The 288,358-nt window shown below is 43.8% G+C and overlaps 1 protein-coding gene across 1 annotated transcript; it reads left to right on the top strand.

The window, feature by feature from the left end:
- Positions 1-82,017: 82,017 nt before the first annotated feature.
- Positions 82,018-235,641, top strand: NEK7 (NIMA related kinase 7). The gene is made up of 10 exons (XM_077276154.1): positions 82,018-82,296; positions 144,656-144,738; positions 153,347-153,487; positions 158,833-158,895; positions 165,042-165,152; positions 189,204-189,312; positions 191,848-191,955; positions 199,371-199,465; positions 225,135-225,248; positions 230,871-235,641. Exons 2-10 carry the CDS (start codon positions 144,682-144,684, stop codon positions 230,979-230,981), a joined length of 909 nt encoding a protein of 302 aa, XP_077132269.1. The 5' UTR covers positions 82,018-82,296; positions 144,656-144,681; the 3' UTR covers positions 230,982-235,641.
- Positions 235,642-288,358: the final 52,717 nt, after the last annotated feature.

The following is a 288,358-nucleotide window of genomic DNA, read 5'->3' on the forward strand; positions in this document are numbered from 1 at the left end:
CCATCCAATCTTGAACAGAGAAGTGCTGAAGCTGTCAGTACTTTGATTCACAGCTCAGTCGTCCAGTCTGCTGCAGGAGTGTTCCGAGCTGTCAGTGTTTTGATTGAGACTGGGAGGTGCTGGCTGTCTCCAAGTGTTCATTGTGTCAGGTGACTGCTAGGCTACTTAATTGGGCTGTTAGTCACAGACTTCTGCCAGACATACTTTCAGCTTTTGGGTGGTTTGTCTCTTTGTGCCTTGTGTTCTGTTTTTTGATCTTTCTTGCCTGACCTTGGACCTTGTTCTGACCATCCGTCTGTTTAACTCCTTTGCTCTGATCTGCTATCCTCCTGTATTTTTACCTGGGACTCTTACCTGACTACGCTTTTGTCTCTTCCTTCTGTTTATGATGTACCCTCCTGGCTTTGACTTCAGACTCTTGATTATCCCAACTCATGGCTTGTCTGTGAGAAGTGACTCAGCGTCACACTATGTATACACACTTACGAACAGAGTTATATGGATTAAGTCCTATTTCTCCATCAGGTTGTTAAATGAAGCTCACGAAATTTAAGCTTGTTTTAAGAGAGAACACATGTTACACCTGAAGGCAAAACATTTAAATCAATGCAAAGGTGTAAATTTATAGGGTTGCAATCATTACAGACTAAATCGTCTGTTGTTGGACTGCTGGCACACTTCCTGATGAAAAAAAGAAGGTTGTATCCTGTAGTAAAACTATGCATTTAAGTATCTAGATTTTGGGGAATCAGAAGATTTATTTACAAGATAAACTATTACAATTGTTTCTTGCTGTAAAGGCTCATGATGATAATAACGATTGGAGCCTAAATGAACTGAGAAATGCAAAATAAAAAACTAATTAAAAGCTAAGTGGCTACATTCACTAAAGTTAAGCTGACCATACACTCGAAATGGCTGTTGGCTGAATAATGCTTCAGTTGATACTTCGGTCAGCAACCATCTCTGCCTCCTCTCCCATACACAGGAACACTCGTTCGGCCAAGCTCTCCAGTATTCTGATGAAAGAGTTTTTGCCAGCTAATCTTCGGGAGAAACAAAAAAAACAGTACGCAACTGGACTTGCCAAATTAACATCTAACCCCAAAACAAATTGTGCGGAGCTCCCATGCATACTAGAGTGTTGGCCAAACCAATCAATATTCGCGGGTTTAGGGTGACATTAGTTAAATGAGTAAGGGGACCTTCAGACCTTGTGCTGACCCACTGCAAACTGAAAATGGACCTTCCTTGTCATAATGTAGTACAAACACTGCAAATCTGTGGTGCACTTATTGACTTGTAGATTCCACCTAATTAGCAAGATCATTTTACTGGTAAAAATTCTGTACTGGATGATAAATTTGGTTTATTTTTAGACTGTTTAGTTTAAGATTATACAACCTTTTTATTAGCTTAGTTTGTGAAAAAACTTTTATGCAAACTTTTGCTGCTCGGTGTCGCATTTCAAGTCATGCAGCATTTCTGTTGCGTTGGTCACTTGCATGCCGACTAAGCGCATCCCCAACTCATAGTGTGTTTTGCTCTGCTCCATCCAGTACCTGACCATCATCCTGTGTTGCATTGTGCTGGCTGTGAATCATAGGGGGGCACAACTGAGCGTACAGGAATTTATAACCACCCTGACCTGCAGAGATTTGCTTTCCAAGGCTATCACCTGCTATATATCAGGCGACTCCACTCTCCATTCTTCACCTGAACATTGGTTCCTAGCCTGCTAGCACCTTGTTTATGCATTGCTACATAATCTGTCTCCCATTATCAACCGCGGCTTGTTTACCAGTCCTGTCTGACCTCTATGATCCTGACATCGGCTACATGTACAGAATCTGTGATGCCTACCCTGACCTCGGATTGTCTGACTATGACATTGCCCTCCTATACCTTGTACCTGCACCTCTGACCCTCTGGCCAGCTGCTGCAGTCCCAAGGATTGCCCTGGAGTAGTACCTAGTGTCTACCGACAGCCCAGCCTATCCTTACCATCAGAGCCTCTAGTGAAGACCAGTAGACACTTAGTTACGTCATTCCAAGGTGAGCCCGGCCCATGGCGCAGCGAATCCACAATCACCAGAATTACACTTTCACATAAAACCATGCAACACCCAAAACTAACAAAACTTTTTGTCTGGTAAGTCTTTGCCCCATTGTTGAACAAAGTAACTTAAAGGTTTTTGACTTTTAGAAGGAATGACCTGTTTTATTTGCATTAGTCTGTGCTGATTTTTCAGAATTTGTATTTTGTAATTTTTTGGGGCTTCAGATCGTGATTTGCATACAATTAGAGTCTCAACAATATTTTTAACTTAAAGAGGTAGTCCTGGAACACATTTATACTGTAAATTGAAGATCCACTATACATGCACTGAATGTCTTATTAATAAGTTAAAAAATCTACACATCAATGTGTGACCAGTAGAGGTCCACCAGCTGAAATTCATTGTGTATGGATAGTAAATGACAAAATGAAACTCATCTGTACTTTTCCACTATGAGAGGCTCGCACTTCTTAGGCATACACTTCTAGAACTACATCAGTCTTGAAGAGAAGATGTGCTGGAGTCTGATGCTACGAACTCATGAATCAGGAGCGACAGTCAAGCAGCATATACCTTAGTATGCATCTCGCCACAAATCCTATTCCAGCGACTTGTGGTGTAGCGGTGGTTGTCACACACCATCCTTCAACAGCTCCACCTTCTTTGTCGGAGGTGGGTGAAAATGATGTGGGAACGTCAAAACGTGACATTTTAGTGCAAAATCAAGTAGTGCCAAAATGTATCACTTTTGAAAGCATTTAAGCCAGAATACTGGCTTAAAACCTGTGTTAAATCAGGCCCCATTTTGTTGGATTGTAGACTTTTTCTACAGTAGTCCCTAATGTAAAGTGAGCTTCAAGTCATCATGGGACTGGGGTGTCTGGGGCCCACAGGAGGAATTGACCCTAGAGCTATATGCAAATCCCTGTTAGCTGCAATCACCTTGATAGTAGAGCATCAGCTGTAAAACTCAGGAGGCTCATGCACATCTACTGTGTGTCACCATAACTGGGATGTATAATTATGGTAGTTTGCGTTAAAGGCGTTCTTTGGTTAAAACACACCAATCCATGGGCTCCACAGGATAGGCGATAACTTATTGACACTTTGGACCCAACCATTAGAAACCGCAACGATTGGAAGAATTTGGAACTTTTTTCCTGACAGGACACTTTTATTCCCATTTTAAAATGGAGCAGTAGGTGGGATGCCAGCTCCGTTCATTCTTTTTGAGGCTTCCTGTTACGGAACTGCAACACAGAACTAGGATAGAAGGGGGAAAACCGACCCTGCACTGAGACTAGGCTGATACCCTACGATGGACTGGGCGACCCATTTCTTGCGAATAGACCCACCGACGATCCTAGGTTAAACTCAAGCGAAGACCTATATATAGGGGGAAGGAGGTCCTGGCACCTAGCCAGAACTCTAGCGGATTAACACTATTGTCCATCAAGGACTGGGAGGCAGGTGCTGGGTAATAAAGGGTGATACAATCACCTGACCTAAGACAACCCAGCACCAGGGGAAAAAAACCAGCAGCCAGAAAACCACAACAAGATGGCAGATGGTCAAAAAGAAAACAGATTCTAACACTTCCAGTAAAAAACAAGCACAGCACTCACAGCCACTGAGGGAATGAATGGATCAGTGGTCAAGTCGCACATATCGCTCCAGTCTAATGGGGAAAAAAGCTTCACATTCTGCTCATCAGTGCGGGTCCCAGCAGTCAGACCCCCCACCAATTAATAGTTATCACTTATCCTGTGGATAAGTGATTACTTGAACCCCTGTAAGAGCATCTTGTTCCAAGTGTTTAATCAATAATGGAAATAAAGAATCTTCTCCTAATTAATATCAGAGAGAACATTTGACTGCCATACACAACACAATCCACTATTCCAAGACCAATAACACCACAAACAAGGGAGAAATACCACCACACCATGACCAGACCACATTATTACCAGCATAAAGTGACCAAGTAATTCCACATACAAGAGAGAAATACCTGCCCACCGTGAACATACCACATATTATCACCACATAATGATTGAAGAATTCCACATCCTGTACAAGGGAGAAATATCGCCACACTGTGATCTATACCACCTATTAACGATTGTGGTGCAGAACTTCTGCACCATGGCACAGACTTTCTGCACTGCAATATATTCAGTTGAAACCAGCGGGCCCCCTCTATGCTCTGCTCTGGGGCATGCCAAGGACCCAGGGCCAGCGGAGAATGATCCGGTGTCCCTGTGCTCCAGTCTGACCCTGCTTGAAGGTATTCCATAGATTATATTCCTTTGTATAAATAGGCATGTTCACCATTTCTTTTTGGCAGAATGTTTAACAAGATCCAGTCAGTTTTCTTATGTGTCCATATTAGTACATACATGTATTCTTCCTGACATTACAATTTAGGAGCATACGTTTGATCACTGCATTGTGCTATAATTCTTCTTAGAAAATGAAGATTACATTGAACAGGCGTTACTGGTTAGGGATGTGATCGTACATACTATCATCTCCTCAGCATCAATGAATGCAAACATAGGAGATACTTCCGAAATCTCTGGTATTGAAAAGTACTTGGACAAGATGAGTAGGTGCTCAAATGAGGATGCTTGCTACTTGAGTATGCATAGAGAGCGTATATACGGCACTCCTGAATATGAGGTGCCCAAGTAGGGTTCCAACCTGTGAATCATCTTTAGAAATACCCTGGTTTAGGGAAAAAGGGAAAAAAAGAGACAAGTTCGGCGCTTCCTCTGAGCGTAATACGTTTTTACCAACAGTAAAAAAAAAAAATTATTTTAGTTGTGGTTATGCTCACCTTCTATCGGTAAGAAATGCACGCTGAGATTCTCAAGGAATCAATTCTTTAGGCAACTCTTCTCCGTATGTTGTATAATCCAATAAGGTGTGCAGCTCACTTTGGAGAACTATGTGTTGATCCTGCTTCGGGTCCACATAGGTGGCGAATTCAAAGGGAAAATAAACTCCAAGCAAATGTGGCGCTAAGCACCTACGGACTTTTTGAATGCATCCACTTCCAGTGAAAAATGTTAATAAAAATTCATTTATTTTCTCAAAATAAAAAAAATATATATATATATTTGTAAAATATTTTTAAAATACAGTACAACGCGTTTCGGCTGCTATTTTTACAGTGCAGCCTTCATCAGGTAGCAAAAAAAACAAAAAGAACAGACATACAATAAGCACTATAAAGTGATGTTACAACCTCCAAGTTTTCTTATTTATGAGGGTTCCTAGAAGGGATTAGCAGGGCGGGACCGGGGATCAGGTTCTCCTTTCCTGACGAATATCTACATGGTAGCCTCTAAAGAGACTCATTTTTCTTATATATGTATATATAAAAGAGCAATTTAGTACTTCTATTCTATCCAAAATAAGCTTTTAAATACATGGTGTTACATTGTTACGAACAAACATAACATTATAAGTATAGGTATACACATAATTATAGTGCTTTGGAACAAAGCACTATACTGTTATTCCATCGTGGATAACTTCTTCTTATTATAGTGCTTTGGAACAAAGCACTATACTGTTATTCCACCGTGGTAAACTTCTTCTTATTCTTATTATAGTGCTTTGGAACAAAGCACTATACTGTTATTCCATCGTGGTAAACTTATTATTATTATGGTGCTTGAACCCTCCTAGGTTCAAGCAACATATTGTAATCCGATTTCTTATATTTTATTATTATTCTTCTCCGCGTTTTCCGCAATTAATGCGGCCCGAACCGCTCGGCGCAGAGACCCCGTTCAGGCGGCGTTTCGAAGGCCTCGGTGGGGACAGGTGTGCTATGACTTTTATAGTCGATCCGATATGTAGATTTTATTTAAATCGCATTTAAAAAAAAAAATTTCCCATAGGAAATAATGGCGAACTTTCCATTACCCCGAACTTGACCTTCCAAAGATGGCAGCTATGCAAATGTACGGTGTCCATTTTAGGACATGATCATTTATCAAAGTCAAACATCAGAATAAAGTGACTATGACACCCTCTCGTCCCGTGTGTGAAAAGTAAGTGCCCCCCCGGCCCCGTGTGTGAAAAGTAAGTGCCCCCCGGCCCCGTGTGTGAAAAGTAAGTGCCCCCCCCCTTCCGGCCCCGTGTGTGAAAAGTAAGTGCCCCCCCGGCCCCGTGTGTGAAAAGTAAGTGCCCCCCGGCCCCGTGTGTGAAAAGTAAGTGCCCCCCGGCCCCGTGTGTGAAAAGTAAGTGCCCCCCGGCCCCGTGTGTGAAAAGTAAGTGCCCCCCCGGCCCCGTGTGTGAAAAGTAAGTGCCCCCCCCGGCCCCGTGTGTGAAAAGTAAGTGCCCCCCCGGCCCCGTGTGTGAAAAGTAAGTGCCCCCCCCGGCCCCGTGTGTGAAAAGTAAGTGCCCCCCGGCCCCGTGTGTGAAAAGTAAGTGCCCCCCCGGCCCCGTGTGTGAAAAGTAAGTGCCCCCCCGGCCCCGTGTGTGAAAAGTAAGTGCCCCCCGGCCCCGTGTGTCAAAAGTAAGTGCCCCCTCGGCCCCGTGTGCAAAAGTAAGTGCGCCCCCGGCCCCGTGTGCAAAAGTAAGTGCGCCCCCGGCCCCGTGTGCAAAAGTAAGTGCGCCCCCGGCCCCGTGTGCAAAAGTAAGTGCGCCCCCGGCCCCGTGTGCAAAAGTAAGTGCGCCCCCGGCCCCGTGTGCAAAAGTAAGTGCGCCCCCGGCCCCGTGTGCAAAAGTAAGTGCGCCCCCGGCCCCGTGTGCAAAAGTAAGTGCGCCCCCGGCCCCGTGTGCAAAAGTAAGTGCGCCCCCGGCCCCGTGTGCAAAAGTAAGTGCGCCCCCGGCCCCGTGTGCAAAAGTGCGCCCCCGGCCCCGTGTGCAAAAGTAAGTGCGCCCCCGGCCCCGTGTGCAAAAGTAAGTGCGCCCCCGGCCCCGTGTGCAAAAGTAAGTGCGCCCCCGGCCCCGTGTGCAAAAGTAAGTGCGCCTCGGTCCCGGGTGTGGAAAAGTAAGTGCGCCCCGGTCCCGAGTGTGGAAAAGTAAGTGCTCCCCTGGTCCCGGGTGTGGAAAAGTAAGTGGCCTCCCTGGTCCCATGTGTGAAAAGTGCTGCTGTAAAGCTGGCAGCGCTGTTCAAGCACCATGTATTTCCTTCAGGAAATGCCCATCTAGTTCTTCTTATTATTCAGTCCGCACTTAATGCGGCCCGAACCGCTTCACTCACGGACTCCAGTGAGGTGTCATTTCGAAGCCAGCGTTCCTGAGAGGTGTGCTAAGTATTTTTCGTGTCGATCGGATTTGTAGTTTTGGCGCAATTTGCGTTTGAAAAAAGGGTCTCAATGCGTTTCAATAGGGAAATTTCCCCATACGTTTATAATGGGGCTGGTTTCTGAGGCAATTTCTAAAAATAACTGCCAACTGCCAGCTGGCTGATTTCGCTCATTGATATGCGCAGTCAGACACAGTTACTATGCCAACGCCTATCAACTCTACATCAGCCCACCAGGTCACAAGTTTTGTCAGATAATATCAGCTCTTAAAGTGACAGTACAGCACAATTCCAAAGCACTATCTGTAGTCTTATTATTATTATTACCAGATGGTGGCCCGATTCTAAAGCATCGGGTATTCTAGAATATGTATGTCCACGAAGTATATTGCACGGCCGCACAGTATACAGCGCAGAGCCGCGCAGTCTCCAGCGCAGAGCCGCGCAGTCTCCAGCGCAGAGCCGCGCAGTCTACAGCGCAGAGCCGCGCAGTCTACAGCGCAGAGCCGCGCAGTCTACAGCGCAGAGCCGCGCAGTCTACAGCGCAGAGCCGCGCAGTATACAGCGCAGAGCCGCGCAGTATACAGCGCAGAGCCCCGCAGTATACAGCGCAGAGCCCCGCAGTATACAGCGCAGAGCCGCGCAGTATACAGCGCAGAGCCGCGCAGTATACAGCGCAGAGCCGCGCAGTATACAGCGCAGAGTGGCCCCGCCCACCGAATCGGACCCTGAGGGGCCCCGCCCACCAAATCGGACCCAGAGTGACCCCGCCCACCAAATCGGACCCAGAGTGACCCGGCCCACGAAATCGGACCCAGAGTGACCCGGCCCACCCAATCGGACCCAGAGTGACCCGGCCCACCAAATCTGACCCAGAGTGACCCGGGCCACCAAATCGGACCCAGAGTGACCCAGCCCACCAAATCGGACCCAGAGTGACCCGGGCCACCAAATCGGACCCAGAGTGACCCGGGCCACCAAATCGGACCCAGAGTGACCCGGGCCACCAAATCGGACCCAGAGTGACCCGGCCCACCAAATCGGACCCAGAGTGACCCGGGCCACCAAATCGGATCCAGAGTGACCCGGGCCACCAAATCGGACCCAGAGTGGTGCCGCCCGCCAAATCGGACCCAGAGTGACCCGGGCCACCAAATCGGACCCAGAGTGACCCGGGCCACCAAATCGGACCCAGAGTGACTCGGCCCACCAAATCGGACCCAGAGTGACCCGGGCCACCAAATCGGACCCAGAGTGACCCGGGCCACCAAATCGGACCCAGAGTGACCCGGGCCACCAAATCGGACCCAGAGTGACCCGGGCCACCAAATCGGACCCAGAGTGACCCGGGCCACCAAATCGGACCCAGAGTGACCCGGGCCACCAAATCAGACCCAGAGTGGCCTCAACCCTGAGGGGCTACAACTACCAAACCAGCGCCTGAGGGGCACCCAAGTGTGAAAGTCTTGCAGGGGCAGCCCGGGCACCATTCCAAAGCACTATCTGTAGTTCCTTCAGGAAATACCCATCTAGTTATAGTGCTTTGGAACAAAGCACTATACTGTTATTCCATCGTGGATAACTTCTTCTTATTCTTATTATTATAGTGCTTTGGAACAAAGCACTATACTGTTATTCCATCGTGGATAACTTCTTCTTATTCTTATTATTATAGTGCTTTGGAACAAAGCACTATACTGTTATTCCATCGTGGTAAACTTCTTCTTCTTATTATTATTATTATTATTAGGCTTTTTTTCGCAGTTAATGCGGCCCGAACCGCTGAACGCACAGACTCCAGTGAGGTGTCATTTCGAAGCCAGCGTCCACAAGAGGTGTGCTAAGTTATTTTCATGTCGATCGGATTTGTAGTTTTGGTGCAATTTGCATTTGAAAATTGTTTCCCCCTCATTGGAAAGCATTATTTCAATGCATTTCAATAGGGACATTTTCCTATACGTTTAAAATGGGCTGGTTTCTGAGGCAATTTCTAAAAATAACTTAACTGCCAAATGCCACCTGGCTGATTAGCTCATTGATATGCGCAGTCAGACACAGTTACTATGCCAACGCCTGCCAACTCCACCAGGTCACAGTTTTGTCAGATAATATCAGCTCTTAAAGTGACAGCACAGCACAATTTCAAAGCACTATCTGTAGTCTTATTATTATTACAGTATACAGCGCAGAGCCCCGCAGCATACAGCGCAGAGCCGCGCAGTATACAGCGCAGAGCCGTGCATTATACAGCTCGGAGCCGCGCAGCATACAGCGCGGAGCCGCGCAGCATACAGCGCGGAGCCACGCAGCATACAGCGCAGAGCCGCGCATTATACAGCGCAGAGCCACGCAGCATACAGCGCGGAGCCGCGCAGCTTACAGCGCAGAGCCCCGCAGCATACAGCGCCCCACAGTATACAGCGCAGAGCCGCGCAGCATACAGCGCAGAGCCCCGCAGCATACAGCGCAGAGCCGCGCAGTATACAGTGCGGAGCCGCGCAGCATACAGCGCAGAGCCGCGCAGCATACAGTGCAGAGCCGCGCAGCATACAGCTCAGAGCCCCGCAGCATACAGCTCAGAGCCCCGCAGTATAAAGCGCAGAGCCGCGCAGTATACAGCGCAGAGCCGCGCAGTATACAGCGCCCACCAATTCAGCCCCTGAGGGGACCCACCCACCATTCCAAAGCACTATCTGTAGTTCCTTCAGGAAATACCCATCTATTTCTCTCTGTTATCAGCCATTCCCCGTACTGCTGTCAGTCTATTTCTCTCTGTTATCAGCCATTCCCCTGTCCTGCTGTCAGTCTATTCTCTCTGTTATCAGCCATTCCCCGTCCTGCTGTCAGTCTATTTCTCTCTGTTATCAGCCATTCCCCGTACTGCTGTCAGTCTATTTCTCTCTGTTATCAGCCATTCCCTTGTCCTGCTGTCAGTCTATTCTCTGTTATCAGCCATTCCCTTATCCTGCTGTCAGTCAGAGTGACCCGGCCCACCAAATCGGACCCAGAGTGACCCGGCCCACCAAACCGGACCCAGAGTGACCCGGCCCACCAAATCGGACCCAGAGTGACCCGGCCCACCAAATCGGACCCAGAGTGACCCGGCCCACCAAATCGGACCCAGAGTGACCCGGGCCACCAAATCGGACCCAGAGTGACCCGGGCCACCAAATCGGACCCAGAGTGACCCGGGCCACCAAATCGGACCCAGAGTGACCCGGGCCACCAAATCGGACCCAGAGTGACCCGGGCCACCAAATCGGACCCAGAGTGACCCGGGCCACCAAATCGGACCCAGAGTGACCCGGGCCACCAAATCGGACCCAGAATGACCCGGGCAACCAAATCGGACCCAGAATGACCCGGCCCACCAAATCGGACCCAGAGTGACCCGGGCCACCAAATCGGACCCAGAGTGACCCGGGCCACCAAATCAAACCCAGAGTGACCCGGGCCACCAAATCGGACCCAGAGTGACCCGGGCCACCAAATCGGACCCAGAGTGACCTGGGCCACCAAATCGGACCCAGAGTGACCCGGGCCACCAAATCGGACCCAGAGTGACCCGGGCCACCAAATCGGACCCAGAGTGACCCGGGCCACCAAATCGGACCCAGAGTGACCCGGCCCACCAAATCGGACCCAGAGTGACCCGGGCCACCAAATCGGACCCAGAGTGACCCGGGCCACCAAATCGGACCCAGAGTGACCCGGGCCACCAAATCGGACCCAGAGTGACCCGGCCCACCAAATCGGACCCAGAGTGACCCGGCCCACCAAATCGGACCCAGAGTGACCCGGCCCACCAAATCGGACCCAGAGTGACCCGGGCCACCAAATCGGACCCAAAGTGACCCGGGCCACCAAATCGGACCCAAAGTGACCCGGGCCACCAAATCGGACCCAGAGTGACCCGGCTGTTATGGTTTCCAATGGCAAGGAAACATCAGAAGCATAGAATAAACGGACAAGCTCTCGGGTGATGGAAACTAGAGCTGACCGCGATGCTAAACCTACACACCACACTAGAAGTAGCCAGGGGGCATTCCTGCGTTGTCTCTAGATGCCGCGCGCCAGCCGGAGAACTAACTACCCCTGATAGAAGAAAACACAGTCCTGGCTTGCCTCCAGAGAATGTCCCCACAGGAGATAGCAGCCCCCCACATATAATAACGGTGAGAGCAGATGAAAAGACACACGTAGTATGAAAGCAGATTTAGCACAGAGAGGCCCGCTAACTAAATAGCAGAAAGATACAACAGAGGACTTCGCGGTCAGCTGCAAAACCCTTCAAAACACCATCCTGAAATTACCTTAACTCATGTGACAACTCATGACACCGGAGTGGTAATTTCAGCCCAACAAGAGCTTCCAGCTGCAGAGATTCACATAAGTGCAAACTGGACAAAACATACAAAAATAGACTTAAGGACTAAAGTGTCCAACTTAGCTGAGCAGAAAACTGGGAGCAGGAACATGCAACAGAATCACTCTGGATACATTGATGGCCAGCATTAGAATGACTGAGGAGCAAGGTTAAATAGGATACTCCCACATCCTGATAGGAACAGGTGAACTGAGAAGGCAAAGCTTGCAGGACACCAGTACCACAAGAGACCACCGGGGGAGCCCACGAACCGAATCACAACAGTACCCCCCCCTTAAGGAGGGGGCACCGAACCCTCACAAGAACCACCAGGGCGATCTGGATGAGCCCTATGAAAGGCACAGACCAAATCAGAAGCATGAACATCAGAAGCTGTAACCCAAGAATTATCCTCTTGACCGTAGCCCTTCCATTTCACCAGATATTGAAGTCTCCGTCTGGAAACACGGGAGTCCAAGATTTTCTCCACCACGTACTCCAATTCACCCTCAACCAGCACAGGAGCAGGAGGCTCAACAGAAGGCACAAGTGGTACCTCATACCTCCGCAATAATGACCGATGGAAGACATTATGGATAGCAAAGGATGCTGGGAGGTCCAAACGAAAAGACACAGGGTTAAGAATTTCCAAAATCTTATAAGGACCGATGAACCGAGGCTTAAACTTAGGAGAAGAGACCCTCATAGGGACAAAACGGGAGGACAACCACACCAAGTCCCCAACACGAAGACGAGGACCAACACGACGATGGCGATTAGCAAAACGTTGAGTCCTCTCCTGTGACAACTCCAAATTGTCCACCACCTGCCCCCAAATACGATGCAACCTATCCACCATGGTATCCACTCCAGGACAATCCGAAGACTCCACCTGACCAGATGAAAAACGAGGATGGAACCCTGAATTGCAAAAGAAAGGGGAGACCAAAGTGGCAGAACTGGCCCGATTATTAAGGGCAAACTCAGCCAACGGCAAAAAGGAGACCCAGTCATCCTGATCAGCAGACACGAAACACCTCAAATAAGTCTCCAAGGTCTGATTAGTACGTTCTGTCTGGCCATTTGTCTGGGGATGAAATGCAGACGAAAAAGACAAATCAATGCCCATCCTGGCACAAAACGCCTGCCAAAATCTGGACACAAACTGGGATCCCCTGTCGGAAACGATATTCTCCGGAATACCATGCAGCCGAACCACATTCTGAAAAAACAGGGGCACCAACTCAGATGAGGAAGGCAGCTTGGGCAAGGGCACCAAATGAACCATCTTAGAAAAGCGGTCACACACCACCCAAATGACGGACATCTTCTGAGAAACAGGGAGATCAGAAATAAAATCCATAGAGATGTGTGTCCAAGGCCTCTTAGGAACAGGCAAGGGCAACAACAACCCACTAGCCCGAGAACAACAAGGCTTGGCCCGAGCACAAACATCGCAAGACTGCACAAAAGTACGCACGTCCCGAGACAGGGAAGGCCACCAGAAGGACCTAGCCACCAAATCTCTGGTACCAAAAATTCCCGGATGACCTGCCAACGCAGAAGAATGAACCTCCGAGATGACTCTATTGGTCCACTCATCCGGCACAAACAATCTACCAGGCGGACAACGATCAGGCCGATCCGCCTGAAACTCTTGTAAAGCACGTCGCAGGTCTGGGAAGACAGCAGACAATATCACCCCATCCTTAAGTATACCCGTAGGTTTAGAATCACCAGGGGAATCAGGTTCAAAACTCCTAGAAAGGGCATCCGCCTTCACATTCTTAGTACCTGGCAGATACGAAACCACAAAATTAAACCGGGAGAAAAACAACGACCAGCGCGCCTGTCTAGGATTCAGACGTCTGGCCGACTCAAGATAAATCAAATTTTTGTGATCAGTCAAGACCACCACCTGATGTTTAGCACCCTCAAGCCAATGACGCCACTCCTCGAATGCCCACTTCATCGCCAAAAGCTCCCGATTACCGACGTCATAATTTCGCTCGGCGGGCGAAAATTTTCGAGAAAAGAACGCACAAGGTCTCATCACTGAACAATCTGAACTTTTCTGCGACAAAACCGCCCCCGCTCCGATCTCGGAAGCATCAACTTCCACCTGAAAAGGAAGAGAAACATCAGGCTGGCACAACACCGGAGCAGAAGAAAAACGGCGCTTAAGCTCCCGAAAGGCCTCCACAGCAGCAGGAGACCAATCTGCAACATCAGCACCCTTTTTAGTCAAATCAGTCAAAGGCCTGACAACGCTAGAAAAACCAGTTATGAATCGACGATAAAAGTTAGCAAAGCCCAAAAATTTCTGAAGGCCCCTAAGAGAAGTCGGTTGCGTCCAGTCACAAATAGCCCGAACCTTCACAGGATCCATCTCAATAGAAGAGGGGGAAAAAATGTACCCCAAAAAAGAAATCTTCTGAACCCCAAAAACACACTTTGAACCTTTAACAAACAGAGAATTGGACCGCAAAACCTGAAAAACCCTCCTAACTTGTTAAACATGAGATTCCCAGTCATCCGAAAAAATCAAGATATCGTCCAAATACACAATCATAAATTTATCCAGATATTCACGGAAAATATTGTGCATAAAAGACTGAAAGACCGAAGGGGCATTTGACAGACCAAAAGGCATCACCAAATACTCAAAATGGCCCTCGGGCGTATTAAATGCGGTTTTCCACTCATCCCCCTGCTTAATTCGCACCAAATTATACGCACCGCGAAGATCAATCCTAGAGAACCACTTCGCCCCCTCAATGCGAGCAAATAAATCTGTCAGCAATGGCAAAGGATACTGATACTTGACTGTGATCTTATTCAAGAGTCTATAATCAATACAAGGTCTCAAAGAACCATCGCTTTTAGCTACGAAAAAGAACCCCGCTCCAAGAGGAGACGAAGAAGGACGAATATGTCCCTTTTCCAAGGACTCCCTAATGTACTCTCGCATGGCAGCATGTTCAGGTACAGACAGATTGAATAGACGACCCTTAGGAAATTTACTGCCAGGGATCAAATCTATGGCGCAATCGCAATCTCTGTGAGGAGGAAGAGAATTAAGAGTAGATTCCTCAAAAACCTCACGATAATCAGACAAAAACTCAGGAATTTCAGAGGGAATAGATGAAGCAATGGAGACCAAAGATGTGTCCCCATGATTTCCCTGACATCCCCAGCTTAGTACAGACATTGTTTTCCAGTCAAGGACTGGGTTATGAGTTTGCAACCATGGCAATCCCAGCACCAACACATCATGTAGATTATACAGTACAAGGAAGCGAATCACCTCTTGATGGTCTGGAGTCATACGCATAGTCACTTGTGTCCAGTATTGTGGTTTATTACTAGCCAATGGTGTAGAATCAATACCCTTTAAAGGTATAGGAACTTCCAGAGGCTCTAGATCAAACCCACAGCGCCTGGCAAAGGACCAATCCATAAGACTCAAAGCGGCACCAGAATCCACATACGCATCCGCAACAATAGAAGATAACGAACAAATTAGAGTTACAGACAAAATAAACTTGGACTGCAAAGTGCCAATAGCAGAGGATTTATCAACTTTCTTTGTTCGTTTAGAGCATGCTGATATAACATGAGTAGAATTTCCACAATAGAAGCACAAATGATTTTTGCGCCTATAAATCTGTCGTTCGCTTCTGGACAGAAAGCTATCACATTGCATACTCTGTGGTGCCTCTTCAGAAGACACCGCCAACTGGTGCACAGGTTTGCGTTCCCGTAAACGCCGATCAATCTGAATTGCCATTGTCATGGACTCATTCAGACCAGTAGGAGCAGGAAACCCCACCATGACGTCTTTTACAGCATCAGAGAGACCTTCTCTGAAAATTGCCGCCAGAGCGCACTCATTCCACTGAGTAAGCACAGACCATTTTCGAAATTTTTGGCAATATATTTCGGCTTCATCTTGCCCCTGAGAGAGGGCTATTAGGGCTTTCTCAGCCTGAATCTCCAAATTTGGTTCCTCATAAAGCAACCCCAAAGCCAGAAAAAACGCATCCACATTGAGCAACGCAGGATCCCCTGGTGCCAATGAAAATGCCCAATTTTGGGGGTCACCCCGCAGTAAAGAAATAACAATTTTTACTTGCTGGGCAGGATCTCCAGCAGAATGAGATCTCAGCGAAAGAAACAATTTACAATTGTATTTAATATTTAGAAAACAAGATCGATCTCCAGAAAAAAACTCCGGTATAGGAATTTTAGGTTCAGACCGAGGAGCATGTAACAAAAAATCTTGTATATTCTGAACTTTAGAGGCAAGATTATTCAAATTGGTAGCCAGACTCTGGGGATCCATATTTCAACAGATAAAGTCTGAGCCATTCAGGGGTTAAGAGGAGAGGAAAACAGGAGACTGCAATTAGAGCTGGAGTGCAACTTCAGAGGAAGGAAAAAAAAAAAAAAAAAAAAAAAGGTTTCACACAGTTCCTTTTCTCTCCTGCTTCAGCCTATAGATTAAACATTTAGGCTGGCCATACTGTTATGGTTTCCAATGGCAAGGAAACATCAGAAGCATAGAATAAACGGACAAGCTCTCGGGTGATGGAAACTAGAGCTGACCGCGATGCTAAACCTACACACCACACTAGAAGTAGCCAGGGGGCATTCCTGCGTTGTCTCTAGATGCCGCGCGCCAGCCGGAGAACTAACTACCCCTGGTAGAAGAAAACACAGTCCTGGCTTGCCTCCAGAGAATGTCCCCACAGGAGATAGCAGCCCCCCACATATAATAACGGTGAGAGCAGATGAAAAGACACACGTAGTATGAAAGCAGATTTAGCACAGAGAGGCCCGCTAACTAAATAGCAGAAAGATACAACAGAGGACTTCGCGGTCAGCTGCAAAACCCTTCAAAACACCATCCTGAAATTACCTTAACTCATGTGACAACTCATGACACCGGAGTGGTAATTTCAGCCCAACAAGAGCTTCCAGCTGCAGAGATTCACATAAGTGCAAACTGGACAAAACATACAAAAATAGACTTAAGGACTAAAGTGTCCAACTTAGCTGAGCAGAAAACTGGGAGCAGGAACATGCAACAGAATCACTCTGGATACATTGATGGCCAGCATTAGAATGACTGAGGAGCAAGGTTAAATAGGATACTCCCACATCCTGATAGGAACAGGTGAACTGAGAAGGCAAAGCTTGCAGGACACCAGTACCACAAGAGACCACCGGGGGAGCCCACGAACCGAATCACAACACCCGGCCCACCAAATCGGACCCAGAGTGACCCGGGCCACCAAATCGGACCCAGAGTGACCCGGGCCACCAAATCGGACCAAGAGTGACCCGGGCCACCAAATCGGACCCAGAGTGACCCGGGCCACCAAATCGGACCCAGAGTGACCCGGGCCACCAAATCGGACCCAGAGTGACCCGGGCCACCAAATCGGACCCAGAGTGGCCCGGGCCACCAAATCGGACCCAGAGTGGCCCGGGCCACCAAATCGGACCCAGAGTGGCCCGGGCCACCAAATCGGACCCAGAGTGGCCCGGGCCACCAAATCGGACCCAGAGTGGCCCGGGCCACCAAATCGGACCCAGAGTGGCCCGGCCCATAAAATCGGCCCCTGAGGGGCCCCGCCCACCAAATCGGACCCAGAGTGACCCGGGCCACCAAATCGGACCCAGAGTGACGCGGCCCACCAAATCGGACCCAGAGTGACCCGGCCCACCAAATCGGACCCAGAGTGGCCCGGCCCACCAAATCGGACCCATAGTGGCCCGGCCCACCAAATCGGACCCAGAGTGACCCAGCCCACCAAATCGGACCCAGAGTGGCTCCACCCCCCAAATCGGACCCAGAGTGGCCCCGCCCACCAAATCCTCAACCCTGAGGGGCTACAACTACCAAACCAGCATCTGAGGGGCACCCAAGTGTGAAAGTCTTGCAGGGGCAGCCCAGGCACCATTCCAAAGCACTATCTGTAGTTCCTTCAGGAAATACCCATCTAGTTCTTATTATTATTCAATCCGCACGTAATGCGGCCCGAACCGCTTCACTCACAGACTCCAGTGAGGTGTCATTTCGAAGCCAGCGTCCCCAAGAGGTGTGCTAAGTATTTTTCGTGTCAATCGGATTTGTAGTTTTGGCGCAATTTGCGTTTGAAAATGTTTTTTCCCCTCATTGTAATGCATTTCAATAGGGAAATTTTCCCATAGGTTATAATGGCCGGGTTTCTGAGGCAATTTGAAATGTACCTGCCACCTGGCTGATTAGCTCATTGATATGTGCAGTCAGGCCCAGTTACTATGCCAACGCCTGCGAACTGTACATGACCCCAGCACAGTTTTGCCAGATAATATCAGCTCTTAAAGTGATAGCACAGCACAATTTCAAAGCACTATCTGTAGTCTTATTATAATTATTGCCCCGCTCACCAAATCGGAACCAGAGTGGCGCCGCCCGCCAAATCGGACCCAGAGTGGGCCGCCCGCCAAATCGGACCCAGAGTGGCGCCGCCCGCCAAATCGGACCCAGAGTGGCGCCGCCCGCCAAATAAGACCCAGAGTGGCGCCGCCCGCCAAATCGGACCCAGAGTGGCGCCGCCCGCCAAATCGGACCCAGAGTGGCGACGCCCGCCAAATCGGACCCAGAGTGGCGCCGCCCGCCAAATCGGACCCAGAGTGGCGCCGCCCGCCAAATCGGACCCAGAGTGGCGCCGCCCGCCAAGTCGGACCCAGAGTGGCGCCGCCCGCCAAATCGGACTCGGAGTGGCGCCGCCCGCCAAATCGGACCTGGAGTGGCGCCGCCCGCCAGAGTGGCGCCGCCCGCCAAATCGGACCCAGAGTGGCGCCGCCCGCCAAATCGGACCCGGAGTGGCGCCGCCCGCCAAATCGGACCCGGAGTGGCGCCGCTCACCAAATCGGACCCGGAGTAGAGTATCATCTCTACATGAATCAATTCATCCCATAAAAAATACGGGCCAGCAAGCAATGAGGAGAATAAGAGAAATCTTTGGAAGTTTAATTTTATAACAACTTATAATAAAGAGAATGTATTGATAAGGAGAATTTTAAAAAAATATTGGTATATTTTAAAAAAAGATGTGATTCTTGGGAAAATGCTTCCAAGGGAACCGGGAGTAACTTTTAGGAGAGGGGCGACAGTGAAAAATATTGTAGCTCAGAGTAAATTAAGAGAGGTTCCAAAAATAGAAAATATGATAGGAAACAATACCAATGTGAATGGAGGGAAGGTAAATACAGGAGTATATAGATGCTCTTCAAATAAATGTAAATGTTGTAAGATCATTAACCATGGAGCTAGGAGTATTCGATCTAATACTACTGGGGAAACAATTAAGATTAAGCAGAGACTCACATGTAGAACGGATTTTGTCATCTACGTAGTGACTTGCAAATGCGGGCTCCAATACGTGGGACGAACTTCCCAGGAATTGAGCGCCCGGATGAATAATCACCGCTATAATGCAAAGAACGGGCAGATTAAACATAGTCTGTCCCGTCACCTCCTGCTGAAGCACAATAAATGCTTCTGCATCACGGTCACACCGTTGGAGCATATACCAAAAGGGGCTAATAACAGGAACAAATTATTAAACCGTAAGGAGTCAAATTGGATATATAGGTTACAAAGCCTTTATCCAAATGGACTTGATGATGTAGTAGAGAATGTGTAAAGGTTTGTCATAAATAGCTCAGTCAATTGCACATGGGTTAATATAACAACAAAATCCTTTTTTTTTCTATTAATTTTTTTTGGGGGGCTATTTTTTTAAAGGACTTTTTTGTTGTGTTTTTTTTTAATGTATTTTTTTAATGTATTTTTTATGGGATGAATTGATTCATGTAGAGATGATAGTAGTAAAATTGATAAAGTATTAGAGCGAATCATATTTATAATTATGTGTATACCTATACTTATAATGTTATGTTTGTTTGTAACAATGTAACACCATGTATTTAAAAGCTCATTTTGGATAGAAGTACTAAATTGCTCTTTTATATATACATATATAAGAAAAATGAGTTTCTTTAGAGGCTACCATGTAGATATTCGTCAGGAAAGGAGAACCTGATCCCCGGTCCCGCCCTGCTAATCCCTTCTAGGAACCCTCATAAATAAGAAAACTTGGAGGTTGTAACATCACTTTATAGTGCTTATTGTATGTCTGTTCTTTTTGTTTTTTTGCTACCTGATGAAGGCTGCACTGTAAAAATAGCAGCCGAAATGCGTTGTACTGTATTTTAAAAATATTTTACAAATATATATATATTTTTTTATCTTGAGAAAATAAGTGCATTTTTATTAACATTTTTCACTGGAAGTGGATGCATTCAAAAAATCCGTAGGTGCTTAGCGCCACATTTGTTTTCGTTCACTGCAACTTCCTGAGTGCTAAGTGTTTCTATTTCATGCTACATGAGACTCACAAATGTCCAAAAAAGTCATCAGAGACTGGCACTTCAAGCAATAGTTAAACACCATATACGGACTTACATAACATAGCCGAACAAAGAGATCCAGAATAAAGTCAAAAACTTCAGTTGCTTTATTAAAAAAAATTGTTTAAATAACAACAACCAAACAAGAGCGCCCTAACCAAGGGGGACGCTAGGTTATAGCACATAGGAAGCACATATACACATACCCCACAAGGTGCACATAATGTGCATAAGGATCTATATTCCAGTCTAATAGAGGCTACCAAATATGCACATGTAATAGACAAAATACTTTACCAAAGGCAGTGATGAAAATAAAGCTAGCCTTGTGCTGACCACCGCGTCCCTCCTCACCCCAACGCACGTTTCGCAATAAGCTTCTTCCGGGGGCGTCACGCCTCTATTAGGCTATGTGCACACGTAGGAAATGTGGTGCAGAATTTTCTGCACTAAATCTGCATCTCCTGGCAGAAAACGCAGGTGCAGATTTGATGCAGTTTTTGTGCGTTTTTGTTGCGGTTTTTGTGTAGTTTTTGTGCAGATTTTGCCACTGCAGATTTTTATCATGAAGGGGTGCAGAAACGCTGCAGAACTGCACAAAAGAAGTGACATGCAGTTCTTTGATATCTGCAGCGTTTCTGTGCGGATTTTTCTGCACCATGTGCACAGCTTTTTTTTTTCACATTGATTTACATTGTACTGTAAATCACAGTGCAGATCTGCAGCGCTTCTGCAGCAGAAAAAAACGCTGCAGATATGCACTAAATCTGCATTGTGTGCACAGGCCCTTAGACTGGAATATAGATCCTTATGCACATTATGTGCACCTTGTGGGGTATGTGTATATGTGCTTCCTATGTGCTATAACCTAGCATCCCCCTTGGTTAGGGCGCTCTTGTTTGGTTGTTATTTAAACAATTTTTATTAATAAAGCAACTGGTGTTTTTGACTTTATTCTGGATCTCTTTGTTTGGCTATGTTATGTAAGTCCGTATATGGTGTTTAACTTCATGCTACATGAGTAAGAACTGGATTCATAGGAACTTCATTCTATTATTCCTATATGTCTAATTGAGTAACAGATGCACTTCACTCACGTGAAGACATATTTTACATTAAAGAACTATGACCATGTCAGAGATGAACAATGTTGGCATAAAATGTACGGCACACTGTAGTCGGGTGCCAATCCCAGGTCACAACAATGTAATTGAAACATGGACATAGGGCCAAATTACATTTAATTTTTAACAGCAATTTCAATTTGTCACAGAATTGAAACCCCAAATTATTGTATGCACAAAGCACCAAAACTCTAATTTCAGATTTTGAAGTTCACTCTGCTGATGACAAGACAGACAGAAACCAATGATATTGAAAGCATTTGAGTAGGGTTAGGTTAAGTAAAACAACCAGAGAGAAATGTTTATTACAAACTCTCTTTCCCAATTAAGAGTTGCGTACATCAGAGCAACAAAGAAACATTTTAGTATTACTCAGATCTGTGTATATGTATCATTTACACACTGCTATTAAATCTTTTTAGTACAATTAAACATTCCTAATTAAATTAGACATGCATCTCACACCCAGGAGAGCCCTGCTTCATCCTCCTAACACTGCCAAATTATCAACTTTAAATGTAAATGTACCAGATTAATCATCAGCTTCTAAAAGCATTAACTTCTATGTTAATTACATATTAATCCTGTTTTGAAACATAAATGTTCCCAAAAGAGTATTGATTTAAATGTTTTAAAAAAAGACATAAGGGTCAACTGCAGTGGGTAGTGATGGGGGTGTAGACATCATCTAGGACCTTAGGGTATTTGCATAAGGCTCTTTAACCCCTTAGTGACGGGCCACATTTTTCAAATCTGACCAGTGTCACTTTATGTGTCAATGTTTCAACATATCCCAGTGATTATGAGACTGTTAGCTTTTTCGTGACACATTATATTTTATGATAATGGTAAGTTTAGTTTGATATGTTTTGTGTTTATGTATAAAAATATAGAAATTTGATAAAAATTTCTAAAAGTTAGCAATTTTCAAACTTTTATTAAATTGGTAGAAAATAAATTGGTCGAGTAGTTCAAATACAAGACTCAATACATTCAGCAGAGCCAAAGAAACATTCTATGGTATATTCACATTAGAGAGGCAGTGCACCTTTATACTCTTTCACTTGACACGTTTCCCCTCCTATAGAGGTTCATCAGGAGTGAGTGTAAAGAATAAAGACTTACATGGCAGAAGATATTGAGATGAGTGGCATAGGGTCCATATGATGCTGAACCTCCAAGGTCAATCCCCTCTGGTAAAGAGGCACTGCCACATTATGGGTGTCAGGTCTGAGAATTCCTACATGAAGTTTCCTGGAAAGTGGATTGGTAGTTGTGGGCCAGTTGAATGGCCACCAAGGTCTCCCGATCTGACCCCCTTAGACTTTTATCTTTGGGGTCATCTGAAGTCAATTGTCTATGCTGTGAAGATACGAGATGTGCTGTGCAGCATCTGAAACAACAGATACTGGAAGCCTGTGCTAGCATTTCTTCTGCAATGTTGCTATCAGTGTGTCAAGAGTGGGATAAGAGGGTTGCATTGACAATCCAACACAATGGGCAGCATTGTGAACACATTTTATAAGTGTCATAAACATGTAAATAACTCATGAAAGAATATTCAAATGAAAGAAAGTTATGTTGAAACCAAGCACACCATTGTTTTTCTTGTGAAATTCTCAATACGTTTGATGTGTCACACGACCCTCTTCCCATTGGAAAAATAAAGTTGGGTCCAAAATGGCCAACTTCAAAATGGCCGCCATGGTCACCACCCATCTTGAAAATCTTTCCCCCTCCCATATACTAATGTGTCACAAGCAGGAAGTTGATATCACCAACCATTACCATTTTATTTAGGTGTGTCCATATAAACGGTCCCTCCTGTATTTTAAACACAGCACTTGTCAACATATTCAACACTGCTTTCAGATAGTTTATTAATTCATAAGGTGCTTTTCAGGAGTTAATGCAAAGTGGCATGACTGGAATGGAATCTGTTATTTTTATCACCTAAATGTCACTAACTTCTGAACAAGTCACTTCAGCTGGCAGACTCTAAGGCCTTTATTTGGCCAAGAATTGCCGTGGCTACCATCTGGACACAATCATGATCTCAGGGTGCCGATGGGGTTAAAGAGGGAGCCCCCCAGACACTATGAACCATCTAGATGCTGTAGTCACTATTGACAGCAGCATCTAAGGGGTTAAACGTCCATGGTCGGTGTCAACAATGGTTGTGACTGACTCAGCAGGTTGTCATCTAGTGTGTACACGGCTGCTGCATTTTCAGCCATCGCAGGATGCTATTCACTTATACTCAGGTCAGTTTTAAGTCGTATTGGCGGTCACTAAGTTATCAACTTATGTGAAAGGTGTTTTTTCCCTTTGTTTTTGCTTATATGTAAAATAAGTTTAAAAAAATGATTTGAAGGGGAAGTCTAAGGCTGGTTTCACATTGGCATCTGTGAACGTAGCAATTCATTCGCATACATCTGCGTGCGTTCAGTGTACATATCTTTAACATTGTGTACGCAGTGGCATGCGTTTGCGTACACATGTGTCATTTCGCGGTTTGCGTCGTAGCGCGGCTAACGCAACATGTTGCATTTTTTGAGGCGGCAAATTTCCGCCGCCATATGCATGCGGAAGCTTGCAGACGGAATGCGTTACAGTCTATGGTAACGCATAGGTACGCAAGGACATGCGTACGATTAAGTTTGCGTACGCATGCGTTTTTATGAGTAAGCATGTCCAGGAACTGATTTTAAGCCACCCCCCAATCAAACCTTTTAAAAGAGCAAATGTATCCCTTATTTCGGCAACTTCCCTTGTTGTCCTCAGAGGGTGATGATGGTAATCTAGCAATGGGTTAGAAACAGGTTCACCAAGTTCTACGTTGGGTCTCTGTTTAGCCATGAAGTAGTTGTGCAGAACCACACAAGCTTTCACAACATCATCGATTGTATCAATTTTGAGATTAATGGCTGTGCCCAAATTGCGCCATTTCTATACCAGCAAACCAAAGGCACACTCAACCGTTCTGCATGCCCTTATCAGTCGGTAGTTAAAAATTATTTTTGTGTGGTTCAAGTTCCGACTGGAGTATGGTTTAAGGAGGTTTCCACACATCTGAAAGGCCTCATGCCCAACCACAACAAATTGCATTGGCGGGCCTTCACTATTGGGAAGAGGTTGTGGCAGTGGGAAATTAAAATTGTTGCCATACAAGCGTTTACCCATGTCCGAGTTTTTAAATGTCTGTGAGTCATTACCTCATCCAAAAGATCCAATATCGACGGCGACAAATCTACAGTCCGCAGCTGCAATCGCCATGAGCACTATAAAAAAATATTTTTTATAATTAAAGTATTCTGATCCAGTTCCAGCCGGTTTGGTAATTCTAAAAAGTTTTCCATCCACAGCTCCTAAACAGTTTGGGAAATTACAAATTTGCAAGTATTTTTCTGCATTTTCCTGCCAGATTTCAGGGCTGGGTAGGGGGATAAATTCCTCACGAAGAATGTCCCACAAAGCCCGGCAGGTGTCAGAAAGTGTTGAAATTCCAATCCGGAATTGGAAATGGAGCGATGATAGCCAGGAATCTGCTGAAAAGAGAAAGGAAAAAAAAACATTAAAGGGAACGTGTCACCCCCCCTGGCATTTTTAACTACGAGAGCTACCTTGTGCAGCACGAAGGCTGCATTCTGTCAAGGTGGCTCTTTTATTTGGGGTCCCTTCCAACGCTGAAATATTCATTTTTACAATTAGCCCGCCATACCTGTAGTCTGTCCGGGGGGCATGTCTTTTCCCCCTGGACACAAATGCCTCCCAGCCAACCCTCAGCCCCTCCGTGCGGCGCCTCCTCTGCATTCATTTACGTCCCCGGCGCCTGTGCTGTAAGTTCCCATCATGTGATGGGAGTCGAAGGGCAGCGCAAACTGCACATGCCCGAAAAAAAAACTTATAGCGCAGGCGCCGGGGATGTAAATTAATGCAGAGGAGGCGGCGCCCGGTGCATGGAGGGGCTGAGGGATGGCTGGGAGGCGTTTGTGTCCAGGGGGAAAAGACATGCCCTCCTGGACAGACAACAGGTATGGCGGGCTAATTATAAAAACGAATAGTTGAGCGTTGGAAGGGACCCCAAATAAAAGAGCCACCTTGACAGAATGCAGCCTTCGTGCTGCACAAGGTAGCTCTTGTAGTTAAAAATGCCAGGGGGGTGACAGGTTCCCTTTAATGTTTTTTTTCCTTTCTCTTTTCAGCAGATTCCTGGCTATCATCGCTCCATTTCCAATTCCGGATTGGAATTTCAACACTTTCTGACACCTGCCGGGCTTTGTGGGACATTCTTCGTGAGGAATTTATCCCCCTACCGAGCCCTGAAATCTGGCAGGAAAATGCAGAAAAATATTAGTGCTGCACAAGGTGGCACTTTTAGTTAAAAATGCCAGGGGGGGGTGACAGGTTCCCTTTAAGTTCATGGCAGAACAATAATATTTATGACAGACATTTCTTTTGAAATATTACGTACCTTAGTGTCACCAGCAGACGTTCCTCAGCAGGAATTGCTCAACGTAGCTGTGTGCCCTGTCTGCTGATGGCCCCTTGTACGTGAAGCAGCAAATCCCTGAAGCTCTCTTGAGACATCCTTGTGTACTCACAATATGTCTCCGGGTTTTCACGGAGCTCACTGAATAAGGAGTGGTAGGCTCCATGGCTCTCTCTAACTTCAACAATGGGGTGCTGCCAAAATCTATGAGGACGTCTTCTCCCTCTTTGTCTTTTCCTTTCTTGTTCACAAGCTAATGCAAAGGCTAATGCTAATGCAAAGGCAAGAAACACGTCCAAATCCAGATTCAGATAGAAAGTCTCCATGTGAAGATTCATCTTTACGCTGGATACAGCAAAAGATGAGGATTTCATCTGTACAAGGGTCTATACACAGAATTTCCATGAGACATTGGGCATGGCTTGTGTCAAGGAAATTCTCCTAGAAAAGCAGTTTTCAATCAAACGTATGCACATAAAAAGCGCAAACGCATGCAAACGCTGCGTTTTTTTGCCGTATTGCGTAAGCTGATGCAGATAAAAAATGCTGATTTTGCATGCGTTTTATCATTCATTTGCTTTTGCGGATGATACGCTGCACATAGATGCAAATGTGAAACTAGCCTAACCAACATGGCTACACTGAGAAATACAAATATGGCAGTCAGGGAGTCTTGGATCATTTTGAAAATTTACAGGGTTTTCTGTTATTTGTATGAATTGACCTTCTAGTCTTTGGGTTTTTATTTCTGTAGAATTCCTACCATCTGCCATAGCGAGAGCAATATTAAAATTTCCTCACCTGAAGTTTTTTAAGATAGTTAGCAGGGAGGTTGTTCTAAACATTTTGGAAAACTAACCACAGATCTTCTTCATTGATTCCATGGTGCTGTACATGAGAAGGGGTTACATACAATATACAGATATCACTTACAGTAAACAAACTAATAATGATAGACTGGTACAGAGGAAGAGGACCCTGCCCTTGCGAGCTTATATTCTACAGGATGATAGGAAAGGAGACAGTAGTTTGAGGGGCTGCAGTAGCGCCAGTGGTGTTGAGGTGGCAGCATGGTCACTGTAGGTTGTAAGCTTTCTTGATGATGTGTTTTCAGGTTCTGTTTGAAGGATCCAAATGTGGTGGATAATCGGATGTGTTGGGGCACAGAATTCCAGAGGATGGGAGATATTCAAGAGAAGTCTTGGAGGCGATTGGGTGAGGAATGAATACGTGTGGAGAGAAGGGCCGGAGATTACATGAGGGAAGATAACGGGAGATTAGTGCGGAGATGTATGGAGGAGAAAGGTTATGGATGGCTTTGTAGGTCAATGTTAACAGTTTGAACTTGATATGCTGGAGAATTGGGAGCCAATGAAGGGATTTGCAAAGGGGGAAGCAGAGGAGTAGCGAGGAGAGATGAACTAGTTATGCAAGCAGAGTCAATGACGGACTGGAGAGGTAAGACATTGTTAGCAGGTAGGTCACAGCGGAGGATGTTGCAGTAGTCAAGGAGGGAGATGATGAGGACATGCACAAGCATTTTAATAGATTGAAGGTTGAGTAAAGGACTGATTTTGGAAATATTTTGAAGCTGGAGGCAACAGGAGGTGGTGAGAGCTTGAGCACAGTCAAGGGTTACTCCGAGGCAGCGAATTTCCAGTACAAGTGAATGTGTGATGTCATTTATTGTGATAGATAGATCAGGTAGGGAGGATATGTGAGATGGAGGAAAGATAATGAGTTAATATTTCACGGAGGAGTAAAGAGGCACCAACTTTTTGATCTACAAATATTGGTATATATGGCTGTCCTTATACAACTTCTTATAGGATATATCTGGGTAGTGCATAGCTCAAAGTATAGCATAAATTTAAGAAGTAGGAATAAAAATGCAGCACTCACCCATATCCTTTGAATTAAAAATCCTTTATTCCACACACATGGACATCATTCTTCGCAACAAGCAGGTAAAAATAGGGGTTAAAGCAGGGGAAAAGGAGAAACGGACTACGGCTGTTTTACATCTTAACTGACGCTTCTATGGGTCCATTCTGTCTGGTAGATTGTGAAAAACTGATGTGACGGATCTGGTTTTTGAACGGATCTGACTAGTGGATCCTGCGAAAAAACGGATCCGTCGCATCAGTTTTTCATCCTTTCTATGACGGATCCGGTTTTTAAAAATGCCCAATGGGAAGCTCCCAAACGTTATTGGCTAATGAAAACCTATATATACAGTGTTTCTACAGCCCATCTTTGACAGGTTGTAGAGCAAGTGGCAAAAATGGAAGCTGTGATTGCAAACATTGTGAAGATCTATGTGGCTTTTACTTTTGAGGCGAATCGTTTGGAAGCGATCCTTCTTCAAAAGAAGCGAGAAAGACAATGTGATTTTCTGTTTTTAATTTTTAAATTCTGTCTCTCACAGTTGAAGTGTACCTATGATAAAAATTACAGACCTCTCCATTCTTCGTAGGTGTGAAAACTTGCAAAATCGGCAGTGTATCAAATACCTATTTTTCCCACTGTATGTTTGAACTGAACAGAGTTTTATATATTCTAGAAAGATTTTAGTGGGCAAAATTACAAATTGGTGTTACAAAAGGAAATGTAATTTGCCGGATTGGAAAGAGTAGGAAAGGCCCCACATCAAACTCATGATTTGAATCACCTAAGATGGCTCTTTAAAAAAAAAAAGGCCTGAGTGGACATTTTTAGCTCCCAGTTTTGTGAATAATAATCCCAAGATTGAAGTGATAAGCAGGTGCCGGACCTGAATAGTCAGTGTGACTGGTTATTTATTAATCTGTGATGTACCACAGCACCGTATCAATAACCCTTTTTATTCTTGTTAGTGCTAGTTTGGCTATTAAACCTAAATTCTGAAACCAAGGCTTGTGTGGTACAGAAAAGGTCCTTCCTACATTATGATCAAAATTGGTAATTACGGCACTCCTGTGAAAGGAACCCAAGTAGGATTCTATCCCACGTAAATATTGTAGAAAACTTGGCACTCAGGTAAATGTTGTAAGAAGATAATTGTATAATTGTTTTATGTGCAGGCAATCCAAAAATAGAGAAGATGTTTTGGTTTTACAATGACCTTCATCAGTAAGACAGATTGCAGTGTACACAGGGTTACAGGCAATAAGGAACGCTCATGATCAGCAGCAGGTGCTGCAGCATTGTGTGGCGTTTTGGATTGCCTGGTATGGCTGGTGTTTACCAATGATTACCATCCATTTTTCCAGCCAGGGAGATTGAAGTCACTAGGACATTACCTGTATTTGCATTAAAAGAACTTACAACAGGTTTAATACCCTCCTAGCAGACCTCAAAATCTTTACCTCTATTTTCCGGGCAATTTGAAAATTTTCAGTATTGTGATTTAAGGTAAATCAAATTTTAGGGGAAAATTGTTGAAGCTAGCAAATTTGGATTGAAAACGATCCACCCAACTCTAGTATCAAGCTTTAGCATGCCCCTACCCTTAATTCCTACTTGCACCCATTTGACCCCCACTCAAATTCACCTTCAAATGTACTTTAACAATGTTTTCCAATGTGACAGCAATACTTTTTATATCGAAGCACGTATAACACAAGAATACAAAAAGAAGTCTATTCTGTGTATTTCAAAGTAAAAAAAAAGGTTGTCTCATAGTACGAAACGGAGACAAATATGTATTATGCTGCTCACTTCCCCTGGGTGTGACAATACTGATCTACGTATAATGTATATAGAGCAGGGGTTAGACAAAGCAAGACTACAGAGTCTTTTAGAAGGTGTTGATGTCAGTACTGATGTGAAAGCTGCTCTCTGGCCCTATTATTGGGACATTCACAGCAATAAACACACATTACGTGTCTGGGACCTGATGCCTGATTTGCTCCACTGAGCAACTGGCAGGAGCGAGGCGAGAGCACGGCGCTGGAGACCTCATCACACAGAGTGGGCATGTAACTTTCATGATGTGATCAGTAGTGCGGAGAGAGACATGAAGGAGACACACTGAAACTTGGTCATTCTGGAAGAAACCAATGAAATTCCCCCTCCCATTTTTTTCCTTTCAACCAACTTGCATTACAATATTTTTTCAGAGGGTGATGACAAGAGGATAAAAGAAAAAACAAAACAAAAAACATTTTGTTTCTATTCTTGACACTTGTCCACTCACATATTTGTATTAACCTTTTACATGAATTGTAAGAACTACATAAAATGATACAAGGATTGAGAACAACTATTTTAATTTATGGAATTTATTTTTTTAAATTTATGTTACTCATTTATATAGTGCCATTAATCCCACAGCGCTTTACAAACATTATTTGCACTGCTCCCATTGGGGCTCACAATCTACGTTCCCTATCAGTATGTCCTTGGAATGTGGGAGGAAACCGGAGAACCAAGAAAAAAAACATCCAAACACTGGGAGAACATACAAACTCCTTGCAGATGCTGTCCTTGGTGGGATTTGAACCGATGACCCCAGCACTGCAAAAGAACAGTGCTAACCACTGAGCCACCGTGCTGCCCACATCTGTGTGATCCTGGAGATTGCAACAGGACCCACTAGTTATCCCCTAATCAGAGGGGTATCTAGGGGTGGCAGCTGGGGCATGTGCCCTGGGCGCAGCCAGCAGGGGGGTACAGTTGGGCTGTCCGAAGTGGCTCCCCCGGTGGCTGTACTTTGCAGGAAATCGGCAGCTCTCTTAGCCGGCTGTTAAGCTGACAGCTGCCTCAGAGAATCTGCAGTGGGCTAGCTCCCAGTGATCAATTGTATTCGAGTATAAAAGATTCGAGTACAATTGAAGCTCAAACCGCCTGGTCAGAGCAACGTCAGCAGCGTGATCAGGTCATGCGATCAAGCTGCTGATGTCACTCACCGGAGCCCAGAGGCACACATTGCTGGTAACTGATCCAGACCAGTGGAGCTGAAGACACCAAAGATTGAATCTAATGGAAGGGGGAGATAATTTAGTGTGGGGGTATTTACTGTGTGTGTGTGTGTGGAGATTTCCTCTAACAGGGATGGGGAAGATTTACTGTGTGGGGATTTATGTAACGGGGCTGGGGGAGATTTACTGTGTGTGGGGGCATTTACTATGTGGGGGAGATTTAGTGTAACGGGGCTGGGGGAAATTTACGGTGACTGGGGGCATTTACTATGTGGGGGAGATTTAGTGCAATGGGGCTTGGGGGGATTTCCTGTGTGTGTGGGTATTTACTGTGTATGGAGGTATTTACTGTGTGGGGGAGATTTAGTGTAACAGAACTGGGGTAGATTTACTGTGTGTAGGGGTATTTACTGTGTGTGGGGGTATTTACTGTGTGTGGAAGATTTAGTGTAACAGGGCTTGAGATTTAACACGTCTGACTATCCACCACCCTCGGCTCCTTCAGATGGAACCTGAAAACTCATCTCTTCAAGAAAGCCTACAGCCTGCAACAACCATTGTGCCGCCTCGACATCGCCAGAGCCGCCACCTCGCCCCTACCTTCTGTCTCTTCCCCACTACCCCATAGAATGTAAGTCCGCAAGGACAGGGTCCTCTCCCCTCTGTACAAGTCTGTCACTGTAAACTTGTTTACTGTAAACGATATTTATAACTCTGTATGTAACCCCTTTCTCATGTACAGCACCATGGAATTAATGGTGCTATATAAATAAATAATAATAATAATTTAATGTATTTACTCTGTGGGGGTAAATATTCTGTGTGTGGGGTTATTTACTGTGTGTAGAGGGAGATTTACTGTGTGTATGGGTATTTACTGTGTGGGGGAGATTTACTGTGCTGTGGGAGATTTAGTGTGTGGGGGAGATTTAGATTTAGTATAATGGGGGGATGAATTTGAGGACACAAGTTTGTGGAGCAAGAAAGGGACAGGTGCCGACACAATATGGGGAGCGGTAGAGATTTAAAGACACAATATGAGGAGCAAGAGGGGAGATGGGGGCATGTATGAGGAAACAGTATGGGAGATGGGTGCAGACACAGTATGAGGAGAGAAGATAAAATGTATGCAGACACATTATGGGGAGGGTGATGGTATGGGTGCGGACACAATATGGGGAGTTGGAGGATGTGTGAGGAGGCAGTATAGAGTGAGAGGGTAAATGTGTGAGGAGACTATTGAGGGAATAGTGTGAGGAGACAGTATTGGGGGAGAAAAGTTTGAGTGGGCACAGAATAAAGACTTGAGTACTGTGGGGGGGGGCAGCATGGGGGAACAGAGTAAGGTCACAGCCAGAAGGGATAGTAAGCAAAGGAGGGGGAGTGTGGTGAGGGGGCATAGTATAGAGACTGGGAAGTATAGGGGGACAAGAGGACAGTGGGAAGAGGGGACCCAGTATGGAAAGGAGGGCATGTGTCGCCGCCGCTGTGCTTGCCTGTTGGTCACTTACCTGGTTCGCCGTGGCCCCCCTTCCACTGAGGGTTTCGGCCCCTCCGGCCTTTCTCCTGGGTCCCGGCACGCTGTCTCTGCTCGGTTCCGCAGTGTCTCTCCTCAGCTTGAGCTCATGGGCTCTTCCCAGCGTCTGCGCATGCGCCGGTCCCTTAAAGGGCACCCATGCATTTTCTCTGTAATTTATGCTTTTGGTTGTCTCAGCTCAGTAATCCCCGGTAACCAATACGGGTGATTCATTGGGTATTTCTGGACACCTCCTCTAAGGGGAGATGCTTGGTTATTCACTTGCTACCCGCTCTGTAACCCTGGCCTGTGCCTGCTGCCCTCACTGCTATCCGTGTACTTTTGCGCCGCCCTGCCTGCAACCGCACGCTCATGTCTTAGTATCCTCACCTGTCCTCTACAGTATATACCGGTACTCCAGTACACAGCCCTGGTAGCATAATCCCCTTCCCGTGTTACGCCTTTTCTTTTCAGTTGCCTCCACTTCTGTCTTCCCATGGTCCCATCCTGATGTCTGCTCTTTGTGTCCATCCCACTCCAGTCTGTGTCCTAGTATCTGCGTTCCTGGCTCCTGTCCCTCTGGATCCTCCACTCTCCCGTGGCTCCATTCAGTCCTGGTTCCTGTTCAGTGCCTGAGCCATCCCTCTTGGTATCGGCTACCATGGTTGTAGTGATCTCTGGGCTTGCTCCTGACAATCCCTGTTTTGGGAGTCGGTCTCCACTAGGCCAGCTTGCCCAGGGATAGGTCTGTTACATGGTCCAGAGGGTCCACTCTTAGCACTCGCCTCCCTGCGGCGTCACAGCATGTACCATAAGAGGGGTCGAATTTTGTTCAGGGAATATATTGAGGGGAAATTACTTATTCAGGGGCTCAGCTTAGGGCTGATATTTTTATTCAGGAGCATTATAATGACACTATTTTTAAGGGTGTCGTGTGGGGATGTGCTGCAGAAGATCGGAGAAGATGGAAGTCTGCAGAGAAGAGCTGTGACTGTGAAAAGTCATCATGGAGTCTGGACAAGATGAAGAAAAAAAAGAAAGAGAACGACTCCAGAGACGTCATCTATCGGGTACCTAGATGCACATTTTTTTGTGATATTGACTCTCATATTTTTATTTATGTTAGGAGAATTGAAGGGGTTGTCCAAGTTTGTGATGAGTCTGCAGTCATTCTATGTGACTGCAGACTTCTGAATTCTCACATTGCGTACTGCAGTTGTCAGGATTCTCTCGTGCCGCCGCTTTCCATACATGCGGTCATGTGCCGATTAGACATGCATGGCCTCAGTCAATTAAAATGAATTGAGGGAGGCTGGACAAGTCTTGTTGGAATGTGGACAGAAGTATACAAATCACATACTTGTGCAAGGGAGAATCTTAAAAGTGTGCAGTGCATGCACTTTGAGAATTCTGAAGCCTGCAGTCACTTATAGTGACTGAAGACTTTTATCTCAAACATGGATGCACCCTGTAATTATAAAATGAAGCCCTGTAGTATGCCAATCCTAACAGAGTGAATTAATCTGTCAGGATTCAGCTCTGCTTGCAGGTTCCAGCAATCATCACATGGCAACTTCACTCACTTAAACTCTAAAGTGCTATGGAATATGTTGGCGCTATATAAAGATTATTATATGTGATTTTAGAATCATAGTATGTTAGAGTTAGAAGGAATCTCCAGGGTCATCATGTCCAACCCCCTGCTTAATGCATTGCAGGATTCACTAAACCATCTAGACAGATGTCTGTCCAACCTCCGTTTGAATACTTCCATTGAAGGAGAACTCACCACTAGAGATAGGCGGACCCGTGGATGTTCGGGTCAGGCGCAGTTTGGCTGAACAAAGGTTTCCCCTTTACACACAAGACAAGTGGCCACTATTATATATATACTAGATGGTGGCCCGATTCTAATGCATCGGGTATTCTAGAATATGCATGTCCACGTAGTATATTGCACAGCCCACGTAGTATATTGCCCAGCCACGTAGTATATTGCCCAGTCACGTAGTATATTGCCCAGTCACGTAGTATATTGCCCAGTCACGTAGTATATTGCCCAGTCACGTAGTATATTGCCCAGTTACGTAGTATAATGCCCAGCCACGTAGTATATTGCCCAGTGACATAGTATACACAGATCCACGTAGTATATTGCACAGCGATGTAGTATACAGCACAGAGCCACATAGTATATTGCCCAGCCACGTAGTATATTGGCCAGTCATGTAGTATATTGCCCAGCTACATAGTATATTGCCCAGCCACGTATGTCACAGGTTAAAAAATAAACATATACTCACCTTCCGAGGGCCCCTTGTAGTCCTGTCGCCTGTGTGCTGTGCACGCGGCAGCTTCCGGTCCCAGAGTTGGTATGAGCGCAGGACCTGTGATGACGTCGCGGTCACTTGACCGTGACGTCATGGCAGGTCCTTCTCGCGCAGGACCTGTGATGACGTCTCGGTCACATGACGGTGACGTCATGGCAGGTCCTTCTCGCATACCATCCTTGCCACCGGAACCTGCTGTTTGCATGGAGTGGTCACCGGAGCGTCGCGAGGAGCGGGAAAGGTGAGTATTAGGGTTGAGCGAAACGGGTCGATCATTTTCAAAAGTCGCCGACTTTTGGCTAAGTCGGCGTCTCATGAAACCCGATCCGACCCCTGTGCTTGTCGGCCATGCGGTACGCAACTTTCGCGCCAAAGTCGCGTTTCAATGACGCGAAAAGCGCCATTTCTCAGCCAATGAAGGTGAACGCAGAGTGTGGGCAGCGTGATGACATAGATCCTGGCCCCCACCATCTTAGAGAAGGGCATTGCAGTGATTGGCTTGCTGTCTGCGGCGTCACAGGGGCTATAAAGGGGCGTTCCCGCCGACCGCCATCTTACTGCTGCTGATCTGAGCTTAGGGAGAGGTTGCTGCCGCTTCGTCAGAAGCAGGGAGAGCGTTAGGCAGGGTCCACTAACCACCAAACCGCTTGTGCTGTAGCGATTTCCACTGTCCAACACCACCTTCGGTGTGCAGGAACAGTGGAAGCTATTTTTTTTTTTTTTCCTCAGCGCTGTAGCTCATTGGGCTGCCCTAGAAGGCTCCGTGATAGCTGTATTGCTGTGTGTACGCCACTGTGGAAACCAACTGCTTTTTTCAAAGCACATATCCTCTTGTTCCTTTCTGCACAGCTATCTTTTTTGTTTGTCCACACTTTTTATTTAATTTGTGCATCAGTCCACTCCTATTGCTGCCTGCCATACCTGGCTTAGATTACTGCAGGGAGATAGTAATTGTAGGACAGTCCCTGTTTTTTTTTTTTTTTTGTGGGAGATTAAGATTGGCATTTCTGCTACAGTGCCATCCCTGTGTGTGCCATCTCTCACTGAGTGGGCCATAGAAAGCCTATTTATTTTTTCCGTGATTTGTGTTCTAAATTCTACCTCAACACAAAAACACTACATCAATCAGTGGTAGAAAAATATTGGCCTCAGTCAGGGCTTGTGTGCCACTGCTGTGTGTGCTATCTCTTATTCAGTGGGCTATAGAAAGCCTATTTATTTATTTTTTTTTTTCTTATTATTTGGTTTCTAAAGTCTCCCTGAAAAAAAAATAAATAAATAAAAAAACAGTGGGAGAGTAATATTGCCCTTTCAGCTTGTGTGCCAGTCTTGACTCCTGGGTGTGCCACCTCTCTCTCTCATTCAGTGGGCCATAGAAAGGCTTTTTTTTAAAAAAAATATTATTGGGTTTCTAAAGTCTCCCTTAAAAAACAAAAAATACATAAAAAAACAGTGGGAGAGTAATATTGCCCTTTCAGCTTGTGTGCCAGTCTTGACTCCTGGGTGTGCCACCTCTCTCTCTCTAATTGTGGGCCATAGAAAGGCTATTTATTTTTTTGGTTTTTTTAATATTATTTGGTTTCTAAAGTCTCCCTGAAAAAAAAAAAAAACTTAAAAAAACAGTGGGAGAGTAATATTGCCCTTTCAGCTTGTGCGCCAGTCTTGACTCCTGGGTGTGCCACCTCTCTCTCTCTAATTGTGGGCCATAGAAAGCCTTTTTTTTTTTGTTTTTTTTTAAATATTATTTGGTTTCCAAAGTCTCCCTTAAAAAACAAAAAATACATAAAAAAACAGTGGGAGAGTAATATTGCCCTTTCAGCTTGTGTGCCAGTCTTGACTCCTGGGTGTGCCACCTCTCTCTCTCATTCAGTGGGCCATAGAAAGGCTATTTATTTTTTTGGTTTTTTTAATATTATTTGGTTTCTAAAGTCTCCCTGAAAATAAAATAAAAAAAACTTAAAAAAACAGTGGGAGAGTAATATTGCCCTTTCAGCTTGTGTGCCAGTCTTGACTCCTGGGTGTGCCACCTCTCTCTCTCTAATTGTGGGCCATAGAAAGCCTTTTTTTTTTTTTTTTTTTTTTAAATATTATTGGGTTTCTAAAGTCTCCCTTAAAAAACAAAAAATACATAAAAAAACAGTGGGAGAGTAATATTGCCCTTTCAGCTTGTGTGCCAGTCTTGACTCCTGGGTGTGCCACCTCTCTCTCTCTAATTGTGGGCCATAGAAAGGCTATTTATTTTTTTGGTTTTTTTAATATTATTTGGTTTCTAAAGTCTCCCTGAAAAAAAAAAAAAACTTAAAAAAACAGTGGGAGAGTAATATTGCCCTTTCAGCTTGTGCGCCAGTCTTGACTCCTGGGTGTGCCACCTCTCTCTCTCTAATTGTGGGCCATAGAAAGCCTTTTTTTTTTGGTTTTTTTAAAAATATTATTTGGTTTCCAAAGTCTCCCTTAAAAAACAAAAAATACATAAAAAAACAGTGGGAGAGTAATATTGCCCTTTCAGCTTGTGTGCCAGTCTTGACTCCTGGGTGTGCCACCTCTCTCTCTCATTCAGTGGGCCATAGAAAGGCTATTTATTTTTTTGGTTTTTTTAATATTATTTGGTTTCTAAAGTCTCCCTGAAAATAAAATAAAAAAAACTTAAAAAAACAGTGGGAGAGTAATATTGCCCTTTCAGCTTGTGTGCCAGTCTTGACTCCTGGGTGTGCCACCTCTCTCTCTCTAATTGTGGGCCATAGAAAGCCTTTTTTTTTTTTTTTTTTTTTTTAAATATTATTGGGTTTCTAAAGTCTCCCTTAAAAAACAAAAAATACATAAAAAAACAGTGGGAGAGTAATATTGCCCTTTCAGCTTGTGTGCCAGTCTTGACTCCTGGGTGTGCCACCTCTCTCTCTCTAATTGTGGGCCATAGAAAGGCTATTTATTTTTTTGGTTTTTTTAATATTATTTGGTTTCTAAAGTCTCCCTGAAAAAAAAAAAAACTTAAAAAAACAGTGGGAGAGTAATATTGCCCTTTCAGCTTGTGCGCCAGTCTTGACTCCTGGGTGTGCCACCTCTCTCTCTCTAATTGTGGGCCATAGAAAGCCTTTTTTTTTTGTTTTTTTTAATATTATTTGGTTTCCAAAGTCTCCCTTAAAAAACAAAAAATACATAAAAAAACAGTGGGAGAGTAATATTGCCCTTTCAGCTTGTGTGCCAGTCTTGACTCCTGGGTGTGCCACCTCTCTCTCTCATTCAGTGGGCCATAGAAAGGCTATTTATTTTTTTGGTTTTTTTAATATTATTTGGTTTCTAAAGTCTCCCTGAAAATAAAATAAAAAAAACTTAAAAAAACAGTGGGAGAGTAATATTGCCCTTTCAGCTTGTGCGCCAGTCTTGACTCCTGGGTGTGCCACCTCTCTCTCTCTAATTGTGGGCCATAGAAAGCCTTTTTTTTTTGTTTTTTTTTTAATATTATTTGGTTTCTAAAGTCTCCCTGAGAAAAAAATAAAAATAAATTAGGTGGGAGATTAATATTGACATTAGTGCTTGAGTGACAGTCCTGCGTGTGTGTCATCTCTGTGATTTTGTGCCACAGAAAACAGAGTGTGTAACATTGTGCCTGATTTTCCTTGTGGTCTCACCAACCTGTTAAGGGATATTGAAATCATACTGAAGTTATAGCTCACCGTGTAAGTTGTTTGACAGCAACAAATAAAGTTACTTTGGTTAAGATTTTAAAACAATGAGGAAGTCTGGTGCAAGAGGTCGTCGTGGGCGTTCATTGTCAGCTGGTAATGATGGTAGTGGTAGTGGAGCATCAGGTGGTCGTGGGGATAAAAATATTCCACCTAAGTCTGGAGCTGTGGAGCCAGTTTCGTCGTCAGGCTACACAAGGCCTCGAACGCTCTCTTTTCTGGGAGTAGGAAAACCGCTTTTAAAGGCGGAGCAGCAACAGCAAGTTTTGGCTTACATTGCAGACTCAGCCTCTAGCTCTTTTGCCTCCTCTTCCGAAACTGGTAAATGTAAAAGCAGCGCGTCGCTTGTGGATGTTCACGGTCAGGGACAAGTCGCTTCCTTGTCCTCCTCAGCAAAAACTACAACAAGAGAGAAGGATGCAGCAGGCGACACAACGGTTCACTCCATGGAGCTCTTTACACATACCGTCCCTGGCTTAGAAAGTGAAACATTTAACAGGCCATGCCCATTACAAGTAGATTCTGACATGGAGTGCACTGATGCACAGCCACAGCCAGAGTACTATGCTGCTCCTTTGACTCAGACCACCACATTGCCCTCTCAGGGTACAGATCCACAATCAGACCCTGATGAGACTATGTTGCCCCGCCACGAACGCTATACCACCGACCGACACAGTGACACAGACGAAGTTGCACACGAGCTCGAAGAGGAGGTAATAGATGACCCAGTTATTGACCCCGATTGGCAGCCATTGGGGGAACAGGGTGCAGGCGGCAGTAGTTCAAAAGCGGAGGTGGAGGAGGGGCCGCAGCAGGCATCAACATCGCAACAGGTTCCATCTGCCGGGCCCGTATCTGGCCCAAAACGCGTGTCAAAGCCAAAACCTGTTGGAGGACAGCGTGGCCATCCGGTTAAAGCTCAGTCTGCAATCCCTGAAAAGGGATCCGAGTCTAGGAAGAGTGCAGTCTGGCATTTTTTTAAACAACATCCAACTGATCAGCGCAAAGTCATCTGTCAAAAATGTTCAACTAGCTTAAGCAGAGGTCAGAATCTGAAAAGTCTAAATACTAGTTGCATGCATAGACACTTAACCACCATGCATTTTCAAGCCTGGACTAACTACCAAACGTCCCTTAAGGTTGTAGCACCCTCGGCCAATGAAGCTAGTCAGCAACGCAACATCCCTTCCGTCACTGTAAGGCCACCATTTTCCGCACCACCGGCAGTATCTGTGCAGGTTTCTTTGCCAGCCAAAAGCAGTCAGGGTCAGGGAACCACCAGTTTTGTAGGAGGAAATATTGCATCTAGGGCACCGGCGGAAACAATACCGTCTCCAACCGTCTCTCAGTCTGCCATGTACACCGGCACACCCGAAAGTTCCACGATCTCCAGCTCTCCAGTCCAGCTCACCCTACATGAGACTCTGGTTAGAAAAAGGAAGTACTTATCCTCGCATCCGCGTACACAGGGTTTTAACGCCCACATAGCTAGACTAATCTCGTTAGAGATGATGCCCTACCGGTTAGTTGAAAGCGAAGCTTTCAAAGCCCTGATGGAGTACGCTGAACCACGATACGAGCTACCCAGTCGACACTTTTTTTCCAGAAAAGCCATCCCAGCCCTGCACCAGCATGTTAAACAGCGCATCGTCCATGCACTCAGGCAATCTGTGAGTACAAAGGTGCACCTGACTACAGATGCATGGACCAGTAGGCATGGCCAGGGACGTTATGTGTCCATCACGGCACACTGGGTGAATGTGGTGGATGCAGGGTCCACAGGCGACATCAATTTAGGGACAGTTGTGCCTAGCCCACGGTCTAGGAAACAGTTGGCTGTAGGCGTTCGCACCCCCTCCTCCTCCTCCTCCTCGTCCTCCTGCAGAAGCTACAGCTCTTCCACAGAACGCAGTCTGCCAACCACTCCATCGGCAGATGACACTGTTGCACACCAGTTGTCCCATTATGGGCCAGCTACTGCCAAGCGTCAGCAGGCTGTATTGGCTATGAAGTGTTTGGGCGACAACAGACACACCGCGGAAGTTCTGTCCGAGTTCTTGCAACAAGAAACGCAGTCGTGGCTGGGCACAGTAGATCTTGAGGCAGGCAAGGTAGTGAGTGATAACGGAAGGAATTTCATGGCTGCCATCTCCCTTTCCCAACTGAAACACATTCCTTGCCTGGCTCACACCTTAAACCTGGTGGTGCAGTGCTTATTGAAAACTTATCCTGGGTTCTCCGACCTGCTCCTCAAAGTGCGTGCACTTTGCTCACATATCCGACGTTCGCCTGTACACGCCAGCCGTATGCAGACCTATCAGCGGTCTTTGAACCTTCCCCAGCATCGCCTCATCATAGACGTTGCAACAAGGTGGAACTCAACACTGCACATGCTTCAGAGACTGTGCGAACAGAGGCGTGCTGTTATTTATTTGTGGGAGGATACACGGGCAGGCAGTAGGATGGCAGACATGGAGTTGTCAGGTGTGCAGTGGTCTAAGATACAAGACATGTGTCAAGTCCTTCAGTGTTTTGAGGAATGCACACGGCTGGTTAGTGCAGACAACGCCGTAATAAGCATGAGCATCCCCCTAATGCGTCTGCTGATGCAAAGTTTGACGCACATAAAGGAGCAGGCGTCTGCACCAGAGGAAGAGGAAAGCCTTGATGACAGTCAGCCATTGTCTGGTCAGGGCAGTGTACAGGACGAGGTAGCGGGCGAAGAGGAGGTGGAGGACGAGGAGGATGATGGGGATGAGTATATTTTTAATGCCGAACCTTTCCCGGGGGCACAGGAAATTGGTTGCGTGTCACGGCCGGGTTCTGGTTTTTTGAGGGACACAAGTGACGTAGATTTGCCTGCAACTGCCCCTCAACCAATCACAACCGGAGATTTGACAACTGGAACTTTGGCCCACATGGCGGATTATGCCTTACGTATCCTAAAAAGGGACACACGCATTACGAAAATGATGAACGATGACGATTACTGGTTGGCCTGCCTCCTTGATCCACGCTATAAAGGCAAATTGCAAAATATTATGCCACATGAGAACTTGGAACTAATATTAGCAACCAAACAATCAACTCTTGTTGACCGTTTGCTTCAGGCATTCCCAGCACACAGTGCACGTGATCGTTCTCACACGAGCTCCAGGGGGCAGCAGACTAGGAGTGTTAGGGGTGCACACATCAGAAGTGGCGTTGGACAGAGGGGTTTTCTGACCAGGTTGTGGAGTGATTTTGCTATGACCGCAGACAGGACAGGTACTGCTGCATCAATTGAAAGTGACAGGAGACAACATTTGTCCAGTATGGTTACTAACTATTTTTCATCCCTTATCGATGTTCTCCCTCAACCGTCATTCCCATTTGATTACTGGGCCTCCAAATTAGACACCTGGCCAGAATTGGCAGAATATGCATTGCAGGAGCTTGCTTGCCCGGCAGCAAGTGTCCTATCAGAAAGAGTATTCAGTGCTGCAGGTTCAATATTAACCGAAAAAAGGACTCATCTGGCTACCCAAAATGTTGACGATCTAACATTCATTAAAATGAACCACAACTGGATTTCGAAATCTTTTGCCCCACCTTGCCCGGCCGACACCTAGCTTTCCTATGAAAAGCTCTTGCCTGTGAATTACTTTTCTAATGTCTAATTTGCTGCAGCTGATTGTACAGCATACGACATGTTTACACCTCCCTAAATGGCAAAACTCCCCACACGGGGCCGTGATATCGCGACTTGGCGCAAGCACCCGTGAGACTGCTGTTTGTCTGAAGAGGTGGGTGTGCTCGCTTTTGGTTGACGGCATTGCTACTGGGTCCCTCATAGTACAATGTAGTGTCTCTGGCGGTGGCGGTGCGCACCCAACGTCAGACACACCGTTGTAACATGAGGGGCCCTGGGGCGGTCCCGCCGGCCTCAAGAGAGTTCCCCCCTACCCCAGCTCAAAATGTGCTCTACCACGTGCAAAATTATGTCGCACAGCTCCACCAATCTTTAGTCTATTCGCTGACATCATTCAATGTCTGGCACTGACAATACAAATTTGTAGACATCTATGATGCAACTTAAAGTAGTCTGTGTCTGTGTCCTATATTGGCACCATTAAATAGTTACTGCCAAATTACTATGTCAGAAACTCAGTAGATGAGCCCACCCCTGTACCTAAGTATGCCACCTTTTTTTTTGTTTTGGTTGTTTTGCGAGACATTAACATCTATTTATATTTTGGGAGTACTGGGACAGACACTCCTTGCACTACTCCTCCACTCACCACCAAGCTGCCTGTGTATCCATGTAACCGCTGTAAAACTGCCATGAGCCTATTGTTTGTTATTTTAGGCCTTTGATAGCCTGTCTGCGGTCCCTACTTTAAATACTCCTCCACTCATCACCAGCTGCCTGCCCGTGTATCCATGTAACCGCTGTAAAACTGCCATGAGCCTATTGTTTGTTATTTTAGGCCTTTGATAGCCTGTCTGCGGTCCCTACTTTAAATACTCCTCCACTCACCACCAAGCTGCCTGTGTATCCATGTAACCGCTGTAAAGCTGCCATGAGCCTATTGTTTGTTATTTTAGGCCTTTGATAGCCTGTCTGCGGTCCCTACTTTAAATACTCCTCCACTCATCACCAGCTGCCTGCCCGTGTATCCATGTAACCGCTGTAAAACTGCCATGAGCCTATTGTTTGTTATTTTAGGCCTTTGATAGCCTGTCTGCGGTCCCTACTTTAAATACTCCTCCACTCATCACCAGCTGCCTGCCCGTGTATCCATGTAACCGCTGTAAAACTGCCATGAGCCTATTGTTTGTTATTTTAGGCCTTTGATAGCCTGTCTGCGGTCCCTACTTTAAATACTCCTCCACTCATCACCAGCTGCCTGCCCGTGTATCCATGTAACCGCTGTAAAACTGCCATGAGCCTATTGTTTGTTATTTTAGGCCTTTGATAGCCTGTCTGCGGTCCCTACTTTAAATACTCCTCCACTCATCACCAGCTGCCTGCCCGTGTATCCATGTAACCGCTGTAAAACTGCCATGAGCCTATTGTTTGTTATTTTAGGCCTTTGATAGCCTGTCTGCGGTCCCTACTTTAAATACTCCTCCACTCATCACCAGCTGCCTGCCCGTGTATCCATGTAACCGCTGTAAAGCTGCCATGAGCCTATTGTTTGTTATTTTAGGCCTTTGATAGCCTGTCTGCGGTCCCTACTTTAAATACTCCTCCACTCATCACCAGCTGCCTGCCCGTGTATCCATGTAACCGCTGTAAAACTGCCATGAGCCTATTGTTTGTTATTTTAGGCCTTTGATAGCCTGTCTGCGGTCCCTACTTTAAATACTCCTCCACTCATCACCAGCTGCCTGCCCGTGTATCCATGTAACCGCTGTAAAACTGCCATGAGCCTATTGTTTGTTATTTTAGGCCTTTGATAGCCTGTCTGCGGTCCCTACTTTAAATACTCCTCCACTCATCACCAGCTGCCTGCCCGTGTATCCATGTAACCGCTGTAAAACTGCCATGAGCCTATTGTTTGTTATTTTAGGCCTTTGATAGCCTGTCTGCGGTCCCTACTTTAAATACTCCTCCACTCATCACCAGCTGCCTGCCCGTGTATCCATGTAACCGCTGTAAAACTGCCATGAGCCTATTGTTTGTTATTTTAGGCCTTTGATAGCCTGTCTGCGGTCCCTACTTTAAATACTCCTCCACTCATCACCAGCTGCCTGCCCGTGTATCCATGTAACCGCTGTAAAACTGCCCTGAGCCTATTGTTTGTTATTTTAGGCCTTTGATAGCCTGTCTGCGGTCCCTACTTTAAATACTCCTCCACTCATCACCAGCTGCCTGCCCGTGTATCCATGTAACCGCTGTAAAACTGCCATGAGCCTATTGTTTGTTATTTTAGGCCTTTGATAGCCTGTCTGCGGTCCCTACTTTAAATACTCCTCCACTCATCACCAGCTGCCTGCCCGTGTATCCATGTAACCGCTGTAAAACTGCCATGAGCCTATTGTTTGTTATTTTAGGCCTTTGATAGCCTGTCTGCGGTCCCTACTTTAAATACTCCTCCACTCACCACCAAGCTGCCTGCCCGTGTATCCATGTAACCGCTGTAAAACTGCCATGAGCCTATTGTTTGTTATTTTAGGCCTTCGAAGCCTGTCTGCGGTCCCTCCTTCCACTAGGCCTCCACTGACCAGACCACTGCTGCCCGTGTACCCCTGGAACCAATTTTAAAGTGCCTACAGCCAGCCCATTTTATTGTGTTAGGCCTTCGAAGCCTGTCTGCGGTCCCTCCTTCCACTAGGCCTCCACTGACCAGACCACTGCTGCCCGTGTACCCCTGGAACCAATTTTAAAGTGCCTACAGCCAGCCCATTTTATTGTGTTAGGCCTTCGAAGCCTGTCTTCGGTCCCTCCTTCCAATAGGCCTACACTGACAAAGGTACACCTGACAACAGACACATGGACCTGTAGGCATGGCCACGGAAGGTTACGTGTCCTTTGTGGCTCAATGGGTTAATGTATTGGATGCATGGTCCACACAGGGGACAGCCTGCTAAGTCTGTATGCAGTCCCTAATTCAAGTTGTCCTCAACTGAATAAAGCTGAGCTTCTACCTTCTGGCTCTCATTAAGTGTTTTTTAAAAAACAAAATGGTGGTTCCGGCCTACTAACGGTGTCTGCCCCTGCCTGGTGTTGCCCTCAACTGAATAAAGCTGAGCTTCAACCTTCTGGCTCTCATTAAGTGTTTTTTAAAAAACAAAATGGTGGTTAGGGCCTACTAACGGCTTCTGCCCCTCCCTGGTGTTGCCCTCAACTGAATAAAGCTGAGCTTCTACCTTCCGGCTCTGATTAACTGCTGTTTTTAAACACATTGCTGGTTCCGGCCTACTAACGGCTTCTGCCCCTCCCTGGTGTTGCCCTCAACTGAATAAAGCTGAGCTTCTACCTTCCGGCTCTGATTAACTGCTGTTTTTAAACACATTGCTGGTTCCGGCCTACTAACGGTGTCTGCCCCTGCCTGGTGTTGCCCTCAACTGAATAAAGCTGAGCTTCAACCTTCTGGCTCTCATTAAGTGTTTTTTAAAAAACAAAATGGTGGTTAGGGCCTACTAACGGCTTCTGCCCCTCCCTGGTGTTGCCCTCAACTGAATAAAGCTGAGCTTCTACCTTCCGGCTCTGATTAACTGCTGTTTTTAAACACATTGCTGGTTCCGGCCTACTAACGGTGTCTGCCCCTGCCTGGTGTTGCCCTCAACTGAATAAAGCTGAGCTTCAACCTTCTGGCTCTCATTAAGTGTTTTTTAAAAAACAAAATGGTGGTTCCGGCCTACTAACGGTGTCTGCCCCTGCCTGGTGTTGCCCTCAACTGAATAAAGCTGAGCTTCAACCTTCTGGCTCTCATTAAGTGTTTTTTAAAAAACAAAATGGTGGTTAGGGCCTACTAAAGGCTTCTGCCCCTCCCTGGTGTTGCCCTCAACTGAATAAAGCTGAGCTTCTACCTTCCGGCTCTGATTAACTGCTGTTTTTAAACACATTGCTGGTTCCGGCCTACTAACGGCTTCTGCCCCTCCCTGGTGTTGCCCTCAACTGAATAAAGCTGAGCTTCTACCTTCCGGCTCTGATTAACTGCTGTTTTTAAACACATTGCTGGTTCCGGCCTACTAACGGCTTCTGCCCCTCCCTGGTGTTGCCCTCAACTGAATAAAGCTGAGCTTCTACCTTCCGGCTCTGATTAACTGCTGTTTTTAAACACATTGCTGGTTCCGGCCTACTAACGGTGTCTGCCCCTGCCTGGTGTTGCCCTCAACTGAATAAAGCTGAGCTTCAACCTTCTGGCTCTCATTAAGTGTTTTTTAAAAAACAAAATGGTGGTTCCGGCCTACTAACGGTGTCTGCCCCTGCCTGGTGTTGCCCTCAACTGAATAAAGCTGAGCTTCAACCTTCTGGCTCTCATTAAGTGTTTTTTAAAAAACAAAATGGTGGTTAGGGCCTACTAACGGCTTCTGCCCCTCCCTGGTGTTGCCCTCAACTGAATAAAGCTGAGCTTCTACCTTCCGGCTCTGATTAACTGCTGTTTTTAAACACATTGCTGGTTCCGGCCTACTAACGGCTTCTGCCCCTCCCTGGTGTTGCCCTCAACTGAATAAAGCTGAGCTTCTACCTTCCGGCTCTGATTAACTGCTGTTTTTAAACACATTGCTGGTTCCGGCCTACTAACGGTGTCTGCCCCTGCCTGGTGTTGCCCTCAACTGAATAAAGCTGAGCTTCAACCTTCTGGCTCTCATTAAGTGTTTTTTAAAAAACAAAATGGTGGTTCCGGCCTACTAACGGTGTCTGCCCCTGCCTGGTGTTGCCCTCAACTGAATAAAGCTGAGCTTCAACCTTCTGGCTCTCATTAAGTGTTTTTTTAAAAAACAAAATGGTGGTTAGGGCCTACTAACGGCTTCTGCCCCTCCTTGGTGTTGCCCTCAACTGAATAAAGCTGAGCTTCTACCTTCCGGCTCTGATTAACTGCTGTTTTTAAACACATTGCTGGTTCCGGCCTACTAACGGCTTCTGCCCCTCCCTGGTGTTGCCCTCAACTGAATAAAGCTGAGCTTCTACCTTCCGGCTCTGATTAACTGCTGTTTTTAAACACATTGCTGGTTCCGGCCTACTAACGGCTTCTGCCCCTCCCTGGTGTTGCCCTCAACTGAATAAAGCTGAGCTTCTACCTTCCGGCTCTGATTAACTGCTGTTTTTAAACACATTGCTGGTTCCGGCCTACTAACGGTGTCTGCCCCTGCCTGGTGTTGCCCTCAACTGAATAAAGCTGAGCTTCAACCTTCTGGCTCTCATTAAGTGTTTTTTAAAAAACAAAATGGTGGTTCCGGCCTACTAACGGTGTCTGCCCCTGCCTGGTGTTGCCCTCAACTGAATAAAGCTGAGCTTCAACCTTCTGGCTTTCATTAAGTGTTTTTTAAAAAACAAAATGGTGGTTAGGGCCTACTAACGGCTTCTGCCCCTCCCTGGTGTTGCCCTCAACTGAATAAAGCTGAGCTTCTACCTTCCGGCTCTGATTAACTGCTGTTTTTAAACACATTGCTGGTTCCGGCCTACTAACGGTGTCTGCCCCTGCCTGGTGTTGCCCTCAACTGAATAAAGCTGAGCTTCAACCTTCTGGCTCTCATTAAGTGTTTTTTAAAAAACAAAATGGTGGTTCCGGCCTACTAACGGTGTCTGCCCCTGCCTGGTGTTGCCCTCAACTGAATAAAGCTGAGCTTCAACCTTCTGGCTTTCATTAAGTGTTTTTTAAAAAACAAAATGGTGGTTAGGGCCTACTAACGGCTTCTGCCCCTCCCTGGTGTTGCCCTCAACTGAATAAAGCTGAGCTTCTACCTTCCGGCTCTGATTAACTGCTGTTTTTAAACACATTGCTGGTTCCGGCCTACTAACGGCTTCTGCCCCTCCCTGGTGTTGCCCTCAACTGAATAAAGCTGAGCTTCTACCTTCCGGCTCTGATTAACTGCTGTTTTTAAACACATTGCTGGTTCCGGCCTACTAACGGTGTCTGCCCCTGCCTGGTGTTGCCCTCAACTGAATAAAGCTGAGCTTCAACCTTCTGGCTCTCATTAAGTGTTTTTTAAAAAACAAAATGGTGGTTCCGGCCTACTAACGGTGTCTGCCCCTGCCTGGTGTTGCCCTCAACTGAATAAAGCTGAGCTTCAACCTTCTGGCTCTCATTTAGTGTTTTTTAAAAAACAAAATGGTGTTTAGGGCCTACTAACGGTGTCTGCCCCTCCCTGGTGTTGCCCTCAACTGAATAAAGCTGAGCTTCAACCTTCTGGCTCTCATTAAGTGTTTTTTAAAAAACAAAATGGTGGTTAGGGCCTACTAACGGTGTCTGCCCCTCCCTGGTGTTGCCCTCAACTGAATAAAGCTGAGCTTCAACCTTCTGGCTCTCATTAAGTGTTTTTTAAAAAACAAAATGGTGGTTAGGGCCTACTAACGGTGTCTGCCCCTCCCTGGTGTTGTCCTCAACTGAACAAAGCTGAGCTTCCACATTCTGGCTTTCGGCCTATACTATCAGATATTAAACTGCATTTGGCCTACTAGTGTGGTTAGGCCCTTGAAACAGTGTCTGCTGCTCTTGGGTTTGCTACTCCACTGAACAAAGCAATGCCGCCTGTTTAGTCCTGTTACCAATTTTGATCTGCATTTAGCCTACTTTATTCTTTGGCCCTATATCTGTTTCCTCATCATCCTGCCCATTGCCCAGCCACTGCTAGATGAGTCTGCTGGTACATTGACCTAGACCACTACATTCCCCTTGTACTCTACACAGCCAGAATCTGACCCTGCTGAAAGTAAGGTTCCCCTTCCCGCATATTATACCACCTTACACAGGGACAAAGAGGAAGGTGCAGATGAAAGTGCAGGTTCCTTCATCAGGTGGGGGGGCATACTCGTTGGCGACGTCACTGGCACAGGGCCACTCAGAGTACGCAAAAGTGTCGCTGCTGGTGGGAGGCGCCCCCGCCATGCAAACACACCGCCGTACTTTGAGGGGCCCTGTGCCAGTGCCAATGCGAACGAGTGGGCCCCCCCTGCTTGCTCAGGATCACAGCACTTGCAACGTTGAAATACTTACCTCTCCCTGCTCCACCGCCATGACGTAGTCCATGTTTCCTGGGCCCACTAAAACCTTGAACCAGCCCTACCCCCACAACTTTTGCCAAATGACCCCCAATTTCCAGTGCCCAACTATTATTATAAAGTTAATTAAGATTGACAAGCTTCAGAAAACAAGAATGGATGTTTTTGGCAGTAAAATGTGCACTGTAGGTGTTTTCCTGGCCTCCACTCACTGCCGGCTATGCTTCCCCATTGACTTGCATTGGGTTTCGTGTTTCGGTCGATCCCCGACTTTTAGCGATAATCGGCCGACTTCACTCGACTCGACTCTGGACTAAATCGGGTTTCACAAAACCAGACTCGATCTTAAAAAAATGAAAGTCGCTCAACCCTAGTGAGTATATAATGATTTTTTATTTTTTTTATTATTTTTAACATTAGATCTTTTCACTATTGACGCTGCATAGGCAGCATCAATAGTAAAAACTTGGTGACACAGGGTTAATAGCGGCGGTAACAGAGTGAGTTACCAGCGGCATAACGCGGTCCATTACCGCTGGCATTAACCCTGTGTGAGCGGTGACTGCGGGGAGTATGGAGCGGGCACTGACTGAGGGAAGTATGGAGCGGGCGCCGGGCACTGACTGCAGGGGAGTAGGGAGGGACTAATCAGACTGTGGCCGTCGCTGATTGATCGCGGCAGCCATGACAGGCAGCTGGCGAGACCAATCAGCGACTCGGATTCCATGACAGACAGAGGCCGCGACCAATGAATATCCGTGACAGACAGACGGAAGTGACCCTTAGACAATTATATAGTAGACTATTATATTCTCAGGGGCAGAGGGAAGCACAGACCCTGCAGCAGCTCACAGGATTTTTAGGGTATGTGCACACGTATTGTGGAGGACTGCGGATTTTGGAAAACCGCAGGGCAAAACCGCTGCGGTTTTTCCTGTGGATTTATCGGGGTTTGTATTGCGGATTCCGCTGCGGGTTTACACCTGCAGTTTTCTATTGGAGCAGGTGTAAACCCGCAGCGGAATCCGCACAAAGAATTGACATGCTGCGGAATGTAAACCGCTGCGTTTCCGCGCGGTTTTTTCCGCAGCATGTGTACTGCGGATTTAGTTTCCCATAGGTTTACATTATAAATCCGCAGCGTGTGTACATACCCTTATAGTTCCTGACACCAATAAGTAAAATGCTCTACTTTAGAACCCTCATATTATTTTAGATATTAGCATGTAAATATAATAGTGGCCACTTGGATTGTATGTAAGGGGGAAACCTTTAACTTTATGCAATTACACGCTTATATGGAAATATCGGATTTTTGATATTCAAAATATGCATATTTAACCCCTTCATGACCTTGGGATTATCCGTTTTTCCGTGTTCGTTTTTCGCTCCCCTCCTTCCCAGAGCCATAACTTCTTTATTTTTCCGTCAATATGGCCATGTGAGGGCTTATTGTTTGCGAAACAAGTTGTACTTTTGAACGACATCATTGGTTTTAGCATGTCGTGTACTAGAAAACGGGAAAACAATTCCAAGTGCGGTGAAATTGCAAAAAAAGTGCAATCCCACACTTGTTTTTTGTTTGGCTTTTTTGCTAGGTTCACTAAATGCTAAAACTGACCTGCCATTATGATTCTCCAGGTCATTACGAGTTCATAGACACCTAACATGACTAGGTTATTTTTTATCTAAGTGGTGAAAAAAAATTCCAAACTTTGCTAAAAAAAAAAAAAAAAAAAATTGCGCCATTTTCCGATACCCGTAGCGTCTCTATTTTTCATGATCTGGGGTTGGGTGAGGACTTATTTTTTGTGTGCTGAGCTGGCGTTTTTAATGATACCATTTCGGTGCAGACACGTTCTTTTTATCGCCCGCTATTGCATTTTAATGCAATGTCGCGGTGACCAAAAAACCGTAATTCTGGCGTTTCAAATTTTTTTCTCGCTACACTGTTTAGCGATCAGGTTAATGCTTTTTTTTATTGAAAGAGAATGGGACAAAAGGGGGGTGATTTAAACTTTTATATTTTTTTAACATTTTTTTTTACTTTTGCCATGCTTCAATAGCCTCCATAGGAGGCTAGAAGCTGGCACAACTCGATCGCCTCTGCTACATAGCAGCGATCATCAGGTCGCTGCTATGCAGCAGAAATGCAGGTGTGCTATGAGCGCCGACCACAGGGTGGCGCTCACAGCTACTGGGGATCAGTAACCATAGAGGTCTCAAGGACCTCTATGGTTACTATACAGAAGCATCGCTGACCCCGATCATGTGACGGGGGTCAGCGATGCGCTCATTTCCTGCCGCCCAGAAGCGCCGGTTAAATGCTGCTGTCTGCGTTTGACAGCGGCATTTAACTAGTTAATAGCGGCGGGTGAATCGCTATTTCACCCGCCGCTATTGCGGGCACATGTCAGCTGTTCAAAACAGCTGACATGTCCTGGCTTTGGTGCAGGCTCACCGCCGGGGCCCTGCATCAAAGTGGATTATCTGACCTCGGACGTACTATCCCGTCCGAGGTCAGAAAGGGGTTAATATCTGAATAGATAATTGATTATGTACATCTACTATATAATTGTCTAAGAGGAACTTCCGTCTGTCTGTCCCGGACATCCCGCATCGCTGATTGGTCGTGGCTGCCAGGCCGCGACCAATCAGCGATGGGCACAGTCCAGCCGAGAATTAGTCCCTCTAGTCAGTGCCCGGCGCCAGCTCCATACTCCCCTCCAGTCAGCGCTGACACAGGGTTAATGGCAGCGTTAACGGCCCGCATTATGCCGCGGTGTAACGCAGTCCGTTAACGCTGCTATTAACCCTGTGTGACCAACTTTTTACTATTGATGCTGCCTATGCAGCATCAATAGTAAAAAGATCCAATGTTAAAAATAATAAAAAAACAAAAAAACCTGCTATTCTCACCTTCCGTCGTCCGCCGATGCTGGCGGCAGCAGCGCGCGCATCGTGACAGCTTCGCTGGACACCGGTGGGTGAGTATATAACTATTTTTTATTTTATTTTAAAAGGGATATGGTGCCCACACCGCTATATACTACGTGGGCATTGTTATATACTGCATGGCTGCTATATACTGCGTGGGCTGTTATATACTATGTGGCCTGTGTGATATATTGCGTGGGCTGTTATATATTACGTGGGCAGTGTTATATACTGCGTGGGCTGTGCTATATCTTACGTGGGCAGTGTTATAAACTGCATGGCCTGTGTTATATACTACGTGGGCAGTGTTATATACTGCGTGGCTGCTATATACTACGTGGGCTGTTATATACTACATGGGCAGTGTTATATACTGCGTGGCTGCTATATACTACGTGGGCTGTTATATACTACATGGGCAGTGTTATATACTGCGTGGCTGTGTTATAGACTGCGTGGGCTGTGTTATATACTATGGGGATGCTATATACTATGTGGCTGCTATATACATACATACGCTAGAATACCCGATGCGTTAGAATCGGGCCACCATCTAGTAACTTTATTAGTATCCTATTTATAGTCTGTTGAGACTTAAAAACTTTCCGGTCTGATTTCTTCATAAGCTGATGAACTAAATCATTATATATATATGCAAGGATCATCTGCTGTGCAGCCCCTCACACAAGAGGCCCCTTCTGTTTTATTATAAATCAGTTGTTTTGTTTGTTTTAATATTTTAACAAATAAAGTATATAGTTTTAAATACAGCTTCGCTGAAGTGGTGTTCTATGTATGCCTTTCCACCTTTAAGTTGACGGGAGACACGTCTTGGGACTCTACAAGCCATAATAGCTCATTTAGTTCAGACAAGCTGAATGCAGTAGCATGAGCGACATGCAGCCTGGCGTTGTTATGATGAAAAGCGGCTCTGGGTACACTTGGGAGAAATGAACCTACCACCGGTATTACCACATAATTAATGTAATGTTGAGCTGTTAGTGTACCTGGAATGAGGACTAGAGCAGTGCGGCTACCATACATTATGCCACCTAACACTATCATCCCTGGAGTAGGACAAGTGAGAGGTTCCCTCAAAAATGCTTTATCATGGTAATGTCCATTTGGTCTCCAGATGAAGACTGAAGAATGGAATAGAAAAATAGAGACTGGAATAGAAATCTATCTTCTTCTGCAATATGTCCAGCTTTTGTCTTAGATGCATTGATAGCCGTAAATTGCATTGTAGACGTGGGCAATGCCATGAAAAGGTCTTCAAGAGAAAATGTCACACTGGTTCTATTCATGGGATTATCTTTGCTATAGGAAACACCTTTTTATATTGGGTATACCTGTGTACAAAATTTGACACAATCAAATGTAGTATGTGTGTGAGGGAGCGCCAGAGCCATAATCGTGGCTGAGCATATCAGGTCTTGCGTGCTCTGGTCTTCCTTCACATGAAAAGACCGTCCTTTAGTCAGTGTGCTGGCCCCTCTGTTCTCTACCTCTTCAGGATCTCCTCCGAGTTGCTGAAGGCCTTCTCCATACTTTTGCACACAGAGACACAGTCCAGTTGTAACTTAACATGCAAAACTTTACTTGTTTCTCTTCACAGGACATCCTTATTTGATACAACAGCATAGGGTTCAATACAGTCCTCATTCTCCACTTTCCCTGCACCTCTTTCTATGGTCTTCAGTACGTGCCTGGGTCCTACCATCTCTTGCGGTAATGCAGCATCCTCTCTGTTCAGACTCACTATGCTCAGGAGTTCCCTCATTCATTTCGCTCTGGATCTGAGGGCATCTGCCCATGTAGTTAGCTGCCACATTATAGAGCCACCTGCATCCCCGTCCTGTTATGACCGCCGCTGTAGCCTCTTCTCCACCACTGCTGTCACACTGCTGCTCAAGATGTACTTCTGGCCCACTGGGCCCTGGATGGCTGGGCTTCTCTCTTCTAACGTTATGGAGCTACTGGGTAGCTCGGGTTCTAAGGCCCACCCAAGCTCTCTGGGCTCCTTAGCCCCTTTGACTCTAACCAGGAAACTATTTCTGCCTTACCCCAGTAAACTCCTCCTATAATTTAACTATTTATAGTACCAAGGTTGTAATGTAGCCATCTAGTGGCCCAACTGAGGTACTACACTGTCCCTAGACAACTATGGAAAATATACACAGTAATACAAAACATTTACATAGCAGCAAATGGTTAGAAGACACTACACTGTGTGCAGAATTATTAGGCAAGTGGTATTTTAGAGGATTATTTTTATTATTGATCAACAACTATGTTCTCAATCAACCCAAAAGACTCATAAATATCAAAGCTTAATATTTTTGGAAGTTCGAGTGGGGTATTTTTAGATTTGGCTATCTTAGGAGGATATCGGTTTGTGCAGGTAATAATAATAATAATAATCATTTTATTTATATAGCGCCAACATATTCCGCAGCGCTTTACAACTTATAGAGGGGACTTATACAGACAACAGACATTACAGCATAACAGAAATCACAGTTCAAAACAGATACCAGGAGGAATGAGGGCCCTGCTGCTCGCAAGCTTACAATCTATGAGGAAAAGGGGAGACACAAGAGGTGCAGGTAACTTATACTGTGCAGAATTATTAGGCAACTTAATAAAAACCAAATATATTCCCATCTCACTTGTTTATTTTCACCAGGTGAACCAATATCACTGCACAAAATTTAGAAATAAACATTTCTGACATGCAAAAACAAAACCCCCAAAAAATTAGTGACCAATATAGCCACCTTTCTTTATGATGACACTCAACAGCCTTCCATCCATAGATTCTGTCAGTTGCTTGATCTGTTTACGATCAACATTGCGTCCAGCAGCCACCACAGTCTCCCAGACACTATTCCGAGAGGTGTACTGTTTTCCCTCCCTGTAGATCTCACATTTTATGAGGGACCACAGGTTCTCTATGGGGTTCAGATCAGGTAAACAAGGGGGCCATGTCATTATACACTGTGTGCAGAATTATTAGGCAAGCAGTATTTTGATCACATGATACTTTTTATACATGTTGTCCTACTCCAAGCTGTTCAGGCTTGAGAGCCAACTACCAATTAAGTAAATCAGGTGATGTGCATATCTGTAATGAGGAGGGGTGTTGTCTAATGACATCAAAACCCTGTATAAGGTGTGCTTAATTATTAGGCAACTTCCTTTCCTTTGGCAAAATGGGTCAGAAGAGAGATTTGATGAGCTCTGAAAAGTCCAAAATTGTGAGATGTCTTGCAGATGGATGCAGCAGTTTTGAAATTGCCAAACTTTTGAAGAGTGATCACCGAACAATCAAGCGTTTCATGGCAAATAGTCAACAGGGTCGCAAGAAGCGTGTTGGGCAAAAAAGGTGCAAAATAACTGCCCGTGAATTGAGGAAAATCAAGCGTGAAACTGCCAAGATGCCATTTGCCACCAGTTTTGCCATATTTCAGAGCTGCAATGTTACTGGAGTAACAAAAAGCACAAGATGTGCGATACTCAAGGACATGGCCAAGGTAAGGAAAGCTGAAAAACGGCCAAGAAATACCTTGAGACTGACTTTTCAAAAGTTTTATGGACTGATGAAATGAGAGTGACTCTTGATGGGCCACAGGCTGGATCAGTAAAGGACAGGGAGCTCCACTCTGACTCAGATGCCAGCAAGGTGGAGGTGGGGTACTGGTATGGGCTGCTATCAACAAAGATGAACTTGTGGGACCTTTTCTGGTGGAGGATGGAGTGAAGTTCAACTCCCAGACCTACTGCAAGTTTCTGGAAGACAACTTCTTCAAGTAGTGGTACAGGAAGAAGTTGGTATCGTTCAAGAAAAACATGATTTTCATGCAGGACAATGCTCCATCACATGCCTCCAACTTCTTCACAGCGTGGTTGGCCAGTAAACGTCTCAAAGAAGAAAAAATAATGACATGGCCCCCCTTGTTCACCTGATCTGAACCCCATAGAGAACCTGTGGTCCCTCATAAAATGTGAGATCTACAGGGAGGGAAAACAGTACACCTGTCGGAACAGTCTCTGGGAGGCTGTGGTGGCTGCTGCATGCAATGTTGATCGTAAACAGATCAAGCAACGGACAATCTATGGATGGAAGGCTGTTCGAGTGTCATCATAAAGAAAGGTGGCTATATTGGTCACTAATTTTTTGGGGCTTTTTTTTTGCATGTCAGAAATGTTTATTTCTAAATTTTGTGCAGTTATATTGGTTTACCTGGTGAAAATAAACAAGTGAGATGGGAATATATTTGGTTTTTATTAAGCTATCTAATAATTCTGAACAGTAATAGTTACCTGCACAGATATCCTCCTAAGATAGCCAAATCTAAAAAAAACCCACTCCAACTTCCAAAAATATTAAGCTTTGATATTTATGAGTCTTTTGGGTTGATTGAGAACATAGTTGTTGATCAATAATAAAAATAATCCTCTAAAATACAACTTGCCTAATAATTCTGCACACATTGTATTTTCTTCTTTGAGACCTTTACTGGCCAGCCACGCTGTGGAGTAGTTGGAGGCATGTGATGGAGCATTGTCCAGCATGAAAATCATGTTTTTCTTGAACGATACCGACTTCTTCCTGTACCACTGCTTGAAGAAGTTGTCTTCCAGAAACTGGCAGTAGGTCTGGGAGTTGAGCTTCACTCCATCGTCAACCCGAAAAGGTCCCACAAGTCCATCTTTGATGATACCAGCCCATAACAGTACCCCACCTTGCTGGCGTCTGAGTCAGAGTGGAGCTCTCTGCCCTTTACTGATCCAGCCTCTGGCCCATCCATCTGGCCCATCAAGAGTCAAGACTCTCATTTCATCAGTCCAAAAACCTTTGAAAAGTCAGTCTTAAGATATTTCTTGGCCCAGTCGATGTTTTATCTTATGTTTCTTGTTCAAAGGTGGTCGTTTTTCAGCTTTCCTTACCTGGGCCATGTCCCTGATGTGGTGCGGTGACCCACGTTACAGCCAGGGGGCGCTGTGTGTGTGCTTCAAGATGCGCTTGGAGGCATAAATGTGATGAGACAAAGTCCGGCAGGAGTGTTAATGGCCGGTGTGTGTGTTGCAGAGGAAGACACTCTGTGCTGTCAATCTGAAGTTTGGTTGGTGTGCTGGGACCTGTAGTCCCACAAATAGTTGTGTAATGCAAATGGGAGATTGGCAGGGCTAGTTATGAGAGATGGGAGGGTCAGACTAGCCACACACACCCACACTCCCACCCAGGGGAGTGGTTACAGGTATGTAATGTGACCAGGGTGTGGGTCACATGTGCCTGTGTGGTTCCTGTGTATGAATCCGTTTGGTCCATGTGCAAGGTCCTGAATGGTCGGGGTTGGAGACTCCTGGTATTGGAGAAGTCTTGCAAGCACCTGAGACCGTGGACCTGATGTACGGTCAGTGTTGGATTGTCCTGGTATGGGCTGGAGTCCAGAGGCACTGAGACTGTGAGTCCTGCAATAGCCCGTGTTGGATTGTCCTGGGATGGACTGGAGTCCTGGAAGCACTGCTGAGGCTATGGACTGAATGCTTGAGGTGTTGGATTGTCCTGGTATGGGCTGGAGTCCTGCAAGCACCTGGTAAGAGTGTGAGTCCTGGAATGGTCAGAGTGTTGGATTGTCCGCGGATGGACTGGAGTCCTGTAAGCACTTGGGTAGATCATGGACTGATGGCCTGTGTGTTGGAAGTGCCTGTGATTGGTCTTCCTGGAAGCGCATGGAAAGGCTGCATTTACAGAGCCTGAGACGGTTTCTGTGTTGGGGAAGCTACAGTTCCTACTGTGGGTCTGGACTATCCAAGGTGCGCTGGTCACAAGGACGGTGATCCCAGTGAGGCAGTTTCCCTGTGAACCAGCACTGGCAGGAGTCAGTGTGTGGAGCCAAAGTTCCTGTGAGGTAATCCCTGGTATGGGAAAAACCTGTGATATACGGCAGAGACGTATCTGCCATTGGAACAGACTGTCGGGGTTTAATATGTTCCGTTGATGCATGTAATGAACTGGAATGGAGAGAGATACCAGTGTGACCACTGAAGGCAATGTAAAACCGTATGTGATATGCTGATATGGCGGTATAATGAACGGTTTGTGTTATGGTTTATGACGTTTAATAAACCGGAATAGACTGTTTAAGTGGAGAAATCGTGCCTGAGTGCTTAAATCCCATGCTAAGCGAGTGTCCCCCAACACACTCACGTAGCGTTTCACCACACTGAGTATCGCACACCTTGTGCTTTTTGTTACTCCAGTAACGTTGCAGCTCTGAAATATAGCAAAACTGGTGTCAAATGGCATCTTGGCAGCTTCACGCTTGATTTTCCTCAATTCATGGGCAGTTATTTTGTGCTTTTTTGCCCAACACGCTTCTTGCGACCCTGTTGGCTATTTGCCATGAAACGCTTGATTGTGCGGTGATCACGCTTCAAATGTTTGGCAATTTCAAGACTGCTGCATCCCTCTGCAAGACATCTCACAATTTTGGACTTTTCAGAGCCCGTCAAATCTCTCTTCTGACCCATTTTTCCAAAGGAAAGGAAGTTGCCTAATTATGCACACCTTATATAGGGTTTTTATGTCATTAGACAACACCCCTCCTCATTACAGAGATGCAAATCACCTGATTTACTTAATTGGTAGTTGGCTCTCAAGCCTGAACAGCTTGGAGTAGGACAACATGCATAAAAAGTATCATGTGATCAAAATACAACTTGCCTAATAATTCTGCACACAGTGTATATACATGGCAGAATGACATTACATTTACATAGTGCAGTAACCGGGATGTACTTAAAGGGGTAGGGGCTTGCACCAGTCTTTGTAACTCCTTACATGTGCATCATGCATGGCACCTGCATTACTTTACCCAAACAAAATGCAGCCAAAATATTTCTAACACCGTTACTTACTATAATGCCCAATTGTAGTTCACAAGGAGCCATCCAGCAGCATATTTTCTGCTTGATGCAGAGGAGCAACTATTCCACTGCATGGTATTTACAAGACAGCTTTGCAGCTTTTGAGCTTACGAGAACAAAAAAATTGAGAGCAGAGAGTGGATGCAAGTGCAACATTCTTTCCTTTTAAGGATGGGGAGATGTTTATAGCAGACAATGTATAGGTGGATAAATACTGCCAGGTGTTGAAACCAAATCTACTGCCCAATCGTGAAAGTGTTACCACCTGTCCTGTTTACTGTGATAAATTGCTGACCCTCCAAACATTGACCAAGTTAGCTGTGAAAGACATCTATTGTCACTATCAGTAATTTATGTTCCATGTGTCAGCAGTGCAGTATTCTTGAGTGCAAATACAAGTACAAGAAGTACCCATGTTCTCTTTCACATGAGAGCACAGAGAGGGGAACCTTTTCTGCAAGAAATAATGGTGGCTAGGTATTCTGCATTGAGGCTCAGCGTATACCATTATTTCTTGAAAGGCAGTGTAAACACTATTATGACAGTGAATGCACTACCAGCGAGTGTTGAGCGATACCGTCCGATACTTGAAAGTATCGGAAAGTATCGGCCGATACCGGCAAAGTATCGGATCCAATCCGATACCCGATACCAATACAAGTCAATGGGACTCATGTATCGGACGGTATTCCTGATGGTTCCCAGGGTCTGAAGGAGAGGAAACTCTCCTTCAGGCCCTGGGAACCATATTAATGTGTAAAATAAAGAATTAAAATAAAAAATATTGCTATACTCACCTCTCCGACGCAGCCTGGACCTCAGCGAGGGAACCGGCAGCGTTGTTTGCTTAAAATTCGCGCGTTTATTTCCTTACTTGAAGTCCCGGCTTGTGATTGGTCGCGTGCCGCCCATGTGGCCACGACGCGACCAATCACAGCAAGCCGTGACGTAATTTTAGGTCCTTCAGTATTTTAAAATTACGTTCCGGCTTTGTGATTGGTCGCGTCGCGATCACATGGGTGACGCGACCAATCACAAGCCGTGACGTCACGGGAGGAAAATGCGCGCTTGTCCTGCCTCCCGTGACGTCCCGGCTTGTGATTGGTCGCGTCGCCCATGTGGCCGTGACGCGACCAATCACAGCAAGCCGTGACATAATTTTAGGTCCTTCAGGATTTTAAAATTACGTTCTGGCTTGTGATTGGTCGCGACGCGATGCGACCAATCACAAGCCGTGACGTCACGGGAGGCAGGACAAGCGCGCATTTTAAAATGCACGCGTGTCCAGCCTCCCGTGACGTCACGGCTTGTGATTGGTCGCGTCGCCCATGTGACCGCGACGCGACCAATCACAAGCCAGAACGTAATTTTAAAATCCTGAAGGACCTAAAATTACGTCACGGCTTGCTGTGATTGGTCGCGTCGCGGCCACATGGGCGACGCGACCAATCACAAGCCGGGACGTCACGGGAGGCAGGACAAGCGCGCATTTTAAAATGCGCGCGTGTCCAGCCTCCCGTGACGTCACGGCTTGTGATTGGTCGCGTCACCCATGTGATCGCGACGCGACCAATCACAAAGCCAGAACGTAATTTTAAAATACTGAAGGACCTAAAATTACGTCACGGCTTGCTGTGATTGGTCGCGTCGCGGCCACATGGGCGGCACGCGACCAATCACAAGCCGGGACTTCAAGTAAGGAAATAAACGCGCGAATTTTAAGCAAACAACGCTGCCGGTTCCCTCGCTGAGGTCCAGGCTGCGTCGGAGAGGTGAGTATAGCAATATTTTTTATTTGAATTCTTTATTTTACACATTATTACATTAATGTTGTTTCGATACCGATACCCGATACCACAAAAGTATCGGATCTCGGTATCGGAATTCCGATACCCGCAAGTATCGGCCGATACCCGATACTTGCGGTATCGGAATGCTCAACACTACCAGCGACCTAACCAGGTGGCATTTTAGTTGGCACACAAGATGACAGTGCGCATATTGTGGATTCCTGGCTACACTATCATGTATGGGTAACTAAAGCTGCATCGGAGGACGAGTATTCACAGTCTCTCAAGCAGCAAATGATGACACTATACAAGTACTACTTGAGGATGCAGTCTGGCTAACAAAAAGACACTATCACAAGAGAGAAATGCTCAAATTGCTTGTTAGTTTACTTTTCTCACGTGAACAGATGATGCTGTTTCATGTGCTGATGGAGATCCATAGTTCCTAGTCAATTTGTGATGGGACACACGCATGTTTTGTTTCTCCTGGAGAGCCTGCACACCTCAAAAGATCAGTCGCAAAAGATGACCACACATGACTGGCCACCACCATTGTCCATGACCAGAACCTTCAGGCACTGTTGAGCATTTTGCACCAACAGTAGCTGTGGCATCACCTGTTCCCGAGCTGACCACAGAAGAAGCAGGAAGGTCTTTTGATCAGAAATCGTCTCTGCTCTTTCTTGCCAACACCACCACCCTCCTCCACTGATGATATCACCTTTTTGTGACCTTAATTGTGTTCGCTTGTCTCTTACACCACAAAAACCATCATAATCTGTGACTTGACTCACAATTGTCTTTGTCATAGAGGAAAATTAAAATCCATAAGACATCTCCAGGGATGGGACATACCCTCCGGCATACTGAACATATGGGGAAAAGGGAAAAAGTAACATGAAAGAAAACACGCACTTCTGGAAGCACAGGTGCACAAGTAGGATCCCAATCCGTCAGTTGTACTGTAAAAGATACTTGGCAATCATTCAGTGTGCTCAATAGGATTTTTTAATAAATGTGGGATATCCAGAAAAAAAACATATAGGGCCTTTTCTGTCAATACAAGACCTTCATCAGTCTTAAAAAAAGGTTAAAGGGAATCTGTCATCCCAAAATTCACCTATAAGCTAAGGCCACCGGCATCAGGGGCTTATCTACAGCATTCTTTAATGCTGTAGATAAGCCCCCGATGTAACCTAAAAGATAAGAAAAACAGCGGTCCGGCGCCTCCTATCTTCATACGATGACGTCCTCTTCTTTGCTTCCTGTTGAGGCTCCTGCGCAGGTGTACTTTATCTGCCCTGTTGAAGGCAGTGTAAAGTACTGCAGTGCGCCGGCCCCCTCTGACCTTTCCCGGCGCCTGCGCACTGCAGTACTTTGCTCTGCAGAATGCTGTAGATAAGCCCCTGATGCCGGTGGCCAAAGCTTATAGGCGAATTTTGGGGTGACAGATTCCCTTTAAGCAAATATACAACACAAAACAGAAAAGGACAACATATATATAAGTCATGAAATGAAATTTACAACAGAAGATATACATGTGACTACAGGTCCTTCTCAAAAAATTAGCATATAGTGTTAAATTTCATTATTTACCATAATGTAATGATTACAATTAAACTTTCATATATTATAGATTCATTATCCACCAACTGAAATTTGTCAGGTCTTTTATTGTTTTAATACTGATGATTTTGGCATACAACTCCTGATAACCCAAAAAACCTGTCTCAATAAATTAGCATATTTCACCTGTCCAATCAAATAAAAGTGTTTTTTAATAACAAACCAAAAAACAATCAAATAATAATGTTCAGTTATGCACTCAATACTTGGTCGGGAATCCTTTGGCAGAAATGACTGCTTCAATGCGGCGTGGCATGGAGGCAATCAGCCTGTGACACTGCTGAGATGTTATGGAGGCCCAGGATGCTTCAATAGCGGCCTTAAGCTCATCCAGAGTGTTGGGTCTGGCGTCTCTCAACTTTCTCTTCACAATATCCCACAGATTCTCTATGGGGTTCAGGTCAGGAGAGTTGGCAGGCCAATTGAGCACAGTAATACCATGGTCAGTAAACCATTTACCAGTGGTTTTGGCACTGTGAGCAGGTGCCAGGTCGTGCTGAAAAATGAAATCTTCATCTCCATAAAGCATTTCAGCCGATGGAAGCATGAAGTGCTCCAAAATCTCCTGATAGCTAGCTGCATTGACCCTGCCCTTGATGAAACACAGTGGACCAACACCAGCAGCTGACATGGCACCCCACACCATCACTGACTGTGGGTACTTGACACTGGACTTCAGGCATTTTGGCATTTCCTTCTCCAAAGTCTTCCTCCAGACTCTGGCACCTTGATTTCCGAATGACATGCAAAATTTGCTTTCATCAGAAAAAAGTACTTGGGACCACTTAGCAACAGTCCATTGCCGCTGTTTATGGTTCAAAAGTGGCTTTACCTGGGGAATGCGGCACCTGTAGCCCATTTCCTGCACACGCCTGTGCACGGTGGCTCTGGATGTTTCCACACCAGACTCAGTCCACTGCTTTCTCAGGTTCCCCAAGGTCTGGAATCGGTCCTTCTCCACAATCTTCCTCAGGGTCCGGTCACCTCTTCTCGTTGTACAGCGTTTTCTGCCACATTGTTTCCTTCCAACAGACTTACCATTGAGGTGCCTTGATACAGCACTCTGGGAACAGCCTATTTGTTGAGAAATTTCTTTTTGGGTCTTACCCTCTTGCTTGAGGGTGTCAATGATGGCCTTCTTGACATCTGTCAGGTCGCTAGTCTTACCCATGATGGGGGTTTTGAGTAATGAACCAGGCAGGGAGTTTTTAAAAGCCTCAGGTATCTTTTGCATGTGTTTAGAGTTAATTAGTCGATTCAGAAGATTAGGGTAATAGGTCGTTTAGAGGACCTTTTCTTGATATGCTAATTTATTGAGACAGGTTTTTTGGGTTATCAGGAGTTGTATGCCAAAATCATCAGTATTAAAACAATAAAAGACCTGACAAATTTCAGTTGGTGGATAATGAATCTATAATATATGAAAGTTTAATTGTAATCATTACATTATGGTAAATAATGAAATTTAACACTATATGCTAATTTTTTGGGAGGACCTGTATATAATATGGAAACCAGAAAAAAAAATCTAACATCTTATGATGTTAAGCTCAATCTCAATAAATCAATCGTAGAAAAGGGAGAAAAAAAAATGTTTAAGGTAGCAAAACCAAGATTCATGGAAACAAATGCGTGCGAACACTGCAACTCGATGCTGGTAAATTATTAGATAGATAAAAGTGTTATCATGTGGTATATTCTACATATTAACCCCGTGGTAGAAGAAGCTATATCAAGTTGGACAAAACTAGCATACACCTAGAAAATAGAATACGCATGTCATATTTCATATCTAATCGAAAGATCGCGATGTGAAACATGACGACAATATCTACCACCGGCGACCTTCAGGGGCGAAGAAAACCTAAGTTGGGGATCTCATAAAATTCTAACAGATCCAGCATATCCCACAATTCGCATGAGCTCATCAAAGGGAGGTGTGTGGGAATAATTGTCAGCTAATAAAAGAATTATTTGGGTCTGGGTCATTTGTCAGTCCATTTTCCCAATCGGAGTGCTTCCCTCCATTAAACTCTGAGCCATATCCATGACCAGGTTTAGTAATTCTCTTTCGTTATTCCTTTTTATTTTATGGAATTGTATATATTATATTGTTTGTTTCCATTTTGGATTATCTTGTATATTTTTTTATAAACATGGTCTATCTTTCTGGATTATATATATAAAAGTAATGGTTCTGTTCCTCTTGCTCTGTAAATGACACCACTGAAGCCATACACTACCTATAACAGGTGTTCAATCGGCCTGTGTAAACGATTGGTGGTGGCAGATAGTAGCTCTTTTGTTATTGGGGAGCTGGCAGTGACCGTATTGGAGGTATATACATATATTCCAATGCAGAGGAATCGGAAGTGTATACAGTATACCATATGCTCACTGTTCCCTAATAACCATCCTAGGAGTGGAAGCAGCAGCGGTCTCGTCCATTACTCGTCAGCCAATTGCATAATTGTCCTGACGATTGGAGGCAGCAGAGTTGCGATCCCTTGACGACTGATGGCAGCAGTGAGATATGGGTGAAGTGTCCGGTATCATCTGTGACAAAGTGGTCATCCACCTCCTCCAACTATAACTGGTTCTCATCCAACTGGCAGAAGACATTATGTATTTTCTTTCTGAGCACCTGTAGCTCTGTGGCTTTGGGGACAATATACTTCACTTGGAAACAGAGAAGACAAAAATGGAAATGATGCACCTGAAAGTCAGCAATCAAAAAGATTAGCTGCTATGGCAACAGAGTTGCATAATATGTGAAAATATGAATTTGTTTACATGAAAATTTGTCAGTTCAGTAATTGGTAGCAAAGGTATAAAATCTAGAAAAAGCTAATTACTTTTCAACTAAACACAAATTAGCGTCATCATTAAGCTATGTGACAGATCGGGTCTTATTTTCTGCAGGTAAAATGTATGAAGATATTTCTGGCAGATGAACTAATTATGGAAAAGTAGGTTTTGTCCTTAAAAGACAAAAATCAATAGCAGTAGGGAGTGTGAGATACTTCCGTGTTTGAGACTACACTGCTTTAATATGTATTTGCTATTCTAGTCTTGGCAATGACGGGACAGATTGAGCCCCTGAAATATGTGACTTGGCATGAGTCTACGTCTGAGATCTATATTTAACTTGTAGTGTACAATCGGTATTTCTCTGTAGTATTTTAGTCATCCACTGACCAACTTGTTGCATGTGGAAAATGGATACCTCCCAGTCTCTGGCATGTCCCCACTCTGCACTTTTGACTTTTAAACCAGACTAAACACTATTCAGTCATTCAAGAGGTCACAATTAGAAGAGCTTTAAGAGGCTGGGACTCTCAGAGACACAAACAGAATGTTCTGATCTTTACACTGAATACACTAATGGAAGTTGAATACTTACAGTTCCAGGTTCACACTGGATGAACAAGCGGACATCTTCTACATAGAAATCCTCTAAAGATGCTTAATGATGCAGCATTACTAACTAACTCCAAAATGGGTGACTACTTCTTTTGCCTATCAAAGTTTGAATTGTATTGTAAAGTCAAACAATTCACAGCATGAGTACATACCAACAGAATATTTGACAACAGCTGTATTACAGTTTTAAATATGTATTAAAAGAATATTACACTTTTAATAATTGCAACTCATGTTGGAAATCCAAAAGAATACCTATGTAAAAATGTACAAGGCTCAAAATCAATACAAATATTTTCTTCATTGGATAACATTAACATAATAATTAGTAACATAAAAGTAGACACACAGAACTCAGACATAAAATTCTAAAGGAAAGTAAGTGATAATAACAAACCCCCCTTGTATTAATGATACAAACAGGGCTGTGGAGTCGGAGCCCATTTTGGTGGAGTCGGAGTCGTGGACATGAGGAGTTGGAGGTTTGGCTTACTGACGCCACAGCCCTGACTACAAATCAATACAGGTGTATATTATACCCCCGGAAGACACTTGATGCAAAACGAGAGTCAGGCGCGTTTTCTTTTATAGGCAGTATACTTCATGACACTGTGCATTATTATTATTATGTGAACGTTCATGTGCCATCACTCTCTCCTTGTTTATTTGTATGAACCTAAAATGCCTTAACTTACATAGCACTGGCTATTTTGGCTTACACCTATGGAGTATCACTGTGAATGCATATAATTTAACCCTGTATCAATTTGTAGTATTCACACAAGGGAGTTTTGTCATTATCACTTACAGTGGCATATAAAAGTTTGAGCACCTCTGGTCAAAATTATTGTTATTGTTAAGAGTTAAGCATGATCATCATTCCTGAACCATCTATATGGGCATGTAGGTCATAGAAAGCGGAATAAAGTGATAAATATTATGAGTGTAACACACACTCACTGGTAACGGAAAAAGGGAAGCCTTCCTATGGGGACCCAGACGTACAACTCAAAAACACCACCTTGGACCTGTCTCTCTAAAAGGCCAACAAGGGGTTTCTCATTTCTCCTGAGGAAGGCCGGAACACACTGCCAATAAAGCCCCCGTCTCACTAAGCGAGATCGCTAGCGAGATCGCTGCTGAGTCACATGTTTTGTGACGCAACAGCGACCTCAGTAGCGATCTCGCTATGTGTGACACGTAGCAGCGACCAGGCCCCTGCTGTTTGATCGCTGGTCGTGTCGGAATGGCCTGGGCCGTTTTTTGATCGTTGAGGTCCCGCTGGGTAGCACACATCGCTGTGTTTGACACCTTACCAACGACCTCGTTGACGACTCAGACACTGAATCGTCATAATAGCTCCCATGTGACATCGTTGTACAGGTCGCTACAGGTCGCTGGTGAGATGTCAAACAATGAGATCGCAGCAGCGATCGTTGGAAGATCCCACTGTTTGACATCTCACCAGCGACCACATAGCGACGCAGCAACGATCCCTGACAGGTCGTATCGTTGTCGGGATCGCTTTAGCGTCGCTAAGTGTGACGGGGCCTTAAGAGGGGAGAGAAAATTAAAACACCTTCATAAAATTTGGAGAGGGAAAGCTAAGGAGAGCCAAAAGTAAATGGAACAACTAAAACCTAATAGAAACCTGAAGAGGTGAAAGGAAGAGGAACTGGGAATGAAAACAAACAGACTCACTGCAGGAATTCAACTGGTGTTTACCAAGTAAAGGTACCTTCACATGAAGCGACGCTGCAGCGATAGCGACAACGATGCTGATCGCTGCAGCGTCGCTGTTTGATCGCTGGAGAGCTGTCACACAGACCGCTCTCCAGCGACCAACGATGCCGAGGTCCCCGGGTAACCAGGGTAAACATCGGGTTGCTAAGCGCAGGGCCGCGCTTAGTAACCCGATGTTTACCCTGGTTACCAGCGTAAAATGTAAAAAAAACAAACAGTACATACTTACATGCGTCCCCCGGCATCCGCTTCCTGCACTGACTGAGCGCCGGCAGTAGCAGGGCACAGCGGTGACGTCACCGCTGTGCTGTGCTTTCACTTTCACTTTGCGGCGCTCAGTCAGTGTGGGAATCGGACGCCGGGGGATGCGAATGTAAGTATGTACTGTTTCTTTTTTTTACATTTTACGCTGGTAACCAGGGTAAACATCGGGTTACTAAGCGCGGCCCTGCGCTTAGTAACCCGATGTTTACCCTGGTTACCAGTGTAAAATATCGCTGGTATTGTTGCTTTTGCTGTCAAACACAACGATACACGGCGATCGGACGACCAAATAAAGTTCTGAACTTTATTCAGCGACCAGCGACATCACAGCAGGATCCTGATCGCTGCTGCGTGTCAAACTAAACGATATCGCTATCCAGGACGCTGCAACGTCACGGATCGCTAGCGATATCGTTACAAAGTCGTTTCGTGTGAAGGTACCTTAAGGTAATCCCCTTACCTGAAGGGCTGGAACTCCTAAACCCAAGTACACCTAGAGGTATAGCCAGCAAGTGCATTAAAGAGTGAACATATAAAATCAAACCCAGAATGTGACAGGGAAGACCAAAACAAGAAAATGGAAAACACCTGGAAAGGAGCACACAAGAAAGGGGGAATAAAGACAATTGGAACCATCAGCATTTGGACAGGGAAGAAAAGGCAATAGCCCAGCAGGGGGAATCGAGCAATGAGCAACAGGTCACCGGATGGAATCCCCAAATTGAGTCATGACAATACTTTTATATCTGCGATCCAATGTCTTTCCAAAGAAATACATTTTTTATATACAGCTCAGGCAAAAAATTAAAAGACCACTGCAAAATGTTCAGTTTGTCTGATTTTTCTCTTTATAGGTATAGTTGTGAGTAAAATGTAAATTGTTCTTTTATTTTATAAACTTCTGACAACATGTCTCCGAATTTCCAAGCAATAAATTTTATATTTTTTTTATGAAAAGGAGACATGTCAAAATTTAAAAAACAAACAAACAACAGTGCTTTCAGACCTCAAATAATGCAAATAAAAGAGGAGCGCTTTTTCTTTTGTTTGCTGCGAGCTGTGCCTCAGACCCACAGCGGCACAGCTCGCAGCAAACAAAAGCCCTGACTCCTCCTACCGGACACACAGTACAGAACCCGGGCTAACATACCATGTGGACACTCAGTTCCCATATGCATCTAACCCAGGCTACAGGCACTTTTTAGCTCCCACTGAGACAATATAATTAAGGAGATATCCACACCGCTGAAATAGTTTGTTCTGAAGAAGGTCCAAGTAAGGACCGAAAACGTTCAACTATTATTGACTGGATGCATAACACAGGTCAACAAAAAAAAATTTTTTTCTGGTGTCCAAAATATTTTAATGAATTTAGGGTATTTTTGGGGTGCTGATTCTGAATATGCTATCAGTTTTGCCAGATTGGCTCAAGTTTTTGAGATTTTTGGTATCTTATTTATAGCACTTGTTGGTAAATGCGACACATCATCGCATTAATTTCTTTGGATTAGTACTTGAACTGAGCAGTTCTCAATATAGTTTTGTGTTAATTAGTGTTCTAAAAGTTTGTTCATAGCTTGATTTTTGCACTAACTTTATGTTGTTGTCTGTTTTCCAGTGAAAAGCATGAACTCATCAAGAAGAAGTTGTCTTAACGATCCAGACTCATTCTGTTACATTTGTGGTGAATACACACTGCCAAAACATAGAAGAAACATAACAGACTTCGTAAAAAAAGTGTATTTTGCCTATTTTGGGGTTATGCTTGGGGACCAAGACAAGTTTTGGGCACCACACATAGTGTGCAAAGCATGTATCGAATTATTACGAAAATGGAGCAAAGGACAAAGAAAAAGCTTCAAATTTGGTGTTCCAATGGTGTGGAGAGAGCCAAAAAATCATCATGATGACTGTTATTTCTGTGCAGTGCAAGTGCAAGGATTCAATAAGCATAAGAAACGAGTATGGGAGTAACATGGAATCTGCAAGAAGGCCTGTCCCTCATTGTGAAGATGTGCCTGTACCTGTGTTTACCATAAATAACAGTCATCATGATGATTTTTTGGCTCTCTCCACACCATTGGAACACCAAATTTGAAGCTTTTTCTTTGTCCTTTGCTCCATTTTCGTAATAATTCGATACATGCTTTGCACACTATGTGTGGTGCCCAAAACTTGTCTTGGTCCCCAAGCATAACCCCAAAATAGGCAAAATACACTTTTTTTACGAAGTCTGTTATGTTTCTTCTATGTTTTGGCAGTGTGTATTCACCACAAATGTAACAGAATGAGTCTGGATCGTTAAGACAACTTCTTCTTGATGAGTTCATGCTTTTCACTGGAAAACAGACAACAACATAAAGTTAGTGCAAAAATCAAGCAATGAACAAACTTTTAGAACACTAATTAACACAAAACTATATTGAGAACTGCTCAGTTCAAGTACTAATCCAAAGAAATTAATGAGATGATGCGTCGCATTTACCAACAAGTGCTATAAATAAGATACCAAAAATCTCAAAAACTTGAGCCAATCTGGCAAAACTGATAGCATATTCAGAATCAGCACCCCAAAAATACCCTAAATTCGATGAAATATCTTTGGCACCAAAAATGCTGTTGACCAGTGTAATAAATGAACCACTTTTTTCTTTGAATTTTGAGTGCCAAGTTTTTGTAGACTATTGATTACGGGCCGGATACCCTACTTGTGCACCAACAGCATTTCAACAACGGAGTGCCGTGTTTTTCTTATACGATCCAGGTTTGTAGGTCGCCTTGCTCCCACCTGCCTTTTCAGCTTTGCCCATAAATTTTCAATAGGATTGAGATCAGGGATTTATGATGGCCGCTACAAAGCATTGACTTTGTTATCACTAAGCCACTTTGTTACAATTTTGGCAGTATGTCCATTTGGAAGACCCATTTCTGCCCAAGGTTTACCTTCCTGGCTGATGTCTTGAGATGTTGCTTCAGTACTGCCATATAATTAGCGATGAACGAATTTGATCGGGTCCCTGCTTATGCGGCAAGCTCTAGCGCTTACCGAATAAGCTGAAGAGGGAACCCAGTTTCCTGGATCGCACCAGCTGATCAGCTCTGCAGCTGCATGTGTCGCGGCTGTGTGACAGTCATAAAACATGCATGGAGAGCCCAACAAACAGGCTCTCCATGCATGTGTTGTGACTGTCACACAGCCGCGACACATGCAGCTGCGGAGTTAAACAGCTGATCAGTCGGAACGATGCAGGAAACCGGGTTCCCTCTGCAGCTTATTCAGTAAGCGTTAGAGCTTGCCGAATAAGCAGGGACCCGATCAAATTTGTTCATCTTTACATATAATCTTCTTTTCTCATGACACCATCTATTTTGTGAAGAGCACCAGTCCCTCCTGCAGCAAAACAACCCCACAACATGATGCTGCCACCCCCGTGTTTCACAGTTTGGATGGTGTTTTCAGGCTTCCAAGCTTCTCCCTTTTTCTTCCAAACGTAGTGGTCATTATGACCAAAAAGTTGAATTTTAGTTTCATCAGACTACAGGACATGTCTCCAAAAATTAAGGTCTTTGTTCCTGTGTGCATTTGCAAACATTAATCTGGCATTTTTATGATTCTTTTGGAGTAATGACTTCTCCCTAGCAGTGCGGCCTTTCAGCCTATGTTGTACAGTACTCGTTTCACTGTGGATATTGACACAGTCTTACCAGCTTCCGCCATCATCTTCACAAGGTCTTTTGCTTTTTTCCTTGGTTTGATATGCACATGTCGGACCAAAGGAAGTTCATCTCTGGGACACAGAACCTGTCTCCTTCCTGAGCAGTATGAAGGCTGGACATTCCGATCTTGTTTGTACTTGCATATAATTGTATGAACAGATTAATGAGGCACCTTCAAGTACCTTGAAATTGTACCCAAGGATGAGCCAGACTTGTGCAAGTCCACAATACTCTTCCTGATATCTTGGCTGATCTCTTGAGACTTATCCATGATGCTACACAAAGAAGCAGTGTGTTTCAGGTGTGCATTAAAATACATCCACAGGTGTGTACCTAATTAACTCAGATGTTGACAAAAAACCTATCAGATGCTTTCAAACACATGACATCATCATATGGGCAGTCGCGAATTGTTTAACACCTTCATGACGAGGTATTTTTGGTTTTGTGTCTTTTGCTTGTTAGGCTACTTTCACACTAGCGTCGGACGACGCATGATGAATTGCGTCGTTGCGACGTACCGACGCTAGCAGTGAATGCGCCATACAACGGGGGCAGCGGATGCTGTTTTTCAACAAATCCGCTGCCCCATTGTGAGGTGCGGAGAGGCGGGGGCGGAGTTCCGGCCGCGCATGCCCGGTCGGAAAAGACAGGAACGACGCACCAAAAAACGTTACAAGCAACGTTTTTTGGTGGCGACGGTCAGACGCAATACGACGCAACCGTCGCATGACGGTTGCGACGTGTGGCAATGCGTCGCTAATGCAAGTCAATGGAGAAAAAACGCATCCTGCAAGCACTTTTGCAGGATGCGTTTTTTCTACAAAACGACGCATAGCGACGTGCAGTGCACGCTAGTGTGAAAGTAGCCTTACCCTTCTTCCCAGAGCCATAACTGTTTTATTTTTCGGTCAATATGGCCATGTGAGGACGTGTTTTTTGTGGGACGAGTTGTACTTTTGAACGACACCATTGGTTTTAATATATCATGTCCTGGAAAACAGGAAAAAAAATTCAAAGTGCGGTGAAATTGCAAAAAAAGTGCAATCCCACAGTTGTTTTTTGTTTTGATTTTTAACTAGGTTCACTAAATGCTAAAACTAACCTGCCATTATGATTCTCCAGGTCATTACGAGTTTATAGACACCAAACATGTCTAGGTTCTTTTTTATCTAAGTGGTGAGAAAAAAAATCCAAACTTTGTTAAAAAAAATTGCGCCATTTTCCGATACCCGCAGTGTCTCCATTTTTTGTGATCTGGGATTGAGGGCTTATGTTTTGTGTGCCAAGCTAACATTTTAATTACACCATTCTGGTGCAGATACAACCTTTTGATCACCCGTTATTGCATTTTAATGCAATGTTGCGGCAACCAAAAAAACATAATTCTGTCTTTTTGACTTTTTTTCTTGCTACGCCTTTTAGTGATTAGGTCAATCCCTTTTTTTTATTGATAGATTGGACAATTCTGAAAGCAGCGATAGCAAATATGTGTAGGTTTGTTTTTTTAATCGTTTTATTTTGAAAGGGGCGAAAGGGGAATGATTTGAACTTTTATTTTTTTTATAGTTTTAAAAACATTTTCTTTTTCACTTTTGGCATTCTTCAATAGTCTCCATGGGAGACTAGAAGCTGCTATAACCCGATCATCTCTGCTACATGCAGGCGATGATCAGATTGCCTGCATGTAGCAGAATACCTCACTTGCTATAAGCGCCAACCACTGGGTGGCGCTCATAGCAATTCGGCTTCAGATAGCCTGTACGTAGTAGAATACCTCACTTGCTAAGAGCGCCGACCTCCGAGAGATGCTCCTACGCCGGCGGCGCCCATCTTGGAGGAGGAATTTTTTTTGTTCTTCAGTAAGATGGTGAAGCCACTGTTTGTGCAGTAGCAGCTATCAGATAATAATAATAATAATAATAATAATCTTTATTTATATAGCGCCAACATATTCCGTAGCGCTTTACAGTTTAACAGTTTCAAACACAACAGTCATAAGTAACAACGTTAACAATACAATAATTAAAGCAAAATAAGATGACCCTGCTCGTGAGAGCTTACAATCTACAATGAGGTGGGGGAGATACAAAGCACAGGTGTGTATTAACAATGGTGTATTTACAATGATGGTCCAACCATCTTCAGGGGGTGGGGGATAGTGAATGGGCTACACACACACACAAATATAAAATCACTTCTATATACACCAATAGCTGCTACTGTGCAGGTACGGCGGGCGCCATTTTCAAATTGATTTTTTTTAGCTGAATAACAATGAGAACAGTTATTATTGGCACATAAAAGATGTGATTATGCTGCAGAGCAGATGCCATGGCCAGCACCTGCCTGCAGAAGGGTTTGTTTTTTCTTCAGTATGTACAGATATTCACTATGCAAAATAGTGGGCAGGTCAGTGAGGGATCAGTGACCTGTCAGCACCACACGAAGCCCCGCAGCATGAGCATATAACTCAAAACTGACAATAAAGATTACACAACAACCACAAGAAGGATTTCATCACCAGGTATCATTGTAATCAGTATAACAGCACTGACCTGGCACTGTCTGTAGGTTACTGTGCACAATCCTGCTGACAGGTTCCCTTCAACCATGTATCTCAATGAATAAAAAATTTACATTTTTGGTCAGTGGCCGGGAAACTCCCCAGATAATCCCTCTTAGGCCGGCGTCACACTAGCGAGTTTTACGGACGTATGAGTGCAGAAAATACGTCCGTAAAATACGCATTACACACGGCCAAATGAATCTCTATGGGGCTGCTCCTATCAGCCGTATATTACATCCGTAATATACGGTCTTGTACGGCCATAGAAAATCGCAGCATGCTGCGTTTGTCAGCGTATTGCGCAAAAAATAAGCCAATGAAAGTCTATGGAGGCGAGAAAAATACGGATTACACACGGGCCAGCAGTGTGACTTGCGAGAAATACGCAGCGGTGTTCTATAGAAAAGCCGGTAATTCAATTGCCGGATTTTCATTTCTCCTTCACAAACCCGACAGGATATGAGACATGGTTTACATACAGTAAACCATCTCATATCCCTTTTTTTTTTGGCATATTCCACACTACTAATGTTAGTAATGTGTATATGCAAAATTTGGGCGCTCTATTAAATTAAAGGGTTAAATCGCGGAAAAAATTGGCGTGGGCTCCCGCGCAATTTTCTCCGCCAGAGCGGTAAAGCCAGTGACTGAGGGCAGATATTAATAGCCTAGAGAGGGTCCATGGTTATTGGCCCCCCCTGGCTACAAACATCTGCCCCCAGCCACCCCAGAAAAGGCACATCTGGAAGATGCGCCTATTCTGGCACTTGGCCACTCTCTTCCCACTCCGGTATAGCGGTGGGATATGGGGTAATGAAGGGTTAATGTCACCTTGCTATTGTAAGGTGACATTAAGCCAGATTAATAATGGAGAGGCGTCAATTATGACACCTATCCATTATTAATCCAATAGTACGAAATGGTTAATAAAACACACACACATTATTAAAAAGTATTTTAATGAAATAAAGACACATGGTGTTGTAATATTTTATTATACTCTTAATCCACCTGAAGACCCTCGTTCTGTAAAAAAGGAAAAATAAAAAAACAACAATATCCCATACCTTCCGTCCTTCTGGAATGTCCCACGATGTAAATCCATCTGAAGGGGTTAAATCATTTTACAGCCAGGAGCTCTGCTAATGCAGTCGCTCGTGCCTGTAAAACCCCGGGGAATAAATGGAAAACAGGGTGACCTGTAGTTACCTTGAGTCGCGGTGATGCACCCTCTGCAGGATGTCCTCATATGAACTCGAGCGTGGGAACTTTTCCCAGGCTCGGGTTCATGAGGACATCCAGCAGAGGGCGCATCACCGCGACTGAAGGTAACTACAGGTCATTCCCTGTTGTGAACTCTATTTTTGGGCTCCCTCTAGTGGTCACAAGCGGTACTGTGTAGTGTTGTCTTTCTGCAGGTTGGCTGCATCAGCTGGTTCGTTATCCTTGGTTGGTTTCCTATTTAACTCACCTGGATACTCAGTTCCTTGCCTGCTATCAATGTATTCAGTGCTCTTCAGATTCCTTGTGACTACCTTGCTCCCAGTCTCTCCAAGACAAGCTAAGTTCTTGTTTGCTCATTTTCTGATTATCAGCGTTCATCATGTTTTTTGTCCAGCTTGCTAAAATGTGATTTCTTCTTGCTGGTTGCTCTAGGGGACTGAGTTTCTCCCCCCACACCGTTAGTTGGTGCGGGGGTTCTTGAAATCTCAGTGTGGATATTTTGTAAGGGTTTTTTACTGACCGCATAGATCCCTTTTCTATTTTCTGCTATCTAGAATTAGTGGGCCTCATTTGCTGAATCTGCTTTCACCCCTATGTATGTGCCTTCCTCTTACCTCACCGTTATTATCTGTTGGGGGCTTCTATATCTTTGGGGATTATTTCTCTGGAGGCAAGAGAGGTCTTTCTTTCTCTCTAGGGGTAGTTAGTTCCTCAGGCTGGCTCGAGAAATCTAGGAATTTTAGGCACGTTCACTGGCTACCTCTAGTGTGTTTGGATAGGTTCAGTTTTGCGGTCAGTCCAGTTTACCACCTCCCTAGAGCTTGTCCTATGTTTAGTCATCTTGCTGGAGTAATTTGTGATCCTCAACCACTAAGGATCATAACAATTCCCCTGCAATCCATTCATTCCCCGAGTTTTTACAGGCAGGGGCGGCTGCATTAACAGGCTTCTGCTTGTAAAATTAGTTAACCCTTTCAGATGTATTTACAACGTGGGACAGAACAACGGAAGGTATGGAATATTGTTTTTTTTTTTTTTAACTTTGTTTCAGGTGACAAGGGTCTTCAGGTGGATTAAGAGTCTAATAAAATATTACAACACCCTGTGTATTTATTTCATTAAAGTACTTTGTAATAATGTGTGTGTGTTTTATTATCCATTTCATACTATTGATTAATAATGGATAGGTGTCAGAATTGACGCCTCTCCATTATTAATCTGGCTTAATGTCACCTTACAATAGCAAGGTGACATTAACCCTTCATTACCCCATATCCCACCGCTACACGGGAGTGGGAAGAGAGAGGCCAAGTGCCAGAATAGGCGCATCTTCCAGATGTGCCTTTTCTGGGGTGGCTGGGGGCAGATGTTTGTAGCCAGGGGGGGCCAATAACCACGGACCCTCTCTAAGCTATTAATATCTGCCCTCAGGCACTGGCTTTACCACTCTGGCGGAGAAAATTGCGCGGGAGCCCACGCCAATTTTTTCCGCGATTTAACGCTTTAATTTAATAGCTAGAGCGCAAAAATATGCAAAAAAAGGATATGAGATGGTTTACTGTATGTAAGCCATGTCTCATATCATGTCGGGTTTGAGAAGGAGAAATGAAAAGCCGGCAATTGAATTACCGGCTTTTCTGCTATATTGCGCTGAAGTAAATACCGTATATACTCGAGTATAAGCCGAGATTTTCAGCCCAAATTTTTGGGCTGAAAGTGCCCCTCTCGGCTTATACTCGAGTCACGGTCGGCGGCAGGGTCGGCGGGTGAAGGGGAGAGGGCGCTGAGGCATACTTACCTGCTTCCGGGGCTCCTGGCGCTCCCCCTGCCCGTCCCACGGTCTCCGGGTGCCGCAGCTCTTCCCCTGTTCAGCGGTCACGTGGGCCCGCTCATTAGAGAAATGAATATGGACTCCACTCCCATAGGGGCGGAGCCGCCTATTCATTTCTCTAATCAGCGGTAACGGTGACCGCTGACAGAGGAAGAGGCTGCGGCACCGAAGACCAGCTGTCTGGGGGAAGGAGCGGGACGCCGGGAGCAGGTAAGTATGTCATATTCACCTGTCCGCATTCCACACGCCGGGCGCCGCTCTGTCTTCCCGGCGTCTCTCCGCACTGACTGTGCAGGTCAGAGGGCGCGATGACGCATATAGTGTGCGCGCCGCCCTCTGCCTGATCAGTCAGTGCAGAGAGACGCCGGGACGGGACGCTGAGGAGCTGCAAGCAAGAGAGGTGAGTATGTGTTTTATTATTTTTATTGCAGCAGCAGCACAGCTTTCTATGGCACAGCTATGGGGCAATAATGAACGGTGCAGAGCACTATATGGCACAGCTATGGGGCAATAATGAACGGTGCAGAGCACTATATGGCACAGCTATGGGGCAATAATGAACGGTTCAGAGCACTATATGGCACAGCTGTGGGGCAATTATGAACAGTGCAGAGCACTATATGGCACAGCTTTCTATGGTACAGCTATGGGGCAATAATGAACGGTGCAGAGCACTATATGGCACAGCTATGGGGCAATAATGAACGGTGCAGAGCACTATATGGCACAGCTATGGGGCAATAATGAAAGGTGCAGAGCACTATATGGCACAGCTATGGGGCAATAATGAACAGTGCAGAGCACTATATGGCACAGCTATGGGGCAATAATGAATGGTGCAGAGCACTATATGGCACAGCTTCCTATGGTACAGCTATGGGGCAATAATGAATGGTTCAGAGCACTATATGGCACAGCTATGGGGCCATAATGAACGGTATGGAGCATCTATTTTTATTTTTGAAATTCACCGGTAGCTGCTGCATTTTCCACCCTAGGCTTATACTCGAGTCAATAAGTTTTCCCAGTTTTTTGTGGCAAAATTAGGGGGGTCGGCTTATACTCGGGTCGGCTTATACTCGAGTATATATATATATATATATATATATATATATATATATACTGTATGTATGTTTTACCGAACATTTGAGCCCATAAATCCATTAGCTGTCGGTTTTGCAAGCCTGCGAGAAAATATCGCAGTACGGATGCCATACGGATTACATACGGAGGATGCCATGCGCAAAATACGCTGCCACACCCTGCCTACGGATGACATACGGATCACTATTTTAGGAACATTTCTGCGTATTACGTCTGTATTACGTCCGTAAAAAACGGACCGTATTGTCTTATGCCTAGTGTGACGCCGGCCTTAGAACATATGGTCAATCCACAATTAGCGCGTGGACAAATCACAGATATTGTGATAAACTCCAAGCACCTACTATACAAGAATGGGCGATTTGGCCCCGGAGCTCATATCCATCTTCCAGGCAGAAGGGCCAAAGTCATGAAAAATAAGGGACAACACTGGAAATAATAAATCTAAGCATAAACTTGATGCATCTGTCAATAAGTGTAAAAACTTCTGAAATACTGGTAATTGTGTCAGTAACCATGGAAACGGCACAAAAACAAAAATGTCAGTCTCAACTTTAGGCTGCGGTCACATAGTCTGTAGTCATTGAATGTGGACCTGTCAGAGGAAAAGCCTAAGGCTGCTGTCACACTAGCAGTATTTGGTCAGTATTTTACATCAGTATTAGTAAGCCAAAACCAGGAGTGGAACAATTAGGCCATGCTCACACTTTGCGGTTTTTACCGCGGAACCGACGCAATTTTGATGCTGCGGGTCCGCAGCAGTTTCCATAGCGTTTACATTAACATGTAAACCCTATGGAAACCGCAAACTGCAGTGCACATGCTGCGGGAAAAACCGCGCAGAAACGCAGCGGTTTAAAACCCGCAGCATGTCACTTCTTTGTGCAGAATCGCTGCGATTCTGCACCCATAGGAAAGCATTGTTCCGCTTACTTCCCGCATGGGGCTGTGCCCACGATGCGGGAAGTAAGCGGATAATGTGCGGGTGGTACCTGGGAACCATATTTGGGTGTAAAAAAAAGAATTAAAATAAAAAATCATGTTATACTCACCTCTCAGCGCTGCCCGCGGCGTCCAGTCTGGGTTGATGTGCGAACAGGACCTGCAGTGACGTCGCGGTCACATGACCGTGACGTCACGAAGGTCCTTCTCGCACATCATCTTTGGAAGCGGAGCGCCGCGTGCAGCGCTGAGGAGATCGGACGTCAGAGGGTGAGTATATAACCAATTTTTATTATTTTTAACATTACTATTGATGCTGCATATTGCTGCATATGCAGCATCAATAGTATAGGCGGAAACCCGCAGCGGAAACCGCGGAACAAACCGCGATAAATCTGCAGGGATAACCGCAGCGGGTTTGCCCTGCAGATTTATCAATTCCGCTGCGGGAGAACCCGCAGAGCACGCCGCAAAGTGTGCACATAGCCTTAGGCCGGGGACACACTTAACGTATAAAAAAACGGTCCGTTTTTCACGGCCGAGAATCGCACAAATGTTTCAAAAACAGTGATCCGTGTGCAGTGCGAGGATGCGATTTCCTTGCATCAAATGATCCGTGTGACATCCGTATGGCATCCGTATGCCGAGATTTTCTCGCAAGCTTGCAAAACCGACATCTAATGGATTTATGTGCTCAAATGTTCGGGAAAACATATATACAGTATATATATATATATATATATATATATATATATATGTCATTGAGACACATATATATATATTCTGTATTTATATTTCATTCAGCGCGATATCTGTGAACAGCCGGTAATTCAATTGCCGGCTTTGCATTTCTCCTTCACAAACCCGACAGGATATGAGACATGGTTTACATACAGTAAACCATCTCATATCCCCCTTTTTTTTGCATATTCCACACTACTAATGTTAGTAGTGTGTATGTGCAAAATTTGGCCGCTGTAGCTGCTAAAATAAAGGGTTAAATGGCGGAAAAAATTGGCGTGGGCTCCCGCGCAATTTTCTCCGCCAGAATGGTAAAGCCAGTGACTGAGGGCAGATATTAATAGCCAGGAGAGGGTCCATGGTTATTGGCCCCCCCGTGGCTAAAAACATCTGCCCCCAGCCACCCCAGAAAAGGCACATCTGGAAGATGCGCCTATTCTGGCACTTGGCCACTCTCTTCCCACTCCCTGTAGCGGTGGGCTATGGGGTAATGAAGGGTTAATGCCACCTTGCTATTGGAAGGTGACATTAAGCCAGATTAATAATGGAGAGGCGTCAATTATGTCACCTATCCATTATTAAACCAATTGTTTGAAAGGGTTAAAAAACACACACACACGCGATTTAAAAGTATTTTAATGAAATAAACACAGCGGTTGTTTTAATATTTTATTGCTCTCTCATTCCATTTTCAGACCCTCGCTTGGCAAAACAATAAACACACAAGATACATACCCTCTCTGATGAACTGTCACGTCCCACGAAGTAATCCATCTGAAGGGGTTAACTAATATTACAGGCAGAGCTGCGATAAACCACTCGCTCGTGCCTGTAATCCCCGGGTGCTGAAAGGAAAGCAGTGATCTATACTTACATTCAGTCGCGGTGAGGCGCCCTCTGGTGGATGTTCTCATGAACTGCAGCCTGGGAACTTTTTCCCACGCTCCAGGTCATATGAGGACATCCACCAGGGGCGCATCACCGCGACTGAATGTAAGTATAGATCACTGCTTTCCTTTCAGCACCCGGGGATTACAGGCACGAGCGAGTGGTTTATCGCAGCTCTGCCTGTAATATTAGTTAACCCCTTCAGATGGATTACTTCGTGGGACGTGACAGTTCATCAGAGAGGGTATGTATCTTGTGTGTTTATTGTTTTGCCAAGCGAGGGTCTGAAAATGGAATGAGAGAGCAATAAAATATTAAAACAACCGCTGTGTTTATTTCATTAAAATACTTTTAAATCGCGTGTGTGTGTGTTTTTTAACCCTTTCAAACAATTGGATTAATAATGGATAGGTGACATAATTGACGCCTCTCCATTATTAATCTGGCTTAATGTCACCTTCCAATAGCAAGGTGGCATTAACCCTTCATTACCCCATATCCCACTGCTACACGGGAGTGGGAAGAGAGAGGCCAAGTGCCAGAATAGGTGCATCTTCCAGACGTGCCTTTTCTGGGGTGGCTGGGGGCAGATGTTTTTAGCCACGGGGGGGCCAATAACCATGGACCCTCTCCTGGCTATTAATATCTGCCCTCAGTCACTGGCTTTACCATTCTGGCGGAGAAAATTGCGCGGGAGCCCACGCCAATTTTTTCCGCCATTTAACCCTTTATTTGAGCAGCTACAGCGGCCAAATTTTGCACATACACACTACTAACATTAGTAGTGTGGAATATGCAAAAAAAATGGGGATATGAGATGGTTTACTGTATGAAAACCATGTCTCATATCCTGTCAGGTTTGTGAAGGAGAAATGAGAAGCCGGCAATTGAATTACCGGCTTTTCTATAGAACACCGCTGCGTATTTCTCGCAATGCACACGCATGGTCCGTGTGTAATCCGATTTTTTCTCGCACCCATAGACTTTCATTGGCGAGTCTCGGCCGAGATACGCTGACAATTGCAGCCTGCTGCGAGTTCCCTCGGATCCGAAATACGGTGGAGAAAATATCGGATGATGGGAGCTGCACCATAGATTAACATTGGGCCGAGTGCTATGCGATTTTTTATCGCATAGCACTCGTCCGTATTACGGTCTAGTGTGACCCCGGCCTTAGAGGAAAAGTATAACAGAAACATGGCACCACTTCTGTATTTGTCACCCACTCCTGGTTTTGGCTTACAAATACTGAGGTCAAATACTGACCAAATACTGCTAGTGTGACTGCAGCCTTACACTGAGGTAAAATACTGAACGTGTGAACATGGCCTAAGCCCCATATACATAGAAGATGCATAATCACCTGTGCGGTACATAGAGGTGTGACACCGCATATAAAGCACTCTGCTCCAGCACTACTTCCCAGAAGGCACTGCACGGAGACTCCCGCAGGCACGCGCAGCGCGCACACGTCCATGTACGAGGCGCTGATAGTTACAAACCAGTTCTACCCGCTCATGTCCTCACGCACTACAGCCTGACTCCTCCCCGCACGTGACTGATCACATGGGGATGACGTCATCACAGGTCCTTCTGCCCACTAGAGTATAGCGTCTCCTCGGTGAGCGGCAGGCCGAGCTGCGCTGTGCGGAGGACACGTCCGGCCCGGGGAGAAGTGCGCACACCGAGCGGCCTGACAACGGGTGAGCCCTCTCCTCCCTGTCACTGCCCGCAGCGGCCTCCTGTCCTGCGGGAGGAAATGCTACTGCCCAATGTGAGCGGTGACGGGAGAATGCTGCTGTTCCTGGAGGCGCTGGCTATGACTGCTGCCCGGCAGAGCTGACAGGGTTATTGATCAGGTTGAGCCCATAGTAAATAGCCAGAGCTGCCGTCCCGTGTGAGAGCACAGAGAGCTCCATGTTATGTGTGTCTAGTGACATGGTCAGACCTGCTGTGTGATGTCAGCTGTGCCCAATGGAGCCGACTCTGGTGAATGGGACAGACAATTCTGCCGTGTATGCATTCACCCTCAGTTGCTATTGCTGTCCCCATGTGCATGGCAATCAACATGTTATTTTTAAAAAAGCGTGCTTGCTGCAGTTTTACAGATAGGACAGACTTTTGCCAGGTTTGTTATGGAGTTCTGCTGGTCCAGCTTTCCCAGCCTCCTGATGAACCTTAGGAGGGGAAACACGTTTGGGGCCGTGATAATGGCCCCCTAATAAGGGAAGCGCATCTATCGCGACAATTGTTTTCCAGCGCAGTTTAGTCTGCTGCCTTTAATGCTAGCCAGGTGCAGATTCTGTATATACGTGTAAAACCATCGCCTCTGAACTGGCTGCATCCACACGAATGGTGACCCGGTTCACAGTTTATCTTGTTTGGGATACACTGTTATACTTGTGCGGCTGGTTATTTTCTGTAGCTTTACGTGTATTTTGGACACTATCAATGTAACATCCTTTACTTGTACCCATATGACGCTCCATTGCCCCATAAGGAGTGTACTGCATTTTTGTGTCTTATAAACTATTATATCTGTGTTTCTTGTGGTAGAATCTGTGCTCTAAGGGTAAAACGCCTATCTAGGGTCATCGTGGGGGGTCTCATGGATGACGAGGAGCGGGGGCACCTTCACTTGTGTTGCATATAAGAGTGTCAACCTTGCGGATGGGTAGGGCTCATGATTTAGGGCATCATGGGCCTATTGTAGTTATTTTGCCACCTTTCCTTCCTTCTTTATGTACCCTTATTGGATTCATTATTATGTTTTGGGTGATATATACCTTATAATAAGGGTTTCTTTACTTGTTAGACTGACTTTTGAATCCTTACATTTGTTACAATTTGGTTGTATGAATTTACCCCTAAATAGCTAGGTGTCGCCGTGTGCATTACAATCAACATTTAAAAAAGATAAACATTCTCTCTGAGGATTGCTGCTGTTTGACTTATGACACACTTTTGCCATACACTGGCTGCACAGGGCCTTAGGCAATGACAAAACCATGATATATAAACTTAGACAGTGTCTGATTGGTATGTGCTCTCATCCGAGAGAATGGAGCCACTAATGCTAATCATACTCTGATCAGGGTTTAAAAGTTATCCACCACCACTTGGACAACTCCGTGTAATATCCCTCGCTTGGCCCCAATAAAACAATAAAGCTTATATTCGCCTCCCATGCTGGCACAGTTCCCGCGGTGTCGGCACTTGCTCCCCCGGATCTCCCGTGCTGTTGTGACACGTAACCTCAGCAACGGCGTCACTGTCACCACCTCCTGTCAAATTGAATATGAAAAGAAAGTCCGAGATCACCTGCAGCCCTGGCTTCATCTTCATGTTCGATTTGTCTGAAGATGAGGAAAGTGACATCAGTGCTGGTTGAGCGCCGGTGTCATGTGTCTCAACAACTGCACAAGAACCCTGTGAGAGTGATTGTAGGCCCTGTGGGAATGCAAGGTGAGAATAGACTTTATTTTATGAGGTCCAAACATTTTGATCAAGAAGGGGGTGTCTTCCTAGTGGACAACTGCTTTAATTTGAATATGAGCAGAGAGTGATCTGTTTTTCTCAGATATGGATGGAAAAAGGGGGGGAAAAAAGGCTTTTCATCTTCTCCATCCTGTTAGTGTGTGAAAATCAAACTGCACTCAGATGTAGTGATGGGAAAACTCGAACTCTAAAGTTCTGGGTCCGTGCACGGACTCTAAACACAGACTTCTCATAAAAGTCTGTGGTTCAGCAGCCTGAACAAAGGTTGTTGAAAAGGCTTGCAGTGCAGCCAATCACCAAGCTTTTCCAGCGTGGGCACTTCTGCCCCATCACAGCCATGCCAAGTATTGGCATGGCTGTGATTGGATGGCTCAGCATGTGAAAAAAAAAAAAGTGGGTTTCCCTTATTTTTTTTTCTTTAATAACAAGCACAGGTAAAGCAGACAGCTGCTGGTATTCAGGCCGGTAAGGCTACTTTCACACTAGCGTCGGGAACAACCCGTCGCTGTGCGTCGGGCCGACGTTCCCGACGCTAGCGTGGTCTCCGCCGCACAACGGGGGCAGCGGATGCATTTTTCCCACGCATCCGCTGCCCCATTGTGAGGTGCGGGGAAGTGCGGGGAGGTGGGGGCGGAGTTCCGGCAGCGCATGCGCGGTCGGAAAAAGCGGACCGTCGGGAGCAAAAAACGTTACATGTAACGTTTTTTTCTCCCGACGGTCTGCTACCACACGCCCAAGCGTCGCAAAACGGACGCGACGTTTGGCAATGCGTCGCAAATGCGTCGCTAATGTTAGTCTATGACGAAAAAACGTATCCAGCAAGAACTTTTGCTGGATGCGTGTTTTCGGCAAAACGACGCATTTGCGACGTATTGCAGTTAACGCTAGTGTGAAAGTAGCCTAAGAGGCCATGGATATTGCCCCCCCCAAGCCTAAAAACAGCAGCCCGCAGCTGCCCAGAAAAGGCGTATCTATTATATGTGCTATTTCTGGTGCTTTGCCCTGCTCTTCCCACTTGGTTAGTAACGGTGGCAAGTGGGGTTCATATTTGTGGGATTGATATTGCCTTTGTATTGTCTGGTGATTACTAATGGAGAGGCGTCTATAAAACCCATTACAAATCCTATAGTTACATTGTAAATAAAGACACAGCCAGAATAAATTCTTTTATTTGAAATAAAACACTTTTTTAGTTTTTTATTTAAAAATAACAAACACCGTTATACTCAACTAACTCCTAATTCCACTGAATCCCTCATCTCCTGTAATAAAGCCAACAAGCAAAAAAACATTATCAGTCACCTATCCTACGTCTTGTCCCACACCGTAACCAATGTCTGGTTGATAAACAGTTTTCAACCTGGATGGTGCCAAGATGTGACCGTCCAGGCTGAGAACCTCTGCTGAATGAGCTGCTGCGAGCGCCATCAGTGACTAGTGGTGACGTCATCAAAAGTTGCTGCCTGTCACTGAGCCTGCGCTCCCAGCCTGGTTCGCTCGCAGCAGTTAAGTCACCAGTTGTTCTCAGCCTGGAAGGGCGCATCTTGCCCCCTCCCAAGTTGAAAACTGTTTATCCCCAGACATGGATTACAGCGTGGGACAGAACGTCGGATATGTGAGGGATATTGTTTTTTATTTTTGTTTTATTACAAAAGACAAGGGCTTCGGTGGAATATGTATTAGGTGAGTATAACTGTTTATTTTTAAATAAAAAAAAAAAGTAAGTTTTGTTTTCTTTCAAATAAAGGACATTATTCTGGCTGGGTATTTACCATATAACTACAGTATAGGATTAGTAATGGATAGGTGTATTATAGACGCCTCTCTGTTAGTCATTTGTGTGCTTGATATTACCGGACAATACAAAGGTGATATTAACCCCACAAATGTGAACCCCACTTGCCACTGCTACAAGGCAAGTGGGAAAAGCCGGGCAAAGTGTCAGAATTGGCGCATCTAATGTGCCTTTTCTGGGCAGCTGCGGGCTGCTATTTTTAGGCTGGTGGGGAGCAATATCCATGGCCCTTTATCAGCCTAAGAATACCAGCCCCCAGCTGTCTGCTTTATTTTGGCTATTGTCAAAAACGGAGGTGACCCCACACCGTTGTGTGTTTTTTTTTTTTTTTTTTTTTTTTTTTTTTTTTTTTTTTTAAATAAGTAATTTTAAAATGAGGCATGGGAACCCCTCTATCCTTATTACTGCTAACACCGACAGCTGAGGGTTGCAGTCCCAGCTGGGAGTTTTGCCTTGCTGATTATCAATAATGCAAGAGAACCCACGCCGTGTTTTTTTTTTTTTTTTTTTTTAACTACTTATTTATAGCGCAGGAGCTGGCTGATGAATACTTCCATCAGCCGCTCCTGCTCTCTCTGTTATTAGTCTGTGAAGGTACAGATGATTGACCTCGTGGAGACCAAAACATCCAACACCGCGGAGACACCATCACGTGTTTCTCAACGCAGTGATCCAGAACACTGCCCCAATATGCAAATGCATGTAGAGTAGCTGCGGAGACATCATTACGTGTTTCTCAACGCAAGCAGTGAATAGCCAGGCCTTTCCCCGGGAAGGAACAACCACGGGAAGGGCAGCATCCGACAAAAGGAAAACATCCAATAAAGGAAAACCACCTATGCCAAGCATGGCATCCATCCACAGACAGCTGTTTTGGGGTTTTGCCCCTCATCAGTGTGGAGTAGGAAACTGGCTATTAGGAGCAGTGCCTAGTAAAAAGGCTGTGAAGGTACAGATGATTGACCTCGTGGAGACCAAAACATCCAATCATCTGTACCTTCACAGCCTTTTTACTAGGCACTGCTCCTAATAGCCAGTTTCCTACTCCACACTGATGAGGGGCAAAAACCCCGAAACAGCTGTCTGTGGATGGATACCATGCTTGGCATAGGTGGTTTTCCTTTATTGGATGCTGCCCTTCCAGTGGTTGTTCCTTCCCGGGGAAAGGCCTGGCTATTCACTGCTTGCCTTGAGAAACACGTGATGGTGTCTCCGCAGCTACTCTACACTCACTGTTATTAGTGGCAGCAGACGTCCGCTGATGGGAGCCCGATCACTGCTGCGGGCTCTCGCTGTCTTTTGACAGCTGTCTGACCGGCAGAGATGATTTGCATCGCCAATCAGAAGCGGTGTTTGCTGTGCTGCCATGCGCATGAAAGCTTGATAAACACCCGTTGTTTGGGGGTCCGAAACCAAACAGTAACACAGACTTCCTGGTGGTGTCCTTGCCCGAACAGTATGTGTTTGGTACGGACGTTGAACTTTACTGTTCGGGTTCACCCATATCTAGTCGTTATTTGTCCCGTAGGATGCACAAAGGAGGAGGCATATTTAACCTGCTGGAGTGCATTGGAATCACTGCAGCTGTGGTTACAATGCACAATGAAAGTGTGAACTTGGTCAAGATATATTATTTCTGGAGAGACCTATGGGATGGGTCGCTCCCTCCACTTTAGGTTTTAGGGGTGGCTCATGTCCACGATTCCCATTTAACCCCTTAATCCCATATGACGTACTATCCCGTCGAGGTGACCTGGGACTTAATTCCCAGTGACGGGATTGTACGTCATATGCAATCGGCCGCGCTCACGGGGGGAGCGCGGCTGAGTGTCAGCTGTCGCGGCTGAGTGTCAGCTGTCGCGGCTGAGTGTCAGCTGTCGCGGCTGAGTGTCAGCTGTCGCGGCTGAGTGTCAGCTGTCGCGGCTGAGTGTCAGCTGTCGCGGCTGAGTGTCAGCTGTCGCGGCTGAGTGTCAGCTGTCGCGGCTGAGTGTCAGCTGTCGCGGCTGAGTGTCAGCTGTCGCGGCTGAGTGTCAGCTGTCGCGGCTGAGTGTCAGCTGTCGCGGCTGAGTGTCAGCTGTCGCGGCTGAGTGTCAGCTGTCGCGGCTGAGTGTCAGCTGTCGCGGCTGAGTGTCAGCTGTCGCGGCTGAGTGTCAGCTGTCGCGGCTGAGTGTCAGCTGTCGCGGCTGAGTGTCAGCTGTCGCGGCTGAGTGTCAGCTGTCGCGGCTGAGTGTCAGCTGTCGCGGCTGAGTGTCAGCTGTCGCGGCTGAGTGTCAGCTGTCGCGGCTGACATCCGGCACTATGTGCCAGGACCGCCCCCGGCACATTGACCCCAGCACATTGCGATCAAAGATGATCGCAGTGTTCCGGCGGTACAGGGAAGCATCGCGCAGGGAGGAGGCTCACTGCGGGCTTCCCTGAGACCCTCGGTACAAGGCTATGTGCTCACCTTGTACCGAGCGTCGCCTCCCTGCAGGCCCCGGATGCAAAATGGCCTTGGGGCTACATCCGGGTCCTGCAGGGAGGTGGCTTACCAGCGCCTGCTCAGAGCAAGCCCTGGTAAGGCTGCTTTCACACTAGCGTCGTACGACGCACGTCGCAATGCGTCGTTTTGGAGAAAAAATGCATCCTACAAAATTGCCTGCAGGATGCATTTTTTCTCCATAGACTTGCATTAGCGACGGATTGCCACACGTTGCATCCGTCGTGCGACAGATGCGTCGTGTTGCGTCGGACCGTCGGCACAACAAAAATGTTACATGTCATGTTTTTTTGTGCATCGTGTCCGCCTTTTCCGACCGCGCATGCCCGACCGGAACTCTGCCCCCGCCTCCCCGGACATCACAATGGGGCAGCGGATGCGTTGTAAAACTGAATCCGCTGCCCCCGTTGTTTTTTTGCATAGTATGCGTCGGCATGTCGCATTGGGTCGTGCGTCGTACGACGCTAGTGTGAAAGTAGCCTTAGCCTGCAGCCCTGCATGTCAGATCGCTGATCTGACACAGTGCTCTGAAAAGTGTAAAATCAGCGATCTGACCCTATAACATGTTCCCCCTCCCCCTGGGGCAATGTTATAAAATAAAAATACTTGTTAAAAAAAAAATAAAAAAATCCTAAATAAAAAAAAAAAAAATGTTCCCATAAATACATTTCTTTATCTAAATAATGAAAAAAAAAAACCCAATAAAAGTACACATATTTAGTATCGCCGCGTCCATAACGATCCCATCTATAAAACGGTCCCACTAGTTAACCCCTTCAGTGAACGCGGAAAAAAAACTAAAAAAAACCCAACGCTTTATTATCATACCGCCGAACAAAAAGTTTAATAACATGCGATCAAAAAGATGGATATAAATAACCATGGTACCGCTGAAAACGTCATCTTGTCCCGCAAAAAAACGAGCCACCATACAGCATCAGCGAAAAAATAAAAAAGTTATAGTCCTCAGAATAAAGCGATGCAAAAATAAAAACTATTTTATAGAAAAAATAATTATCGTATAAAAGCGTCAAAACATAAGGTATCGCTGTAATTGTACTGACCCGAAGAATAAAACTGCTTTATCAATTTTACCAAACGTGGAACGGTATAAATGCCCCCCCCCCCCCCCCCCCAAAGAAAAAGAAATTCATGAATAGCTGGTTTTTGGTCATTCTGCCTCACAATAATCAGAATAAAAAGCGATCAAAAAATGTCACGTGCCCAAAAATGTTACCGATAAAAACGTCAACTCATCCCGCAGAAAACAAGACCCCACATGACTCTGTGGACCAAAATTATAGCTCTCAAAATGTGGAGACGCAAAAACTATTTTTTGCAATAAAAGGCGTCTTTTAATGTGTGACAGCTGCCAAACATAAAAATCCGCTAAAAAAAACGCTATAAATAATAAATCACCCCCCCCCCTTCATCACCCCCTTAGTTAGGGATAAATAATAAAATTAGGAAAATGGAAATAAATACATTTTTTTATTAGGGTTGGGGCTAGGGTTAGGGTTTCAGTTAGTATTGGGGGGTTTCCACTGTTTAGGCACATCAGGGGCTCTCCAAATGCGACATGGCGTCCAATCTCAATTCCAGCCAATTCTGCGTTGAAAAAGTAAAACAGTGCTCCTTCCCTTCCGAGCTCTCCCGTGCGCCCAAACAGTAGTTCCCCCCCCCACATATGGGGTATCAGCGTACTCAGGAGAAATTGGACCCCAAAAGTTGTTGGCAAAATTGTTCTGTTACCCTTGGGAAAATACAAAACTGGGGGCTAAAAAATAATTTTTGTGGGAAAAAAAAGATTTTTATTTTCACGGCTCTGCGTTATAAACTGTACTGAAACACTTGAGGGGTTTTTTTTTCAAAGTTCTCAACACATCTAGATAAGTTCCTTGGGGGGGGTCTAGTTTCCAATATGGTGTCACTTGTGGGGGTTTCAATGTTTAGTCACATCAGGGGCTCTCCAAACGCAACATGGCGTCCCATCTCAATTCCAGTAAATTTTGCATTGAAAAGTCAAATAGCGCTCCTTCCGAGCTCTGCCATGCGCTCAAACAGTGGTTTACCCCCACATATGGGGTCTAGGCGTACTCAGGACAAATTGTGCAACATCCCTTGGTAAAATAAAACTAATTGGAGCTGAAGTACATTTTTTGTGAAAAAAAAGTTAAATGTTCATTTTTATTTAAACATTCCAAAAATTCCTGTGAAACACCTGAAGGGTTAATAAACTTCTTGAATGTGGTTTTGAGCACCTTGAGATGTGCAGTTTTTAGAATGGTGTCACACTTGGGTATTTTCTATCATATAGACCCCTCAAAATGACTTCAAATGAGATGTGGTCCCTAAAAAAAAAAAAAAAAAAATGGTGTTGTAAAAATGAGAAATTGCTGGTCAACTTTTAACCCTTATAACTCCCTAACAAAAAAAAATGTGGTTCCAAAATTGTGCTGATGTAAAGTAGACATGTGGGAAATGTTACTTAAGTATTTTGTGTGACATATCTGTGTGATTTAAGGGCATAAAATTCAAAGTCGGAAAATTGCGAAATTTTCGCCAAATTTCCGTTTCTTTCACAAATAAATGCAGGTAATATCAAAGAAATTTTACCACTATCATGAAGTACAATATGTCACGAGAAAACAATGTCAGAATCATCAGGATCCGTTGAAGCGTTCCAGAGTTATAACCTCATAAAGGGACAGTGGTCAGAATTGTGAAAATTGGCCTGGTCATTAACGTGCAAACCACCCTTGGGGGGGTAAAGGGGGTAAGACGCGAGACTCGTCCGAGATTCTCCCAAGTGTGACCCCGGCCTTAAATGCAATATCTTTTTTTTTTTTTTAAATAATTGGAAAAAAAATGGTGTGGGCTCCCGCACAATTTGCTGCGCCAGAGAGGGTAAGCCAGCGATTGGGGGCCGATTTTTACAGCCTGGGAAGGGGTTATTACCCATGGAGCTTCCCAGGCTATGAATATTAGCCCGCAGCTGTATATTTAGCCTTTACTGGCTACTAAAATTATGGACCCCCCAAAAAATAAATGACGTGGGTCCCCCTATAATTAATAGCCAGAAAAGGTTAAGCAGAAAGCTGCGGGCTGATATTCATAGCATAGAGAGGGGACATGGATATTGCGCCCCCCCCCCCCCGACTACAAATACCAGCTCACCGACGCCCCAGAAATGGCGCGTAAGATGCTCCAGTTCCGGCACTTGGCCTCTCTCTTTCCATTGCCCTGTAGTCGGGACATATGGGGTAGTAAGGGGTTAATGTCACCTTCCTATTGTAAGGTGACATTAAGCTGGCTTAGTAATAGAGAGGCGTCAATAAGACTCCTACCATTACTAATTCTATAGTTGGTAATGGGTTAATAAAACACACACACACATGTAGAATAAAGTATTTTAATGAAATAAAACTCCACACATTTTTCCCATCTTTATTGTACTGCTAATCCATGCGACGCCCTCAATCTTCTGAAAAAACAAAACAAAAAAAAAACAACAAACACAAATACTCCGTTCCGACGCAGTCCATTTAAAGGGAATCTGTCACCCCAAAAATCATATATGAGCTAAGGCCAAGGCATAAGGGGCTTCTCTACAGCATTCTGTAATGCTGTAGATAAGCCCCTGATGTAGCCTGGAAGGTAAGAAAAACAGGTTATATTATACTCACCCAGGGCAGGTTCTGTTGAGGGCAGAATACTGCAGTGTGCAGGCCCTGGGAAAGGTCAGAGAGGCCCGGCGCCTGCACACTGCAGTACTTTGCTCTGCCCTCAACAGGGCAAACAAAGGACGCCGGAGCCGCAACAGGAAGCAAAGAAGAGGACGTAATCGTATGAAGATGGGAGGCTCCGGACCGCATCTTGACCGCTCCTGGGTGAGTGTAATATGACCTGTTTTTCTAATCTTTCAGGTTACATCGGGGCTTATCTACTGCATTACAGAATGCATAAGGGTATGTGCACACGTCCGGATTTCTTGCAGAAATTTCCTGAAGAAAACCGGAAATTTTCTGCAAGAAATCCGCATTTTTTTTTTTTTGCGTTTTTTTTTTAGCATTCTGCAAGCGTAATTAGCTTGCAGAATGCTAAAGTTTTCCAAGCGATCTGTAGCATCGCTTGGAAAACTGACTGACAGGTTGGTCACACTTGTCAAACATAGTGTTTGACAAGTGTGACCAACTTTTTACTATAGATGCAGCTTATGCAGCATCTATAGTAAAAGAATGTTTAAAAATAATAAAAAAAATAATAAAAAAAATAAAAAAAATGCTTATACTCACCCAGACATCTCATCAGCGGCGTCCGTTCCTCTTCCTATAGCTGGTGTGTGCGCGCAGGACCTTCCATGATGTCGCGGTCATGTGAGCGGTCACATGACCGCTCACGACCAATCACAAGACAGTGACGTCATCGGCAGGTCCTTCACCGCACACCAGCTACAGAAACCGAAACGGCAGCATGCAGCTGAGAGGCGAGAAGACATCGAGGGTGAGTATAGGACTATTTTTTATTTTAATTCTTTTTTTTTACCACTTATATGGTGCCCAGTGCGTGGAGGAGAGTCTCCTCTCCTCCACCCTGGGTACCAACCGCACATAATCTGCTTACTTCCCGCATGGTGTGCACAGCCCCGTGCGGGAAGTAAGCAGATCAGTGCACTCCTAGGTGTGCGGAATCCCCGCAATTCCGCATTTTTAATGAACATGTTGCTTTTTTTTCCGCAATGCGATTTTTTCGCGGAAAAAATCGCAACATTTGCACAAAAAAATGCGGAATACACTGTAAATAATAGGAGGCATATGTTAGCGTTTTTTTCGCGTTTTTATCACGTTTTTATAGCGAAAAAAACGCGAAAAAAAGCTAAAAATCCTGAACGTGTGCACATGGCCTTACAGAATGCTGTAGATAAGCCCCTGATGCCGGTGTCCTTAGCTCATATACAATTTTTGGGGTGACGGATTCCCTTTAATAACGAGTGTCCCATGACGAGTCCAGCTCTGCTACATGTGGATGCCTGACATACAGATACAGCAGAGCATGTAGATGACCACTGGAGATAACTCTCCGGTGATCACTTACACTCTAGCTCACGCGGCCAGCTGACTGTGAGAACTAGCCTAGGGTGACTGGAAATAACCCCCGGTCACGTGCACGGCGGTTCTCGTGGTAAGTTAAGTTATCACGAGAACTGCAGTGGACGTGGACTTCTGGCGGTGTGACAGGTAAGACATTATGTAAATTAGTAGACATGCGTAGTAAGCTGCGTTGTCGCAGTTATTACGCATGTGACTAATCATTAGATGTGGTTTTACCATATCTAATGATAGTCTATGGGAAATTTACGCTGTGGGGACGGAGTGTCTCTGCATTGTAAATACACATGCTGCGGTCTATAAAGAGGCACCGCATGTCCTGATACGCGGGTCTGTCGTCTGCATCTCCGAACTCATAGTGGAGATGGGATTTCTTGAAATCCCCTCCACTACGCTGTAACATCTGGACGCTGCGGGTTTGACGCTGTGGCTGTACGCAGCGTCAAACCCGCAGCGTTTCCTGACCATGGTAACACACCCTTAGAGATTGTACTGGCAAGTTCTGATTTCAGATGTTGGCCTTCAGATCAGTAGCAGAATGGACGCACAGGTAGGGTGGTAGACAGTGATGAGAGGTAAGATTTACGGTGGTGCAGAACTGTGGAGATCTTTGTGGATGAGTGATAAGTTGATATTTTATTCTACAGTGAATAAGAAACCATTGCAGTGACTGGTATCTGTAGCTGCCGGTGTCTGGAGCCTAGTTGCTGCAATGACGATACATTGGAGAGGGGAGAAATTGGTCAGGGAAACGCCATATTAAAGGTCTGAGCCACAGACTCCTAATGGTCAAGAGTAGTTACAGGGAACCTGTAATGTAAAAAATAAATTAAAAGAAAAATGCTGTAAAGCTGCTGGTCAATGGCATTCTAAAGAGAAAATTAACTATATTCCTTCCGGCAGCCTCAGACTTTGGCCGGGGTCACACATGCGTGTTTTACGGACGTAAGAGCGCAGAAACTACGTCCGTAAAACTCGCATTAAATACGGCACAATGCTTATCAATGGGTCTGCTCCTATTAGCCGTATATTACGGTTCAGTATTATACGGCTTTCTACGGCCGTACAAAATCGCAGCATGCTGCGTTTGTCAGCGTATTGCGCTAATAATACACCAATGAAAGTCTATGGGGGTGAGAGAAATACGGATTCCACACGGACCAGCAGTGTGACTTGCGAGAAATACGCAGCGGTGTTAGTGAAAAGTCGGTAATTCAATTGCCGGCTTTTCATTTCTCCTGCACAAACCCGACATGATATGAGACATGGTTTACATATAGTAAACCATCTCATATCCCCTTTTTTTGCATATTCCACACTACTAATGTTAGTAGTGTGTATGTGCAAAATTTCAGCGCTGTAGCTGCTAAAATAAAGGGTTAAATGGCGGAAAAAATTGGCGTGGGCTCCCGCGCAATTTTCTCCGCCAGAATGGTAAAGCCAGTGACTGAGGGCAGATATTAATAGCCAGGAGAGGGTCCATGGTTATTGGCCCCCCCGTGGCTAAAAACATCTGCCCCCAGCCACCCCAGAAAAGGCACATCTGGAAGATGCGCCTATTCTGGCACTTGGCCACTCTCTTCCCACTCCCTGTAGCGGTGGGATATGGGGTAATGAAGGGTTAATGCCACCTTGCTATTGTAAGGTGACATTAAGCCAGATTAATAATGGAGAGGCGTCAATTCTGACACCTATCCATTATTAATCCAATTGTTTGAAAGGGTTAAAAAAAAACCCACACACACATGATTTAAAAGTATTTTAATGAAATAAACACAGCGGTTGTTGTAATAATTTATTGCTCTCTCAATCCATTTCCAGGCCCTTGCTTGGCAAAATAATAAACGCACAAGATACATACCTTCTGGTGAACCATCTCGTCCCACGAGGTAATCCATCTGAAGGGGTTAACTAATATTACAGGCAGGAGCCCTGCTAATGCAGCGGTGTGCTCCTGCTTGTAATTCCCCAGCGAATGAATGAAATGTAGGTCATTGACCTACATGTCCTTCAGTCGCGGTGATGCGCCCCCTGGTGGATGTCCTCATATGACCTGGAGCGTGGGAAAAAGTTCCCAGGCTGCAGTTCATGAGAACATCCACCAGAGGGCGCCTCACCGCGACTCAATGTAAGTACAGATCCAGCTTTCCTTTCAGCACCCGGGGATTACAGGCACGAGCGAGTGGTTTATCGCAGCTCGTGCCTGTAATATTAGTTAACCCCTTCAGATGGATTACTTTGTGGGACGTGACGTTTCAGCTGAGGGTATGTATCTTGTGCGTTTATTATTTTGCCAAGCGAGGGCCTGGAAATGGATTGAGAGAACAATAAATTATTAAAACAACCGCTGTGTTTATTTCATTAAAATACTTTTTAATCATGTGTGTGTGTGTGTTTTTTTAACCCTTTCAAACAATTGGATTAATAATGGATAGGTGTCATAATTGACGCCTCTCCATTATTAATCTGGCTTAATGTCACCTTACAATAGCAAGGTGGCATTAACCCTTCATTACCCCATATCCCACCGCTACAGGGAGTGGGAAGAGAGTGGCCAAGTGCCAGAATAGGCGCATCTTCCAGATGTGCCTTTTCTGGGGTGGCTGGGGGCAGATGTTTTTAGCCACGGGGGGGGGGGCAATAACCATGGACCCTCTCCTGGCTATTAATATCTGCCCTCAGTCACTGGCTTTACCATTCTGGCGGAGAAAATTGCGCGGGAGCCCACGCCAATTTTTTCCGCCATTTAACCCTTTATTTTAGCAGCTACAGCGCTGAAATTTTGCACATACACACTACTAACAGTAGTGTGGAATATGCAAAAAAAAAGGGGATATGAGATGGTTTACTGTATGTAAACCATGTCTCATATCCTGTCGGGTTTGTGCAGGAGAAATGAGAAGCCGGCAATTGAATTACCGACTTTTCACAGATATCGCGCTGAATGAAATATAAATACAGAATTTTTATATATGTGTCTCAATGACATATATATATGTGTGTGTGTGTGTGTATATATATATATATATATATATATATATATATATATATATATATATATATATATATATACATATACACTGTATATATGTTTTCCCTAACATTTGAGCACATAAATCCATTAGATGTCGGTTTTGCAAGCCTGCGCGAAAATCTCGCAGTACGGATGCCATACGGATTACATACGGAGGATGCCATGCGCAAAATACGCTGAAACACCCTGACTACGGATCAATATTTTGGGAACATTTCTCCGTATTACGGCCGTAGTACGGACGTATAATACGTGGCGTATTGTCTTACGCCAAGTGTGACCCCAGCCTTTCAGTCATAGAGGCGGGGTCGGCACATCTTCAGTCACCGCTCAGCTCCTAGTGAGCAGCGGATGGAACCACACCCTGGCACTGACTGCCAGCCGGCTCTGCAGCAATGCACTGTCAGTTTAGGACACCATTAACCTATAGATTAACCTCATATCTGCAGGTTAATAGCATTTTTTTACATGATCGGTTCCCTTTAATCTCTGCTTACATTTGACCTTTATAAATTACTAGACTACATCTTGCTATTCTTTTCTGTACGTTTAAAAAAAACAAACAAAAAAACAAAAACAAAACAAAAAAACATGGCATGAAGATGGCCATACAGATTTAAAGCAGAACTATGTAGTCCAACAATGGTGCGAGCCGCAGGCTGAGTTACCTTATCTAGAATATTAGTGAAATCGGTGGCGGATGGTGACCTGTTATAGCGTGTGTTTTATGCTTTGTAATAACAGGAGAAATGCAGTAATGTCTGTTTCTTCATTTCTTTTTGTCCTGCTTGTGCCAGGGTCTGGTATACAAGTGGTATTTCAGTCATTTTATGTGAAAGGAGAAACTGGCTGTTCGGCAAAGCGGTGAATATTTTCTATTCACTTTCTTTTCCGTCAGGTGGAACCTTTCACACATTTGTGGCTCTCACAGCTGAGGCTTTTGTCACACAAGGACTTTCCTTTCCACCTGGTAAAGGTTTCTTGTCACCTCTTTGTATTGTTTGTTCTGCTGAATGCACAGAATGAGAGGGAACAGTGGTGAGGGTTTCATGTTCTGACCTGTAAGCCGTTCATTTGACAGAATGTAAAATGTGTTTGATGTTTGTCTGTTTGTTTTCCGAGTCCTGATTTATTGAATACAGGAGTACGCAGAGGTAGAAGATGGGAAAATAAGGCCTTGATTGGCTATTGTATGGAAACCACCGTAATGGTATGTGCACATGTGAAGGATTTTCTGCAGACATTTCTGCATCAGAAACGTATGTCTTGGCAGGAAAAGTGCTGCATAAAAAAACTTGCATTTGTGTGTGTGGTATTGATTTTTTTTCCCCTTCTTTTCCTCCCATTGATTAGAATTGACTTACTGCAGATACAAATCTGCTTCAAATCTGCAATCAAAAAATAAGTAACGTGCATGAGATTTCAGAAATATCACTCCTCGGCCTTCTGGGACAGAAAAATGCTGCGTTTTTTGCTCCAAAAAAGTGACATAATGTTTTTATTTTGAGTCTCTTATTTTGGAAAGATTTCCTGATGCTCTAATAAGAACATCTAATCGGTTAATAGCCCATTACTGCATACATCTAAAAATACTGAGTACAAACCAGTCTTCCTGCAAGGTCGCCGGTGAGAGATTTAGACTATTATGGTAAAGTTATAAATGGGGTGATTAGGAAATGTCACTGGGATGATAGGTGATTGAGACAGATTTAGCCCATCTTATTTTGTGTTTTCTGCTAGCACTTGTATAGTATGTAAGCTCTGCATATGGCCTTTATTTTTTTTATTTTTACATTGATGCAGCCATATAGGGTCTTGTTTGTAGCAGGTTGGGATGTACTGTACTTAATGACAACTTTTAATTTACAATATAATTTACTGAAAGGTGAAGAATGACTTTGGGGGATTTCTTTACCGAATGACATGTTAAAGAGGACGTTTCAGTAGGATATTTGACTTCGAACTAAAGATATGAGCCTAAAGCCCCTTTAATGCTTATTACATTCATACCTTGCCTGTAGTTTTTTTTTTTTATCTGGTCAAAATTACTATTAGCTAAAGGGGTTAACCGATCCACATCAATAAGTCTGCAGTCTCTGTGTGACTGCGGACTTCTGAGTACACCGTGCTTGACAGGGATTCACTGGTTTATGATCCGGGACCAGAGGGTATGTATGGGTTAGGCTTAGGTCACACTATCCGTATTTGGTCAGTATTTCACATCATTCTTTTTAGGCCAAAACCAGGAGTGAGTGATAAATACAGAAGTGGTGACGTGTTTCTATTACTGTATATACTCGAAGCTGACCCGAGTATAAGCTGAGACACCTAATTTTACCCCCAAAAAAACTGGGAAAATTTATTGACTCGAGTATAAGCCTGGTATGCACGGCCTCCTCATCCCCATCCTGGTATGCACGGCCTCCTCATCCCCATCCTGGTATGCACGGCCTCCTCATCCCCATCCTGGTATGCATGGCCCCATCAAAGACATAAAAAAAAATAAACCATTACACTTACCTTCCTGGCGCTCTCTCGCAGCGTGTTGTTTCGGTGCCAGCAGCTGCTTTCTGCTTGTAAGCAGTGCATGGCAGGGACATCATGTGCTGCTCACAAGCAGAGCACAGCTGCCGGAATACTCACAGCTCCCCACGCTGGAAGTGCAGTGAGTATTAAGTAGTGTGCACAGTATCAGCTGCCGGGTGGTCACGTGTGCTGCTATTTAACAGTAATGAATATTCTCCTCTCTCCACGCCCATAGGATTGGGGAGAGGTGAATATTTATTTCTCTTAAGTAGCGGCACACGTGACCGCCCGGCAACTGCATCAGCCGATAGTTGCGGCTGACGCTGTGCGCACTGTTAGAGAAATGAATATTCATTGCCAGTGCAGTGAATATTCATTTCTCTTTAGCAGCGGGCACAGGAGTTAGCCGCAGCAGGCGACTCCTGCCTCTGTGACCCGCTGCTCGGCCTCTGCCCCTCCCCAACCTCCTCTAACCTTGTGCCAAAAAACTTCAGTCATGGGTTCTTCTAAGCAGCTGCCTAGGACTCTGAAAATGGTGGAGGTCCATAGAGCAGGAGAAGACCATAAGATTACCCTTACCTCAGTGGGAAATCTAATTAAGAAATGGCAGTTAACAGGAACAATGAAGGCTAATATAAGGTCTGAAAGATGAGAAAAATTTCAGTGAGAACTCCTTGTAGGATTGCTAGAGAGGCAAATCGGAGCCCCCGATTGACTGCTAAAGGCTGTCAGGAAGATTTAGCAGGCTCTGGAGTGGTGATACATTGTGCTACTGTTCAGAGACACCTGCACAAATGTGGCGTTCATGGAAGAGTCATCAGAGGAAAACTTCTGATGCTGAATTTTATGGTGAGGAGACCGAAGTATGCAAAAGAACATCTAAACAAGCCTGATGCATTTTGGAAACCAGTCCTATGGACCGATGAGGTTAAAATAGAACCATTAAGCATGGGGGTGGAGCAATCATGCTTTCGGGTTGTGTTACAGGCAGTTGAACATTTCATGGGTAGAGTGAAGAAAGGATTCAATAAAAATTTTAACATATCCTTGATGCAAACATAACACCATTTGTAAAAAAAAAAGCTGAAGCTGTAAGAGGATGGCTTCTACAAATGGAAAATGGTCTTAAACAGGCGTCAAAATCCACAATAGACCACCTCAAAAGCGCAAGCTGAAGGTTTACAGTGGCCCTCACAGTTCCCTGATCTGAACATCATTGAAAATCTGTGGCTAGACCTCAAAATAGCAGAGGATGCAAGATGACACAGGAATTTTCAAAGGTAGAATGGATGAAAATGGCTCAAACAAGACCTGCTGGACTCTTGGCTGACTTCAAAAAGTGGCACAAAAATAGGGTGCTACTGGGTACTAACCATGCAGGATGCCCAAACATTTGCATTGGCCCATTATTCCTTTTTGGAATTTTTAAAATGTAAAAGATGAAAATATATGTACGGTTTGTGTTGTGTGTTTTTTTTTTTTTTTTTTTAACTAAAATACAAAGGAAATGTTTTCCTTAACTTTAGGCCTTTGAAGATGAAATGATCTCTAAACTTGTTTAAGTCGTCACTATAACAGTAGTTTTGGTCTGGCGTGCTCAAACTTTTACATGCCACTGTATACTTGAAATTTTAGTTGGAAGTGCAGTGGGGTGGGGACGTCACTTAGGCTTCTTTCACACTAGCGTCGGCACGGTGCCGTCGCTATGCGTCAGCCCGACGTGCCGACGCGCATTGTGAAAGTGATGCCCGACGTGGGCAGCGGAAGCAGTCTTACGACGCTTCCGCCGCCCCATTGTAAGGTCCGGGGAGGAGGGGGTGAAGTTTCGGCCGCGCATGCGCAGTCGAAAATGGCGGACACGATGCGCAAAAAGACGTTACATGCAATGTTTTTTGTGCCGATGGTCCGCCAAAACACGACGCAACCTTGCAGGATGCATTTTTTCTCCTAAACGACGCATTGCGACGTACAGCAAACAACGCTAGTGTGAAAGTAGCCTTACAGCTCTGCTGTGTTCTCCCCCTTTTCCCTGCCTCCTGCTGGCCTCCGGTCTTTGACAGGTCAATCTTCTCTGTGACCTGTCTCTTCTGCACAGGTGCCATCAGTGTCTAGGTTTGTCTCATAAGAAGGGGCTGTGCTGCATGCACAGTAAGCTAATAACATTGCAAGCTGAATGGACTGACTCCCGCAATGTCACCAGGAACTTACTGCTCATGTGGCTCTGTCCACCTTTCTGATGAGACAGACCCAAACAATGATGGCACCTTTGCAGAATCTTGGCCAAGGGAAGATTGGTCACTGCGAGAAGAGTGACCTGTAAATCAAAGACCAGAGGCCAGCAGTGGACAGGGAAAAGGCACAGCAGAGTTGGAAGTGTAGTGCTCACCCGCTGCACTTGCAATTAAAACTTAAAGATTTCTCAAAATTGCCCCCAGTGAAATACTACAAGCAAGGTATGAATATGAGAAGCATTAAAGCGGTTTTACTCTTATGCCTTTAGTTATCTATTGCGTCTCCTGCTCCCAGGTCCTCTCTAAGTATATATTCTGCAGGGTGGTGCAATTACAAACATACACAAAAATTGACTGAATATTTACAAACCTTTTTTTTTTCTCTGGACAATTGCTTTGTGCCAACATATGCTGAGACCTATAGCTTTATTTTTGTTATGGGGGGGGGGGGGGCAGATTGCCGCATTCCTTGTTCAGAGAGATCAACGATTTGTACTGATGAAAGACTTGAGTGAGGAATGTTCGTGTTGGGTAGGAGTACGTAGAGGCTGATTTTATATGGCTCTTATATGGCCATATTTACAAGGCCCTTAACCATGAAATGCTCTACTGGGTATTTCATAATTAAAATACATGGTACTTGTGTCCTCCTCCCACCCATAATTGAATGATTCACTGTATTCTAAACGGTGACCATCAGAACCATTCATCCCTGCAAATTTTGCATATATATAGGACCTGATTCATCGTTTGCTCTTTATTTTATTACCTTATGGTATTCTTTGAATAGTTTGGTGCATAAAACACACAAAGTGACGCATGTTGACATGAATTTTGTGCAAAATCAGAAACCCTTTTTATTTTTCACTTTTAACCTTTTTTGTGATATTTCAGTGTCAAAAGAGCCATATTCAACCAAAATGTTGAAAAATTTGCACCAGAATATCGGCATAAATAAAATCACTCCAAGAAACTAAAGGACATGTGTTCAAAATCGTTGCTTTTTTTTTTTTTTTTTTAAAGTTGGTTAATGAATTGGCAGAAAATGTCTAGAAACCCCAAACCTCTGTCCATAATGGTGAACCTAGAAATAAAGCAGCAGACTACATAAAAAATAAACTTTACAGAAGGCGCTAATTAAACAATTAGAAGCGAATGAGAAAAACTAGACATAAAAAACACAAATGCGCTAATGAATTGGGCCCATAGTGTTTTGAGGTAGCGATTTCCAGCAGAATTCATTACAATTGTGAAGTCCAAAAACATGGGGGAACATTTTCGAAAAGTCGGTACAGACTTTGCTGAAAATGTTGGCATGGGAGGATGACCATTGCTTGTGTAGAAACTAGGAATAACATAATCTGACATCACTTTCCAATGACAAATATTGACAATTTTGGAAAGACCAGAAGGCTTCTTACATAGAGCCAAACCTGAAAAAACACTGTTTTTCTTTATGACTCAAAGGTTTAAAATTCCATGTTTTTTTAAATATTGATTTTCAAGGCTAAATATTAGCAACATATTACTGCTGCTCAAGAGTGTTGCTATGTGTAGCACAAGCGATCAGATGATTGCAGCTTCAAATCTCGTAAGGAGACTATTGAAGCAAGTAAAAAGTGTCCAAAAATGTTTTTTTTTTTTTTAAATGTTAAAAATATATAGTTCAAATCACCCCCCTTTTTGCCCCATGTAAAATAAAACCATAAAAATATCTATCAAAATCTAATAAGAGTTAATCCGATCAGTAAACGGTTTACAGAGGAAAAAGAAAAAATCAAAACTACAGAATTCTTTTTTTTGTTTTTTTTGTCACCGCAACATTGTAATTACAGGCGATCAAAACATTTTATCTACCCCAAAATGGTATCGATAAGAATGCCAGCTCAGCGCACCAAAGATAAGCCCTCTCGCCCAGGGTTAGATCCCGAAAAATGGAGACGGCTACGGGTTTCTGAACATGGTGCCATTTGTTTTTATTTTGTACAAGCTTTGGAATATTTTTCACCACTTACCAAACATGTATAGGTTCTTTTTATATCTGCAAACTCGTAATGAACCCAGAGAATCATAATGACAGGTGAGGAAGAAGGGGAGCAGAACCACAAAAATCTGAAAATCTCAAGGTCGTGAAGAGGTTAAACCAAATTCTTGCTTCTCTTACAGAGAAGTATTGGTTGGCTTCCGCTATGCATCCGAGCACATTGCAAATACAAATGGAGCTGAACACGATTCTCTTCAAAAGATGAACAGTGTTAGTTTTAATAAGGAGATGAGCAAACAAAAAGCAGTGTGTGAGCTAACTGAAGACTATGGCCAGACGTTCATGTATCTACAGTATTCTGTTCTGTGTGGTCTTCTGTTCTAAATCATTTTTTTTCTTCTTTGGATGATTTGGTTTACATTGCAAGTTCACTTTTCCCCCTTCATAACCCACAGTCTTGGCAAGATATCTCCCTTACTTACTCCCCACGTCCGTGTTGGACTATGTATATAGGTTTATGGGTAATATATATATTTTTTTTAATGCTTTTACCTTATCATGCTGTGTATGGGAATCTAGTTGATTTGTTCAACTCGTTTTCTCTCTGATGCCGATCATATCATTATGTTGATTTGTCCATGACAAGACCGGGCCAATATGTAGTGTACATGCACAGCCGCCAGGTTCTCTGGAGCCAGAATTTCTGATCACAGGTATTTTTTTGCTTTTATTTTTAATTTTTTTTTTTTATTATTATTTTATTTGCCATAAAATCTTCATGGATGATTGATCCTGTAACTGCATAAATACTTGGTGTGGCCAACCACCACAGACGAAGCTGCTGATAAAACACATGGTTGGGCAAACTAGGGCACATGCTTCTTGTTCTTGTTCTCTTTGTAGTTGTAGTTTTGGTTGTATCTGTTCCCTTGTGTATAATGAGTTTAGGGACACATGGTTAGTCTTTTTATTTATCCTATTTGAACCTTATACACGCTTTCACTTTATTCTTGGCATCTTAGTTGTTGTTTTGGATTCATCCTATGATTCTTATTACTGAAGAGAACAACTCCTTTATTGCACAGTATTTTTTAGGTTCGGCACTTTTGATGAGCGAATATACTCGTTGCTCGGGTATTCCCTAGCACGCTCGGGTGGTCTCCGAGTATTTGTTAGTGTTCGGAGATTGTTTTCATCTCAGCAGCTGAATGATTTACAGCTATTAGCCAGGCTGAGTACATGTGGGGATTGCCTGGTTGCTAGGGAATCCCCACATATAATCAAGCTTGGCTAGTAGTCGCAAATCATGCAGCTGCTGCAAGGAAAACTAAATCTCCAAACACTAACAAATACTCGGAGACCACCTGAGTGTGCTAGGGAATACCCGAGCAACGAGTATATTCGCTCATCACTGTTCGGCACCTTTCAATCCTCAGTTGTGGAGGCATGGCCTAGTGGCAAGGAGCTGATGCCATTTATACAATGGTGGTGACCCTGCCATTTTTTTTTCAGGGGTTCAATAAACTGCTCTTAAAGTAGTACTTACGGTACATACTAGATACCTGCACAGTTATATGGTTGTTTCCATTGCAACTATCTTTAAATTCTCCCCTCTCATACATATTAGACTAATGTCAGCCAAACAAACGTGCAGGATGGGCTGATGGTCTACCATGTATGGGGGCCTCACGACATGCTCAGATGTTGCGGGAGAAAATAATCTGACATGTGTGATTTCCAATAGCCAGTTCCCTGGGAGATGAAAAGGTGCCAGAGGAGTCTGACAGCGGCTCTGCTAGAGAAGCCTGGAACACAAGTCCAGTGTTCCTGTATGTGGGGTTTTGAGGGAGTAGATAGTTTTCTGGGGAGCTTTGTGCAGTCTTGTTTTGGAAGCTGTGCAACAGATACATTAACTCTGTAGTAGCATCTCCTAAGAGCAGTGACTGCTAAGGATCCTTTGCCCATGTGATCTTTGATTTTGGAGCATAAAGTGTATCTAATTTTTTTGAATATTAAAATGTCATAATTGGTTCCGTGGAATTAAGGCTTAGTTTACTTGATTACTCAATAACACTTTAGCAAGGTGTTGTCCTGGAGTGCGCTGTTCATAACCTATGTGTATGATCTATCACCAATAGATCGGTGTGGGTCCAAAACCTGATCCGCTGATGTCTGCTCTGGCAGAGGCAGGATAGAAGTGATGTACAAGGTGGAACAATGTTCTTTTAGTGGCCATTGCTGACTTCTGCTCCTTTTGTTCCTATTCACTGAAATGGGAGAAAAATGGCAGTGCTAAGCAGTTGTCAGTAATCTATGGAGCTGTGGTGTCCGGCTCCATACGTTGCTTACATGCGGCCTCTGCTAGATCAGGTATCGGCTGATTATGGGGGTGCGTGTTATCTGTGCCGTTCACAGCTCAGTTGGGAGTATTTGTCTATGCAGCCATCAGAGAAGGTCGGGAATATGGAAACAGTTGGGGGGCCGCTGCAGCGAGGCTTCTGCAGACCCTATACAAGTTAATGAGAGATACAGAGCGCAGCACTGCAGGACTGTTTCCATAGTCCCGATATCCTCTCAACGTTGCATGTTTATTTCCATTTCTGCCATGAATGGCTGCTGTAAGAATACCCCTTTTAGAAGTGTCCGAAAACGTTAATAAAATTGTTCTATTTAACCTTTTCTGTATTCATTTGTGTCCATTTCATTTTTTTTTTCTTACCAATTGAATACTTAACCAGCTAAATAGTAGATGGTTAGCATTGTCATCTTGTGCATTGTCATCATGATGGCCTTCCATGAAATGTATATTGAATGTATTGTTATAGTTTGTGAAATATAAGCTCCTCCTGTGAAATCCAAGCCGTCTTACACAATCCATGTCCTGTAATGCTAGAAGCGGCCTACAGTTACCCATAATTACCTCTCTGTAACTTAGTAGGAAGTGCTTGTGTGCTAAGCAGATAGGGAGGCCGTGGCGTGCCAGAGGTATGTCTAGTAATGTGCATGCTTATCCATAACCTTCCACTGTACAGGCAACTGCTCGTATCCGCGCACAAAGCTCCCGATAGACGAGGAAATCCGGTTAGGTTGGGTATTGTCTTTCATTGAGGCCAAAAACATGTAAGTAAAGTGGCCTTACATGCTTGAAGGCTTCTTATACAGCCCCGTTTCCAGATATATAGGTGACCATAGACATCAGAGCCGCATGAAAAAGCAATATCGCGGAGCTGATGGTTGCATGTGTGTGTTATTCACAGGGCAATGGGCAGGGAAACCTCCTGGTAAGACCTCGTTCAGGTGTCTGTGATTGCGTGTACGTGTTTTAGCCATTTGTTGTCCACAGCCCGAGCAGTTACCCATTGTAATCCATGGGACTGTACGCATCTCCAAGTTTTTATATCAACCATGTATCCGCGATAAAACATGGCGACCCGAGTCACAAATCAAAATCCCATACAGGTTTATAGCTCAATTTTTCATTCCAGAAAATAGCTGATTAAACTCTGACAGTACAAACTAACTGGCCAAACGCTCATGAATATCTGTCTGGTTATTTGCGTCTGAGAAAAATCTGACGTCTGACGCCTGGGAGAGGCTCATTGGATATTAAAACTGAATACAACCAAAATGAATGAATTGCAGAAATCCCTTGTTACTGATGTTTATTTGGAAACTCACTTTCTTTATGTAGTAGAAGATGCTTGATGTATGACAGTGAACAGTCTTGTAGTACGTAAACGCACATGATGGCTTTTACAGTGCCTTGTGATAGTATTCGGCCCCTGGAACTCTTCAACCTTTTCCCACATATCATGCTTCAAACATAAAGATACCAAATGTAAATTTTTGGTGGAGAATCAACAAGTGGAACACAATTGTGAAGTTGAATGAAATTTATTGTTTATTTTAAATTTTCGTGGAAAATCAAAAACTGAAAAGTGGGGCGTGCAATATTATTCGGCCCCTTTAACTTAATACTTTGTTGTGCCACCTTTTGCTGCGATTACAGATGCAAGGACTACTGCAATTCTCTTCTAATCGGTCTTCCTCTTACCAAACTTTCTCCAATCCATCTTGAATGCTGCAGCCAGAGTCATATTTCTGTCCAGCCGCTTCACCGGTGCCTCCATCTTGTGCCAGTCATTACACTGACTACCCATTCGCTACAGGGTCCAGTATGAACTCATCTCTCTCACCCACAAAGCTCTCCACAGTTCTGCACCGCCTTATATCTCCTCTCTCATCTCTGTCTATCGCCCTACACGTGCCCTCCGTTCTACAAACGACCTAAGGCTAACATCCCCTGTAATCCGAACCTCACACCTCCGTCTCCAAGACTTCTCTCGTGCTGCGCCAGCTCTCTGGAATGCACTTCCCCAGACGATCAGACTGATACCTAGCCCCGGCCTATTCAAGCGAGCTTTAAAAACCCATCTATTCAAACAAGCCTACTACACCAACTACTCAGTAAACTAACTTTGCCCTGTTCCCTCCTTCCAAATATTACTCTGAATCTGCACCCTACTATTCATCTGTCTCCACAACCTCCATGCACACGATAACTGCACTTGATACTTGACTATTGCACTTAAACACACGGGCTGATGACCGGATCATGCAGCTTTGTATGAAAATCCCTATGTATTATAATTGCCAGACCTGAAATAAGCACTTTTCACCTATTGTGTCCCCCCATTTCCTTGTAGATTGTAAGCTTGCGAGCAGGGACCTCACTCCTAATGTCACTGTTTAAATTGTCTTAACCTGTATTGAATTTATTGTTTGTAAATGTCCCCGCTTAATTGTAAAGTGCTGCGGAATATGTTGGCGCTATATAAATAAAAATTATTATTATTATTATTATGCAAGTTGCTTGGGGTATGTCTCTATCAGTTTTGTACATTGAGAGACTGAAATTCTTGCCCATTCTTCCTTGGTAAACGGGTCGAGCTCAGTGAGGTTTGTTGAAGATCGTTTGTGAACAGCAGTTTTCAGCTCTTTCCACAGATTCTCGATCTGGATCTTGGATTGAGGTCTGGACTTTGACTTGGCCATTCTAACACCTGGATACGTTTATTTGTGAACCATTCCATTGTAGATTTTGCTTTATGCTTGGGATCATTGTCTTGTTGGAAGACAAATCTCCGTCCCAGTCTCATCCTGTTGGAGTCTGCAAAAGACCTTTCTTCAAGAATGGTCCTGTATTTGGCTCCATCCATCTTCCCATCAATTTTAACCATCTTCCCTGTCCCTGCTGAAGAAAAGCAGGCCCAAACCATGATGCTGCCACCACCATGTTTGACAGTGGGGATGGGGTGTTCAAGGTGATGAGCAGTGTTGCCTTTACGCCAAACATATCGTTTGGCATTGTTGCCAAAAAATTCGATTTTGGTTTCATCTGACCAGAGCACCTTCTTCCACATGTTTGGTGTGTCTCCCAGGTGGCTTGTTGCAAATTTTAGATGACACACTTTTTATGACTATCTTTGAGAAGTGGCTTTCTTCTTGCCACTCTTCCATAAAGGCCAGATTTGTGCAGTGTACGACTGATTGTTGTCCTATGGACAGACTGTCCCACCTCAGCTGTAGATCTCTGCAGTTCATCCAGAGTGATCATGGACCTCTTGGCTGCATCTCTGATCAGTCTTCTCCTTGTTTGAGATTAAAGTTTAGATGGACGGCCGGGTCTTGTTAGATTTGCAGTGGTATGATACTCCTTCCATTTCAATATGATCGCTAGCACTCTGCTCCTTGGGTGTTTAAAGTTTTGGAAATCATTTTGTATCCAAATCCGGCTTTAAACTTCTCCACAACAGTATCACGGACCTGCCTGTTGTGTTCCTTGGTCTTCGTGATATGCTCTCTGTGCTTCAAACAGAAGCTTGAAACTATCACAGAGCAGGTGCATTTATAGGGAGACTGGATTACACACAGATGGATTATATTTATCATCATTAGGCATTTAGGACAACATTGAATCATTCAGAAATCCCCAATGAACTTCTGAAGTGAGTATGCAGCACTGAAAGTAAAGGGGCCGAATAATACTGCACGCCCCACTTTTCAGTTTTTGAATTTCCACAAAAGTTTAAAATAACCAATAAATTTCACACGAATTATAAGATGCACCTCCACCTTCCTACCAAATTTTTGGGGAAAAAAAGGGCATCTTCTAATCGAAAAGATACGGTATATAGATATCTGGCACTCCAGAATAAAGTGAATGAAGAGGAGTTTTTTTTCCAATACGTGTGGTGAATCTTTGTGTAAACGTGAGGTTTTGGTCAGTACGACCTTTATCAAACAAACACTGTGAATGATAAGTGTTCCATAAGTCAACATTGACATATGTACATATATACTGTCCATCAAAATAAGATACAGTGTAACTTGAAGTATGGAATCATACTGTAAACTGAAACATTCCAGAAAGGTGTATAATGAAATAAATAGTGGATTTTGGGCACGCAACATGGCACATAAAGATATAGGTGTCATATAAACAAAATGGATAATATGTCAAGGGACACCAAATATGAATTTATTGGATACCTGAACAAAGATCATAGAGAAAAAGGAGATCAAATTATTCCCACAAATATAAGGGTCATACATGAAGCCCGAATACACTGCGAAGAATCCTAAATGAGAAGTTCTCATAAGCTGGTTGGAGCAGCTTGTACTGAGCTTCGCCCCAAATGTGGATTACCGCCTGCCTGCAAAAGTGATGCGCAGAAGATCGTAGAGAGAATACCGTAATAGAAAACAGATTGAACTTCATGTGAATAATGACAGGAGTGAAGGAGGAACAAAGTAAAATAATGAAAAAATATGGTAAATTGGAAAAATAAGAGAATGAAGAAAAAAAAAAGACAATGAATAAGAAATCAGAAAAAAAAACCTGAAAAGAAAGTAAGAAAATAGAATTAGAACTTACCGGTAATTCTCTTTCTAGGAACCTTCCACGACAGCAGTATCGGAGGATGTCTCCCCGCCCTAATAGGGGACAGGAACAGAAAGAGGTTAAATACCCCTCCCCTTCCTGCAACCACCAGTGTTTTTTCTGGACACAGTAGCATGTTTAGTTACCACTTAAGTGCAGGAAACATTTAATATATAAATCCGATAGGGAGGGAAATTAGTGCTGTCGTGGAAGGTTCCTAGAAAGAGAATTACCGGTAAGTTCTAATTCTATTTTCTCTAGTCACCTTCCACGACAGCAGTATCGGAGCAATACCAACCGCTAATTTCTTTAGGGAGGGACAACAGCCTGGAGAACTCGTCTGCCAAACGATAGGTCCCTATTGAAGTTGAGCCTGTAGTGCCTGGTGAATGTATGGACTGACGACCAGGTGGCGGCTCTGCAAATCTGCTCTGAAGATGCGCTACCCCTCTCTGCCCAGGAAGTTGAGACTGCACGGGTGGAGTGTGCTTTTAGAGAAGCTGGAGGAGTCAGATTCTGGGATGAGTAGGCAAGGCTAATGGCCTGTTTAATCCAATTTGCTATTGTACTTTTGGCTGCCTTCTTTGCCTTTATTACGTCCTGCCCACTGGACGAATAGATTCTGATCCACCCTCCAACTTTCTGTCTGTTGAAGGTAGAATAGGACCACTCTGCGGACGTCCAGGGTATGAAAGACCTCCTCTTTTGGGTTAGATGGATTCGGACAGAAAGAGGGTAAGATGATTTCTTGATTTCTGTGGAATTCAGAGACCACTTTAGGCATAAAGGAAGGATCTAATTTCAGGATTATGCTGTCCATAGTTACGGTCAGGAATGGCTCCTGGATTGATAAAGCCTGTATCTCCCCTATACGCCTGGCGGTAGTGATAGCCACCAGAAAGACTGTTTTTAGGGTCAAGATCTTTAAGTTGGAAGCTGAAAGGGGTTCAAAGGGGTCACCGGTCAGACTGTTCAGGACAAGATTCAAGTCCCACGGAGGGGTGTGGATGAGACGTCTTGGACGGATTCTTGTTGCTGAAGCTATAAACCGTTTGATCCATCGGTGACTTGCCAGATCTTGGTCAAAGAAAGATCTGAGGGCCGACACTTGGACCTTCAGGGTACTTGGTGAGAGTCCCATCTCCAAGCCCTTCTGGAGGAATTGAAGGATTTGAGCAATTTCCGGGTTAAATGGATCTGGTTTGTTCGGAAGACACCATGAAGAAAATTTCTTCCATATTTTCCCATAAATGGCATTAGTTATCGGCTTCCTACTTTTTTGTAGGGTTTCAATCACGTCTTGAGAGAGCCCCCTGGCCTTCAGGATCTCGGCTTCAGAAGCCAGGCTGCTAACTTCAGCTTGTGCAGGTCTGGATGAAATAGAGGACCCTGTTGAAGCAGGTCGCGTCTCTGGGGAAGTAGGATTGGACCTTCTAAGCACATGTCTGTCAACGCGTTGAACCAGCCTCTTCCTGGCCACAGTGGGGCTATCAGAATCGTTGGGACTTGCTCTATCCGGACTTTCTGCAATGTTCTGGATAGCAATGGGATTGGCGGGAAGGCATACGCTAGGGTAAATTCCCAAGGATGTGAGAATGCGTCCAGTCCTTGAGTCTCGTTTGAGATGTTCAGGGAGAAAAAGTTGTCTGACTTTTTGTTCTGTCTGCTGGCGAACAGGTCCACCTCGGGGGTTCCCCACCTCTGGGCCAAGGATAGGAATATCTCCTGGTTTAGGGACCATTCCCCAGGATGAAAGTCCCTCCTGCTGAGGTAATCCGCCTGGGAATTGTCCAGCCCTTTTTATATGTACTGCAGAGATGGACAGGAGGTGTTTCTCTGCCCAGGAAAAAATCCTTCCAGCAGTTAGCTTTAGGCTTGAGTATTTCGTGCCCCCTTGGTGTCGGAGGTAGGCGACAGTGGTCATGTTGTCGGACATCACCCGTACATGGTGACCCTGGATGAGGGCCGATGAGGCTTTTAGCGCCTCCACTGCTTTTAACTCTCTCAGATTTGAGGAGCTGCGTCTCATCTCTAGGGACCACAGACCCTGAAAGTGGGATTTCTCGATCACAGCACCCCAACCTCTCTGACTTGCGTCTGTTGTAAGTATTCGGAGAGGGGTCTGATCCCAGCTGACTCCCCGCTGTAAGTTTCGGGGATTCCGCCACCATGAGAGGGAGGATCTTACATGAGTGGGAAGAGGAATTTTCCTGGATAAAGCCATCTGGTGTCCTCTTGAATACGACAGGATGTGAGATTGAAGAATCCTTGTATGGGCCTGGGCCCAGGAGACTGCCTGGATGCATGATGTTAGAGAACCCAGGATTGACATAGAGTCTCTTAGAGTTGGGTATTTCTGGTCTCTGAATCTGGAGATCTTGTGGACCAGATCTATCCGACGGTCCCTGGGTAAGAAGGACATTCTCTTTTCTGAGTCCAGCAGAATTCCTAGAAATTTCTTCTGGGGAGATGGCCGGAGATCTGATTTTGCCAGATTTGGAATCCACCCGAGAGACGTTAAGATGCTGAGAACCTTCGCCACGTCCTGATTGAGGCGAGAAGCTGATGGAGCAATGAGGAGGAAGTCGTCCAGGTATGGAATGACGCAGACCCCCTGTTGTCGGATAAAGATTATCACTTCCAACATGATCTTGGTGAAGACCCGTGGAGCTGATGACACTCCGAAAGGAAGGACATTGAACTGGTAATGGCTGATCCGTTTGTTTTGGGAGATGGCGAACCTGAGGAACCTCCTGTGGTCTGGGTGTATTGGCACATGCTAATATGCGTCCCTCAGGTCCAATGTGGCCATTACCCAGTTCTGTCCAATCAGCGGGATCGCTGATCTGATAGATTCCATCTTGAATCTTCGATATCTTATCACCTGATTCAGAGGTTTCAGGTTTACGATGATACGGTGTTTTCCTGAGGGTTTCTTCACCAGAAAGAGATGGGAATAATGGCCTTCTCCTTTTTCCCTTTGTGGTACGTGGGAAATCACTTTCTCCCGGAGCAGGCTTAGAATATCCGATCTCAGAGCCTCCTGAAGTTTTGGAGATTGTGGAGAAGTGATTGTTAGATGGCGAGGAGGAGGACTCTCGAATTCCAATTTTAGGCCATCCTGTATGGTACGCAGGACCCACTGATCCCTGGTGATCTCCTGCCACCTGGAGAGAAAATTCGAGAGTCGACCCCCGACGTGGAAGCAGTCATTGTTTTTCAGAGGGCTGCTGGGGCTGGGGGACCATGATGTTTCTGGCTTTCCCACCTTTAGGGTAGCTCCATCGCCCCGTTTTGCCTTTTCCCCTATAGTTCTGTTGGGGTGGTTGTTCACGGGGGGGGGGACGAAAAAACCGCTTCCTCGGGTTCCGTTGTTCTGGAAGGACCTTCTTTTTGTCTGAAGCCTTGTCCAGGATGTCGTCCAAGGCTGGTCCAAAGACATGATGGCCCTGGAAAGGGATACCACAAAGTTTGGACTTTGAGGTAATGTCTCCCCCCCAAGACTTAAGCCACAGGGCCCTCCTTGCTGAGTTTGTAAGGACAGCAGATCTAGCGGCTACCCGAACTGATTCCGCGGAAGCGTCCGCGAGGAATCCGGTTGCTTTTTGGAGCAAGGGAAGAGAATTAAGGATGTCCTCTCTGGATGTACCTTGTACGACGTGGTTCTCTAAGGTACGAAGCCAAATAAACAACGATCTGGCCACACATGTTGAGGCTACGTTGGATTTTAATAAGTTAGTTGAGGTGTCCCAAGATCTCCTCAGTAAGCTCTCAGTTTTACGATCCATCGGATCTTTAAGTTGGGAGGAGTCTTCGAAGGGTAGGACCGTTTTCTTAGTGACCCTTGACACCTGAACATCCACCTTGGGCATATCAAATAAAGAACAATCTCCCTCCAGGGGAAAGCGATTTTTGAACTCAGATGGGACGTTCAGCCCCTTTTCTGGCAGGCTCCACTCCTGGAGGATAATGTTCTCGATGTTTTCATGTATGGGGAATCCTTTTACCGATTTAGGTTTCAGACCCCCGAACATATCATCCTGCACGGAATGGCCCTCTATCTCCTCCTCTACCCCCATGGTGCCTCTCACCATGGAAATTAACTCTTCCAAATCTTCAGAGGAGAAGAGGTACTTCCTACTTTCCGATTTGGGAGCAGAAGTAGAAGTAGAACCCTCTTTTTCCCAGCTGTATTCTGAACCCGAGGTATGTATCTCGCCCGAGTCAGAGTCTGAGGCTACCCGGCCCAATCTCCTTTTCTTAGGAGGGGGAGGCTGTGGGGTCGGGGCTCGAGAGAAGGTTGCCATAGAGGACTGAACCTCCTCCCTGATGAGGGTTCTAATGCTATCCATTAACCCCTTCCCGACATCTGACGTACTATCCCGTCGAGGTGGGGTGGGCCCGTATGACCGCCGACGGGATAGTACGTCATCACCGATCAGCGGCGCTCACGGGGGGAGCGCGGCCGATCGCGGCCGGGTGTCAGCTGCATATCGCAGCTGACATCCGGCACTATGTGCCAGGAGCGGTCACGGACCGCCCCCGGCACATTAACCCCCGGCACACCGCGATCAAACATGATCGCAGTGTACCGGCGGTATAGGGAAGCATCGCGCAGGGAGGGGGCTCCCTGCGGGCTTCCCTGAGACCCCCGGAGCAACGCGATGTGATCGCGTTGCTGCGAGGGTCTCCTACCTCCTTCCTGGCTGCAGGTCCCGGATCCAAGATGGCCGCGGCATCCGGGTCCTGCAGGGAAGGAGGTGGCTTACCGAGTGTCTGCTCAGAGCAGACACTTGGTAAGCCTGCAGCCCTGCACAGCAGATCGTCGATCTGGCAGAGTGCTGTGCACACTGCCAGATCAATGATCTGTGATGTCCCCCCCTGGGACAAAGTAAAAAAGTTAAAAAAAAATTTTTCCACATGTGTAAAAAAAAAAAAAAAAAAAAAAAAATCCTAAATAAATAATAAAAAAAAAAAATATATTATTCCCATAAATACATTTCTTTATCTAAATAAAAAAAACAAAACAATAAAAGTACACATATTTAGTATCGCCGCGTCCGTAACGACCCAACCTATAAAACTGCCCCACTAGTTAACCCCTTCAGTAAACACCGTAAGAAAAAAAAAAAAAAAACGAGGCAAAAAACAACGCTTTATTACCATACCGCCGAACAAAAAGTGGAATAACACGCGATCAAAAAGACTGATATAAATATCCATGGTACCGCTGAAAACGTCATCTTGTCCCGCAAAAAACAAGCCGCCATACAACATTATCAGCAAAAAAATAAAAAAGTTATAGTCCTGAGAATAAAGCGATACGAAAATAATTATTTTTTCTATATTTTAGTTTTTATCGTATAAAAGCGCCAAAACATAAAAAAATGATATAAATGAGATATCGCTGTAATCGTACTGACCCGAAGAATAAAACTGCTTTATCAATTTTACCAAACGCGGAACGGTATAAACGCCTCCCCCAAAAGAAATTCATGAATAGCTGGTTTTTGGTCATTCTGCCTCACAAAAATCGGAATAAAAAGCGATCAAAAACGGTCACGTGTCCGAAAATGTTACCAATAAAAACGTCAACTCGTCCCGCAAAAAACAAGACCTCACATGACTCTGTGGAGCAAAATGTGGAAAAATTATAGGTCTCAAAATGTGGAGACGCAAAAACTTTTTTGCTATAAAAAGCGTCGCTGGTTTCACACTTGCGTTTTTGTCTGCAGCGTTTTTTGCACAAAAAAACGCATGCGTTTTTTCCCTATATTTAACATTGAAAACGCATGCGGTTTTTTTGTACGCGTTTGGTCGCGTTTTCAAACGCATGCGGTTTTTTTCTGCATGCGTTCATTTTCAGAAATACAACCTGCAGTATTTTCTTGCGTTTTTAAGCACATGCGTTTGTTTGCGTTAAAAACGCATGCATTTAAACACACTGAAAAGCCACCCACCACCATCAAGGTGATAAAGGGATCCAAACCCTAACCCTAACTCTACCCCTAACCTCACCCCTAACCGTTTAATGAACATTTTCTGACAGTCATAGTGCCACGTATTTCAGTGCCACGTATTTCAGTGCCACGTATTTCAGTGCCACGTGTTTCAGTGCCACGTATTTCAGTGCCACGTATCACATATTTCAGTGCCACGTATCACGTATTTCAGTGCCACGTATCACGTATTTCAGTGCCACATATTTTAGTACCACGTATTTCAGTGCCACGTATTTCAGTGCCACGTATTTCAGTGCCACGTATTTCAGTGCCACGTATTTCAGTGCCACGTATCACGTATTTCAGTGCCACGTATTTCAGTGCCACGTATTTCAGTGCCACGTATTTCAGTGCCACGTATTTCAGTGCCACGTATTTTAGTGCCACGTATTTCAGTGCCACGTATCACGTATTTCAGTGCCACGTATTTCAGTGCCACGTATTTCAGTGCCACGTATTTCAGTGCCACGTATTTCAGTGCCACGTATTTCAGTGCCACGTATTTCAGTGCCACGTATTTCAGTGCCACGTATTTCAGTGCCACGTATTTCAGTCACGTTTAGGGTTAGGGTTAGGGGTAGGGTTAGGGTTAGGGTTAGGGCTAGGGTTGGAGGTAAAGTTAGGGTTGGGGCTAAAGTTAGGGTTGGGGCTAAAGTTAGGGTTAGGGTTTGGATTACATTTACGTTTGGATTAGGGTTGGGATTAGAATTATGGGTGTGTCAGGGCTAGGGGTGTGGTTAGGGTTACCGTTGGGATTAGGGTTAGGGGTGTGTTTGGGTTAGGGTTTCAGGTAGAATTGGGGAGTTTCCACTGTCCAGGCACATCAGGGGCTCTACAAGCGCGACATGGCGTCCAATCTCAATTCCAGCCAATTCTGCGTTGAAAAAGTAAAACAGTGCTCCTTCCCTTCCGAGCTCTCCCGTGCGCCCAAAAAGGGGTTTACCCCAACATATGTGTTATCAGCGTACTCGGGACAAATTGAACAACAACTTCTGGGGTCCAAGTTCTCTTGTTATCCTTAGGAAAATAAAAATTTGGGGGGCTAAAAATCATTTTTGTGGGAAAAAAAAGATGTTTTATTTTCACGGCTCTGCGTTATAAACTGTAGTGAAACACTTGGGGGTTCAAAGTTCTCACAACACATCTAGATAAGTTCCTTGGGAGGTCTAGTTTCCAATATGGGGTCACTTGTGGGGGGTTTGTACTGTTTGGGTACATCAGGGGCTCTGCAAATGCAACGTGACGGCTGCTGACCAATCCATTTAAGTCTGCATTCCAAATGGCGCTCCTTCCCTTCCGAGCTCTGTCATGCGCCCAAACAGTGGTTCCCCCCCACATATGGGGTATCAGCGTACTCAGGACAAATTGGAAAACAAATTTTGGGGTCCAATTTATTCTGTTACCCTTGTAAAAATACAAAGCTGGGTGCTAAAAAATCATTTTTGAGAAAAAAAATAAAAATTATTTTCACGGCTCTGCGTTATAATCTGTAGTGAAACACTTGGGGGTTCAAAGCTCTCAAAACACATCTAGATAAGTTCCTTAGGGGGTCTACTTTCCAAAATGGTGTCACTTGTAGGGAGTTTCAATGTTTAGGCACATCAGGGGCTCTCCAAACGCAACATGGCGTCCCATCTCAATTCCAGTCAATTTTGCATTGAAAAGTCAAATGGCGCTCCTTCCCTTCCAAGCTCTGCCATGCGCCCAAACAATGGTTTACACCCACATATGGGGTATCAGCGTACTCAGGACAAATTGCACAACATTTTGTGGGGTCCAATTTCTTCTCTTACCCTTGGGAAAATAAAAAATTGGGGGCAAAAAGATCATTTTTGTGAAAAAATATGATTTTTTATTTTTACGGCTCTGCATTATAAACTTCTGTGAAGCACTTGGTGGGTCAAAGTGCTCACCACACATCAAGATAAGTTCCTTAGGGGGTCTACTTTCCAAAATGGTGTCACTTGTAGGGGGTTTCAGTGTTTAGGCACATCAGGGGCTCTCCAAACGCAACATGGCGTCCCATCTCAATTCCAGTCAATTTTGCATTGAAAAGTCAAATGGCGCTCCTTTCCTTCCGAGCTCTGCCATACGCCCAAACAGTGGTTTACCCTCACATATGGGGTATCAGCGTACTCAGGACAAATTGTACAACAACTTTGGGGGTCCATTTTCTCCTGTTACCCTTGGTAAAATAAAACAAATTGGAGCTGAAATAAATTGTGTGTGAAAAAAAGTTAAATTCTCATTTTTATTTAAACATTCAAAAAATTCCTGTGAAACACCTGAAGGGTTAATAAACTTCTTGAATGTGGTTTTGAGCACCTTGAGGGGTGCAGTTTTTAGAATGGTGTCACACTTGAGTATTTTCTATCATATAGACCCCTCAAAATGACTTCAAATGAGATGTGGTCCCTAAAAAAAAATGGTGTTGTAAAAATGAGAAATTGCTGGTCAACTTTTAACCCTTATAACTCCGTCACAAAAAAAAAATTTTGGTTCCAAAATTGTACTGATGTAAAGTAGACATGTGGGAAATGTTACTTATTAAGTATTTTGCGTGACATATGTCTGTGATTTAAGGGCATAAAAATTCAAAGTTGGAAAATTGCGAAATTTTCAAAATTTTCGCCAAATATTCGTTTTTTTCACAAATAAATGCAAGTTATATCGAATAAATTTTACCACTAACATGAAGTACAATATGTCACGAGAAAACAATGTCAGAATCGCCAAGATCCGTCAAAGCGTTCCAGAGTTATAGCCTCATAAAGGGACAGTGGTCAGAATTGTAAAAATTGGCCCGGTCATTAACGTGCAAACCACCCTTGGGGGTGAAGGGGTTAAAGAAGGCTGTTCGCTACGCAGCACTTCGTCTGTGCATGGTTGGCAGAGCTTCTTTGTGTATGCTGAGGGGAGCTTGGCTGCACAAGCACCACACTTGCGGCTGGGCTTCCTAGTGCCAGTGACCTTGTCTCCCTAGAACGAGAGAGAAAGGTGGACTGAGCCGCTTAAACTTTTTAAAGAATGGACAGCAAGGGACATCATCCCACTACTTACAGTAGAGGGGTGCGCGCTGGGCTCTGCAGTGGCAGAGTGAGAGGTTTTGTCGCCGTCCATAACGCCAGAGGTACAGTCACCGACAGACGTCTCACTAGGAGGGCTCCCCAGTCAGGAATAAGTAGTCTTACCGAGATTCCAGCGAGTTTGGTGCTCCTCCCTCGAAAGTGTCCCTGGGGGGGGGTCCGCGAAGCCCGCCCTGGCCGCCGCTGCTGTTCCCAGGTTCAGGACGCCGGCCGGCGCGCGCCAAAGCTCCAGTTTGAAAAACCGGAAGTCCCGGAGCGCGTCACTTCCGGCGCGCGCGCGCCAACCCCGCGGCAGCGTGGGGAGAGGAGGAAGCCGGGGAGCTGCAGGAGGACCCCGGAGCACTACACCGCTCTGCATTGCCACCCGAAGGTGGCGCAGGAAGAGCGGGCGGGGGTCCCAAGTCACGCGGGGACCGCGGAGATGGGAGCAGTCTGGAGGCGGAGGAAGAGAACGGAGCTCCCGACCGCGACTGCCCGGCTGACAGGTAACCAGTGCTCTCGTTCGCCGGCCACGGCAGCACTATCGGAGAACCTCTTCATGCCCCATAGGGGACAGGAAAAACACTGGTGGTTGCAGGAAGGGGAGGGGTATTTAACCTCTTTCTGTTCCTGTCCCCTATTAGGGCGGGGAGACATCCTCCGATACTGCTGTCGTGGAAGGTTACATAGTTACATAGTTACATAGTTAGAAAGGCCGAAAAAAGACATTTGTCCATCCAGTTCAGCCTATATTCCATCATAATAAATCCCCAGATCTACGTCCTTCTACAGAACCTAATAATTGTATGATACAATATTGTTCTGCTCCAGGAAGACATCCAGGCCTCTCTTGAACCCCTCAACTGAGTTCGCCATCACCACCTCCTCAGGCAAGCAATTCCAGATTCTCACTGCCCTAACAGTAAAGAATCCTCTTCTATTTTGGTGGAAAAACCTTCTCTCCTCCAGACGCAAAGAATGCCCCCTTGTGCCCGTCACCTTCCTTGGTATAAACAGATCCTCAGCGAGATATTTGTATTGTCCCCTTATATACTTATACATGGTTATTAGATCGCCCCTCAGTCGTCTTTTTTCTAGACTAAATAATTCTAATTTCGCTAATCTATCTGGGTATTGTAGTTCTCCCATCCCCTTTATTAATTTTGTTGCCCTCCTTTGTACTCTCTCTAGTTCCATTATATCCTTCTTGAGCACCGGTGCCCAAAACTGGACACAGTACTCCATGTGCGGTCTAACTAGGGATTTGTACAGAGCCAGTATAATGCTCTCATCATGTGTATCCAGACCTCTTTTAATGCACCCCATGATCCTGTTTGCCTTGGCAGCTGCTGCCTGGCACTGGCTGCTCCAGGTAAGTTTATCATTAACTAGGATCCCCAAGTCCTTCTCCATGTCAGATTTACCCAGTGGTTTCCCATTCAGTGTGTAATGGTGACATTGATTCCTTCTTCCCATGTGTATAACCTTACATTTATCATTGTTAAACCTCATCTGCCACCTTTCAGCCCAAGTTTCCAACTTATCCAGATCCATCTGTAGCAGAATACTATCTTCTCTTGTATTAACTGCTTTACATAGTTTTGTATCATCTGCAAATATCAATATTTTACTGTGTAAACCTTCTACCAGATCATTAATGAATATGTTGAAGATAACAGGTCCCAACACCGACCCCTGCGGTACCCCACTGGTCACAGCGACCCAGTTAGAGACTATACCATTTATAACCACCCTCTGCTTTCTATCACTAAGCCAGTTACTAACCCATTTACACACATTTTCCCCCAGACCAAGCATTCTCATTATGTGTACCAACCTCTTGTGTGGCACGGTATCAAATGCTTTGGAAAAATCGAGATATACCACGTCCAATGACTCACCGTGGTCCAGCCTATAGCTTACCTCTTCATAAAAACTGATTAGATTGGTTTGACAGGAGCGATTTCTCATAAACCCATGCTGATATGGAGTTAAACAGTTATTCTCATTGAGATAATCCAGAATAACATCCTTCAGAAACCCTTCAAATATTTTACCAACAGTAGAGGTTAGACTTACTGACCTATAATTTCCAGGTTCACTTTTAGAGCCCTTTTTGAATATTGGCACCACATTTGCTATGCGCCAGTCCTGCGGAACAGACCCCGTCGCTATAGAGTCCCTAAAAATAAGAAATAATGGTTTATCTATTACATTACTTAGTTCTCTTAGTACTCGTGGGTGTATGCCATCCGGACCCGGAGATTTATCTATTTTAATCTTATTTAGCCGGTTTCGCACCTCTTCTTGGGTTAGATTGGTGACCCTTAATATAGGGTTTTCATTGTTTCTTGGGATTTCACCTAGCATTTCATTTTCCACCGTGAATACCGTGGAGAAGAAGGTGTTTAATATGTTAGCTTTTTCCTCGTCATCTACAACCATTCTTTCCTCACTATTTTTTAAGGGGCCTACATTTTCAGTTTTTATTCTTTTACTATTGATATAGTTGAAGAACAGTTTGGGATTAGTTTTACTCTCCTTAGCAATGTGCTTCTCTGTTTCCTTTTTGGCAGCTTTAGTTAGTTTTTTAGATAAAGTATTTTTCTCCCTATAGTTTTTTAGAGCTTCAATGGTGCCATCCTGCTTTAGTAGTGTAAATGCTTTCTTTTTACTGTTAATTGCCTGTCTTACTTCTTTGTTTAGCCACATTGGGTTTTTCCTATTTCTAGTCCTTTTATTCCCACAAGGTATAAACCGCTTACAGTGCCTATTTAGGATGTTCTTAAACATTTTCCATTTTTTATCTGTATTCTTATTTCTGAGGATATTGTCCCAGTCTACCAGATTAAGGGCATCTCTAAGCTGGTCAAACTTTGCCTTCCTTAAGTTCAGTGTTTTTGTGACTCCGACAAGTCCCCCTAGTGAAAGACAGGTGAAACTGTACAATATTGTGGTCGCTATTTCCTAGATGCCCGACCACCTGCAGATTTGTTATTCTGTCAGGTCTATTAGATAGTATTAGGTCTAAAAGTGCTGCTCCTCTGGACAAGGTGACTAGAGAAAAAAAAAAAAAAAAAAGGGAAGTATAAAATAAAAAAACAAATACAGAAAAACTAAATAAAATGGAAAATAAAAATAAAAAAGCTAAAGGGTGAGAGGAGGAGACAACAGTAATGGTGCCAATAGAATACCAAGTGCCATGGAAGGATGAAGTATCAGGATGAGACCGATTCTGTGCGCTGCTGTGATGAAAAGAGAGAAAAAGTTATGACCAGATTAAAAATTGAAACTGGATATATCAAAATCCCCATTTAGGCCTTTTTGATTCTAGTGTTTGCCATGTGAACATGGCCTTGTGTTTTGCAAGTATAAAGCAGTTGGCCAAGGATCCACTCTTGTCCATCTCAGGACCCTTGTTCTTGTGATTGGCAGTGGGGTCTTTTTTAGTTTAGAAATTTGGAGTTTACATTGTAGACAATTTTATTCCTTATTTGTTAAATGAGCCTCAACTGCGCTGGCTGGGTGCTGCACCTGCCGCTATCGTACAGCTCTGCTGCATCTCTTCCTATTTTCCAGCTGCCGGCCAATGACGGGTCACGTTTCATTTCTCCTGCCTGAGATTTAGTGCAAGCACAGTCATTGCTTGGGGCAGTGCATGCACAGTAAAGTGTGGTGTGATCTACGTAGCTTGCGCATCCCGCTGGACAATGACTGTCTTCACTAGGACGACTTGTGCTTGAGTGAGCAGCAGGTGTGATGACGCTTACTGTCTGATGCGATCTGCAATCTACACAAATTGCGCCAGGCTCTAATAGCTTTCTTTATCAGGCCTTATTGTATATGCACTGCTTTGGAAAATAATGGCTCTTGCACTAAGATCTTGGGTGGGAGAGGCAGGTCACTAAAAGAAGAGTGACCTGTCAATCATTGTCAGGAAACAGGCGGAGGGCGGGGAAATGAGGCAGCAGAGCTGTAAGTGCAGCGCCCGCTCACTCAACACATTTGCTAACAGTTCAACAATAAATTTCTCTAAAATCTAAACAAAAATGTCTAAAATAGAGGTATGAATGTAATCCGCATTACTGTGCCTTTACGTTGATGGCATTAGTTTGGGGTGTAAGCACCTGATGACAGGTCTCCTTTATCACTGACGGCGTTTGGAGGTGTGAATAGGTGCAGGATACGTCTGTTGCTGGTGTCCAGTGACTGCTGTTATGTCTTGTATGTATCCAAGTCACACAAGCACCATACCTTGTTGCTGCCAGCGAGCTTCATGCAGGTGGGGCTTTTATTTCTTTATCTGCTTTTAAGCTTGGTGTATTAGTAACATTTAATCTTTTGCTAATAATATATTTACTCGTATCATCTGTATGACTGTAATGTTATTATTTAATAGTTTACAAGGCGTATTGGCACATGGTGGACGTAGCTCTTCACTAGTGACCATCCAGTCTGTGACACTATGCTGAGAAGATACAGAAGTGTTATGTTCCAGAATTTCGTGCATGGAGGCATTACTTTTAAGTTGATTAGCTTTATTAACATTAATGAATACCTCCTTCCATTTGCCATGCTTCTTATGGCAGTTTTATGCAGTCATAAAGGAAAAAACTATAGTTGTCACGTACACATTCCCAGCACTTGATGTGGGGGTGTGCCTGCAAGGGTTAATTTGTCTACTCACTCACCCCAGCATTCAGCCTCTGTTATAGGCTATAAAGTGAGCATAGATCACACTCTGACACAGGCTATACACCCCAACTTGCACAACAAGCTGCCACCACTCATCGAGCAAACGGGTGATGAGTCCCCAAAATATACTGCTTAAAAATATGAAGAGAACACTAAAATACCTCATCATAGATATCACTGAATGAAATATTCCAGTTACAAATCTTTATTAATTACATAGTGGAATGCGTTGAGAACAGTAAAACATAAAAATAATCAATGTAAATAAAGTTAATATCCCACAGAGGTATGGGTTTGGAATGATACTCAAAATTAAAGTGGAAAATCAGTTTACAGGATAGTCCAGCTTCAGTGGAAATGCCTGAAGACAAGGAAATGATGCTCAGCAGTGTGTGTTTGGCCTTCACGTGCCTGTATGATCTCCCTACAATGCCTGGGCATGGTCCTGATGAGGCGGCGGATGTTCTGAGGATCTCCTCCATGAGCAGGATTAAAACATCAGTCCCCTCCTGCAGAGTCTGTGGTGCAACGTGGCATTTACGGATGGAAGAAGACATGATGTCCCAGATTTGCTCGATTGGATTCAGGTCTGGAGAGTGGGCAGACCAGTCCCTAGCATCAATGCCTTCATCATGCAGGAACTGCTGGCACACTTCAGCCGCATGAGGCCTAGCATTGTCATGCATCAGAAGGAATTGAGGGCCCACTGAACCTGTATATGGGCTCACAATGGGTCTGAGCAATCTCATCTCTGTACCTAATGGCAGTCAGGGTACCTCTGGTTAGCACATGGAGGGCTCTGGGGCCCTCCATAGAAATTCCTCCCCACACCATTACTGACCTACTGCCAAAGTGGTCATGCTGAAGAATGTTACAGACAGCAGAACATTTTCCATGGCCGGACTCTGAGCATTCTGACAGACATGACAATGTGAACCTGCTCTCATCCGTGAAGAGCACATGCCGCCAATGTCAAATCTGACAATCTTGGTAATCTCTGACAAATGCCAGTCTCCCTGCACAGTGTTGGGCTGTAAGCATGTCGGGCCCTCATACTACCCTCATGGAGTCTGTTTCTGACAGTTTGAGCAGACACTTTGATGTTCGTAGCCTGCTGGAGGTCATTTTGTAGGGCTCTGGCACTGCTCCTCCTGTTCCTACTTGCACAAATGAGGAGGTAGCGGTCCTGGTGCTGGGTTGTTGCAGTGTATACACCACTGTCAGACAAACCAAGTCACGCTCTCTGAACGGCTATGTATGCTTTAGAGCGTACAAGGACCAACCTTATTAAAGAATTAAGCTTTAAAGGGAATCTGTCACCCCATTTTTCACCTATAAGATAAGGCCCCCGCCATCAGGGGCTTATCTACAGCATTCTGTAATGCTGTAGATAAGCCCCCTATGTAACCTGAAAGATATGAAAAACAGGTTAGATTATACTCACCCAGGGGCGGTCCTGTCCGATGGGCGTCGCGGTCCGAGTCCAAAGCCTCCCATCTTCATGCGATGACGTCCTCTTCTTTGCTACCTGTCGCGGCTCCTGCACAGACGTACTTTATCTGCCCTGTTGAGGGCAACGTAAAGTACTGCAGTGTGCAAGCTCTGGGCTTCTCGGACTTTTCCCGCACTGCAGTACTTTACGTTGCCCTTAACAGCAGGAGCCGCGGCATGAAGATGGGAGGCTCTGGACCCGGATCGCATCAGGACCGCCCCTAGGTGAGAATGATCTTACTTGTTTTTCTTCTCTTTCAGGTTACATTGGGGGGCTTATCTACAGCATTACAGAATGCTGTATATAAGCCCCTGATGGCGGTGGCCTTAGCTTATAGGCGAAAAATGGGGTGACAGATTCCCTTTAATATAAATAATGCAGTGCCTGCATGAAAGAATAAAACAATATATAAAATATGTAAAAACAGTTCTAAAATAAAAAGGGAGAAATATCATAACCAGCATTAGCCAACTCTCACATACAAACACCTTTCCATTGTGTAACCCGGCTTTTGTATGCTTGGCCCCTGCCCTGGGTTCCCAGGGTGGCCTGGATTGGACTATTTAAAATAAATGGCTGTTTGTGACTGGTCAGTGGGAAAATTTAGGGGTCAAGGCCTTGCATTTCAAATCTCCTATGTCTCTATCTACTCCCTCCATACAGTACGTAGGAAATATTCAGCTTGGTTATAATAACCTGTTTCCATTTTGAAGCTCAGACTGACCAGGCATGGATGTTGGGATTGACACCTCTGTATTCATATCAAGAAGACCCCTTCTTTCTGACTTCTTGCAATATTGGTAAATCCAGTTTGTCTATTTGGCATAGGAGCAGTTTGTTGATGGCAGACTCCACTCCATGCAAATATATTTCCTTTATCAGTGTTCATCCAGACTTTCTTGCATGGAAGCATTACTTTTCAGTTAACATTAATGAATACCTCCTTACATATGACATGCTTTTTTCCGATGTGTGCAGTTATACAGGTAAAAACTATGTATGAAAATGGGGTCATATGAGGTACAGTACAAGTGCATACATTTGTATGGGTGCCATGTTTCTGCACCTTACAACTTTGAGTTCCATGTGATTCCTAAAGCAGACTGCACACTTGATAGGTGTCCACCAAATGCTCTCCTGGCTCCTCAGTAGCTCAAAGGTTCGGGTGGGCTGAACATTTCTGTGTTTTAAAGGGGCAGAGGAAAAATTAGCTGCCCAATTTGCATTAAAATTTTAAACTGGCAGACCCTTTACCCCAACATGTGTTGTCAAAGAGTCATGCAGACCCCTCTGAAATCAGCGGGTGCTGCTGACGGAAGTACAGTAGCAACCAAAAGTTGTGCCTTTTTTTTTAAGTGATTACTTCTGTCTGGTTGTTGTGATGCCATTTTCCTGGTGATTTTAGTAAACCGGAACCAAATGCATATTTTGTCATGGGTAGTCTTACTTTGCCCAACTTTTGTGTGTGTGATTTTCATTTAAAACATGGCAATGACAGCCAAATTTATCACCAGATGTCAGGAAACTTATAATTCTGAGAGTAAAGTCAGGCAAAAGCCAAAAAGAGGAGCTATGGAATTCAAGTGCTCTGAGTCAAGTGTTGCCTATAATAAAGAAAAAGAAGGTTATGGAACAGTTGATAAACCTACAAGTGGACAGCTACGGAAAACCTCCTCCAAAGTTGATCACATTATTAAGAAAAAGTCAGTATCTTATGTCCATAAAAGTGCTGTACAGATTTTGCAGAAAATAAAGAATATGGGTTAATAGTGAGTCGCCAAACTGTGGTGCGATGGCTAAGAGCAGTAGGGTTGAATGCACGAGTTCCAGTCAAGAAGCCTTTATTCCCTGTAAAGAACTGGAATGTCCGACTTGAGTTTACCAAAGAACCAAGCCAATGGAAAGACACAGATTGGTCTAAGGTGTTGTATTTGGATGAATCCAAATTCAAGCTTTTTGGTACTGATGGCACTATATATGCAGTCCAATTAGAAAACATCATGGTTTGGGGCTGCTTTTCTGCATCTGCCATTGACCCTCTGCATAGAATTGATATAAATATGAATGCTACCATGTACAAGAATACACTGGAGAATGTAATGCTGCCACATGGTAAAACCAAAGTAGGCAGGGGCTGGAAATTCCAGCAAAACAGTTCTCTTAAACACACATAAAATTTAGTCAAAAATTGGTTAACCAAGAAAAATGTTCACCCATTGCAATGGCCAAGCCAATCACCTGATTTAAAGGGAACCTGTCACCCCCAAAATCAAATGTGAGCTAAGCCCACCAGCATCGGGGGCTTATCTACAGCATTCTGGAATGCTGCAGATAAGCCCCCGATGTATCCTGAAAGATGAGAAAAAGAGGTTAGATTATACTCACCCAGGGGCGGTCCGGTACGATGTGCGTCACGGTCCGGTTTGGGGCCTCCCATCTTCTTACGATGACATCCTCTTCTTGTCTTCAGGCTGCGGCTCCGGCACAGGCATACTTTGTCTGCCCTGTTGAGGGCAGAGCAAAGTACTGCAGTGCGGGAAAGGTCAGAGAGGCCCGGCGCCTGCGCACTGCAGTACTTTTGCAGTACAATGAACTACTCCCTATGTTGTGCTCAATAAATAGTGTATGCAAAGCTTTTTGTCTGACAGTTTTCTTTAATTAAATGACCATACCTATATTCTAAGGCTTTTTGGTTAAAATTAAGGTTTTGCATAATGACAACGTCATTCATCACCAGGAAATTGCCATCACAACAACCGGACAGAAGTAATCGTACTTTAAGAAAAAAGAAAAGTCAAAACTTTTGGTCGCCACTGTATGTAGTTTACATAAAAGCCTCAAGCCAGGAGTTGGCTGATTGCTGATGGATCTTATTAATTTATTTGCTATTTGTAATCTAAGCATGGCTTGGTAAATACTCTCACCAAGTTGACTCAATGATAGTTGGATATTTGATAGTAGCACGTGAGCGACTAAATAGGATGAATGTACATGCAATAATTATTTTTCTATGTACATGCAATAATTATTTTTCTGATCTGGCTGACTCTACTTTCACACATCGATATTTTGCATCCCCATATGTCAAAAGCAGAAGAGGACCTGAAATGCACACAATGTGCAGATATTTCCATTCTGTGTTTTCTGCTTATGTTCAGTTTTGGGTTAGAAATACTGACCAAAATCTTGTCATGTGAAAGTGGTCTTACTGCAGTGGTCAATACTGACAAATCCTATCTAAAATGCAGCCTAATATTTGATGTTTGGACCATGGGCCTATAAAATGTAAGAGCACTTGTTCACGATCATTGTCCCAGTAAACGTGGCATTGATGAGGCAAAGTATGAGCACATCTTTTAAGAAGCCTAAAAAATAATAGTTGACACACATTGTTTTGTGGAAGCAGGAAGTTTGTTGCAAAAAATATGCAAACAACAAGCGGGACCAAACAATCACATTGCCAATCATTCATCCCAATACAGTTTGCAGCAGTTGACTTGTTATATTGTCGACCGTAGAACCTTAGGCCAGAAATCTCCCTATGTAAGGCTAAGTACAGAACTGCAGAAGAGGCTTTTGAGGCTTTTTTTTTTTTTTTAATTGCAGGTGGTCCGGACAAAAACCCTATGAAGAATAGCTTAATAAAACCTTTCAAAGAATTTTCTCTTTAGTAAAACTGCTGTGCTGTTTGTATGCTCAGTATTTTGAGTTTTTTATATTATAAAATATATATATATATTCCACTAGAAATACTTGGAGGGCAAGAGTGTGCATGTCACTAGGAACCTGTCATAGTAAAAATGGTATCTCACGGGATGGTATAGGGTAGGAGGAGCTGAGCAGGTAAATTTAGATTTTTGTGGGAAAACTTTCGCAAAGTATTTTGGTCATTGACATTCCTGGTGTCTGTATGCAAATGAGTATAGTGGGCTGAACTATTAAGTGATTTGACAGTTTTCCCTGTATGACAATAAATGCAAATATAGCTGTCAATTGCTGATTAGGACCACCCACTGGACTCGTATGCATGCAGACATCAGGGATCTCAACGAATAAAATACAAGTCTAAGGGGTAAGGCTTCTCCTTGCAGAGAGTGACATACCAGCTTTGGCTTGTCAAGGTAAGGAGGCTTATTCGCCGTGCAATGCTCCTCTGGGAAATCATGTATGTGTATATATCTAATATATAATTGCCTAGAATACTACTTCCTGCAATTTGTGCCAACTTCCGTGGCTTTGTCCGGAGCTAATGTCCGGAGCTAATGTCCGGAGCTAATGTCCGGAGCTAAGTGACGTCACCAGTGTCCTACACCCAGGCAGAGCACAGGGGCCCCAGGCAGCATATGGGGCCCCAGGCAGAGCACAGGGGCCCCAGGCAGCATATGGGGCCCCAGGCAGAGCACAGTGGCCCCGGGCAGAGCACAGGGGCCCCAGGCAGCATATGGGGCCCCAGGCAGAGCACAGGGGCCCCAGGCAGAGCACAGTGGTCCCAGGCAGAGCACAGGGGCCCCAGGCAGCCTATGGGGCCCCAGGCAGAGTAGAGTGGCCCCAGGCAGAGCACAGGGGCCCCAGGCAGCATATGGGGCCCCAGGCAGAGCACAGGGGCCCCAGGCAGCATATGGGGCCCCAGGCAGAGCACAGGGACCCCAGGCAGCATATGGGGCCCCAGGCAGCATATGGGGCCCCAGGCAGAGCACAGTGGCCCCAGGCAAAGCACAGGGGCCCCAGGCAGAACATGGGGCCCCAGGCAGAGCACAGGGGCCCCAGGCAGAGCACAGGGGCCCCAGGCAGCATATGGGGCCCCAGGCAGAGCACAGGGGCCCCAGGCAGCATATGGGGCCCCAGGCAGAGCACAGGGGCCCCAGGCAGCATATGGGGCCCCAGGCAGAGCACAGGGGCCCCAGGCAGAGCACAGGGGCCCCAGGCAGAACATGGGGCCCCAGGCAGAGCACAGGGGCCCCAGGCAGAGCACGGGGCCCCAGGCAGCATATGGGGCCCCAGGCAGAGCACAGGGGCCCCAGGCAGCATATGGGGCCCCAGGCAGAGCACAGGGGTCCCAGGCAGAGCACAGGGGCCCCAGGCAGCTTATGGGGCCCCAGGCAGAGCACAGTGGCCCCAGGCAGAACATGGGGCCCCAGGCAGAGCACAGTGGCCCCAGGCAGAGCACAGGGGCCCCAGGCAGCATATGGGGCCCCAGGCAGAGCACAGTGGTCCCAGGCAGAGCACAGGGGCCCCAGGCAGCTTATGGGGCCCCAGGCAGAGCACAGTGGCCCCAGGCAGAGCACAGTGGCCCCAGGCAGAACACAGGGGCCCCAGGCAGAGCACAGGGGCCCCAGGCAGAGCACAGGGGCCCCAGGCAGCATATGGGGCCCCAGGCAGAGCACAGGGGCCCCAGGCAGCATATGGGGCCCCAGGCAGAGCACAGTGGCCCCAGGCAGAGCACACACCAAATCAAAGGCCGAGGGGCCCCGCCAACCAAATCGGAGGCCGAGGGGCCCCGCCAACCAAATCGGAGGCCGAGGAGCCCCACCCACCAAATCGGAGGCCGAGGAGCCCCGCCCACCAAAAGTAAGTGCGGCCCCAAAAGTAAGTGCGCCCCTGGGTGCAAAAGTAAGTGCGCCCCCGGGTGCAAAAGTAAGTGCGCCTCCGGGTGCAAAAGTAAGTGCGCCTCCGGGTGCAAAAGTAAGTGCGCCTCCGGGTGCAAAAGTAAGCGTGCCCCCGGCCCCGGGTGCAAAAGTAAGCGCGCCCCCCAGTCCCGTGTGTGAAAAGTGCTGCTGTAAAGCTGGTAGCGCTGTTCAAGCACCATGTATTTCCTTCAGGAAATGCCCATCTAATATATAATTGCCTAGAATACTACTTCCTGCAATTTGTGCCAAGAAAGAACATACCAATATACATAGTTATTGATACATATTATTTATTATTTACATTATTGTTCTTAAGCAAAGAACCGTTGTTGTGGCATTTGCCACAACACGCAAAGTTGTTGTCTGATGTCTTTCATCACTCCCCTCATAAGCATGTTCATGGATCCTGTGTAACTGTACCTTAAATAACAAGAATTGTCAAGAGCTGGTGAGTGCAGCCATTTTTTGTTCTTTCTTACTATTATTTATTAATTGTATTATTCTTACATTTGAATAAATAAAGTATATATGGATTCTAGACTCCCGATTCTTTAGAATCGGGCTGCCGTCTAGTGTATATATATATATATATATATATATATATATATATATATATATATATATATATATATATATATATATATATATATATTGCCTTTTTGGAGAGAAAGAAGACTTGAACTCTATAGTGCCACCTGTTGGAAGTGGCGATCCTACAAACCACAATCAATCCTTTAACAAGTTTTGCAATATGAATTAGGATTAAAGCTACATGTTACACTAATCCTTTTTCAACAAAACCTATATATCCTTGTCTATACCATGCTATCCATGGATAAGACTGCATGTAACGTGCAACATGACTGGTTCCCCATAAAGCAGGTTCTAGAATTCCCTCTAAACTAGGCACTATCCTATCAAAATATTCCCATTAAGCGTTTCTGACAGCCTATTGCCTGAAAAAATGCTATTAACCTGCAGATATGAGGTTAATCTGCATTTTAATTTTAACCACCTGCCCTTAGACCCCCACTGCTATATAAACTTTATTCCTCCTGTCACTGTTCGGCGTCCAGTCATGGGGTGACCCCGGCGCTGGTTCAGTCATTGCTTTGTGTATAGAGATGTGTAACCGCGCTCATGGCACTGACTGTCAGCTGACCCTAATGCTGAGCGAGCGGCCAGTCTGTGGAGGTCGCTCTCTATACACATAGCAGTGACTGAACCCGCACCGCCAGAGCCCCCATGACTGGTATCTGCATGCTGCCGGGAGGAATAAAGTTAATTTCCCGCTGGCAGTAGGGGGTCTAAGTGCTGGTGCCGGGTTGAGATTGCTGGGCATGCGCACTGCGCTTGTCAGACGCTCCCCCAGGTCCCCCGCCTTCCAGCCCCGCACTGTGCATAATGCATAACACACTGCGGGGCGGGGATTCAGTAGCTGGGTGGCCGCACTGCCCGCACAGGCGCAGTGTGCAACCCAGCAGGTGAGGTCAGATGGCCAATGCTCAATGCGCCTGCCCAAGCAGAAGAGCACAGCGCAGGTGCCGGATTTCCGAGGAAAACAGCGCTGAGGGGGCGGCGACCAGCGCCCCAGAAGATATGACTGACGGCAGTTTGGCACTTCAAAGAGGGGGGTTCAGACCTGCCTCCAGGTCTAAAGAAAGGTATTTGGGCAGAATTATAAATACCTTTATTTGGGGAATAACAGCAACAAAAACTAAAAGAGCCACCTTGGTAGAATGCAGCATTCCTGCTGCACAAGGTGGCTCTTTTAGTTTATAACGGCTGGAGGGGGTGACCGTGTCCCTTTAAAGAAGCCGAAGCCAAAATGCAGCTTGTACATTGCCATATTGTGTCAGCAGGGAGTGCTTGTTGCTAGGTGTTGTGGGGACAATGGAGAAACCTTGTCATGTCCTGGAGGTTTTACGGTGTAAGAACGGAGCGGTCTGCTGGAAATGAGCCACCATAGATGTAGGTGAGCCCGACGTGAGCGCTGGCACTTGGAGAACGCAAGCTTCCTTAGCCATCACTTAGCTTACTTGTCTAATCTTAAGATGAAGATATTACTCACCCAGTCTTCACAAAATTCTGCTTTTTGTCTCCATACTTCTGAAAATGCTGCTAATTGCAACTAATTCTCGAAAACGTCACTTGATTATAGCGCAGGATGTGTCTTTTAGATCCAGCCTGCCGTATGTATTTTTGCCATGGTGACTGGTAGACGTTGACAGTGCTTGTTCTTACAGTTTAACCAGTGCACTACTAGAGTGTAGTGCACTACTTTTATATAGGAGCAAATCAGTGAGACACATCGTCATACAGAGGGGTAAGTAGAAAAGTTAAAGGGGGAGTCCAGGAATAGAAAAACGTGTTGTTTTTTTTTGTTTGTTTGTTTTTTCAGAAACTACGCCACCCCCTGCCCATGGGATTCTAGTATTGCAGGTCAGCCCCATTGTAGTGAGTGGAGCCTTACTGTGATGCCATGCACAACCCAAGCTCGCAGGCGGCTGATGTGTCTAGTTTTGCTATAGGTCTCATGTATTAGAATGGAAACAGTGGCCTTGTTGCCCATAGCAGCCAACCAGTGTTGAGCGTTAATTCATTAAGGTGCGCTAGATAAATGAGATGGAACTTTTTTTTTCACTCTTATACTGTTTGATAACGAGACCCAATAAATCACAAAAATGCTTTTTCTTCCTTTGAGGTGGCAAGCTGCAGCAGAGACCTTAGTATTCCACTTCAACGATTTGTACATTTGAAAAAAAAAAAATTCTATGAAGGTTACTAACTTTATTTTAATGCCTTAGTTGGCCAAAGCGCCCTCGGACCACTCTCTGGTTTGAACGACTCTAGCATGTTGTATGGAAGTTTTCCTCATAAAAATTCATCTTTTGTATTTACTACATGTAAATTTGTTCAGTTTTGTTGCAGATTTGTGTCCTTTATGTCTATTTCACACGTCCTGATATTTCTGTGTCTGTAATATTTGTGGCACATGTGTGGCAACCGTGTGCCGTATCAGTACCACACGCATCGGCGCCTGAGAAGCAGCGATAGTCCCCCGGCGCCAGGTGCTGAAGACGGCTCGCATCATTCTTCCCTGCTCTGCCGGCAATCGGCGCAAGCAGGAGAGAATCAGAGTTATGTTCAACTGATAACGGCAACAGCAGCAGGCGGCTGCTGGAACTATTACTCCCATCAGAGAACACCTGCTGCCGCTAATACCAGTGAGAGCAGGCTGGGAACACAACCTCGGTGATGTCACCGCTATTCACTGACACTGCAAGCATCACCAGTGGTTCTCCCAAAAGACTTCAAGCTGTCATTGATGTTAGAGGGGGCAATACACAGTATAAAGAAATGGGGTATGTGAACTTTTGATCATGGTCATTTGGATGTTTTGGGTTGTCATTATGATTCAGAAAGAGAAAACACATTTTTGCCCTCTATTACAGCGTTCATTGTGCTTTAAAGTGAACTATCAACATTATCCTTAAAGGGAATCTGTCAGTAGGATCATTCCTCCTAAACCGTCTATATGAGCATGTAGGTCATAGGAAGCTGAATAAAATGATACCTTGATATCTGTGATCCGATATCTTATTCCAGAGGAAAACACATTTTACTTACCGTATTTTACGCTTTGTAAGACGCACTTTATTTCCCCCAAATTTGGGGGGGAAATGTGGGTGCGTCTAACAAAGCGGATATACCGCTTACCATTACAGGCTGGGATGAGGGGGTGTCCGCCGCTGCTACCGCCCGCCGCCGCTGTCGCCCGCCGCCGCTGTCACCCGCCGCCACTGCCGGGGTTGTCCGCTGCTGCCCCGGGTGATGCTGGAGGCTCCGGTGCTGCGGGGGGCTCTGGCGACATTTTGTGAAAGACCAGAGCCCCCCGGCAGTTCGTCCATGCGTTCTAGTATGACTAACTCCTGGAAAATGGCCGCCGGAATCTCGGGAGATGAGATTTCAGCACTGAGATCTCATCTCTCGAGATTCCGGCGGCCATTTTCCCGGAGTCAGTCATACAGGAACGCATGGACGAACTGCTGGGGGCTCTGGTCTTTCACAAAATGTTGCCAGAGCCCCCCACAGCACCGGAGACAGCCCTGGAGACAGCCCTGCAGCACCACAGCCCCCTGCAGCACCAGAGCCCCCTGCAGCACCAGAGCCCCCTGCAGCACCAGAGCCCCCTGCAGCACCAGAGCCCCCTGCAGCACCCCTCATCCCAGCCTGCAGCACAGCAGCCCCCATGCAGCACCGAAGCCCCCCTGCAGACCCCATCATCCCAGCCTGCAGCAATGCTCCACTCCTGCCTCCAGCAACGACCCTGGGACCCTCATCCACCGCAGCCACAACCCCTGGTAAGCAATAAGACGCATGGATTATAAGAAGCCCCCTCAATTTATTAAAAAAAGTTTTTTCCTATTTTTCTCCTCAAAATTTGGGGTGCGTCTTATAATCCGGAGCGTCTTACAAAGCGAAAAATACGGTATATGTAAATGAGATAACATCTATGGGACAGACACTGATTGTCATGAGACTCTACCTCCCGAGATTATTTTAAAAGGAAAGGTGGAGTTACGAGCGTGATGAGTAATGGCTGCCCTCTGCTCCCCTGATCTCACTGCAGAGCTGTGTGTGATTATACCTGACACATCTGCAGGTTCTTCCCAGTTCTTCAGCTTCCAGCTCTCAGCCAGACAGGGACGTAATATTGTTACAATACAGAAAACTCCGCAGCTGCAAAAAAAAAAATGTGTTTGTGAGAAGAGAAAGTTAATTTCTCCTGTTCTGTGTTAGTTACTTGTCTCACACTGGTAACTCTTCCCTTTATTTATAACTAGCTGAAGAGCTCGGCGTTGCCTGGGCATGGTAAATATCTGTGGTTAGTTATAGCAACTCACTTCTCTTATTTTCCCATTACGCCTCTCATTTTCTCCCTCACCTCTCATTTTCTCCCTCACACCTCTCATTCCCCCCTAACACTTGTCATTTCGACCTCACATCTGTCATTTTCCAATCACTCCACTATTTTCCCTCACTCCTCTCATTTTGCACTCACACCTTTTCATTTTCACCTCACACCTCTCATTTTCACCTCAGTATATACATGTTTGTCATCTCCCTTATACTGTATATAGTATACACCTGTATCTCACCTCCTGTATATAATATATACCTGTATGTCATCTCCCCTGTACATAGTATATACCTGTATGTCATCTCCCCTGCAAATAGTATATACCTGCTGTATGTCATCTCCTGTATATAGTATATACCTGTATGTCATCTCTTCTGTATATAGTATATACCTGTATGTCATCTCCTCCTGTATATAGTATATACCTATATGTCATCCCCTCATATATAGTATATACCGATGTGTCATCTCCTGTATATAGTATATACCTATGTGTCATCTTCCCTGTATATAGTATGTACCTGTATGTCATCTCCTCCTGTATATAGTATATACCTATATGTCATCCCCTCTTATATATAGTACTAGCTATTGAACCCGTTCTACTCCCAGGTGGCGAGCATTTATATTGTTATATGGTCTCCATCCTGTCATGTGCTGCTCCATCCTGCGCCCTCATCCTGTCATGTGCTGCTCCACCCTGCGCCCCCATCCTGTCATGTATGTGCCCCCATCCTGTCATGTGCTGCTCCATCCTGCGCCCCCATCCTGTCATGTGCTCCCATCCTGCGCCCCCATCCTGTCATATGCTGCTCCATCCTACACCCCCAACCTGTCATGTGTGTGCCCCCATTCTGTCATGTGCTGCTCCCATCCTGTGCCCCCATTCTGTCATGTGCTGCTCCCATCCTGTCATGTGCTCCCATCCTGTCATGTGCTCCCATCCTGTCATGTGCTCCCATCCTGTCATGTGCTCCAATCCTGCGCTCCCATCCTGTCATGTGCTGCTCCCATCGTGCGCAATCATTCTGTCATGTGCTGCTCCCATCCTGCGCCCCATCCTGTCATGTGCTGCTCCCATCCTGCGCCCCCATCCTGTCATGAGTGCGGGCGGCGCTGAGTGCGGCGGCTGTGCGTGGCTGTGGTGAGTGCGGGCGGCTGTGCGTGGCTGTGGTGAGTGCGGGCGGCTGTGCGTGGCTGTGGTGAGTGCGGGCGGCTGTGCGGGCGGCTGTGCGTGGCTGTGGTGAGTGCGGGCGGCTGTGCGTGGCTGTGGTGAGTGCGGGTGGCTGTGCGTGGCTGTGGTGAGTGCGGGCGGCTGTGGTGAGGGCGGGCGGCTGTGCGTGGCAGTGCTGAGTGCGGCGGCTGTGCGTGGCGGTGCTGAGTGCGGCGGCTGTGGTGAGTGCGGGCGCTGGGCGTGGCTGTGGTGAGTGCGGGCGGCTGTGCGTGGCTGTGCTGGGCGCCGAGTGCTTTGGGCCTGAGCAGACGGGGACACCGGCGCGCTGTGGGGGTCAGGTGCCAGAGTTGCCGCTAGCTCAGGCCCCCGGCACTTGCTATATTCACCTGTCCCCCGTTCCAGCGCTGCGTGCTGCTCCATCCTCCACATCCTCTGGCTGTGACTGTTTAGTCAGAGGGCGGCGCGCATTAAGCGCGTCATCGTGCCCTGTGAACTGAACGTCACAGGCAAAGGATGTGGAAGATGGAGCAGAGCGCATCGGTGGAACGGGGGACAGGTAAATATTGCATACTCACCCTCCTGGCTCGTCCCTGCTTCTCCATTGGAGATCGCGGTGTGCGTTCAGTGCTTACGCATACCGCGATCTCCTGGGAGCGTCACTCTGTGGGGTCCAGACTGCGCCGGCGCTTGCGCAGTCTATAAAGGCTTTGGACAGAGTGACGCTCCCAGCGTTATATTGTAGATATACCTGTATGCCATCTCCTCCTGTATATAGTATATACCTGTAAGTCATCTCCTCCTGTATATAGTATATACCTGTGTCATCTGCTCCTGTATACAGTATATATGTGTCATCTCCCCTGTATATAGTATGTGCCTGTATGTCATCTCCCCTGTCTATAGTATTTACCTGTATAGAAAAATAGGAGACAAAAAAAGCGCAAATATATCTTTGTGTGGAAACTTCCTGAAGAAGAAGAAGCCATGAGCTTCGAAACGCGTTGAATAAACCACCCGAACAACTTATAACTATATCTGGATCCATTATTTGTCACAGCAGCACGGATTTTATCCACATTCATCTATTATAACGTATAGTATTTACCTGTAAGTCATCTCCTCCTGTATATACCTGTAAGTCATCTGCTCCTGTATATAGTTTATACCTGTGTGTCCTCTCCCCTGTATATAGTATGTACCTGTATGTCATCTCCTCCTGTATTAGACCTTGTTCACACGTTATTTGCTCAGTATTTTTACCTCAGTATTTGTAAGCTAAATTGGCAGCCTGATAAATCCCCAGACAACAGGAAGCCCTCCCCCCTGGCAGTATATATTAGCTCACACATACACATAATAGACAGGTCATGTGACTGAAAGCTGCCGTATTTCCTCTATGGTACAGTTGTTGCTCTTGTAGTTTGTCTGCTTATTAATCAGATTTTTATTTTTGAAGGATAATACCAGACTTGTGTGTGTTTTAGGGTGAGTTTCATGTGTCAAGTTGTGTGTGTTGAGTTTTGTGTGGCGACATGCGTGTAGCAACTTTTTGTGTGTCGAGTTGCATGTGACAGGTTAGCGTAGCAAGTTGTGTGAAGCAAGTTTTGAGCATGGCGAGTTATACGCGTGGCGAGTTTTATGTGTGGTGCTTTTTGAGTATGTGCAAATTTTGTGTGAGGCAACTTTTGCATGTGTTGCAACTTTTGTGCATGTGGCAATTTTTCTGCATGTGCAAGTTTTGCGTGTGGCGAGTTTTCCATGAGGTGAGTTTTGCACGTGTGGCGAGTTTTGTGTGAGCCTAGTTTTGCATGTGGCAAATTTTGCGCATGGCGAGTTTTGAGCAGTGACTTTTGTGTTTAGACTTTTATGTGGCGAGGTTGGTGTATGTGTGGTGAAATGTGTGCTGAGTGTGGTATATATGTTCAAGCACGTGGTAGTGTGTGGCGCATTTTGTGTGTGTGTGTTCATATCCCCGTGTGTGGTGAGTATCCCATGTCGGGGCCCCACCTTAGCAACTGTACGGTATATACTCCTTTTATATTTGAACTGGGAAAACTGTTGTCCATTTAATAACTTCATATTTAGTCACCTTAGGGGATATCAATCAGCAATTATTTGATTGCTTATACTGTATACTTCAATAGTTCAGTAGAATTAACTTGATGTTCTCCTATGAAGGCTCTTACAAGCTGGGCTTCTTGGGAGGACCAACATGGCATGAAAACCTTCAGCGTTCTCCTGACTACCATGGTAGTTCATTGGTACCTCGTGATCACATCCACGTTTAACTTCTTAGTGACCCATTCAATTTTAACCTTCATGACGAGGCCACATTTTTCAAATCTGACCAGTGTTGCTTCATGTTGTAATACCTCTGGAACGCTTCAACGTATCCCAGGGATTCTGAGTTGTTTTTTTTTCAAGAGACATTGTACTTTGTTAGTGGTCAGTTTAGGTCTATATGTTTTGTGTTTATTTGTGAAAATATTGGAATTTTGGTGAAAAATGTGCAACTCTCAATCTTTTATATCTTTAAACTAGTTAGACACGCTGTACAGAATAAGGCCGGCCTCACACTCAGCATATGTAAATACGGTCCGTTTTTTACGGCCGTAATACGCAGAAAAGTCCCCAAAATAGTGGTCCGTATGTCATCCGTAGGCAGGGTGTGTCAGCGTATTTTGCGCATGGCATCCTCCGTATGTAATCCGTATGGCATCCGTACTGCGAGATTTTCTCGCAGGCTTGCAAAACCGACATCTAATGGATTTATGTGCTCAAATGTTCGTTAAAACATATATACAGTGTATATATATATATATATATATATATATATATATATATATATATATATATATATATATATATATATATATATATATATATATATATATATATATATATATATATGTCATTGAGACACATATATATATTCTGTATTTATATTTAATTCAGCGCGATATATGTGAAAAGCCGGTAATTCAATTGCCGGCTTTTCATTTCTCCTTCACAAACCCGACAGGATATGAGACATGGTTTACATACAGTAAACCATCTCATATTTTTTTTTTTTTGCATATTCCACACTACTAATCTTAGTAGTGTGTATGTGCAAAATTTGGGCGCTGTAGCTTGTAAAATAAAGGGTTAAATCGCGGAAAAAATTGGCGTGGGCTCCCGCGCAATTTTCTCCGCCAGAGTGGTAAAGCCAGTGACTGAGGGCAGATATTAATAGCCTAGAGAGGGTCCATGGTTATTGGCCCCCCTGGCTACAAACATCTGCCCCCAGCCACCCCAGAAAAGGCACATCTGGAAGATGCGCCTATTCTGGCACTTGGCCACTCTCTTCCCACTCCCGTGTAGCGGTGGGATATGGGGTAATGAAGGGTTAATGTCACCTTGCTATTGTAAGGTGACATTAAGCCAGATTAATAATGGAGAGGCGTCAAGTATGACACCTATCCATTATTAATCCAATAGTACTAAATGGTTAATAAAACACACACACATGATTACAAAGTATTTTAATGAAATAAAGACACATGTTGTTGTAATATTTTATTAGACTCTTAATCCACCTGAAGACCATCGTTCTGTAACAAAGTTAAAAAAACAAACAACAATATTCCATACCTTCCGTTGTTATGTCCCACGATGTAAATCCATCTGAAGGGGTTAAATCATTTTACAGCCAGGAGCTGTGCTAATGCACTCGCTCGTGCCTGTAAACCCCCGGGTACTGAAAGGAAAGCTGGGTGACCTGTAGTTACCTTGAGTCGCGGTGATGCGCCCTCTGCTGGATGTCCTCATATGAACTCGAGCGTTTTTTGCGGCAAAAAAACGCCGCTAGAAATTACTACAGGTTGCATTTCTGCAACTAAACGCAAGCATAAAAAAACGCATGCGTTGCCAAAAACGCGTCAAAACGCATGCAAAAAAAGCATGCGTTTTTAATGTTAAGTATAGAAAAAAAACGCATGCGTTTTTTTAGCTCTAAAACGCAGCGGCAAAAAACACAAGTGTGAAACCAGCCTTACCGGTATGTGACCAGGATATACGATAAGTCCATATTCTCCTTATGAAATCATAGCTGACTCAAGAACTTATTTTGGTGCCATATTCTGAGAGCTGTAACTTTTATATTTTTTGAAGCGAGCTGTATGAGGATTATTTTTTGCGCAACGAGTTTTATTCTGAATTTTCTAGCCCAGAATGAACAAAAATCAGCAATTTAATAATTGTTTATATCTATTTTTTTTATTCATTTTTTCACCATGCGGTAAAAATTAGGAGACTGATTTATTCATTGGCTCAGTACGATTACAGCAATACTTTTTTTTTTTTTCTCTTTTTATGCTTTCCTGGTTTTACATGCTAAAAATAACATTTAACAGAAATGAATTTACCGTATTTTTGCATCGTACTATTCTGAGACCTGTAACTTTTTTTTTTCTTCTTTCTTGGGACAAATTATGGCTTGGTTTTTGTGGGATGATTTGGTATTTTTATTTATATATATATATATATATTTTTTCAAAAATTGCTTTTTGATTTCTTCTTTTTTTTTTTTTTTTTTTACGTTATCCACCATAGGGATTAAATGACTTGCCAGTTTTATAGATTTGGACGTTCCAGATGCGGTGATGCCATTTATATACACTTTTTTATCTTTATTTATCACAAAGGCTGCGTTTTTAGTGGCGAAAGTGCTTTTCATGATTTTTTTTTTTTGTTTTACTTTTTTTCACGAAGACTTACTGTTGGACATGTATGGTTTTTACTTTGATTGCTCATTTGCTGCTGTACTCGTGTACTTAAAAATTACCAGAGTTCGCAATCAATGGGTCTCATTGCAGCTTTGCTGCCTGGAAACTTTTTAAGGGAGCCTTTAAGGGAAATTTTAGATTGCTGGTGTTTCCCCCTGCTGGAACGCCTGGAGGCTGTAAACTAAGGTTACCCTGGTTGTGTATTTTACTGTACTTGTTAATAAATAAATGAAAAAAAACAACTTGAGGGCCCCCCTATTTTTTTTTTATAGCCAGTCGAGGGAAAGCAGATAGCTGGGGGCTGATGTTATTATTCTGGGAACGGGCCAATATCCATCAAACTTCCCAACCTATTAATATCGGCTCACAGCTTTCTGCTTATATTTTACGGTTTATTAAAAAGAGGGACCCCCCCAAAAAAAGTGATGCAGGGTCCCGCCTATTTTTATTAACCAGCAAAGGCTAAACTGACAGCTGTGACTGATATTAATAGGCTGAGAAGGGGCCATAGATATTGGTCCCCCTCTAGACTAATAACAGCCGCTCCAGAAATGGTGCATCCATTAGATGTGCCAATTTTGGCACTTGGCCTTGGCTCTTGTCAATGCACCAGGGCAAGTGAGAAGTGGGGGGGTAATGGTTTTGGGGTTGATGTCTGTTGTTTTATGTCTGCTGACAACAAGCCCAGGGGTAAGTAAAGGAGTCTGATACACCCCCATTACTAACCCTGTACTCAGAAGTAAAAAAGACACAGAAAAAAGTCCTCTAATTAAACAAAACGTTCCCTGACAAATCCCCTCTTTTTCGCATCAAACTAAAAAATCAAAGTAATCCTCATCTGTCCACCGTTAATGCATAATGATGTTCCATGACAAACACCAACTCTGCTACATCTGGTTGCATTGCTGAGCGGTGACATCAGTAATGTCTGTGTGTCTTTATTAATTTTCACTGCGGGGCTAGTAATGGGGGTGTCTGATAGTCATGATAGTCATCCATTACTAATCCCTGAGCTTGATATCAGCCGACATTACAGAGCTGACATCAAACCTAAAATATTATCCACTTGCCAACTCAGCCGGGCAGGTAGGTAGAGTCAGGCAAAGCACCAGAATTGGCACATTTAAGGGATGCGCCTTTTCTGGGGTGGTTATGGGCTGCTATTTTTAGGCTGGGGAGGTCCAAATATCCATGGGGCTTCCCAGCCTGAGAATACCAACCTCAAGCTGTCTGCTTTAGCTTAGCTGGGTCTCAAAATGGGGGAGACCCCACACCGTTTGTTTATATTATTTATTTAAATATTTTAGAAAAACTTCCTTTGGACCCCTCTATTTTTGATAACCAGTAGTGATGAGAGAACATGCACGGATAACTTGTTATCTGAGCATCTTGGGCATGTACAGATAGTATATTTGAGTCCCGGCAGCTGCATGTCTTGCAGGTGTCAATCAGTCTTAGCACATGTGGGGATTGCCTAACAAACAGAATCAAAACATGCACCCGCAGGTACTCAAACATATTATCTGAGCACGCCCAAGATGCTTGGATAACACGTCATCAGACCATGTTCACTCATCACCAATAACCAGCCAAGATAAAATCTGACAGCTGAGGGCTGCAACCTGCAGCTGTCTGCTTTACCTGCACCTGTCTGCTTTACCTGCACTTGTTATCAAAAGTTTTTTTTTTTGTTTTTTTTTACACAGCTTGTTGGCCATTCATGACCTTGCCAATACTTGACATGGCTATGATGGGTCTGGAAGTGCCCACATGTGAAAAACTTGATTGGCTGCTGCTTTGGTCTTTCAGCAAGCTTTGTTTGGGCTGCCAAACCTGAACAGTAACTCGGACTTCCGGGAGAAGTCAGTGTTTGGGTTCCTTATACGGACCCCGAACTTTACCGTTCGGGTTCGCCCCTCACTAGTTAACCAATTGAGCATGACCCTTTTTGTTCTTTGCAAGATTATTTGCTCTGAGAGGAATATAACATTTATATTCTGCAACAAAAAAAGTTGTTGCAATGCGATATGGTTTTAATATTTTGCAAAATATTTTACACTTTTTTTGTTTGTAACATTTTAATGTAATGTGTTGTAATGTAGTTCAGAAATGTTGAGGCATGCTGTGATATTAGTCCTGCAATGAACCTTCTTTTCACTATCCATAGATTGGGTTACGTAGGCTTACCTTAACTACCTATTTTGAGTACAATTGTAGCAAATTCTCGTCTCTGAAAAAGCCATAGGGCTTCTTCACACATATACTAAGCCTTCGAAATCGCAAAATGCTCAAAAAAGTTGAAAAGTTGTCCCATCGCGTACATTTGTGGCATATCCAGACGGTGCACACTTGTTTCGTAATTTTCAGAACACCCAGAAACCTGAATAAAGCCCTGCTTGTTCATCCACTTCTCCGTTACCAGAGGTGTGTTGTGAGACCCTGTACTCCAGATGCTGATCCTGATTGGTGGGACCGGCATCTGAAAATTTGTAGCATTGCCTATACATTGCCATAAATGTACAACACGTGAAAGTCCCTGTAAGCCAAAAATCAAAAATTGGCACAAACCTACACCTGAGTATGCAAAGTGTAGATTTAATTTTCTCACTTTAGAACAGTCCAAAATGCACCAAATGTTGGCTGGCTGGCTGAATGCAACGTCCATATTAATATCTGCGTAGACTGCTGTTATTCTATACTAATTATTATGTCCTTACAGAGCTGTGAGGTGGCCGTGTGAGCAGAATGGAGGAGCAGTGTCCGGCCATGCAGGGACCACCTGTCCCTCCGTTTCAGCCACAGGTATGAATTGTTTAAGAATTCAGCTGTTTATTTCAATGCATATACGAAAAAGCTATTAAAGGGAACCGGTCACAAGGATTTTACACCTCTGATTAATCTACAAGTGTCTTCATGCTAATTAAATCCACACCTTAATTATCGATATCCGTTCTTTTGTTTCTAAGAAATCCAGCGTTAAAATCACATGCAATTGAGCAGCAAGTGCTTCAGACTGGAACATTGTCGTCTCCACAGGGATTAAAAAAAAAAATAAACTTGACTAATGACAGCAAATTTGGTAAACTTAATAAACATGTGCTTCTGTTCAAAGCCCCCACAGCTCAAGCCCCGACCCTCTGGCTGTTCCCACCGGTTCTTGTCTACATTGCCACAACGCTGATATGCCATACATCTGTGTGATGACCACAATAAATCATTGGCCTCCTGTCATTCATAGCATCTCTGCTGAGGCCAGTTATAGTCTGCAAAGTTCATTCATCACTGCTGAGAAGCAAACAAAGAGCGGTGGGAACCACTGAGTGCTGCATGGGATTGACTGCTTAGTCTGACAACCCATTCACAAAATTGCTGATGTACAACTTTCTTCCATGGAAAGTAGCTGTCCCTTCTATGTTACATTATACTCCTGAATAAATCTATTCTAGAGTTTGACTGTAGCTTTATAGTATGTAAAGATTGAATATACGAAATTGGGGTTGCATTACTGCTGTAGAAGGTTCTTTGCTCATAAACTGGCCAATTCATGTGTGCCCAACTCCTCTGTTGGGACCCTGACCTAACATGATACCTCTCCCAGGATAAAAGCCTACAATTATATGGGCAGTTAGGATCAAGCTCTATTTAAAACTGACAGAAGACATTTATTACTAATATCAAAAGACTGACCGTCCCTTCCAAACTGAAAGACAGATGTGAACAGGTACCAGCTAAGAGAACTACTCTATATGCAACTACCAAATTAAAGCTGCACTCTGAAACGCTGTAGTATGTAAACATGGAAAATATGAAATGGGAACTGCATCATTTGGTAGTTACATATAGAGTGACTCTCTTAGCTTGCACTTGTTCACATTTGTCTTTCAGTTTGGACGTGATGATCCGTTTTTTTGATATTTGTAAATCTATTTAAAGGGTTATCCCCTATCCACTGGGAGCCCGATCTATCAATTCTGAGATTGGGACTTTAGAACAGGGCTCAACATCGTGAGTGGAGGTGAACTGACTGTCACACATGGTATAGCTTATAATTGATGACGGACGTTCTATAGTTTTACTATTACAAATAGAACACAATTTTGAGTTATGAAGAAAATAGTTCTCTAACCATGATGGCTCCCAAAAGTCCAGTATAACTGAATTTAGCTTGAAAGTGGAATTATAAGTGTAAACACTTAACTATTAACTAAACAGGCATTATGCTAATCACTAGAATGGGGACTGTTTTTATGGAGAGGGAATAAAGCAATATACACAGGTATAAGCAACAGTGGATTGAATGGCACTAGGAACACTGCCGACAATAGAGGAGATTTTTTTCACTCAGTTTACACCCTTTTTTTTCCTATTGACATGGGGCGTCATGCCCCACTGGTAGGTTGGTGCTCCGCATATGTGTATAGAATGATTCAATCTTCAAATCCACATAGAAAGGAAAGAAAATATGCGGCACTCACCCAGCTTGCGTGAAACTGAAGTCTTTAATAGTCCAATCAGCTGGTTACAGTCATTGCATGCAGTTTGGCAGAAAACGGTGAGGGTGTGAGTGGGACGACGGAGGTTTCGCACGGTGTGTGACCCGTAGAAGCACACACCGTGCGAAACGGCCGTCGTCCCACTCACACCCCCCGCACCCTCACTGTTTTCTGCCAAACTGCATGCAATGACTGTAACCAGCTGATTGGACTATTAAAGACTTCAGTTTCACGCAAGCTGGGTGAGTGCCGCATATTTTCTTTCCTTTCTATGTGGATTTGAAGATTGAATCATTCTATATACACAGGTATTCCTTACACACTCTGTGCTAGGTTCATTAGGGGTTGTTCTGCCTCAGAGTGACTGCAGACTTGTAGCCTATGTCTATGTGCGCATTCACTGCAAACTTGTGAATCCGCACATTGTACTCTCTTTGCAGATTCTCCCGTGCAGGAAGCAGCGGGCCGTGACCACAAGTATGTGATTTGCAGGCATACATTCATGTGCCGACTAGATGGGCATGTTCTTGCTCAGTGCTAGTGTATTGAGCGATGCCTGACAGTCTAGTCGGAATGTGGCCAGAAGTATGCATATCGTAAACTTGTGGATACATGACCGGCCGCTCCTAGCTCCGACACAGGAGAATTCTCACAGCATGCGGAGCGATGCGATGATTCACATGCCTACTGTCACATAGTGACTGCAGACTTGTAGCCTATGGCCGGACAACCCCTTTAAGACTGGCGTACTGCACACTAGTGATAATGATGGCAGTGATGGAGTAAGATGTGCCTAAGAACGCTGTCACACTGTGCTTTGTGCCATTTTTGTTGGTCCCGTCAGGGCTTACATCAGAGGGCATCGACTATAATGGTTCTGTCAGTCAATGTGTGCTCTGTGGTGCGTTATTTTTGGGCGTATACGCCTACTGGAGGCGAACAATCAAACGTAGTAGACTGCGTGTACACCCAAAAACGATGCACAACATAGTGCGCCTTGACTGTCAGCACCGGTATGGTCAATGTCCTTGTCGCCTTGTAACCCTAAATCCCATTTTCTTGAGAGGTGGGAGGGTGGTTCTTACATAAGCACAGACAGGACAAACAAATGTTGGACCACGCGCAGTGTGAAAGCAGCCTGATTCTTTACCAGCGTTCGCGTCTTAATGAATTGGGCACATCTTAAAGCTGCTGTGTGCCTCTGCCAGTCAGGAGCTAGAAACACTTCTGATGTCCTTTACGCCAGAAAAGTATCAGAAATTTTGATGGATTTGTCACATGGGCTTCACCTGTGCTCCTAAGCTCCACTTTCTCTGTCCAAGCTGGCCGAGAATTGTGTAAAAAATGTCAAATGTCCCAAAATGTTATGCAAAGAATGTCCAACATTTCAAGGTGTTTAATGACAGAAAACTGGTGAAAACACCTTTTGTTAATCTGGGCCCTATTAAAAAAAAAATTACTGAGCTAGCCAAATGCTCCATTTTTCTATTTGTATGTAGTATTACAAATATAATATTATCAATTAACAACATGTCTAAAGCCTCCTTCAGACATCCATGATTTTTCTCGTACTTGCATGTCTCATCCCTGTTGAGAACACATTTTCGTCAGTGTTTTTTGTGCAGACCGATAGACTCTATAATGGGTACATGTTCTGTCCATAAATAAACATTGCTCGTATACATGCGTGACTTGTAGATGTCTAAATGAAGCTTTTGACATCACATAAATTTTGGTGGCAAATCTCATGCCATGGACTTGTTCATGAACATCCCCGTAAACTACCAGTATTGCTATACAATAATATTTCTGGAACATTGCTCTTAATTCTTTCTAAAATTTTGTGCAAATTATTAGAATCCCTGGAAAAAAAGAGGCTTTCATCCATGTTGAAGTCTTTAACTCCAGAACTCTTGTGACAGTGCAGATGCGACAGACTGTTAATTCAGTGACCCCGCTGCCCTTTGTAAGGAAGAATTGTGGGGGGAAGCATTGGATGGGAGCATGAAAATTGGGCTGTGAAGTTTGCATACACTGCCCACTGTTAAACAGATTACCTCTAATGAAGTGTCTAATGCTCAGGGCTCGTCAGCCTAATCAGTGGAGGCAGCTTTGCCCCGTCTCACAGAGCAAACCCGTGGCCCTCTGGCCCTGGACAGCCACTCTGGTCTCCTCTCTCAGGGAGGCGCCTGGCCCTAACCAAGCCAGACAGTGTGTGATCTGACATGCAAATATAGGTCATTGCATATGTAAATGTGTGATTACAAACTCGCATGCCAAAACACATTAGCCAGACTTTGGACTCAGCATGCGGCTGTCACTGTGTCTTAGAGACTCACGCTAATCTTTGTCAACTTGGAAAGCGTTCTCAAAGTCTGAGAAAGAGCTATGTTTTGTCTAATCATTTTTTTTCACTTTCTACATATGTCGGTTGATTGCACATGAAGATTTACGAATCCTGCACGTTGTGCCACTAGAGGTACACAAGTGTTTCGAGGACACACAAGGTTATAGAACAAATCTTCATACCCAAACAAATATTGGGGTGCCATAATAATGTGCCCACAAAGGTAGAAACCATGGGGTAGTTTGAATGTTAAATCTGCTGTGATTTTTAGTTTTTAAGCTATTAATCCTGTGGATGTTTGTCACATTCTGTCTCCTACAATCCTTCAATCTACTTCTTTGTTATCACCATACTACAACTATGGTCCACTCTATGCAACCTTGTCGGAAATAGCATCTGTATGATGTAAAAGGGTCATGGCCACTCAGCTGATCTCCTGAATCCAGCGCATGGGACCACAAGGAATCAGTAGATTGTGCTCAGGATTGATGCAATAAGCCAATTATTTGCAAGGGGATGCAATATTACATGGATGCTGTGCATAAAAGGGTTCACGTTCAAGTGTCCGGTCCAATCGAATGTCATTTGTATACCTGTTTACATAAACAGACCAATGTAAACGATGTGCATTGAGTGATCCGTGATAGATTGCACAGAACGCGTAGGCAAGAGTCCTGGTTACACAGGATGATGCACCACAGAGAATGATCATCTTTTTTGCAGCGAAAAAAAATAATTTCACCTGAGGATTGAGTGTTCTGCTTGTCCATCAGGTGTTCAGCCTGTTTACATGGCAAGATAATTGTGAAACAAGCATTTTTCTAATAATTCTCTTTCATGATTATCTTGCAGTGTAAATGCAGCTTAGGCTTCTTTCACACTTCCGTCATCTGGCGGCCGTCACAATCCGTCAGCGCGACGTATCAACGGATGCGTCAAAAATAGTGTAAAACGGATGCAACGGATCTTCTAGATGGTTCCTTCGAAAAACTGTATACATTACATCCGTCTTATCTGTCTTTTCCATCCGTTTCATCCGTTTTTTTGACGGATCCGTTTTCCATACCTCCAAATGAGAGGCTCCCAAATGTGATTGGCTACTGGAAAATAATGGAAACCTATATATTGAGTGTTTTAACACCCCATCTTTGAGAGGGTTTAGAGCAAGTGGCAGAAATGTGCCCATTGTGACCATCTATGCATCTGTCCATCAGGCAGGCTGCTGGCAGGCTTCTTGCTTGTATGCTTCTTGCTGGCGCATTGAGGAATGAAGCCACATCGCAGGTTTATATAGATTTGGGGCTGTCTGGCCAATTGGCTACTAAATACTGATTTGGAGCATGCACAGTGTAAAAAAAAGGAATCCAGCTCTGGATTCCATCATGTGATGTACCACGATGGATCCTGCGTCCATAGGCCATTCTAGCCAAGAACGTATGCCACAGGATCTGTCATGGCACGTTTTCCGATGCAGACAAAAACGTTTCTTTGTACATTTTTTCCAGACGACGTGTCAACAAATTCCGACAGATCCAGTGCATGACTGACGAAATGTGTGGCCATGCGTCACGATCCGTCGCTAATACAAGTCTATGAGAAAAAAAACGCATCCTGCAGGCAAATTCGTAGGATCCATTTTTTTCACAAAGCGACGCATTATGATGGAAAATGAAATACTTAAGTGTGAAAGAGGCCTTAGCAGAACAGGTCGGCCCTTCCCACAGGGTCCACATTCATTATTCGTTCATATAAAGAGATCCTGACCTTGAGACATCCGTTTTAATGGGGTTGTTTGGGCACCTTTATCAAATTTGGGGGTGGCCTGATGTAAACGTTAAATGAAGTTGAATAGCACAGCTCTGTTCATTGTATATTGATCGCTGTTGAGAACAGAAGAATGGTTTCTACTCTATGTAGGCCACCTGAGCATCCCCACTGCTTTGAAGCACCCAACAGAGCTGATAACGTGATCGGTGGGTGTTGCCAGGTGTCGGACATTAGATCGTCCATATCATATGCTGGGACATCCCCTGGATTCCTGATTAATCTGGTGGAGGGCGTATGCTACTCAGCAGACATTGATCCATATGTTTGAATTGGGTAATGTCTCTTCAAATGGGTTTATTGCTGTAATCTTTATGGTTTAATAGGATGTAAGTCAAAGGTTCATACAGTTTTGCAAGTTTTGAGGAATGATGCATTAGTTCTAGGAACATGAGGTGCAGATATTTCTTGCCATGTTTGGAATGATTTCTATATTTGCCTTTTTTTTCCACCATTGCAGCTTTGTGTGTAAATGGTGCGTCTACAATTTAATTATTGTGAAAAGGAACTTGTCTTGTCCCAAAACCTTATTAACTTGCAGGTATGGAGTTAATCTGCAGGTTAATAGTGTTCTAAAGCCACTTGTCTGCTGGACTGAAAGCCAAGCTACTGGGAGGAAATTAACTTTATTCCTCCCGGCAGCCTCCGGCTTTCCGTCATAGAGGCGAGGCTTCAGTCACCGCTCAGTACATAGTGAGCAGGGCTGTAACCACGCCCTGGTACTGACTGACCGCCGGTCCTGTGCTGATGCACTGCAGATTTGGCTGTCAGAGTGCCACGGTGTGGTTACAGCTATGTACTGTGCGATGACTGAGCCACGCCGGCCCATCCCTATGACTGAAAGCTGTCAGCTGCACGGCTTGAGAGCTCTATTAACCTGCAGATTAACACCATACCTGCATGTTAATAGCGTTCTCTTTAGGCTATGTGCACACGTTGCAGATTTTGCTGCGGATCTGCAGCTGTTTTCCATGTGTTGTACAGTACCATGTAAACGTATGGAAAACAAAATCCTCAGTGCACATGCTGCGGAAAAAAAACGCGCGGAAATGCAGAGGTGTTTTTTCTGCTTCATGTCAATTCTTTGTGTGGATTCCGCAGTGGTTTACACCTGCTCCTCAATACGATTCTGCAGGTGTAAAACCGCAGGTGGAATCCGCACAGAACCCGGTAAATCCATGGGTAATCCGCAGTGCGGTTTACCTGCGTATTTTGCAAAAACAGTGCGGAAAAATCCACACACCAATCCGCAACGTGTGCACATAGCCTATAGCTTTTAAAACTATATATTAGGTTGTGTATGATCAGCAAGTTATTAAAATGTATATAAATTACTCCTGCCTGGATGACCTTGGACGTTTTGGAGAGATGCTGATCCTACCATTGCTCACGTCATCCTTCACTGATGACTCTAGTTATATTTTATTGATGGTTCTAAACAACATTTTCCAGCTGATAATTCAATATATTACACACGTTTTGGCTTTTTCTGGTAAGATCTACTGAATGTCACAGACATTGTCAATCTAACCTTTACAAAAATAGCAATGCACACGGCCATTTTATTTTATCTCTGAAGGAAAAGAACGAGGTTAGTATGACAGTGATGTGTGTCTAAAGCACAGTATAGTGGTCTTCAAAAATGAATTTTGTTGCGCTGTATCTGTCAAACCCGCTGCTCTAATGCTAAACGTGTCTGCATGGGAGCTAATGAAATATATCAAAGTAAAAGAACTCAAACGAGATTTGGTTTCAAATGATCCTTATGTAAAAGACGACCTGCAGTGTAGCGGGAGCGATCCTCTAGCTTCCTCCTGGGATATTCATCTGATTGTGAGGCCAAAATCATATGTAAAATAGGAATTGGGACAAAATATAATATTGATTTTCTATTTGTTTTTCTAAATTGTATTATCTTGTTTTAGGAATTTAAATGCAGAATTACATTTATTATTAATCCTTAATCTTTGTTATTCATAATCAAAATAATCAGAAATAATCTATTAAGAATTTGAAAGGTATAGATATAGTTTGCTCTTCCACCTATTGGAAACATACAAAAAAATAATAATTTCTTTATGTTGCTTTTTACATTTTAAAAAATAAACTTTGGATTAATTTTCTTATCAGAAATCCGTAGTAGACGTAAAAATAATAAACTTTATAATATATTTTTATTTAAAAGATCCGCTTCTTTCTTTTCATGAGCGGATCATTCACTGTCAATTCTTGGGTAAAGTCTGTCTTTGGTGAATATAGACTTTCCTATTACTGAGATGACAGTTGGTGCTCATGACGTTCTATGGAGAACTTGCAGCAGGATGTCTGTGTCTGCCTCTATCTCCTCCTCCTTCTCTTCCCTTTTCTATTGAATTTTAAAGCCCCAACTCTCGTATATCTCCGTAATGCAGAAATCTGTCTTTACCGATAAACATTTTACCCCTGAATTGATAGTGAAAATTCAATCCAGAAGCAGAAAGAAGCAGGTTTCTCGCAGATATATTACAAAGTTGCTAATTTTTTTAAGTCTGCCAGTGATTTATGAAATAAAATTGAAACAACTTTTACTCTGTATTTGGTAATAGGCTTGTAGCGATGACTTACTGAGTTTGCCGCGAGGACTTTTTGTTCCCAGGCCAGTGCTGCTCTTTATTGCTAGCCAACATGTGGCTTTACCCAAAATATACCTTCCCCCCTTAGATGTTACCAATAATCACCATGTTCCTTCTATATTTCACATCTATAGAAAGCCCTGCGGCCAGACATGGGTTATAACACACTGGCCAACTTCCAGATTGAGAAGAAGATTGGCCGAGGTCAATTCAGTGAAGTCTACAGAGCCACGTGCCTTTTGGATCGAGTGCCCGTTGCTTTAAAAAAGGTTCAGGTACGTGAGTTTAGTATAAGTATTCATGTGGGGTGTGCGTCACATTTAATCCAGACTCGTGACATTCATAGGAACAAACTTGTGAATAAAAAAACAGGTTTTGGCCATCTGCATTAGGAAGTCAGATTATGCTGATATCAGAAGATATTTGTATTTCATTTTGCTTTAGATTTTATGAATTCAGCAAAATTGTTATTTATGTTGCTCACTCTCATTGTAATCCTGCATGAGATGAGAGAGGATGCTGAGAAGGGATCTCTGCAGAATATGGAGGGCCAGTTTACGACGACTAATGACTAGAGTGGAAATTGTAATTTAGGATTCCAGCCAGGGACCGAGCTTCATGGGTGACTAGTTGGAAAGGTGGGTCCTCTGTGCCTTCTACCCGCCTCCTACCAGTGACTGACAGGTATCTCTATATATGCACTCAGGGACAGACCGGTCATTCCAAGTGAGGAGAAGCCGCTGGGGACCGAGCTTCATGGGTGACTAGTCGGAAAGACAGGTCTCTCCCCACCTCCTACCAGTGACTGGCAGATATCTCTATACACGCACTCAGGGACAGACCGGTCACTCCAGGTGAGCATGTGGGGAGAAGCCGCCGGGGACCGAGCTTCATGGGTGACTAGTCGGAAAGGTGGGTCCTCAGTGACTTCTCCCCACCTCCTACCAGTGACTGGCAGATATCTCTATACGCGCACTCAGGGACAACACCTGTCACTCCACGTGAGCAGATGGAGAGAAACTGCCAGGGACCCCCCATGTTTGAGAGTCAAACATACCTATTAGAAATCATACAGCCTGTATCTGATGCATGCTGCTCAATCCTTGGGGAAAACGTATTGGCTGTCCAGTTCCTTTTTTAAGCTTTGATTATCTTATTGCTATTATTATTATTATTATTAATAAAAAAATAAATATATATATATAATTTTTTTTTTGTCACAGCTAGAGCTCATGCCCCTTATATTTTATGAGAAAATTCAGATATCCATTTTATTTTGTGCATTAATGGTTGTCAAAATAAATGGAGATATGTCTGAGCTTAGTCCATTTCACAGACCATAGTTGCCCGTCTATAAATCAGAGTAACGTGCAATGTGATAAGACTCCCAGATGTGTGAATGTGGCCTTAGACTGAGCACTATGTAGAGAATTGGGATTTTGGTTTCTTTTAGAATTGAAAACCTCTTAATGTGTCTCGGGTTTTCCTAATTACTGCAGGAAGCGGCTTCACGTTGTGTGTGTTGGGGTGAACCTTAAGTTAGATCCGCAATGTAGCATTAGGGTTTGAATAGAACAATAGCCGTTCTGACTTGTGCTCTAGACACCATAGTGAAATACATCACTAATTTCGGAATAGCCTATGGCCCTATAGGATGTTTCTGCTGTTGACCAGGCCATAACGAATATGAAAATGAGCTCCCCTGCGCTCCCCACTGCCGAGCCGCCTCATTTAGTAGCACATCCCTGACTTTGAATCCCCGTTCCTTTTTAATCTGCATAACATCTGCATATATTTCTGGCGATCTGCTGCGTCGGTGTCTGCAGTGAATGACAGCTGCCAGCCGTCTCTCTGAATGCTATTACAATATGCAAAACTTACTACTGAAAAGAAGCCTGGATTTGTTTCAACTTTTCTGCTGGAGATTCCTTTCATTAGAATGAAACATTTCAAAGCTGCCTTTGTGATTTTTGTGATATGTTATTTTGTACATTTTCAGCTACAGCTTGCGAAGCCACACTTGGGTTGCACAAAATAATTCTTCCTTTTTTGCCATTTCCATGCACCCCCAAATTGGATCTTGAAGTTCTTTCTTTCCAGTTTTTTGTAGATCACATCAGGGCTGATTATTTTTTTGCTTTCTGCACACAAGTTACTTAGTTCTTCTCTATATTTGACTCTGTATGTGATGCCTTGTCCTGGCTGGTGGGCACACACAAATTGGCCAATTTGGGATCGAAGTACTGTGATATTCTATATTGCACATACAGTATTAAATGTGTGCATATACAGTGGCTGCTCCTTGTACTTTTTAGTTGGATATTATAGAATCAAAGCAGCTTGCGGCTGTTCACACTTCATTCTGTTCAGAGGCGCTGGTCAGTTTATTTTTCTTTAAATGTTCTGTCTTTAGCTTGTGACATAAGACACAAGTGCTACTTATTAGACCGATTCACCAGTCCTTGCCTCACGCACATGTTATATCCATGGTTTTCACAGATCCAATCTGTAACAATTATGGTCTGTTGATGTATTCATTTTGTTTTGTTTTTTTTGTTTGTTTTTTTAATGGGGTGGGCTTTTCTGACCAATTGTTTTGTTTGCAAATCTGATGTACCATCTTTTTTTTTTTTTTGTGGCGCTCAAATCAAGTCAAATAGTCCATTAAAAAATGCACTGCACGCAGACGCCATCTCTATTTCTTTCTAATGCTGACTGTTTGGGGGTTTTGTTTGTCTATTGGGTAAGAGAAGCTGTAAACTTATTTTTACCTTTACAAGAAAACCTGATATGATTGATGGGTAAAACAAACTTGAAAAAGGTTCAAAATGAGAGAAAACAAATTATGAAAATGGCTGAAATTCACATCGTAAGTTGACTTGCACTGGATTGATCATCTACACTGTCATTCAGTTTCCCCTGTGGATTATTTTTCTTCCTACCGTGATTCTCAGATTTGGTGGAATCTAATCCGCATTGCTGCTACTGTAATATGCTGTGGATGTTTCCCTTGTATACCTCTAAAAACTGCAGCGTATCAGCCCCATGTGAATATGCGCCTAAAGGGTCAAAGATGTGATTTTTTATTTTTTTTTGTTCTCTGTGAAGTAAGTTTCACACATTACAAAAATGATGATGGTCCCCTGACTAATGTGTGTGGATCATCTATGGGGGGTCATGGCTTCACAGGTTCTTCAGCCGATGTGTGGTCAGTTTGATAAGTTTATTATTTATAAAACAATCATTACGATGGAAAAGTAAATCCATTGTTAAGGAATTTTATGGAGGGGTTATCTAGCCGCCTAATATTGAGGAATTATTTAAGAGATGAAGGGGACGTTGTCCAGCTTTGAGCACCCACTCCGACCAGCAGTGTGAAGAGGTTGCGGCGCTCGTGTCAGTACCACGGCCTTTTCAATGTTTGCACAGCAGCTACAGACTGGTACATACATGTCTCCGGCAGATTTTCTTCAGCAGTCATTCAAGATATCCAATCATTTAAGTGACAACTTGCTCTTCCATTGACAAAGGGAATATCAACACCAAGTTGTTCATCGATTGTTTCTTATATTTTTACTATGACTAACAGAGTTTATAACCAAGGATGATCATACTCTGGCATAAGCAGACAGCATAGCGGCTGCAAAAGGATTTCATCCTTGGTCTTCACCTTTATCTTAGTGGTGTTCACAATAATAGCAATCCAATATAACTAATCAGATTAATCATTGTTTTTGGTATAAATTATATCACCACGTGTCAAAGGATTTACCAGTTGGTGCAGTAGATTCTAAGAAACCCCCAGACTCTGCATTCATGATCTGCAGGTTTCTGAGTCTGTATATTAGAATAATTAATTGAAAGGGGGAGTGTTCAAAATAATAGCAGTGTGGAGATCAATTAGTGAGGTCAATCATTCTGGGAAGAAACTGGTGTGAATCAGGTGGCCCTTATATAAGGGTGAAGCCAGGACATGTCGTACATGCATTTCTCCTTGAAAACCTGAGAAATATGGGTCATTCGAGACATTGTTCAGAAGAACAACGAACTTTGATTAACAGGTTGATAGGAGAAGGTAAAACTTATAAAGAAGTGCAGACAATGATCGGTTGTTTCAGCTAAAATGATCTCCAATGCTTTAAAATGGAAAGCCAAACCAAAGAGACGTGGAAGAAAACAGAAGACCACCATTGGAATGGATGGAAGAATAGCCAGAATGGCAAAGGCTCAGCTCCAGGATTATCAGAGACAGTCTCAAGTTACCTGTGAGGACTGTGGCAGTGAGAAGGCGCCTGTGAGAAGCTCATCTCTTACCAAGAAGTTCCCGCAAAGTCCTACTGGTAAAAAAAGACATGTACTGAAGCTGATACAATTTACCAAAAAACACATCAACTGGCCTGAAGAGAAATGGAGAAACATTTCGTGGACTTATGAAAGTAAAATTAGTCTCTTGGGGTCCTAGGTCCGAATACAGTTCGTCATGCAACAGGCAAATAAAATCTTGGTCAAAATTGGGGTTAATGGAGTGGCCAGCCCAATCCCCAGACCTTAATCCTATCGGACACTTGTGGGCTGACATTAAAAATGCCGTTTCTGAGGCAAAACCAACAAATGCTAACAAAAATTGTGGGATGTAGCCCAAGCATCCGGGGCTGGAATAACAGTTGTGCCAGAAGTTGGTTGGCTCTATGCAACATAGATGTGAAGCAGTTCTAAAAAAACTGTGTATACAACTAAATATTAGATTAGTGACTCACAGGAATGCCAAATCATCATAAAAATAGTACATATTGTGAGTTTGTAAAGACAAATGCAGACACAATTTTTTTTAGAACAGCCCAATGTTCATTTTTTGTCATTTTCTTTAAAGCAGTTAAACATTTATCTACATTTCTCTTCATGTTTTGAATTAGAAAACAGTGTGCAATGTTCCCAATGCTAGGAATAAAACGAGTATAAAGATTTTGTGATTAACTCCTGTTTTTGAACCCACTTCTATTATTTTGAACACTAGTGTATACTAGATTTGAAGGAAAGTTGAAGCAATAAGTGCCAAAAAGTAGCTGCAAGTCTCCTGTCAGCTTCCCGGCTGAAGGCAGAGGTTCCAGCCAGATCGCAGTGCGAGCGGCTACAATGACAAGTCACTGTGTGTCCTCATATTTCACCATCCATCCTGCTCGGGAGGGAGCTGTCACCGCATGGAAGAGATGTGATTGTAACTCTGAGCATTTCTCCCCAAGGGCAGCTCACAAGCTTTATCTCCTTGAAAGGCCCACAGTGACTGTTTCATGTATCCTGCTCACATTTGTGAAGTACGAGACGCAGAAAGCTGGAATCAAAGAATTGTACCAGAGAATGGGGGTTAGCTGCCTTAATTGTGGGAGACTACAGTGAAAATGGGGCAGACTGATGTAAAACGCGTTTCATTAACCATGTTTATGCATTTGTCTCCTTGCGTGAATGAAATCTGTGTCGGTGGGTAAGTGGTTACACAACGCTAAGCCAGACATGGCACATAGTAATCAGCCCTATAGCTGCATCCAAGCGTTGCTGCTGTGCCTCCACATTAATGGCGTCTTTGTAAATAACCTCATGTTCATCTTTATTTAATCCCTCGCAGATTTTTGATTTGATGGATGCCAAGGCAAGAGCAGACTGTATCAAAGAGATTGACCTCCTTAAGGTAAACACTTTTTGAAGCACCCCAAAGATTTGTTTGTAGAAAATGCTTTTTGTGTGAAATCTGAAGCTTTGATGATCTTGTTGTTACTTTCGTCTAGCCGAGACCCTTTTTCCAATGTGCCACATGAAGGCTTTGAACGACTTCGTTTTCACATCTCCTGTGAACTTGGCATCTTCTTAAATAAGGGAAGAAAGATGTTTACATCTTTGGATAAAACTGCATTAAAAGTCAATTTGCTGTTTTCCTTCTAACACACGCGGTGGGATTATATGCTACCCTCCAACTAGTTTGTTGTAAATGAAAGCTTGCATATGTGGTTTACTGATATTTATCCGGCACAATTATCTTTCCCATATGATAGTGGCGCTATTATAGAACTATGTACTGTAATTCAATTTCCATATATTATAGATTATATTGCTCTAAAAAACGTAAATTACTTTTCCCACAAAGTCAAAAAAGTGACAAGACCTCTGCTAAGGCAGGTTTCTACTATTTTCTTCTCATATTGAGAGCTGATCAGTGATATTACAGAACAATAGGCTGATGCTATAGGAGGACAAACAATGGTAAATATGCTATTTTGGTGCCCATACAGTTTGCAATGTTGTAGACTGCACACTCCCTGTTTACATGGGGAGATGTGCTGGCTACAACTACTTTTAAGGCAACATATAAAATCATGATTGTCACATTTTGCCTACTGATTGCTACTATGTTTACACGGGTCAACGGTTGAGAGACCAATTATCGGGCCATATAATGGCTCTTTAAAAGCAGCTACATTTCATACGCTTTTACTTTTAAAGGGAATCTGTCACCCCAACCGGCATCAGGGGTTTATCTACAGTATTCTGTAATGCTGTAGGTAAACCCCCGATGTATCCTGAAAGATAAAAAAAACAAGTTAGATTATACTCACCCAGGGGCGGTCCCGGTGCGGTCCGGTCCGATGGGCGAGCGGTCCGAGTCCAGTGCCTCCCATCTTCATGCAATGACGTCCTCTTCTTTGCTTCCTGTCGCGGCTCCAGTGCAGGCGTACTTTGTCTGCCCTGTTAGGGAAGAGCAAAGTACTGCAGTGCGCAGGTGCCGGGAAAGGTCAGAGAGGCCTGGTGCCTGCACACTGCAGTACTTTGCTCTGCCCTCAACAGGGCAGATAAAGTACGCCTGCACTGCAGCCGCGACAGGAAGCAAAGAATAGGACGTCATTGCATGAAGATGGGAGGCGCCGGACCAGGACCGCGATGCCCATCGGGCGGGACCGCCCCTGGGTGACTATAATCTAGCTTGTTTTTCTTATCTTTCAGGGTACATCAGGGGGCTTATATAGATAAACCCCTGATGGGCGTAGCCTCAGCTTATATGCGAATTTTGGCGTGACAGATTCCCTTTAAGAGAGAAAATGTGTGAAATTGATCAGCCTGTTCTAAATTCATGGAGAGCGACTTGTAAAAAAAAACAGTTAATTTTTCATTTAAGTTATTGGAAGGCTATTTCTAGAATTGAAAGCTATACCCTGTCATTTTGGTTATGGGATAACGTGCTATCACTGGGGGTCCGACTGCTGGAACCAAATCACCAGCTTTAACAAGCCCTGGATCCCCAGAGCCCCGTTTTGATTGGTGTGCACACTCGACTTCTGAGCAAGTATTTATGGAGGTATCGGGGAAAGCCTAGTACAGCACTTGGTGGTTTCCGGCAGTCGTAAAAACAAAGGAGCAAAGGTTGAACATGCACACCTGTGCTCCAGTCAAGTCTGGGCTCTGAAGAGCCTGGTTCTTAGGATGCAGTGCCATGTGCTTGGCATCATGGAGTACAGTATAGTATAATTTATTCTAAGGACATGGCAAATTGTGTTTCTTAAAGGGAACCTGTCACCCCCAAAATGGAAGTTGAGCTAAGCCCACCGGCATCAGGGGCTTATCTACAGCATTCTGTATCCTGAAAGATGAGAAAAAGAGGTTTGATTATACTCACCTGGGCGGGCGGTCCGATCCGATGGACTTCGCGGTCCGGTCCGTGGCCTCCCATCTTCTTACGATCATGTCCTTTTCTCGTCTTCACACCGCAGCTGCGGCGCAGGCGTACTTTGTCTGCCCTGTTGAGGGCAGAGCAAAGTACTGCAGTGCGCAGGCGCTGGGAAAGGTCAGAGAGGCCCGGTGCTTGCGCACTGCAGTACTTTGCTCTGCCCTCAACAGGCCGGAGCCGCAGCGTGAAGACAAGAAGAGGATGTCATCCTATGAAGTAAGGAGGCGCTGGACCCGGACCGCGACGCCCATCGAACCGGACCGTAGCAGGACCGCCCCTGGGTGAGTATAATCTAACCTCTTTTTCTCATCTTTCAGGATACAGAATGCTGTAGATAAGCCGCTGATGCCGGTGGGCTTAGCTCATCTTCGATTTTGGGGGTGACAGGATCCCTTTAATAGCGGTCTACAAATATTTCAAGGCTTTCACACTGTAGAGGGATCATCCTTCTCATTTGTGCAAGGAAAGACTAGAACAAATAGGAGGAGACACAGATTAGGTATTAGAAAAAAAACTTCTCAACAATGAGGGTGATCAATGAGTGGAAGAAGCTGCCACGACAGGTGGAAGTTCCTTCAATAGAAGTCTGCAAACAGTGGCTGGACAGACTGAGTGTCTGAGAGAGTTTAGTGCAGGAAAGATAAATATCTTTGTACCATGTTAGCCAGTAGGTAGAAAAATATTTAGAATTGAGAGTCCTCAGTGGTTGATACCTTTTGATGGCTAACTGAAAAGGTGGTAACAAATTGCAAGCTTTCGAGACTACTCAGGTCTCTCCATCAGGCAACATACCAAATAAGCCCTCAACTACAAACACGGAGGACCGTGATGCAAATCTGAAGAATCACATATTTATAAATATATGATTCTTCAGATTTTTTATTAGTCTATTCCTGATGAAATACCTGAGTAGTCTCGAAAGCTGCAATTTGTTACCTTTTAATGTCTAACTGAAAAGAGTATATTAACCGCTGAGGGCTCTCAAATCTAAATATTTTTCTGAGATAGTTTAGTGAATCCTGCATTGAGCAGGAGGTCGGCCACAATGACCCAGGAGGTCCCTTCCAACACTACCATTCTATGGTTCTATGCTATCTTTGAACTATATAGGGCTTATTTTTAATGAAAGTTACCAATGTGAGACATGTAATGACTGACAGTCTGCTTTCCTGATCTACATGTCTCACACTGGTAACTCTCCCTTTCATTTACAAATAATCTCTGGAGGCAGATTCTTGGGGAGATCTGGGTACGGCTCATAGATCTTAACAGCTCATTTGCGAATTAGGAAAAAAGTGGATTTATCTGGAAAAAGACTTTGGATCTCAGATATCTAGGTGTAGCATTTTATTCCACTTTCTAGGACCTACATGCCCATATAGATGCTTAGGATGTTTGATCCCACTGACCGATTCCCTTTAAGTTTTATTACACTTTATGGATTCATAGGGCTACATGGTACAAATAGCGTCTAGTATACGGTTAGTCATACACCTGCATATTCATCTTTAATGCTTGTTCACACGTTGCAGATTTGGTGCATTTTTGCCATGCAGATTTGATAGCAAAACCTGAAGCAATCCTGATGCCAGAAAAGTGCATGAGAAACCTGACATGTCATGCACACGTTGAGTATTTTTGACTTGCAGATTTGGTGCAGAAAATAATCTGGAGCATGTCAATTCTGTGTGTTTTTGCCCTGTGTTTTTCACCATTTACCTCATTCAAATCAGTCAAATGCAGGCACAAATGCATTAAAAAGCACGTTTTTGCAGCTTTGTTTTTCCTGCCAAGAGATACAGAAATGGTGCAAAAATGTCCGCATCCATTTACTCGATGTGTGCACATATCATTATTCTCTTTCTGCTTTAATTCACCAATGGTTCGCTTTTTTTTTCACACCTGCTTATAAGAGCCCCTGCTGGTTATTGTGGCAGAAACACAAAAAAGCACAGTAAAACCAAAAAATACTGTGTTGCAGAAAATATCAGTAAACAGCAAGTGCTAGTAAAAAGATGGAAAAACACAGGGTATTTGGTTAATCCTCTTTTTCACAAAAAATGTATATTAAGCCGCTCTACCAAACGTCAAGGTATACCCGTATTAGAGAAGTCCTAACTAATGTATGTGATCCCTATCTGATGTATTTAAAAACCTGGTCATATGTATAATACTTGTATGAGCAGGATTCAGAAAGGTAATGTCCGTGCACATTAAAGCCGTTCTATGCAGCGTGTCCACATTGGACATTACCTTTCTGAATCCTGCTCATACAGGTATTATACATATGACCGGGTTTTTAAATGCATCAGATAGGGATTACATACTGTACATTAGTCAGGACTGCTCTAATACGGGTACGGCTCATGTGTTTGTTTTAACCACTGGTTATTGTGGCAGCCTGACACATTGCTTCTAGATAACTACTTTAAAGGTACCGTCACATTTAGCGACGCTGCAGCGATCCAGACAACGATCCCGGTCGCTGTTTGGTCGCTGGAGAGCTGTCACACAGAGCTCTCCAGCGACCAACGATGCCGAAGTCCCCGGGTAACCAGGGTAAACATCGGGTTGCTAAGCGCAGGGCCGCGCTTAGTAACCCGATGTTTACCCTGGTTACCAGCGTAAAAGTAAAAAAAACAAACACTACATACTTACATTCCGGTGTCAGTCCCCCGGCGTTCTGCTTCTCTGCACTGTGTAAGCACAGCGGCCGGAAAGCAGAGCGGTGACGTCACCGCTGTGCCCTGCTTCCCGGCTGGCACTTACACAGTGCAGAGAAGCACAGCGCCGGGGGACAGACAGCGGAATGTAAGTATGTAGTGTTTGTTTTTTTTAACTTTTACGCTGGTAACCAAGGTAAATATCGGGTTACTAAGCGCGGCCCTGCGCTTAGTAACCCGATGTTACACTGGTTACCAGTGAAGACATCGCTGGATCGGTGTCACACACACCGATCCAGCGATGTCTGCGGGAGATCCAGCGACGAAATAAGGTGCTGGCCTTCTAGCTCCGACCAACGACATCACAGCAGGATCCAGATCGCTGCTGCGTGTCAAACACAACGATATCGCTATTCAGGACGCTGCAACGTCACGGATCGCTAGCGATATCGTTGTTGTTCAGTGTGAAGGTACCTTTACAGTTTAATGACAATTTTATGACATAGAGAAATATCTGTTTGTAGTGGATTCTGTGGCGATTCCCCTCTACTGTGCCCCTGTCCAGCATAAATCACTGCACCAGGGTTTATTGCTTTTTGCTCTGTCCTATGTAGAAGAACTTTGCATAAGAAAGTAGAAAAATGCGGCACTCACCCAGGTAGAAGAACATTCACCATCTGCACCATTGCTGTGGTGTATATTCTACTTTATCAGTGTTTTGTTTTTTGTTTTTTTTAGTTGAACTTATTCCCATCTCCAAGATCCTATCCCAATATGTAGCAGGTGTAATAATAATATTAGCAAATACCTCCAATTAGAAATGGATACCTAAGCTTTTGCAATGCCCTACGCATGAGGTAATGGACATCTCAGGTAATCAGAAGAACTATGCTACATTTCTAATTGAGGGTATTTGCCACTATTATCACACCTACTACATACTGGTATGCGACTTTGGAATACCCCTTTTCAATTAGTCGTACATGAGCAAAATCTTATTTAGGGGTTGTCTTTTGAGGAAACTAGATTGTTTTTCGGAAACGTCCTCTGTCTTCCAGAAAATGCCATTGAGTTACACAGCCAATGATTTCTATAGGAATTACTTAATTCTCCATGATCTCTCAGGTAGCACCACTGGATAATGGATCCTCGTAACTAAAAAGAATTGCGGTGTGGACAACCCCTGGACAGTAAAACGTCCCTTTATAAAATAGTATGACCGTGTCCTGTTGAGGGTCTAAGGTAAAATGACAAGGCTAATTGAGGAGTCCTCAAGTCGCTGCATTGGCCGCTATCCCTGTCTTTCTCAAGAAGATTGAGACATTAAATCAAGAAACGCCAAAGCAGACATCAATTAGTTCTGTACCTGCAGAATCTCACGCAGTCTAACAAGTCATTTCACCAGTTTATTTTTAGACACTTTGACTTACTTAAAATCAATTTTATTTTTTTCAGCAACTGAACCATCCAAATGTAATCAAATACTACGCATCCTTTATTGAAGACAATGAGCTGAACATAGTCTTGGAACTTGCCGATGCTGGGGACCTGTCTAGGATGATAAAGGTAAGTCCATTCCTTATGTAATGTATCCAAGCCCTCTTCTAGCCAGTAGTGAGTGGATTATCCTCTGTATCTGGGCAAATTTGATACAAAGCTAAGAAGAAAAAAATTCCCAAATTGAAAAAAAGACTGCACTACAAAAAAATGAAAATGACAGCATCAAAGGCCGGTAATAAATGGTCACTGATGTGCTGAAATATCAATAAATAATAAATACAAGTCGTTCTTCTCTCGCTCGTAAATGCTTCCATTCCCATTTTTTGCAAAGATATCTATTTGGTCAGACTTGGTATTCCAAAGAATTTTTAGCTAAAAAATATGTATTTAAATGTCATTAAATTATTTGTGAAAATTATTGCAACACCTTGGATCTGAAATGTTCCCTGAACTTTCTACTCCCCAGGTCCTCTGTCAGTTCGTCTCTGGCATGGGGCAGCGTTTCCTGGGTCTTTACGTGCCCACTTCTACCTGACTGCTCATTTCAGTACCTAAGCCAGCACCCTTCTTTCTTTTCCCCATGTCAGAAACTAGCTGAAAGAGGACCTTCCAAGATTGGAGCTTATGGAGGAAGAATATGTTAGGAAGTTCTAGTCATATAACTTCCCAACTTCCAAAAAAGAATTAATGCTAGATAGAAAATATAATATAATCTTTTAGTTGCTAAAACCTTTATAAAACAAAACCGTATAAGAGATGAAGGAGTTCATACAGCTACTAAAAACCTTAATTCTAGATACAGTATGCCATTGTCATAAAACAAATATAGTCAGAACCTTCTCATAGGCAAAGCCGCAGCAACACTCTCTGGGCGCTGAGATATCTGCAAACAACGAATGTTTGGAATGTATTTACCCCTTCCCAACATTCTCTGTACAGCAAATGTCCAATGCAAATGTATGGGAGCAGGTTCAGGAGCTGAACTCACATAACGCATGGTGGATGCTGGCTCTTGGCGATGTGGTTGATTTGGTCGCCAATTCAACCCCTGCTTCCATCCCACTCCCTGAAGCCATCTTTGCATGCCAGTGGGTTTGTCATGGCACCTTATTACCTTCTAAAGGCCCCACTCCCCCGTCGCCTCCATCTGTTTTACTTTTATGAAGCCCAGCCTTAGGCTTAATTTCAGAAGTATTTCAATATATTGTTCAGGTAATCAAATGATTGTAAATTCAAGTGCTCGAAGAAAACTTTTTTCTTTTTTGAACCATTAAGTTTAGAATCGCCCCCCCCCCCCCCCCAAACGACACAACCCCATTTACCCAATGCAAAAAAAAACATTTGATATTGCCAAGTCCAATCTATCAAAGTATAAAGTTATCTAACCAGTATTTTAAAATGTGAAAAGCAAATGAAACATCAGATTTCTTGTTTTCGGTGGACGTTCTTACTCCCAATAAATGCAATAAAAAGTAATCAAAACATTGAAGGTAGCACAAAAAGATACCATGGAAAGTGACCAGGGAGAAACAAGCTCTCATAAAGGTCTGTCCGCGGAAAAATAAGGATTTGTGTTGCAATTTTACAAGTTCTGCATATATTTTTTAAAATCACTTGTATTTGGTAAAAAAAAATAACTATAAAAGTTTGATGCTGTCGTGATCATCCTAATCTTAAAACTCGTGTCGCCAGGCATATTTTTCCACAGACTCAACACTGTAAATGCAAAATAAAAAACAGTGGAGGAAATTGCATTTATTTCACTATTTCTCTGCATTTGGAAAGTCTTTCCCATTATTCAGTAAATATGCTAAATTGAATGGTGTCTAAAACTACAACTCCTCCTATAAAGTGGAAAAATTAAGAATGGGAAGGGATTAAATTACAATTTATCATAAATATGTCGGTTAGGGTTGCAATCTGCAGAGACTGAAGCGATGCAAACAGCTAAATGTGAACACGGCTTTACTGATTTGTTTCCATGATTCCTGATAAATCCGTCGTGCAGTTTCCTGCTCCTCACCACGTTATTATTATATGCCCTTTTGTTATATCCTTGGGGCTTTTGTGTTTGCTGCTTTTTCTGGAGCCCAGCTTTCAATTACAGGCCGGCTGTTCTAGGCTCCACGACAATTTTTCTCTCTCATATCTTTGACCTCTGAGTGCAGCCAGCATTCAGTCTGAAGGTAGTGCTTTACCGATAGGATAGCCTTTGATGCTACATCTTGTAGTATATCATTTTGTGAGTTTGTTTCCTGTTTATACTGTAGTTTTACTTATTTGAACAAACAGTTAAACAAGGTGAATGTCATAAAGAGCAAGCCCTCAGCAGTGACCGAGAAAAGCTTCTATCCTAATCCGTCTGACTCGGTGGGCAGCTGCTGTGACCATCAGTGGTCATCAGAACTCGCGTAACTTGGCAGACTTTGCAATACCCCCACAGAAAAAATAATCCCCTAGTGCCCATTGCAAAAGATAAAAGTAATTTGTAATGCACGGACCAGAGCAAGAAACACTTTAGCCCCCATTTATCAAAGTGATTGCACCAGAGATCTGTCCTAAATCATTTTGGAAAGTTGCGAAACTTCTGCGCAACAATGTCACTCCAAAATTATATGACTCTTGACTAGTGATGAGCGAAGGTGCTCGGATAAGTTATTATCTGAGCATGCTTGTGTGCTAACAGAGTGACTTCGGCGTGCTCAAAAAATATGTTTGAGTCCCCGCGGCTGCATGTCTCGCAGCTGTCCAACAGGGGCAACACATGCAGGGATCGCCTAATAAACAGGAAATCCCGCATGTGTTGCGGCTGGCGAACAGCCGCGAGACATGCAGTTGCCAGGACTCAAACATATTTTTTTTAGCTCGCCAAAGTCACTCAGCACACGAGTGCTCGGATAACAACCGCTTCTGGCATCACATTCTGTGCACTGTAATTCAGATATACTTCCATTGATGTTGGAACTTATAAACCCATTTAAGGGGTATAACCTCGCCTGGCTACCATACTGATAAAATTGGTAGTTTGCGCAGCATTCCCGTGCAACTGACCACAACTTACTCTTGTCCATTGGACACTATACAAGCAAGGGAACGGTAACTGATGAAGGTCTAAATGTGACCAAAACGTTTCCTGTTTACTACGCTGTGGACAACATTAAATATTCTCACTGATCATATTAAGTTAAGTGCTGAGATTTTTTTATATAGCCTTGGTGAGAAGGGCGTGTTTGAGTGAGATGTGTCTGGTTAATTGAGAAACGCATGGATTCTTAATGAATCTGACCTGTTTGAAAAGTGCCGTGTGCCTCCACACACTGGAGTAAGAGTTCTGATGTAAGGCTGCTTTTACACATACCGTGCTTTTTACGGCCCGTTATTGCGGGGCCTTTTTTGCTGGTCGTATCGCCGCAATTTTCATGGTCCGCCACAATAACGGACCGCAAAAAACTGGCGGATTGCCATTTCACGGTTTCCCAATACTTTAGAAAACGTATTGGGAGGGGGGGAAACGGCGTTCCGCAAAACCGGAAGTTACTTTCGTTGTTTTTGCGGCCCCAATTGATTTTTAATGGGGCCGTGTCCGTAAGCCGTGAAAAATATCGATCAAGCTTGATATTTTTTCACGGCTGTAAATATGGCCATACGGCGCTCCTACAATTTTTGCGGCCCCATTGAAATCTATTGGAGCCGCAAAAACACGACAAGTGTAAAACCAGCCTTAGGGACACAAAGCTCCACATTTTACAAACTAGGATAAAAACACCAAAAGTTGTTACATTTTTTCTAAGCTCCATGTTGCACAAAAATTTTGTGACTTTTCAAAGTGACTTATGCCAGAATTTTGTGGTGTAATAGCTCCGATGTCTCGAGGTCCGTGTTTGCAAGTATTGGGGGGGGGGGGGGGGGGGGGGATTTTTAACTTTGAAGCCTTCATTATTGTGAATGTCTAGATAGAGCAGATACGAATACATAGCATTACTTATCTTACAGTGATCCTGATATGCAAAGTTACTCAACTTATGTGAATGAATTTAATGTAAACTGAAATAATCCAAGTTGAACATATGTGTAAATATTTCTAGATGTGCCATATTCTTTGTATTATGCTTCTACAGGTGGGCTTATAGAAATGTCTTTTGTTTATATAGGGGGTGGCCAGGTTTTATAAGGAGCTTATATTCCATCATGCATATGTTAACAAGCTGATCTCCATCTTATTGACATCAAACATTCTCTGATGTGTAAATCTGGTGGAGACTGGTTGTATGGCCACGATGAAGAGACTACAAGCTACAGATCTATTTAGTTTTCATGTGGTGTACCGTATCATTTGCCTAGGATGCAAGTTCTTCTAATTCACTGTAAACTTTTCAAAGGTGTAAAACCACAGGGATTTAAAAAAAAAAAAAAAAAAAAGTTTAGATCACCTGGAAATTTAAAAAAAAATAAAAAAAAAATCTTTCAAAGAGACCAAAATGAAATATACACATAAGCGTACTGAAATCAGTATTTCCCTTCTGCTGCTTCAATTTTACTATTAAAATGAAGAACAATTTAGAAATAACAAACACATGAGCTAGCTAAACTGCTATGAACATTGCTTTTCTAAGTTTTCTGGCAAAATAGTGCTGTTACTACGCCTATATATATTTATATTTTAACATTATATTATATAGTATATAGATAACCAACATACTGACGTCTGCAAATTTCTAAAAGGCGCTGTCCACAACCAGCAAAATCTTTAGCATGTGCTGCATCCTGCCAAATACTGAGGGTGTGTAATGAACACAAATAGAATTCGGCTAATCTTGTCGGGTACAGTGGTCGTCACATGCAATTCCTATACTTGTAGTCACGGGCTGACTAAAGTCTCAGCTGCGCCTCTCAATAGAACAATGTCTGAAGCCAAAAGTTGGCATGTTACTATAAGTATGTAAATTGTGTACTTGTGATGACCACTGGAACAGGCAGGAAGAGCTGAATCCTAAGTGTGCGTGCGTTACACACCCTTATGACCATGGGTTAACCACCTTTCTGGTGATTCCTTCATAAAGGACAGTGGTTCTTCTAACCCCTGTACTTGCACAGTGATATGTATTGAGCTACATGACTAATTTTAAAGCTCCTTTGAGGATGCAACCAATTCCCATTTTTGGGGCTTTTTTTACCTCCTCTCCTTCAAAGAGCCAGAATTTTTTTTTCCTCTGTTACATAGCCGTTTGAGGGCATGTTGTTTTGTGGGACAATTTGTAGTTTTGAATGGCGCCGTTCATTTTAATAGATAATGCATAAAAAAACTGGAAATAAATATCCAAGTGAGGAGAAATCATTGGGGGAGGGGGTTGGAAACAAACCGCAATTTTTTTACCTTTGTTTTAGGGTATTGATTTCACGGTGCCAATTGTGCAGTAAAATTGACCTGGCAACATGACTCTCCAGGTTAGTATGACTACAGTGATAGTAAACACGCACGGATTACTATTCCAATGTTTTAAAAAAAAACTTCTTAACTCCCAAAAAATAAAAGGCCTATGTCATAAAAATGCAGCAATATGTATGTATGTGTATATATACACTCACTGGCCACTTTATTAGGTACACCATGCTAGTAACGGGTTGGACCCCTTTTGCCTTCAGAACTGCCTCAATTCTTCGTGGCATCGATTCAACAAGGTGCTGGAAGCATTCCTCAGAGATTTTGGTCCATATTGACATGATGGCATCACACAGTTGCCGCAGATTTGTCGGCTGCACATCCCTGATGCGAATCTCCCGTTCCACCACATCCCAAAGATTTCATGTTGTTTACGCCAAATTCTGACCCTACCATCCGAATGTCGCAGCAGAAATCGAGACTCATCAGACCAAGCAACGTTTTTCCAATCTTCTACTGTCCAATTTCGATGAGCTTGTGCAAATTGTAGCCTCAGTTTCCTGTTCTTAGCTGAAAGGAGTGGTACCCGGTGTGGTCTTCTGCTGCTGTAGCCCATCTGCCTCAAAGTTCGACGCACTGTGCGTTCAGAGATGCTCTTAGGCCTACCTTGGTTGTAACGGGTGGCAATTTGAGTCACTGTTGCCTTTCTATCAGCTCGAACCAGTCTGCCCATTCTCCTCTGACCTCTGGCATCAACAAGGCATTTCCGCCCACAGAACTGCCGCTCACTGGATTTTTTTTCTTTTTCGGACCATTCTCTGTAAACCCTAGAGATGGTTGTGCGTGAAAATCCCAGTAGATCAGCAGTTTCTGAAATACTCAGACCAGCCCTTCTGGCACCAACAACCATGCCACGTTCAAAGGCACTCAAATCACCTTTCTTCCCCATACTGATGCTCGGTTTGAACTGCAGGAGATTGTCTTGACCATGTCTACATGCCTAAATGCACTGAGTTGCCGCCATGTGATTGGCTGATTAGAAATTAAGTGTTAACAAGAAGTTGGACAGGTGTACCTAATAAAGTGGCCAGTGAGTGTATATATATATATATATATATATTTTTAATATTTCTTTTTATTTTTCCCCAAGTATATTTAGCCCCTGTTGGGGACTTGTACCTTTTGGATTGTTTGATCGCTTATACTATGTACTGCAATACTGCAATACTATTATACATGTGACTCGTAGAAATGCATTTGCGCGAAACGGCCATCGTCCTCACACTCCATTATCCACTGCTTAACCGAAGATGTTTTAAAGGTGACTAAATAAAACGTTGGATTTTATTCTGGTTAGTGCCACCCTTTATTCTCTTTGCATGGACATTTAGTACTGTTGTTTTTCTTGGGTTGGCACCCTAAGATTGGAGTAAATTAGCCTGCAGCGTGTTACTTTTTATAAACAGGAGTGCATTACTTCAGAAGGTGTAACGGTAGTGCCAATCACTTTGATTTTTTTGTGGACTACTATTGTATTGCAGTAGATATACAGTTGTGCTCAAAAGTTTACATACTCCTGCAGAATTTTTGCTTTCCTGGCCTTTTTTCAGAGAATATGAATGATAACATCAAAACTTTTTCTCCACTCATGGTTAGTGGTTGGGTGAAACCATTTATTGTCAGACTACTGTGTTTTCTCTTTTTAAATCATAATGACAACCCAAAGCATCCAAATGACCCTGATCAAAAGTTCACATACCCCATTTATTAATACCGTGTATTGCCCCCTCTAACATCAATGACAGCTTGAAGTCTTGTGTGGTAGTTGTGGATGCGGTTCTTTATTTTCTCAGATGGTAAAGCTGCCCACTCTTCTTGGCAAATATCCTCCAGTTCCTGTAAATTCCTGGGCTGTCTAGCATGAACTGCGCGCTGGAGATCTCCCCAGAGTGGCTCAATGATATTGAGGTCAAGAGACTGAGATGACCACTCCAGAACCTTCACTTTGTTCTGCTGTAGCCAATGACAGGTCGACTTGGCCTTGTGTTTTGGATTTTTGTCATGTTGGAACGTCCAAGTATGTCCCATGCGCAGCTTCCGGGCTGATGAGTCCAAATTTGCCTTCAGTATTTGCTGATAATGTGCTACATTCATCTTTCCTTCAACTTTGACTAAGTTTCCTGTGCCTTTGTAGCTCACACATCCCCAAAACATCAGCGATCCACGTCCGTGCTTTACAGTGGGAATGGTGTTCCTTTCATCATAGGCCTTGTTGACCTGTCTCCAAATGTAACGTTTATGGTTGTGGCCTAAAAGTTAAATTTTGGTCTCATCACTTACAAATTACCTTGACGTAGAAGTTTTGAGGCTTGTCTCTGTGCTGTTTTGCATATTGTAGGCAAGATACTTTGTGGCATTTGCGCAGTAATGGCTTTCTTCTGTCGACTTGACCATGCAGACCATTTTTCTTCAAGTGCCTCCTTATTGTGCATCTTGAAACAGCCACACTGCTAGTTTTCAGTGAGTCCTGTATTTCAGCTGATATTTGTGGGTGTTTCTTTGCATCCCAAACTATTTTCCTGGCAGTTGTGGACGACATTTTTTTGTTTGTCAACCTGACTGTGGTTTTGTTTTTACAGAGCCACTGATTTTCCATTTGTTAATCACAGTTTGAACGCTGCTGACTGGCATTATCAATTCCTTGGAAATCTTTTTGTATCCCTTTCCCTTTGTTTTATACAGTTCAATTACCTTTTCCCGTAGATCCGTTGACAATTATTATGCTTTCCCCATGACTCACAATCCGGAAGCATTAGTGGCTGGATGAAAGATGCAAGAGTCTGTCTGGATCTCAGAAACTCACTCAGCCTTTATGCACACACACTAATTACAAGCAAACAGGTCACAGGTGAGGATGTTACCTTTAGTAGCCAGTCAAACCCATTTGTGTCAACTTCTGTGCATGTTATCAGGCGAAAATCCTCAGGGTATGTGAACTTTTGATCAGGGCCATTTGGATGTTTTGGGTAGTCATTATGATTTAAAAAGAGAAAACACAGTAGTTTGACAATAAATGGCTTCACCCAACTACTAACCATGAGTGGAGAAAAAGTTTTGGGGTTATCATTCATATTTTCTGAAAAAGGCCAAGAAAGCAAAAATTCTGCCGTTGTATGTAAACTTTTGAGCACAACTGTACCTAAAGGTACCGTCACACTTAGCGACGCTGCAGCGATCAAGACAACGATGCCATTCGCTGCAGCGTCGCTGTTTCGTCGCTGTTTGGTCGCTGGAGAGCTGTCACACCGAGAGCTCTCCAGCGACCAACGATGCCGGTCTCCGGGTAACCAGGGTAAACATCGGGTTACTAAGCGCAGGGCCGCGCTTAGTAACCCGATGTTTACCCTGGTTACCAGTGTAAATGTAAAAAAAAAAAAAACACTACATACTTACATTCCGGTGTCTGTGGCGTCCCCCGGTGTCCGCTTCCCTGCACTGTGTCAGTGCCCGCCGTAAAGCACAGCGGTGACGTCACCGCTGTGCTCTGCTTTACGGCCAGCCGGCGCGGACACAGTGCAGGACAGCAGAACGCCGGAGGACGCCACAGACACCGGAATGTAAGTATGTAGTGTTTGTTTTTTTCACATTTACACTGGTAACCAGGGTAAACATCGGGTTACTAAGCGCGGCCCTGCGCTTAGTAACCCGATGTTTACCCTGGTTACAAGTGAAGACCTCGCTGAATCGGCGTCACACACGCCGACTCAGCGATGTCTGCGGGAGATCCAGCGACGAAATAAAGTTCTGGACTTTCTGCTCCGACCAACGATGTCACAGCAGGATCCAGATCGCTGCTGCGTGTCAAACACAACGATATCGCTATCCAGGACGCTGCAACGTCACGGATCGATAGCGATATCGTTGTTAAGTTGGTCAGTGTGAAGGTACCTTAACACATGTCTCTAATGAAGTCCAGCAACAAGCTGGGCTTGGCAAGAGTACCAACTTGTGCACATAGGGTGCCTTCAGTAGGTCCTTAGCTGCCATGATAACCCTTCGGCACCTCACCATTGAACCACAGAGGGGTTGACGGGTAGCTAGAACAGATGCCCAGAGATGCTTAGGGAGTGATTGTGGCATTTATGCTGTTAATGGCAACATTTGGAGCCAGCTTTGATTGCTGCTGTTGGAGGCCTTTGCCGGCTGTGTGACGCAGTGGTTGTCTGCTTTGCTTGGAGCAGGTTCAACGTCTAAACCCGCTCCAAATTGCCACATTCCATGACCTAATGGTACATCATGGAGGTTAGTGGATAAAATGTCACTGTTTTGTCAAGCAGTAGTGGTCTCCTTAATGTTCAGACAAGGTTGGTCTATTGTGGGATACAACATTAAACGCATATAAAGGTTCTATTTAACCCCTTCATAACCACACAATTTTTCGTGTTTTTTAGTTCTTGCTCCAAGAGCCATAACCCTTTTTTTTTTTTCTGTCCACATATCCTTTTGAGGGCTTGGTTTTTGCCGGAGAAGTTGTACTTTTGACTGACACGATTCATTTAATCATGTGATGCAGTGGAAAACAGGAAAAAAAATTCCATGTGTTGAAATGGCAAAAATGTGCAATTCCACAATAGTTTTTTTATATACGGTATATATATTTTTTTAACCTTCCATGTTCACTATAAGGTAAAACTAACCTGGAAATATGGTTTTCAAGGTCAGTTCAATTACGCAGATATCAAAAACGTTTAGTTGTTTTGTTAAGTGGTGAAAAAAAAAATTCAGAATTTTGTGGAGGAAATGTTTTTTTTTTTTTTTTTTTTTTTGCTTGTCACCATTTTCCCACATGCTTTCCGGATATGTGACTTTTTTTTTTTGTGCGCCCTTAGCAGACCTTTTTACTGAAAAATCGGAGCATGCTCAGTTTAAATAAATGGAATCCGTCACCGGATTCTGTCATTTGATGGATCTGGCGCCCATAGGCTTCCTTTTGAGCAAACGATGGACGGCGACTGATCTGTCGCTGTCCGTTTTTTCGACATACACAAAAAACTTTATTTTGTCCGTTGTCTCCGGCCGCCGGACAAACAATTTTCAACGGATCCGGTGAACGACAGATGAAACGTGAGGCCATCCGTCACTAATACAAGTCTATGAGTAAAAAACGGATCCGGCGGCATCAGTCCCCGACTCCGTTTGTTTCCAAAATTCAACGGATTGCGACTGATAACAAAAAACTGATGTGTGAAAGGGGCTTAGCAGCTGCAGGCGGAGCACCACTCCACCCGTGGCTGTTAGAGGCACATGAAGGCTGATTAAATCAGCCATCATCTGCTGAGAGAGATTCGAGCTCGGTGTTTGAGCTCACATCAAATTCAGAGACACAACAAATGTGATAACTGTACGTAATGTCATGGAGGATATTTAAAAAAAAAAAAAAAAAAACGCAAAAAACCCCCCCACAAAAAAGACTGTTACACTGACAAAACTTAAAAATAAAATAAGAGCCAGAACATAACCTGGTATATGCTCAATGTGTAGGAGCACGTTCACACTGTTCATTAAACGGACAAAGACTAAGATAAAAACAAAGTGAGCAAATACCCTGTAGTAAGTAAATGGTAATAGTACATGTAAGTAACATGGGGCACTTGATTAACGCCATTTCTCTTACCCCTATGACGGCACCACGGAGAGAGAGGGATCCACCCTCAGGGACAGGAAACCTACAGGTGAAAAAGGCGGTACCTCTCTCCCACATCAGTTCGGTTTCCTGTCCCTGACGGGGAACCTGCAGCGTGGACGTCGTGGGATGCCGGGGGTCCATCGATTCGGCTATTGGCAGCGGGGGGCCCTGCTTCGAATACGGTGGCTAAATCCTACCCCTGAAGGCCACGTTCTCAGGGTCGGCGGGCCCGTGCGTGAGCGGGGGAGAAGCAGTGAAGAAAGACCCAGTCTGCTTCTCCCCACGAAAGAATAGATACAGCCGGTAATAGGTGGCGGCGGTCACCTGGTGCCTTACCGCCGGTTCTCCCTCCGGATAGCGCGCTCGTCCGAGGGTCCCTCTGTTGGCGCCGGCGGGCGTTTGGGATTCTGGGGCTGGAGTGGGCGCTTCCTCCGGTGTGGTCGGCAGGCGTGCTCCGGACAGGCTCCCTGCAGGAATGGCGGCGGCAGAATGCGCGCATGCGCGGGCTGGGCACAGAGCATTACGGTGCTCCCAGAATGCTCGGCGCAGGGGTCACTTCCGGGGCGGCGCACAGCATCTCTGGGTAATAGCCCAGCGGTGTGCCGCCCCACTTACATATAAAAAAGATCAGGAAACGAATGGCCGGTGCTCAGAAAGGTCTCACTATGAGTGAGGTAGAGCAACCGGCAGAAGAAACTCTGCAGACCCCGCCGAAAAAGCGCCAGCCCCATCAGCAGCAGCACCATCGCCAGCAGCAGCGACAGCACGATGCTTCTTCCCAGCGTTGCAGCTCCGGACCTCAACGTAGCAGAGGCTCGGGCGGATCCAGCAGGCCAGTAACGGTTCAAGTCGAGGAAGCTACTCCTACGCCAGAACCGGTATCCCCCTTAAATTAGGAGGGTAAGTGATCTTCGTGAATGCTCAGGTTCTAAAAGGGGTTTTATTGTATTTTCTTAGGGGAAGAAATGTACAGCGAAAACCAGGCACAGAGTTTGCCCGATCTGCTCTGTAGAACTACCCATTACATGGGTAAAGAAACTCTGTGCCATATGCATAGAAAACACCATTTCCGAGGAGTCCCCAAGATTCGCATCCGATTTAAACAATTAATTACATCGCAAGTAGAGGATGCGTTAAAAAGTGCCAAAGGATTGAAAAAGAAGCGTAGATCTAAACATAGGTCCCCCGGAGCCAAGCTCTAGTGAAGAAGATAGTGATATATCTGATTCAGATAGTTCGCTTTCCTCTCTATCATCCTCTTCTTCTTCGGAGGGGGGTCGCAATTGTTTTCCCATTGAAGAGATGGACGCTTTGGTAAAAGCGGTAAGAACTACCATGGGGCTGGTAGAGACTAAATCCAAAAAAAACGCACAAGACTTTGTTTAGCGGTCTGGAACAAAGGAAACGTAGGGCGTTTCCAATAAATGATAAAATACATGCCCTAATAATGATAAAATACATGCCCTAATAAAAAAGAGTGGAAAAGACCAGATAAAAAAAAGTCCTCTTAACCCCGAAAAGGAAATATCCTTTTGATGACCCAGCCTGTTCTTCCTGGAGTAAAGCACCAAAACTGGACGTCGCAATAGCAAAAGCGTCGAGAAAATTTGCTTTACCTTTTGAAGATATGGGGACCCTATAGGACCCTATGGATAAGAAGGCTGAGGTATTTCTAAAAGGTGCCTGGGAAGCCGCGGGGGGGGGGGGACTAAAACCGGCTATAGCCTCCACATGTACTGCCAGAGCATTAATGGTATGGTTGGACCATCTACAGTCACAATTAAAGGATAAATCCCAGAGAGAATCCGTATTAGATTCAATCTCGATAATGAAAGGAGCAGCGGCGTTCCTAGCGGACGCATCTATAGACTCTGAGAAAGAAGCAGCTCTTGCCGCTAGTCTTGCAAACGCAGCTAGAAGGGCTTTATGGCTCAAATGCTGGCCGGGGGACCTGCAAACTAAGTCCAAATTATGTTCCATACCCTGTGAGGGGGAATTTCTATTCGGCCCTACCTTTGATGATATTCTGGAGAAAGCGGGGGATAAGAAAAAAGCCTTCCCGGGGTTTCCTAACCAATTATACAAACGGTCCTTTCGGAACAGGAAATTAATGCGTAGAAGGCCTCCAAAAAAATCAGAAGGAAGGATGGGATGATAAAAAATTTAAAGGAAAAGGCTACTTGTTCAACAAGCCTGACGCCAAGAAGCAACCCCAATGAAGGTGGTCCCCAGGTGGGAGGAAGACTGGCACACTTTCTTCCAGCCTGGGAAAAAATATCAGGGAGCCTATGGGCCCTAAATATAATAAAAACGGGGCTGAAACTAATTTTTCATTCAAGACCGTCTCGTCACTTTATCATAACACCTCAGAGAAAAGCAGAAGTCGAACAGCTCAGACTTCAAAAGGAGATACAAATGCTTCTAGCAAAGAATGTCCTACAGGAGGTCCCAAACCACGAGAGAGGCATGGGATTCTACTCTCCTCTGTTTCTCCGGTTGAAACCGGATGGGACTTACAGGACAATAATAAATGTAAAAAAATTGAATCAGTACCTAGTGACGGAGAGTTTCAAGATGGAAACAATAAAGACATGTGTGAGAACGCTTCATCCGTCTTGTTTTATGACTGTCATCGATCTAAAGGACGCATACTACCATGTGCCTATACACCCAGACTACCAAAGATTTCTCAGAGTGGCGGTATTAATACAGGGGGAGCTAAAGCACTACCAATACAGGGCCCTTCCCTTCAGTCTAGCCATAGCCCCGAGGGTATTTACGAAATTGATGGCAGAGGTCATGGCTCACATAAGAGCAAAACATTCTCATAGTTCCTTATTTGGACGACCTCCTGGTAGTTGGCAAAACTCCCCTCCACTGCACTCATCAATTAAACAAAGTAATGACATCCCTAACGAATCTAGGGTGGTTGCTAAACCTAACAAAATCAAGAATCATTCCAACCCAAGTACAACAATACTTGGGGTTAATAATAGACTCAAACCGGCAAGAATGCCGTCTTCCAGGAGAGAAAGTTTCAAATATGATCCAACTGATAGAACAACTCGGGAAATCTCCAGTAGTAACTACGCAAAGCAATGTCCATATTGGGATCAATGAAAGCCTGTCTACCAGCGGTCCAATGGGCCCAGAGTCACACCAGAGACCTCCAGTGGGAGATCTTGGAGGCAGATTCTGTGTTAAAAGCACTTAAAAATCTCCTTGCAAACAATACATTCCCTAGCTTGGTGGGTGGATCCACACAACCTAACCAGGGGTGTTCCATGGGTATGGCCAACATCTGTAACCTTAACCACCGATGCGAGTTCTTGGGGTTGGGGGGCTCATGTGGACAGCCAGGTGGCTCAAGGGCTATGGTCGGAAGAGGAAAAACAGGGTTCTTCCAACATGAAAGAACTTCTAGCGGTAAAATATGCACTCGCCCACTTCCTACACTCCCTCCATTCCCATCACGTCAGGATATTATCGGACAACAAGGTAGTGGTGGCCTACATAAATCACCAGGGGGGCACGAGATCTCGTACACTGATGGAAATAACAGAATCCATCCTATTATTAGCAGAAGCCAATCTGTTATCACTGACAGCCCTTCACATCAAAGGGACGGAGAACCAAACAGCGGATTTTCTAAGCCGAACACAACTCAAACAGGGAGAATGGGAGTTGAATCAGACAGTCTTCAACCACATAGTACAATTGTGGGGTCTTCCAGAAATAGATTTATTTGCGAACTACCAGAATCGGAAGACTCAGGCTTTTTGTTCAATAGACCCACGCGGGAACCCAGTAGCCCTAGATGCATTTTCAATTCCATGGAATTTTCATCTTAGCCTATGTGTTTCCCCCAATAGCGCTTATTCCCTTAGTGTTGAAAAAAATCAGAGAGGACGGAGCGAGAGTCATCATGGTAGCTCCTTTCTGGCCAAAGAGGGCATGGTTTCCATGGCTAAGGATAATTTCCATAACAGATCCCTGGGTCCTTCCAGAAATTCCGAACCTGCTGTATCAGGGGCCGGTAAATCACCCGCAAGTAAAGAACTTGCATATGACGGCTTGGAATTTGAAAGGAGCCTTCTAATCAAGAGAGGGATCTCTTCAAATCTAGTCTCCACTCTCCTACTAAGTAGAAAGCCAGTGACTACTAGAGCGTATGGGAAGGTTTGGTGAAGATTTTTGTCAGCATCAGGTGCCAATTTATCTGAAGAAATCCCAATTAAAAAAAATACTAGAATTTCTTCAGAAGGGGCTAGAAAAAGGTTTAGCAACGAGCACGCTTAAAGTCCAGGTAGCAGCTTTGGGCGCCCTTTACAACTGTGATTTAGCAGGGAATCGCTGGGTAAAAAGATTCATTAAGGCCTCGACTAGATCTAGACCAGTGGTACACCATACTACACCTCCCTGGGATTTAAATTTAGTCCTCTCTGCACTGACTAAAACACCTTTTGAGCCACTGTCACAAGCCTCTTTAAAAATAATATCGCTCAAAACCTCCCTTCTGGTGGCGCTAACGTCGGCACGGAGGATTAGTGACATGCAGGCCCTATCAGCATATCCACCTCTGACACGCATACTAGACGACAGAGTAATCCTTAAAATCGATCCATCCTACCTTCCTAAAGTGGCATCACTTTTTCATAGATCTCAGGAGATCTCGCTACCCTCCTTCTGTCCAAACCCCAGAAATGAGAAAGAGGAACATCTACACACACTAGACGTTAAGAGATGTTTAGTTCAATACCTAGTGGCCACAAGAGACTATAGGAAGGATAGGGCTCTGTTTGTGTGTTTCCAGGGTCCAAATAAAGAGCATAAAGCATCAAAGGCCACTCTTGCAAGATGGATAAGGGACGCCATCATCCTCGCGTATTCATCAAGTAATGAGGACATTCCAGAGGGAGTCAGAGCTCATTCAACCAGATTGGTGGCGACCTCCTGGGCAGAGAGAGCAGGAGCATCAATCGAACAGATATGTAGGGCGGCCACTTGGTCGTCTCCTTCCACATTTTTTAAGCACTACCAATTAGACTTGACCTCCTCTTCAGACCTCACTTTCGGCAGAAGGGTTCTAGAGGCAGTGGTCCCTCCCTAATGTACATCTATGAAATTCTCTCTGTGGTGCCATCATGGGGGTAAGAGAATATCGTAGTTACTTACCGATAACGGTATTTCTCTGATCCCATGACGGCACCCGTACATTCCCTCCCTTCACGTGTGAGTGTGAACACTAGTTAGTCTTAATACTTAGTCACGTGGTGCCTCTGATAAGTTAAAATTAAAAGTTTTGGTTTGATAACGTTTAAGTTACAGCTGAAGTTCTCTTAAGGCTCTGTAAACCAACTGATGTGGGAGAGAGGTACCGCCTTTTTCACCTGTAGGTTTCCTGTCCCTGAGGGCGGATCCCTCTCTCTCCGTGGTGCCGTCATGGGATCAGAGAAATACCGTTATCGGTAAGTAACTACGATATTTGATAAAAAAAAAAAATTGTAAAAGCCATCTCGCCACGACAAGATGTACCCAATTGGGATGCTCCTGTTTATAGTATTAAAACTTCACCTTGTGTCAGTCGACCTCAATGCATTTGGGGGTAGAGCAGGATCTTAAAACCATAAAAATAGATCCATAAAATGTGTAATAAACTGTGTTCAGTCTGTCTCCAGCAGTGTCCTACCCCGCTCAAAGTTAAATAAAAAAATCAATTGGTTGCAGCACAGCGGTCTGGCTGTGTAGTCTGGACCGCCCTCCCTAGCTGCCTTCTACAAGTGTTAGGAGATGGTGCAGACTACACAGCCAGACTTCTGGGCTTTGAGTCTGCGAAGTTCTGAAGCTAATTAAAGTTTATAACAAATATATTTTTCGGTTTTCCATCTTATATATTATTCTATTTACATACATTTTTAATGTGTGCCTGCGCTAATCAAAGCAAAAATTATTGAATAACTTGACTTGAAATGAAAACAATTTCAAGTGTTGTTTTGGTCCTCCAGCAGTTTTTGTTTCTTAGCTCCCAGCAATAATAAGATATTTCAACACGTGACCATGGAAGCCAGTCGCTGGGTGAGCCATGATGGCTTGATCATTGTGCTTTTTTTGTATTGCACCACAGTCAACTAAACATTTTATGGGGCTAGAAATTCTGGTGAGGTTAAGTAGTTCCTTTTTGATTTGGGAGACATAAGGTGTTTGGCTCATAGGAGACATTCAAGAATGTGTCAGGGCTCTTATTTATAACTAGCTGAAGAGCCCGGTATTGCCCGGGCATAGTAACGAACTGTGGTTAGTTATAACAAATTATAATATCATATAAAAACAGTTCACATCATATATTCAACACTACAGATTTGCAGCACAAAGTAACTAAATGATTACCCAATTATTGATAGTATTTTATTTTCAACTCATTCAAGAGACTTTTGATATACAACATTTTTGGCTTTTCCTTCTGGTGCAAACATGAACAGATTTTTGGCAGTTCCAACTCTTGAACAGGCCACGTAAAGTTGACCATGAGAACAGCATGGAGATTGCATATCGATCCCTACTACTTTCAAGGACTGCCCTGAGCCTTTTTAATGGACATTGCAAATGCCAGTTGAACTGGAAACTGGAGGCGTTTAGGGTATGTGCACATGTCAGGATTTCTTCAGGAATTTTTGCGGTTTTTTTGCAGATTTTCCCTATAAAAACGCTATAATTCTGCACAAAAAATGCATACATTATGCATCCTTTCATTTAGAATGCATTCCGCATTTTTTGTGCAAATGTAGCGTTTTTTTCCGCAAAAAAAACGCAATCCGGAAAAAGAAGCAACATGTTCATTATTTTTGCGGATTTCCCATGATTTTGGAGTGTCAGGAGAAAAACTCAAAAATTCCGCAAAAAAATCTGCAAAAAAAACCACGCAAAAAACGCAAAAAAAAAACGCATGCGGATTTCTGGCAGAAATGTCCAGATTTTGTCAGGAAAATTTCTGCAAGAAATCCTGACGTGTGCACATACCCTCAAAATCAAAAGCCATATCAGATGGAATGAGTAGAATTCTTGGAATGAAAATGTCTTCTCCTTTGACACATCCTAAATCAGCCAGGAGACCTATTGATATACTATATAACCTAAAACATAGCTTTTAATAAATAATGTTAAAATATGACATGGATAATAACAATAAAGTGCAAAAAAGTGCTCATGTGACCTGTGCCAAATTTAAAAATTGGTTTGATCTCACCCAATAGTCCAATCTCTTTTTTTCTCCTTTTTTCCGGGAGCATCCAACAATATTTTCGGGGGAGGGGGGGATTAAAGTATTTCTATCCTACCCCAGTCGTGCCCCTGTGTAGCTCCCGCCCTGACAAGGGCAGTCCCCAAGTCAGTCTAAAGTTTTGTACCCACCAAAAATAATGTACCCTTCCCTCCTTTGACACATCCTGTCAAAATGGTTGCTTGCTTCAATTATATGTGTAAACAGGTTCTTAATCAAGAGTCTTGTTCCATTACACAGCATTAGTGGATCTAAATTTCTCAACAGCAGAGTAGCTGCTCCAAGTTTTAGAAAGAGTTTATGCGGAGGAAGTCCTTGTGGTTCCAAGGAGTTGAGGAACTATTGGATAGAATAATGCTTGATCAGGGTCTGTTACTGTATCCACTGACTTGTAGGTCGTGCACATACCTGGAAGGAGTCTTAAAATTTGAAGATTGATCTTGTTGACACTAGCATTTTTCGGATCTAGAATAACCCTTACACACAGCCAGCCAGACTTGTGAATGTGGCCTTATACACAGCCTCATACTGCAGCAGCACCTAATTTCTCTCATTTGGCCCTCGCGCGCGCCCGCTGCACCATTTGGCCCTCGCGCGCGCCCGCTGCACCATTTGGCCCTCGCGCGCGCCCGCTGCACCATTTGGCCCTCGCGCGCGCCCGCTGCACCATTTGGCCCTCGCGCGCGCCCGCTGCACCATTTGGCCCTCGCGCGCGCCCGCTGCACCATTTGGCCCTCGCGCGCGCCCGCTGCACCATTTGGCCCTCGCGCGCGCCCGCTGCACCATTTGGCCCTCGCGCGCGCCCGCTGCACCATTTGGCCCTCGCGCGCGCCCGCTGCACCATTTGGCCCTCGCGCGCGCCCGCTGCACCATTTGGCCCTCGCGCGCGCCCGCTGCACCATTTGGCCCTCGCGCGCGCCCGCTGCACCATTTGGCCCTCGCGCGCGCCCGCTGCACCATTTGGCCCTCGCGCGCGCCCGCTGCACCATTTGGCCCTCGCGCGCGCCCGCTGCACCATTTGGCCCTCGCGCGCGCCCGCTGCACCATTTGGCCCTCGCGCGCGCCCGCTGCACCATTTGGCCCTCGCGCGCGCCCGCTGCACCATTTGGCCCTCGCGCGCGCCCGCTGCACCATTTGGCCCTCGCGCGCGCCCGCTGCACCATTTGGCCCTCGCGCGCGCCCGCTGCACCATTTGGCCCTCGCGCGCGCCCGCTGCACCATTTGGCCCTCGCGCGCGCCCGCTGCACCATTTGGCCCTCGCGCGCGCCCGCTGCACCATTTGGCCCTCGCGCGCGCCCGCTGCACCATTTGGCCCTCGCGCGCCCGCTGCACCATTTGGCCCTCGCGCGCGCCCGCTGCACCATTTGGCCCTCGCGCGCGCCCGCTGCACCATTTGGCCCTCGCGCGCGCCCGCTGCACCATTTGGCCCTCGCGCGCGCCCGCTGCACCATTTGGCCCTCGCGCGCGCCCGCGGCACCATTCGGCCCTCGCGCGCGCCCGCGGCACCATTCGGCCCTCGCGCGCGCCCGCGGCACCATTCGGCCCTCGCGCGCGCCCGCGGCACCATTCGGCCCTCGCGCGCGCCCGCGGCACCATTCGGCCCTCGCGCGCGCCCGCGGCACCATTCGGCCCTCGCGCGCGCCCGCGGCACCATTCGGCCCTCGCGCGCGCCCGCGGCACCATTCGGCCCTCGCGCGCGCCCGCGGCACCATTCGGCCCTCGCGCGCGCCCGCGGCACCATTCGGCCCTCGCGCGCGCCCGCGGCACCATTCGGCCCTCGCGCGCGCCCGCGGCACCATTCGGCCCTCGCGCGCGCCCGCGGCACCATTCGGCCCTCGGGCGCGCCCGCGGCACCATTCGGCCCTCGGGCGCGCCCGCGGCACCACGTGGCCCACCATTTTGCCCCCTCGCGCGCCCGCTGCACCACGTGGCCCACCATTTTGCCCCCTCGCGCGCCCGCTGCACCACGTGGCCCACCATTTTGCCCCCTCGCGCGCCCGCTGCACCACGTGGCCCACCATTTTGCCCCCTCGCGCGCCCGCTGCACCACGTGGCCCACCATTTTGCCCCCTCGCGCGCCCGCTGCACCACGTGGCCCACCATTTTGCCCCCTCGCGCGCCCGCTGCACCACGTGGCCCACCATTTTGCCCCTCCATTTTGCCCCTCGCGCACACGCTGCACCATTTGCCTCTCACTCCTCTCTGCCCCTCACTCCTCTCTGCCCCTCACTCCTCTCTGCCCCTCACTCCTCTCTGCCCCTCACTCCTCTCTGCCCCTCACTCCTCTCTGCCCCTCACTCCTCTCTGCCCCTCACTCCTCTCTGCCCCTCACTCCTCTCTGCCCCTCACTCCTCTCTGCCCCTCACTCCTCTCTGCCCCTCACTCCTCTCTGCCCCTCACTCCTCTCTGCCCCTCACTCCTCTCTGCCCCTCACTCCTCTCTGTCCCTCACTCCTCTCTGCCCCTCACTCCTCTCTGCCCCTCATGTGCACAGCAGCTTCCTGTTATGAGCACAGTGATCTAATTCATGAGGCTCTTCCCTTTCCCTTGACGTCATGCCTCACAGGAGCAACTCCATTCTAGACACTACGGAGCTAAATGTGGCCTTTGCCTGACACGCACTGATACTCTGAAGGCAGCGGCCCTGATTGTAGCTCACAGCAGCTGGGACGTTTCAGCCGATGAGTTTTGCAGGATGGCTTTTGATGTTAACGTGTCTCCACCTGTGTGCGCTAACAACGTGGGCAGTGTAGACGGGGCTTTACATGTGGAGTGAGTGTGGCTATGTGGAGTGGGCGTTGCTTGATAGATACATACACACATACATACACGCGCGCACACACACACACAGCTGTAGTTTAGTCTGTATTCTGGTATGAACTCCATCTCTGCCCCTCTGGTGTGATTGCTGTGTATGTGTATAAATTAAAACGTGTCAGCCTGTCAGTCATCCCTGAAATGGGAGAGGGGGTTGATGAATGCCCCCTATGTGTGCATTCGACTCAACTCATGAATCTCTCCTCTTTTAGATACAGTTCAATATTTTTGTGCTGTTTTAGCTATTGGCAGAGCTGATCCGTCCTTGTAACTAGACTTTTACGCTCGATATGTTAAAGGGGTGGTCCAGAATCCAACTTAATTTTCATCCTAAAACCCATTGTGCGATGTGCACAATGACAGCGAACCCTCTCACCAGCTCAGATCAGTAGTAACGAGCTGGAAGGAGAGCGCTCTGTTAGCGTGTGTTTGTAAGATGAATGCCCAACTTTCAGAGACCAGCGCCGCCTCTACACGTTACGTCACTTGTGGATGCGGCCCTGGTCTCGGCAAACCAGATAAGTCTTACAACACACACTAACAATGTGCTCTCCTTCTGGCTCGTTACTACTCATCTGAGCAGGCAACAGGGCTCACTGTCATTGTGCACATCGCGCAGTGACAGTGCAGAGACTAGCCCATCCGCTTCGTTTCAGGGATGGGGCAGAGGCTGTGACAGTTACCAGAGCCTCTGCCCTCTGATGACACTTCGTTTAGGTATTATTAGTTGTTCAAATATTAAGTAATAGAAAAGCATTTAATTTACCGTAGTTATGGAAGGGCAGGGAATTTTAAATTCAAGTATATTAGAAAATAGTTTAGATTATGGCACTAAATAGATGGGGATTTGAGAGGAAAATTAACTTTGCTTCCAGACCACCTCTTTAAGTCCTTTATATCTTTGTTCTTTTTCCTTCGGGATAATTTATATGACAGCATAGCAGCCATGTTTTCTCATCTACATTACGCCTGAAATTTCCAACCTAACATTGGGTTTCTTGTCCTGAACTAAAAGCGTTTTATGCATATATAGCGTGATGCTATTAGTTCAGGTCAGCAGACTCTGTCAGAGCTGGATTTGCAGTCATACTACAAATGAGACAATTCATTCACTTTATGGTTATGTCATTGTCTTTACTCTTAAAGGAAATGTTCCAAATTTATCAAATTGCTAAGGTAAAGGAATGATTATAAAATGTAGAAAAAAGTGTTTACAAATAATAGTTTTATTAAGTGCTGTGGAATATTTTGGCACTATATATTTGAGGGGACTTGTATAGACAATAAAAGGCATAACAACATAACAATAATCACATAAATCAACAGATACCAAGAGGGTTGAGGGCCCTGCTCGCAAGCTTACAGTCTATTGCCCTCCCTCTCTGGTGGTGTCTGCCCAGACTGTAAACTATTATGGACTACCCGTCAGTTGTTTGGGTAGAGTATTCAATTGACAGACCGGATCATTTTTTTTTTTATTATGCGCCACTTCTGGTTTCGGCTATCCTCATGCCAAGGACTATGTGAGCATGCATGTGTTTTCTCTTTAACAAAAACCTATATATTAAAAAACAGTTTATATGTGCATAGATGCCCAGAAGAATCATTGTCCATAGGATCTGTATTGCTGTGGTCATAACATTGCGACCGTTGCAAGGCCAGGAAAATAAGCCAGTGCACACTTGTCTGCACGTCTGGGAAAGAAGAGGGATCAAGAAAGAAGATCTTGATCTGATTTGCAACTCCAGAAATGGAGCAGAGTTGTAACACTGTGTATATGCTATGCTGTTATGATTCTGTGGGTTTTACAAAAGTCCCTGAAAACCCCCTTTATAAACTAAAACAAGTGGTAAAGAAAATAGTAAACGGTCAGAGGGCGGGATGTAGCCAGGCTAAGATCAACAGAATGCAGTATATGCTCCCAAACATGAACAATAAACTGCCAGAACATATTCCTCCAAATCCCCCAACTGAGCATTCCCCCCCCCCCCCCCCCCCCCCCCCCCCCCCCCCCCCCCACACACACACACACACACACACACACACACACACACACACACACACACACACACACACACACACACCAAGATTTCAATCAGTAAAGAAAAAGCAAGAAAAGGGGAAAGGACAGTGGTCAAACGATTGAGTCAAAGAAAGGTGAGGATGTTTCCATCTTCAGTTAAAATCGTTCATTTATTAGAAATCTTTAAAATGTCCAGTCCATAAAGGAGAAGGTGAAGGGGTAGACTGACAATGCAACGCGTTTCAGATGCAGCTCAACCGAGTTGCGTCTAAAACGCGTTGCAGAGTCTGCTCCTTCACTTTCGACATTTAAACATATCTAATAAATGAACTGTGTTATTTGGAGCTGGAAACATCCTCCATCCTCATCTTCCTTTGTTTGTTCTGTGGTTGGGATGAATTTCCATGCTCCTGCACATTGAGCTCCAACAGGTGAGCTGGCATCTCCCTCAAACTATACCAAACAATTGAGTGTACAACTTTATCAGAGTGAAACTAAAGCTGGTCCAGTATACCCAAGCTTTCTGAAATGTATCTATCTTATCTACATGAGGTTTATTTTTGATCAACACATTTTCGGCATTTGGGGTGTTCTGATTAGTTTCTTTCTAGTTGGCTTGTGATTGGACCAAAACTGTTGGAGGTGTGTGTAGAATCAGAAGAAGTGTAAAATGGAGCAATCGCGTCCTTCAACATATTTTTTCTTGTTTGTAAATATAGATCTTTAGTTTCTCTTCTTTCCTTTTCACCATCATGTAGTTGAATGCCGCTCTTCAGTCACCAGACTTTTATATACTGACAGATCTGTCTTCCTTGAGCTTCTGTACTCCCTCTAGAGGTAGCGGTATGCAATCCGTACTCCTCCATGTAACACTGGAGACATACCTCCACCACATTGTACATGCTTATGTGGTGCTCTGATTTTCTTTTCTTTCAGCATTTCAAGAAGCATAAAAGGTTGATCCCTGAGAGGACGGTCTGGAAATACTTTGTGCAGCTTTGCAGTGCGTTAGAACATATGCATTCCCGACGTGTCATGCACAGAGGTAAGAGGAATAAATATACCAAAAATATGCCATGTTTTCCTTATTCACCTTATTCAGTGAGCAATGCCCTGTTTTAGCAATAAAACAAATATTTGCCTAGAGTGATTGTCCTTTATATATGGAGTAATCTCTATATAATGTAAAGTTCTGTTACTTTTAATCTCATCCTTTTGTTAAACTAATTTTACCGTTTTCGAGATCACTACTTGCTGACAGTGACTGACTGAAAACCCTTACGGGCTTAGCCCTACTCTGAGCTGAGAAGTGAAGGCCATTCTGTCCAGCCCAATAAATTGTTAATCGAACTCTAGGTCGTTCATTCACTGACCACAAACAAAATTTTGAAATAAATATTTTGGTATTAATTTTGCAGAATGTTTCATTATTCAATGATCACGCTTTCCATGTAGTGCACTTTATATTTTTTTAAATTTTTTTAATGGAATCGCACATCAGACTGTGCTATTCAATTCAGTTGAAAATGTAGGTACACCGACTTCTCTGTTCAGTTTTGCCAAATGGAATTGCTGAACTAATGACACTGCAAATGTGGTGTGAACAGACCCTTATAGGGAATCTGTCAGCAGGGGTTCACCCCATTCCTTCCCCCAATGATTTATGTGTAGCTCTTTCACAGAACAGTCCAGCAATACTTTTACATGGTGTTCAAATTTATATGCAAATGAGGCTGAATATCTATTTGTACCCTCTGTCACTCCAGCTCTATTCCTTGCCCAGAGCTCCCCCTTCTGCATCACTGACCATCTCTATGCTGAGCAACATCAGACAAGTGGTCACCAGTAAAGCAAGGTGGAGGCTATTGTATGTTCTGTACTGGAGGAGGTGATCTGTGCGTGTAATGTAGTATGAGCGTGTTAATATACTCGCCTACCACTGGTCTCTCCGGGTTCCAGCGCTGTCCCTTTCCTCCACTGCACTCTGCGTGACCCAGGAGTGAATTTTATAATGTAAGTCTATGGAGTGTCAGAATGAGGTTCCATGGACTTAAGTTGTAAAAGAGACATCCGCCTCATGCATAGAGCACAGAGTGAGCCGGCTAGTTGCAATTGCAATGGCTTTGGATCCCGGACAGGAGTGGTAGTATGTGACTATATGAATACTCGCATTACGTTACATGCACATATACTCCTACTCTCCTCCACACTTATTTGTTCCTCACACCACCGCCTCCAAGATTTCTCCCGAATATCCCCCATCCTCTGGAATTCCACACCTCATCACGTCTGATCATCCACCACCCTCGGGTCCTTCAGACGGAACCTGAAAACCCATCTCTTCAGGAAAGCCTACGATAACCGAGCTGCCGCCTTACCAACCACCCGAGCTGCCGCCTCACTACCACCCGAGCTCCCGCCTCACCAACCACCCGAGCTCCCGCCTCACCAACCACCCGAGCTCCCGCCTCACCAACCACCCGAGCTCCCGCCTCCCCAACCACCCGAGCTCCCGCCTCCCCAACCACCCGAGCTCCCGCCTCCCCACCACCCGAGCTCCCGCCTCCCCACCACCCGAGCTCCCGCCTCCCCACCACCCGAGCTCCCGCCTCCCCACCACCCGAGCTGCCGCCTCACCACCACCCGAGCTGCCACCTCACCACCACCAGAGCTGCCGCCTCACCACCACCAGAGCTGCCACACCCCGACCTTCTGTCTCTTCCCCATTATCCCATGGAATGTAAGTCCGCAAGGACAGGGTCCTCTCCTCTCTGTACCAGTCTGTCACTGTAAATTTGTTTACTGTAAACGTTATCTATAACCCTGTATGTAACCCCTTTCTCATGTACAGCACCACCATGGAATTAATGGTGCTATATAAATAAATAATAATAATAATATACACACATTTAATGAATAAAAAAAACTTAATGGGAGTGTGTCTTTAAGATAATTTAACCACCCACCCTCCCACTCCCTGAAAATAATAAATAAAATGCAAGTGAACGGATCATTAAAGTATATCTACCCCAGAATGATGCAATTTGTACAGCTTGTATTGCAAAAAATAAGTTGATGGATAACTAAAAAGGTTCCAGCTCTCCCTCTGAGTGAGGGTGGTGGGGGTGAATGGTGTTTTCTGAAGGCCCAAAATAGGCCGTGTTTTAATGCTTCTATTATGTGTGTAAATACAGATAACCGTGTTCCCGCAGCCGTCTGTTGCATGACGCGCTGTGCAAGTATTTCATTGTTTGCACTAAACCGTAGAAACTCTTCAAACTATGTCCTTGTGCAATTACATGAGTGACGTCTGGTGTTATTCTAGATAAAGGTGTCCGAGAGCGAGTAGGCTTCAGTTTTTGTTTGTTGGTTATTGTTGCTTTTTATGTTTTATTAGTCTGTTTAAATACTTTCTTATAATATTGAATGTGATGTGAAATGCATAGTGTGCACTTGCCTCTAGGTACATACAGAAATGCTCTTTAGTCACCAGCGGAATACATGGTTTGGGATCAGTCCTCCTGAATTGTCTTATTTGTGCGTTTGTCTGCTTACCTAAACTTGTTTTTTTTCTCCCCAGATATTAAGCCAGCCAACGTGTTTATAACAGCCACAGGCGTGGTGAAGCTGGGGGATTTAGGTTTGGGCCGCTTCTTCAGCTCCAAAACCACAGCTGCACATTCTTTAGGTAAGCCGTCCTGAGAGGCGCAGGTAGTGAGCGGGTGTTTTACTGCCCTGTCTGATGCCATGTGTCAGCTGTGAAACCCACAGCCCCCTCCGGAAAGCCTTATTAACCTGTGTTGGGGCACACACTATTAATTTCACGTAGCTTTCAGGAGTTTCCTGTTATGACGACCTTTAACCCTGCCACTGACATTAAAAGAACCCGCTGCCATCATAACCACTGATTATTTATTTTATGGCTGTGTTGTTAAAATTTAAAGGGGAGAAAGCAATTCATGGGATTGGCCTACGGTAGAAGAACATTTTACCAGGAGTATAATGAAAGAATTACAAGTGCCCCATAAAATGAAGCCTTTTTATTTGCTCTCAGAAAATGTGACAGCACTAGTCAGACTAGTTAGATATATATCTATTTTTTTTGTAAGTTTTCTATACTGTCTGTATGTTTAAGTGAGAAGTGCTCCAACTTGGGGTCATACCTTTATTGGGAAGTTGCTGCCATAATGTACAGTAACTGCTTAACGAGTAAATTATAGGAGAAATGAAAGACCAGTAGGATCTATGGGCAACGTAAAGGACTTTCATTTTTTTCATATATAGGTTACATTGACAAAGTTGCATGGACGGCAGATTGTGTAGACTAGCATCACACAATGTCAGCCTTGGTAAGAGGCGTGAACATCGGATTGGGTTTTGCCAATTCATTTCAGGAGTAGACTTTTCTCTGCCGAACTTCGTGTCACATCTATATGTCATTCCATTTCTAGTAAACCAATGCAATTTTGCTGTATATTTTTATTTCTTTTGAGATATTGTTCATTGGTAATAGCGTGTTAGAGAATGCGAAATGTGGAGAAAAAAATGTCTATATACTTTAGTTAGTTTAGTTTTTTATTTAATTAATGTATTTTCAAAGTTTTGAAAAGATGTGAAATCCTGTGTTGCATGCCTTTTGTTTCGCCTCATAACTCAGTCCAGAACCAAGATAAGAAATGGAAAAAAACACCATTCCACTCGTGACATATCAGGTGAAAGCCTGTACAGTTCCAAGAGTAGCTTTCTTAATATTTTACTCATGCGCACTCAAACGCAAAATTTTGAAAAGCATTTTCAAAAAATCTATATGATATATCATTTTCAAAAATGCACGTGTGTCCCATGCTCCTAGTCGCATCTGTACCAAAATTTATGTTGGGATCACAAAGGGATCATATTCCAAAAATTAACTATATGAACAGTGTCAAGTTGGAAGTCTCGCATTTAGATCTGTTCGGCCTGTGGTCTAAAAGTGTTAGGGTCTATGTTTTCCCGAATAAAATTAAAGAAAAAAAAAAGTTTCATGACTTGTCATGATCTCAAACCAACCAAGGGGCTTTCCAAACGAGACATGATACCCGTAGACCATTCCATCAAAGTCTTCTATCCAAAACTTTACTCCTTCTTTTCTGAGCCCTGGCGTGAGCCTTAACAGTACATAACAACAACTTCTGTGAAGCACCTGTTTGTTCAACGTGCTCAAAACACATCTAGATAAATTCCCTTAGGGGTATAGATTCCAAAATGGTGTCACTTTGTGGAGGTTTCTGCTATTTAGGCACATCAGGGGCTCTCCAAACACGACATGATGTCCGCTAATTATTTCAACAAATTTTGCATTCAAAAAGTCAAGTGGCGCTCTTTCCCTTCAAAGCCCTTCTGTGTTCCCAAACAGTAATTTTCCCCCACATATGGGGTATCGGCATGCTCAGGAGCAATTGCGCAACTAAGTTTATGGTCCATTTTTTCCTGTTATCCTTGTGAAAAAAAAAAATTGGGTCTACAGTAAAATTTTTGTGACAAAGTTAAATGTTAATTTTTCCTTCTACATTCCAAAAATTCCTGTGAAGCACCTGAAGGGTTAATAAACTTCTTGAATGTAATTTTGAGCACCTTGAGGGGTGCAGTTTTTAGAATGGTGTCACTTTTGGATATTTCTTGTCATATAGGCCCCTTCAGTCACTTCAAATGTAATGTGGTCCCTAAAAAAAATGGTTTTGTAAATTTTGTTGGAAAAATGAGAAATCGCTGGTCAACTTTTAACCCTTCTAGCCTCCTAAAAAACTGAAATGTGTTTGAAAAAATTGTGCTGATGTAAATTCGACATGTGGGAAATGTTATTTATTAACTATTTTGTGTGATATAACTGATTTAAGTGCATAAAAATTAAGTGTTTGAAAATTTCCAAATTATCAATATTTTCTCCAAATTGCCATAGTTTTCACAAATAAACGCAAGTCATATTGAATAAATTTTACCACCATCATAAAGTACAATTTGTCACGGAAAAGCATCTCCGAATCAGTGGGATCCGTTGAAACGTTTCAGAGTTATCTAATATATAAAGCTGAATGTGTGTGTGTGTGTGTGTGTGTGTGTATGTGTGTATGTTCGGGATTGGCATCAGAACCGTCGCAGCTACGGCCACAAAATTTTGCACAGTCACACGTCTGGACCCCGAGAGCGTCATAGGCTATGTTGTGAGGTGAAATTTTAACCCCGCGCTTTCCAATTCGCCAAACAATTTTGCCCCTATCTACATAATGGGGGAAAAAGTGAAAGGAAAAGTGTTGGAGGCGTCGCAGCTACAGGCACAAAATTTTGCACAGTCACACGTCTGGACCCCGAGAGCGTCAAAGCTATGTTGTGAGGTGAAATTTTAACCCCGCGCTTTCCAATTCACCAAACAATTTTGCCCCTATCTACATAATGGGGAAAAAATGAAAGGAAAAGTGTTGGAGGCAAATTAACAGCTGCCAGATGTGAACAAGGGGGACTTAAAGAATGACAGCGATGGCGCCAAAGAGTATATACTGTACAGTTGCTAAGGTGGGGCCCCAGCATGGGATAATCACCACACCACCACGGGGATATGAACACACACACAAAATGCACCACACACTACCACGTGCTTGAACACATATACCACCGTCAGCGCACATTTCACCACACATACACCAACCTCGCCACATAAAAGTCGAAACACAAAAGTCGCCGCTCAAAACTCGCCACGCGCAAAACTCTCCACATGCAAAACTCGCCACACGTGCAAAACTCGCCACATGGAAAACTCGCCACACGCAAAACTTGCACACGCGTAAAAATTGCCACATGCACAAAAGTTGCACCACATGCAAAAGTTGCCTCACACAAAGCTTGCACATACTCAAAAGGCACCACACATAAAACTCGCCACGCGCAAAACTCGCCATGCGCAAAACTTGCTGCACACAACTTGCTACACTAACCTGTCACATGCAACTCGACACACAAAAAGTTGCTACACGCATGTCGCCACACAAAACTCATCTCACAAAAGTCGCTACATGCATGTCGCCACACGCAACTCAACACACACAACTTGACACACAAAACTCGCCCTAAAACACACACAAGTCTGGTATTATCCTTCAAAAATAAAAATCTGATTAATAAGCAGACAAACTACAAGAGCAACAAATGTACCATATAGGAATCCGGCAGCTGTCAGTCACATGACCAGTCTATTATGTGTATGTGTGAGCTAATATATACTGCCAGGGGGTGGGCTTCCTGTAGGCTGGGGATTTATCAGGCTGCCAATTTAGCTTACAAATACTGAGGTAAAAATACTGACCAAATAACGTGTGAACGAGGTCTAATACAGGAGGAGATGACATACAGGTACATACTATATACAGGAGGAGATGACACACAGGTATATACTATATACAGGAGGAGATGACACACAGGTATATACTATATACAGGAGGAGATGACACACAGATATATACTATATACAGGAGAGATGACACACAGGTATATACTATATACAGGGGAGATGACACACAGGCATATACTATATACAGGAGAGATGACACACAGGTATAAAGTATATACAGGAGGAGATGACATACAGGTATATACTATATACAGGAGGAGATGACATACAGGTATATACTATTTACAGGGGAGATGACACACAGGTATATACTATATACAGGAGGAGATGACACACAGATATATACTATATACAGGAGAGATGACACACAGGTATATACTATATAGAGGAGGAGATGACATACAGGTACATACTACATACAGATGACATACAGGTATATACTATATACAGGAGGAGATGACACACAGATATATACTATATATAGGTGAGATGACACACAGGTATATACTATATACAGGAGATTACATACAGGTATATCTAATATATAAAGCTAAATGTGTATGTATGTATGTATGTGTGTATGTCCGGGATTGGCATCTGCACTGTCGCAGCTACAGCCACAAAATTTTGCACAGTCACACGTCTGGATCCCGAGAGCGTCATAGGCTATGTTGTGAGGTGAAATTTTAACCCCGCGCGTTCCAATTCACCAAACAATTTTGCCCCTATCTACATAATGGGGAAAAAGTGAAGGGAAAAGTGTTGGATGAAAATTGACAGCTGCCAGATGTGAACAATGGGGACTTAAAGAATGAGAGCGATGGCGCCAAAGAGTATATACCGTACAGTTGCTAAGGTGGGGCCCCGACATGGGATACTCACCACACACGGGGATATGAACACACACACAAAATGCGCCACACACTACCACGTGCTTGAACACATATACCACCCTCAGCACACATTTCACCACACACACACCAACCTCGCCACATAAAAGTCGAAACACAAAAGTCACCACTCAAAACTCGCCACGCGCAAAACTCGCTACATGCAAAACTCGCCATATGCAAAACTAGGCTCACGCAAAACTCGCCACACGTGCAAAACTCACCTCATGGAAAACTCACCTCATGCAAAACTTGCACACACAGAAAAATTGCCACATGTACAAAAGTTGCACCACATGCAAAAGTTGCCTCACACAAAACTTGCACATACTCAAAACGCACCACACATAAAACTCGCCACGCGCAAAACTCGCCATGCACAAATCTTGCTGCACACAACTTGCTACACTAACCTGTCACATGCAACTCGACACACAAAAAGTTGCTACACGCATGTCGCCACACAAAACTCATCTCACAAAAGTCGCTACACGCATGTCGCCACACGCAACTCAACACACACAACTTGACACATGAAACTCACCCTAAAACACACAGAAGTCTGGTATTATCCTTCAAAAATAAAAATCTGATTAATAAGCAGACAAACTACAAGGGTAACAATTGTACCATATAGGAAATATGGCAGCTGTCAGTCACATGACCTGTCTATTATGTGTATGTGTGAGCTAATATATACTGCCAGGGGGGAGGGCTTCCTGTTGGCTGGGGATTTATCAGGCTGCCAATAGCAACCAATCACAGCTCGGCTTCTATTTTGTTACAGTTAATTAATCTGAGCTCTGATTGGTTAATATAGGCAACAAAGACATTCTCAGTATAACAAAGCTAATATATGTTAAGAAATGCTTCTATTAGCTTAGTTTTTGCCTTTTAATAATTACATTTCTATCTATTTGTTTTGTGATTTTTGTGTGCAGAATAAATTTTTGTTAACACATTCTATTTTGCTAACAGCAGTCATTAACCCGGGCGAAGCCGGGTAGTACAGCTAGTTACCTCATAAAGTGACACTGGTCAGAATTGCAGTTAAACAGACAAAAACGTGCAAAATGTAAAGGTGTAGTAACTTCTAGTCTCTAAATTATAGGGGTTTATAATATACAGTACAGACCAAAAGTTTGGACACACCTCATTTAAAGATTTTTCTGTATTTTCATGATACAATCGTACAAATCGTACATTCACACTGAAGGCATCAAAACTATGAATTAACACATGTGGAATTATATACTTAACAAAAAAGTGTGAAACAACTGAAATTATGTCTTATATTCTAGGTTCTTCAAAGTAGCCACCTTTTGCTTTGATGACTGCTTTGCACACTCTTGGCATTCTCTTGATGAGCTTTAAGAGGTAGTCACCGGGAATGGTCTTCCAACAAGCTTGAAGGAGTTCCCAGAGATGCTTAGCACTTGTTGGCCCTTTTGCCTTCACTCTGCTGTCCAGCTCACCCCAAACCATCTCGATTGGGTTCAGGTCTGGTGACTTTGGAGGCCAAGTCATCTGGCGTAGCATCCCACCACTCTCCTTATTGGTCAGATAGCCCTTACACAGCCTGGAGGTGTGTTTGGGGTCATTGTCCTGTTGAAAAATAACTGATGGTCCAACTAAATGTAAACCGGATGGAATAGCATGCCGCTGCAAGATGCTGTGGTACCCATGCTGGTTCAGTATGCCTTCAATTTTGAATAAATTCCCAACAGTGTCAGCAGCAAAGCACCACCACACCTCCTCCTCCATGCTTCACGGTGGGAACCAGGCATGTAGAGTCCATCTGTTCACCTTTTCTGTGTCGCATAAAGACACGGTGGTTGGAACCAAAGATCTCAAATTTGGACTCATCAGACCAAATAACAGATTTCCACTGATCTAATGTCCATTCATTGTGTTCTTTAGCCCAAACAAGTCTCTTCTGCTTGTTGCCTGTCCTTAGCAGTGGTTTCTTAGCAGCTATTTCACCATGAAGGCCTGCTGCACAAAGTCTCCTTGTAACGGTTGTTGTAGAGATGTGTCTGCTGCCTGCTAGAACTCTGTGTGGCATTGACCTGGTCTCTAATCTGAGCTGCTGTTAACCTGCAATTTCTGAGGCTGGTGACTCGGATAAACTTATCCTCAGAAGCAGAGGTGACCCTTGGTCTTCCTTTCCTGGGGCGGTCCTCATGTGAGCCAGTTTCTTTGTAGCGCTTGATGGTTTTTGCCACTGCACTTGGGGACACTTTCAAAGTTTTCCCAATTTTTCGGACTAACTGACCTTCATTTCTTAAAGTAATGATGCCCACTCGCTTTTCTTTACTTAGCTGCTATTTTCTTGCCATAATACAAATTCTAACAGTCTATTCAGTAGGACTATCAGCTGTGTGTCCACCAGACTTCTGCACAACACAACTGATGGTCCCAACCCCATTTATAAGGCAAGAAATCCCACTTATTAAACCTGACAGGGCACACCTGTGAAGTGAAAACCATTCCCGGTGACTACCTCTTGAAGCTCATCAAGAGAATGCCAAGAGTGTGCAAAGCAGTCATCAAAGCAAAAGAGAAGGTGTGTCCTAACTTTTGGTCTGTACTGTATGCATGATCGATCACCTCGTTCCCATAGACTTCACAGAAGAACATTGTGAAAGGATGACTATAGATTCATCTTATCTAAACCTTGGCTATTGTATCTGGTTCTATATGGAAATATAATGTGTATGTTTTGCAAGATTTTTTTTAAAGAAAAAACATACATTTCATACATTTTGGTATTTTTATTTTTTTTTATATCATGAAAGATTATCAGTTTACACCATGATGTCTTGTTTACAGTGGGAACTCCATACTACATGTCACCGGAGAGGATACATGAAAATGGATACAACTTCAAATCTGATATTTGGTCATTAGGATGTCTACTTTACGAGGTAATTAAGACGCGTGCATACAGTTCTAAATGGCATTCTCCTGGTTCAGGATGGCAGAAACCTCACTGATGCTCCAGACCTCCGACTGTGTATGTAATGGCTACGCTCTTATTAGCATCCAGCCTACGTATAGAAGCGCCATTTTATTTACATTTTTTTTTATATATCCATTGAAGTTACTGAAACATGAGCAATAGCTTTTATTGTCAAGCAGTACATGCAGGACATTTAGACTTGCGCTGTCAGGAATGTTTTTGAACCTTAGTTCCCCATATTGCTATATTTTGCAGATTATATGACGCATCGGATTATAAGACGCACCTCAAATTTTGAAGATAACAATAGGGGAAAAAAAACTTTTTTTTAACAAAATGGTGGTGCTTCTTATAATCCATGCGTCTTATTGCTTACCTGGGGGTGGTGGCTGCGGTGGAGCATGGTCCCAGGGTCGCTGCTGGAGGAGTCAAGAGTGGAGGGTTGCTGCAGGCCGCAGGCTGGGATGAGGGGGTGTGCGGATGTGCGCTGCTGTGGGTGTACGATGCTACGGGGGCTCTGCCGACATTTTGTGAAAGCCCAGAGCCCCATCAGTTACATGGTTTCCTGTGCTGTGGTCTCCAGGAAAATGACTTCCAGGGGCGGCACGCATGCGCAGATGGAGATCTTGGCACCAAGATCTCGGGAGACGAGATCTCAGCGCTGAACATCCAAACATCATCTCATCCCAGCCTTCGACCTGCAGCAATGGTACCGGTAAGGTATATTCGCATTATAAGATGCACCCCTATTTTTCCCCCCAAATTTGGAGGAAAAAAAGTGTGTCTTATAATCTGAAAAATACGGTATGTAGCAGGGACCATCAGACCTTACCAGGCAGCTGGTCATGTATGGAGCCCTAATAGATCTGTCTCCGTGTGTGAGAGATGATTATAAAATGTATCATTGAGTGTATGCACATATAAATACTGATGGTCTGCTAGGAGGCTTCAGGAAAAATGACATTTCTTTCACTTACTCACTGTATATTTACTTAGTGTACTTTCCGTTATTTATAAGAAAAGCCTTTATAGTGCAGGACTGGGCACAATAGCCATTATACAAAATGCATTGCAAGGCAGATTTGGCTAGAAGAGAAGGGTGCTCCTCTGTTACCTAGACTCCTGTATGGGAGCTGGTGCTGTACGATCAATGCTCTCACCTCGCAGGGTGCTGTATTGGCTATGTGAGCCTCGGTGACAGGGAAGCATGCTCCGTCCTATAGCCAATAGAAATCAGCAGGGTTGGCTGCTGCCACTTCATGGCCATGTAGATACATTTTCTGCTGTACAAATAATTTTGAAATCTGAATATTTTGCACATTCCTGCACTGTTGTGTTTTTTCTACAATTGTGGAGGGACATTTTAAGTTGTGATCAGTTAAGTGAAAAAAGTAAGCTCCATCTTGAGCCTCTGTAAAGAAAGAACAATGTCTCAAATAGACCAAAACTACAAATAAGAATTATGTAATTCATTACAGTTATGCAATACAGTCAAGAAGTGGCTACAGAGGAAAGTTGACAATATGATATTGGCTTATGTACACTATTGGTCAAAATTGTTTGGTTCCCTGATGCCAAATACACTTTATTAAATATCTCTTCTACTAAATTAAGTGTCAATGTGTGTGTGTGTGTGTGTGTGTACATATTTATGTGCATTTTTTATATATGTATATGAGATTACCGGAACGATTCATTGGGCTCGTATCATTCGTCAAGGTCATTGGTAAATGCTGGCTAGACGGGATGAGCCTCTTGCCTTCTGGCACCCCCTGTGTAGCATTCGACTTGTAAGGGATTGCACAATGTCATCTGTGTGGTCTGACCCACAGATGATGTCACGCCCGCTCTGGCTATTCAAAAGCCATGCCGGGAAGTAAGAGATTTGGAGGCCTCTCATTTTGCTTCCACGTGCCACTGACCTGGACACTGGACAGGAGTCCCGCAAATCGATCCGCTCATTATATATATATAGGCCTAAGAGCATCTCTGAACGCACAGTGCGTCGAACTTTGAGGCAGATGGGCTACAGCAGCAGAAGACCACACCGGGTACCACTCCTTTCAGCTAAGAACAGGAAACTGAGGCTACAATTTGCACAAGCTCATCGAAATTGGACAGTAGAAGATTGGAAAAACGTTGCTTGGTCTGATGAGTCTCGATTTCTGCTGCGACATTCGGATGGTAGGGTCAGAATTTGGCGTAAACAACATGAAATCTTTGGGATGTGGTGGAACGGGAGATTCGCATCAGGGATGTGCAGCCGACAAATCTGCGGCAACTGTGTGATGCCATCATGTCAATATGGACCAAAATCTCTAAGGAATACTTCCAGCACCTTGTTGAATCTATGCCACGAAGAATTGAGGCAGTTCTGAAGGCAAAAGGGGTCCAACCCGTTACTAGCATGGTGTACCTGATAAAGTGGCCAGTGAGTGTGTATATGTGTATATGTGTGTATATATATATATATATATATATATATATATATATATATATATATATCAATGTCTGCATGCTCGAACTGACTGTGTCTGTAACCAATCAGACGGCTTTCCATGTATTTATGATTATGAGCATAATCAATAATTTTTCCATGTCGCCATCTTGTCGTGAGGTCTAACTAATGTGGGACTGTGCACTCTTCTATGTGTGTACATGTGTATGTATGTATATATATGTATGAATATATATATATATATATATATATATATATATATATATATATATATATATATATATATATATATATATACACATACATATACATATATAATATTAGAAATCCCAAAATCATATTATTGGTCTGGAGCAACACATGTGTGTTGTATATAACCAGACCCATCAATTAGCTCCAAATGACATAAGAAAAAATAGGAGAAACCAGAGCATATTTATATAAAGAAAAATACTTTATTGTAACAAAAGGAGTTTTAAGAACAACAGTACCATTTAGAGGTGTATAGTTAAATACCATGAATCACACATAAGAGGGCACCCACCCCACTAACATCCCCTACAAGTAATGATCCAGGAGGGAAATCCCTTCCATATCATGCAGCCCGGTTAAGCGACCAACCAATAATCAAGTGCCAATCACAAAAAAGTAAAGTATATAATAAATAGATTTAGGCCAAGTCAGCTTACCGGGGTGCGGAGGGGGGAATAGGAGAGTGGGGTCCCGCCAGAGAACCACAATATATATATATATGTGGAAACCACAAAAAATGACCAAAACTGGATGCATAAAGTACAAAAATAATCTTTATTAGAAGTACAAAAAGAATGTTAAAATCATGACAATAACCGGACAATGACCAGACAAGAATGTTATATGGTAGAAAAATGGTGCGAGATGCCGCAAAAAGCTGCTACTATGCGACAAAACATGCAGACTAGGAAAAACTGGCTCCCAAATATATCAGATGTGTATGTCGGGGATAAAACACCCGAGTGAGAGTGCTTCCTGGAGGGATAAAGTACATTTAATAGCATTTAATCCTAGCCTGAAATCAATATGCTAGAGCCTGTCGTTAGACCATATACATACCACACTGGGTTAAAATAATGGACCTCTGCATATGACCAGAAGGAATACTATACGCCCAGAGTGCCTCCCTAGGGAATACACTATACATGCACCAATGCTGTGAAAACCTCCTCTGCATTATTCACCCAAAGGTCAGCACAGCCATACAAAATGGGTGAATAATGCATATGCAGAGGTCCATTATTTTAACCCAGTGTGGTATGTATATGGTCTAACGACAGGCTCTAGCATATTGATTTCAGGCTAGGATGTGAGGGCCATTGTAAAAATTTTCAGCTTTTTTTGAGGTAGCCTATTGGAGTTTGACATATGTTTAGGATAATTATCTACTTGGAGAAGCCATCCTTTTATACATCCGCTTTTTTACACATGGTGTTATGTTTCCATCAAGAATTTGTTAAAATTTCATTGAATACATTCTTCCCTCTACCAGTGAAATGTTTTCCGTGCCATTGACTGTAACACAACCTGAAAGCATGACTAATTCACCTCCATACTTAAAGGGAATCTGTCACCTCATTTTGGCGCTATAAACTGCGGACACCACCATTAGGGTCTTATCTACAGCATTCTGTAATCCTGTAAATAAGCCCCCAATGTATCCTGAAAGATGAGAAAAACAAGTTAGATTATACTCACCAGGGGCGGTACGGATCCGATGGGCGATCGCAGTTCTGGGTCCGGTGCCTCCCATCTTCATACGATGTTGTCATCCTGCTTGTCTCTGTTGCGGCTCCTGCGCAGGCGTACTGATTTGCCCTGTTGATTTGCCCTGGCGCAGGAGCCAGGAAAGGTCAGAGAAGCCCAGCGCCTGCGCACTGCAGTACTTTACGCTGCCCTCAACATGGCAAATCAGTACGCCTGCGCAGGAGCCGCAACAGAAACAAGGAAGAGGACATCCTCGCATGAACATGGGAGGCGCCGGACCCAGACCTGCGACGCTCATCGGTCCCGAACCGAACTGATGACTCTTCCATGAAGGCCATATTTGTGTAGGTGTCTCTGAACAGTTGAATAATGTACCTCAACTCCAGAATCTGATAAATCTTTCTGAAGGTCTTTTGCAGTTAAGCGGAGGTTCTGATTTGCCTCTCTAGCAATCCTATGAGCAGCTATCACTGACTTGGTCTTCCAGACCTTATCTTGACCTCTACTATTCCTGTTAACTGCCATTTCTTAATTTCATTTCATCTTCAACTTGCTTAACTGTTCACAGTAACAGTAATTTTGACCAGGGGTGCCCAAACTTTTACATGCCACTGTATGTGTATACATAGATACAGAGGTGTGTAGATGTGTATATAGAGAGAGAGAGAGAAAATGTTTTCCTTGCCCAAAGTACAAGGAGTTTCATCTTGTTTATGTGTGTGTATGTACGTACATCATGGGATCTAAGGGGTAATGTTTCTTCTTATGAAGCATGACAAACCAGACTTGGCATGTCAGAGTGAGGAGACTTAAACACCATGCATGATGCTCTGGGAAATTAAATATGCAAATTGCCCCTTTCAGAGATGATGAAGACTATAACTCTAGTGCCACCTATTGGAGGTAGCAATCCTAAAAAGCCAATATACATAGTTACATACATAGTTAGTAAGGCCGAAAAAAGACATTTGCCCATCCAGTTCAGCCTATATTCCATCATAATAAATCCCCAGATCTACGTCCTTCTACAGAACCTAATAATTGTATGATACAATATTGTTCTGCTCCAGGAAGACATCCAGGCCTCTCTTGAACCCCTCAACTGAGTTCGCCATCACCACCTCCTCAGGCAAGCAATTCCAGATTCTCACTGCCCTAACAGTAAAGAATCCTCTTCTATTTTGGTGGAAAAACCTTCTCTCCTCCAGACGCAAAGAATGCCCCCTTGTGCCCGTCACCTTCCTTGGTATAAACAGATCCTCAGCGAGATATTTGTATTGTCCCCTTATATACTTATACATGGTTATTAGATCGCCCCTCAGTCGTCTTTTTTCTAGACTAAATAATCCTAATTTCGCTAATCTATCTGGGTATTGTAGTTCTCCCATCCCCTTTATTAATTTTGTTGCCCTCCTTTGTACTCTCTCTAGTTCCATTATATCCTTCTTGAGCACCGGTGCCCAAAACTGGACACAGTACTCCATGTGCGGTCTAACTAGGGATTTGTACAGAGGCAGTATAATGCTCTCATCATGTGTATCCAGACCTCTTTTAATGCACCCCATGATCCTGTTTGCCTTGGCAGCTGCTCCCTGGCACTGGCTGCTCCAGGTAAGTTTATCATTAACTAGGATCCCCAAGTCCTTCTCCCTGTCAGATTTACCCAGTGGTTTCCCATTCAGTGTGTAATGGTGACATTGATTCCTTCTTCCCATGTGTATAACCTTACATTTATCATTGTTAAACCTCATCTGCCACCTTTCAGCCCAAGTTTCCAACTTATCCAGATCCATCTGTAGCAGAATACTATCTTCTCTTGTATTAACTGCTTTACATAGTTTTGTATCATCTGCAAATATCAATATTTTACTGTGTAAACCTTCTACCAGATCATTAATGAATATGTTGAAGAGAACAGGTCCCAATACCGACCCCTGCGGTACTCCACTGGTCACAGCGACCCAGTTAGAGACTATACCATTTATAACCACCCTCTGCTTTCTATCACTAAGCCAGCTACTAACCCATTTACACACATTTTCCCCCAGACCAAGCATTCTCATTTTGTGTACCAACCTCTTGTGCGGCACGGTATCAAATGCTTTGGAAAAATCGAGATATACCACGTCCAATGACTCACCGTGGTCCAGCTTATAGCTTACCTCTTCATAAAAACTGATTAGATTGGTTTGACAGGAGCGATTTCTCATAAACCCATGCTGATATGGAGTTAAACAGTTATTCTCATTGAGATAATCCAGAATAACATCCTTCAGAAACCCTTCAAATATTTTACCAACAGTAGAGGTTAGACTTACTGGCCTATAATTTCCAGGTTCACTTTTAGAGCCCTTTTTGAATATTGGCACCACATTTGCTATGCGCCAGTCCTGCGGAACAGACCCCGTCGCTATAGAGTCCCTAAAAATAAGAAATAATGGTTTATCTATTACATTACTTAGTTCTCTTAGTACTCGTGGGTGTACGCCATTATCTATTTTAGTCTTATTTAGCCGGTTTCGCACCTCTTCTTGGGTTAGATTGGTGACCCTTAATATAGGGTTTTCATTGTTTCTTGGGATTTCACCTAGCATTTCATTTTCCACCGTGAATACCGTGGAGAAGAAGGTGTTTAATATGTTAGCTTTTTCCTCATCATCTACAACCATTCTTTCCTCGCTATTTTTTTAACCCTTTATCGAGCTTTACCATATGACTTCGGATAAAAGCCAAACCCTATCCACCCTGAAGAGACAATTTGCATACTTAATTTTCCCAGAGGAGCATGCATGGCTTATAAGTCTCCTCACTCTGCCATGCGAAGCCTGGCTTGTCACTCTGCACAAGGAGAAACGTTGCCCCTTAAATCCAAGTCTTAAGCCTCTCACCTAGCCACATAAGTTCTCATACTTTGCACTGATAAGGGGCTGCACCATGAAACACTGTCTGCAATTTGAGAGTCTGATTTGGCTTTTATGCTGAGTAATTAACGGGTCATTATTGCTACTTCCAATAGGAGTCTTCAGAGTTTTAAGCCCCCGTCACACTAAGCGAGGTCGCTAGCGAGATCGCTGCTGAGTCACAAGTTTTGTGACGCAACAGCGACCTCAGTAGCGATCTCGCTATGTGTGACACGTAGCAGCGACCAGGCCCCTGCTGTGAGATCGCTGGTCGTGTCGGAATGGCCTGGACCTTTTTTTGATTGTTGAGGTCCCGCTGGGTAGCACACATCGCTGTGTTTGACACCTTACCAACGACCTCATTGACGACTCAGACACTGAATCGTCATAATAGCTCCCATGTGAGATCGTTCTACAGGTCGCTACAGGTCGCTGGTGAGATGTCAAACAGTGAGATAGCAGCAGCGATCGTTGGTAAGATCTCACTGTTTGACATCTCACCAGCGACCACATAGCGACGCAGCAACGATCCCTGACAGGTCGTATCGTTGTCGGGATCGCTGTAGCGTCGCTAAGTGTGACGGGGCCTTTAGTCCTGTTCCTCTCTGAAGAGGCAGTTTGCATGTGTACATCATGACTTACAATTAATTGTGTATTCTTTGCACTTCATGTGACTCTGGGTATATTTTACCCTTGTGTATTTCCTTATACTATATTATTTTAGTTTTACTTTTATCTGTGCTGACCTTAATAGATGTTTTTACTCCATTTCAAGTAATGCTTGAGGAAGGCTCTGTTATTTTGAGCCCAAATATTGCATGGACTGATTTTAACCCCTTAGTGACGGAGCCAAATTTTTCAAATCTGACCAGTCTTACTTTATGTAGTAATAACTCTGGAACGCTTGAACAAATCCCAGTGATTTTGAGATTGTTTTTTCGGGACACAATATACTTTATGATAATAATAAATTTAAGTCGATATGTTTTGTGTTTTTTTATAAAAAAATATCAGAAATGTGAGAAAAATGTTAAAAAAATGTAAATTTTCAAACTTTGAATGATTATCCCTTTAATCCAGATAGTCATACCACAGCAAAATATTAATAAATAACATTTCCCTCATGTCTGCTTTACATCAGCACTATTTGTAAAACGTTATTTTATTTTATTAGCATTTTAGGAGGTTTAAAAATGTAGCAGTAATTTTTCATTTTTTCAAGGAAATTTACAACATTTATTTTTTTTTAGGACTTATCCATATTTGAAGTGCCTTTAGGGGTCCTATATATTGGGAAACCCCCAAAAGTGATACCATTTTAAAAACAACACCCCCTTACATATTGAAAACAGCTGTCAGGTAGTTTATTAACCCTTCAGGTGCTTTTCAGGAATTAATGCAAAATGGCATGACAGAAATGAAAATGTGCATTTTTACCACCTAAATGTCTCTAACTTCTAAACAGATTACTACAGCTGTCAGACTCTAAGGCCACAATTTGGTCATGAACTGCCATGGCAAACATCAGGACCACACAATCATGATCTGAGGGCACCAATTGGGATAAAGAGGAAGCCCCCACACTCTGTTAACCATTTTGTATGGTGTAATCACTATTGACAGCAGCATCTAAGGGGTTAAACAGATTTGGACGGTGCAAAAACTGATTGTGGCTGATACAGCAAGTTGTCAGCTATAGCGTACAGCCGCTAGCTGCTGGATTGTCACCTGTATGGGGAGGCTATTCTCTTATATGTCAGGTCAGTTAAAAGGCGTATTGGCTGTCATTAAGGATCCGTTTTCTCACCATGTGATCTTGTAGTGCTTCCTCCATATTTTGGATTTGTGTGCAAGAGGTTTTGGTGATAACCTTGGGGACTTTGCACCCATTTTTACTTGAAAACTCCTGCCTTTATTTTTCTGAGTATCACTCACACATCTACATTTCAGCTCTCTATATGGAGTTTTTCTCGGGCAGTGTTACTACATGGTCAAATACTGGGATACATTTACATGCATATTTATTACACCGTGTAATTAATATCATTGGTTGTGGGTAATTACTGTGTTCCTGTATATAGGAACTGATTACAAATGTTTATCTAAGTGCATTCATATAGGACAAAGACTATAATTACGTATGCTGTAAATAGAACACAAATAATGCCATAGTTCATATATATTTAATAAACAGCTGTTTTAATCAAGTGTGATAACAGCGACATAAGTATCAATTGAAAATCGTTGGGGAGAGAAAGGAACCGTCAGTCAAGAGCTTGAGAGCACGGAGCTAGAAGAAACCACTAGGAGACAGGGACAAGAAGCTGACAGATGTCAGCATGGCAGCCTCTAGACGTTCCTTGTAGCCGTGTCCTATATTGTGTCTTTATTTCTTTTTTTAAATGACAGGTCATTTTTCTTCTCTCAGTGTTTCAGGAAATTCTATTCAAATCTAATGATACATGTTTGTTACTTATACCTTCTTTCTGAAGGAGGATATTTGCCTTTTTATAATAAACAAGGGTGCTAATCATGTAGTAAGGTAGTTCTCAGAAGTTTTTTTAGACCATTGTGAATTCAGTTGAAGGGGAGCAAAAATGTGTAAAAGCAAGAGTTATTGGGAGAGGCAGTACATTGTTTCAGGAAGTTTAGCCTACTGTAAGTGGGGGGTGCTGCTGAGGTGTAGGGGCACATTTCTTTTCTTTTCCCATTAACCATATTACCTTGGGTCCAGAGTTTTCCAGCTTTATATACACAATAAGGACAGTATTCTAAAATGTGACCCAGAACAACACTAAATGTCCTTTACTAAAGAGGTTTTCTGGAAAGACCCTTTGTCCTGGCTCTAGTTTGTATTAAAAAAAAAAACCCAGAAAGCTAAACTTCAGTCCCCGGGTCCAGCGCTGAGTTTGTGTCACTGCTCTCGGTATCTGTTGTCACATTGACAGCTCTATAGCCAAAGACATCAGCGCTAATCTGTGCTCGTGCGGTCCGCTAGGGCAGAGCCACTGAGCTCAGTTATTGGTTGCAGTTTGTGCTGCAGATGACAAACACCCTGAGACTGCATTGGACCAAAGAAGGGTGAGTAGAGCATTTTTTTTGTTTGTTTTGTTTTTTAAGAAACTGCACTCAGGAGTTTGTGGTTTTTCAAAACTGACGAGCCCCTTTTAATTATGATTATTCCCTTATGACACATTCTTTGTAATTATGTGCCGCCCAGTGTTATTGCTTCTGTATAGACCTGGGTTTATGTAAAAATCAGTAGGACTTGTACATTAGCTGGTGCCAGAGGAAAAACAAACGGAGCGCTCTTCATACTGGTGCTGTCAATGTTCACAGTAGTCCCATGTTGTTCTACCTGTATTTTGTGTTGTAGATACACATCTGTGAGTTGGTGAATTACTTTATTCGAATACCGTATATACTCGAGTATAAGCCGACCCCCCTAATTTTGCCACAAAAAACTGGGAAAACTTATTGACTCGAGTATAAGCCTAGGGTAGGAAATGCAGCAGCTACCGGTGAATTTCAAAAATAAAAATAGATGCTCCATACCGTTCATTATTGCCCCATAAGATGCTCCATATACAGCTGTGCCACATATAATGCTCCACACATTTCATTATGGCCCCATAGATGCTCCATATAAAACTGTGCCATATAGAATGCCATACATTTCATTATGGCCCCATAAGATGCTCCATATAAAACTGTGCCACATATAATGCTCCATACATTTCATTATTGCCCCATAGATGCTCCACATAAAACTGTGCCACATATAATGTTCCATACTGTTCATTATTGCCCCATAAGATGCTCCATATAAAGCTGTGCCATATATAATGCTCCATACCGTTGATTATTGCCCCATAGATGATCCATATATAGCTGTGCCATATAGAATGCTCTACACCGTTCATTATGGCCCCATAGATGCTCCATACAAAACTGTGCCATATAGAATGTTCTGCACCATTCATTATGGCCCCATAGATGCTCCATATAAAGCTGTGCCATATAGAATGCTCTGCACCGTTCATTATGGCCCCATAGATGCTCCATATAAAGCTGTGCCATATAGAATGCTCTGCACCGTTCATTATGGCCCCATAGATGCTCCATATAAAGCTGTGCAATATATAATGCTCTGCACCGTTCATTATGGCCCCATAGATGCTCCATACAGAACTGTGCCATATAGAATGCTCTGCACCCTTCATTATGGCCCCATAGATGCTCCATATAAAGCTGTGCCATATAGAATGCTCTGCACCCTTCATTATGGCCCCATAGATGCTCCATATAAAGCTGTGCCATATAGAATGCTCTGCACCCTTCATTATGGCCCCATAGATGCTCCATATAAAGCTGTGCCATATAGAATGCTCTGCACCGTTCATTATTGCCCCATAGATGCTCCATCTAAAGCTGTGCAATATATAATGCTGCTGCTGCAATAAAAAAAATGACATACTCACCTCTCTTGCTGCCCGCAGCTCCTCAGCGTCCCGTCTCAGCGTCTCTCCGCACTGACTGTTCAGGCAGAGGGTGGCGCGCAGATTAGTACGTCATCGCACCCTCTGACCTGAACAGTCAGAGCAAGAGGACGGGAAGACGGAGCGGCGCCCGGCGTGTGGAACGTGGACAGGTAAATATGTAATACTCACCTGCTCCCGGCGTCCCTGGCTCCTTATCCCGGACAGCTGGTCTCCGGGTGCCGCAGCCTCTTCCTCTGTCAACGGTCACCGTTACCGCTCATTAGAGAAATGAATATGTGGCTCCACCCCTATGGGAGTGGAGTCCATATTCATAACTTTAATGAGCGGTCCCACGTGACCGCTGAACAGGGGATGAGCTGCGGCACCGAAGACCATGGGACAGGCAGGGGGAGCGCTAGGAGCCCCGGAAGCAGGTGAGTATATGACAGACCTCTCTCCCCCTCACCCGCCGACCGTGACTCGAGTATAAGCCGAGAGGGGCACTTTCAGCCCAAAAATTTGGGCTGAAAATCTCGGCTTATACTAGAGTATATACGGTATATCCTAAAGCAAGAGTCTTGGACACCTTATGCCCCAACTTCATGATCCCCTCTCAAAAATGTCCTGAACAATGTCCTCAAGACTTGCTGTGATTAGTTTGTAGCAGAACTGACATTCACTTCAAGAAGCCCTCCTCCCAGCAAAATTTTTATCCTTTTAATATATTGCAGTTATCATATTATATAGCACTGTGTACTTACAATTGCTCATTTTGCCTTTCTACCCAGCTAATTCTTCTCTTTTTTCCATTAGGTCTATTACCTCACATAATTAAAAACTGACTAGCTGAATCCTTCTAAGCGCTATGTAGAGACAAGAAGTCTCTTTTCTTGCATGAGTCATCACTGGGCTGGGGGAAGGGCTGGAGTGGCTGGGTCAGGAGTTGGAAGAGGGAGATGACTCATGCATGGAAAAGAGACTTACAATAGTGAAAAAAGAAGAATTAGCAGAGTAAATAGGCAAAATGAGCAATTGCAAATACAGGATAAAAACTGATGTGATGGGAAGAGGATGAAGGCTTCTTTAATGAGTGACAGCACTAAATGTGAAGGTTTCTGCTTTTATTTGGGGTTACATTGAACCACCGTCATCTTACATGGCTCTACATCTGGGTATCTGACTGGTCACTGGATTAAGTGCTTGTATCTCCCAGTGTGGAAACATTTCATTTCCCAATTGTAGACTAATTGACCCGTGTAGTGGTGTGCCTTCGCTTTTAAGCCGTCTTTAATCTTCATTAATTGCCTGTTCTTGCATTAGGCCTTTAGCGCAGTTGCGTGATTGTTTTGCTTAGATTACATTTTGGCAATATGCCTGATCCTTTTTTATACTTCCCACTTAATAATGCTTAATAATGCATTATAACCAATGTACAGTCCAGGTCACCATTTCAAAAATTGCACTTTGCACTCAAGCAAATTATGATACACCTTAAGATCTAAAAGTCTGTTCTAGTTTCTACTTAATGCAGTGAAGAAATTAATGAGGATCAAGTGGCAGAAATGAAAATTCAAAGTGATTTTTTTTTTGTAGTTAAATTGCACATAGTGATTTTGGATTTTTTTAATTGATATGCAAACAAGATGAGTCCAATTAATAAGGAGATGATTTGCTTTTAATACACAGACCTTTACATGCTAAAGTAGGTATTACATGCTATTTTTTCCCTTTGTCTTATTGTTAAGCTCAGCAACTGGATTCTTGACAAGGTTGTAAGTTGGTGGCTTTTCAACACAGCATGGGGAGAGAAAGCAAAAGAGAGGGAGAAAGACTGCCACCAGCCTTAAAGGCAGACAGTGGGATCCTGTCCTTCCACGACACCCCAGGAATACTAATCAGGCCGTGAGGTCAGGAGAGCAAGTCAATCATTCCCCAAGATCGGCTCAGTGTGCAAGATCAAATTAGCCTGAAAAATTCAGCTGCCGAGAGGAGAAATAAAAAGGGGGAGTGAGGTGGAGAGGAGGGAGGCAGGGGGAGGTAGAGGGAGAGAGCAGCTGTCAGAGAGAAGTCGGGAAGATACACTAATGAAGCAGATGAATAGTGCATAAAGCTTCAAAATAAAAACAGGACAGTTGACATTTTTCATCTGTCAAAGCAGGAGATGCATGAAAATATACTAGTCGCGGTTGGCTCCTCCGGGGGACGTTCTGCGTGTTATTTTATTATTTTTTTTTTTCCCTTCCCACCTACAACGTGTGACATTAACCTGTTCACTGACAGAAGCGCCCTGCAAGGCACTGCTAGGCAGTGGGATTTCGGGAATAGCAGGAAAGTTGTTGGAAAGAGCAGCGCTAAAGCACAATGAATTCTCTTGGACAAAAATATTCCACTTGAACATATAGATGGCAGATTCTGGTTTGCTTCCTGGATCTGTACATTCCCAGATTTTTTTTTTTAATAATAATAATAATATCATAACAGTAGTAATAATATTTTGCCCTATTGGTTGCAAGATTGTCCTTACGTTTTTAAAACTCTCCATTTTCATGTTCCCATTGGTAACATTGTATATCTATTATCTTTGTAATGATCGGGGCTATTTTAGTCTACACATTGTAAGCTCAGATGGACAAGGCTCTCTGTCCTAATTTCTAGACACAGCCATTTTTGTATTGGGAAATACCTGTTGAGATATCAAATAGAAGACTTTAGATTTATGCTAAATGGTTTGGAACTCCTTATTTCCCGTATCTATTAAAGGAGTTGTGCACTACTAGGACAACCCCTTCTTAAGCTAAATGTTCAGCCCCCGATAGAATAAATAAACCTATGCTCGCCTCTTTTGCTGACTGTTCCAGCGATATCGGCACTCACGGTCCTGAGGCTGTGATGCCATGAAATGACACATGATGCCTGGAGCCCAATCAGCGCTGGGGTCACTGTTTCCGCCTCCTGTCGAAATAGACATGAAGAGGAAGTCCGACATCAGCTTGTATACTGGACTTCCTTTTCTTGTTCAGTTTGTGCGAAGGCGGGGACAGTGATGCCAGCGCTGATTGGGCGCCGGGCATCATGTGCACCACATCACAACACCGCTGGAACAGAGCCAGCACGGGAGGTGAGAATAGATATAATAATTTTATCGGGGCCAAACATTTAGTTTGAGGTTGTACTAGTAGTGGACAACCCCTTTAAGGCTACATTCCCACTAGCATTTTGACATTGCATCCGTCTGTTCTATTTTTTTAGGAATGAACAAATGCAATTCAAAATATGGTTTTGTTGTGTAACAAATTCAATCAAAAGCAGCAGGGACCCCATTGATTATTATGGGATTCCATTATGTGTCAGGTTTTCTAGAATGGAAGAACAAGTATGGCAGGATGCACATGACACATAATGGAGCCCAGCCCGATCCTATGGCAATCAGTGAGGTTCCTCTGTTTCTAAAAACATAATGTCAAAACACTAGTGTGAACATAGCCTTACGTCAATTACCGTATTATAAACGGAGATGTTGCTTCTTTGTTGGTAGAGCGAGCACGCATCGCATAGTTGAGAAGGTTCATGGGTAACACGTGCAGCCTTCTATTCATCACCATCGATGGCACACCAAAGCTTCAAGCTGACCTCTGCTGATCAATGGATAGAAGAATTGTGCAGAAGAGTAAAGAAGTTCTCTCAATAAGGCTACCTAATGCTGCTTACCTGAGAGTCCAGACTATGCAGAAGACAACGGACTAAATTCTGACAGTCTGTAACTAAACCATGTCGCAGCGTATCCTCACCTTCGTGCAGACTTTTTCCGCTACATGTAGATTTATAAAAGTTTTCAAAACTTCATTCACATATGCTGTCCATTATTGCAGCTTTCTCTCTGACCTCATCCGTTTTTCACCGGTATAATGGTGTGGAGCGGACAGAAATACTGATGTAATAGGTATCACATATTCTTGCCAGTCTATTTAATTTGCATTCCCCTGTACGACATATAGGTTTAGCCTATTTGGTCCATTGTCTGACAACATAGTGGATCTTAGCTGGAGTCTGGTTCGACCTAAACAAGCAAATGTTTAAAACTGGAACCAGAAATAACATTTACAAACACTAGCAAAGTTCCTCAAATTAAGTTTATTTTCAAACTGTGAAAGTTTGATTAGTGTCACTTTCCTTTAGAGGGAATCTGTCCGCAGGCTTTTGCCATTTAATCTGAGAGCAGAATAATATAGGGCAATAGACCTAGATTCCAGGGATGTCACGTATGGGCTATGTGTTGTAGTTTCAATACAATCAGTGTTTTATCAGCAGGAGATTATCACTGCAGGACTAGGTCTCATGTGCACAGCAGTCAGGTTCATTTGTGTAACCCCGCCCCCACTTCTGATTGTACACTGTATTTTGCAGTTGTCAGCAAGCTGCCAATCATTGGTGTGGGCAGGGTTATACAGTTATATGAAAAAGTTTGGGCACCCCTATTAATCTTAAGCTTAATGTTTTATAAAAATTGTTTTTTTTGCAACAGCTATTTCAGTTTCATATATCTAATAACTGTTGGACACAGTAATGTTTCTGCCTTGAAATGAGGTTTATTGTACTAACAGAAAATGTGCAATCTGCATTCAAACAAAATTTGACAGGTGCATAAGTATGGGCAACCTTATCATTTTCTTGTTTTAAATACTCCTACCTACTTTTTACTGACTTACTAAAGCACTTTTTTTTGCTTTTGTAACCTCATTGAGCTTTGAACTTCACAGCCAGGTGTATGCAATCATGAGAAAAGCTACTTAAAGTGGCCACTTGCAAGTTGTTCTCCTGTTTGAATCTCCTCTGAAGAGTGGCATCATGGGCTCCTCAAAACAACTGTCAAATGATCTGAAAACAAATATTATTCAACATAGTTGTTCAGGGGAAGGATACAACAAGTGTCTCAGAGATTTAACCTGTCAATTTCCACTGTGAAGAACATAGTAAGGAAATGGAAGAACACAGGTACAGTTCTTGTTAAGGCCAGAAGTGGCAGGCCAAGAAAAACATCAGAAAGGCAGAGAAGAAGAATGGTGAGATCAGTCAAGCACAATCCTCAGACCACCTCCAGAGAGCTGCAGAATCAACTTGCTGCAGATGGTGTAATACAAGAACATAATAAGGGTGCCCATACTTATGCACCTGTCAAATTTTGTTTGAATGCAGATTGCACATTTTCTGTTAGTACAATAAACCTCATTTCAAGGCAGAAACATTACTGTGTCCAACAGTTATTAGATATATGAAACTGAAATAGCTGTTGCAAAAAAAACAATTTTTATAAAACATTAAGCTTAAGATTAATAGGGGTGCCCAAACTTTTTCATATAACTGTACACAGCTCTGCATTCAGACCTCTGCTACATCTACAACACATAAAACAGGGATTCTATCCAAACTGCACGAAGCAGTTCAGTAAGTGACACATCACTTTAGTCAGACTTGCTTGCTCTACGTTATGCTGCTCTCAGATTACATAGCAAAACCTGCAGACAGATTCCGTTTAATGATTCAGCTCCAAACATTTTATAACATTTCATTTGGCCTAGAGTTCTTCTGTAAGTTATGGATGTAATGTCCTGCTGTACCGTGTATCATCTAAAAGTGCATATTGATGGAACTAGTTTTTTGTTGCATATAGAAGTACTTAAAAATAAAAATCTGATGACTATAGTGTTTCCATGTATGACATTGTTATAACTGATATACCGTACTGTAGGTAGTATGAAAAATGTAAGCGCTCATGTGGTGCGCTATGCAACCAAGCATAGTAATGTGCAGACTGCCGCCGGCTACTAGGCGGATTACCTCCTGCGTCCGTGGACAAGAATAATAGGAAAATAGAAAGTCCAGTGGCGCTGTCGGACTAAAACCACTTTTATTGCTGCAGTGTTAAAACCAGGATAAAACCGTGGTAAGTGACAAAAACAATAAAAATAAATGTTGACATAGGTAAAACAAACGCATTTTTTGGTCCCTCACCAGGACCTTCCTCAGATTTAATGGTTCATACTATTATAACCGAGGAAGTTCCTGGTACAAGACCGAAAAAGCGTTCGTTTTACCTTTGTCAACATCTTTCATTTTAATCATTTTTCTTGTTTACTGCAGTTTTAACACAGCAGCCAAAAAGTGGTTTTAATCGGACAGCACCACTGAACCTCCCATTTTCCTTTTTGCTCACATAAAGACATATGGCATTTAGTATATGCTACTCACAGTATTTTAGTTACTTATTAACCTTTCTTTGACCTTTTAACACTTTTAGTCTAGAAATATTTTTTGTTCTTGAAATCTTAGGCCCCAATTCATCAAAGCTTTTGCACCATTTCCCACTAAGCGTGGGACTTGTGAGTGTAATCACTTGCACCAGAAATGTTTAGGGGCTACATAGCAAAAGGGGTGAATACATGTGCACATGCCAATTTTTAGTCATTTGATCCTATAAATTTAATTATATTTAGTGCTGATGCATCACACACAAATGCAAAAATATTTGAACGCCGGTTGTAATGTAATAAAATGGGTGAATACTTTCTCAAAGGACTGTATAAAATTAATGGAGACGCTCGCCTCTTAATGAGTTCGGTGCATCTTATCAGTGGCGCTCGCCTTGCCAGCAATGTTTCTGACCGCAGTAACATTTCTCGCATACAAACCGCCTCCACTTCCCAAGAATTTGACCTGCAGGCACAGCCATACCCAGACCTGTCTTCTAGCTCTGCCCACTTTGGCGGTACTTCCCAAAACTGGCACAGAAACAGCAAGTTCTCACCGTTTTGCACAAAAATGTTGCTACTTATCAAGTGTTTTACGCTAGCTTTCTGGCATAAACAGTTTGATTTAGGGCTTGTTATTTTGACCTGTGTCATGACACTTTTATAATCTAAATCTAAGTGCTATGAAATGCTTGCAAGTGGTGACAACTGTAAGGTTACTAGGCACCGGGGAGGAAAGCATGTTTTAATTGTAATCTGATGTATAAAGCACGTAAGACACTTTGTCAATCTCATTACGACATTAGTAACACTTTGTTAAAAATAGCATACTGTATTTGGCACTTAACACTGCTGCTTATATTGCCTCCTTGGTACTGTTCTTTCTCCCTCGACTCATATAATTGCCTACTATATGTAAGGATTGCACTGTCCGCTCCTAAGGAAATGCCAACAACATTCATTAGTTAAACACTTAATTGAAGCAAAAACACATCCCCTGTGGAAAACAATATTGTTTTATCCTTGGACTGATGTGACGATGTGAGATGACATATATTTACAATCCCTTTAAACTGTATAATTATGTATAGACAAGGCACCTACCTAATATATCTCCTAAATAAATGTCGATTTAGCTGTAAAAAAGGCACATTTTATTTCAATTTTAGTGTAAGAATTACAGCTCTGTAATATGTAGCCGGCTGTTTTTAAATGAGCCAAAATAAATTGGACAGTTATTAAATTTTGGGCGTTCCCTCATTATTCATTAACTAAGCAGGTAAAAGGTCTGGAGCAGATTCCAGGTGAGGCATTTGCATTTGGAAGCTGTTGCTATGAACACACAACATGCGGACGACAAAGGAGATCTTGCTGGAAGAGAAACAGGCCATTATTTGGGTGACAAAAAAGAAGAAATCAATCCGAGAGAGCAGAAATGCTAGGAGTGGCCAAATCAACAGTTTGGTACATTATGTAAAAAAAGAAAAAAAAAAAAGCACACTGAGCTTGGGAGCCCAAAGTCCTGGACGGCCACAGAAGATAACAGTGGTGGATGATCGCAGAAACCTTTCAATGGTGAAGGAAAACCCCTTCACAACATACACTCAAGTGAAGAACACTCTCCATGAAGTGGATGTTTCAATATCTAAGCCTACCATACAGAGACTTCATGAGAGCAAATATTTGACTAGCTGTTTCATTATCTTGTTCCTTGGTGTTTAACCCTTCTCTCTGGAGCCAATTTTCACCTTCCTAAACAACCACATTTTTTATTTCTGACATGTCACTTTATCTGGTAGTAACTTGGGAATACTTCCACATATCTCATTGATACGGAGACAGTTGGTTATTTTTGCTTTTTTGTGACACATTGTCTTTTATGTTAATGTTAAATTTAGGTCTGTATGAAATGCGTTTATAAAAAAATAAGTCAATTTTTTTAAAAATCTTTTATTTTTTATTTAAACTTTTATGCAAATAAAACAATCATGCCAAGCAGATAAGTACCTTGTTTACTTTATTCCATTTTTTTTAAACCTCCATTTATTTTGTTACAATGTTAAAAGGCTTCAAGGGAATCTGACACCAGTTTTTTGGGTTACCGGGTAAAAATATCATTTAATTTAGTGTCCCCTATGCATTACACAAGTACTTTTGATACCCCTTGACTCCCCACGTATGATCCATAAATACCGTTTTTATTCCTCCCACGCTGTATGTAAATATGCTCGGTTCGGTCCGAGGGTATGCTTCGCTCAACTGCGGGGAAAGCATAAAATCATTATTGTGCATACGCCATGGCGTTCTATGGCTCGAAAGTCTACTTGTTCTGGGCCATAGAAAGCAATGGCGTATGCGCAATAATGGTTTTATGCTTTGCCCACAGTTGAGTAAAGCATACTGCGCGCGAGTGAGAGGCCATTTGAATGCGCACGTGCGGAAGCGCTACGAGATCTGTGATATTCACAGAAATGAATACGTACAGCAAGCCGAGGACCTGGGGGGGGGGACAGACAATAAGCCACGCCCATTGGACCGGACCGAGCATATTTACATACAGAGGGAGAAGAATAAAAACGGTATTTATGGGTCATACGTGGGGAGTCAAAGGGGGTATCAAAAGTACTTGTGTAATGCATAGGGGACACTAAATTGAATGATATTTTACCTGGTAACCCAAGAAACTGGTGACAGATTCCCTTTAACATTCAGCAGCAATTTTTCATTTTTTTCAATACATTTTACAAAACCTTTTTTTTTTTTACGATCCCTTCCATTTTGAAGTGAATAAGGAGCTTATATGTCAGAAAACCATCAAACAATATCCTGTTTTAAAAACTGCACCCCTCAAATATTTCAAAACCACATTCAGGGAGTTGAATTCCTGTGAAGCACCTGAAGGGTTAACAAAGTGAAATGAAAAATAAATTAAAATTGCGCAGTTAGCACTGTAGAAATCCCCTATTTTCTTAAACAGATAACTGACCCAAGTGGGAGCTTGTTTTTTGTTAGAGGACTTGAAGTGTTCGTTGGTAACATTTTGGAGTAAATACGGTAACTTTTTTGCTTTTTAGGCTGTGTTCATATTTTCTCTACACTGGAGACATCGGAGTTTGTCATCTGCGAACACCATGATTCAAACAGGAACTTTGACAGAACTATTCACTGGGAGGCAGGCGGAGTTACTGGGACTCTGCACTTACGTGTGTGACTAAACACACCGGACGCTGTAGGCACAGAGGCCATAAGGAGTCCAAGTGACTCCACCTGCGTCATTCTGGGATGGTCCCATTCAGGGTTTTGTCAGAATTTTCTTTTTCAGAGTTTTAGACAAAAAATAAAACGCGCTGTAAGTGCTCAGTTCAGGTCACAGGATAAATATAAACCGTGCTTTATTCAGATTTTTGAGAGGCAGAAATAAATGCATAAACAGCAGTATAGGATTTTTTTATGCCATTCTCCATACAGTATATGTGATGAGACGGCTCTATTCTTCTAGTCAGAATGGTTACAGTTATACCAGTTTTACATTATTTTTTGCTACTTTTGCCCACTATAAAAAAGGTTGTTGTGTTTTAATTTTGCATCACTATATTTTGAGCTGTTCAACTTTTTTATATTTCCTCTCCCAAAGCTGGGTGGGTGCTTGTGTGTATATATATATATACACTTGTGTGTATGTATATATATACAGGTCCTTCTCAAAAAATTAGCATATAGTGTTAAATTTCATTATTTACCATAATGTAATGATTACAATTAAACTTTCATATACTATAGATTAATTATCCACCAACTGAAATTTGTCAGGTCTTTTATTGTTTTAATACTGATGATTTTGGCATACAACTCCTGATAACCCAAAAAACCTGTCTCAATAAATTAGCATATCAAGAAAAGGTTCTCTAAATGACCTATTACCCTAATCTTCTGAATCAACTAATTAACTCTAAACACATGCAAAAGATACCTGAGGCTTTTAAAAACTCCCTGCCTGGTTCATTACTCAAAACCCCCATCATGGGTAAGACTAGCGACCTGACAGATGTCAAGAAGGCCATCATTGACACCCTCAAGCAAGAGGGTAAGACCCAGAAAGAAATTTCTCAACAAATAGGCTGTTCCCAGAGTGCTGTATCAAGGCACCTCAATGGTAAGTCTGTTGGAAGGAAACAATGTGGCAGAAAACGCTGTACAACGAGAAGAGGTGACCGGAACCTGAGGAAGAAGTGGACTGAGTCTGGTGTGGAAACATCCAGAGCCACCGTGCACAGGCGTGTGCAGGAAATGGGCTACAGGTGCCGCATTCCCCAGGTAAAGCCACTTTTGAACCATAAACAGCGGCAGAAGCGCCTGACCTGGGCTACAGAGAAGCAGCACTGGACTGTTGCTAAGTGGTCCCAAGTACTTTTTTCTGATGAAAGCAAATTTTGCATGTCATTCGGAAATCAAGGTGCCAGAGTCTGGAGGAAGACTGGGGAGAAGGAAATGCCAAAATGCCTGAAGTCCAGTGTCAAGTACCCACAGTCAGTGATGGTGTGGGGTGCCATGTCAGCTGCTGGTGTTGGTCCACTGTGTTTCATCAAGGGCAGGGTCAATGCAGCTAGCTATCAGGAGATTTTGGAGCACTTCATGCTTCCATCGGCTGAAATGCTTTATGGAGATGAAGATTTCATTTTTCAGCACGACCTGGCACCTGCTCACAGTGCCAAAACCACTGGTAAATGGTTTACTGACCATGGTATTACTGTGCTCAATTGGCCTGCCAACTCTCCTGACCTGAACCCCATAGAGAATCTGTGGGATATTGTGAAGAGAAAGTTGAGAGACGCAAGACCCAACACTCTGGATGAGCTTAAGGCCGCTATTGAAGCATCCTGGGCCTCCATAACATCTCAGCAGTGTCACAGGCTGATTGCCTCCATGCCACGCCGCATTGAAGCAGTCATTTCTGCCAAAGGATTCCCGACCAAGTATTGAGTGCATAACTGAACATTATTATTTGATGGTTTTTTTGTTTGGTATTAAAAAACACTTTTATTTGATTGGTCGGGTGAAATATGCTAATTTATTGAGACAGGTTTTTTGGGTTATCAGGAGTTGTATGCCAAAATCATCAGTATTAAAACAATAAAAGACCTGACAAATTTCAGTTGGTGGATAATGAATCTATAGAATATGAAAGTTTAATTGTAATCATTACATTATGGTAAATAATGAAATTTAACACTATATGCTAATTTTTTGAGAAGGACCTGTATATACACACACATATATTTATTTTTTATTTTTATTTTTTTTGGAGGGGGGTGAGTTACCGTTTTCAGTGACACCATTTTTCTTTACATGCCATGTTTTTTTATTCAATTTTAGTTTTCTTGTGGGCGATCTGATGTAAAAACTACTTTTTTTTTACATGTTTATCTTTTTATCGTGTTTATCATATGGGACAAATGACATGACCGATTCATAATTTGGGTGGTTCCGGATGTGGTGTTATCAGATGTGTATTTTTTATTTTTTTTTATAACAAATACCCTTTTTAATGGCTAAACATATTTGCCTTTTTTTCAGTCTCTATTGTGTGGCTGCGGTGTTTTTTTTTTTTTTTTGCGTTGGGTGGATTTCTTGCTGTTCATGGGTGCTCTACATGGAAACAAACCTGTTAGGCTACGTTCACATTTGCATTGTGCGCCGCAGCGTCGTCGCCGCAACAAAACGCATGCGTCGTGCGGCCCTATCTTTAACATTGGGGCCGCATGGCGCCGCATGTACATGCGTTGTCATGCGTTTTGGTGCGTTGTATGCCGCATGCGGCGTTAGGGCGCACCTGTCAGGGCGCGGCAAACGCAACATGTTGCATTTTTTGTGCGGCGCAGACTTTTTAAAAAACGCATGCGTCGTGTTTGCGTCGTCGATGCGCCTTTTTTCCCATTGACTTGTATTGACAACGCAGACGACGCAAGTAGTTGCGTCGTGGTGCGTTGTACGACGCATGCGTTTTCCAATAAAAAATGCAAAACATTGTCTAGACTTTGGGGTGGGATGAAGAATGACTCAATGCCAAAAAAACGCATGCGGCGCAAAACGCTGCGTTTTTTGTTCAAAACGCAACTGCGTTTTTGTTTGCGTTGTGCGTTGCGGCGACGACGCTGCGGCGCACAACGCAAATGTGAACGTAGCCTAAGATCTACTCTCAAACCAACTCAGGGTATGTGTACACGTTGCGGATTCCCTGCGGATCCGCAGCGTTTTTTGAGGTGCAGAAACGCTGCAGATCTGCAATTGATTTACAGTACAATGTAAATCAATGAGAAAAAAAAACTGCTGTGCACACTTTGCGGAAAATTCGCTGCGGAAGCGCTGCGGTTTAAAAGAGGTAGCGTGTCACTTCTTTTTTGTGAGTCTGCAGCGTTTTTGTGCCCATTCCATTATAGAAAACTGCAGGTGTAAAAAAACGCAGCAAATCCACAAGAAAACCACAGCAAAAACGCACAAAAAACGCTGCGGAACCACACAAAAAAAGCGACAAATCCACAGGTGGGTTTTCTGCCAGGAGAAGCAGAATCCGCACCAGAAATTCCTAAGGCTGGGTTCACACTGCGTTAGCAGCAGCCCGTTCAGCACATACGCTAACGGGCTGCTGTTAACGCAAGTGCCGACGTTACATCCTGCTAGCGCAGATAGAGCATCTGCTAGCTCTATCTGCACTAGCAGTGACGGACCCGGAAACGCTGCAGCGCGCGTCTCAGGGTCTGTCACTCAATGACGGAACATCCCTAGCGCACGCCCATTGTGATGCGTCCGACATTGCAGTTAATGGCGGCCGTAACGGACTACGTTATGCCGTGGTGAACCGTAGTCAGTTAGACGGACGACCATAACGCAATGTGAACCCAGCCTAAGCCTAATCCGCAACGTGTGCACATAGCCTGAGGAACACTAAAAATAAGGAATACACAAAAATATTGTAGCATTCACATTAAAGTTCTCCTTTTTATTTATTTTTTTTATTGCATTTATTTTTTTTCTTTCTTCTGTGTTTCAAGACCTCGTCCAACCTACGTTCCCACGATGAGTATTTGGGTTTTTAATTTGCAGATTTCGTGCAGCTATTAGATAAGTTAGGTTACTTGTGTTTTTAAATTCTTTTTTATCATGTTATTACAGCTACGCTTTGTCTTTTTGGTATGTTATTTTTTTTTTATAAAGTTGCCTTGATTTTGTTCTGGTATTTAGCTTAGACAAAACCTTGATGCAGTCATGTGCGGATTACATGTGTTTTTTTTACCAATGTATTGAATGCAATTTAGTGTGGAAAATTTGCACATAAACCTCAGCGCACGCACAAGAGAAATTGACATGTTGCAGATTTCAAACATGCACCGCAGGTCAGTTTACACTGGGAAAAAAAGCCCAGTGGCCATGAGGTTTCTATAAATCCCATCTGCCTTGACGGAATTGTAAGACGTTGCATTTTCGGCAAAGCAAAAATTTGTGGTATCAAAACCTCTTTGTGGGAACTTAACTATAGTCTGCTCTATTTTAAGCACGGTCCTGAGAGTCGGTCTCCTAGAAATCATACAGAGAACACCGCGAGGGCCGCAAAAAACATTATTAATAGTAATTAAAGCTAAAAAGGCCAAGGTTACACATGGTCGTAGTGATGCAACGCAAAACTGCCTTTCTGCTTACTGGAAAAAAAAAAAAAAAAAACAACTTGTAATTTTCATGAGTGGCTTATATTTTGTCTGTGTCTTATACTGAATAAGAAGTGGATGTGTGAACTCTTTATTTTGATTTATTATAGATGGCGGCATTGCAAAGTCCTTTTTATGGAGACAAAATGAACCTGTACTCCTTGTGTAAGAAGATAGAGCAGTGCGACTATCCTCCATTGCCATCTGACCACTATTCTGAGGAGGTATGTCAGTGGAGATCTGTCATCTTTGTTTCTGCTTTTAACCTTCTTGTTGGAGACTCATTTTATGTTCTGTTGTGTCTTTGGAATTATGAACACTTGAGGGTATTTGTACGATGGCTTGTCTGGTGTCTAGTCCAGGGGTGGGCAATTAATTATACCAAACACCGTGACTGTTGTGGAGGGCCGTAAAAATATACTAAAATTAATTCTGCTCAATATTAATATTAACATATTATAATTCTTTTATATTCATATTCATTGTATGACTTAATATTTAGCAGAATTAAATATGTTGACATACCTCTGTATACCTTATGAGCCTGCACACAGCACCCCTATATCTGGTATGAGCCCCCACACAACCTCCTATATACAGTATGTGCCCTCCCATAGCTTCCCACATACAGCATGTGCCCCACAAAGCCTACCCTACTTACAGCATTTGCCCCACGTATCCTACCCTATATACAGCATGTGCCCCACGCAGCCTCCCCCTACATGTACAGCTAGTGCCCCACGTAGCCTCCCCCTACATACAGCAAGTTCCCCACGTAGCCTCCCCCTACGTACAGCATGTGCCCCACGCAGCCTCCCCCTACATGTACAGCTAGTGCCCCACGTAGCCTCCCCCTACATACAGCATGTTCCCCATGTAGCCTCCCCCTACATACAGCATGTTCCCCACGTAGCCTCCCCCTACGTACAGCATGTGCCCCACGCAGCCTCCCCCTACGTACAGCATGTTCCCCACGTAGCCTCCTCCTAGGTACAGCATCTGCCCCACGCAGCCTCCCCCTACATACAGCATGTTCCCCACATAGCCTCCCCCTAGGTACAGCATGTGCCCCACGTAGCCTCCCCCTACGTACAGCATGTGCCCCACACAGCCAGCTGCCTATATGCATACAAATATGCCATTCACATGAAAAAAACAAACCACTTACTGGCCTTGCTCCTGTTCCCCCGCACTCTGTCTCTACTGTCTCCAATGCATTGACTCTCCTCAGGACACAGCTAACGCGATGAAATTACGTGATCGCGAGTGCTGGCTCACACGCTGATTAATGTAATATGGAGCCAGCGGTGCCATCCTTCACCAATGTATTCACCACTGCCTGAGTCCAAAGTATGCGGAGAACTCTGGCTGCGAGCGGCGGATGGGCAGCGGGCTGGGGAGGGCACGATTTCAACCATTGGGCTGTTTTGTTCCACGGACAGCACTTTGCCCCGGTCTGGTCTAGTCTATAAGGAGTAGCACTGTGTATCAGGATGGTCCTGCCTCTGTTATATAATACAAAAAGCTTAGATAAACACCCACTTGGCCAGCTATAATTTGGAAAGTGGTTTGGAAAGCAGGAGCACAGTCTTTTGACATCATCTTAGCAACCTCATTTTTTTAAGTACTGTATTTGGTTTCTCACTAACCAATTTTAGCTAAGTAGATATTTGCTCATATGTGCATGAAAATGTATTGCTGTCAATGAATGTTTGTACATCTTACAATGCTCTCACTGGTAGATCTCGCAAGACTCCAGTTTGTGTAGGGTTATAACGCAAAGATAATAGGCAGTAGGCAGAGCAGAAAACATTTCCGAAGTCTCTAATCCTAGAACAGGTTACAAGAGGGTTTACCCAGACCCCTCTCAATTGTCTGTGATCATGCTGGTAGTTGCCATTGTGACAAATATAGCACCATTACTGCACCATAGCACCAGTGTTGCTCCTCCTAAGCGGAGGTCATCTTCGCAAGTGACAAAATAACTTGGCGTGATCAAAGGATCCACATGCACCTAAAAACTTGTGGGTCAGGAGTCTGCGAGGTCTAGGGGAGCTTATCACTAGGAGAAAAACAATGTTGGGAAAGGAAATAGATACTGCCTTTGCTGTTCCACAAAGAAAAGAGGACGTTGTGGATAGATGAGAACAAGCCTTTTATGCTGAAAGTGTTGACTGTCATGAGGCTGCTTTGGTGCTTTAGTTTTTTTTTTTTTCATGCCAGAATTTATGGTCTCTTGGGCTATATGCATCTTGTCGACATCAGTGCATCTGCCAAGGCTTGAAGCGGTTTCACCGGCAGTTTTTCTTCTGATTCTGTGGTGGCTCCGCCTTTTACTCTATACGGTCAGGTATAAAGAATGGGTGGCTTCCTGACTGAGGCCGCCTGAAGAGAGGACATGTCTCTTCTCTTAGCCATTTCAGGGTTTTCGAAGCGTGAAGCTGTTAAGCTGTGGCATGAGAAGGAATGTGTGTATGGTAACATCGTTTTGACATTGCTGTGCATTATGTTCACTTTATGGGGCATTTAGCGGCACTTTTTCAGGCCGATGCCAAACCAAATTTCCCTGAAAAAGATGCCGTGTGCACAGGCTTTATGTTCTGTGTTTTTACAAAATTACACTATGCTCCAGGGTGGTATTTTAACCCCTTAGTGACAGAGCCAATTTTGTCCTTCATGACCAAGCCAATTTTTACAATTCTGACCACTGTCAATGAGGTTATAGCTCTGGGACGCTTCAACGGATCCCACTGATTCTGAGATTGTTTTTTCGTGACATATTGTACTTCATGTAATTGGTAAAATTTCTTGGATATGACTTGCGTTTATTTATGAAAAAAATGGAAATTTGGCAAAAATTTAGAAAATTTTGCAATTTTCAAAACTTTAATTTTTGTGCCCTTATATCAGAGAGTCATATCACACAAAATAGTTATAATTTTGGAAACTTAAATTTTTTTTTAGGACGTTATAAGGGTTAAAAGTTGACCAGCGATTTCTCATTTTTCCAGCAAAACCATTTTTTAGGGACCACCTCACATTTGAAGTGAGTTTGGGTGGTCAATATGACAGAAAATACCCAAAAGTGACACCATTCTAAAAACTGCACCCCTCAAGGTGCTCAAAACCACATTCAAGAAGTTTATTAACCCTTCAGGTGCTTCACGAGAACTAAAGCAATGTGGAAGGAAAAAAATGAACATTTAACTTTTTTCACAAAAAATGTACTTTAGACCCAAACTTTTTTTTATTTTCACAAGGGTAACAAGGGAAGATGGACCACAAAATTTGTTGTGCAACTTCTCCTCAGTGCACCGATACCTTGTGTGTGGGGGAAAGCCACTGTTTGGGTGCATGGCAGGGCTCCGAAGGGAGAGAGAACCGTTTGACTTTTTGAACTTAAAATTGGCTGGAATCAATGGCGAGCTCCATGTCGGATTTGGTGACCCCATGATGTAATTCTAACTCCAACCCTAACCCAGCCCTACCCCTACCCCTGAACCTAATCCCAACCATAGCCCCAACACCCCAACCCTAACCCTAATGTAAAAATGGAAATAAATCATTTTTTTTATTTGATTTTTATTTTATCATTTTTAGCTAACTAATTGGGTGATGTTTTATTTTGATCAGTGTGATAGGGTCTATTACAGTGATCAAAATGAACCAATAGGGAAAATCTCCTATTGTTGCTGGGTGCCGGCCGATCTTGGCGGGCGCGCTGCGCATGCACCCGCCATTTTCTTCCCAGGTGAAGACACCGGGGGACGGAGCCAAAGGGTCCAGGGACAACTGAGATACTGAGGGGTCTCTGGGACCCCATTTCTCTCTCCTCTGGTATGCTAGATTATATCAGAGGAGTGAGAAATGAATACGAAATCCGAATTTTTTTCTTGTGATTGCCATTATTCCGTGAATAACGGTGATCACGAGATGGGGGACAGTAAAAACCAACCTGGAGCTGAGACCCCGGAGATTTTCTGACTCTGGGGGGCGCTATAACCTTATTTCTCAACGCCGTTAAAAAGTGGCACTGAGTAATAAGTACCCTTAACTGCTGCCGTTAAAAGGCGTATCGGCGGTCGTTAAGGGTTTAATGGCATTTTCTAACCATAGACTGCAACTGTTACTGCAAACTAATCTTACTATATGACCTGTGTTACAATTTTGATGCAAATGTTTTGGGCTATTTTTTGGCGGGGGGGGGGGGGGGGGCCAGGGGAGTTGCACACTTTAAAGATCCGCATGCTCATACAGCTTGTGGTGTGGTCCACTGCTGTTTACACTCTGTGCATGCTGAGCTCTTCTGGTGCCCTGAATATAATATGTAGACCTTGCGCCTGTAAAATGTGAAAATGTGCAATTTCTAATGTTTGTGTCCTGCATGACAGAGAGGCCTGTGCACCCCCTCAGTCACCAGGTGCTGCTTCTACAACCTCCATAGGTATTCCCTTTTTATTTATTTGGGGGGGGGGTCTTTCATCTACAGCAGTAATGTGAACGTTGGGACATCTGTAAAGTACTTTTTTTTTTTGTAGAGACGAATGTGTGTATATACATGTATATGTATTTGTAATTCTTTTTTTTTTTTTTTTTGCATCTGTAAAAATGATTTGCGTAATGTAACAGTAAATTTGTAGTTTCTTGATGTATCATCTAAGGAATATTTCTATCTGTCTTTATAATGCCAAGGAATCCTTTCTAATAACACTTGCAACATAACCCGTCTTTTACATCCATTCCTCGTCGGTGTTGCTCGTGTCTTTATATATAACTTTTACAGAATTTATTTGCCTTCCGTTTTCTGTTTTCATGAACTTTTACAGTGAGAAGTTACGATAAACATGAAAATGTATTTTGCACCAAGCTGTATCCAATATTCTACACATCCAGATATTGCACTGGGCTATATGGCTCCTAATGGCAATGCAGAGCAGCCTCCATGTATAATGGCCATGCACATATGGAATTTGTGCTCCAGTCTCTGCATTTGCCGTGATGTGTAATAACGGTATGAATGTCAGGGGCAGCCTTTTGTTCTGACACTCACATTGTCTCCTCCTTCCGTTTTCCCTCTTCTCTCTCTGCCTTTCTTTCTCTCTCTCTACCCCCTCCCTTCCTCTTCCAGTCTGCACATGAATATTTCACATATCTGCATCCTCATCGCCTATTCTCCTTGACTAATTTTCAGACTGTCCGCATTTGCATTTCACATGGTTGCTTATTAGGAAGGTACAGGGATGCTCCAGGATGGCAGTTGCCATGGCAACCTGCGGGGGGATTATAATGAGGGTACCACTCAGCTGAGCGGCTGTGCGGGTCCTGCCTGCAGGGCTGTGATTTTGCTGCTATGTGTGAATCTAGAGTCACAGCCGCCCAGGGGCACATATCAAAAACTATGCCCCATAGAGGATCTCCCAGTTAAAGAGCGACAACTTTATATATATATATATATATATATATATATATATATATATATATATATATATATATATATATATATATATATATATATATAGTTTTTATTCAATCACATTTTTAGTTTCTACTTTTAAAGCTTCCACGCACAAAAATGTCTACCCGTGGTTTAACCCTTCAATGTGAGGACCCAATATGAGCCTAAATTTTGTTATAACAAGACATTATTTCGAGGCATTTTTCAGTAAATATTCCTACCAGATGAGTTTTGCAGAATATCTAATAACGTCTCTGTATCATGAAGCCCACAAGAGTATAGCCGAGGGTATCTTCTATCGACGTCGGTCAATAACACTACCTGGCAATGACACATTTGAAAAAGATTTATTTTGTGAAGGATAACTTGCTTTTTTTTTTTCTCTCCAAAGCTGCGAATGTTGGTGAATACCTGCATAAATCCAGACCCAGAGAAGAGACCAGATGTGACCTATGTGTATGAGGTTGCAAAGAGAATGCATGCCGTGACCGCCTCCAGCTAGATTACTTCTCCTCAAGGATTCTCCCACCCTACGTCCATCACTTTCAAGAATTTCCAATGTGTACTCCGTAGACGTGGGCAGGTTTTTGTGCTCTTCAGTGTTCCTATTTTATATTACAGAGACCATTACATATTTTTGGGGGATGGAACACTTAACTTTTCTGGTTAATCTGGATAAGATCCCTCACTTCTAGACAAGCTTGCAATGCAAGACCTAGCCCTCATTCTGCAGTCGACATTTGGCATCAACCTTGTGGTTGCAAAATTGAGAAGTAATTAACTATACCTACATGTAGTTCACACTTGAGGAAATTTGGTGAGAAGAACGTAGTAATAAAAGGTTTTGTCATATTTATCTCCTAACTTACATTGACAAAGCAAAACCTTTGTATGGGGTAAAAGGAACAAAAAGTGAGTCGGGAAGGTAAATCATAGATTTGGTGGACATCCACGCAGACAATGGAAGGCTCTTCCTAAAGACACTGTTAGGGTTTAGTGTTCCCCACAACGTACAGTCACACATCACATAAATGTCCACCTTACTTTGCTGGTAAACAGGATTTGAAGGCCTTTTCCTTTAGCCCCTTCTTTATCTTGCTGCTCAGTTGCCTTTACTTTTTGGTAATCCAAATGATACCTTGTGCCTTTTTAATGACTTTGCAAAACTTGAGAGAAATGTAATGTTATAGTTTTATGCTGTTTTTTTTCCCTCTTCAGTATATTTTTCTATTTGTAAAATGAAATGACTATATTTTGGTGTATTTTACCACATACATAAATGTTTCTTTAAAATTCAGAATAACCATCCATTCTTGTAGACCAACAGGTATATACGTCACTTCTCTTTAGTGTGTGAGTGACCCTGTTGTCTTGGCTAATATAAATGTTGGCTACTGATTCACTTTATGTAACTGATAGTTTTTATTTAAGGGCAAAATAGGCTGTAGGACCAAAATCAAAAATTGGCTGGAAAATGTTTCACTACTTGCCTTCAAACCGGTCAAGTTTTTATATTTTGCCACTGTAAAGAACTTTTTTTGTTTGCACTTTGTAGCAATTCCAGGTTTTGTGGTTATGCTAAGTATTTTACTTAGTCACAATATTGGGCAGTGTTTTGCCTGGAATGGTACATTTATATTCGCCTTTTCACTAGGTGCCTTATTGTAATGTTCAGGTTGTGTACATTTTTCTCTTGCTATGCGATTGTCCAGTTTTCCAAAGATATGTCTGTGCGATGTGTCATATGCAGTGTTCAGGAGAGAAATGCTACTCACGATCTTCTTTTTAGAAGAGTTTTCCTTTTTAAATGAATGATTAAGGGCTCCTTCACGAGCATATTTTTTAATTCATGTGATCATATTAATACACAGCGTGCTACTTAAAGAGAACAATACATAAAATCCTATTTTGTAGAAACCTAGAATGATGTAAATTTAGTTGGGGTCCAGGTTATGTCACAGCAGGATTGATGTGTGGAACCCCTCGAATACTGTACATCATCCTGGATACGTGTGGTAGCACTAACAAACCTGTCATGAGGTCATGCTGCCTGAACCATGGGCAGCATCAAACGGACACTGACTGCATTACTGCAGACGTATGTTTTATTCTGAAACGCAACCGAATTCCAGAGAAAATGTACTTAGAAAATACAGTCGGAGGCAACACGTTTCAGTTGACTACTTTTAGGTAGTTCCTCTCTCCCATAGACTAATAAATCAACACATACAGTGCCTGTTGAAAATATTCACCCCCCTCCTTGGTTTTTACTCCTTTTGTTACATTACAACCTGTGTTTAAATATTTTTGTAATCCGATTTGTGTATGATGCATCAGCACTAAATGGACTAAGTTAGTGAAGTGAGAAAAATATAGGCATAATTACATTTTATGGGATCAAATAACAAAAAATTGGCTTGTACATATGTATTTATGCATTTTGCTATGAAGCCCCTAAAAATTACTGGTGCAAGCAATTGAGTTCATAACTCCCATGCTTAGTGAGAGGAAATCCACTTGTGTGCAATCTAAGTGTCACATGGTCTGTTAGTATATACACTTAATACAAAGAGGCTGCAATACTATTAAGTAAGAGGCAGCATTAACCAAACACCACGAAGACTGAAGAGATCTCCAAACAAGTCAGGGACAAAGTTGTTGAAAAATCTGTCAGGGTTGTGTTATTTAAAAAAAAAAAACAATCTCTGATGATTCCTGAGCACCATCAAATCCAGTATCATCAAATGGAAAGAACATGGTACCAAAACAAACCTGCCAAGAGAAGGCCGACTACCAAAACTCTCAACCTAGGTAAAGAGAGCATTAATCTGAGAGGCAGCACAAAAAAGGTATCCCTGAAGCAGTTCCCAAGCAGAGACTGGAGGATCTGTCCATATGACCACAATAATCCGTGCACTCAATAGAGGTGGCCGTTATGGATGAGTGGGCAGAAAAAAAGCCTTTATTTGCATACAATAATTGGAAAGCTCGTTTTGAGTTTACCAAAAGATATGCGGGGCACTCTCCAAATGTATGGAGGATGGTGCTGTGGTCGGAGGAGACCAAAATTGAACATTTTGGCCACCAAGGGTAAACACAATGGCAGCAAACCAACACATCTCATTACCCCAAGAGCACCATCCCCAGAGTGAAACATGGTGTTGACAGCTTCACGGTATGAGGATATTTTTCATCAGCAGGAACAGAGAAAATAGTCTGAGTTGACGTGAAGATGGCTAGTGCGAAATACAGGGATTTTCTTGAGCAAAACCTGTTTGTCTGTCAGTGATTTGAGACTGGGACGGAGGTTCAACTTTCTCACAAAACAATACCCCAACGCATACTGCTAAAGCAACTTTCAAGTGGTTTAAGGGGAAACGTGTAAATGTTTTGGAGTAGCCTAGTCAAAGCCCAGACCTTAATCTAGTTGAGAGTCTGTGGTCAGACATGAAGATTGCTGTTCAACAGAGGAAACCATCTAACTTGAAGAAGCTGGAGCAGTTTTGCCTTGAGAAATGAGCAAAACTCCCAGTGGCAAGATGTGTAAAGCTCATAGAGACTTATCCAAAGTGACTTGCAGCTGTAATTGCCACAAAAGGAGGCTCGATAAAGTAATGAAGTTTTCAATTAAATTTGTCTTATTTATTTGCTTCACAAAAAAAAAAAGAAAACCAAATGTTCAGAGTTATAGGCATGTTCTTTACATAAACACATGCAAAATGTAAAAAAAAAATGAAATTCCAGGTTGTGAGGTAGCAAAATACAAAAAAAATGCCAAGGGGATGAAAACTTTTGCAAGCCACTGTACCTTATGACTGGTGCAGTGTAAAGTGCACCTGTCAGCTGTTACATGTTGCCCGATCCGTGGGGAGCATTTATCAGGCACTGGCTGTATGATCTCAGCCAGAGCAGACTATCTTCTTTGCAATGGTCTCTTCTCTGATAATGAAGTGGGCTTTCTTTCTTTTACAGACATTGCGCTAACTTACTGCTGCTTTCTAGTGCAATATTAATGAAGAAATAATATGTATTTTAATTCAAATACAGCAGGACAGATGCCAGCTATAATGTATCACTGATTAATCACACTGGCATTGCTGTTGTTGGCACCTCCTTTATCAATTCAATTTCTGTATTATTCACGGACTGCTACAATCATCTTCACTGCTGCATTTCTACAACATATCATGGTCTAGAGTATTTATCCAATGCTTTAGGGCTCTCTCTTCCTATCTCTATTGCTGAGCTGTGAGCTCTGATTTCTGACTGTTAAAAATTTCCCTAAAATGGCTGCTGCACTCCCTGCCTAGGCTTTTATACGGACTATGATAATCCTTCCTGATTGGCTGCTCTCTATTATGTGACGTGATGGGTGCTAGGCATTATGGAGAAGCCTATGCAGTTGCGCCTGAAATTGTCAGCCTTCTGTGGCTGATGCAGTCTTCTACAGTGTATAAAAAGTCGGTGAACATTTTTTGCCAATTTGCATGAATAGAATTGCTAATTTTTTTCGAATTTGGGGGAACCTGCAAATTTTATAAAATTCAACTCCATTCAATTCGCTCATCTTTAGTACATAATGAATTTTTAGGATTTTTTTTTTTTACATCTCCATTGACAAGCAGATTTAGTTATAGTTGCATCCGATGCCTTAAACAATGATAAATGTGTCTCATGAGCCCAAAGAGAAATCTACAAATTTTAGTACCCCTCCCCCCTTTAATACTATGTTAGCCATTTTAATCCAGAACTTGCTTCTTTATGAGTGTCTTTCCTTTGCGGTTTCATGGGCTGGTCACCATATAGCCTTTCGTTATGTGCAATCGTAGTAAACTTCACATAAAACACCAGTGTACAGGATATATTATGAGAGTATATTTTGTCTTCCTGCGGTACCTTTCCTCCCGAAAATAAACATACACTCAAATGTTTAATGACATAAGCTTGAAGGATGAAATCTGCGAATATTACTCTATTTATTTGAAGAGTTTCCATTATAGTCAATGTCTTCTTTGTTCAAAGCATAACATTAATTACTCTGTCTTCTATAATGTTTCCCACTGCTATGTGGTCACATACAGCAAGTGTTGCAGCCTTAAAGAGAGAATAACTATTTGTTGTGCTATCTTACAGAATATAAATAAATATGAATTTCTAAAGTACATATTTTATGTGTGTGTTTGGTCCTAGGAGAGCGCCGATGGTGTGCATTACCGACTATAGACCGCACGTGCATTCAGCATTGTAAAGATGTTGTTTGTCTGCTGAGAGTATGTAAAGCAGTACCGAGAAATTAGGAAATATTTGTGCAGAGTAGCTCAAATCTATCAATATTGCATGTGCGCTTGGTCATATTTTTTGTGTGTATGTACACGCAAATCTAGATATAAAGTGGTGCATATATGCGATGACACATCCGAACAGGAGGGAATACATTTAGTGCACAGTATAAACACATGTCACACATCCTTGTCCTACACATCTCCCTGTACTGTGTATCATTGACCTGAAAGCTTTAGCTCATTGTGTATTACAAACCATGACTTCTCACCCCGCAGTGAGATATTAATGATTTATCTTCTTCAATACAAACATATGGGGAGGGGGTTTTGTTGAAAAGCTGTCCTCAAACTTCCTCAAAGTGAAACGGTTTGCTGTGGGTTTAGATTCTTCCTAATCCTTTCTAAAGCAAAACGAAGCAATTATTTTGTCTTTCCTACAGATGTTTTGCTCCACACGGCCGTCCATAATACCTACTGTTATTAGCAAAAAAGCCTCTCTGTTGAAGAAACCTTCATTAAGCGGAATCCCGCTGAAACAGCTATTGATCCAAAACCTCTCGTAGGTCCTGCTGGACACAATATCTTTTCCCTCTGCTCCCTATTTCCCTCCAGGGATAAAAGACCAGATTAAAAAAGAAAAAGTTGATTTTTTTTTTTTTTTCCTTGTTCACATTTTATTTAATTTTTTTTTTCATCACACCACACAGTTATTTCATTTGCAAGCAGTTTTCAGAATCAAAAAGTGAAGATCTTCAGAGGAGAGGAAGAATCGAAGATCTTGCTTTTCCCTGCGGTCAACCTCGGGAAGCGTGTTTGATAGAATTTAAATGTTCACTTCATACTAACAATTACTATTCATGTTGTTCTTTTGATGTTACATGCAGTGGATCTGTGGTATCTTCCGAACATCTAAATAACACAGCTTAACCAGTGTTGGGGTATATATATGTTTGTGTGTGTATGTGTATATGTGTGTGTGTGTGTATATGTGTGTGTGTGTGTATATATGTGTGTATATATATATATATATATATATATATATATATATATATATATATATATATATACACATATATATATATATATTTCTGTATTTTTCTGTCCTCCTGGTTTTCTGTACTAATCACTTTAAAATCTTCCAGTGATCTGTTCCAAGATAGATACACTGCAAAACGCATTTTTTCCGACACTAAACTTTGATCTTGTAATTGTTCGTTTAGGTTTTGCTTGATCCCAGAACCTGATACCCTGATTTCTAACCACTGTATTCTAATATATGAGTGCAATGAGCTTTTAGGAATCTTATGAAAATGCAAAAGGTTTCCTTAACCCCTTTCCAACGTTGGGCGTAATAGTATGCCACGTCAGAATCCCTCCCTTTGGTGGGGCTCCAGCACTGAGCCCACATCTTTCCCGGCACGTCTGCTGTTTTGAACAGCTGACATATGCCTCTAACAGCCGCGATGCATCTGCGGCTGTTAAATGCCGCTGTGAATCTCTGACAGTGGCATTTAACTCACGCTTACTGGAAGCTCGCCGGAAAGCCCACCCATCGGTGACCCCATCAAGTGACTGTGGGTCATCGATGGGTTGACATGACAATGTGAGGTCTCCAGCAGACCTCTATGGTTGTCATAGTCAGATTGCTATGAGTGCCGCCCAGTGATTAGCGCTCATAGCAAGTGAGCAATTCTGCTACACACAGGTGATCTGACCATTGCCTGTGTGTAGCAGAGGCAATTGGGTTATCGCAGCATGTCGTCTCCCATGGAGACTATTGAAGCACGCAAAAAATGTAAAAAATATATAATTTTTTTAAAATATAAAAAAAAATATAAAAGTTCAAATCACCACCCTTTCACCCCATTCAAAATAACCGTAAGAAAGCAAAACACACATATTTGGTATTGCCGCATTCAGAATCGCCCGATCTATCAATATAAAAAAAGAAATTAACCTGATCACTAAACGGCCTAAGGAGAAAAAAATCAAAACGTCAGAATTACGTTTTCTTTGGTCGCCGCTACATTGCAATAATGAGCTGTGAAAAGATCGTATCTACACCAAAATGTCTATAAAAACGTCAGCTCTGCGCAGAAAAAATAAGCCCCCTCCTGCAGACCCATATTGCAAAAAAAAAAGGAGACACTACAGGTGTCTGAAAATTGTGCCTTTTTTTTTTTTTACCAAAGTTTGACATTTTTTTTTCATCGCTTAAATAAAAAATAACCTAGATATGTTTGGTGTCTATGAACTCGTAATGACCTGGAGAATCATAATGGCTGGTCAGTTTTAGCATTTAGCGACCATGGTAAAAAAACAGAGCTGGATTTGCACCTTTTTTTGCAATTTTACCGCACTTGGAATTTTTTTCCCGTTTTACAGTACACGATGGTGTCGTTCAAAAGTACAACTCGTCCTGGAAAAAACAAGCCCTCACATGGACAATTTGACTGAAAAATAAAGTCATGGCTCTGGGAACAAGGGGACCTAAAAACAAAAACGAAAATACCTCCGGTCATGAATGTGTTAATACACAAAGTTCCAAAAGGTTGTCCAAGATTAAGAAAGACTTTCTCCTGCAGGTACTCCCACACTTTCTGATATTGCCGCTTGGCTGCATTCAAGTATATGGAACTGGGCTGCAAAACCAGGTATTGGTTATCGATAAGAGGTTTATATTGTAATTACCGTATGCTGTATGTTTCATAAAAATGCAAATTCACTGATGGTAAAATGGATGGCATATGGAAGGCAAATGGATGAAAATTGCAATCACTTAGATTACAAGATGATCAGACACAAGTCAGATTTAGGCCGGGGTCACACTAGACCGTAATACGGACGAGTGCTATGCGATAAAAAATCGCATAGCACTCGGCCCAATGTTAATCTATGGTGCAGCTCCCATCATCCAATATTTACTCCACCGTATTTCGGATCCGAGGGAACTCGCAGCAGGCTGCAATTGTCAGCATATCTCGGCCGAGACTCGCCAATGCAAGTCTATGGGTGCGAGAAAAAATCGGATTACACACGGACCATGCGTGTGCATTGCGAGAAATACGCAGCGGTGTTCTATAGAAAAGCCGGTAATTCAATTGCCGGCTTTGCATTTCTCCTTCACAAACCCGACAGGATATGAGACATGGTTTACATACAGTAAACCATCTCATATCCCCCTTTTTTTTGCATATTCCACACTACTAATGTTAGTAGTGTGTATGTGCAAAATTTCAGCGCTGTAGCTGCTAAAATAAAGGGTTAAATGGCGGAAAAAATTGGCGTGGGCTCCCGCGCAATTTTCTCCGCCAGAGTGGTAAAGCCAGTGACTGAGGGCAGATATTAATAGCCAGGAGAGGGTCCATGGTTATTGGCCCCCCCGTGGCTACAAACATCTGCCCCCAGCCACCCCAGAAAAGGCACATCTGGAAGATGCGCCTATTCTGGCACTTGGCCACTCTCTTCCCACTCCCTGTAGCGGTGGGATATGGGGTAATGAAGGGTTAATGCCACCTTGCTATTGTAAGGTGACATTAAGCCAGATTAATAATGGAGAGGCGTCAATTATGACACCTATCCATTATTAATCCAATTGTTTGAAAGGGTTAAAAAAAACACACACACATGATTTAAAAGTATTTTAATGAAATAAACACAGCGGTTGTTTTAATAATTTATTGCTCTCTCAATCCATTTTCAGACCCTCGCTTGGCAAAACAATAAACACACAATATACATACCCTCTCTGATGTCCTATCACGTCCCACGAGGTAATCCATCTGGAGGGGTTAACTAATATTACAGGCACGAGCTGCGATAAACCACTCGCTCGTGCCTGTAATCACCGGGTGCTGAAAGGAAAGCAGTGATCTATACTTACATTCAGTCGCGGTGATGCGCCCCTGCTGGATGTTCTCATGAACTGCAGCCTGGGAACTTTTTCCCACGCTCCAGGTCATATGAGGACATCCACCAGGGGGCGCATCACCGCGACTGAATGTAAGTATAGATCACTGCTTTCCTTTCAGCACCCGGGGATTACAGGCACGAGCGAGTGGTTTATCGCAGCTCGTGCCTGTAATATTAGTTAACCCCTCCAGATGGATTACCTCGTGGGACGTGATAGGACATCAGAGAGGGTATGTATATTGTGTGTTTATTGTTTTGCCAAGCGAGGGTCTGAAAATGGATTGAGAGAGCAATAAATTATTAAAACAACCGCTGTGTTTATTTCTTTAAAATACTTTTAAATCGTGTGTGTGTTTTTTTTAACCCTTTCAAACAATTGGATTAATAATGGATAGGTGTCATAATTGACGCCTCTCCATTAATCTGGCTTAATGTCACCTTCCAATAGCAAGGTGGCATTAACCCTTCATTACCCCATATCCCACCGCTACAGGGAGTGGGAAGAGAGTGGCCAAGTGCCAGAATAGGCGCTTCTTCCAGATGTGCCTTTTCTGGGGTGGCTGGGGGCAGATGTTTTTAGCCACGGGGGGGCCAATAACCATGGACCCTCTCCTGGCTATTAATATCTGCCCTCAGTCACTGGCTTTACCATTCTGGCGGAGAAAATTGCGCGGGAGCCCACGCCAATTTTTTCCGCCATTTAACCCTTTATTTTAGCAGCTACAGCGCTGAAATTTTGCACATACACACTACTAACATTAGTAGTGTGGAATATGCAAAAAAAAAAGGGGATATGAGATGGTTTACTGTATGTAAACCATGTCTCATATCCTGTCGGGTTTGTGAAGGAGAAATGCAAAGCCGGCAATTGAATTACCGGCTTTTCACAGATATCGCGCTGAATGAAATATAAATACAGAATATATATATATGTGTCTCAATGATATATATATATATATAGATATATATATAGATAGAGAGAGAGAGATAGATATATATATATATATATATACTGTATATATGTTTTCCCGAACATTTGAGCACATAAATCCATTAGATGTCGGTTTTACAAGCTTGCGAGAAAATCTCGGCATACGGATGCCATACGGATGTCACACGGATCATTTGATGCGAGGAAATCGCATCCTCGCACTGCACACGGATCACTGTTTTTGAAACATTTGTGCGATTCTCGGCCGTGAAAAACGGACCGTTTTTTTATACGTTAAGTGTGTCCCCGGCCTTATACTTATGAATAAGGCCTAATGCAGAGCTCAAAATCACCTGCAATAATGTAGATTTCAAACACATACATGCAATAATCACAACTGCATCTGGTAGGCGCTAACCCCATGCAGGGCTGTTATTGAGCTTAAAGGGGACCTGCCAGGTTGGATAATGTTATTAACCTGCAGATCCAGGGTTAATAGTGTTAAGATTCCTGGGCAGTGTACTATAAAATGTGGCACCCGGGAGAAAATGAACTTTATTCCTCCCGGGAGCTGCAAGATGTCAGTCATACAGTCGTACCATCATTTTTACAGCACTGCTAGTGGAGACCGTAAGCACGCCCTGGCACTTTGACTGACAGCCAGCGCTGCCCTGGTGGACGCCACCACAAGTGGTCAGGCAAAGTGCTGGGGCATGCATACAGCCGCTGCTAACAGTGCTGTGAGTGGTGACTGTAGTTGCAACAATGTGTCTCAATGACTGATAGCCAGCGGTTCCTGGGAGAAATATAGTTCATTTTCTCCTGGGTGCCTCACTTTCCTTGCGGCAGCTGAGAACCTTTTTAACACTTTATAACCTGCAGATTAACTCTTTATTTGCAGGTTAATAACGTTATCTGGCATGACAGGTTCCCTGTAAAGGAAGTCTATTTTTAATTGCAGCTTTTTATTGGAAAGTCAAAGCATTGATGGCTATATGGATTTTTAAAGGATTTTTTCCAGCTTCGGACAACGCCTGTCCCCCAGATGTAGTTTGTTTAAACAATGAAAAAATTCCCATGCCACGGCTCCTGATGTGTGTTATGGTTTTGCTGATATCACATCACCAGCACTGCAGCCAATAACTGAGCGCAGTGGCTCATGCTATTAACTGACAGCACTGCTGCGCTCTGTCATTGGCTGCAGCACAGTTGACATGATTAGAGATGAGCGAACCCGAACATAAAAGTTCGGGGGTTCGTACCGGACAAGAGAGAGTGTTCAGGGTCCTCATTATTTTCTATTTGGTTTGGATTCTGGATCAAGTTTGGGTAAAGTTCTGGTAACTTGAACAGTGTGAAAATGGATCCAGCTCACACACCAGGGTGTTGATAAAAAATCTTTCATTCGGCTTTATTTAGAAGAATTTTTTTTTAAATGGTACAACATCAATTAGAACGTCTCAGACAACATTGCAAATGTAAAATAGCATGTCACTTCTTTTAGCGTTTTTCACCAATTGAAAGCAATGGGTAGTGCAAAAAACACTGCAAAAAATATTAGGTTTTGCAGCATTTTTGGTGCCAAAACCTTATGAAGGTGACTTATTTTTTTTTATGCACTAAACTTTATCAGCATGTACAAGAGGCAAATATACCCTGACAAAAAAGCAGTAAAAACCACACCAAGAAAAAGAACAAAAACTAAGAAACCTGCTTTTTGTAAGCAGCTTAAACGTTGCATAAAAAAGCAGCAAAAACGCAACGTGTGAATATAGCCTTAAATTCAACCTGTAGCTCTTCAAAAAGTCACAGGTCAGTCATCGCTCAAGGCCATGTTCACAGGCATTTTTGTAGCATTTTATTTGTTCTGAAGCCAAAATGCAGAGTTCAAAACGCAGGTTATGTGGCCTTTTTGTGCAGATTGCAGGTGTGTTTGGTCCACAATACATGTTTCACAATGTTAGTTTTCTTCACCAAGAAGCAGCAGTCAGTTTGTTGAATCTTTTGCAGCATTTTTGCACTCTCATTGCTTTCTATGGGTGAATAAAAAACACTGTAAAAAAGAACTGATACGCTACAATAAAAAAAAAAAAAAAAAAACACTGCAGTTCTCAAATACAGTCATGAAAAGAACGATAGAAAAATTAACAAGTGTTTGCAGATTTCCAAAATCTCAGTTTTTGCTAGTAGTCGCATTGAATGGATGACACGGGCAACTGCTCATAATCTCATAAAATTCCCTATATACAGAAGGATCCGCTCTGATACAAGGGGCAATATGACATGAAAAAGTTCCTACACCTACTCAAGGGACCAGTGGCTTTGGTAAAGAGGCGGATTATGTTCACGCTCCGACGTCACATGGCAGCAAACTCACTGGTTATAGTTCTGTCAATTAAAAGCTCTATAATAAATCCTAAAGTGAAAATACTAACTTTAAAATCAAATATTTTAATCAAATAATTCTCTACCACTGCTGCTTGTGTCTTATTGTCTGCAACGCTGACATGTCTAGGCATGAGTGGACCTCTGGAAGTTCGGGTTCTGGTACCTTACCCAAACTTTTTTCCCAGGTTCGGTTTGGGTACCGGAACTTTACAAGTGTAAATAAATGGAAAATCAGCTCACCCCTGAGGCATAATTCCAGTCCAGGATAGGAGAACAGGAATCCTGCTTCGTCGCAGCACTCGGCAGCTTGAACAGTGTGAAAATGGATCCAGCTCACACACCAGTGTGTTGATAAAAATCTTTCATTCGGTTTTATTTAGAAGAATTCTTTTTAAAATGGTACAACATCAATTAGGACGTCTCAGACAACATTGCAAATATAAAATAAGGGGTGATGTATAAGAAGAACCATACGCGTTTCGAACAATAAAGTCAACTTCATAAGCTTTTGACACCAAAAATGCTGCAAAACCTAATACCTGCATTTTTTGCAGTGTTTTTTGCACTACCCATTGCTTTCAATGGGTGAAAAACGCTAAAAGAAGTGACATGCTGAATTTTGCAAAAAAGCAGCTATTGGACAAAAGTCAGGAAAAAAAACCAAACAATGTGTGTGCATGAGATTCTGAAATCTCGTACACTTTGCTGGTACTGTGAAATGCAGCTGAAAATTTGCATATAAAACAAAAAACGCAACGTGTGAACATAGCCTGTTTAGCCACAGCTACATGCCAAAGCCATACATGCCAAAGCCATACACTTACTAGTTAAAAGCAATCAATAGAGCTACAAAAAGTTGCATTGTTGCCCAGGCTTTAAGCTCGGTTAGGCCTCATTCAGACATACATGTTGCATCCGTTTTTTTTTTTATAGATAGAACATTCACCCATTATATAAAATTTATATGACAGCATTGATCCCATGGCGCTGTACATGCAAATTACAGATATTCTTGATTGTAAGCAAACTAACAGTGATAGGCGCAGAGGGAAGCGGACCCTGCCCTTGCGGGCTCACAATCTACAGGATGATGGGGAAGGAGACAGTAGGTCTATGGTGCTATTCATATGTCCGTTTTATTCACAGATTGTGTCCATGCAAAACTCCCAGAGACCTATCGATTTTTTTTTTCTTCTTCCGGTATCACGATAGAAAAGGGCCAATACAAGTCTATGGGTCTGTGAAAAACACACAGCCAGACGGATGGCATCAGTGTGTCATCCATGTACTGTCCATAAGTAAGATTACAAAGGATAGGAGAAGCTTTGTAGTGTTTTTTTCTTTTTTTTTTTTTTTTTTTCCATCTGTGAAAAATACTGATGGTAAAAACGGACACAAGGACCATACACCGATGACCATTGATCCAAAACATTGATGCCACCAGTGCCATTTTTTCACATGTTTAAACACAGATGTGTCAATGAGGCTTTCGGGTTAGACAATGTACTTCTAGGCCTACATTATTCTTGGTTGCAAAATTGTATGTTTGGTGTGAAGCGTTCCTTTTGCTATGCCTGTTCACAAGCTATACTTCGAATCTTGACATTTTTGACTTTGCTAAGCTGTGGCAGGACATATTTAATTTATAAATAATATTCTAAGTTAGCAGATACTTGTTAAGATGGCAAAATGTCATATTTGTTAGTTCTTAACCATCTAGATACACCATTGTCTGTATATTTGACACTTGTGAACTCATAAAAGGCATCAATGGTCCAAGACACACAAGAGGCATTTTCGAACCCCAGATTCCAGAGCAGAGCTTGTGACTTTACTTTGCTGTAGCTGTCAGTTCTGTCCCCAGATACCGAACTATTTTATGTGAAATGAATGGACTTTATGCAGGATCCACCATGCCTTGTTTGTTCTACATGACAGTCTGCAGAAGAAAACCTCAATATCTTAAAGGGCCACTGTCACCCCCCCCCCCCAGCCGTTATAAACTAAAAGAGCCACCTTGTGCAGCAGTAATGCTGCAGTCTAACAAGGTGGCTCTTTTAGTTTTTGATTCATTTATTACCTCAAAAAAGCGTTTTAAAAATTGGCCACACATACCAGATATTATACCTGGAGGCGGTCCGAAGCGTCCTGTATGAATCCCCCAACTGCCGTCACTCATCTCTTCAGGGCCGATGGTCCCCGCCCCCTGAGCGCTGTTATCGTCTGAAATCCGGCGCCTGCGCTGTGCGTGCCTGCCTGGGGCCTGCGCAGTATTCATTGTCAGTGCGGCCACACTGTTGCTGAATCCCCCGCCCCGCACTGTTATTCATTATGCACAGTGCGGGGCTGGGGTTCCTGGGAAGGCTGGGGAGCGTCGGAGCTGGGGAGCGTCTAAACAGCGCAGTGCGCATGCCCAGGAACCCCAGCTCCTACAAATGGAATATGGTGTCCACATTCGTTCCCAAAATTGTGCTCCAAAAGTCAAATGGAGACAAATGGCACTCCTTCTCTTCTGAGCTTTGCCACTACCCCAATGCTATCCAGCAGCCAATTGATAGAACTTGGGAGTACAAATTCCACAATATTAATGATCTCATTATGAAGAGATCACGATTGTGGTGGAACCGATTATTTCTTGAATGGTATAAAACAAGCGGAATGATCCCTAGAGGATTGCGAGTTAAGGTAATTCCTTCTTACCCTGTGGAGGATTTGACCTTCATTGATAAATGGGAGGAGTCTTGTAATAAATGCTCAGATACACTGATGCAGTTGCTAATTGAGTTAAATACAAGAAAAATTAACGAACTGGATATACTTATTGATACCGTGCAAACGGAAATACGGGCTGGGTGTCCATTAGATAAAATCCAGACATTTGAGATCGAACTGGATAAATCGGATGATGTACTGATTAAGAAGATCCAAGATTCCCAAATGATAAAGTTCAATAGGGATCTAAAAGACTATCAGTCCAAAAAAGTATACCTATGGAGAAAAGTTGACAGCGGACCTATGCGTAAAAGTACATCTAGCATCTCAGTGTCCTCTCTTAGTGGCCGTTCAGATATTTCGGGTGCCTCTGCGTCTACCGTTGGATCTGATACAAGACTTCGTGATCACTCCTTTCATCTCTATAAACGAAATGCAGCTCCCTCGAAAACATACAGGGATAATAAGGTAATTAATTTGAGTGATCTTACACTTTCGGAGGCAGATCTATGCCTGTTGGGGAGGGGCCTCTCATACGTACCTACGTCCAGTTTTGATTTATTTTCAACCATTAAGGATTTACATATCTTTGCGCGGTCATTGCTGTTTAAAAGATATTTTTTAACAATTCTTTGAATTCCCTTTTTCCTACAGAGGAGGAACAAGAGGCCCTAAGAATACTTGAGGAATTAGCCATTGAACACGTGGGAGGAGGTAAGGTCCATCCATCAATCCGCCCACGTTCCAAGAAATTCCCCCCGTTGTCAACTTGTGCAAACATTGAACTTTTTGTCCAGGTGGTTGTGGCAGAGTTATATAAAATCCCGAGATTTTCAATCAAGGACAATTTGTCCAAAAATGAGAGGAGCAGGTTGAAGTATTTTCAGGAACTACCTGATACTATTCTTAAGCCAGCTGATAAGGGGGGGAATGTCGTCCTCTGGCCCAGAGAGATGTATGAGAAGGAGGCGTTTCGCCAATTGAACAACTCGGCATGTTATAGGAAACTCTTATAACCCCCTCTCGACATATTCATCGCAGCTGCATGTGATCATCCAACGGGCTCTTGAGAACGGTATTATGAAAGATTTAACTTTGGCACTTATAGTTCCTAAACCTACGATTTCTACTCTCTACCTTCTCCCCAAGATCCACAAAAACTCTGCCACACCACCTGGTAGACCAATTATCTCTGGGGTTGGTAATTTCTTGGAAAATGTCAATAAATGGATTGACTACTATCTTCAACCTCTTGTTTCGGGCCTCCCTTCTTTCCTCAAAGATACAGGGGATTTCCTGCGCAGGGTCGACGGACTGTATCTGGAGGGTGATACTCTGATAGTTTCAGCAGATGTTGAGTCATTATATACAAACATCAAACATACTGATGGTATAGCAGCTGTAAAATTATTTTTGGAAACATCATCATTGTCTATTGGAATCCGTACTCTTCTGCTGGAGCTATTAGAGTTCACCCTCACTCACAATTTTTTTGTGTTCAAGGGGTGCTTCTACCTACAGCTCCAGGGGACCGCCATGCGGGCGGCCTTTGCGCCGTCCTATGCCGGTCTTTTTCTGGGGTTGTGGGAGAGGCACCTCTTCCTGTCTGACAGATTGGGGTCTATGGAGCGTGTCCTTTTATGGACACGCTACATTGACGATATCTTCTTTGTCTGGCAGGGCACTCCGATCGACCTTGCGCAGTTAATTGCGATGCTAAACAGCAATGACCGTAATATTTGTTTGACCTTTTGCTTCAGTGAAGTGTCGCTGGACTTCTTGGATGTGACCATAAGGAGGGATTCTTCTGGCATGTTACACACGGCTGTTTTTAGAAAGGAAACTGCCACAAATACCGTCCTACATGCTACATCTGGTCACCCGAGACGTGTGATTAGGTCGGTTCCCATTGGCCAATTCCTCCGTATCCGCAGAATCTGTTCTTCAGATATCGATTTCGAACGTAGGGCGAAGGAACTTAAACAGCGTTTCCTGTCTAGGGGCTATAGCCGACGGATGATTAAAGAGGCATATCACAGGGCTAAATATTCCTCCAGACAGGAACTTTTGTATAATCATTCAGTACCTCAGTCTTCTACTACTTAGCAGGTGACAAGGTTTGTCACCACCTTTAACTCCCAATCTGATAGGGTTCGTTCCGCTATTATGAATGCTTGGCCAATACTTAAAGTGGACACTACTCTTGCCAAAATTATTCCTGATAGACCGTCAATTGCTTATAGACGTGCCAAAAATCTAGGTGACCTTCTCGTCTCCAGTCACTATGATAACTATCAGAAAACAACATTTTTGGACAGATTTCCAAGGAGGGTTGGCTGTGTTCCGTGTGGTGGATGTGTCGCCTGCCCTAACTTAGATCGGACTGATACGTTCTCTAATTTTGATGGGACTAAGACCTACAAGATTAACCAATATATTACATGTACAACTAGATACGTGGTATATTTTGCCACGTGTCCACGTGGTCTTATATATATTAGACTTACTTTAAGGCAGCTTAAGGTCCGTATCAGGGAACATGTGTTGGGCATTGAGGCGGCGGTTGGCCACACGGAACTGGCCACCCTCAAAACAATCCCTCGTCACTTTAAGTTGTTCCATAATTTCAATGGTGCTCTTTTAAGAGTACGTGGCATAGATGCTGTTAAAATTAATATTCGAGGTGGTAATCTGTCCAAACGTCTTAGTCAGCTGGAGGCTAGATAGATTTGGCAGTTAAATACGGTCCATCCATATGGCCTAAATGAATGCCTTTCATTTGCTCCCTTTCTTTAAATTGGCTGTTTCTTTGGATTTGCCTAGTCTGCAAACTTCTGTATAGTTGTTTTTATTATTAGTGTTTGATTTTTATTTATGTCTATTTATTATGTTTTTCTGTATTTTTCCAGTATTTTTACGACATCTATCCGAAGTGTGTATTATCATCCCCGTGATATAGGAGTACCGCAGGATTAGTCTACTGTATATCTGCTTCGATATTTGGAGAGGACTTTGGCCTAGAATCTTCGAATACTGAGGTCTATGGACACACATATATACATTATGTTGTGAGGTCTTCTGCATTGCTCTTCATAGCTCGCTGCTGCTCTTTGGTATATATTTATCCCTTCAATATGCTATCGGTAGCCATCATTATAATTAGATGGTTATAAGTATTTATTTCCTGCATACAATGCAAATGTGTAACATGCAAAAGTAGTATATATATACAATCTTTTATTATTTGTATTCTTATTTATATTTACCATATATAGATTATTATCATTGGTGGTATTGTGTGTATTTTTTGTTTTTTTATTTTGTATGTTACCTATCTATATGCACATTGTTACCTTGTGTGCTTGGGATAATGTCAGCATGCATGGTGTATTTTCCCTTCTTTAAAATGGCCGCGAGTAAACATCCGGTCATGCGCATTGGCATGTATCGTTCCCTTCACTTCCGGGTCGTGGCCTGGCGGCGGATTGCATGGGCCCGTGCTTTCCGGTGCTGGTCCGTGCGCTGTGATTAGTCAAGGGGTTTGCGCATTGGCCAGATTTGTTTTGCGGTGATTATAAATCACATGTGCGGTGCTGTCATGACACGCCCCCTGAGGAAGGACATCTCCGAAACGCGCGTCGGGGTGGGTCTGGAGTGGACACGCTCCCCACATCATCTGCTGGTACGGTATTGATCTGGGCTATTATTTACTAATATTATTGTCATTAACGATTTCGTCATTTGTGTCTGCGGGCTCCTGCTTTATTATAATACATGGTCATTAGTATGGAGTTTGCAGAGTTCACGTTGTGTCTTAAACTCCCAGTATACCGTGCCTGGCTACTGCTGTGGGGCGCTTAGTCTGTCTTCATGCGTTTCTATACATTGTGTTTGTAGTTTTTAACCCACTACTATCTTTGTATTCCTTGTATTGCTATTTATATATTTAATAAAGATTTTGGTTATTACATCCTGGACTTTATTGCACCATTCTCTTTATGTCTTTTGCTCACTACCCCAACGGTAGTTTCTGACCACATATGAGAAAATTGGCATAACAAAATTTGCAGTCCACTGTCTGTCATTACATTTTGTAGAAATTAAAATTTATGTTAAAACAGTATTTTACTGGGAATGATTTCTTTTTCGCTTCCACATCACAGCGTTCTAAGTTTCTATGAAGCATCTGTGGCTACACCACTAAATTCTTTAAAGATATAGTTTCAAAAGTTGGAATCAATTTCTGGAGATCTCTGCAGTTTTGAAACCTCTCGGGCTCTGCTAATGTGACATTGTAACAGCAATCCATTCCAACCAAAATTATGACTCCAATAGCCAAATATCACTCCTATCCTGAGCCCTGCAATGTTCCCAATCAGTGGATTTCTACCACATATGGGTTATTGCCACATTTGTGAGCAATTTAGTAACAAATTGTTGGGGCCACATACTCCTGTTACCTCTTGGGGAAATTAAATATTTAGGGATAAAGCACAATTTCAGTGGAGAAATGTGATTTTTTTTTTTTTTCCATTTTCACAGCCCATGGTTTTAAAATTCTGCGAACCACCTCTGGGTTCAAAATGCTCACCACATCCCTTGGTGAATTCCTTGAGGAGTGTAGTTTCGAAAATTACATCTCTTGTGGGCTGTTTCTGCCGTTTGACACCTAAATGGCTCTGAAAATGTCACATGACATCCGCAATCTATTACATCTAAATTTGCACTCCAAAAAAATAAATTGCGCTCTTTCCCTTCCATGCCCTGCTGCATGCCCAAACAGTACTTTATAGCCACATATGGTATTGTTGAGTTTGAGAGAAGTTGCTTAAATTTTGGGGTCCATTTTCCTCTTATAACCCTTTTTAAAATTGAAGCTCAAAGTATTTTAATGGGAAAAATGTAAATTGTGTTTTTCTTTGTTTTGTTTTTCATTCCACTTTGTTAACCCTTCTGGGGTTTCACCTGAATTAAGAGTGGTGCATGGCTTGGCAGCCGAGGAAGATGGCCGCTTGATTGCAGAGCTCTGGCAAAGTGTGCCTTAACAGCTGTTCCACCTACATAGCTCCAGCATTGTCCCAACACCCAGGGATAATAACACAAGGCAAAATGAGCCAAAAGAAGCATAGCAAGCTGGAGTTTTTTGTAATCAAAGACCGGGACAAAGATGGCACGCAGAAACCCATGCCGCCTTGCTCTCCAAGCAGTAGAGCGACCAGCTCGCTAAAGCAGAGCTCTCAGTAGGGGCCGTACCCATCCTGTCCCGTAGTGAGTATTAATTCTGTACCACCTTGCACCAATCCAATTGGTTGCGGGTTCGTGATTTGGTCCTCTTTGCTCAGAAGAGGTATAAATAGTTCCATGTAGGGACACTCCATCACTGGAAGGCCAATTCACACCCAAGGGCCACTGCTGCTTCCGCGAACAGCTCCATCACACCACTAAGCAGTAATCCTCCTTCTTCCACGAGTCTGGTGAAACAACGCCAGAAGTTGCATAAAATCCCGCTACATTCTGCATCAGAAGCTGCAGGTGAGCGAGAACTATCTGCTCAATCAGCCCTATTGAAGTTTCATGCCTCAGACCAACCTGCCTCGGTCACTTTGCTAAGAGACATGCTGGTGGCGTTCACTCACTATCTACAAAATGATTTTGCAGCAGTGCTGCATCCAGTCCAAACTCTTGCTCACAAGCTGGACACCAGAGTTGCACATAATGAGCGCAAAATGGGAGACTTTGCCACCTCATAACAATTTGAATCTAACAGCGAGATTGCAGAAGAAGTTGATGCCATTAAGACTAAGCTAGTAGACCTGGATAACCAATCTTGGTGCAATAATCTGAAATTACACGGCATTATGGAAGAGGTGTCTAATGCAGATTTGAAATCATATATACAAGACTTGATCAAGGTCCTACTATCGGACTGTTCCAAACATCTTCCAGAGACAGCTCCATGGGATGTCTTAACCAGAATCCACTTTTTCCACATTAAAGAGTGCTCGTTCTTCTGCTCAAAAAAAAGAGATCTCCCCTCCCTTTATTCAAGTGAAAATCTTCTCTGATGTGTCCTCCACTACCCTACGTTTCCGCAGGAGCCTATTACCCATTTATTTCTACCTGTGGGAGAAATCAATCATATACAGATGGGGCAACCCCCTTGAAACTTCTCATTAATTACAGCAATGTCTGGCACTCTTACATCATACGAAGAAGGCAGGGATCTGCTGAGAAAATGGGATTTCACCAGCCCGGATCAGCCTCCAGAGAAAAACCTGACCCCGTGACACAGGGAAAGTGACTGGCACATTTGCCCCTCCAGGAAAAAAATGAAAGTCACTTGGTCACATACAGATGTATGTCGGAGTCGCGTGCCTATCTCTGCATCAACAAAGTACTTTTACCCCACATGTGCCGGAAAAGCTGCGAGCTCCTCTCCGGAGCCTGCAGCAAACGGCGAGGCCACCTTAGACATAACTATATGTCTAAGGTTGGAAAGGGGTTAAAATGGTTTATGGTTTCATAGTTTTCTAAAATAGGCCTCTCAAAGTCACTTCAAACATGAAGTTGTCCCTAAAAATACTGTAGGTTTTGTACATTTTATTAAAAATGTAGCAGAGTTTTCATTTATTATAAGACTAATATAAAAATAAAAGAACATTTGAAAACTGATTCTGACAAAGAGACATGGTTAATGTTGTTTATTAACTTTTTTGTGTGGTATTACTATCTTTTTCAATGAAATCTATTTTCTTTATCAGATTTTTTTTGACTAACTCAAGTCATATTGATCTAAGTTTATTACTAAAATGAAGTACATTGTATGATGAAAAAAAAACGGTCTTGGCATCACTGAGATGCGTAGAAACACTCCATAAAGTTTAGGCAGAAGAAAAATTTGAGTCCATCAAGTTCAACCTTTCTCCACCAATTATTTATTCCCTGTCACTAAATTAACTCACAATACCATTTCTGCTTAGGAAATCATCCGGAACATAAGGTACAGACTACCCTCATGGGACTCGATCCCATAATCTCTGGCTTAGGAGGCCAGTGCCTTATCAATTAGGTCACTGGGGCTATAAAAAAAAAAGTAATGTGTTTAAAAGGGAATCAAATCTGAGTAAATTGCTTGGAAGGCAGCTTTGCTGGCACCTATACCACCATGTTGTTACCACATAAAATGACGTCTGATTTGAAAAATCTGGTTTGCTCAGGAAGGTTAAAAATGGTTACGGCAGGAAGTGGTTAAAACACTTTACACATTTTGAAAACTCTCCAATACAGCCAAATTAAAATTTGAAACAAAAGTAAAAAGGTCTCCAGAGATATCAATCTGCGCAAGCACAGCCTCCGGCCGCCATTTTCCTGAAGTTCCTGCAGGAAAATCTACGGGAAAGGGGACTGCTCACCGGGGCCGACATCTTATGAGAGTCTAGGGCCCGCAGCATTGCCCCAATCCTGCCGCCACCAGCCTCCTGAAGCAGCGACCTTGCCTCCAGTGACCCCGCTCCACCGCAGCCACCACCCAGGTAAGCTACAGTTAAAACAGACTATAAGAAGCACCACCATTTATTTTAAACAATTCCATATTTTCCAAACCAAAATTTGGGGTGTGTCTTATGGTCCTTAAAATAATGTAATCAGTCTGTGTTTTTCCCCCTATTCATTTGAAGGCTGTGTGCACACATTGCGTTTTTGTTGCGGAAAATAAGCAACGGTTTACAGTACAAGCAAAGTGAATGCAATTTATGCACGGGTTGCTTACTTTTTCCTTGAACATTTGTAGCAGATTAAAATCTGCATAATATCAATTCTTGCAATGTTTTTCATCCATACTGAGTGGGGGAAAATACACAACAAAAACACATGTCAAACCCGCCAAATTTATGCAGTATTTTTTCTACCAACACATCAGAATTTGCAGTAAAAGTTTCTGCTGCAAATCCTGCGCATGTGTACATATGCTCAATCCCCATCCTGTGTTCTTTCTTTCCCCCCCCCACAAACAAATTCATTATGAGGTCCTGATATCATCTTCTATTACCCCAATTAATTATGATGCTAACAGGGTCTTAATGAAATGGGGGTGGGAGAGGGTGCTATCAGGTAACAATCAGTCTTCCAGTAATATCCCCCATACTGGTCAATTTCCTGGGATAATGTCTCCCAATCAGGCCTCCTTCTTGGTATAATATGCCCCATACTGGTTCCCTTCCTGGAGTAATGTGTCACATCCTGTTCCCCTTCCTGGGGTAGAATGCCCATTCCTAGGGTAGTGTGCTCCTTCCTGGGGATAATGTGCCTCATCATAGGCCCTTTTTTGGGGTAGTGTGTCTTATCCTGGGTCTCTTCCTGTGGTAATGTGTCTCTTCCTGGGGATAATGTGACTCATTCTTTGCCCCTTCCTGGGGTTAATGTGCCTTTTCCGCTGCCCCTTCCTGGGGATAATGTACCTCATCCCGGTCCCCTTCCTGGGTAGTGTGCTCCATCATGGACCCCTTCCTGGGGTACTGTGCCCTGATTCTACTTGCCTTCCTCTGGTTCCCACGCCACGCAGCGTCCTCTTCTTTACCGGGCGCAGGAGCCGGAAGCTGACGGTGTGACCGCTATGGTGCATGACATCACTGCTATGTTTCCCAGTCATGTGCATGTCAACGTCAGCTGCTGGCCTCTGATCAGCCGGCAGCGTGTATTGCAACGCAGGGAGCTAACGGGCTCCCTGAGCCACAATACACAGCTGCACTGGCGAAATGTCCACCCCTGCTGCCGTAAATACAAAAATGGAGTCTTGGGAGTGATGATATGGACATTACAGAAAAGGGCCAGGGTGGTGAACATTACTTCTGAAAGGGGCCAAGATTGGGGACATTATTACAGAAAGGGGCCAAGGATAGGGAACATTATTACAGGAGGGGGCCAGGACGAGAGACATTATTACAGAAAGGGGCTCAGGATGGGGGACTTTGTAACAGAAAGGAGCAAAGAATGTGGGCATTATTACAGAAAAGAGCCCAGGATGGGGGACATTATTACAGGAAGGTGCCAGGATGGGGAAATCCTACATGGAGAGTGAATACATGTGTCTTTATAGGATCTACAACTCTACAAAGGTCCATACATCTGACCAACATAGTGTCAGGACTCTGAACATTTTTTATTACCTTTTGTGCATTACTGCCCTTTTCCAAGATGGTGTCTTTGGTCTCATGTGCACTGTGTCTTCCTGCTATAAAACTCCACCCCAGCCTTCAGTCTGTGCTAGAGTATTCTGCCTTGCATTCAGCTCCTGACTGGTGACTCCCTGGCTATATACCTGCTCCTGTGAACCTGTGTGGTTATCCTGCTACTCTGCTCTGAGTTCCTGCTGCATACACCAGTTTCCAGTAATCCTCCTTCATCTGCTGCTCGTGTTTACTTCCATCTGCATTTGCTGGACATGTAAGCTGTTGCTGCTCTGCAAAAACCTGAGACTATTACCCAGGCCTCCCTGGTTGTGCTAAGATATTATTTGAACTGCCTTTTAAGCATAGCTATCTGTATTTGGACTAAAGCAAGGACTTATTCGTGTCAAGTACCCTCAAGAATAACTGTGCTTCATAGACTTTCTGCGTGATTGCATTTTCCTCTGAAGTTTCCTATAGACTGCTAAGCTGCGTTTGATATTTACACCAAGTGTTGTGGACTTGAGTTTCTCTCTGCACCTGTTTTGAATCACCGTGTGATAATATAGACTTTACCACTTATAAAACTGTGTCCTGTAGTTGTCTTGTTCCACGCAAAGAGTCTCCTGAGTTATCCCCTATAATTATTACAGGATACTCTAGCCACAAAAGAGGAGACTGCTGGAACAATGACTGCAGAGAGAAGATTAGAGCAGGTGTTTTCCATAATTAGATCACTGCAGAAAGATGTGGAAGGTCTGCAAAAGAAGTTTGGAAGCTTTGAACACAATCAACAAGTGTTTGGACAGACTTTGCAGGACTTAAGCACCCGCATGGCAGCCCAGGAAAACAAACTTGCTGGCATAGAGTCCCAGTATGGACGGGATTTTCAGGACATAAGCACGCAAATAGCTGCACAAGCGACTTTACCCTCTGGGCAACCGCCACCAGCTAGCCCATCTAAGTTGCCCCCATTCAGATTTAATGGTGATCGCGACAAATTTCGTGGCTTTGTGAATCAATGTATGCTATATTTTGATGTGCATGCTGTCCGTTTTACTAATGATAGATCCAAAGTATTGTGTGTAATAATGCTGCTGACCGCACGAGTGCTCGCCTGGGCGAATCCGATTATTTAGTCTCGTGACCCACGGTTAAATAACTTGGATGATTTCTTGGCCACTATGGCATTAGTGTTTGATAAACCTAATCGCCGTGCAACCGCTGAATCTGCTTTATTGTCTGTACGCCAGGCAAAACATTTTGTTATTGAGTATGCTACTGAATTCAGGAGATTAGCGGTAGATACCAATTGGGACAGTTATGCACAATTGCCTATTTTTAAAAGGGGTCTGTCTAGTATTGTAAAAGATGAACTAGCTCGCTCTGAGTCACCACAAAAGCTAGAGACATTTATACAGCATTGTGTGCGCATAGACATTCGCCTTACTGAGCGTAGGCAGGAGAAGTTTGCTGCATATAACCGTATTTCTAACTTTTCCCTTCCTTCCAAAGAGCCTGCAGGTAAAACATCTCGGGAGGAGGAGGTGGTGCCCGTGCAAATTGATTTCGTTCAGAGGTGCGAAATCAATGAGCGCCGGGAGCATCGCCTTCGTGAAAGTATGTTTCTACTGCAGCCAGTCTTACCACTTCTTGATCAATTGTCCTAAGTGTCCTAGACGGCCTAACAAGGTGCTAGCAGCAGTAGGGGAGTATGACAACTGTGATGATGAATCTGACATCTCTGAATGTAGCCTGCCTTTATACTCTGTATTCCATTCACTTTCTATGACTTCACCCCCCAAGGAGCTTAAGGAAAAGAACTCTCACTGTTCTCTCCCTATTAAGATCCTGTGTTCAGGACAGTGGATTTCCAGTGCAGCTATGATTGACTCTGGTGCAGGTGGCAATTTCATGCATATCGCATTTGCCAAGGAACATGGTATTGAAATTCAGCAAAGAGCCTCTCCAATTACCATGGAAACAGTGGATGGGTCACCTTTAATCTCTGGGCCTGTGGATCAGGAGACCGTACCCCTTGAAATTTTGTTGGAGCCTAATCATCAGGAGCAACTTTCTTTCTTGCTAATTTCTTCTCCTCATTTTCCTGTGATTTTAGGCATTCCTTGGTTGCGTTCTCAGAACCCAATTATCAACTGAGAGACCAAGAAGATTATCTTTCCAACAAGGAGCAACTCAGCGTTAACAGAAGCTGTCCCTGAGTCCACGGCTACGGAACCACATGTACAGGTATTTTCTTTACCTCCAGCATATAAAGAGTTCTCTGACATCTGTGACAAGAAGAATGCAGATCAGCTTTCTCCCACAGGCATTATGACTGTCCCATTGAGCTGCTTCCTGGGGCAGCTATTCCTTTTGGTAACGTATACCCTTTGGCGGCACCTGAGATTCAAGCCTTAAAGGAGTATATTGATGAAAATCTGGCCAAAGGCTTCATACGTCCTTCTTCCTCACCAGCAGGGGCACCTATATTTTTTGTAAAAAAGAAGGATGGGACCCTGAGACCCTGTGTTGACTATCGAGAACTCAATAAGGTAACCATACGAAACCGTTACCCTTTGCCTCTGATTCTCGAATTACTGGAAAGAGTCCGCCATGCTAAGGTGTTCTCTAAACTGGATCTTCGTGGGGCTTATAATTTGGTGCGTATTCGTCCAGGGGATGAGTGGAAGACAGCATTCAGATGCCGGTATGGACACTTTGAATATCTTATGATGCCATTCGGGCTTTGTAACGCCCCTGCAACGTTTCAACACCTTGCTAATGACATTTTCAGAGATTTGTTGGACCAGTTTGTGGTGATCTATTTGGACAATATTCTAATCTTTTCTGACTCTTTACAGGAACATGAAGAACATGTCAAAACTGTCTTAAGACATCTGAAAGAGAACCATATCTGTATATTAAGCCAGAGAAATGTGAGTTCCAACGTTCTGAGATACAGTTCTTAGGTTATATCATCTTTTCCCAGGGGCTGAACATGGAATCTGGTAAGATTCAGGCTATCCTTGACTGGCCGGTACCCAAGAACGTTAAGGAGGTCCAACGTTTTATTGGTTTTGCAAATTTCTACAGACGCTTCATTCGAAATTTTTCTGATATTGTCCGTCCCATTACTTCCTTGACAAAGAAGGAAAAGCCCTTTAAGTGGTCATCACAGGCTCAAGAAGCTTTTGATCGGCATAAGATCTGTTTCACATCAGCACCACTGTTGATACGCCCAGATCCAACACTTTCTTTCATTGTGGAGGTAGACGCGTCTGATAATGCTTGGGGGCTATTCTCTCCCAAAGAACTGGAGAGAAGGGTCTGCTACATCCTTGTGCTTTCTTTTCCTGTAGACTAACCTCAGCAGAGTAGAATTATGATGTGGGAGACAAGGAATTGCTGGCTATTATTGCGGCTTTCAAAGAATGGAGGCATCATCTGCAAGGAGCTGCACAACAGATCATAGTGCTAACTGACCATCGGAATTTAGAGTTCCTTAGATCCGCTAGATGTCTTTCTCCTCGTCAGGCTCGTTGGAACTTATTTTTAAATCAATTTAACTTTGTTATCTTGTACCATCCAGGTTCTCGTAATGTGAAGGCTGATGCTTTATCCCGAATCCATGCTGCGGATTCCATACCTGGAGCCCCGTCCAAGACCATTCTATCTGATGCAAATTTCATCGGAGTTATCCACGATCAGGACTTGTGGAAGGAGTGCAGGGAGGCCTATGATGGTGATGTATTTCTGGCCAACCCACCTGTGGATATTAATCTTGTCTTTAAGGGTGGCATGTGGTTCAGAGATCGACGTATCTTCATCCCTGAGGTCGTCCGTCTGCAGATCCTTAAGTTGGTACATGACTCCAAGTTGGCTGGTCACAGGGGGTACAGAAGGCACAAGAGTTCCTGAGCCAATTCTTCTGGTGGCCATCTTGCCTGAAGGATACCAAGGACTATGTTCTCTCTTGCGAGGTATGTGCTCATTACAAGACTCCTCATGTGGCACCTACGGGTCTTCTACAACCATTACCTGTTCCGCCCTCCCTTGGGGGTCTATATCAATGGACTTTATTGTGGAGCTGCCTACATCGGGGGGCATGAATACAATCATGGTGTTAGTTGATCGCCTGACTAAAGCTGCTCATTTTGTTCTGTGCACCGGCCTCCCCTCAGCTAAAAATACAGTGAACTTGGTTATACAGAATGTCTTTCGGTTGCATGGGGTTCCAGATGAGATCATCTCTGACCGTGGCATACAGTTCACTTCAAGATTCTGGAAGGGGTTTTGCTCTGCACTCAATATTAATGTCTGTCTCTCTTCCGCTTACCATCCCCAGACAAATGGTCAGACTGAGCGTACCAACCAGACGCTGGAACAATATCTAAGATGCTATGTCAGCCATCTCCAGGATGATTGGTTGGAGTTGCTGCCATTAGCCGAATTTTCATATAACAATTCTCAGAGCGCCTCCACTAAATTTACACCTTTCTTTGCCAATCTGGGTTATCATCCGTGTATTTCACCTAGGTCTCCAATTAATTCTCTGGTTCCGGCAGTGGAGGAAAGGCTGACTGCGATGAGGCAAAATCTGGAGGTTCTGAAGGAATCCCTGACCACAGCTCAAGAACGTTATAAGAGATCGGCTGATATATTCCGTAAACCTGCACCCATGTTCAAGGTAGGAGATTCCGTGGGGTTAGCAACTAAAAATCTGAAGTTAAATGTTCCTTCACAAAAACTTGGACAGAAATTCATTGGCCCTTTCAAGATCAACGGTATTGTGAGCTCTGTGGCCTGCCGGCTGAAGCTACCTAGGACTATGAAGGTACATCCAGTTTTTCATGTATCTTTACTAAAGCCTGTATCTCCTAATACCTTCCCGGGACGTGTTGTACCACCTCCGCAGCCTGTGGTGATTGATGGGCAAGAACAATTTGTGGTGGAGGAAATTGTTGATTCCAGGATTCGCAGGAATCGGCTCCAATATCTGATAAGATGGCAGGGATATCCCCCTGAGGAAGACTCTTGGGAACCTGTGGAAAACATCAATGGCCAACAGAAGATTTCTCGTTTTCATCAGAGATTCCCTGAGAAACCAGGTCCAGGATTGTCCTGAGGCCGCTGTTAAGGAGGGAGTAATGTCAGGACTCTGAACATTTTTTATTACCTTTTGTGCATTACTGCCCTTTTCCAAGATGGCGTCTTTGGTCTCATGTGCACTGTGTCTTCCTGCTATAAAACTCCACCCCAGCCTTCAGTCTGTGCTAGAGTATTCTGCCTTGCATCCAGCTCCTGACTCTGGTGACTCCCTGGCTATATACCTGCTCCTGTGAACCTGTGTGGTTATCCTGCTACTCTGCTCTGAGTTCCTGCTGCATACACCAGTTTCCAGTAATCCTCCTTCATCTGCTGCTCGTGTTTACTTCCATCTGCATTTGCTGGACATGTAAGCTGTTGCTGCTCTGCAAAAACCTGAGACTATTACCCAGGCCTCCCTGGTTGTGCTATGATATTATTTGAACTGCCTTTTAAGCATAGTTATCTGTATTTGGACTAAAGCAAGGACTTATTCGTGTCAAGTATCCTCAAGAATAACTGTGCTTCATAGACTTTCTGCGTGATTGCATTTTCCTCTGAAGTTTCCTATAGACTGCTAAGCTGCGTTTGATATTTACACCAAGTGTTGTGGACTTGAGTTTCTCTCTGCACCTGTTTTGAATCACCGTGTGATAATATAGACTTTACCACTTATAAAACTGTGTCCTATAGTTGTCTTGTTCCACGCAAAGAGTCTCCTGAGTTATCCCCTATAATTATTACACATAGAGGTGGGGGCCCAGGTCAAAATTTTTTCGATTGGATTCTATTTGTGCTAGTTGATTTACGGTGCATATCGGTTCTCCCAAAAATAAGACATTTACCATTTAGTCTATGGAAAATAAAACCTTAATTTTAAACTGGTGATGGCTATTTAATGTGATCAATGATGATATAATGTGTTTAGTCCAGGGGTCGGGAACCTTTTTCCCGCAGGGGGCCATTTGGAAATTTCTACCATCATTGGTGGGCCACACAAAAATGATCACCTTGAAAATTACCCTGGTATATTTAGTCAAACAATTAGTTACGGTAACTCACCCTTAAAGTGACGGCTGGAGCTGCTTCTCTTTGGTGCAGCTGTGATGTTAGGTGATACTGATCATGTTACTTCTCACAGCTGCTTTTCCAGGTTTGTGCCGGCCAGGAGAGCAGTTAACTTTTTGTCATATCCTCCCCTCCTTGGGGAGAGGGGATATACAGCACTGAGGGGACAGGCATCACCAGGGAGGCACATGGATCACCGGGGGGACACAGAGATCACCAGAGGAGTGGCACTAAGATCACGGGGATGGACACAAAGATCACAGGGGGCACATAGCTGGGGGGCACAGAGATCACCAGGGGGTGGCATGAAGATCACGAGGGGCACAGAAATCACAGGAGGGCACATAGCTGGAGGGCACAGAGATCATGGAGGGGCACATAGCTGGAGGGGCAGAGATCACATGGGAGCACAAATATCACAGAGGGTACATAGCAGGGGGGCACAGGCATCACGGGGCAGAAAGCTGGGAGCCACAGATATCACAGAGGTGCATATAGCTGGGGGGCACAGAGATCACGGGGTGCATATAGCTGGTGGGCACATAAATCGCTAGGGGCACATAAATCATGGGGCACATAGCAGAGTGGTCACAGGGGGACATATAGCTATGGGGCACAGATCACAGGGGGGCACAAAGCTGGGGCCACAGAGATCACGGGGGCACATAGCTGGGAGGTGCAGAGATCACAGGGGGACATATAGTTATGTGGCACAGAGATCACAGGGGTGGGCTCATAGCTGAGGGGCAGAGATCACCAGCAGAAAGTCACAGAAATCACCAGCAGACAGGCACTGAGCCAGAAGGATGGGAGAGCATTGGGCGCTAACCCCGCCCACCCTGACACTAACCCCACCCACCCGATGACATCATTCATGTGTAGGCAGAGTTCTGTAATGAACGCTGTGTGCACTTTGGGATTAAAAGGCCTGCAGCTGGCAGGATATGGCTGCCGCCCAAGCATTTGAGACTCCAGGGACCTGCCCCCAGGCAGCATGAAAAGTCACGGCAGGCCGCATGTGGCCCGTGGGCCGGAGGTTCCCCATACCTGGTTTAGTCCCTTAACATGAAGTTAGACTTAAGACACATATAACTTAAATGTTACATTGTTTAGAATATACTGTGTGTATATATATATATATTGTTTTAAAAACTGTAAGTAATTTATTTCTAAATTCAAAAGCTTTGGAGATGGTAATCCACTGTGCATTACATTGCTTTTATCCTACTTGAATTTGTCTACAGCATTCTCAACATGAAATATTGTGCTAGTTTAAGGTAAACCATAGGCGGAAAATAAAATACACTGGATATAAATGGTGAATTCTTCAATTTTACTGTGCCAGCCAAAGCACAGGATTTCTGTTATCAAAGTACTACTGCAATTTTTCATCACTGATCTGCAATCCATTAAAGTGCCCTCTGGAGCGCTAATACTGTATATGAGTAATGTATGAGCTGTTCTGCAGAATATGTATGTGCTTAGACCAATTTTCTCTATTCTATCAATAAATCCTATATCTTGTTTTTCCCACATCAGCATTTCAGCATTTATAACTAACTGTGTGTATTGAATTTATATGATAAAAATAGTGTTCTTTACACTAATGAGCTTCTTATGTACTTTGTATTGTTTTTTACAGAATGTGACTAAACATTTGTTTTTATTTATTTTTTGTTCTGTATTAATGAATTGTTACATTTTTTTAAACTAAAAACAATTTGACAATAATTATGAACTTTTTTATTTCATGGGACAAAGTCATATGTGTTATTGGAATGATGTTTCTGAGTATGACTCCTTAATATGTCTTATGATTTATACTGTCTCAATAATATATACAGTGGGTACGGAAAGTATTCAGACCCCTTTTAAATGTTTCATTCTTTGTTTCATTGCAGCCATTTGGTAAATTCAAAAAAGTTCATTTTTTTCTCATTAATGTACGCTCTGCACCCAATCTTGACTGAAAAAACAGAAATGTAGAAATTTTTGCAAATGTATTAAAAAAGAAAAACTGGAATATCACATGGTCATAAGCAGGGCCGGACTGGCCATTTGGCAATTCTGGCAAATGCCATAAGGGCCTGTCTGATTGTGGGCTGCCTGGTCTGCTACATTGTTAACAGAATCAGTGTTCTCAAGACACCCGTACTGTTAACAGTTGTGACAGAGCACAAAGTCTCTGACTCCATCACTTACCACAGCAGGCCACAGGTATCATTAGAAATATTGATCTTGTAGTAAATCTTCCTTTCCTCCATCCAGGGTAATATTAGTAATATATCCCATCTGGTGCTTGAAGACGGTGACAACATGGGCCTGTGTGATTTCAAATGCCAGGGCTGAATTTCCGTCCCAGTCCGTACCTGGTCATAAGTATTCAGACTCTTTGTTCAGTATTGAGCAGAAGCACCCTTTTGAGCTAGTACTGTACAGCCTTGAGTCTTGGGAAAGGATGCAGTACTTTTTTCACACCTGGGTTTGGGGATCCTCTGCCGTTCTTTACAGATCCTCTCCAGTTCCGTCAGGTTGGATGGTTAACGTTGGTGGACAGCCATTTTCGGGACTCCTCAGAGATGCTCAATTGGGCTTAGGTAAAGGCTCTGGGTGGGCTAGTCAAGAATGTTCACAGAGAAGTTCTGAAGCCATTCCTTTGTTATTTTAGCTGTGTGCTTAGGGTCATTGTAACATAGTTAGCAAGGCTGAAAAAAGACAGTTCTCCATCCAGTTCAGCCTATTTTCTGTCAGAATAAATCCCCAGATCTACGTCCTTCTAAAGAACCTAATAACTGTAAGATACAATATTGTTACGCTCCTGGAAGACATCCAGGCCTCTCTTGAACCCCTCTACAGAGTTCACCATCACCACCTCCTCAGGCAAGGAATTCCAGATTATCACTGCCCTAACATTAAAAAATCCTCTTCTATATTGGTGGAAATCCTTTTCTCCTCCAGATGCAGAGGATGCCCCCTTGTGACTATCACATTCCTTGGTATCAACAGATCCTCGGAGAGATATTTGTATTGTCTTCTTATATACATGGTTATTAGATTGCCCCTCAGTCGACTTTTTTCTAGACTAAATAATCCTAATTTTGCTAATCTCTCTGGTGTGATGAAACCTCCACCAGGGGGAGCTGGTGAGGGAAGAGAGGTTAAACATAAGCGAAGTAACAATCAATAAGGTTCAGGGATGACCCACAGTCTACAAAAGCCGAAGTATGAACCAAGCTGTTCTCCACACCAAGTTCCACTTTTAACAGTATCTTTGCAAACGAAGAAAATGGTACCTGAGAGTCTGAGTGACCTCCACGATGATCACCCAGACTCAGCTGCTTGTTAGACGAAGGACAGGAGAGGCAGTCATTTTTCCAGTGTCCGGGATCTCCGCAGAAAAAACACAGCTTTTCATCACACCGCCGTTTCCTCTCTTTCTCTTTGAGGTCGGTGGTTCCCACCTCCATAGGTTCAGATGGAAGCAAAACATCAGGGTTAACAGGAAACAATGGAATCCCTCATTGCGTAAGACCTCTTTCCCGTAGCCTTCGATCCATACGGATAGCCTGAGTCATAGCCTCCTCCAAAGAACTGGGAGGTGGATGGAGAGCCAGAGCATCCTTCAAGCAATCCGATAGTCCCTTTCTGAATAGACATCCCAGTGCGGAGTCATCCCAAGATATCTCAGTGGACCATCGACGGAACTCGGAACTGTACCATTCACCTGAATGCTTCCCCTGAACCAGATCCATAATGGTGTCCTCTGCCACCCTGACACGGTCCGGTTTGTCATAAATAAGTCCTAGGGCCTCAAAGAACCTCCGTTCAGGGGCAGTAGGGGGCAGAGAGAAAGCCCAGGATTGGGGACCCTTTCTAAGTAGGGAGATAACAATCCCTACCCGCTGAGTCTCATCCCCAGACGATCGAGGTCTAAGAGAAAACCATAATTTACAACTCTCCCTAAAAATGTGAAATTTATCCTTTTCACCAGAAAACGTGTCAGGAAGTTTAACCAAGGGTTCTGGAGAGTGCAATACAACATCCACAGAGTCACCAGGTAGACTAACAACATGAGAGGTGTTACCCTGCACAGTCATAACAGTCTCAGTCAGTTTTTTCTGTAGGTGGGTTTGAGACGTGACAAGGGACTGATGTCTAACAGAAAAATCCTGCATCATCTGTGTCAAACTGGACACTTGATCCGCCAAGTTATGCAGCGGATCCATGACCAGAGAAAAAAAAAATGCAAAATCCAGTTCAAATGTTTGGTTAGTGATAATGTGATGAAACCTCCACTAGGGGCAGCTGGTGAGGGAAGAGAGGTTAAACATAAGCGAAGTAACACAGAGCTCAGGCACAGGTGTCACAGGTAACGAGAGAAGTAATACAAGCCTAAAGTCATTACCAAGAATATCAGTGTGGTACAGAAGGGGCGAGCAGAGAATAGTCGGGGACAAGCAAGAAGTCAGAACCTACCGGGATCGTGGCAACCAAATTGTGAGACGTAAGAGAAAGTCGGGACACAAGCAAAGTCAGAACCAGGAGGGTAACGTGGTATCAGAGACAGAAAACGAAAGCCGAAGTCCAGGGAACAGATCGAGTCATACATGGGTATGGGCAGACAGAGGCACAAGGATCACCAAGATCAGGATACAGATCAGGGGCTCAAGCTGGGAAGCAGGAACTATCACTAACAGTGGTAGGCAGGCTGTGAGGGGCTGAAATAGCCCAGCTAGCTCAAGAATGAGGCTGATAAGATTAACCCCCGCATGACCAGTCTAAAAAGAGGAGAAATGAAAATAAACTCCGGGCTGGACCATGACATCTGGGTATTGTAGTTCCCCCATCCCCTTTATTAATTTTGTTGCCCTCCTTTGTTTTCACTCTAGTTCCATTATATCCTTCCTGGGCACTGGTGCCCAAAACTGTACACAGTACTCCATGTGCGGTCTAACCAGGGATTTGTACAGAGGCAGTATAATGATCTCATCATGTGTCTCCAGAACGCTTTTAATGCACCCTATGATCCTGTTTGCCTTGGCAGCTGCTGCCTGGCACTGGTTGCTCCAGGTAAGTTTATCATTCCTTGTTCCCATATGTATAACCTTACATTTATCATTGTTAAACCGCATCTGCCACCTTTTGGCCCAAGTTTCCAACTTATCCAGATCCATTTGTAGCAGAATACTATCTTCTTTTGTATTGACTGCTTTACATAGTTTTGCATCATCTGCAAATATCAATATTTTACTGTGTAAACCTTCTACCAGATCGTTAATAAATATGTTGAAGAGAATAGTTCCCAACCCTGACCCCTGCGGTACCCCACTGGTCACAGCGACCCAGTTAGAGAATATACCATTTATAACCACCCTCTGCATTCTATCACTAAGCCAGTTACTTACCCATTTACACACATTTTCCCCCAAACCCAGCATTCTCATTTGTGTACTAGCTATTATGGTGCACTCCGATACTCACCATGCTTCCCAGGTCCCTCGCCGCGTCCCTCCTCCTCCTCTTCCAGATCCTCGGCTGCGCTAGGGATCCCATTCCCCGCGCATGTGTGCTAGGCTGCTTGGGTCGCGGTTGTGCACCCTCCTGGCTTTTTCAGGATGCCAGGTTGTACTGATCCTGGAAGCGCTGTCCTGCCTGGGCAACGGCCGCTGGGTATATCAGGTTGCTTCCTGCTAGAGGAAGTGCCTGATTATTATTGTGAATTGCCGTGCTCCTTCCAGGTCCACTTAGGTTTCTGTACGTCATGTCCCAGTACGCTTCCAATGTGTGCATGCTCTGCTCTGACCCTGCACGCTTCCAGTGCGTGCTCTGCTCTGTCTCTGTATGCTTCCAGTGCATGCTCTGCTCTGTCCCTGTACACTTCCATTGTGTGGATGCTCTGCTCTGTCCCTGTATGCTTCCAGTGCGTGCATACTCTGCTCAGTCCTTGTACACTTCCAGTGCGTGCTCTGCTCTGTCCCTGCACGCTTCCAGTGGGTGCGTGCTCTGCTCAGTCCCTGTATGCTTCCAATGCGTACTCTGCTCAGTCCAGGATCCGGTACCTTCTGGGTGAACCCTGCCGTGTCATGAGTCCCAGGCTTTCTCTGTGACTGCTCCGCCCGTCTGGTCCTCGGTGAGTACCCTGATTCTCCTCGTTGTCCTCGAGCCACCCCTCTGGCACAAGCTATTGCGGTGTATCTCCCTCCTAGGCTTGCTCCTAACGGTCCCTGTATAGAGGTCGGTTCCCCCTGGTCAGCTCGTCTGGGAACGGTCGTCACTGCGATCCACTGAGTCCATTGCAGGAATCATAACACTAACCTCTTGTGTGGCACGGTAACAAATGCTTTGGAAAAATCAAGATATACCATGTCCAATGACTCACCTTGGTTCAATATATAGCTTACCTCTTCATAAAAACTGATTAGATTGTTTTGACGAGCAATTCCTCATAAATAGTGTTGAGCATTCCGATACCGCAAGTATCGGGTATCGGCCGATACTTGCGGGTATCGGAATTCCGATACCGAGATCCGATACTTTTGTGGTATCGGGAATCGGTATCGGGATTAATATCAATGTGTAAAAGAAAGAATTAAAATAAAAAATAGGGATATACTCACCTCTCCGACGCAGCCTGGACTTTACCGCCGTAACCGGGAGCCGTTGTACCTAAAAATGCACGCTTGAAGGGCCTTAGATGACGTCACGGCGCTCTGATTGGTCCGTAGCGGTCGCGTGACCACTACGCGACCAATCACAAAGCAGTGACGTCACCTAAGGTCTTTCAAGCGCTTGAAAGACCTTAGGTGATGTCACTGCTTTGTGATTGATCGCGTAGCGGTCACGCGACCGCTACACGACCAATCAGAAGCTGCGGACGTCTTCTAAGGTATTTCAAGTGCTTGAAAGACCTTAGGTGACGTCACTGCTTTGTGATTGGTCGCGTAGCAGTCACGCGACCGCTACGGACCAATCAGAGCGCCGTGACGTCATCTAAGGCCCTTCAAGCGCGCATTTTTAGGTACAATGGCTCCCGGTTACGGCGGTAAAGTCCAGGCTGCGTCAGAGAGGTGAGTATATCCCTATTTTTTATTTTTATTCTTTATTTTACACATTGATATGGATCCCAGGGCCTGAAGGAGAGTTTCCTCTCCTTCAGACCCTGGAAACCATACAGGATACCGTCCGATACTTGGTGTCCCATTGACTTGTATTGGTATCGGGTATCGGTATCGGATTAGATCCGATACTTTGCCGGTATCGGCCGATACTTTCCGATACCGATACTTTCAAGTATCGGACGGTATCGCTCAACACTACTCATAAACCCATGCTGAAAAGGAGTTAAACAGTTCTTCTCGTTGAGATAATCCAGAATAACATCCCTCAGAAACCAGTCCTGTGAAACAGACCCCTTCGCTATAGAGTCCCTAAATATAAGAAAAAATGGCTTGTCTATTACATTACTTAGTTCTCGTAGTACTCATGGGTGTATGCCATCCGGACCCGGAGATTTATCTATTTTAATCTTATTTAGCCCCGTTTCACACCTCTTCTAGGGTTAGATTGGTGACCCTTAATATAGGGTTTTCTTTGTCTCTCAGCATTTCTCCTAGCATTTCATTTTCCACCGTGAATACCATAGAGAAGAATGTGTTTAATATATTAGCTTTTCCCTCATCATCTACAACCATTCTTTCCTCACAATTTTTTAAGGGGCCTACACTTTCACTTACATAGTTACATAGTTATTAAGGTTGAAGGAAGACTTTAAGTCCATCTAGTTCAACCCATAGCCTAACATGCCCTAACATGTTGATCCAGGGGATCCACTTATGATTCGTTTACTATTGATACAGTTGAAGAACAGTTTGGGGTTAGTTTTACTCTCCTTAGAAATGTGCTTCTCTGTTTCCTTTTTTGCAGCTTTAATTAGTTTTTTAGATTATAGGTTCACTACTCCAAATGTCAACATCACATGCTCCACCATTGTCTTGTAGGAAGGTGAACCTTTGGCCAAGTCTGAGGTCCAGAGCTCTCTGGAAAACGTTTTCATCCAGAATAACTCTGTACTTGGCTGCATTCATGTTTCCTTCAATGGCAACCAATCGTCCTGTCCCTGCAACTGAAAAGCACCCCATAGCATGATGCTGCCACCATCATGCTTCACTGTTGGGATTGTATTGGGCAGGTGATTATCAGTGAATGGTTTTCACCACATATACTGTTTAGAATATCACCAAAAAGGTCTATCTTTGTCTCATCAGACCTGAGAATCTTATTTCTCATGGTCTGGGAGTCCTTCATGTGTTTTTTCAGCAAACTCTATGCGGGCTTTCATATGTCTTGCACTGAGGAGAGGCTTCCGTCGGGCCACTCTGCCATAAAGGCCCGACTGGTGGAGAACTGCAGTGATAGTTGACTTTGTGGAACTTTCGCTCATCTCCCTACTGCATCTCTGGAGCTCAGCCACAGTGATCTTGGGGTTCTTCTTTACCTCTCTCACCAAGGTTTTTCTCCCATGATTGCTCAGTTTGGCTGGATAGCCAGGTCTAGGAAGACATCTGGTGGTCCCAAACATCTTCCATTTAAGGATTATGGAGGCCACTGTGCTCTTGAGAACCTTGAGTCCTGCAGGAATTCTTTTGTAATCTTGGCCAGATCTGAGTCTTGCCACAATTCTGTCTCTTTGCTCCTTGGCCAGTTCCTTTGACCTCATGATTCTCATTTGGTCTGACATGCACTGTGAGCTGTGAGGTCTTATATAGACAGGTGTGTGCCTTTTCAAATCAAGTCCTATCAGTTTAATTAAACACAGCTGGCCTCCAATGAAGGAGTAGAATCATCTCAAGGAGGATCACAAGGAAATGGACAGCATGTGACTTAAATATGAATGTCTGAGCAAAGGGTTTGAATACTTCTGACCATGTGATATTTCAGTTTTTATTTTGTAATAAATTTGCAAAAATGTCAACATTTCTGTTTTTTTTTTCAGTCAGGATGAGATGCAGAGTGTACATTAATGAGAAAAATGAACTCTTTTGAAATTACCAAATGGCTGCAATGAAACAAAGAGTGAAAAATTTAAAGGAGTCTAATTACTTTCCGTACCCACTGTGTGTATGTACTGTATGTTTATATATATATATATATATATATATATATATATATATATATATATATATATATATATATATATATATATATATATAGAACCAGAAACACATGGGCCACTTGCACATTGAACAAGTCTGTAGGAACCTGTTCACACCACCAGAAAACTTGAAGACACAAAAGAGCACAGTGAGGTCAAAAATACTCTGTTGTAAAAAAAAAAAAAATCACAGTAATCAGCAAGTGCTAGTCAAAAGATGTAAAGAAAACAGGGTATTTAGTTGATACGTTTTTTTGCAAAAAAATGTATACTAAGCTGCTCCACCAAATCGTCAAGGTATACCCTTATAGAGCAGTCCTAACTAATGTATAGAATCCCTATCTGATGTATTTAAAACCTGATCATCGGTATAGTACCTGTATAAGCAGGGTTCAGAGAAGGACTATCCATGTGGACATGCAGGATGGAACAGCTTAAATGCAAATGACCCACAGAGGAGTGGTGGACTCCCCAGTCTTGTAGAAACAAGAGAACAATTATAGAACCAGATACACATGGGCCACTTGCACATTGAACAAGTCTGTAGGAACCTGTTCACACCACCAGAAAACTTGAAGACACAAAAGAGCACAGTGAGGTCAAAAATACTCTGTTGTAAAAAAAAAAAAAAAATCACAGTAATCAGTAATTTAAAGGAGTCTAAATACTTTCCGTACCCACTGTGTGTATGTACTGTATGTTTATATATATATATATATATATATATATATATATATATATATATATGTAAATACATACAGATGCATGATTTCCAAAGTAAATGCAAAATTTACTTTCATCTGAAAACAACACCTTGGACCACTCGAGCAACAGTCCAGTTCTTTTTCTCCTTAGCCCAGGTAAGACGCTTCTGGCTTTGTCTATTGGTCAAGAGTGGCTTGACACAAGGAATGCGACACATGTAGCCCATGTCCTGGATATGTCTGTGTGTGGTGGCTCTTGAAGCAATGACTCCAGCAGCAGTCCACTCCTTGTAAATCTCCCCCCAAATTTTTGAATGGCCTTTTCTTAACAATCCTTTTCAAGGCTGCGGTATCCCGGATGCTTGTGCACCTTTTTCTACCACACTTTTTCCTTCCACTCAACTTTCCATTAATATGCTTGGATACAGCACTCTGTGAACAGCCAGCTTCTTTAGAATGACCTTTCGTGGCTTTCCCTTCCATGATTCTGGAGCCTACTGAAACAGACTAAGGGATGTTTTTAAACGCTTAGGAAGCCTTTGCAAGTATTTTTTGTTAATTATTCTAATTTACTGTTAATTTGGGGTTTTCATTGGTCATAATCATCAACATTAACAGAAATAAACACTTCAAATAGATCACTCTTTTTGTAATGACTATATAATGAGTTTCACTTTTTGTATCGAAGAACTGATATAAATTAAGTTTTTGATGTTTGATATTCTAATTTTGTGAGAAGCACCTATGTGTGTGTATCTGCGGATATATATAGTATATATGTATATGTGTATGTATGTATGTATGTGTGTATATATATATATATATATATATATATATATTTGAGTGTGTGATACAGTGCGGAGTTCTCTGCAGGAAGGATGTTATAGATCAGCATGAGCTGAGCTGATTGACATACCGTATACTGTATATGTGAGTGGTAAATATTGAATTTACTGGTTTATTTTCATTTGTGCTCACTGTTGGCTAATGTCCAGTTGATGGGCTCAACCATTGACCCTGTATGCGTGTGAATACTGCAATAGCCATCAGTCACATAGTGATGCTTCCCACAGAACTGTTAAGTTTATAGGACATTTAAATTAATAAATTACAGGTTATCCAGAATATTTTTTCACAAAATTATACTATATATTAAAGAAACACTCCCAACAAAAATGTCATCCCCCAAATCTTTCTAAAATGGGCTTCTAATATATATATAGTGTTTTTGTATTCAAATACTTACGGTACTTACCGATCACCATGTTCCTCAATTTCCAGCATTGCTTCAGTCTTCTGTTAGGTCACGTGAGCGCTCCTCATGTTTGTCGGCTCACAGAGGGACTGTTTTGTAGGGCAGTGTTACTTCTATTTATATAAGCCTAGGGAGACTTCGAACAAGGCTCCACAGGCTTAGATTGTGAAAGTGACTTCCGTCCATTTAAACTCCTATGTGATCCGTTAAGGCTGATTTGAAGTCATATGACCCAGCAGTGGACCGGATCGTCACTGGAAATCCAGGAAGATGGCGATCAATAAATATTTTCATACAACTACATTACATTATAGACATATTTAGAAAAGTTTGTGAGATACAATTTTTGTTGAGAGTGCTTCTATAATCTCCCTTGTTACTTCTATTATATAAGATGCTGCCCTCAGATTAATCTACATATTGACATGAGTTCTCTGTTTTAAAGCACCACTCCAATGTTTTTTTTCCATTACCCCCCCCCCCCCCTTGGTGCTGCATGTTTGCTGCCCGTATTAATATTCTTACCAACAGCTCGCTTCTTCTGCTCTTGGCACTGCTGCGGTCGTCTTTTGCAGGTTATGACTTGCTGGATTGCTCCAGTGTTTTTTGCTGGGTGCACTGGAAGTCACCTCTAATGTAAGTCTATGAGAGTCACAATAAGTCCTCAAAGACTTACCCTGAGAGCTTGTGACAATCAGCTCTGTCTTCCGGTTGGTCAAAACTAAGTTGTCACAAATTGGCTAAACGGGATCAGAGCGGCACTGGGAAGGTCAGAATACAGCGTCTGGTAAGTATTTTACAAGGGGCATGAAACAGACAAGAGTGATACTACTCCGGCAGTAAAACAAAGAAAACAATGCCAGAGTGGTGCTTTAAAGAGGCTGCCCACAAACAAAGTTTGTGTTAATCACTAGTTTTTGGAATAATACATTCCACAATTGGATCTATTTAAAAAATATATTCCTGTGCTGAGATATTATAAATGTGCCCCTGCTGCGTACTGAACTTACAGAGAAAGAGATGCACAACATTTTTTTTAAATATAAAACATAAAGTTTATTGATAGTAAATAAAAAGATTCCTTGATAGGGCGTTGATCCAGGGAACTAATCTGATTGCCGTATGTGGAGTCGGGAAGGAATTTTTTTCCCCAATGTGGAGCTTACTCTTTGCCACATGGTTTTTTTTTTTGCCTTCCTCTGGATCAACATGTTAGGGCATGTTAGGTTAGGCTATGGGTTGAACTAGATGGACATAAAGTCTTCCTTCAACCTTAATAACTATGTTTCTATGTTACATTATTTAAAAAGTGCATATAACAAAGGAATGCATGATGAAGAGAGTGTTTGGTCAGAAAGAAAGGGCACCATAGCTGACAGGATAATAAGGTGTAACTATTGCAGTAAAGATGCACAGATAAATAGAAAATAATATAATATTGTGCACATATGTGTAAGAAACTATACCTAATTTAACCCCTTCATGACCCAGCCTATTTTGACCTTAATGACCTGGCCGTTTTTTGCAATTCTGACCAGTGTCCCTTTATGAGGTAATAACTCAGGAACGCTTCAACGGATCCTAGCGGTTCTGATTGTTTTTTCGTGACATATTGGGCTTCATGGTTGTGGTATATTTAGGTCGATAATTTTTGCGTTTATTTGTGAAGAAAATGCAAATTTGGCTAAAATTTTGAAAATTTTGCAATTTTCAAATTTAGAATTTTTATTCTGTTAAACAAGAGAGTTATGTGACACAAAATGGTTAATAAATAACAATACCCACATGTCTACTTTACATCAGCACAATTTTGGAAACAAAATTTTTTTTTGCTAGGAAGTTATAAGGGTTAAAATTTGACCAGCAATTTCTAATTTTTACAACGAAATTTACAAAACCATTTTTTTTAGGGACCACCTCACATTTGAAGTCAGTTTGAGGGGTCTATATGGCTGAAAATACCCAAAAGTGACACCATTCTAAAAACTGCACCCCTCAAGGTGCTCAAAACCACATTCAAGAAGTTTATTAACCCTTCAGGTGCTTCACAGCAGCAGAAGCAACATGGAAGGAAAAAATGAACATTTAACTTTGTAGTCACAAACATGATCTTTTAGCAACAATTTTTTTTTATTTTCCCAAGGGTAAAAAGAGAAACTGGACCCCAAAAGTTATTGTACAATTTGTCCTGAGTACGCCGATACCCCATATATGGGGGGAACCACTGTTTGGGCGCACGACAGGGCTCGGAAGGGAAGGAACGCCATTTGACTTTTTCAATTAAAAATTGGCTCCAATCTTTAGCGGACACCATGTCGCGTTTGGAGAGCCCCTGTGTGCCTAAACATTGGAGCTCCCCCACAACTGCCCCCATTTTGGAAACTTGACCCTCCAAGGAGCTCATCTAGATGCATAGTGAGCACTTTGAACCCCCAGGTGCTTCACAAATTGATCCGTAAAAATGAAAAAGTACTTTTTTTCACAAAAAATTTCTTTTATCCTCAATTTTTTCATTTTCACATGGGCAACAGGATAAAATGGATCCTAAAATGTGTTAGGCAATTGCTCCTGAGTACACCGAAACCTCATATGTGGTCACAAACCACTGTTTGTGCACACGGCAAGGCTCGGAAGGGAAGGAGCGCCATTTTACTTTTGAATGAAAAATTAGCTCCAATCGCTAGTGGACACCATGTCGCATTTGAAGAGCCCCTGTATGCCTAAACATTGGAGCTCCTCCACATGTGACCCCATTTTGGAAACTAGACCTCCCATGGAACTAATCTAGATATGCAGTGACCACTTTAAACCCCCAAGTGCTTCACAGACGTTTATAACACAGAGCTGTGAAAATAAAAAATCATTTTTCTTTCCTCAAAAATAATTTTTTAGCCTGCAATTTTTTATTTTCACAAGAGTAACAGGAGAAATTGGACCCCAAACGTTGTTGTCCAGTTTGTCCTGAGTACACAAATACCCCATATGTGGGGGTAAACCACTGCTTGGGCACAGTTCGAGGCTCGGAAGGGAAGTAGTGACTTTTGAAATGCAGACTTTGATGGAATGGTCTGCGGGCGTCATGTTGCGTTTGCAGAGCCCCTGATGTGCCTAAACAGTAGAAACCCCCCACAAGTGACCCCATTTTGGAAACTAGACCCCCCAAGGAACTTATCTAGATATGTGGTGAGCACTTTGACTTCCAAAGTGCTTCGCAAAAGTTTACAACGCAGAGCCGTGAAAATAAAAAATCATTTTTCTTTCCTCTAAAATTATGTTTTAGCAAGCAATTTTTTAGTTTCACAAGGGTAGCAGGAGAAATTGGACCCCAAAAGTTGTTGTCCAGTTTGTCCTGAGTACGCTGATACCCTATATGTGGGGGGGAACCACTGTTTAGGCACACGTCGGGGCTCGGAAGAGAAGTAGTGACGTTTTGGAATGCAGACTTTGATGGAATGGTCTGCGGGCATTACGTTGTGTTTGCAGAGCCACTGATGTGCCTAAACAGTAGAAACACCCCACAAGTGACCCCGTTTTGGAAACTAGACCCCCCAAGGAACTTATCTAGATTTGTGGTGAGCACTTGGAACCCCCAAGTGCTTCACAAAAGTTTATGACGCAGAGCCGTGAAAATAAAAAACAATTTTTCATTCCTCTAAAATTATGTTTTAGCAAGCAATTTTTTATTTTTGCAAGGGTAAAAGGAGAAATTGGACCCCAATAATTGTTGCCCAGTTTGTCCTGAGTATGCTGTTACCCCATATGTGGGCGTAAACCACTGATTGGGCGCACGTCGGGGCTCGGAAGGGAGGGAGCACCATTTGACTTTTTGAACGCAAGATTGGCTGGAATCAATGGTGGCGCCATGTTGCGTTTGGAGACCAATGGTGTGCCTAAAAAGTGGAAGCCAGTCAATTCTAACTCAAACACTAACCCCAACACACCTCAAACCCTAATCCCAACTCTAGATATAATCCTAATCACAACCCTAACCCCAACACACCCTTAGCCACAACCCTAACCCTGACACACCCATAACCCTAATCCCAACCCTAACCCTAATCCCAACCCTAACCACAACCCTAACCCCAACACACCCCTAACCCTAACCATAACCCTAACCACAGGCCTAATATTAACCCTATTTCCAATCCTAGCCCTAATTCCAACCCTAACTCTAATTCCAATCCTAACCCTAAGGCTATGTGCCCATGTTGCGGATTCGTGTGAGATTTTTCTGCACCATTTTTGAAAAATCCGCAGGTAAAAGGTACTGCGTTTTACCTGCGGATTTACCGCGGATTTCTAGTGTTTTTTGTGCGGATGTAAGCTGCGGATTCCTATTGAAGAACAGGTGTAAAACGCTGCAGAATCCGCACAAAGAATTGACATGCTGCGGAAAATACAACACAGCGTTTCCGCGCGGTATTTTCTGCACCATGGGCACAGCGGATTTGGTTATCCATAGGTTTACATGGTACTGTAAACCCAGGGCCGGACTGGCCATCGGGCTCTTCTGGCAAATGCCAGAAGGGCCGGTGCCAGTAGTGGGCCGCTCGATCCGCCTCCCCCCGCCCCCGCCGTCGCATTCAACTATACCGGCGTATAGACGCCGGTACAGTTGAATTCAATGATGGAGGAGAGCGTCTACAGACGCTCCTCTCCCATCATTCCCCGCTCTGCCTCTGACACTGCGGGTGCGCGATGACGTCATATCATCGCGCACCTGCTGTGTCCCGGGCAGACTGCACGCTGCTGAGACAGAGACAGGAGCAGGAAGGCGGAAGCAACGCTGGCAAGAGGAGAGGTGAGGAGAGGTTTTTTTTTTTCTGGACTGTGGGGCCATTCTCGGAGGAGGTGAGGGGAGGGGGTGGAGGAAGAGAAGAGATGTGGGCTGTGCTCTGTGCTGTATACTACTGTGGGCTGTATATAGTTCTGTGGGCTGTGCTCTGTGCTGTATACCACTGTGGGCTGTATATAGTTCTCTGTTATGACCCCAATGGCGAGGGTCTCAGAGGAACGTGGAAGTCTGCAGAATACAAAAATCCAGCTCATAGGGCAGTGGTAACTGGGTTGACCATATATCTACTCCTAACGCCAACACTAGAAGTAGCCGGGGATCATTCCTACGTTGATTCTAGATGACACGCGCCAGCCGGAGAATCTAGCTACCCCTAGTAGAGGAAAACAAAGACCTTTCTTGCCTCCAGAGAAGGGGACCCCAAAGCTGGATAGAAGCCCCCCACAAATAATGACGGTGAGGTAAGAGGAAATGACAAACACAGAAATGAACCAGGTTTAGCACAGAGAGGCCCGCTTACTGATAGCAGAATAAGAAAGGTAACTTATATGGTCAACAAAAACCCTATCAAAATCCACACTGGAAATTCAAGAACCCCCGAACCGTCTAACGGTCCGGGGGGAGAACACCAGCCCCCTAGAGCTTCCAGCAAAGGTCAGGATATAGATTTGGAACAAGCTGGACAAAAATACAAAACCAAAACAAATAGCAAAAAGCAAAAGGCAGACTTAGCTGATATAACTGGAACCAGGATCAGTAGACAAGAGCACAGCAGACTAGCTCTGATAACTACGTTGCCAGGCATTGAACTGAAGGTCCAGGGAGCTTATATAGCAACACCCCTAACTAACGACCCAGGTGCGGATAAAAGGAATGACAGAAAAACCAGAGTCAAAAAACTAGTAACCACTAGAGGGAGCAAAAAGCAAATTCACAACAGTTCTCTGTGGGCTGTGCTCTGTGCTGTATACTACTGTGGGCTGTATATAGTTCTCTGTGGGCTGTGCTCTGTGCTGTATACTACTGTGCTGTATATAATTCTCTGTGGGCTGTGCTCTATGCTGTATACTACTGTGGGCTGTATATAGTTCTCTGTGGGCTGTGCTCTGTGCTGTATACTACTGTGGGCTGTATATAATTCTCTGTGGGCTGTGCTCTGTGCTGTATACCACTGTGGGCTGTATATAGTTCTCTGTGGGCTGTGCTCTGTGCTGTATACTACTGTGCTGTATATAATTCTCTGTGGGCTGTGCTCTGTGCTGTATACTACTGTGGGCTGTATATAGTTCTCTGTGGGCTGTGCTCTGTGCTGTATACTACTGTGGGCTGTATATAATTCTCTGTGGGCTGTGCTCTGTGCTGTATACCACTGTGGGCTGTATATAGTTCTCTGTGGGCTGTGCTCTGTGCTGTATACTACTGTGGGCTGTATATAGTACTCTGTGGCTGTGCTCTGTGCTGTATACTACTGTGCTATATATAGTTCTCTGTGGCTGTGCTCTGTGCTGTATACCACTGTGGGCTGTATATAGTTCTCTGTGGGCTGTGCTCTGTGCTGTATACTACTGTGGGCTGTATATAGTTCTCTGTGGGCTGTGCTCTGTGCTGTATACTACTGTGCTGTATATAATTCTCTGTGGGCTGTGCTCTGTGCTGTATACCACTGTGGGCTGTATATAGTTCTCTGTGGGCTGTGCTCTGTGCTGTATACTACTGTGGGCTGTATATAGTTCTCTGTGGGCTGTGCTCTGTGCTGTATACTACTGTGGGCTGTATATAGTTCTCTGTGGGCTGTGCTCTGTGCTGTATACTACTGTGCTATATATAGTACTCTGTGGCTGTGCTCTGTGCTGTATACTACTGTGGGCTGTATATAGTTCTGTGGGCTGTGCTCTGTGCTGTATACTACTGTGGGCTGTATATAGTACTCTGTGGGCTGTGCTGTATATAGTACTCTGTGGGCTGTGCTGTATATAGTACTCTGTGGGCTGTGCTGTATATAGTTCTCTGTGGGCTGTGCTGTATATAGTTCTCTCTGGGCTGTGCTGTATATAGTACTCTGTGGGCTGTGCTGTATATATTACTCTGTGGGCTGTGCTGTATATATTACTCTGTGGGCTGTGCTGTATATATTACTCTGTGGGTTGTGCTGTATATATTACTCTGTGGGCTGTGCTGTATATATTACTTTGTGGGCTGTGCTGTATATATTACTTTGTGGGCTGTGCTGTATATATTACTCTGTGGGCTGTGCTGTATACTACTGTGTGGACTGTGCTGTATACTTCTACGTGGGCTGTGCTGTATACTACTGTGTGGTCTGTGCTGTATACTACTGTGTGGTCTGTGCTGAATACTGCTGTGTGGGCTGTGTTATCTACTACACGGGCTGTGCTATAGTATGCAGGCTGTGCTGTATACTATGTGGTTTGTGCTATATAATATGCGGGCTTTGCTATATACTATGGGGAGTATATTATATTCTATACTATGGGGGCTGCATTATATTCTATGGGGGGCTACATTATATATTATGGGGAGGTGGGCTGTATTATATTCTATGGGGGTTACATACTCTGGGGTGGCTGCATTATACTCTGTGGTTGGTGTATTATACTCTGGGGTGGCTGCATTATACTATATGTGGGCTGCATGATACTGTATCGAGGACTATGGGGAATACGTTATACTATATGAAGAACTATGGGGTGCATTATACTATGGGAAGTGAATTGTACTACATGGATGACTGTGGCGGTGCATTATACTATATGGAGCACTATGAGGAGTGTATTATGCTATATGGAGGACTATGAGGAGTGTATTATACTATGTTGAGGACTGAGCAATGTATTTTAATATATGGAGGACTATAGGGAGTGTATTATACTATATGGAGGACTATGGAGCACATTATAATATATGGAGGACTATGGGGTGTATTTTACTAAACAAGTAAAATGCTGCATATTCAGATTGTTTTTGCTGGAACAAAAAGCCTTGTTGTCAGCAGCACATTGCCAGTGTAAACTGTAGATGTGCTGCTGAAAACATGATACTGTATGGTGATCTGTTAGTGATCTATTAGTGATCGTTCTGTCCCATCATTATTCCTCAGCTGGTGGAAAGAGGCCGGGAAACAAGCGTTGAACAACTTCCGTATTGTCGATCAAACTCATTTAGCGGCCTGAACTCAGCGCACGTAAATACAACAGAAAGGCTTCTGTGTGATGTGGAATATGTTAGCTTTTGGGGCCCCATTTTAAACTTTGCCTAGGGCCCCACTTTGCCTAAAACTGGCCCTGCCTACAAGTGTACAAAGATATTATACAGTCACCATGTGACAAGTGGGCCTGTGTAACTTCAAATGCCAGGGCTGAATTTTAGTCCCAGTCCGGCCCTGTGTAAACCTGATGGAAAACTGCTACGAATCCGCAGCGGCCAATCCGCCGCGGATCCGCAGCCAAATCCGCACCGTGTGCACATAGCCTAATTCTAACCCTAACCCTAGTTCTAACCCCAACCCTAGCCCTAACCCTAATGCTAACCCTAGCCCTAGCGCAGAAAAAACATTTTTTTTCTTTATTTTATTATTGGCCCTACCTATGGGGGTGATAAAGGGGGGGGTCATTTACTATTTTTTTATTTTGATCACTGTGATAAGTTTTATCACATTGATCAAAATGTACCTGGAACGAATCTGCCGGCCGGCAGATTCGGCGGGCGCACTGCGCATGCGCCCGCCATTTTGGGAGATGGCGGCGCCCATGGAGAAGACGGACGGACTCCGGGAGGCTCGGTAAGTATGAGGGGGGGGGGGATCGGAGCACGGGGGCTGGATCAGAGCACGGGGGAGTGGATTAGAGCACGGGGGAGCGGGCAGGAGGACGGGGGAGCGGACAGGTGGATGGAGGGGACTACGGGACAGAACGGAGGACTGGGGAGGCGATCGGTGGCTGTGGGGGGGCACATCAGGGTTTCCAGCCATGACCGATGATATAGCAGCATCGGACATGGCTGGATTGTAATATTTCACCACTTTTTATAGGTGAAATATTATGAATTGCTCTGATTGGCTGTTGCACTTTCAACAGCCAATCAGAGCAATCATAGCCACGAGGGGGTGAAGCCACCCCCCCTGGGCTGAAGCACCACTCCCCCTGTCCCTGCAGAACAGGTGAAATTGGAGTTAACCCTTTCACCCGATCTACAGGGACGCGATCCCTCTATGACGCCACATAGGCGTCACAGGTCGGATTGGCACCGACTTTCATGACGCCTACGTGGCATCACAGGTCGAGAAGGGGTTAATACTGGTGAGTATTTACTCAAAATATGAGGGGCAGACTGACATATAAGAATGAACGAAGTGGACTAAAAACAGTAATGAAGATTGTGCAGAGCTTAATTTACCTGAAAGTTGTAGTACCACCACCCAAACGCGCGTTTTGGCTACAGTGCCTTTTTCTAGGTTTGCATTAATCACTAGATTTTGGAATAATATGTTCCACAAATTCCTGTGCTGAGATAATCTTATAAATGTCCCCTACTGTGTAATGGCCGTGTCTGACTGTGCAGGAACATGGTCTGATCATACCACAGCTCCTAATTCTAGAAAAATACTCACACTGTGAACTGGACCGCAAGGCGTGGGTCATCTCCAGAAGGTCAGGGCCCACTGGGCATTATAAGGCTACATCATTATCGCAACTTTATGACGTGAAATAAACTCTGGCCTGGACATGGCTAGAAATACTAAACTACAGTGAACAGGTTGGACATGCAGCTCACCCGACAATGGAAAGAAGAGGACTAGACGGCGAGAAGTGGGGCATTAGTTAAAAAGATAGCAATAATAATATTCACCTCCCCAGCAGACCTGCCGCTCACTATTGAATCATCTTCTATCAGCCATCACACGCCACATCTTCAAAACTTTTGTCAGCATGCAAGTCCCTGGAGGTCACTGCGCGTCATAAGGTAATGACATTGACATTGCGACCTTATGACACACAGTATCTTCCGAGGCTTGGATGTGTCCATAAGTCCTCGACTATGGTAAAGAGGCTGGAGCTGCGGCGCCCTGTTATGATCCTTAGTGGTTGAGGATCACAAAATACTCCAGCTAAGTAAAAAAACATAGGACAAGCTCTAGAGAGGTGGTAAACTGGACTGACCGCAAATCTGAACCTATGCAACACACTAAAGGTAGCCGGTGAACGTGTCTAAAATCCTAGACGTCTCGAGCCAGCCTGAGGAACTAACTACCCCTAGAGAGAAAGAAAGACCTCACTTGCCTCCAGTGAAATAATCCCCAAAGATATAGAAGCCCCCAACAAATAATAACGGTGAGGTAAGAGGAAGGCACATACACAGGGGTGAAAGCAGATTCAGCAAATGAGGCCCACTAATACTAGATAGCAGAAAATAGAAAAGAGGTCTGTGCAGTCAGTTAAAATCCCTTACAAAATATCCACACTGAGATTTCAAGAACCCCCGCACCAACTAACGGTGTGGGGGGAGAAACTCAGTCCCCTAGAGCAACCAGCAAGCGAGGAAATCACATTTTAGCAAGCTGGACAAGAAACATGATGAATGCTGATAATCAAAAAATAAACAAACAAAAACTTAGCTTGTCTTGGAGAGACTGGGAGCAAGGTAGTCACAAGGAATCTGAAGAGCACTGAATACATTGAGAGCAGGCAAGGAACTGAGTATCCAGGTGAGCTAAATAGGAAACCAACCAAGGATAACGAACCAGCTGATGCTGCCAACCTGCAGAAAGACAACACTACACAGTACCGCTTGTGACCACTAAAGGGAGCCCAAAAATAGAGTTCACAACAGTACCCCCCCCCCTTGAGGAGGGGTCACCGAACCCTCATCAAGACCCCCAGGGCGATCAGGATGAGCCGCGTGGAAGGCATGAACCAAATCGGCCGCATGAACATCAGAGGCGACAACCCAGGAATTATCCTCCTGACCATAGCCCTTCCACTTAACCAAATACTGAAGCCTCCGTCTAGAGATACGAGAATCCAAAATCTTCTCCACCACGTACTCCAATTCGCCCTCGACCAGCACCGGAGCAGGAGGCTCAACAGAAGGAACCACAGGTACCACATACCTCCGCAACAAAGACCTATGGAACACATTATGAATGGCAAACGATGCTGGGAGATCCAAACGAAAAGACACCGGGTTAAGGATTTCCAAGATCTTATAAGGACCGATGAAGCGAGGCTTGAATTTAGGAGAGGAGACCTTCATAGGAACATACCGAGAAGACAGCCACACCAAATCCCCAACACGAAGTCGGGGACCCACACCGCGGCGGCGGTTGGCAAAGCGCTGAGCCTTCTCCTGTGACAACCTCAAATTGTCCACCACATGGTTCCAAATCTGCTGCAACCTATCCACCACAGAATCCACCCCAGGACAGTCAGAAGGCTCAACCTGACCCGAGGAAAAACGAGGATGGAAACCAGAATTGCAGAAAAAAGGCGAAACCAAAGTAGCAGAACTAGCCCGATTATTAAGGGCAAACTCGGCCAATGGCAAAAAAGTCACCCAATCATCCTGATCAGCAGAAACAAAGCATCTCAAATAAGTTTCCAACGTCTGATTAGTTCGCTCAGTTTGGCCATTAGTCTGAGGATGGAAGGCCGACGAAAAAGACAAATCAATACCCATCTTAGCACAAAAAGTCCGCCAAAACCTGGACACAAACTGGGATCCTCTATCAGACACAATATTTTCAGGAATGCCGTGCAAGCGAACCACATTCTGAAAAAATAGAGGAACCAAATCCGAGGAAGAAGGCAACTTAGGCAAGGGCACCAAGTGGACCATCTTGGAAAAACGATCACTCACCACCCAGATGACAGACATTTTCTGAGATACTGGAAGATCCGAAATAAAATCCATGGAAATGTGCGTCCAAGGCCTTTTCGGAATAGGCAAAGGCAAAAGCAAACCGCTGGCACGAGAACAGCAAGGTTAGCCCGAGCACAAATCCCACAAGACTGCACAAAGGAACGCACATCCCGCGACAAGGAAGGCCACCAGAAGGACCTAGCCACCAAATCTCTGGTACTAAACATCCCAGGATGACCCGCCAACACCGAAGAATGAACCTCGGAAATAACTCTGCTGGTCCATCTATCCGGGACAAACAGTCTCTCTGGTGGACAACGGTCAGGTCTATCCGCCTGAAATTTCTGCAGCACTCGTCGCAAATCTGGGGAAATGGCAGACAAAATCACTCCCTCTCTGAGAATACCAGCCGGCTCAGAAACTCCCGGAGAGTCAGGCACAAAACTCCTAGAAAGTGCATCAGCTTTCACGTTCTTCGAACCAGGCAGGTATGAGACCACGAAGTTGAAACGGGAGAAAAACAACGACCAACGAGCCTGTCTAGGATTCAGGCGCTTGGCAGATTCAAGGTAAATCAGATTTTTGTGATCAGTCAAGACCACCACGCGATGTTTAGCTCCTTCGAGCCAATGTCGCCACTCCTCAAATGCCCACTTCATAGCCAACAACTCCCGATTACCAACATCATAATTTCGCTCGGCAGGCGAAAACTTTCTTGAAAAGAAAGCACATGGCTTCATCACAGAGCCATCAGAGCTTCTCTGCGACAAAACAGCCCCTGCTCCAATCTCAGAAGCATCAACCTCGACCTGGAAGGGGAGAGAGACATCTGGCTGACATAAGACTGGAGCTGAAGAAAACCGGTGCTTCAGCTCCCGAAAGGCCTCCACGGCCGCAGGAGACCAATTAGTAACATCAGAACCCTTCTTGGTCAAATCCATCAAAAGTTTAACCACGCTAGAAAAATTAGCGATGAAACGACGGTAAAAATTAGCAAAACCCAAGAACTTCTGAAGACTCTTAACAGACGTGGGCTGAGTCCAGTCATGAATAGCCTGGACCTTGACTGGGTCCATCTCCACAGTAGAAGGAGAAAAAATAAAACCCAAAAAGGAGACCTTCTGTACTCCGAAGAGGCATTTTGAGCCCTTCACAAATAAAGCATTAGCACGCAGGACCTGAAACACCATCCTGACCTGCTTCACATGGGACTCCCAATCATCAGAAAAGACCAAAATGTCATCCAGATAAACAATCATAAATTTATCCAGATATTCTTGGAAGATGTCATGCATGAAGGACTGAAACACAGAAGGAGCATTAGAGAGTGCAAAAGGCATCACCAAGTACTCAAAATGGCCTTCAGGCGTATTAAATGCTGTTTTTCATTCATCTCCCTGCTTAATGCGCACAAGGTTATACGCACCACGGAGATCTATCTTGGTGAACCAACTGGCACCCTTAATCCGAGCAAACAAATCAGACAATAGTGGTAAAGGATACTGAAATTTGACTGTGATTTTATTCAGAAGACGATAATCTATACAAGGTCTCAAAGAACCGTCCTTCTTGGCCACAAAAAAAAAATCCTGCACCAAGAGGGGAAGAGGATGGGCGAATATGTCCCTTCTCCAAAGACTCCTTTATATAACTCCGCATCGCGGCATGCTCTGGTATAGACAGATTAAAAAGTCGTCCCTTAGGGAATTTACTACCAGGAATTAAATTTATAGCACAGTCACAATCCCTATGAGGGGGCAGGGCACTGGACCTGGGCTCATCAAATACATCCTGGTAGTCAGACAAAAACTCAGGGACCTCAGAAGGAGCGGAAGAAGCAATAGACACCAACGGAGCATCGCCATGAATTCCCTGACAACCCCAACTTGACACAGACATAGCTTTCCAATCTAAAACTGGATTATGAGCCTGCAGCCATGGCAGACCCAAAACGACAACATCATGCAAATTATGCAGCACAAGAAAGCGAATCACCTCCTGATGTACAGGAGTCATGCACATGGTCACCTGAGTCCAATACTGAGGCTTATTCTCAGCCAATGGCGTAGCATCAATTACCCTCAGAGGATTGGGAAATTCCAAAGGCTCCAGGACAAAACCACAGCGCCTGGCAAACGACAAATCCATCAGATTCAGGGCAGCACCCGAATCCACAAAAGCCATAACCGGGTAGGACGACAAAGAACAAATCAAAGTAACAGACAAAATAAATTTAGGCTGCATAGTACCAATGGTGACAGGTTTAGCGATTTTTTTTTAAGCGTTTAGAGCATGCTGAGATAACATGAGTAGAATCACCACAGTAAAAGCACAACCCATTTTGACGTCTATGACTTTGTCGCTCAATTCTGGTCAGAGTTCGGTCACATTGCATAGACTCAGGTCTCTGTTCAGAAAATACCGCCAAAGGATGAGCAGATTTGCGCTCCCGCAAACGCCGATCAACCTGAATGGCTAAAGCCATAGAATCACTCAGACTTGTAGGGGTGGGAAACCCCACCATAACATTCTTAACGGCCTCAGAAAGACCTTCTCTGAAATTTGCAGCCAGGGCACACTCATTCCATTGAGTAAGCACCGACCATTTCCGAAATTTTTGACAATACACCTCTGCTTCATCCTGACCTTGAGAGATAGCCAGCAACGCTTTTTCTGCCTGATTCTCAAGATTAGGCTCCTCATAAAGCAGTCCAAGAGCCAGAAAAAATGCATCTACATTAAGCAATGCAGGATCTCCTGGCGCCAGAGAGAAAGCCCAATCTTGAGGGTCGCCACGTAAGAAGGAGATAACAATTTTAACTTGCTGAGCGGAATCACCAGAGGAACGAGGTCTCAGAGATAGAAATAACTTACAATTATTCTTAAAATTTACAAACCTAAATCTATCTCCAGAAAACAACTCAGGAATGGGTATTTTTGGTTCAGACATAGGGCTATGAATAACAAAATCCTGAATACTTTGCACCCGTGCAGCAAGATGATCCACACTAGAAGCCAGAGTCTGAACATTCATGTCTGCAGCTGAGCTCAAAACCACCCAAAGTTCAAGGGGATGAAAGAAGCTAAACAGACTGCAGCAAAGGAAAAGCGGGAGGAAAAAAAAAAAGTACTCAGGTCTTCTTTTTATCCCACTTCTGCGATGCATTAAACACTTTTTGGCCTGCTCTACTGTTATGATCCTTAGTGGTTGAGGATCACAAAATACTCCTGCTAAGTAACAAAACATAGGACAAGCTCTAGAGAGGTGGTAAACTGGACTGACCGCAAATCTGAACCTATGCAACACACTAAAGGTAGCCGGTGAACGTGTCTAAAATCCTAGACGTCTCGAGCCAGCCTGAGGAACTAACTACCCCTAGAGAGAAAGAAAGACCTCACTTGCCTCCAGAGATATAATCCCCAAAGATATAGAAGCCCCCAACAAATAATAACGGTGAGGTAAGAGGAAGGCACATACACAGGGGTGAAAGCAGATTCAGCAAATGAGGCCCACTAATACTAGATAGCAGAAAATAGAAAAGGGGTCTGTGCGGTCAGTAAAAAACCCTTACAAAATATCCACACTGAGATTTCAAGAACCCCCGCACCAACTAACGGTGTGGGGGGAGAAACTCAGTCCCCTAGAGCAACCAGCAAGCGAGGAAATCACATTTTAGCAAGCTGGACAAGAAACATGATGAATGCTGATAATCAAAAAATAAACAAACAAAAACTTAGCTTGTCTTGGAGAGACTGGGAGCAAGGTAGTCACAAGGAATCTGACGAGCACTGAATACATTGAGAGCAGGCAAGGAACTGAGTATCCAGGTGAGCTAAATAGGAAACCAACCAAGGATAACGAACCAGCTGATGCTGCCAACCTGCAGAAAGACAACACTACACAGTACCACTTGTGACCACTAGAGGGAGCCCAAAAATAGAGTTCACAACAGCGCCCCTGATGACAGAAAGAAGAGGATCGGATGAGCAGCCACAGCGGTGAGGTGAGTATTATTTTTTTTTTCCCGATCCTGTTCCAGCTTACTTACAAAGCTACAGAACGCACCTAGTTTGGGGACTGCCTGTATAATGAAAAATTAGACAACGCTCAAGCTTTTGTTTTTGCTCAATGAAAGAAAGCATTTAGTTAATTTTTTTTTCAACAAACCTGTTGCTGGATCACTTATTAACATTTACAATTCAACTTACACCCATTAACACAGAAATTTATATGCTTTAAGGTTGTAGGATTTACAAAACTGCAGAGAGCAACCTGCAGCGGATCCAGTATATCCACCATAAACAAAGAGGCAATATTCTGCGGCCTCTTGTGTTCTCCACTGGGGCCGCTTTAATGAGAGGACTGGACCTTACATTGCGATTTATTCATGCTGTAAAGTTATTCATTTCACGAAGGCCCGGGAAGCACCGTGTCAGCATAATCCATTCACGCGATGCATATTTACCAAGATTTGAGTCTTTATTGTTCCACTAGGCTAATAAAAATACATGGAAACTGGTAATACCGCTTTCAGGGGTCCCTGCAGAGA

This window comes from Ranitomeya variabilis, chromosome 8 (assembly GCF_051348905.1).
Source record: "Ranitomeya variabilis isolate aRanVar5 chromosome 8, aRanVar5.hap1, whole genome shotgun sequence".
NCBI classification, from domain to species: Eukaryota; Metazoa; Chordata; class Amphibia; order Anura; family Dendrobatidae; genus Ranitomeya; species Ranitomeya variabilis.

Bases quoted from the DNA above. Each gene is read 5' to 3' on its own strand.
- NEK7 (XM_077276154.1), top strand. From the start codon at position 144,682: ATGGAGGAGCAGTGTCCGGCCATGCAGGGACCACCTGTCCCTCCGTTT. The intron at 165,153-189,203 runs GTAAGTCCATTC...CTTTTCTTTCAG, and splicing joins ACCTGTCTAGGATGATAAAG to CATTTCAAGAAGCATAAAAG. The intron at 189,313-191,847 runs GTAAGAGGAATA...TTTTCTCCCCAG, and splicing joins CCGACGTGTCATGCACAGAG to ATATTAAGCCAGCCAACGTG.